Source organism: Hemiscyllium ocellatum, chromosome 19 (assembly GCF_020745735.1).
Source record: "Hemiscyllium ocellatum isolate sHemOce1 chromosome 19, sHemOce1.pat.X.cur, whole genome shotgun sequence".
NCBI lineage: Eukaryota > Metazoa > Chordata > Chondrichthyes > Orectolobiformes > Hemiscylliidae > Hemiscyllium > Hemiscyllium ocellatum.
This window is the reverse complement of record NC_083419.1, coordinates 58715626-58939513: the sequence shown is the minus strand read 5'-3', so window position 1 is coordinate 58939513 and position 223888 is coordinate 58715626. Positions and strand designations below refer to the sequence as shown.

The following is a 223888-nucleotide window of genomic DNA, read 5'->3' as shown; positions in this document are numbered from 1 at the left end:
CTGAAAGGGGAAAGAGTGACCAGAAAGTTGTTGTACATGTTGGTACCAACAACATAGGTAGGGAAGGTACGAGGTTCTGCAGAGAGAATAAGAAATTTAGAAATATAGAGAATTAGGCAGGAGGTTGAAAAAAAAAAGACCTCGAGGATATTACTTATGGTGACATGTGTCAGTGAGAGTAAGAATAGGAGGATAGGGCAGATGAATGCTTGGATGAGGAGCTTTGCAGGGAGCAGGGATTCACATTTTTGTATCATTGGGATCTCTTCTGGGGTAGAAGTGACTTGTATAAGGAGGATGGGTTGCACCTGAATTGGAAGGGAACCCAAAGAGAGTATGAGAAAAGAGCCTGGTACAGGAGAGAAGAGCAACAAGTTAAATAATCAAGGCAGGCAAGAGTATGGCAGTGAACAAGGTCAACCAACTAAATTAAATTGCATTTATTTCAATGCAAGAAGCCAGACAGGTAAGGCAGATGAACTCAGGACATGGTCAGGAACAAGAAACTGGCATATCATAATCAGTACTGAAACATGGCTCAGGGACAGGCAAGACTGGCAGTTTAATATTCCAGGGTAGAGACACTAGAGGAAGGATAGAAAGAGGCAAGGGGCGAGAGAGATGGGGAAGTGGCATTTTTGGTTAAGAATAACAGAGCACAGCTGTACTTAGGAAGGATATTCCTGGGAGAACGTCCAGTGAAGTTATATGGGTGGAACTGAGAAGTAAGAAAGTGATAATCACTTCATTGGAATTGTACCAAAGGCCCTTCAATAGTCAGTAAGAAATTGAGAAGCAAATATGTAAGGAGATCTCAGATGTTTGTAAGAATAATAGAGTTGTAATGCTAGGGGATTTTAACTTTCCAAACATTGATCGGAGTCTGACATACTGTCAAGGGCTTGGATGGGTGTGAATGTGATAGGTGTACACAGGGAAATTTTCTTATTCAGTATGTGGACCTACTAGGGGAGGAGAAAAATTTGACCTTCTTTTGGAAAATAAGGCAGAGCCAAGTGATCATAATTCTATTACTTTTAAAATAGTGATGGAAAGGGATAGACCTGATCTAAAAGTTAAAGCCCTAAACTGGGGTAAGGTCAATTTTGACTGTGTTAGGCAGAAACTTTCAAAAGCTGATTGGGAAAAGGTTATTTGCAGGGAAAGGGATGGTTAGAAAGTTGGAAGCCTTCAGAAATGAGACAATGAGAGTTCAGAGACTGTATGTTCCTGTTGGTGCCAAGGTCAATGCTGGTAGATGAAGGGAATGCTGGATGAGTAGAGACGTTAAGGTTCTGGTCAAGAAAAAGGGAGGCATGTGTCAGGTATAGGCAGCTGAAATCAAGTGAATCCTGGAGGACTATAAGGGCAGGAGTATATTTAAGAGGAAAATCAGGAATGAAAAAAAGGAGAGAGATTGGATTGTCCTTAACACTGTATGCTCAACCTAAGAGATGCTACAAATATATTAAGAGCAAAACAGTAACGAGGGAGAGAATTAGACTCCTTAAAGATTAACAGGCTATGTATGGAATCACAGGAGATGGGTGAGATACTAAATGAGCATTTTGCATCAGTTTTCACTGTGGAGAAAGACACAGAAGCTCAAGAACATTGGGAAATAAATGTCTCAAAGTCTCCACATTACAGAAGAGGAGATGCTGGACATCTTAAAATGAAAAAAAGATGGATAAATCCCCAGGACCTAATCAGGTGTATCCCAGAACTTTGTGGAATGCTAGGGAAGAGATTGCTTGGCCCCTTGTTGAGATATTTGTATCATTGATAGCCACAGGCAAGGTGCCAGAAGACTGGATATTTCTTAAACAGTGGCACCACTTTAATCAAAGTGGTAAGGAAAAGCCTGGGAACTTAGATCGGTGAGCCTGATGTCAGGAGGTGGGTAAGTTCATAGAATCTCTACACAGTGTGGAAGCAGGCCATTCTGCCCATTGAATCCACACCAACCTGCAGGGCATCACACCCAGACTCATCCCATCCCTGTAACCCTGCATTTCCCATGGCTAACCCACCTAGCCTGCACATCTCTGGGCAATTTAGCATAGCCAATCCACCTAACCTGCCCATCTTTGGATTGTGGGAGGAAACCCATACAGACACAGGAACAATGTAGAAACTCCACACAGACAGTTACTCAAGGCTGGAATCAAACCTGGGTCCCTGGCACTATGAGGCAGCAGTGCTAACCAGTGTGCCAGCGTAACACCCCAAGTTGCTGGAAGGGATTCTAAGGGACAGAATTTACATGCATTTAGAAAGAACAATGACTGATTAGGGAAAATTAGTGTTTGACAAGTTTCTGCATGGTAGACTGATGTGCAAGGATAGATCACATGGAATCCAGGGGGAGCTAGCCAATTGGATACAAAATTGATATAAGAGGCCAATGGACTGACAAGTGGAAGATTGAGTTTAATGGGAGGTCCTGAACCCTATATGCCAAGATGTACTGCATTTTGGGAAGGTAAATCAGGGGCCGGACTGGCACAGTTAATGTTAAGGCTCTGGGGAGTATTCCCAAAGAGACCTAGGAGTGCAAGTGCGCGATTCCTTGCAAATGGAGTCCCAGGTGGACAGAATGGTAGAGGCGGCATTTGGCACATTAATCAGTGCATTGAGTACAGGAGTTGGGACGTCATGTTGTGGCTGTACAGGACATTGGTGAAGCCACTTTTAGAACACTGCATTGAATTGTGGTGTCCCTGCTATTCGGAAAATGTTGTTCAACTTGAAAGTGTTGAGAAAATATTTACAAGGATTGCCGGAATTAGAAGGTTGAGCTAAAGGGAGAGACTGAATAAGATGGGGCTTTTTTCCCCTGAATCATCGGAGGATGAAGGGTGACCTTATAGAAGTTTATAAAATCATGAGGGGCATGGGGGTGAATAGCCAAGATCTACCCAGGGTAGGGGAGTGTAAAACTAGAGGACATAGGTTTATGGTGAAAGATTTTAAAGGAATTTGAGGGTCAACTTTTTCATTCAGGTGGTGGTGCGAGTAAGGAATGAATTGCCAGAGGAAGTGATGGAGACAGGTACAATTACAACATTTCCTGGGATGAGCTTTGTCCTGGAAGGAAAGATTCAGAAGAGTAGGCTTATACTGTTGGATATTTAGAAGAGTCAGGAGCAATCATGTTGAAACAGATACGATTGAGACAGCTTTTTCAAAAAGATGTTAAAAGACAGTTTCCCTTACTTAAAAATTCTAGAAATAAGCTGCACTGTCTTAGGATAGGGGACCAGCTATTTTGGACTTAAATGTGAGAAATCTCTTCACTTGGTTTTTTTGGAAATTTGTCCGAGAAAGTGCTTTGGTTGCTTAATCATATTTTCAAAGTTGTATTTTTTTTAAAGAAAATCAATACATACTGAATTGGATGGGAGTATAGAGTTAGTTGATCAGTTCCCATTTTAGTGAATAAACAAAACAGCCTGAGGGATAGTATGACTTGCACTTAAATCTTATTGATACAGCAAGTAGGCTACAAACTCCAAAAACTTGCGCATGTAAGGCTCCTTTAACATAGTGAGTCATTCCAATGCACTTCAGAGACGCATCAAACAAAATATGACACCAAGTCATAAGAGTTCAAATAACCAAATTTTGGCCAATGTTATAGGTTTTAAAGGAGCATCTTAATGGAGAGGAATCTAGGGGAAATTCCAAAGCTGAGGTTATAAGAGTGGAAGCATGGCTACAAGCTGGTGAGTGATGTAAATCAAGGATGTGCAAGTGACCAGAACTGGTGAAGTGCAAAAATCTGAGGGATGTGGGATTACAAATAGAAAAAGATTAAGCTACAGAGAGATTTCAAAACAAAAAGAGGAGAATTTTGAACTCAAGATGTTCCAGGCCAAAAGCCATGGCATGTTAGTGAGTGCAGAAAATAATCAGGGAACACAAGTGAGTGAGTTTTGGAATGACCGTTAGTTCACGTGGGAGATTATCCACAAGAGTATTAGAATTATCATGATGAGTGGTGATAATGGTGTAGCTAAGGGTTTCAGCTGCAAATGAGTGAAAGGACTGGAAACCTTGATGACAGAAAGGATACAGGGTTGGAAAAAGTTACGAACAGCTTGAGTCAGCTTCTAGTCAATGGCAAGAGAATGGGATTCGTGATGACTGGAGGTGGAAGGGAATGGCAAGTGTGTTTAAAGAGATGGTTTGAGGTGCAGAAGAGAAATCATAAGATAAAAGGAGTAGAAGTAAGGCATTCGGCCTATCAAATAGGAGGCTCTATTTGTATTTCAGAATTAGTGGTTTTGGCAGACAGCTGCAAGATTAAACAAGTAAGGAGTGCAATATTAATACACCATAAACATTCTACAACCCTAGACTTGGTGGCACAGAGATTGCAGCCATTCCAGGACAACAAGAATGAAAGAATAGGAGAAAGCACCAAAGGTAAATTGAGCAGAACTGTAAGAGAATTTGAAGTTTGACCATTGGAAATTTACAAGTGCCTCGTAATGACTCGTAGGAAGAATTTATTCCAAGGCAGACACAAAAGAGGTTACAGTCAGGAGCAATGTACCTTTTAATTTCACTTCAATATGGACAACTAATTTCTTGAACTGCATGGTCCTTTTGGGATTGCCATGCTTGCACAATTTTAAAGGGACTACTGCTCGATTGTTGCTTCTGTATCTCTTGCACAGCAATATTCTAACTGTACCTTCACAGCTTAGATGTTATTTAAGTTGAGGAGAAGGATGAGGTTGGAGAAGGACAAAAAGAAGTGATGAAAGATTTATCCTGATCTCCCCCCCACCTTTAATCAAGGTATTAATTTTGGCCAATTATAATTCTGACATGTCTTGGGAGAATCCACTGAGCTATGGTGCACCATTTGACCATGAAGGATATGACAAACAAGGCTGATTAATGTCTTTAGTTGAGTTCCATATATAGACATTATTAGCTAATGATGCTAGACAGTCATTAGAAGTGGAACTTGGGAAGAGGTCTTGTGGCATTTTAGTAACGTTCCTACCTCTGAACCAGAGGCCCGGATTCAAATTCCACATGCTTCAGGTGTAAATAATAACATCTCTGAAAATGTTGGATAGAAAACATCTGGATGTGAAATTCTTGATAACGTTTTGAATTGTTCAGAAGAGCCACAAAAGTTCTACTACCACTTCTACCACTCCACTAGCTGAGACCAATTCATATTCCATGATACAATGTACTTACACAATGAACCATTGAAATTTTGGACACATTTATGCTATAGCTGTATCTTGTTAAATACACATCTGCCTTTTCATTTGGTCACAAGACTGTAGAGATGCTGATTCAATTAGGATAATGGATAATTTTGAAATACTTCAGTAATAAAAGGCAAGGGAATAGGTGAATATTAATATATATTCAACAACAGTAATAATATTCAATACAAATGACAGCCAAAGATTCCACTGGTATGTGCAGGAAATGAGATGAAAGGACAGAGGTTTGGCAGAATATCCTGCAAGTTAGCAATTAAGAATGCATAAATCTATGCTCCTAAGATATGAAACATTATCCAACCTGGCTCTCTGCACAAGAACTGTTTGATTGGATGAGTACTTCCAATCTTATTTCAGATTGCCACCATTTCTATTACTTTGCATCATGTGTATTAAATAAGGTATTAGTGGGAATTTGCCAGTACTTTATAATAATGATTTTGCTGATCATATGTGATTTGAAGATTTTTTTTGTGTCATTGTTTCTCGATTTACCACTGTTTGGAGCAAGTTAGAGAAGACAGTTTTATAACACATTGAGTATAAATGTTACATAAAACAATCATGACTTTCACATGCCAAATGAAACTTTCAATAGACCTGGTCGATACAAGCACTTGACAAACAGGTAAAAATGACTGACAGGAAAAGACATGCTGTTCCATCAAGTTTACCCAATGTATGACATCAGGAACACAAACAGAAACCCACCACACCAACTGCTCCTTATCAACCCACAGCCAATTAAATCACTTTGAAGAGGCAAAAGAACAGCCCAGAAAATTTATTTCAGATCTTTTCCAGCAATCAAAACTCACTCTTGACCGAGCATCAACTATTATTTGCAGAAGACAATTTCAAATCTCTACTACAGTGTGTAGAGAAGTGTTCCTCAACTAAATACTGTAACTTTTAGACTATGCTCTCTTTTCCCAGATTTTCCAATCAGCAGCAATAGCTTCTATTTCCCCTAACTAGCGGTCATCATTTATATTTTCCCAATCAACTTCCTTTAATATCTTCAAAACTTCAATGAAATCCTTCTTCCACAGTCTAAATTTCAGGAATACAACCTCAATGTGTATAATCACTCATGGTAATTTAAGACTTGAAGTCTACTTCCTCAAATAACTTGCTTTCTTTTAAGTCGGGAAATATCCCAAGATGTTTCGTAGGAGCATAATCAAATAAAACAATGAACTGTGCATGACAATTTTAATATCTAAGACCAAAAGCTTGATTGAAATAGTATGTTTTAAGGCGCATCCATAGAAAAAAAATAGCAAGGCAGTTTAAATGCAGAATTGCCAAATGTAGGACGTTGTCAGCTGAAAGTCCGGCTACCGATGGTAGTGACAAAAATGTGGGATGTGTAGGCTAAAATTGCAGTACAGAAATTTTGGAAGGCTTTTGCAGACCAAAGATAGGGAGGTGGAGAGACCCCAGAAGGGTTTATATTTTTGTTCATAAAAGAAGAATTACCTAGCCTACAGCCAATGAGAGTCAGTAACTACAGGGATAATGGTGAATGGGCGTTTTGTAGTGCAACTCTTCACTCTTCTCGAAGAGAGTCATGAGACTCAAAATATTAACTTTCTATAGATGCTGCCAGACCTGCTGAGTTTCTCTAGCAACGTCTAATTTTGTTTCAGATCTTCAGCATCCACACTTCTTTAACACATTTCAAAAGTTGAAAATTTGGAAAGTCCACAGAACTATCTTGTGGATATGGACCGGCTGCTGGCAGGTGGGACTGGATGAGTTGGACCAAAGGGACTATTTCCGTGCCGTATGTTTCTATGACTCTATAAGAACTAAGTAATGATTGCAAAGTTAAAAGAAAAAGAACAAGATCCAAAAAACCCAACTGGGTTGATTGCAAAACACTAGAATAGAATTACAATCTAACAGGCAATGTTCACCCTCCAGTTATATTACTCAATATTAGAACAAAAGCTTTTGATTGAACTGCATGTAGGGGCACTGAGTGAATGGACTGAAATAGTACTTTCCACCACCTGCCAACATTTGATATCCACGTTTTTAGTTAAAGAATAGCTACTTGAGCAATGCTGGAGGGCTGTCATTACAAATGATACCAGAATCATCCAGTCATTGCAACTTCAGAAGACCATTACTACCAGTCTTGAAATAATTTCCCACAATCATGATTATTAAGTCCATTCCTTTACAGCAGCAATATTTTTTGACCAAGTGGCTTTCCTTTATTCAGAGCTCACCAGAAACAAATAAATTATGTAAAGCATGTCCAATTGAAATTAAAGTTAATACACTGGAGTCAGATGGAGTATGATATCCTTCCTTGAACATCCTACATTCTGAATCCCCAGATGGATCGGCACTCAAGAGATTACAAATTTGGCAACAGACATAAACCGAACCCCCATATGCATATTAGATAAAAGACCAACTCCTACCTTTGAATCTGTTCCTAAGAGGAATTCCAAAAAGCTTCAGGAAAACATTGGGCAGACACGTGGCTGTTTAATATGGCGAGTGTGAGACTGCTTCAAGAGAAAAACAGAAGAAACTTAATGCAAAGATACTGAAAAATATGACTGAACAGAGACATACCTATTGTGTTCAATTACAAAGCTCTTGAAATTGTTTGGACATACAGATTAAGCCATAGAAAGAACAAGACAAATAGAGTCAGAGTCATTTAGCATGTCAACAGATCCTTCTGTCCAGCTTTTGTGCATACCGACCAAATTTTCCAAAATAAACTAGACCTGTTTGCCTACATTTGGCTCATTGCCTTCTAAACATTTCCAAGTCATATATCTCTCCAAATGTTTTTTTTAAAATGTTGTAACTATACATCTATCGACCACACCTCAGGCAGCTCATTCCACATACAAACCACCCTCTGTATGAAAAAGTTGTCCCTCAGGTCCCTTTACAATTTTTCTCCTCACACCTTAAAATTATGACCTCCTGATTTTATAAACCTCAGGTCATCCTCAATCTCCTACGTTCCAGGGAAAAAAGTCCCAGCCTATCTAGCTTCTCCTTATAAATCAAACTCTCCAATATCAGTAACATCAGTGTAAATATTTTATGCATCCTTTCCAATAATATCGTTCCTACAGTGGGGCGACCCAAACTGCACACAGTACTCAAACTGTCCTTACCAACAATAAAATGACATCCCAAATTCTATATTAAATGATCTGAGCAATGAAGGCAAGCATGCCAAACACTTTCTTAACCATGTTGTTTACCTGTGATGCAACTTCCAAAGAACTGTGTATCTGAACCCTCAGGTTCCTCTGTTGAACACCACTCCCCAGGTCCCTAACATTAACTGTACAAGTGCTGCTCTTGTTCGTCTTACCAAAATGCATCACCTCGCATTTACCTAACTTATATTGTACATCAGCGCACTAGATAACCCAAGTGTGTCTAATAACATAGTGAAATTGCTTCAAGAGATCACTAGGTAGCATCTTGGGACTGAAAAAAGCAAATCTTCCTATCCAAATAAAAGGGGGATGAAGGCTAATTACATTACTGCCCAAATTTAAATCAGCCCAAACACATATTGAACCTCCAACTAGATTAGATTAGATTACTTACAGTGTGGAAACAGGCCCTTCGGCCCAACAAGACCACACCGACCCGCCGAAGCGCAACCCACCCATTCCCCTACATTTTACCCCTTACTTAACACTATGGGCAATTTAGCATGGCCAATTCACCTGACCTGCACATCTTTGGACTGTGGGAGGAAACCGGAGCACCCGGAGGAAACCCACGCAGACACGGGGAGAACGTGCAAACTCCACACAGTCAGTCGCCTGAGTCAGGAATTGAACCCGGGTCTCAGGCGCTGTGAGACAGCAGTGCTAACCACTGTGCCACCCACGCAATTGTTTATATGTTTCTTCACTTAATAATTCACTCAACTAAAGTAACCTTCTCTAGATTGTAACAATGACCATGCTTAAAAAAGTAATTAAATTACTATAAAAAGGTATACATTGGAAATTAAATGCAACTCTCACCACAGAAAATAAATTGCAGTATAGTGTGCATTACTTCAGTGTGGTCTGAAGTTATTAGAATGGTAGAATAACCTTCTTCAATCAAAATTCTTTCCCTCATCTTATATTCCATTGACTTAAATCTATTGACATGATAAGTTTCTTTATTTCATAACCTTTTGTGGTTATGTGGCTGGATATTATTTTGATAAGTAGACCAAATCCTTCAAACCAAAACCTACATTTATTCTTGAAAAGTATTTGGTTTGGTACAGCATAGCTCAGGCCAATTAATTAACTTACCTGTGGCAAACTGGTCATGTGAGAAATTGAAGGATGTCAGAAAATACAGCAAACTTGGTTTTACCTGGCACCTAATGAATCAGCACTCTCTATAAACCGGCAAAAATGACATACCATAAAATATTGGAAATTAACATATTATCACAATTTCCACAATGTCAAAAGTTGTCAGTTGAGGATGCAAGTGAGAAGATGCTCTAGCGGTAAGTTTTATTGAAGGTAAAGTTGCATTATTATTCAACTGGTTTATGCTGTAAAGTGTAACAATGATGTGCATACCCCTGCTTCATGTGTATTTTTACTCTTAATCAACCAGAATATTTCATCAACCAATCAGATTCTTGGTCCCACACGTGCTTGTTTATAAGAAGTTTGCTGCATCACACATTATGCCAGTTTGTTCGTGTTCAAATACTAATTTAGATTTATTTACAAATAGGATTGACAGAAGCAAAAGATATAAGCGAGCAACCCAATATTGGATTATAATAAAAACAAATCATGAAAATACTTAGCAGGCTGGCAGCTTCCGTGAAGGATTACAGAGTTGATGTTTCAGGCCAATGTCGAGAATGTTCCTACAGTTTTTGTGGTGCGTGACATATTTATGGCAAATGTATCAACTAATTACATATATCTACATTATCACCTCTACTTGGTAAAATAAAGCATTGAATGTTTCACCAGTAGAGATACAACTCATGTGAAGGAGAAGACAGGAGACTTCTGTGGCCAACTGTATATTTCCTAACAGAGAACAATGGTAAAATACAGCAAAGGAGTTTTGTTGTGGGCTCTGCCATAATACAGTAACATGGAAATTTGTATATCACTCCAAGGTGAAGAAAAGCAAACCAGGGAATTTACCAACTATTTGTTCAGCTGTGCATTACATTCCTTATTTGAGACTTCCCCGGCTGATTAAACTTCCTGGAAGACAGCTCCACAACTAGGAAAAATATTAAGAAAATGGTCATTGTAATCTGAATCCATAGCTGACATCATGCAAACACAGTTGATTTGAAATGAAGAAAAGCAATATGGATTTAAAGACTAGTATAAGAATGAATAGAAAATGTAAATGAAACATTTAAGATGCAAGTACTGTATACCAAACAAACAGCTGTTGATCAGCAAAGCAAGTAATCACAAAGTGAATGCCTAAATCTATCCTGTAAATTAATGCAGAATGAATCTGAGATTTGCAAACAAAGCTTGAATTTTACAGATCTGCAGCTATTGCATGAGATTATTTCCTTAGCTCTTGAGCCTTCACACATTTGAAACTAGTATAAAGAACACTTTGATTTATACATTGATAAATGAGAGAAGCAATTTGCATGAGATTTGGAGATAGGGATCCTAGTTTCAGAGAGCAATTTGAAATGGAGTGGTTGATGGCTTACCTGCTGTATGACATGATTAATTGGTGCTTCATGTTGAGAACAATACTGCAACTAGTAGTTTACATCTCTACATTATTGATGATTCAAGGAAAAATAGACATCGGAGCAGAAGTTTTAGCACTGAAATGAAAACTTGTGACCAATAAACTGACACACAGCTGATTAACAGGCTATTCTGTCAGGTTTACAGAGAACAATGCATTTACAATAATTAGGAAAGTTTCCTTATCTGTATTAAGGTAGATAATCTTAACAAGGAACATGACTTTGCTATTACACAAAGATGACTGGTGGTGATTTAATCAAGCGTCATAATGCCTTGGGTGAGGTGCGATGTTGCGAAGGAGTCGTTCATGGTAACCTCAACCAGTATGGGAATTGAACCCATGCTGCTGGCTTCATTTTGCATCGCAAACCAGTCAACTGAGCTAACCAATTGGCAAATAGGCCTCAGAACATCAGATCGCCAGATACTAAAGGTTGCAGTTAATTGGACTGTGTTCACCCTAAGCAGCAAATTTGGGGTTACCATCTCCAGTCACAGTCACATTATGACCACAGGCTACAACAATCTAATTGCATCAAACTGATAAGAGTGTCAAAAAGACAAATTTTTAATTTATTTTTTATTTACATGTACTAGCCAATTTTCCACAACATATCAATTTAGATGATGCAATGCTTTGTCATTATAAAGCACTAACACATAGATTCTATGTGTATTATGCTAGATTGGAGTTACGTTTAAACAAATCTTCTCATTGAAGTTAGAGGGTCAAGCTTTTTAACTTTATAGGCTGCTTAGATATAACATTTAGATTTTTGCAGTTATCTTGTGAAGGGTGAATTATCATTGCTATTTATCCCAAACAGTGAATACAAATTGTTGTTGGTGTTCTAATTTTGCATTTATTCACCAAGTGAGACAATAGCAGCAAGATCTCTTTTCAAATTAACAAACCTATGAAATTAAAACAGCATAACCAGAAAATAAAAAATACACATACAGGGTTTGAGAGTGATTCTGTCAGAACTTATAAGTTGTAAATAGCCAACGTGCTGTAATTTAAACACCAAAATGTTAAGTCCATCAAGTCCAGGTTCATCAAGACATGCTGTCTGAAGTCAGTATTCAATGACTGGTGAGAAGAGATTCCTGTTTCAAAGTTTCTTCCAATTCAAAATCAAGATAAAACACCATAGATTAACTATTATTCTTTCAAAATAAAAAAAAATTAACACTCGAAACTGTGATACATGATCTCAAAGCTTATATACAGAACTCATTGTACTGAAATGTTAAATGTTTCTCTGTTGATGTTGCTTAATCTGCTGCACACTTCTGAAATTAAAAACTAATTTCTGGAAGTATTATAATTTTGCTTTCATTTGGCTAGATGAGCCAAGTGTGTAATATGGGATGCTATCATTACCAACAAAACTAACCATTTAAACATATAATCCAGCAATTTGGGACTATAATAAAGCAAAATAAAAAGTGATAAGAGTTTCCATTAAAAAAAGATACAATTGTGATAGATTAAAAGGAAATCACAATGACCTCAGTTCACAGTAGAGAATGAATTTTTCATATTGCCAAAAAAAAGCTCAAAACTGACTTACTTTTGTATGATTTTTCAATCCTAATGCCTGCAATACCAATTCAGAATCACTAGTTGCTTCATCATAGATTATTTTCCCATTGCAGTTAATGATATTCAATGGGAATTGTTTGCATACTTAGAATGTAAGGAATTGTTTCCCCAAGGGAATGAAAACAAATTTTGTAATCAATAGATTAGATTAGATTCCCTACAGTATGGAAACAGGCCCTTCGGCCCAACAAGTCCACACCGATCCTCCGAAGAGCAACCTACCCAGACAAATTTCCCTCTGACTCATGCACCTACCACTATGGGCAATTTAACAAGGCCAATTCACCTGACCTGCACATCTTTGGACTGTGGGAGGAAACGGAGTACCCAGAGGAAACCCACAGACAGAGGGAGAATGTGCAAACTCCACAGAGACAGTTGCCCGAGGCTGTAATCAAACCTGGGACCCTGGTGCTGTGAGGCAGCAGTGCCAACCACTGTGAGATTGTTGTCTTAGTGAGTTAGACAGTTCCAAGTCTATAGCTGAATGTGGCAATAACAGAGGAAAAAAAGATCTTCATTAACTATTGATCTACAAAGAGTTGTGCGGACAGTTACAGTTCAAAACTGCTTGCATGCATCTTCAAAATCCCCAACCAATTTGGAGGTTTGCAGTAATAACAATGAATAATGAATGCACTTAAGAAAAACTCACATATTACAAAAAAAGTATTAAAATATCCAGTGCACATATTTGCAACGTTTTCAGTCGTTCAAGAGCCACGAACCGTCATTTAAAATAATCTGGAATTTTATTTTTAACACCAATTCTCCATTTAAATACATGTGTACTTATTGTTACAAAAAAAAATCAATCACTCAGCTCCTCTTCATCACTGAAATATGCACTCTTTTTTATTCTTGGACGTTTCGACAGTTCAGAAGTTGAACATTCACTTGCATCACCAGCAGTCTGTTTACGTCTAAGCTCTTCCTCCTCAATTTTTGCCTGCTGTTGAGAACAAGTGTAAAGATATTATTAGGACACTGATGATATTCATTTATGTATAAAACACTCTCAGCCATTGACACTTTCCAATTCAAATTTTCCAAAATATTTGTTGAATACCTAAACTATTACAAACCATGGATAATTTGGAAATGTAATTTCTATTGTGAAAAGCTATAACAGTAAATTCAATAAACCTGGTACTTTATGGAATAAAAGCGGAAAAGAAAAGGGGATTTATGGTTACTGGTTTACTTTTAATTTCAGAAGTAATCTTGCAAACTCTACCCAGTCTGACCCATATGTGCCCTCAGTCGCACAGAATGATCACTCATACCAGTTTTCAGTTATGTTCTGTCTCACCATTAAGGTAGTAGGTTTGGCCTGGAATCATCAGTATGGTTCCAAACCTAATGGAGTATCATGGGTTTGAGTCAGATAAAGTCAGGGAAAGCACTAAAATAAAGCAAAGAACCGCGGATGCTGAAGATCTGAAACAAACAAAAATTGAGTGCTCGAAAAACTCAGCAGGTCTGACAGCATCGGTAGACAGAGAAACAGAGTTAAACATTTTGAGACCAATGATCGTTTGTCAGAACAGCATTGACACAGAGTCACTGGACTTGAATCACTGACTGCTAATCTCTCTCCATTTGCTAAGGTCCTCGAGCACTCCCTATTTTTGATTGTTCCAGAAAAAGCATGAACAAGTTTTCAAATTCATACACCCAAAAATATTTTTCAGTATGCCTCAAGTTTCTGATGACAGTTTTCAACATCAAAAGCAACTCAGTACTACCACCACTGACCACATTGTCCCAGTCCTGAATACACAACAGCCAGAATATACCAATGTGAGGTGATAAGGGATCCTGTGCAGGAGTAATCTACTAAACCTTAGCTGACCAATTTTCCTATCACAAATATAGTGGTTCTAATTCATAGTTGTTTGGTAGTGGTACTTACCACCATGTTTGATTTGGACATGTAGAAAAACGAGTAGTCCAAACATGTGATGAAATCTAGAACCATGTCATCCTGAATACTCTCATAACTCCATTAAAGTGATGGAGAAAAAGTTAGTTTAATAGAGATTATAAAAAGGCATACAAGGAGCATACTTCTGTAAGAAACTACAACACAGGAATTTCTGCATGTTAAACCAATATTTAGCAGATCAGGCTAACAATATCAGAGAGATGGTGACATGGTTGTAGTGTCACTAGACTAGTAATCCAGAGACCCAGGTTAATGTTCTGGGCACACAGTTTTGAACCTCATCACGACAGTTGTAAAACTTGAATTCAATAAAATCCAGATTTAGAAGGTAACCAAATGGCGATCACATAACCATTGTTATAATGAAAAACTCATCTGGTTCATCAACATCTTATTGGAAAAGGAATCTACTCTCCTTATCTGGTCTGGTATACATGACTCCATACCAGTGTCAATGTGGTTGACTCTCAATTACCCTATGAAATGGCTGTGCAAGCCACACAGTTAAAAAGGTGATTAGGTATGGGCAACAAATGCCAACTTTCATCAGTGATACCTGCATCTGATACAAGAAAACAAAAGTTCAAAACCTATCCACCAGAACTAACCTGTTCACTCACAAAATATTCCGAAGTATTGATGACTCTGGCATTCACATGCAATGTGGAAAATTGCATTGGAATACTTTATCTTCAAAGACAATGCATATATACCTAGCCAGCTGCTGCCCTAATAGTCTTCTCAATCATGAGCAAAATGTTTGGAGGAGCCATTGAAGTTCTCTTCTGTGTCCTGACCGGTACTTGTCCCTCATTCAATATCAAAACAAAAAGAACAGATAGACTGCAATATTTCCAACTTTATAATACTTTAATATTTTACAGTCAACCAAGTACTTCAGAAGTATTAAGCACAAGATGTTTTACATTGTAGTGCCAAGAAGTTACATCTACTCATCTACAAACACATTACAGAATTTCCATGTCAGTTCTATCAGACTACCAGACTCTAAAGCACCTTAGTGCAAGAAAAATGCAAGAGCTAAGAGTAATTGTCCTCAACATTATGACAACAATTTATTCTATATGGTAGAAACAGTCTTGGTAGAACTGAATGCACAAGTCCATATAAGTTTCTCCAGTTGCTGCATTCAAACTTGACAAAAAGGGCAGGCTTACACATGATTTTTGGTAGCTAATCACTGCAATTTGAGGACTTAAAGAGGTCTTGAAGAAACACCTAATTTGAGATCTGCCAAGGCCATTCAAGTTTCAAACCTCATTGCAACCTTGGTTAAAACTTGGACAAAAGAGCTGAATTCCAGAGGTGAAGTGAGAATGGCTGCCCTTGCGGCTGCATTTGACCGAGTGTGGCAAAAAAACTGAGCAAAACTGGAGTGAATGGGAATCGGGGGGAAAAAAAACTGTTTGCTGGTTCGAGTTATGCATGGCACATAGGAAGATGGTCTCTGCAGGAGTTCCTCAGGGTAGTGTCCTAAGCCTGAACATCTTCAGCTGCTTCATCAATGATCTTCCTTCCATCATAAAGATCAGAAATAGGGATGTTCGCTGATAGTGACGTACATAATGTAATCATTCGAGACTCCTCAGGTACGAAAGCATTCCATAGACAGCAAGATCTGGACAATAGCCAGGCTAGGACTGAGAAATGGCACACAAGATTTACACCACACAAATGTAAGGCAATGACCATCTCCACCTAGAGACCATCATCCCTTAACATTCAATGGTGTTAACATTGCAAAATCCACAATTATCAACATCCCAAAGGTTACGAAAAGAAATAGGAACAGCAGTATTCTGTTCGACCCCTACAGTCTGCTCTACCATTCAATACATTCAGGGCTAATCTGACATTCCTCATGTCAACTTTCTTGCCTTTTCCTGTAATCTTTGGATTTCCCTACTGATCAATTTCAACCTTAAGTATACACAGAGACTCTGCCCCCACAGCTCTTTGTTGCAAAGAGTTTAAAAGACTCTCAAACCTCAGAAGACATTCCATCTCATCACAGTCTTAAATTCTGAGACTTTGCCCTCTGGTCCTAAACTCTCCCTTGACGCATAACATTCTCTCAGCATTTACTCTCTCAAGCCCCTTAAGAATCTTACATATTTCAATTATATCACCTCTCATTCTTCTGAACTTGAATGAGTAGAGACCCAATTGTTTAATCATTGCTCATTAGACAATCCTATTCCAGAAATCATCCTAGTGAACCTTCCCTGAACTACCGCCAATGAAATAGTATTTTTCCTTAAATATGGGGACCAAAATTACTCAATAACCGTTCAGCAGACATGCAACCGGATTTGCCATACAAACTGCAAGACCAAGTCAAAGGCCAAGAATATTGCAGCGAGCAACTTACCTCTCAAAGCCTGTCCACCATCTAAAAGGACAGCAGTGAGGAATACGAAAGAATACTTCCCACTCATCTGGAAGACTGCAGCTCCAACCACATTCAAGATGCTTGACATGAACAAGGACAGGGCAACATGCTGATTGGCAACATAGCGGCACGGTGGCACAGTGGTTAGCACTGCTGCCTCACAGCGCCAGGGACCTGGGTTCAATTCCCACCTCAGGCGACTGACTGTGTGGAGTTTGCACGTTCTCCCCGTGTCTGCGTGGGTTTCCTCCGGGTGCTCCGGTTTCCTCCCACAGTCCAAAGATGTGCGGATTAGGTGAATTGGCCATGCTAAATTGCCCGTAGTGTTAGGTAAGGGGTATATGTAGGGATATGGGTGGATTGTGCTTCGGCGGGTCGGTGTGGACTTGTTGGGCCGAAGGGCCTGTTTCCACACTAAGTAATCTAAAACATCCACTTCCTTAACCATCAACTTTCAATAGCAGCAGAGCACCCAACTGAGAGATGCACCGCAAACAAAAAAATCACCGTACAAACCCACAACTATTACCATCTAAAAAAGTCAAAGGCAGCAGATACATGGAACATCTATGTTCCGCCTGCTAAAGTGACCCCAAGCCTCTAGTTGCCTGCCATTTCAACACATACTGTTCCCAAACTGACATTTCTGTCACAAGCCTGCTGCAGTGTTCCGGTGAGTCTCAGCGTAAGCAGTGCTACATCTCACTTTCAACCGATGCAGTCTGCAGCTTCTAGTACTCAACATTGAATTCAACACCTTTAGAGCTTATTTCTATTCTTCCACGTACCTAGTCATGACATGTGTTGCTTTCAGCATGGTCTACCCTTTGTCTCCTACACTCAGCTCTCATGGTCACTTATTCAGCTTCTTTTCTGTCTTGGCCTTGTTTGCCTTCCCCTTTCAATTCTCTGTCCCAGAAATCTATCTTCACCTATCTGCTCACCTCCCCCAACTTCATCTTCAACATTAATACCACATCTTAGCTGCTATCAGTTCTTGAAGAGTCACTAGATGCAAAATGTCAACTCTGCTTTCATCCTACAGATGCTGTCACACCCACTGCGTTTCTCCAGCAATGTTGGTCACAGATCTCCAGCATTTGCAGTTCTTTACTTTTTCTCCCCCCAGAGTTTGTACTATCAATAATCTGCTAGTAACTTCTGCTTTACCGATGGTTGGAATTTTGTTATTTGTAATAAGTACTTCTTGTTTCATACAGAAATCTGGTCATTTTTTTCTGTAAAATTGTGGTAAGTTGGGCACATTGAATACTTGGATTAAATCTTAACTTTTGTGGTGATCCTAGGAATAGTAGAGTTTGAGTATTAGTGTTGTTGCTGGATCATGTCAAGTGCAAATAAGGTTAATATCACCAGGTTGGTAACGGAAGGCACAAATTTAATGTTAACTTCTCACTTTATCATTTGTTTTTTGAAAGAAACCTACTTACACTACAAGTTGTGATGATCTGGGTTGTGGTGTCTGAAAAAGCTGTTGCAACATATTCAATAGCATCTTTCAAAAAGTAAATGGAATACTCAGTAAGAAAAAGGTTAATTAGATAGCTCTGTCAAAAAGCCAAATCATGCACAATAGGCTAAGTGTCATTCTTTGATACTGTATCAAACTATGAAATCTGTTTAAGTTATACATTACTGTCTCTATACCACATTCCTCTCCTTCCTTTCAACCACATTCCCATCATCTTCCTTTGTGTACATATCTCTGGTCCCTTTCTATTTTCTCTCATGCTTTCTTCTGGTCAGCATTTCTGAATTGCCCTCCTCACTAGATAGCATGCCCAAATCTACAGCCTCAGTTAGGGAGTAGGATTTCAAACATGGTGACCATCTCTCCTACTTTCCAAGCAACTTTAACACATTATTAATGTAACATATATCAAAATACCCTACAGATTTAACAAGATGCCTTTTGCTAGTAAGTTTGCAGATGACACCAAAATTGGAGCTGTAGTAGACAGTGAAGATCCCTTCGATTACAATGGGACCTTGATGAGATGGGCCAATGGGCTGAGGGGTGGCAGATGGAGTTTAATTCGGATAAATGAGAGGTGCTGCATTTTGGGAAAGCAAATCTAAGCAGAACTTATACACTTAAATGGTAAGGTCCTAGGGAGGGCTGCTGAACAAAGAGACCTTGGAGTGCAGGTTCATAGCTCCCTGAAAGTAGAGTCACAGGTAGATAGGATAGTGAAGGTGACATTTGGTATGCTTTTCTTTACTGGTCAGAGTATTGAGTACAGGAGTTGGAAGGTCATGTTGCAGCTGTGCAGGACATGGGTTAGGTCACTGTTGGAATATTGCATGCAATTCTGGTCTCCTTCCTATCAGAAGGATGTTGTGAAATTTGAAAGGGTTCAGAAAAGATTTACAAAGATATTGCCAAGGTTGGAGGATTTGAGTTATAGGGAGAGGCTGAACAGGCTGGGACTGTTTCCCTGCAGCATCAGAGGCTGAGGGGTGGCATTATAGAGGTTGAAAAATCATGAGGGGCATGGACAGGGTAAATAGACAAGATCTTTTCCCTGGGGTGGGGGAAATCCAGAACTAAAGGGCATAGGTGTAGGGTGAGATATATAAAAAAAGAAAGAGACCTAAGGGGCAACATTTCACGCAGAGAGTGGTATATGTGTGGAATGGGCTGCCAGAGGGAGTGGTGGAGGCAAGTACAATTGCAACATGTAAAAGATATCTGGATGGGCAAATGAATAGGAAGGGTTTGGAGGGATATGGGGAGGGTGCTGGCAGGGGGGACTAGATTGGGGTCAGATATCTGGTCAGCATGGATGAGTCAGATCAAAGGGTCCGTTTCCATACTGTACATCTCTATGACTCTATGCTATCGGAGCAGTTATTTAACACTGGAATGTGCCCACAAGCAATTACTCAACATCAGGAACTTGACCTACTATATTGCATTTTAGCTTTGAGGGGATGAAGCATAGGCCACAGGACTAAGTGAAAGTAATGGCAACTTCAGGGCAAATAAGAAGACAAGAGAGAATTAATTTAGACAAATGTGTTAGTGACAGAGAAGAAAGTGAGACGACAGAAGGTGGAAAAAGAGAGATCAAACTTATATCTCCTACCTCCTCCCTTTAAGAACAACTGTTCATTCTCTACATTTTGCCTTTCTCTCCTCCATTCCCGTCTCCTCTCCCTAGTTTGTGTAGTCCTACCTTCTCATCTAATTACGAATGAAAAGTTAGGGAACATTGAACAGGTAAAAGGCCTTCTCAATACTCTGGCACAAGCGAGGTGGTAGAGTCTATTTATTATTTAATCTGCAGTTACAGCTCAATTAATCAATTTTATGGACAACAAACTGCAACATGGGATTATATATGAGCCAAGTGGTATGACTATGGGTTGATACTATGAATGTTAGAAGTATCCAGCAAAACACCCCAATTAAGCTTTCATTACAGCATTAAGCCAATCAATATAATGTCATCAGCACAGATCAATTACAAATACAATTAATTGCAATACAAACAAACAATGAAAGAAAACCCTGCCAAAGTTTGTTTGCAAAGCAACAATGATATAATTTTCATTCTAAATCATTTTTTATAGTCAGATCCAAGTTAGTTTATGATCCAATGATATGCACCAATTTATTTTCTCTGAATCAAATGACTTACCTGGAAAGCAATAGCTTGACTCAAACTTTCAAGGGCAGGGTCTTCTCCTTCATCTTCACTTTCTTCCTGCTGCTCCTCCTCCTCACTGAAAATGCAGAAATATTTATTTTGATTTGCCCTCAAAACAAACCTCTTTTTGAAAATACATTTTTAACAGGTCAACTTTGCAATATACCCACATTTCTTCTGGCTCACTGATTTTTTTCTTTTTCTTTTTCTCTTTCTTTTTAGGAGGTTCTCGCTCTCCAAGCATATTTTTTGGGCATGCATAACTCAAATGGCCATAATCCTGCATTGAGAAATGAAGATCACATTTTCAATACTTCAGTATTTCACTTCTTTCCAAAACACATTTTAAAATCTCAGCTTTAGAGATAAGCCAAACACTTTACTGAATCTTCAAGATTACGTTATGTATGGTGCAACTATACTTTGCTAGCAAATTAGTATCGCTTTAAGACTCACTTATAAGCAATAAATTTGTAAACTTGAATTTAGTATTCAGAGTGATAATTTGTAAGAAAGATGCTGCTGAGGCTCAAGCTGAAGAAAGCATATACATTAACATGCATTTCCTCAGGATCAAAAAAAGTTGCGCAGATTAGCATGTTCTCCATTATATCCTTTGCAACACAATCCTGTGGAGACAAAGTTCCATCTTCACCGTCAGAATATCCTTCATCATGCTGTGTGGTATTATGCCGAATGGGACAGATTTCAAACAGATCTAACAACTCAAGACTAGGTATGAATGAGGCACTGTGGAATTTAGCAGAAAAATCATATACAACCATAACCTGTAACCTCAAAGCCCAGCATATCCCCATTCTACCATCAAGCCAGGGGATCAACCCTGATTGACTGAAGAGCATACCAGTAGAAGCAGCAGGCATTACTGACATTGAGATTTTTTACCAGCAAAGCTAAAACGTAGGTCAACCTGCATACCAAGTAATCCAATCAACAAGCAATACACAGAGCTAAGTAATCCCACTATCAACATGTCAGATCTAAACTCTCATTTGGTCGCATCCAATTGTTAATGGTGGTTGCAAATTTAAGAAGTCATTGGAGATGGCAGCTCCACAAAAATTACCTTTCTCAAGTTCAGTGCATCAATGCAAAAGACAAAGCTGAAGCATTCATAAACATCTTTAGCCATAAATATTCAGTGAACAATCCACTTTGGCTTCCTCCAGAGATTGCCGGTGTAACAGATGCCAAAGTACAGTTAATTCAATTCACTCTACGTTATATCAAGAAACATTGCCCTGACAACATTTTGGCATTAGTACTGAAGACTGGCGTTCCCCAACTAGCTGCGTCTCTACCAAAACTGTTCCAGTACAGTTGTAACAGACAGCAATACAGAAAGTTTGCACAACTATGAACTATTTAAAAAAAGAGTAAATCTAACCCAGTCAACTACAACATTTTGAGTATAATCTCAATCAGCAGCAAAACGACTGAAGGGGTTGTAAACAGCGGTAGCAAGTGGCACTTGCTCAACAAAGGCCAGCTCAGTAATGTTCACTTGTGGGTTTCATCAGGCCATTCAGCTCCTGACCTCATTACAGCCCAAGCCCAAAAACGAACAAAAGAACTGAACTCGAGGGCAAATGAGAATCACTGTCCTTTGTATCATCTTATCGAACTAAGTTTTGACTATCAACTTTATTTCCAAGATTCAATTCTGTGGCTGCCTTTAATTTTGTTGTTGACTAATTGTTCTTGGATTGATACACATCAAATACATGACATTCATATAGTATACTATACCTTGAGTCATAGAAATTGCAGTTGTGCGTAAATTTAATGAAGGATCTAGATTGTGTATGTTGAGAGAACGGACAAGGAGCTGCATGTTTAATGACATTTTTCCCACGTTTGGGAAGTTTGGATTTTCTCACATTTTGAGATTTCATTTTATACACGTAGATATATCAATTCACATTTTGTGTAATTTAACCCAAAGCTTTCTCTTTAATTATAGTAGAATACTGTCATGGCAATAAAACCTAATAATTGTATTCATGCTTTGCATTTAAGAGTGCTGTACTCACACCACATTCATAACATCTAGATTTGTCAGTGTAATTGCGCCTTCTTATGAATTCAGATGCTCTTCCATTGTCAACTGCAATACTTGCTTTCACTGTTCTGCCAAACAACTGCAATTGACAAGAAAAACAATCACAATGTTATGTAAAATACAATTCTTATTCAGTTGAAAACAAAATTAAAATGGAATTGGAAACAAAGCATAGCTCACTTGCTTGTTGTTAAGTGCTCTCGTACAGTTGTACGCTGATTCTCTATCCAGAAACAGAACAAATGCCACACCTTTACTTTTCCTGGAATCTTTATCCCTCAACACCGTAACTCTGTAAACAAATACATGCAGTCTCAACAAATTTGAATGAAAACCATAAAAGGTCAATGAATTAAACAGTCTTCACAAGAAGGCTACACATTGTGGTTAATTGATTTTCCAGGGAAGCAATGTTGTGTGCAAGTAAGAAATCTTAACCTAACATTTTACACTGTATTACCAGAACCAATAAAGATACTCAATGTAGTGACTAAATTTCAGCCGATTTAAATCTTATTCTTTATTTATACACAGTTAAATAAAGTCTTTAATTTTTCAAACTGTCTGAAATGCTCTACCTAGTTTAAACAGTTAGAATTTTTCACAAAACCATGCAATTACATGTGAGGTAGTTTTAAAGTTACTAGCCTAAAAACTAATTATCAACTCCAGAAAGGCTGGATAAAAGAATATGATAAACATTGGCCTGGATTTTACAATTGCTATTGACCTCAAAAGAACACATCATGGTGATCTAGTCTTGAGAAAACTTCAACTTTGAGTGAGCAAATGATCAGTGGGCTCATTCACGATTTCCATGTTGAGCTGCAAGGAAATCATCAAGCGAATGCTCCATCAAGGAAATTAACAGCACTAATTATCAAATTGTTATGAGCAATGGATTTGTCAAAATGGTTAAGTTTTAAACAGTTTTCTTTACTTCAAGGTAAAATGAGAATAGTTTGGAGAGGTGAACATGATATCCCATAAAGCCTGCCTGAAGAAAAGCCTAATGAAATCTGACACTGAATTTTCTGGAGCCAAACATCAATCTGCATATAAAGTAAGATCCAAAATTCAATACCTAGATGCAAAGGCAGCCTTTAAGGCAGTCAGGCAGTTAGATTTGGGGAGGAAGACTCATAACAGATTCTTCTGCATCAGGTAGAAAAAGAAATAGATGACTTTGGGTTAATCACCAAGGGAAAAGATATTTTGTGAGCCTGAGGCCTTCAACACAGTACTGCATTTCTGCTGAATGGCTAAACACGATGTGGCATTTTTGGGAGTTAATGGGGAATATCTTGGCTGTAGATTAGCATATCAGTTGCTCATGAGTATAATGTTTAATTTACGTTAGTTATAGTTTGTTAAGTTTTAAAATGTGAAATTTCAACATGTAGTGCTTTGCACTGATGACTGGAAAATTCATTGTTTTCTTATAAATAAGGTTATTGGTCTCTATAGAGATTGTAAGAAAATCCATCCGATTTTACTAACGTCCTACAAGAAAGGAAATGGCCATTTTTACCTGAATGGCCTACATCTGACTCGAGACCAATACGAACGTGATTGACTCATAGTTGCCCTAGGAATGGGGAATAAATGAAGCCTTACCAGCATCACTCAGATCCCATAAATGAAGAAAAGAAAATCACTTATTTTTATTAGAATGAATTAAAGATTTGTACAATAAACGATAAATTAAGGTAGAAGCTGAAATATCATAAATAAACCAATATTTTGTTTAGCTATTTCAAAGACCTGACAATTGGTTGCAATGAGATAATTCACAAAAGTGTAAAATAATATTTTTATGGCCAAATAGGTTAGTCAACAGTAGTCATTACTCAAATCACCATTCAAAATCCAGCTGCACCCCATTAAGTCAGTCTTCATTTTGTATGGGAATTCTAAAATTAAATGCAAGTGGTTAGAAATTATACTTGAGTTGTAAAAAGTCCAAGTTGGGCCACATCTGGGAAAACAGACAGGTTTTGGATAGTACACCTCTGGAAGGATGTTAAAATTGAGTCAGGTTCAAAAGGGGCGATGACAATAACGATAAACGTGAAAGTTCAGTCAAATAATTGCAAATACCAGGCTGTTATATTCATGCAAGTAGAAATATCGGCAGAATATTTGTTAGACTTTACATTGCAAATATGAGTTTGGCTCAATTGGAAGTATTTTTGGCTGATTTAGTCGGTTATACAGTGAAGTTCAGACCTTGATTAGTAGGTTTGCAGATGATACTAAAATAGGCAGTATTGTGGACAGTGAGAAAGGTGATCAGAAATTGCAGCAGGACCTTGATAAGCTGGGGAAGTCTAATATAGGTAAGTGCGAGGTGTTGCATTTTGGAAAGACAAATCAAGGTAGGAGTTTCATGGAGAAGGGTAGGGCCTTAAAACGTATGTCGTGGATCTTGGAGTTAAAGTGCACAGTTCTCCGAAAGTGGAGTCACAGGTAGACAGGGCAGTGAAGAAAGCTTTTGATACACTGGCCTTCAGTCAGGGTGCTGAGTATAGAAGTTGTGAAATTATGTTACAGTTTGCAGGACATTGGTGTGGCCACACTTGGAGTACGGTGTTCAGTTTTGGTCACTTTGCTATGCGAAGGATGTTATTAAACTGGAAAAAGTGCACAAGAAATTTACAAGAATGTTGCCAGGACTCAACGGTTTGAGTTACAGGGAGAGATTGGACAGGCTAGGACTTTCTTCTTTAGAATGTAGGAGACTGAGGGGGGGATCTTACAGAAGTGCATAAGATATTAGAGGCATGGATAAGTTGAATGCACTCCAACTTTTTACCAGGATTGGGGAATCAAGGACGAGAGGCACCAGTTTAAAGTTAGAGCAAAAAGAATAAAAGGGAGTCTGAGGGGCAATTTATTTTTACGCAGAGGGTGGTAGGCATATGGAACTGCCAGCAGAAGTGGTTGAGGCAGGTACAGTAACTACATTATAAAAGGTATTTGGACAAATATATGGACAGGAAAAATTTAGAAGGATATGGGCTAGGTGCAGAGAAATGTGGTTAGCGTGGATGGACATTTTGGTCGGCATGGATTAGTTTGGGCCAAAAAGGGCTGTCTCTGTACTATAGAATTCTGCGACCTACATAACTTTGGCTGATTCTTTTGTGCAATACTGAGAGATTGCTGCACACTCCAAAGCATTTTTAGTCAACGTTAGAAATGGAAAAAGAAACTGATGTGTTAACGTAAAGCTTTGATTCAGATTTGATGTGCAGATATTTTCTTGGGATCCATAAAGTTAATGGATCATTGAGCCTCAAACCGATGGATATCTACCTTATAAAGTGCATAACCTGAAGAACCAGTTAGTACGTTCCCTTTACATGCAACTTGCACATCTGCAACTTTTAAAAATGTTTGTAAATTCATTCCCCTTTCCCTGAACTTGATTAAGTCTATTATATCTCTTTTTTTACCCCTCAGTTCTGATTTAAACCTATAACTTGAAATGTTAACGCTTTCGCTCTCCACAGATGCTGCTAGACCTACTAAGAGGCAGGTATGCTTGGAATCACTTCACTTAAAATCAAATAAAATTGCCTTTGTGTCACAAAATGGAAATTATTATCATACTCTATTTCTATCAGTGGATCACCTTGCTTAATTAAATTAATTTTTGTAATTCTCCTATATTTAACCCTTGTCACAATCTTTGCTGGATGTGGTCATTCAAAGCTTTTTCAGCAGTTTGTATTTTTAAAAAATCACTCAGATGGGGACTGGTATGATGAGGAAGGGGGTAATTTCTTGCATTTGTATCAGAAACATGCCACAGAAAAGGGAGGTAATGGGGGTGTTCTTCATGACTTTAGTTCATAATTTGTGTCTCCATTTTGCCTTGTTTCTTATTTGCTCAGTTGGCATTCAGATTGCCATTGTGCACTCGCAATCTATCTGGATCCAACTTTTATTCCCTTACCCATTACCAAAAACTTTTAACCATTTAGCCTCTTCTCCTGTCACATTCTTGTCCTCATCTCACAACCTCCTTCCACTTGCTTAAAAATCTAGTGCATATTATTTATCTTTCCACTATTCCTGATAAAGGATCATCATTTGCTGGAAATGTTAATACTGCTTCTATCCGATGAAGCTGCCTGAATAATATCCAGCATTTTCTGTTTTTATTTAAAATGCAGGTAAATTTACATTCAAAATAACAATCTTGAGCTAAATATGTGGCTCAATTATTGTTTAAAAAAGTAATAAGACTTTTGCAAGCTACATTTCAAAGTTTGGAAGAGTGATATCTTTGAAGCTAAAGTTTGATTTTCTGTCAGTTGAAACCAGCTGATTTGTTTTTATAGCTTGAACATCTTGTGTATTACTGCAGAATTGAATTAACACTGTTAAACATTGGAACGTCATGGTTAATAAAAAGAACAATTGAAAGTTTCGTCACGAGTGCTCCTGAGGTAATTAGTACTGAGTATGAGACTGGTGATGATCTCTTCTCCAAGGCTTGAACATCAGAGTCCAGTTGAATGTCAATTTCAAATACTGGATCAGTTTTTGGCTGGTACCTTATTGAGGAAATAATGGTTGCCAGATGTACTTCATTTCAGAAATCCTACAACTAAAGCTTTCCAAATGCCAACACAAAGTTTACAATATTTAAATCAGGTTGCATCAATATTGCTCTAATTAGCTTTATTTTGCTATTTTAATTCACATATGACCTTGAAAATGTTAGGTAATTTGTTTTTTAAAAATAAAAACAAAAAATACTTGTTCATTCCATCAATACCAGAAATTTGCAACACAATTTATGTCATTAGAAATTCTTATGTTTTACTTACTTGACCACTGTGCCATACTTGGAAAAAATCTGAAAAACATTGTCAAATGAAAGTTGGATAATGAAGAAAATAAGACACATGACTATTCAAATCTCTATTATAAAATTAATAAAGATGAATTAGAAATAATTATTGCTGGTGTGCAATAAACACCTACATTTTAAAATACAATGAACTGTTGTGTCTGCTCAGTAACTTTCCAACGATGAACATTGTATCTAATATTGTTGGTATCATTGAATTAAGTTTCTGGAAAGGAGGTGTGAATAAAGAATTTTCAAATATTCAAACATCATTCACATCCATAATCCTCTGGTTCAACAATAAATGTGTTCCTATTGAATTGTAGTTCATTCTTACCACTACCTCCTCCCCCACCCCCATGCTGCCAACCCAACCTCTCCCAAATTTAGAAATTTACAAGTTTGTGTGTTAATTTAGATTAGATTACTTAGTGTGGAAACAGGCTCTTCGGCCCAATAAGTCCACGCTGACCCTCCAAAGAGCAACCCACCCAGATCCATTCCCCTACTTTTACCCCTTCACCTAACACTATGGGCAATTTAGCATGGCCAATTCACCTAACGTGCACATTTATGGACTGTTGGAGTAAACTGGAGCACCCAGAGGAAACCCATGCAGACACGGGGAGAATGTGCAAACTCCACACAGACAGTTGCCTGAGGCAGTAATTGTACCTGGGTCTCTATCGCTGCGAGGCAGCAGTGCTAACCACTGTGCCACCATGCGCCCATGAAAAGATTAAATGCAGCACCGCTTAACACACTGAAGTGCAACCAGCGACTTTCACAAACCTTCCTAGTTTCTAAAATATTTGCCTTAATGTCCCCCACACTACATAGAGTTCCTCTTGATGAATGGGCAGGGGATCAAGATTCAACTATTCCCAGTCATTTCCAGAGAAATAAAATATCATCGGCTGGTCTCCCCTTCAGATTTTGCAGCTTATCTGAAACATTGATGGACTAAGTCTTAAACAGATAGAAGTTACACATCAATAATCTGCCCTGCTCAGAATCGGTCAGAATCCTCAAGTTCAGGCCTCGCCAAAGCCTTATCCAGCCAAATCAACATGTACTTATTTATTGATTTAACATATTAGAACATTCATTATACAAGTGCATTGATACAAGAGCTGATTGTCCAAGAAACAAAATAGAATGCTCTTTTGATGTTGACTAAAGCTACTTAAGTGTAGCATCAAGAAATCTAAGAAAAAGGAACAGGGTTTATGGGAAAATCCTGATTAGTTGGAGTAACACAGACAAAGATGGCTGGAGTTGTCAAGGTCAATTATCAGCTCTAAGATACTACTAATATTCAAGTGAAATGCCGTCAGCAAAAATACCCTCAGCTGATTCGTAATTAGTTTTCTCCATCATAAAGAGTGGAAACATTTGGTATTGTCTCAAGCTTTCAGGTCCAATGATGAACCAGTTGATGCTGTCTCACATTTTGTATAACAGCTCAACTTAGTTTGACGTAGTAGAGAACATTACTTCCACTCAATAACTACATTTTATGCAAAGGTGCTACATAAAAGGGTTCAGAAAAGATTTACAAGGATGTCGCCAAGGTTGGAGGATTTGAGCTATAGGGAGAGGCTGAACAAGCTGGGGCTGTTTTCCCTGGAGCGTCAGAGGCTCAGTGGTGACCTTATAGAGGTTTACAAAATTATGAGGGGCATGGATAGGGTAAATAGACAAAGTCTTTTCCCTGGGGTCGGGGAGTCCAGAACTAGAGGGCATAAGTTTAGGGTGAGAGGAGAAAGATACAAGAGAGAGATCGAAGGGGCAACTTTTTCACGCAGAGGGTGGTACATGTATGGAATGAGCTACCAGAGGAAGTGGTGAAAGCTGGTACAATTGCAACATTTAAAAGGCATTTGGATGGGTATAAGAATAGAGCTGAAAATGTGTTGCTGGTTAAAGCGCAGCAGGTCAGGCAGCATCCAAGGAACAGGAAATTCAACATTTTGGGCAAAAACCCTTCATCAGGAATGAGGAAAGTGTGTCCAGCAGGCTAAGATAAAAGGTAGGGAGGAGGGACTTAGCCTGCTGGACATACTTTCCTCATTCCTGACGAAGGGCTTTTGCCCGAAACGTCGAATTTCCTGTTCCTTGGATAAAAGGTAGGGAGGAGGTACTTGGGAGAGGGGCAATGGAGATGTGATAGGTGGAAGGAGGTCAAGGTGAGGGTGATAGGCCGGAGTGGGGTGGGGGCAGAGAGGTCAGGAAGAAAATTGCAGGTTAGGAGGGTGGTGCTAAGTTCGAGGGAATCGACTGAGACAAGGTGGGGGAGGGGAAATGAGGAAACTGGAGAAATCGGAGATCATCCCTTGTGGTTGGAGGGTTCCCAGGCGGAAGATGAGGCGCTCTTCCTCCAACCGTCGTGTTGTTATGGCCTGGCGATCGAGGAATCCAAGGACCTGCATGTCCTTGGTGGAGTGGGAGGGAGAGTTGAAGTGTTGAGCCACGGGGTGGTTGGGTTGGTTGGTCCGGGCGTCCCAGAGGTGTTCCCTGAAGCGTTCCGCAAGTAGGTGGCCCATCTCCCCAATATAGAGCAGGCCACATCGGGTGCAGCGGATGCAATAGATGATGTGTGTGGAGGTGCAGGTGAATTTGTGGTGGATATGGAAGGATCCCTTGGGGCCTTGGAGAGAGGCAAGGGAGGAGGTGTGGGCGCAAGTTTTGCATTTCCTGCGGTTGCAGGGGAAGGTGCCGGGAGTGGAGGTTGGGTTGGTGGGGGGTGTGGACCTGACGAGGGAGTCACGAAGGGAGTGGTCTTTGCGGAACGCTGATAGGGGAGGGGAGGGAAATATATCCCTGATGGTGGGGTCCGTTTGGAGGTGGCGGAAATGACGGCGGATGATACGCTGTATGCGGAGGTTGGTGGGATGGTAGGTGAGAACCAGTGGGGTTCTGTCCTGGTGGCGGTTGGGGGGGCGGGTCTCAAGGGCGGAGGAGCGGGAAGTGGAGGAGATGCGGTGGAGGGCATTGTCGATCACGTCTGGGGGGAATCTGCGGTCTTTGAAGAAGGAGGCCATCTGGGCTGCACGGCATTGGAACTGGTCCTCCTGGGAGCAGATGCGGCAGAGACAAAGGAATTGGGAATATGGGATGGCGTTTTTACAGGGGGCAGGGTGGGAGGAGGTGTAGTCCAGGTAGCTGTGGGAGTCAGTCGGTTTATAGTCGATGTCTGTGTTGATTCGGTCGCCCGAGATAGAAATGGAAAGGTCTAGGAAGGGGAGGGAGGAGTCTGAGACAGTCCAGGTGAATTTGGGGTCGGGATGGAAGCTATTGGTAAAGTTGATGAACTGTTCAACCTCCTTGTGAGAGCACGAGGCAGCGCCGATACAGTCATCGATGTAGCGGAGGAAAAGGTGGGGGGTGGTGCCAGTGTAGTTGCGGAAGATGGACTGTTCCACATATCCTACGAAGAGACAGGCATAGCTGGGGCCCATGCGGGTGCCCACGGCAACTCCTTTAGTTTGGAGAAAGTGGGAGGATTGGAAAGAGAAGTTGTTCAGTCAGTCGAAGGAGGGTGTCAGTGGAAGGGTACTGGTTGGTGTGGTGGGAAAGGAAGAAGCGGAGGGCTTTGAGTCCTTCGTGATGGGGGATGGAGGTGTACAGGTTCTGGATGTCCATCATGAAGATAAGGTGTTGCGGACCGGGGAAGCGAAAATCATGGAGGAGGTGGAGGGCGTGGGTGGTGTCCCGAACGTAGGTGGGGAGCTCTTGGACTAAGGGGGACAGAACAGTGTTGAGGTGGGTATAAGAATAGGAAGAGTTTGGAGGGAAATGGGCCGGGTGCTGGCAGGTGGGATGAGATTGGGTTGGGATATATGGTCGGCATGGACGGGTTGGACTGAAGGGTCTGTTTCCATTCTGTACATCCCTATAACTCTAAATGCATCTTTGTTGTTAAAAGTGTCTCAATTTACAAGATGTGGTAGAATGACTTTGTTGCAACAACACAAGAAAGTACTCATTATCCAACATTAAACTGCTTACTTAATGTGTGTTTGCCCCCTCACTCAACTCACTTCATTGCATACTACCTCTATGTGTAGCATGCAAAGCAGGAACTCTGTTTACTCTGACATCACTTCCTTCCCTTGTGGCCTTTACCATTATATGAGGTAGACAAAGAGGCTAGAAGAACACAGCAAGCCAGGCAGCATCAGGAGGTGGAGAAGTCAATGCTTTGGATGTAATCCTTCTTCAGGGTGCTGTACAGCTTGCTGTGTTTTTCTAGCCTCCTGCTTGTCTACCTTGGATTCCAACATCTGCAGTTTTTTTTGACTAGTATAATTGTAAAAGACACAATACTGTTAACAGCAGAGACCGTTACCTTTACCAAGGTACTTGCGTCACGTCAAGCACATCCTGACTCGGTCAAATATATCACAATACTTCCATTGTTGCTCCATGGCCATCATGAAATGCCTGACTTGACAATACATGAGTGTTAGGACACCAGAAAGACTTTAGGAATTTAAGAAGCTGGCACACCATTACCTTCACAGGGCAATGAAGGATAATTAATAAGTGCAATTTTCCAACAATTTTCTACAGCCTCTACCATCAGGGAGAAGGTACAGAAGCCTGAACATATGCACCAGCAGGTTTTAAAACAGTTCCTACCCTATTGTGTTAGAATACTGAATGGACTCTCAAACTCTGAACATTCACCTGTCCCTGTGTTTTTGTTTTTGCCGCTGTGTACCTATTATTTACTTATCTATGCTACTTAACTCTGATCTGCCTGTATTGCTCGCAAGGCAAAGTTTTTCACTGTGCCTCAGTACACGTGACAATAACTTCAATTCAAAAACTTGATCTTTGGCCAGACACAACTTGAAAATCGAAAGCAGAGATCCAGACTTCACAACTTTGTAACAAAAAGAGTAACAGTACATGAACACCAAGACACAGCATGCTACAATTGCAGTGAATTTGAAGATTGTGTTTCTAGAGAAACAAATTATAATAGGAATATAAATTTAAATTTATACTCATCAGTACTTAAGCATTTCACAAATCATTCAGGCAATTCCATCAAGAACCAAATGACCTAGTTTATATCGACATCATGGTCTAATCTGTTTACTGATATTAGCATAAAAATATATTCTACTGAAAACAATGTCTTATTTATTGAATATTTTTTCCTCATCACCCTCCCCCAAGAAAGGCCTGTTACTCTGACAATCATTACAATAACGGTGCAGAACTGCCCATTTGAGAAGTGCTTTCCTTTCAAATAAAAATAAAAGTCAGGGATCATTTGTTTTAAGGTATTGACTTATCAACACCAATACTCAGCCTGCCCATGTTGAAGATGGCAAGTTCAAGATTCAAAGTGTTCTCAAATCAACCAACTTCGATCTGTCACTCTTTCATATCTCCAACTCACCAGTTAACGGAGTCTAAGAATATGCCCTTTTCAACTACCTTGTTTTTTGCAATAATTAATTCATTTATCCATTCATTCACTGGATGTGTGTCATTGGCTGGACCAGCAATTTTTGCACATCTCCATTGTCCTAGATAATGAATTCTAGTCACTTCCCTATCATTGCATGCCATTCTTGGGTACAATTAATCAAAGCACAGTGATAATTTTGAAAATGATACAAAGATTGGGTGCTTTTGTTAATGTCTTCTTATGAGAAGACTGCTATGTATGTAAACCTGTGTCTTGTGCCACATTTAATAGACTGGAAACAGTTGACCGAGTATCCATTTTCTCCTTTACTTTCCTCTCCTTCATTTTCTATTGATCTTTCCTTCTAATAATGGTTTATGTTCCTCCAGTGATATGACCAAAATATCTGTCTTTCACTTGTAATGTTTTACATGGATTCTCTTTTCTCCAATCCTTACCAACATCAACTCAATAGCCTTTCTTGGACAGGCAGAACATTCTCCTCGATGTCCACCTCTCAAATGCATTCAGCTTACCTACAGCCTCGGCTTGTTTCCAGGTATGCAACAAACATGTCAAAAAAAAAGGTCCTCAGTATTATTTTCCCAAGATTCATGCTCAGTTTCTTTGATGTTAATGTGTTCTCCGGTGTGACAAAAATCTCTTTTCTGTCCTCTTCATCTAACCACTCACATTGTAAGATCCATCAACCGTACTAACCAAGGTATTTAAACATTTTCCCCACATTTCAAGACATGTCCATTTACTTCAACTTTCACCTCCAGGATTAGACATCTGCTTGTCACCATTGTTAATCTATTTGCCATATTCACTTTAATTTCCTGTACTGCTTCCTCTGACTCTGCCATGGGTTGTGCAGATGGCACAATACCTAAGTTGTTGACATTCAACCCCAAATGTTTCAATGGTATATCTTCAGTGTCTGTGATGATAACTCCACTGAACAGTTGTAGGTAATAAGACATACATGGTGCATTGCTCTTTTGATTGGGAAGCTAATACTAAACTAATGAAAGTTACAGCACAATTATCACACATTTGGGAATTGGACAAGTAGGTGGCAAATAAATATCCATGTACAAGCACCTCATGTAGATACAGACAATCCAGAAAGAACTATCAACTGATGGGAAAGAAAACTATTTCCCTGTAAAACAAAACTCCGGTCGTCTTGATTAACAATGAGAAGGTATCATTATACTACTCTGTGGCACTGAATAAAGCAAATTAAATGCTGGCATATATTAAGAAAGGTTGATTTGGGGCTCAAAGAGTGAAGCTATTAATGACACTCTTAAATAATTTATGAGATCAATTGGAGAATACGTTTACAGTTCTGATCACTGCAGTACAAAAAAGGGATTTACAGCTACTGAGGGTACAGAAAGGAGTAGGATTGAGGAGACAGAGTTATGAGGAGTAATGATATAAATTTGGCATGTTCCTAACAGTAGACTGACTATTTGTTCATGAAATATAGGCATTACTGTTCATTCTTAAATCATTTTGAAATAGCAGAGGTGAGCTGCCTTCTTGAATTGCTGCCATTCTTCAGGGAGTATACCTAAAATTGTTCTTTTCAGGATTATGTGCTGGATAATGTGAAGGTGAAGCTGCTTCTCCCTATCCAGAACAACAAAAAGCAGAGAACACATATTACTCATACACTCCTTTCCTTATTTTCCTGAAGGGTTTATCCCTTCAAAAGGAGTTACCATACAGAGGAACCTGTCACTGAAAATTATTTTACTTAAAATGACCAAATTCACATCAACCATTACACAATGGGTCACAACTCACTGGAAGGTACATCACAGTCAAATCTACTAGCTCTCATGGCACAAGAATCTCTTGGTGCCCTAACCAACATCTCTCTCTCAACCAATACAATTGAATACACGATTTGGTCATTTTTGGAACTTAGAATCCCTACAGTGTGGAAACAGGCCCTTCGGCCTAGCAAGTACACACTGACCCTACGAAGAGTAACCCATCTAGATCCATTCCCTTATTTCTCTAAATTTCCCCTGACTAATGTTCCGAACACTACATTTGGCATGGCCCATCTTAATCTGCACAACTTTGGATTGTGGGAGGAAACCCACACAGACATGGGGAGAATGTGCGAACTCCAGACATCAAACCTGGGTCCCTGGTGTTGTCAGGCAGCAGAGCTAATCACTGAGCCACCGTGCTGCCCCATACTCCTCTCTTTATTCTCTTTTCCTTTTCTGGGTCACAGTGACAGAGTGACAAAGAGGTGTACAGCATGGAAACAGACCCTTCAGTCCAACCCTTCCATGCTCACCAGATAACCTAAATTAATCTTGTCCCATTTGCCAGCACTTGGCCCATGTGGCGGTGGTTTGGGGGGGGGGGGGGGGGGGGGAGAAAACCTTGTCTATTTACCCTATCCATTCCCCTCAATATTTTATATAAAAGGGTCATCCTCAGCCTCCAATGCTTCAGGGAAAACAGGCCGAGCCCATTCAGCATCTCCCTATAGCTCAAACCATCCAACCCTGGCAACATCCTCTTGTAAAGCTTTTCTGAATCTTTTCAAGTTTCAAGTTTCACATCATCTTTCCAAAAGCAGGGAGATCAGAATTGCACACAATATCCAAAAGTGGCCGAACCAATGTCTGCACAGTCGCAACACGACCTCCCAACATGACTTATACTCAATGATCTGACCAATAAAAGGAAAGCATACCAAACGCCTTCTTCACTATCCTATCTACCTGTGACTCCACTTTGAAGGAACTGTGAACGTCCATTTCAAGGTCTCTTCATTCAGCAATACTCCCCAGGACTTGACCAGTATATAATTCCAGTCCTGATTTGCCTTTCCAAAATGCAGTAATTCACATTTATCTAAAACTAAACTCGTCAGCCCATTGGCCCAACTGATCAAGATCCCGTTGTACTCCGAGGTAACCTTCTTTTCTTTGCTAAACTCACATGCAAAGTAACTATAAATGTCCTAAAATGGACATGGAAAGGATATTTCCTTTTGTGGGTCAATCTAGAACTACAAGCTACTGCTTTAAAGTTAAGAAGTTACCCATTTTGAACAGAGTTGAGGAGAATTGTTCTCTCTTTAAGGGTTGAGAGACTTGAGTTTTTTTTCTCAAATGGTAGAGAAAGCTCGGGTCATTGGAAAATTTGAAGAAAGAGTTAGATGGTTTCTTACTTGAAAGGGGAATCAAGGATAACAGAAATGTGGAATTTGAAATACAAATATATCAGCCATCATCTTACTGAATGATGGAGCAGGTTTAAGAGACTGAATAGTCCGTATCTGCACCTATGCTGTATGCATACAATTAGCTGAAGTGCATCCTGAGGGCACAAAAAGCTACAAACATACATGTTCTTGCTTAACCATTGCTCTAAAGAAATCTCAGCTGGGACAAAAACCAAGATCATTCCTGGGATCATTTTTGCCATGGGGTGAGCTGCAAAAGAATTAAGGCAGCCTCAAGTTTCACATACTTAAAAAGTACAGTTTACAAATTAAGCATTTATTTCGATACCCCAGAACTTATCTGACTGTTAAAGCAAGCTTACCTTGTGCAGATCACTATTCGTCAGTGAAAATGGCAAGTTGGATACATATACTGTGCTTTTGCTTGGTGCCAATCCACCACTCATTTTTTTAAAATCCGAAATTCCTCTTTCCACAGACAACTATGGAGCAAAAAAAAAGGAAAAATAAAAAAGGTACACAATTTTTAATCTGATGCCAGTAGCCATACAACCATGGAAGATAAATATTTAAGAGCACACATCTGTGCAGATATAACACTCAGACACTTGGAAGCAAGGTTAAATAACCTTCAGCTGTGTTTTTTGGGTCAATAGCACTTGCAGGATTGAAAATAGAATAGGACAGGAAACAGTTTCCAAAATAACGAGAAAAAGCTCTGGATAGTTATGGATAAATTATTCAAGTTGGACCATCTTTCCACTTTTACTGAACTCTGAATTGAAACAAATCAGGATATATCCAATTCAGATCAAAAAGAGCAGAACTGACAGTTTTATGATAAAACTATCTAATTTTGTTATCTTCTCAACTAAATTAACAAGTAATTGGAGACTATAAAAGATTTTATGATCCTAACAAAAAAAGCGTCAAACAATGCAATCATATACTATTCCAGCATACAATAATGCTTTGAAACACATTGCCAGTAGTTTGCATTCACTGAAAAGATTAGAATAGTTAGTTATAAAACCATATTTGTGGCTTTCACTATTCAAATTACAGTTTATGACTGAAACAAGGGAAAAAAAATTTAAATTTTTGCCATGAGTTATCACTGGCTGGACTAGCATTTATTGCTCATCCCTAGCGGTTCTCAAGCTGACTCTATACCCAAGCTGTGGCTGCTTATGTACTAACACAAAACTTACCTTGATTAACATCCTTGTCGGCTGTTAACAGATCACTTAGTGTTTTAATGAATTATAAGAGAAGAAGCACAGGGAAGTGGGACTAGTTTAGTTTGGGATTATGGTCAGCTTGGACAAGTTGGACTGAAGGGTTTGCTTGCATAATATAGGACTGTAAGACTGACTTAGGAGCGTCCTCTCAAGGGTGGATGCAGAAGGATGCTGTCTTAAAAGAGAGTTGGAGGTGGGATGGGTGGTGAAGAGGCTGGAAAATTATTCACTGGAGTGTAGGAGACTGAAGGATGACCTTAGGGGTTTATAAAATAATGAGGGGCATAGATAAGGTGAACAGCAAAGGTCTTTTCCCGAGGGTGAGAGAGTTCAAAACTAGAGGGCATTTTTGTTTTAAGGTGGGAAGAGAAAGATTTAAAAGGGACCTGAGGGACAGCTTTTTCACAGAGGGTGATTCGTATGTGGAATGAACTGCCTGAGGAAATGGTAAATGCAGGTACAGTTTCAAAATTAAAAATATATATTTGGATAGGTGTATGAATACGAAAAGATTTAAATGGCTGTGGGCCAAAATGCAGGCAAGTAGAATGAGATTAGTTTGAGAATCTTGGTCAGCATGGAGAAGTTAGACTGAAGGGTGTTTCCATGTTGTATGAATCTATGACTAGGTGTCTTAATGAATTAAGAGAAGAGGACCAGGTTAGACACCTACTTTTTGTTTTGAAGTAACTCGAGCTGTGGACAACAACTGGTCCAAGACTAAGTGATCGCTCCCCCAGGTCTATTTGTACCTTATTACTGTCGGGGTTACCTTCTTTCTCATGTTCCCATTTTTCTTCTCTGCCTCTCAGGGATCATCCTATAATTGATGGCAATGCAGGGGAAAGATTCCTGCATGGCTGTAACCCAATCAGACAAATAAACTGCTCCAGGTCCTTCAAATCACAAGTTCCTTCAGTCGTAGAATTACTTTCTGGTACAGCAGCAAGAGCGAGAGCACGACCTGTGACTGGATGAGATGGATCAGCCAAAATGAGAGACAGAATCTAATGATTGGAAAAATCAGCTTACTGACTGCTCCTCTTGTCATAGCTTTGGAGTGGGTTTTGATTCTCACTGACAGCAGAGAGTTTTTGAAACCCTGCCCAAGCGGAAATTTAGAAGGTATTGTAACATTGCTCTGTGGCAGTGAATAAAGCAAATTAAATGTTGGAATATGTTAGGAAAAGTTAATATTGAGCTCAGAGTGCAGTATTAATGACATTCATTAAATCATTTATGATACCACATTCAGAGCATTTTTGCAGTTGATTTTGAAACAAATATTAAAAATGGTTGATTTACAAGACACTAATCCCTGATACATTTACCACTTGCTCACTGAAATGGATTTCCTCCATGAAGTTTTGAATTTATCTCCCTTTAAACACAATTGATGTGTCCTACGGCTCCAGAAAAAAATGAAATGCACATCATGGTTCACATTATCTCTTTCATTAGGAGCCTTACTCCCAATTTCATAACTTCTTCACAATTCAATACCTGCTCCCTTCCCACCCCAAATAACCTGAAGCATTCTGAATACCTTCTTGCATATTCCTTCAACAGCTGCAAAGTTCTTTGTGCTGCAGCAAGCAAAATTATGTACAGTATTTGATGTGCAGTCACATCAATTGTTTAACAAGTGGCAGAATTAACCTATTTTGATATAATATTGACTATATTATCAGTATATAAAATTTGGTAATATCTGATTCGATTTATTCAATTGTTAGCAACTTTAGAGTAAAAGTAAGTTCTTCAGCCAGTCAGCCTGTTCTGCAATTCAGCAAATTCATGCTAATCTATATCCTAATGTCATGTGCAAGCTTCAATAGCCATGACTAACAAAATTCTCAGATTCAAATTCTGTATTGATTTTTGTAGGAGGATTCCACAATCCTATCACCCTTCTTGATTGAATTGTTAATTAACCACTTTTACAATCTATTCTCAAAATTATACAATCAACAAACAAATTTCTGCTTAACCTGCTTTAGTCTAACATCGAATTTTTCTAATAGCTCCTCATAATTTACGGAGCCTTGGTTACATTCTGGTGAACCTGTCATGGCTATTTCCACTTAATTAAGCTATCAATTTCTCTTTATAATATCATGTATCCATTTACACTTCATACTTGGTCATTAATCTCTATCATCAGCAAACTTAGATACATGGCAATTCTATTACACAAGTAATTAATCATGAGACAACTCTTTCCAATTCAAGTACATATCTATCAATTCTATTTCAAGCCACCGCCTTACCAATCTCCCAAGTAGGTCAACAGCTTCTCCTTCACCATTCTTAAATAATGATTATATTTACATTATTTAAATCTAAGAGAATCTCCGATTCAAGAAAGCTTTGGAAGATTATGACTACGGTCCCTGTAACTTCACCACTTCATTTAAAGTTCTGGGGCAGAAACCAACTCCTAGGGATCTGTTAGCCTTTAATACTATTACATTTTCTCTTGTTTTCCTATGTTAACTTATGAGTTCTAGTACTCGATACTTTTAGTTTCACTGGCTTTTCAAGTACATTATTTCTTCCTATTCTGTGAAATTATAGTTAACAAGAAACGGAACTGGAATAGCCACATAATACCATGGCTACAAGAGTAAGTCCGAGGCTAGGAATCCTGTACTGAATAATTCTCCTTTTTTGTCCCCAAAACCTGTCCATTATCAACCAAGACAGAAGTTTTTTTTAAAAAAATTCACTCATGGGGTGTGAGCATGACTGACTGGCCAGCATTTATTGCCCATCCATAGTTGCCTTCGAGAAGATAGTCATGAATCTTAAACTGTTCAGTCTTCATGTAATACATTGACCAAGAATGCCCATAGTGACAGAATTCCAGGATTTTAACCTAGCGATAACGAAGGAATGGAGATATAGTTCCAAGACAAGGTGTTCAGTGACTTGGAGAACTTGCAGGTGGTAGTGTTCCCAGATAGCTGTTAATCTTGTCCTGTGAGATGGAACTGGTCGTGGACTGGGAAAGTGCTGTCTAATGATAGTTGGTGAATTTCTGCAGGGCATCCTGTACGTACGACACACTGCTGCTACTGAATGTCAGTGGTGTACAGAGTGGATGCAGGCTGCTTTGTCCTGGAGGATGTCAAGCTTCGAGTGCTATTGGAGCTGCATCCATCTCGGCAAGTCGGGAGTATTCATCACACTCCTGACTTGTGCTTTGCAAACGATAGACAGGCTTTGGAGGTTTAAGGCGAGATAGGCCACAGTATTCTTAGTTTCTACCCTGCTCTTGCAGCTACTGTATTTATGTGGTGAATCCAGTTGAATTCCTGGTCAATTATAACCCCCAGGATTTTGATAATGGGTATTCAGTCCATGATAACACCATTGAATGTCAAGGGACAGTGATTAGATTGACTTTTATTGGAGATAGTCATTGCCTGGCATTTACATGGCACAAGGGTTACTTCACTTGTCAGCCCAAGCCTGGATAATGTCCAGATCTTGTTGCATTTAAACATGAGCTGCTTCACTACCTGAGGAGTTGGAGATGGTGTTGAACATTATGCAATGATTGACAAACATCCCCACTTCTGACTTTATGAAGTAGTGAAAGGCATTGATGAAGCAGCTGAAGATGGTTGGGCTGAGGACACTTTCCAGGAACTCCTGCAGATAAGTCCTGGAGGTGAGATGATTAATCTCCAACAACCACAGCCATCTTCCTCTATACCAGGTATGACTCCAACTTGCAGAGAATTTGCTCCTTCATACTCACTGATGGCAATTTTGCCAGGGCTCCTTGATGCCACGCTTGGTCAAATGCAGCTTTGAAGTCAAGGGCTGTCACTCTCACCTCACCTCTGAAATTCAGCTCTTTTGTCCTGTTTGAACCAAGAGTGTAATGAGGTTAGGAGCTCAGTGAGCCTGGTGGAATCTAAACTGGGTGTCACTGAGCAGGTTATTGCTGAAAAGGCTCTGTTTGACAGTACTGTTGATGATACCATCACTTTACTCATGATTGAGAGTAGATTGAAGGGCCAGTAACTGGCTGGGATGGCTTTGTCCTGGTTTTTGTATACAGGACATACCTGAACAATGGTTTCACATTGTTGATCAGATGCTAGTGTTGTAATTGTACTGCAGCAGCTTGACCAGGGGAGCAGCAAGTTCATAAATGATTTGTATGAGAATTTAAGATGCATGTTGAGTAAGTTTGTGGATGACACCAAAATTGGTGGTATAGTGGACAGTGAAGGTTATCTAAGATTACAAAGGGATCTTGATCAATTGGGGCAGTGGACTTTGGAGTGGCAGATGGTGTTTAATTTGAATAAATGCAAGGTATTGCATTTTGATAAAACTGACAAGGGCAGGACTCATACAATTCATGTTAAGGCCCTGGCTAGTGTTGCAGGTAGATAAGGTGGATAAGAAGGCATTCAGTACACTTGCCTTCATTGCTCAGATCACTGAATATAGGAGTTGGGACGTCATGCTGAGGCTTTACAGGACATTGATGAGACCACATTTGGAGTATTATGTATAGTTCCAGTCACCCTGTTATAGGAAGGAAATGATTAAGTTGGAGATGGTTCGGAAAAGATTTACCAGGATGTTGTCAGGACTGGAGGGCTTGAATTATAAAAGGAGGAGGGGCTGGGACTTTTTTTTCCACAGGAGTATAGGAGGTTGAAGGGTTACCTCTGGTGGTTTAGAAAATTATGTGGAGCATAGATAAGGTGAAGAGCAAGGATGATTTCCCAAAGGTAAGAGATTTCAAAACAAGACAGCATATTTTTAAAGTATGAGGAGAAAGATTTAGAAAGGGACATGAAGGGTAACTTTTTTACGCAAAGGGGATTCGTATGTGGAATGACTTGCTACAGCAAGTGGTAGATACAGGTACAATTACATTTAAAAAGACATTTGGACAGGTACATGAATAGGAAAAGTTTGGAAGGATATGACCAAACACAGATAGGTGGGATCTGTTCAGTTTCACAAATTTGGCCAGCATGGACAGTTTGGATCAAAGGATTTGCTTCCGTGCTGTATGACTCAATTGCCAGAATGTCGTCAGGGCCCACTGGCTTTGTGGTATCCAGTACTTTCAGGTGTTTCTTAATATCACTTGGAATGAATCAAATTGGCTGAAGACTGGCATCTCTGATGCTGCGGACCCCTGGAGGAGGCTGAAGTCGATCATCCACTTGGCACTTCGGGCTGAAGACTGCTGCAAATGCTTCAGTTTTATCTTGTCAGGAGGGAGGTGGAATATTCTTCACTTGCCTGAATGAGAGCAGTGTCAACAACACAAAAAATCCTGACACCATCCAGGACAATGCAATCCATTTGATTGGCACCAGATCTGTAAACATGTACTCCCTTCACTACCAACGCACAGTAGCAGCAGTGTGTACCATCTATAAAGTGCCCTAAAAAAATACACCAAGGATCAGAGATGTACAGCACAGGAACAGACTCTTCAGTCCAACTCATCCATGCCAACCAGATATCCTAACCTAATCTAGTCCCATCTGCCAGCACCCAGTCCATTTCACTCCAAACCCTTCCTATTCATATGCTCATCCAGATACCTTTTAAATGTTGCAATTGTACCAGCCTCCACCACTTCCTCTGGCTCATTCCATACACACAACACCCTCTCAGGTCTCTTTTATATCTTTCCCATACCACCCTTAACCTATGCCCTCTAGTTCTGGATACCCCCATCCCAGGGAAAAGAAAGACCTTGTCTATTTACCCTATCCATACCCCTCATGATTTTACAAACCTCTATGGGGTCACCCAGCCTCGGACGCTCCAGGCAAAACAGCCCTAGCTGATTCAACCTCTCCCAATAGCTCAAATTCTCCAATCCTTGTGAATCTTTTCTGAACCCTTTCAAGTTTCACAACATCCTTCCGATAGGAAGGAGACCAGAATTGAAAGCAATATTCTGAAAGTGACCTAATCAAGAGATGATAGTCTCATTCTGGATGTGCAGATCAATCTAATAAAAGACTGCTAAGCCGTGCAGAAACCAAAATGCCACTAAAACTGGACAGAAAGCCTCCGAAGTAAACCACCACCAAGAATGCCACTTAAAACACCGGGCTGTCAGGCCACTGGGCCAGAAGCATCCACCAAAGAAAACACAGCCACCAGTGGAAGAAAACACCACACTGGACCAGTGGAACACTGAGCTGGAAACATTTGCCAAAGATTAAGCCGGAACACCAACAAGATCTCATATCAGGACAAACTGCGCCTCTCCGCTGGGTGGAGACCACCACACTAGGTAAGACCACCACTCAGGACTGCCGGACACCACCCTGTCACACAGGAGAAGCTCTTAGCTGCAGCTGTCAAATGAAGGCAAGATGAATTTTGATATTAAACTATACTAATTAGAAACATTATAAACAGAAACAGAAAAAACAACTTAGGAAGGTAATTCCAGGATTCTGACCCAGCGATAATGGTGGGTCAGGATGGTGAGTGACTGGGAGGGGAACTTGAAGGTTGTGGCATTCCCATATATCTTCTGCCCTTGTCCTTCTAGATGGAAGCAGTCATGGCTTTGAAAGATGCTGTCCGAGATTCTTTGATGAATTTCTGCAGGGCATCTTGTAGATAGTACTCACTGCTGCTATTGAGCATCAATGATAGGAGGGAGTGGATGCTTGTGGATGGAGTGGCAATGAAGCAAGTTGCTTTGTTGTGGGTAGTGTCAAGCTTTGAGTGTGTTGTCGGGGCTGCACTCAGACATGCAAGTGGGGAATATCCCATCACGCTCCTAACTTGTGCTTTGTAGATGGTGGATGGGTTCTGGAGAATCAGGTGATGTGCTATTCACTGCGGTATTCCTAGCCTCTGACCTGCTCTTATAACCACTGTTTATGTGGCAAGTCCAGTTGAATTTCTGGTCAATGATAACTCCCAGGATGTTGACAGTGAAGGATTCAGTGATGGTAATATCATTGAATGTCAAGAGGCAGTGGTTAGATGGTCTCTTATTGGTGAAGGCATAGCTGGCATCTGTGTGGTGTGACTGCTTCTTGCCACTTGTCAGCCCAAGCCTGGATAATATCCAATTCTGTTGCATTTGGTTATTGTAACTGCATCAACATCGGAGGATGATGAATGGTACTGAATAGTGTGCTTTCATCAGCAAACATTCCCACTCCTGACCTTATGGTGGAGGAAGGTCATTGATGAAGCAGCTGAAGATGGTTGTGCTCATGACATTACCCTGAGTAACCCCTGCAGAGATGTCCTGAATGAAAATGTGTTGCTGGTTAAAGCACAGCAGGTTAGGCAGCATCCAAGGAATAGGAAATTCGACGTTTCGGGCATAAGCCCTTCATCAGGAATGTCCTGGAGGTGAGATGATTGACCTCCAACAGCCACAACCATCTTCCTCTGCACCTCTTGCAGAGAATTTGCTCCTTTATACTCACTGATTGCTGTTTGGCCAAGGCTCCTTGATGTCACGCTTGGTCAAATGCAGCCTTGAAGTCAAGGTTTGTCATTCTCACCTCACCTCTGGAGTTCAGCTCTTTTGTCCTTTTTGAAACAAGAGTGTAATGAAGTCAGGAGCTCAGTGAGCCTGGTGGAACCTAAACTGGGCGTCACGGAACAGGTTACTGCTGAAAAGGTTCTGCTTGATAGCACTGTTGATGACACATTCCATCACTTAAGTGACAATTGAATGCAGACGGATGGGGCAGTAATTGGCCAGGTTGGATTTGTCGTGCTTTTTGTGTGCAGGACATACCGGAGCGTTTTTCCACGTTGTTAGGTAGATGCAAGTGTTGCCACTGCACAGAAACAGCTTTGCTAGGGGAGCAGCAAGTTCCAGAGAATGTCTTCAGTACTATTGCAGGAGTGCTGTCAGGGTCCATAGCCTTAAGCAGTTTGTTGATTTCACGTGGATTGAATGGAATTTGCTGAAGGCTGGTATTTGTAATACTGGGGACCACTGGAGGAGGCCAAGATGGATCATCCACTCACTTCTGGCTGATGATTGCTGTGAAAGTTTCAACTTTATCTTTTGCACTGATATGCTGGGCTCTATCATTGAAGATGTGGATATTTGTGGAGTCCTCCTCCAGCAAACCCACACATAAAACAGGGAAACTATGCAAACTCCACAGACACAGTCACCTGAGGCAGGAATTGAACCCACGTTCCTGGCACTGTGAGGCAGCAGTGCTAACCACTGAGCCACTGTGCTCCCCCCGACAAGTTATTTAATCATCCACCATCTTTAATAACATCTGGCAGGGCTGCACAGCTTAAATCTGATCCATTGGTTTTGGTATAGCTTGGCTCTGTCTATCATTTGCTGCTTATGTTGCTTGCATGCAAGGAGTCCTGTTTGCTGGCTCCACCAGGTTGACACTTCATCTGGTTATGCCTGATGCTGTTTCTGGCATGCCCTCCTATACTCTCCATAGAACCAGAGTTGATCCCCTGGCTTGATGGTAATGAGGCTGCAGATTATGCTGGAGTACAATTCTCATGAACAGCATCTCATGGACACCCAGTCTTGAATTCCTAGATCTGTTGGAAGTCTGTCCCATTTAGCACAGTGATAATGCCACACAACACATTGGAGATTATTCTCAATATGAAGGTGGGACTTCATCTCCACAAGGGCTGTATGGTGGTCACTCTTACCGACACTATCGTGGAAGATGCATCTGCTGCTGGCAGATTGGGCAAGGATAAGGTCAAGTATGTTTTTCCCTCTTGTTGGTTCCCACACCACCTGCCGCAGACCCAGTCTAGCAGCTATGCCCGTCAGGATCAGATCTGCTCATTCAGTAGTACTGCTGACAAGCCATTCTTCATGGTGGACAATGAAATCTTCCACCCAGCGTATATCTTGTGCCACTGCCGTCCTCAATGCTTCCTCCAAGTGTTATTCATCATGGAGGAGAACCAATTCATCAGTTAAGTATGGACGATACTTTGTAATCAGGAGGTTTTCTTGTCTAACGTTTAACCTGAAGCGACAAGGCTTCACGGGGTCCAGAGTCAAATGTTGAGGTCTCCCAGACCAACTCTGTCCTGACTGTATACCACTGTGCTGCCACCCGTGCTGAGTCTATCCTGCTAGTGGGACAGAACACATCCAAAGATGGTAATGGTAGCGTCTGGGACAGTCACACTATTAGAATCACATACCTTATAGGCAATGTCCAGCTTACTTGACTAGTCTGCGAGACAATGCTCAAATTTTGTCACTAGCTCCCAGATGTTAGTAGGGATGACTTTGCAGGGTCAACCGGACTGTTTCTGCCAGTCTTTTCCAGTACCAAGGTCGATGGTAGGTTATCTGCCTCATTTCATTTCTTTGAGACTTTGTAGAAATTAGCACAACTGAATGACTAACTAGGCCATTCCTGAAAAAGGGCTCATGCCAGAAACGTCAACTCTCCTGCTCCTTGGATGCTGCCTAACCTGCTGCGTTTTTCCAGCAACACATTTTCAGCTCATTTCAGAAGGTGGTTAAGAGTAATCACATTGCAGTGGGTCTGGAGTCACATATTTGTTTGCCAGACCAGGTGAGGATGGCAGATTTCCTTCGCTGAAGAACATAAGTAAACCAGATTGATTTTTCCATCAATCAATGGTTTCATAATCAGTAGATTCTTAATTCCAGACTTATTTTTATTGAATTCAAATTCCACCATCTGCCATAGTGGTATTCAAACACAGGTCACCAGAACATTACCTGGGTCTCTGGATTAATAGTCTAGCGTTAATACCGATTACAATTATACAAGATGTTGATGAGGTGACATCTCAAATACTATGTTCAGGTCTGGTCCTCAGGTTGACATAAGTTTATACCAGCATTGGAAGCTGTTCAAAAAAGATTCACGCAGCTGATTCCTGGGAATGAAAGTTTGAAAAATTAATTCACAAGATTTGGTCCTGAGTCAGCATTTACTGTCCATTCCTTGTTGCCTTTGAGAAGGCAATAGTCATGTATTCTTGAACCACTGCAGTCCATTTGTAGTAGGTAGGACCGCAATGTCATTAAGTACTTATAAGAAACAGATGAACCGGTCATGCCTTTATTCATTAGAGTTTAGAAAAATGAGAGATGATCCGTTTGAGATATGAAAGATTTGAGGGGACTGGACAGGTTGATGTTGAGAAGATATTTCTCTTAGCAGAAGAATCTCAAACGTGAATAAGGGGACGTTCATTTAAAACAAAAGTTACAAAAGAATTTCTTCTGAAATATCTGGAATTCTCTACCTCAAAGTTATGGAGGCTAGATCATTGAAGATATTTAAACAGACAGTAGGAAGATTGTTGAAATAGTGGACTTTAGACTACAAGGAAGTGGCTTGAAAGTAGAGTTAAAGCCTGGGAAAGATAACTTGTTGAATGACAGTGCTGCCTTGAGTCACCACAGAGCCTACTCCTGCTCTTATTTCTTGTGTTCTTATCTCAGCCAATTTACTTTATAGAAGGAGAGACAGTGGCATATTGTTAACACAAATGGACTAAATTGGGAGGGTTAATGGCAGGAAGGACCTTTTGCTTTAAAGTCACACACCAAATCCATTTTCATTGATATGGAGAGTGATATCATACTGTATCAAAGCAAAAATCAAAACAGGGAGCAAGGTATAGTATCAGAAAACTAGGAACAGGTTGGGCTGGTGCTGACAGCTCTGCTAACATTGTCAATTTCCAAATTTCAAGCCATTTCGGCTTTGTAGAATTCAGGAACTGATGACATCAGGAACTTTATTCTTGTTTCCCTTAACCTTAACCCATTGGACATATTAAAAGGTATAACTTGCCTCCTGCTATACTGTACCATATTGTTTTAAAGTCCAGCTGCAAATACCCACTAATTCTCCTAACGTTTAATTTTACTTTCGAGATATAGCTCAAGTGTGAAATAATCAATGAGAACTGTACTTAATCGTGGATAATGATGCTTAGATGCCAAGTGTTTTTGATTTAGGTACAGTAAAATTTACTTAATAGTCAAATTTAAAACATTCAACGATCACGCGGCTCAGACGGATTCCAAATCCCCTAGGCTATCGAAGGAATGGACATATCGTATGCGTATTACTGGCTCATATTCACTAACTCTTTTGACATCTGGGGTACTACCAATGAAAAGCAGTATGACTCTTGCAATTCCGATAATTAAGTGGAACAACTTGGACTTTCGGAATTACAAGCCAGTCAATTTGATGTCAGTTGCAGATGATGTGATTTATGATTCCTTCAAGAATTCAGCAATAATGGAACACAGACAGGGCTTTAGGAAATGCAGGTCCTCTCTCATAATCCTGACTGAGTTCTTGGAGATTACCAAACCACTGGATGACAAAATCATTTCCAAAATATCTTTGACAAAGTGCTGTATAAAAACCTACTAATAACGATTACATATTTTGGGAATTGTTCAGCAGTGACTGAACTGAAAAATGACTTCAATTTTGCAGGCAGATCATCAGGAAGAAGTGAACCTTGCTGCAGGGCCAGGTTACAGGCAGTAAACCACTGTTACTTAGCATTTTTATCATTGATATAGATGGGAGCAATGATGGAACCGCTCAATTTTGTGTGACACAATGAGGTACATACTGATTGAGAATTTGGATCAAATTAATAGATTGCAGATTAACTTATATTTCTATGAAACTATAAAGAAAACAAATGTTATAAATGTCATTCAGTATTGTTAAGTCGTGTTTATGCATCTGGATTTAGACATTTAAGCATGCATGATTAAAGTTAAATCAAGACAGCAACTCATGGTCACAGTTGATTTCACAAATTTTTCTTTGCTACTTCTCTTTCCCATAAAATACAAAATGAAACTGCGAAATAAAAATCTAATGCAGTATTTACAAAAGCAACTCTAGTAAAACCAACATTATGGAAGACATGAAAGAATTGGCTCCAAAAAGATAATTCTGCATGTGATAATCAACTGTGCTACAATAAGAACACAATTTGATGGATATGTCGCCTATGTATGAAAGGACTATGTGGAATATTCCATCTAATAATGTGGAAGTATAACCACTCCTAGCTGTTCCACCATTCAGTAAACACATGCCTGGTTCATATGCGCCCTCACTCCATCTACCTGCCTTGCATTTGTATATCTTTTATACACAAAAATGTCGTCAGATTTAGAATCAAGCTGCTGTCTACTGCACTTGAGGGCAGAAGAAAGTGGAACTCTTTCCCATTACATGAAAAAGATGCATCTTAAGTTGTGGAGAACTTTGAAAAGTACAAAGCTAAGTTGGTGGAATGGGCATACACATACCAAGTGGAGTTTCAGGAAGACAGGATCGTGAAGGCAGCATTTGGTATACTTTCCTTTATTGGTCAGAGCATTGAGTAGAGGAGTTGGAAGGTTATGTCGTAGCCATATAGGAGACTGGTTAGGCTACTTTTGGAATATTGTGCAATTCTGGTCAAGAAGGGTTCAGAAAATATTTATAAGGATGTTGCCAAGGTTGCAGAGTTTAAATCCTCAGGAGAGACTGAATAGACTGGGGCTGTTTTGCCTGTTTTCCCTCAATCGAAGATTGAAGGACGACTGTATCAAGGTTTGTGATATCATGAGGGGAATGGATAGAATAAATAGACAAAGTAATTTCCCTGGGTTGGTGGGGAAAGAGTCCAGAACTAGAGGGCATAGGTTTAGGGAGAGAGGGGAAAAATTTAAAAAGGGATGCAAGGGGCAACATTTTCATGCAGAGTGTGCTGCATATATGGAATGAGCTGTCAAGAGGATGAGGCTGGTACAGTTACAACATTTAAAAGGCATCTGGATGGGTATGTGAATTGGAAGGGTTTACACGGATATGGGCCAAATGCAAATGAGACTAGATTAATTTAGGATATCTGGTCGGCATGGATGAGTTGGACCGAGAGTCTGTTTCTGTGCTGTATATTTCTGACTCTATAACAGTACAGCACAAGGAAAGGCCCTTCAACCTACCAAGACTGCACTGACATATGATGCTTTTCTAAACTAAAACCTTTTGCCTCCATACGGTCTGGTCTCCCTTTACCCTGCCTACTCATGCATCTGTCAAGATGCCTCTTAAAATATTGCTATTGTATCTGCTTCTATCACTTCCTCTGATAGCACTTACCATCGTCTGTACAAAAAAAAACTTCTCTCCTCCTTTGGCAGAAAAATGTGAAATGGTTCATTTCAGTTGGAAGAACATGGAGCGAATACATAAAAACTCTAAAGGAAGACCAGGCACAGAAAACAAGGTGCATAAATCATTGAAAGCAGCAGGACAGATTTAAAGGGTTGTTCATAAAGCATACAGTATCTCAGGCTTGATTAAAAGGGATTCACAGCAAGCCAGTTACTTCCAAATGTATCAAAGACCAATTTGACCTCAGCTGCAATACTGCATGCAGTGCCATATGGTAGGAAGGATGAAAAAATATCAGTAAGCTCATGGAAAAGATTCACGAGAATGGTCACAGGGATGAGCATGTTCAATTCTGAACCAAGAATGAAAAGTTGGGACTCTGTTCTTTGGAGAAGTGACAAATTAGAGAAAACTTAATTGAGGTATTCAAAATCATGAGGTGTCTGGACTGAGAAGAGAGGGAGAAACTTTTCCCACTCTTGAAAAGATCAAAAATGGGATTACAAGGATTTAAATGAATTGGTAAAACAAGTAAAAATTCAACTGAAACATTGAAAGTGGATTCAGAGTGTTAACTAAAAAGGAATAATGTGTAACATTAGGAGGGAAAAACTGAAGAATGGCACAAAGTGAAATGTTCACTTAGAGAGCCAGTGAAGATACAATGGATTGAATTGGCCTCATTTGTGCTTCAATTATTCTGCAATATTAAGACCTGAAAGTCAGTGACAAATAGTCAAAACGGAGAAAAAAAAGTGTGATATTGAGATGTGTGGCATCCATATTTATGAATAGTTGACTCTCAATCACCGAAAACATTGAACAAACTATCCCAAAAATAAACACCTAACAGCTAGTCACACACATATTCCATTAGTGCAATTTTGTCTCCAATTTCCCAACACATCTTAAAGAGTGCATCCACTGGCATTTTGGCAAAGTAACATTGTAGTAATTTTATTTCTTAAGTTTCATTAACTGCTCATTCTAACCTGTTATTTCTCAGACTTTCAAATATGCCTTTTAAGTCAATCACCTCATTGTTTAGATATTGAATCATATGAAAAAGCTAGGAAACTGAGGATTTTGCTACTTAACATGAACTGGTCTTCACTTCACATCCACAAGTAGAAAATAATTAGTTTGATATCTTTTCCAATTCTTTCCCAAAGAGAACAATCAAACCATTTGAGTTTACATTTCTTAGCAGAACTTGTGCATACATGTTTATAATCAAATCAACTCTACCAATCACAAGCAACAGCATTTATACAAAGTGCCTTCAGTGCAGAATGTCCAATTATATTTTGTAAGTGGGTCAGAACTGTATGAAGTAGTGAGAAAAAGGGATAAAATTCCCTCCAAGACAAAAGCAAAATACTGCAAACCAAAAGTAAAATGAGAAGCTGGAAATACTTAGCAGCTCAGGTTGTGGAGAGAAACAGACAACGTTTCAGATTGGTAGGGGCATCAGTTTCCTGAAAGGATGGATTTTGTGAATGCTGAGGGTAGTAAAGGAAATGGAGCAATAAGAGCTCCAAAGGAGAAAAATAACAGCAGTAGGAAATTTCAGATTCAGTTCAAATAGATTTTAAATTCTGTGGAATGTGCAGGTAATGCTGGACAGCAAAACGGGGAAGGGGAGCCATGCACCAATAGGATTTTATGTGGGATGTACCTGAGCAACTCAATTTTAAACAAATTTCTGAAGATTGTAAGGTTTATGAATGATATATAACAAGGAGGAATCAAATTTAAAGTGGCAAATGCATCCATTCACAATTGCCCCAAAATATGGATCGATGTTACAATCTAGCATTTTTGAGCCTCAAAAATGAAGATGACAATATGTTCATGAAATTCATATTTTTAAATAAAAGTAATCATCAAGTTTGGTTTTCATACTTCACCATATATCCACCTCTTTCCTCAGCTCTCAAACAAATTCTGATGCCCTTTGGTCAGAGATGTCAACAAACTGATAATATGAAAGTATTATATGAGATACTTCAATTAAAAGACACATTCAAATCCCATTACAGCAAATTATGCTAATATAAACTTAAATCTTAAATAAGTCTTAGCAATGATGATTGTGAAGCTATTGAATCATATGAAGTTTGCCTTTCAGGGACAGATATTTCCCTAGTGGGCCTGTATGGACTCAAACACACATCAGTGGGTTATGAACAGCTAAAGACTGGCCACAAAATTGACAGGACTGCCCTAAACACTAATCAACCAACAGTTTAATATATTGATAATCATTGAATCATATCACCACCAACCCCCCCTTCAAATTTTTTTTTCCTCAACTAAGACCACCACACCAAATTGATGGATTTATTTTGTCAGGCAAGTCATTTGATTTGCTTTATTACTTGTAACATGGGGTTCCAATGTGGGCAAAACATGTACTTTCAAGTGATCTACTTCTACGAAGGAAATCACTAAAAATGGTGCTGTTTTATCCAATCATTACCTACAATGCCTAACTCAATTAAAACGCAAAGATGAACTAGAGACATAAAATGTAAACTTCCAATTTCTTTACCTGGAAAAATTTCCCCCCTTGTTTAAAGTTGCCCCCAGTGCAGCCAGGTAGCTCCCTTCACATTTTGAGACGACTCTGTTCACAACACAACAACTCGGCCGCCATGTTGCAGCTGTCAATCCCTCCTCCCTCTCCACGTCGCGCGAGATTTGAAGCTGTCTTGCGGAAAGAGCGAGGGAAACGCGTATCCCAAATTCTCTGCTTCGCAAAGTGCGGAAAGACTTATATATCTGAACTTCTCCCATGGAAACGCGTCTGAAGCGATCACAGGCTGACTCACACCGGGCGGCATTCCGCCGGGGGGGGGGGAGGGACAGACATTGTTTTTGTGTTTGACGTTTGAGGCGGGCGAAGGAAGGGAGGGTGCGTGAATTAAAAGGGGCGGGGAGGGACTAGTTCCTGGTGGTTCATTGTCAAGGCAGTAACTGAGAGATTGCATTCCTTCCCTCACATCTCGTGCTGTTCAAAGGTGAATGTTGAAAATAGTGATTTAGCATATGAGTAATTCTCAGGCGGGGAGGGGTGACTGTGACGGGGAGGTTTGGCTGGCGGGCGGGGGGGGATGTGGGAGTGACATCTCGCGGGATCTCGCGCGGATCCGGCGGGGGCCGGTTCCGACCCGGCGTCGGGGGAACTTGAAAAAGGCTCGAGCTAGGGTTCGGCCCGATCGCGCGTTTCCCAACGGCCCCCTCCAGGTAAAGCGAGCGTCTCCCTGACAACAGGCCGCGCGCCCGCCGGCTCGAGCTGAGCGGGCCCCGTGAGTGCTGGGCGATGGGATGGGGCTGCGCGCGGTGGGTGATGTAGTAAACAGGCGGGACTGACTGGAACCGGCCGTGCGTAGATCCACGGAGCTCGTGTGTGGTTTGCCCTGTCGTTCAGCTGGGCCCCTTCGTTGTTTGTTGTTGTTATGATTATTATCTGACACTGACGGCCGTGGGATTTCACCGGTGCCTTTATTTCCGCTGGTATCGACCTTTGGTGCATTGCAGGGACAGCCCTGCTGCGAGAATAATCAAAAAATCAAACCAGAAAGTGCTGAATTTCTTCACAACTGGTAGCATTCCGTGAAGAGGAGGCAGATACGCAGATTTAACGTTTCGAGTCCCGATGTGGCTCTTCCGCGCTGTTGTTGTCACGTTGATATCGGTGCCACAAGCGGGTGCGTTTCAACACACAGCTGATGCCGGAACCCGACCATCAGCCTCTTGTTAACTCTCGTCAGTGCATTCCCCCTTTTCCTTTGCCTTCCTTCTCCCTGCCTCCCTTTGCCCCTCCTCTCCATTCCACCTCTTGCCTCCTCCACCCCTTTCCTTTCTTATTCCCCAGTGAACCCAGATGTGTGAGGGATCGTTTGTACATGAGGCAGGCATCTCTCATCACTTTGGATTTGACTCAGGGTAGCGCTATCTTGCTGTGTGGATTTATGCATTGCGGTTTGTATTTAGCAGTGAGATCGTTTTGAGTGACTGTTGCTTTGGTGCATAACTCCAAAATCAGGACGTCAAAATGCTTTCATTTTTGAAGAACCGACCAGGAGTACACCTGTTGATGCACTGTTTAATTCCCCAAATCTCGAGTATTGTCAGGGTCTCTGGCTCAAGTCATGTCTGTGCTTCTATCTCGCAGCTAGTCATAGAGACGTATAGTATGGAAACAGACCCTTTGGTCCAACCTGACCATGCCAACCAGATATCCCAACCCAGTCAAGTCCCACCTGCTAGCACCCGGCCAATATCCCTCCAAACCCTTCCTATTTGTATACCCATCCAAATGTCTCTTCAATGTTGCAATTGTGCCAGCTTCCACCACATCCTCTGGCAGCTCATTCCATACACGTACCACATTTGTACAATTTTGTTACCTTTCAATTTGTAGCATCACAGAATTTCTGCAATGGATATTTCAAAATTTTGAGTCTGTTGCATCATTCTGTTCACTTTTGTTTGGTACCTCAACTCCATACAACTCCCATTGCTCCACATTAACCTTTGATCCATTTCCATTGTTGCTCTTTACAAACAAACATTTATTTCAGTCTTGAAAATTTCAGTTGATCTGTGTTCATTTCCCTCTGACTATATGAATAAATGGTAATTTTGAGCAGACTTCTAAAATTGTGTATTTGATTTTTTTTTTGCTACCACTTTTCATTTGAGGGGGGAAAATTCTGAATACTGTTGAGAATGATAATTCCTCTGGAGAGAGCAGCCAGAGCTAAGGGACACGGGATTATTCAGAAAGCAAGAGTGATAGGGACTTGTATACTTAGGGAACACTTGGGTGTCTTTGTGGTTGTAGATTTGAATCCAGATAGTATATTGCCTTCTGAGTTGTTCCTGAGTGGCTGCAGAGCACTCTGAGGAGGGAAGGTGAATAGACAAAGGTTCATATCAGCAACAATGACATGGCTAGAAAGAGTTCTGCTGGCACTTTTAGGAAAGTATCCAAGAAGGACCTGCAAAGGAAATAACATCTATTTGGAGAGTTTACACTAACTTGGTATGGGGCCAGGAACTTGGCAACATTAGAAATGTTAATCACAGTGCAAAGAATTGGCAGAGGCATGATACTAAAATAATCATGTATTTGGTATGGTCATAATCAAGGGAAAACGAATAATGTTTGTGTTTACTGTACTTGTACATTAATGAGTGGAGTGCAATCAATTTTAAATTTCCGTCACAGTCGACCATGTGGCAATATGATTTTGCTGGTGAGAGATTAGTGTCAAAAGGACAAGACTGGATACTAAATTTTCTTTAAAACGAGTTATTCAGGTATGATAATACATGTGCCAGAAAAATCTCATTTTTCTTTTGCGTGATGTCCTTATAAGGTCACAAGGTACTGGGGAGTATTTTAAATTAGGAAAATTGGTTTTTTGATTATGACATTTTGAGATTCCAAGAAGTGCCCATGTGTCCTGAGTTTGCCATGCAGATCAGCTAAGAAGCAACAGGTAGTGAGAAAACTAATTGCAGTTGAGCTGGGTTGTCAGCATTTTCTGTTTGGTGGTTTCAAGAATGACAGTTTGTGTAGAGAAGAAATAAGCGAGATTCTATGAATAGAAAAGTTTTCTGATGGAAGTCTTTGATCAGAACTTGTTAAGCAGGTCTCTGAGAACAGAGCAGACACAGTTTGTTATACAATTGGCAAGAGCTGAGAGATAAAGACAAGAATGATGGATTGTGATAGGACAAGATCGGTTTCTTGCAGAACAACCAGACCATTTAAATGAGTTGGAAAGTGTCACTGGCTATGTGCCAACAGAACTGTTGTGACCAAAGTGAAGGAGGATTTGTAGATAAGTACCTTTTATAGTTGATAACCATGTACCACGCTTGGAGTATTTGTAATGGGGGGAATTTAATTATCGTAATATAACCTACAATATAGAGGGCTAAGAAAGGATTGAGTATTTGAAGAATTTTTTGGAAGATTCTTTGGGAAGGAAGGATCACTAGATCTGGTGCTGGGAACAAGTTGATCACTTATTAGTAAAGGAACAAATAAAATTAAGTATGCAAACATTGTAGGTTAGCTATGAAAAACAAGCAAAGAGCAATTCAGAGTCAGAAAATAATGAACTGAGAAAGATATGCTGATGGAATGGGTAGACAGGTGGCAAGTGAAATTTAATTGCAAAGATTTCAGGGCATATTTGGGGATATGGGATTGGGACATCATAGCTATTACAGAAAACTGGCTGAGGGATGGACAGGACCAGCAACTCAATGTTCCGGATGCTATAGGAAAGTTAGAAAGAGAGGCAAAAGAGATGGACATGTGGCGTTTTTGATTAAGGAAAGCATTACTGCTGTGACTAGAGAAGTTGTTTCTGAAAAATTGTCCAGTGAAAATATATACGTTGAAATTAGAAATAAAAGTGGCATGATCATCTTGATGGAATTGTGCTGTAGACTTCCCAATAATCAGAGGGAAGGTGAGGAACTAATATTTGGAGAGATCTCATCTATGTAAGAATAATAAGATTGTAGATGATTTTAAATTTCCAAACATTGATTGAGACCACCATAATGTGAAAGGTTTGGATAGTGAAGAACTTATTAAATGATACAAGAAAATTTTCTTCATCTAAAGGATGTAAATGTTCCTACTAGAGATAGAGCAACCTGATGTTCTCTTGGGTAATAAGACAGGGCAAGTGACTGAAGTGATAACAAGAGAACACTTTGGCTTTAGTGATCAGAATTCTATCGGTTTTAAAATAGTTAAAGAAAAGTAGAAGCCTTCCATAAAAATAAAAGTTTTTAATTGGAGTAAGGCAAATTTTAATGGAATGAGACAAGAATTTTCAAAGTTGATTGGAGAAGAAAGTTTGCGGGAAAGGCATGACTGATAAGTGGGAGGCTTTAAGAATGTGATAACAGGAGTTCAGAGTCATTATGTTCCTGTTAGACTGAAAGGTAAGGCTGGTAGGATTAAAGAACAATGGATGGAATCAAGATATTGAGGTTCTAGTCAAGAGTAAAGAATTGTAAATTAGATAAAGAAAACAAGGTTCGAATGAATCTTGGACAGTATAAAGTGTAAGAGCGTTCTTAAGAGATGGATATCGGGAAGGGAAAGAAGGGTGTATGAGAGAGCCTAGATCGGCAAATAACGTTAAGGATAATCAAAGAGATTCTGCATCTACGTTAAGATCAAGACAGCAACTAGCGAGCAAGTAAGGGCCCCTTAAAGATTAATAAGGTCATCATTGTGTTGAAATCAGGAGATAAGGGGAGAGTTAAATGAACATTATGCACCAGTTTTTAATGTGGAGAAATAAATGAAGGCTAGAGAACTCAAGGAAATAAATACTGATATTTTGAAAATAGTACATATGAGATAAGAGGAAACGGTGGAGGTCTTAGAAAATCTGAAGGTGGATAAATTTCTAGGACTTGACCTTGTGTATCCCAAGACTTTGTGGGGAAGTTAATGAGAAAATTGTGGGGCCCTTGCAGAAATATTTGTCTTCTATAAATATGGGTAAGGTGCTGAATGACTGGAGAGTAGCGTATGTTGTGCCTTTGTTTAAGAAGAGTTGTAAGGAGAAGTCTGGGAACTATCAACCTGTGAGTCTCACTTTTGATGGGGAGGTTCAGAATCAGAATCCCTAAAGTGTGGAAACAGGCCCTTCAGTCCAACAAGTCGACACCGACCCTCGAAGAGTAACCCACTGAGATCCATACCCCTACCCTATATTTACCCCTGACTAATGCACCTAATCTACATATCCCTGAAAACTATGGGCAATTTAGCACATCTAACTTGCACATCTTTGGACTGTGGGAGGAAACCGGAGCACCTGGAGGAAACCCACGTAGACACTGGGAGAATGTGAAAACTCCACACAGACAGTCGCCCAAGGCTGGAATTGAACCTGGTCCCTGGCACTGAGCTGCTTTGCTGCCCCTGTTATTGGAAGTGATTCTGAAAGATAGGAGATACATGCATTTGGAGAAGCAGAGACTGATAAGGGATAGTCAGCATAGTTTTGTGCAAGGGAAATCAAGAGGATTGAGAGCAGAATGATAGACATTGTTTACTTGGACTTTAGTAAAGCCTTTGACAAGATTCTGCATGGTAGACTAACTAGTAAAGTTAGATCACACAGGATTCACAGTGAACTTCCAATTAGATACAAAATTGCCGTAACGGCAGGAGACAGAATGATGGTGGAGGATTGTTTTTCTATTTGGATGCCTGTGACCGACAGTATTCCACGGGGAATTGATGCTGGGTCCACTTTTGTTTGTCATTTATATAAATCGTTTAGATGGAAATTTAGAAAGCATGGTTAGTATGTTTGTGGATGACACCAAGACTATTGGTAGAATGGACAATGAAAAATGTTGTCTAAAATTACAAAGAGATCTTGATCATTTGGGTCAATGGGCTGAAGAGTGACAAATGGAGTTTAGTTTGGATAAGTGTGAGATATTGTATTTTGGTAAAACGAACAAAGGCAAGACTGACACAATTAAAGGTAGGGCCCAGGTAGTTTTATGAAACGGAGAACCCTGGCATGCTTGTCTTCATTGCTCAGTCCTTTGAGTTGGGAGGTCATGTTGAAGGTGTACAGGACATTGATGAGGCCTCTTCTGATGTGTCCAGTTCTGGTCTCCCTGTTCTAGGAAGGATATTATTAAGCTAGAGAGTGTTCAGAAGAGATTTACCAGAATGTTGCCAGAACTGGGGTTATATGTGTGCACATTACTGAATGCAGAACAGTTAGTAATATATTTGGAATCTTGGGCTTCATAAATATTGACGTAGAGTTCAAAAACCTAAATATTATTGTGAACCTTGATCAACTTGAACTGAATTAATCATGGCTTTGAAGGGTTTTGGGTAATTATCTGGAGTTAATTCTGTGCCACTGGGAACCAACAGGAATGCTAGTCAGAAACGCATACAACACAGATCTTTCAGTCCATACCAACCAAGTTTCCCAAAATAAACTAGTTCCCTTTTGCCTGCATTTGGCCCATATTCCTCTAAATCTTTCCTACTCGTGTACCTGTCCAAATGTCTTTTAAATGTTGTAACTGCACCTCCATCAAACACTTCCTCTGATAGTTCATTCCACATACAAATCACGTTCCATGTGGAAAAGTTGCCCATCAAGTCCCTTTTTAAAATTTTTCTCCTCTCGCTTCAAAAATTATTGAGAGTAGCTGAATTATTCTCAGAGTCCTGGCATGGATACAGTGGGTCAATTGGCTTCTTTCTACTGTAGCCATTCTGTTTTTCTATGAAATAAATACTCAAAAATCAGGATGTAAATTTGAGAATTAGTTAATCTGTTACACGACAGCAGCAATGCCACAAAATCACAGAATTGAAGGCATTTTGCTAAAACTTACTATCAACAATAAAATGTACATGCAATTTCTTAGCATAATAAACTTGAGTTTAGAGAAGATTTGTAGCTCAGATTGAGGTTCTGGATGTAAGTTTGCTCGCTGAGCTGGAGTTTTCAGACATTTCGTCGCCATACTAAGTAACATCTTCAGTGAACCTCTGGATGAAGCACTTGTGGCGATGCCCACTTTCTATTTATATATTTGGTTTTCCTTGGATTGGTGATGGCATTTCCTGCGGTGATGTCATTTCCTTTGGTGATGTTATTTTTCTCGGGGGGGGGGGGGTGGTACATGGGATCCAAGTCAATGTGTTTGTTGATAGAGTCACGGTAGGAATTCTCGTGCTCTCTCTATTTGACTTGTCCTGGGATGGATGTGTTGTCCCAAAGTGGTGTCCTTCCTCATCATATATATAAGATACTAGTGAGAGTGCGTCATGTCTTTTAGTGGCTAGTTGATACTCAAGTATCCTGGTAGCTAGTTTCCTGCCTGTTTGTCCAATGTATATTTGTTAAGAGTTCTTGCAAGGTATTTTGTAAATGACATTAGTTTTGCTTGTTGTCTGTATGGGGTCTTTTCAAGTTCATTAGCTGCTATTTTAGTGTGTTGGTGGGTTTGTGGGCTACCATGATACCAAGGGGTCTGAGTGGTCTGACAGTCATTTCTGAGATGTCTTTTGATGTAGTGGAGCATGGCTGAGGGTTTCTGGATGTATTTTGTCTGCTTGTTTGACACTATACAGAACGCAAGCAAAACTAATATAACTTACGAAATACCTTGCAAGAACTGTAACAAACACTACATTGGACAAATCGGCAGAAAACTAGCCACCAGGATACATGAACATCGATTAGCCACTAAAAGACATGACCCACTCTAATTCGTATCCTTACATATGGATGAAGAAGGGTACCACTTTACCTAAGACAAGACATCCATCCTAGGACAAGTCAAACAGAGACGCGCAAGAATTCTTAGAAGCATGGCATTCTAACTGGAGCTCTATCAACAAACCCATTGACTTAGATTCCATTTACCACCCCCTGAGAAAAGGAACAGGAAATTACATCACCGACCCAAGGAAACCCAAACATATAAATAGAAAGCGGGCTACACCACCAGTGCTTCATCCAGAGGCTCAAAGAAGATGTTATCTCATATGGTGATGGAATGTCTGGAAACCAACCTTCCAGCTCAGCAAGCAAACCTACATCCGGATAATAAACTCCTCCACAGCACTCCAGAGATCAGTTTTAACAAAAAACTGAGCCAGAGAGGGAGTTGCTGACCAAAACCATGGTAACTGATTGATTAGTTTAATGCCAGGTCACATGGGAGCAAGAGACATGAATGTTTGGGAAGGAAAGTTTAGAGCTGAAGGCATGGTACTAAGATGAAAGTTTATATTTTTGGGGACTTTGTTTCTGTAGTAGGGCCACAAACGTGAATTTTTTTTCTTCTTTTAAAGGTTCAATATGAAAATTGAGCAAATTAGCCTTTGTCCATGTCTTTCAGGAAGACACAGTACTGAAGAGAATCCTATCTATTGAATGTGCACTGAAAAAACACTGATTGGAGCCTTGTCGGTTTATTAAGAAATTTTAAAGAGAAAAATAGGAATGAGACCGCTGGAATTAAGTGTCTGTAAATATATTGCAGGGAAACTTGGTTGAATTTTAAATTATTTAAGATGATATTCTTTCCAAATTGTTGGATGTAGCCATAGGTTTTGTTCCTTTTCATTGCATAATAAATTTAGTTCTCTTGTTAAAGTACATTGGCAGTCATATTTGAATACATCCAGTGATTGATCACCACATCGAGCAAATTGAAAAAGTGAAGTCTTACTCACCAGAATTACTATCAGCTGGGATCATAATATTGCAATGCTGAAAATGTGTTGCTGGAAAAGCGTCGATTCTCCTGTTCCTTGGATGCTGCCTGACCTGCTGCACTTTTCCAGCAACACATTTTCAGCTCTGATCTCCAGCATCTGCAGTCCTCACTTGCTCTTCATAATATTGCAATATCAGGACATAGTTCTCGTAAGGGTGAGACCTGAGCAAGAGTGCAAAGAAAGAAAGGTGTGATGGATCTGAAAACTTAAATCAGGAAGTGCAACAGTAGCTCAGGCTAATGAGTACAGCAGCGGAGCAGACTAGGCTAGAGGAACACAGGCAAAAATTGAAAGAGCGATTCTGGAGTGAAGTCAAGACTCTGATCAGAGAGGGGGGAGAGGGAAGGATCAAAGGTAAGGAGCTGGAATAGTTGAATTTGGATTGAAGTCTCATCTTTGATGTCACATCTTTGATGTCACATACATTTTTATTCTGGTCAATTGTTTAGTGGTCTAGTACATTGAATTATAGCTGGAAATGCCTGCCCTTTCGAATGGGTATCTGACATCTTGGTTGGGTGCTCCAAGGTACGACAATCATGCGACTACATGTGCAGGAAGTGTCTTCAGCTGGACAAGTTTGAGCTTTGTATTTCAGAATTTGAGTGGTAGCTGGAGACAATACAATGCATCCACAAGACAGAATTTTGTGAATGACGTGTTTCTGGAAGTGGTGAAGGTTGAGTAGATTGAGATGGGATTGATGACTACCAGAGTATGCAGGAGTTCTCTCCATACATCTCACTTTCCAACTGTTTAGGTCTGAATGCTGTCGAGGATGATGATTCCTTTGAAGAATGCAACTTGAGGCAATATTAAAGTGACTCAAATATCGTAGTTGTGGGTGTGGTCGCTGAGCTGGGCAGGTGTTTTGTTCCCTGTTAAGGTAACGTGTTCAGTGGCTTTGGAGCCTCTTATGAAGCGCTGCTGTATCATGTCTTCTGGAATTTATTTTGTTCCATTCCTGCTGCTTCTGGTGGCAGGTTTTGGTTGATTGCTGTAGTAGCCAGCATATTGGGTCTGGGTCTATGTGTTTGTTGATGGAGTCTGTGGATGAGTGCCATGCTTCTAGAAATTCTCCAGCTGTCCACTATTTCACTTGAACTATGATTGTTGTTTTGTCCCAGTTGAATTTGTGGTCCTTGTCATCTGTGTGTGTTCCTGCTAGGAACAACTGGTCATTGCATTCAGTGGCTAGTTGATATTTTGTGGATGCGGATCACTAGTTGTCTGCCTGTTTGTCCTCTGTCGCACCAACTAGCACGACAGCTATTCCTAGTAGCCGCATGCACAGATGACAAGGACTACAAATTCGATTGGAACAACACCACGATTGAGGACAGCCAGAGAATTTCTAGAAATATGGCACTCCTCCACGGACTCCATTAAACATGTAGACCTACACCCAATATACTGGCTATTTCAAGGAGCAACTGGAAGTAGCAGGAATGGAACCAAATAAATTCCAGAAGAGAGTATAACAGAGCTTCTCAGGAGGCTCCAAAGCACTGAAGATGTGACCTTGACAAGACAAAATGTCTGCAAATCCATTTCCCAGCTCGGCGAATGTACCCAAAACTACGACAACTGACACCTGAGCTAGAAATCTTTATGCAAACCTTGACTCAACTATAAAAGGGAGCAGGCAGAATATTAGGAAAGCAATAGTGGTGTGAAATTCTTTGAATGTCAATTTCCCCAAACTAAAGTCATAAGAGCTATACAGACCCTTTGGTCCAACTCGTCCATGCTGACTAGATATCATAAATTAATCTAGTTCCATTTTCCAGCATTTGGCCCATGCCCCTCGAAACCCTTTTTATTCATGTACCCATCCAGATGCCTTTTTAAATGTTGTAATTGTACCAGCCTCTGCCACTTTCCTCTGGCATCTCAATCCATACACACACCGCCCTCTGCCTGGAAAAAGTTGCCTCTTACATCGCTATTAAATCTTTCCTGTGTCACTTAAACCTATGTCTTCTAGTTTCAGGCTGCCCATGCCAGGGAAACCCTATTCAGGTTTGCAGATCCATTCTGCCTTTCTATTTACCCTATCCATACCCCTCATGATTTTATAATCCTTTATGAGGTCACCCCTCTGCCTCCAATCTCCAGGGAAAATAGCTGCAGTCCATTCAGTCTGTCCCGATAGCTGAAACCCTCTAACTCTGGCAACGTTCTTTGTAAATTTTTCCTGAACCCTTTCAAGTTTCACAACATCCTCTCTATAGCATGGTGACCAGAATTACACACAGCATTCCAAAAATGCCTAACCAATGTCCTGTACAGCTGTAACATAACCTCCCAATTCCTATACTCAATGCACTAACCAATAAAGGAAGGCATACCATCTATGTGTGACTCCACTTTCAAGGAACTATGAACCTGCACTCCAAGGCCTCTTTGTCAACAACACTCTCTAGGACCTTACCATGAAGTGTATAGGTCCTGCTAAGATTTACTTTCCCAAAATGTAGCACCTCACGTTTATCTAAGTTAAACTCCACCTGCCACTCCTCAGCCCATTGGCTGATCAAGATCCCGTTGTACACTTCTAATTTTGGGACAATCTTACTGCCGTACCTTCAATGTTCACACTGAAGTCGTTTATATAAATGACGAAAAGCAGTGGGCCCAGCACTGATCCTTGTACTACACCATTTATCACAGGCCTCCAGTCTGAAAAACAATCCTCCACCACTACCACCCTCTGTCTTCTATCTTTGAGCCAGTTCTGTATCCAAATGGCTCGTTCTCCCTGTGTTCATGTGATCTAACTTTGCTAACCAGTCGAGCATGAAGAAGTTTGTCAAATATCTTCCTGAATTCCATATCGATCACGTCCAGCACTCTGCCCTCATCGATCCTCTTTTGTTACTTCAAAACACTAATTCATGTTAATGAGACATGATTTTCCACACACCAAACCATAATAAGTCCTTGTCTTTCCAAAGATGTATAAATCCTCCAAGGTTTTGCCCACCAGCAACGTCAGGATCACCAGTCTATTGTTCTTTGGCTTTTCCTTTACTACCATTCTTAAATAGTGGAGCCGGATTAGCCAACCTCCAGTCTTGTGGCACTTCACTTGTGGTTATTGATGATACAAATACAAGGGCTCAGCAATCACTTCCCTAGCTTCCCACAGGTTTTAGGATATACTTAATCAGGTCCAAGGGATTTATCCACCTTTACACATTTTAAGACGTCCAGCACCACCACCTCTGTGATATGGGCATTTTTCAAGATGTCACTATTTATTTCCCCACTTTCTTTATCTTCCACATCCTCCTCCACAGTAAACACTGATGCAAAATTCTCATTTAGTATCTCACCCATCTCTTGCAGTTCCACACATAGGCAACCTTGCTGATCTTAAAGGCGCCCTATTCTCTCCCTATTTACCCTTTTGTCCTTTTTAATACATTTTAAAAAGTCCCTTTTAGATTCTTCTTAACCCTATCTGTCAAAGCTATCTCATGTCCCCTTTTTGCCCTCCTGATTTCTCTTTTTTAAGTGTATTCCTATTGCCTTTATACTCTTCTAAGGATTCACTTATCTCTGCTGTCTATGCCTGGCATATGCTTTTTTTTAACCAAAATCTCAATTTCTGTAGTCATCCCTCATTCCCGACACCTATCAGTCTCGCCGTTCACCCTAACAGGAATATAGTGCCTCTGGACTCTCGTTATCTTATTTCTGAAGGCTTCTTATTTTCCAGCCATCCATTTACCTGTGAACATCCACCTGCAATTAACTTTTGAAAGGTCTTGCCTAATACCATCAAAATTGACCTTCGTCCAATTTAGAATATTAACTTTTCGATTCAATGCATCCTTTTCCATCACTATTTTAAAACTAATAGAATTATGGTCACTGACCCCAATGTGCTCCCCCACTGACACCTTGGTCACCTGCTCTGCCTTATTTCCTGAGAGTAGGTCAAGTGTTGCACTTTCTCATGTACTTCTCATTGATATATTGCCTCATTGATTGATTGATTGATTGATTGATTAAAGGGTGTGTGATGTGATAGAGGCTGCAGAGTGTTCAGGAGTTAAGGTGACCAGCCAAATCTCTGGTCCATATTCATACCAACATCATGCATGGAAAGAGAGATAAGGTCCTGCAAGCAGATTTTAGGGAGCTAGAAAAGAGATGAGTCCAGGGGCGTCAAAGATAGTAGAGTCATAGAGATGTACAGTGTAGAAGCAGACTCTTCGGTCCATCTCATCCATGCCGACGAGATATCCTAAGTTAGTCTACTCCCATTTGACGGCATTTGGCCCATATCCCTGTAAACCCTTCTTATTCATGTACCTATCCAAATAACTTCTTTAAATGCTGTAATTGTACCAGCTTGCACCACTTCACCTGGCAGCACATTCCATACATGCACCACCCTTTGCATCAAAACGTTGCCCCTTGGATCCATTTTAACTCTTGCCCCTCTCACCTTAAACATATGTCCTCTGGTTTTGGACTCCCCCACAGTAACTTATATATTCATCCCGGGCTTGCGTATTAATGAATATAGAAATTGGAAGGTAGAACAGATGAGTGCCTGACTGGAAAGGTGGAGAATCCTTATGGCTGATTCCCTGTTTAATGGAACCAAAACAATGGAATGGAATATAAATGAACTGAGTCAGAACCATTATCCTTGCAGAGCAGTTTCCTCATGCTGTTGCGGTAATTTTAAACTTGTTTAAGTTGTTAAGGAGATGGGAACATTAGAAAGGAGAAACAAGATGCATAAGAGTAGGAGAGAGAGATTGGCCAAGAAATTGTTAGGTATTATGTGGAAACAGGCTTAGATGACATAAATCATGTCTCACAAGCTTGATTGAGTTTTTGAAGAAGTACTAAAAAGATTGAAGGCAGAGCGGTAGACATGATCTATATGGACTTCAGTAAGGAGTTCCTCATGGGAATGGGAGACTGGTTAGCAAGATTAGATCTTATGGAATACAGGGAGAACAAGCCATTTGGATGCAGAACTGGCTCAAAAGGTAAAAGACAGAGGGTGGTGATGGAGAGTTGTTTTTCACATTGAAGGCCTTTAACCAGTGGAGTGCCACACGGATTTGTGCTGGGTCCACTGCTTTTCATCATTTATATAAATGATTTGGCTGTGAGTAGAAGAGGTATAGTCATTAAGTTTGCAGATGACACCAAAATTGGAGGTGTAGTGGGCAGTGAAGGAGGTTACTTCAGATTACATTGGAGTCTTGACCAGATGGGCTAATGGGCTGAGGATTGGCAGATGGAGTTTAACTTAGATGAATGAGAGATGTTGCATTTGGGAAAGCAAATCTTAGCAGTACTTATACACTTAATGGTAAGGTCCTTGGGAATGTTGCTGAACAAAGAGACCTTGGAGTGCAAGTTCATAGCTCTTTGAAAGTAGAGTCGAGGTAGATAGGATAGTGAAGAAGGTGTTTAGTATGCTTTCCTTTATTGGTCAGTGTACTGAATATTGGAGTTGGGAGATATGTTGTGGATGTGCAGGACATTGGTTAGGCCACTGTTGGAATATTGCGTGCAATTCTAGTCTCCTTCCTGTCGGAAGGGTGTTGTGGAACTTGAAAGGGTTCAGAAAAGATTTAGAAGGATGTTGCCAGGGTTCGAGGATTTGAGCTAGAGGGAGAGGTTGAATAGGCTGGGGCTGTTTTACCTGGAGCATTGGAGGCTGTGGGATTACCTTAGAGATTTATGAAATCATGAAGGGCATGGATAGGGTAAATAGACAAGGTATTTTCCCTGGCATGGGTGTCCAGAACTAGAGAGCATAGGTTTACGGTGAGCTGGGAATGATATAAAAGAGAGCTGAAGAGCAACTTTTTAATGTAGAGGGTGGTATGTGTATGGAATGAGTTGGCTGAGGAAGTGGTGGAGGGTGGGACAATTGCAACATTTAAAAACCATTTGGATGGGCATATGAATAAGAAGGGTTTGGAGGGATATGGGCCAGGTGCCGGCAAGTGGGACGAGAGTGGGTTGGGATATCTGGTTGGCATGGACAAGTTGGACTGAAGGGTCTGTTTCTGTGCTGTTCATCTCTATGACTCCTAAATAACTTGTTAGGTTGCACTGCTTTTCGGTGAACACACAGCCTGGTAGATAAAGTTGATGAGCTGCAGATGCAAATAACCACATCAAATAATTTTAACTTCGGGATTTTAAGATCGTTCCTTATTCCAATCCTACTTCAGGGTCAGGCCCTGTAACTCTTTCTTGAGCAGATCAATGACTGTCCAGATCTGGAAAGTTAATTACTTTTACTTTCAATTTCCATTCTTCTCCTACCTTTTACTTGATACATTTCCCACTCCTTCCTTCTCTTCTTTTCTTTCTCTATCTCAGTTTTCAAGGACAGCCTGTCTACTAATGAAGTGTTTTTGTCTGAAACGTTGATTTTCTTGCTCCTCAGATGCTGCTGTGCTTTTCCAGCACCACTCTAATCTCTTGCATTTGCAGTACCCACTTCTGTCTATTATTCATTCGAAGCCCACCAGTTCCCACAACTACCTCAAGTACACTTCCACACCTCTGGATTCCAGTAATTATTCCATTCAGTTCTCCCATTTTCTTTTATGTTCTTTCTAAAAGATCTACCTTCCACAATTGTATTTCTGACATGCTGTCTTTTTTTTCTGAGGATGTCCCCACTGTACTTGAAGGGGAGGATCATCTGTATCTGACTCATTCCACACTTCTATCTTCACCCCTTCCCCTTCCTCTGAGAACCAAAGTGGGCTTCCACTTGTCTTCACTGTCCATCCCACCGACTTCCATATTCAAACGTCTATTCTTGCCACCTCCAGCATGATGCCACAACCTGCCACCAATTACATCTTCCACTCCCCAGTTAGCATTCCAAAGGGAAGGACTCCCTGTGACACCCTGGCTACTTCTATCACTTTCAGCACTTCACACCCTCCCACAGCATCTTCCCGTGCAATCACAGGTGGTGAACACTTGCTCTTTCATCTCCCTTCTCAGTGTCCAAGATCATATAACACTTCTGCCAGGTGAAGCCGCAGTTTACATGTATTTTTTTTTCACTTTTATACTGAATCTGTTTGTTGCAATACTTTCTCCATCACACAATGAACCTGGACTTGGTAACTTCTTCACAGTACATCTCTGTTCAAACCACAGACGTGACTTCAATTTTCTGTTTGTTTGTTATTTCGGTGCTCGACACACCATCTTGCTCTCATGCTCACATTTCTCTCCTTGGTCTGCTGCAGTATTCCAGTGAAGCCCAATGCAAGCTGGAAGACTAGCATTTTATTTTACAGTTTAACACTTAACAGCCTTCTCAACTTCATACTGAGTTTAACAACTGCAGACTGTGAACTGTCCTTCAATTTAATTTGCTTTTCCCCCAGTATCTGTACCTTGTTTTCATGTTTTTGTTTTCAGAACCTTTATTCTGCTAATCTACTCTGAATCAATGCCTTGTTCCTTAAGTAAAGCTGCTACCATTAACTTTAGTTCTGTTGTTCCATTGATCTTCATTTCCCCAAATCTTTTTAATGTTTTCCTGGGCTTTCTTTTGTTTACTTGCTCTTTTTCTATAAAACCGATGACATTTTCTCTTGAGTATATTTCTGATAGAGTAGGATTGAAGTGGAAACATCAACTGTCCCCAGATGCTGGCCAGACCTATTGAGTTTCTCTACTATGTTCTGTTTTTATTTCACGAATCCAGTACTTGTGGGATTTTCCTTTTTTTATATGAATAATTTAGGCCTGTTAGCTTGCTTGGGGTGGTGGTGATTTAAGTTCCCAGTTTAATTGACAGAACTATGAGGATAGACTTATGTTGTGGAGCTTACTTTATATACTTGTGGGGATTGAAGAAATGCTGAATTTTCCCTTGGAATTAAATGCATAGTTTGTGAATTAAACAAGTGTTAACAATAAGGCTTTTCTTGTTTAATTGTTTTAAAATTGTGAATATTTTATCTTTTTTATTTTTGTGAAAGTTATGATTGATATACAATCCATCTTTATTGGAAATTGTGAACTTTTTTTGGCTGTTGCAATCTTGGTTTCTGAAGAAATGAAGCATGCAAAAATGGAGATAGAAAAATTGTAAATGATATTACAATTTAATGCAAAGAACAGAAAGAGAAATAGAATAGATTCTTCATAAGGAAGTAGCTGGAATTACACCACTGGAAAATACAAGCTTGACAGAAAAGATTAAACTATGCCTCCTGATATCCACTTCAGAAGGGTGCACCCAGCTATAGCTAAGGATTCCAATAAGCATTTCCTCTTTTGCATATGTCTCAAGTTGAATTTGAATTTTTATTCTCTATTGAAGTTGCAATCTATCCAATGAGGTTTGGTGCAGTAAGTTATGTAATGAATTATAGCCTTGTTAATATTGTAGATAACAAATTGTATGTTTTTGTCACCCTTGTAATTCACATTCATCAATTTTTAGCTTAAATAAGTGAATCATTATTCTGATAATTAAATTACACAAATTCTGAAGTTCCAAGTAACACATAGACTGTTAAAATACAAAACAAAGAATTTTTAAAAATGACATGGGGATTTGAAAGTGCACTTTTAGTCCTCAACAGACTTCCAAATTCACTCTGGCATGCAAACAACATAGTTATTCAGTACAAAACAGGATAGCTGGCAATCGTGTAATGTGTCTCACTAATTCCCTGTCTTTCCTTCACAGTCAAGCATCGTATATAGGAGGGAATGTGGTCTGAGTCACGATCACAATGTGGCGAAAGAAATCAACGGGGTCGCTTGCATCCTGAAAGAACACAACATGCTGTATGTTTATTTGTAATAGGTTCTTGTTTTTTTTTCTCCTGTCCTTCCTGCATGAAGTTTTACTGTACTTTGTTCAAAACAGTAAATGCTGAAATCTGAGTTCATTGAGAAGATAATACAGCAATAGCAGATTCCATTCATGCTCATTTATGTTTCTCTCACCCTCTTATCTATGTACAGTTTTACTTTTTTGTGTTGTTTGGCTGAAATTTGGCTAATTTGGTTAAACTGAGGTTTATGGGCAGATCACACTTCCGCTTGTTCTCAGCTTTTCCACAAGCAGTGAATTCCTTCTCCCTTGCTCTGCAGTTATTTGTTCTGTAAGAAAATGTTACAATTTTTAAACATGAAAGCTGCTTTGTACTTAATTCATTTTGCTGGAAAACCCATTTTTGTTCATCACTCACCAAGTCATATGTGGTCTGCCCAGTCTGAGCATGTCTTCCAAATCCCAAACATTTTTTGTTTGACCTGTGGCACCTGCTTGATCCCATGTGCCAACTTCTAAGTGTAAGTTAATCAAAACATACATTTCTATGTTGTAAATTTGAGACTCATTATGAATGTAAGAGTTGCAGTTCATAGCTAAAAATGTTGGTTGACTTGTAACCCAAATATATGTTAAAGTGTGATTATTGGCAGCAAAAAAAGCATCATCTTATTACCAGAATCATTATATGACACAGGTTTTGGGACAAGACTGGGATTAAAAATTGAAGTGATGTGCAAGCAGATTGCTATGTACAGAACCTAAATGTTATCATAAGCTACGGAAAATGGAGATCACAAACCCAAAATGTTTACTCACGTAGCAGTTCAGTTGTGACAAGCTTCAAATGTTATGCTGGTGTCAATGGAAAGTTTTTTTGTTATATGGCTAGATTTTAGCTGGCACAACAGTGTTGCCTTTTCTGAAAATTGTTGCCTGAAGAAACCAGAGAAAGGCAATAAATGTGTTACATAGTACAGCATTGATCCAAAAAGCATTCCACATTGTGACTGTTCTCATTTTTAACCAATTTTTCATAGGATCTTGGAGGAAAAGTAGACCAGTAGGCCCTTTTTAAATCTGCTTCTCTTGCAATGAGAATACTTAAAACCTGGTTTCTCTGTCCTTAAGATGAAACCTTAACTTCTGATGACAGTTTCAGGGATTTTGTGAGGAATGTGAGAAGGACTGAATTTCCCAGTCCTGACAAGTAGCGTCCTGCCATTCCTCTTTGGATTAAATGTTTAGTTACTCAAATAACGAAGCTAGTTAATTAACTATTGTTCTATAAGTTTAGATCAGTAAGTCAGAATTTTTAAATAAGTAAGGTTTTCTTTAATTTATTTCCTTTCTTTTTATTGTATACTCCTGTGTATTGTCATAGGGAAAATAACTTTTTAAAATCTGTGGCACTCTAATGTTACTATGGTGTTCTGCCACAAATATTTTGAACCTTTTTCTCCTAGGAATCTGCAGATTTTCAAAGAACGGTGCAAGTGATGTCAAGGAGGCAGGATTATGATCGTTGTGGTGATGGAGGAAGAGGTGGCAGCACTGGCCGTGAATATAATTATTACAGCCATTCGGAGGAGTATCGAGGGTATTCTGCTGACAACCGTGATTATGGACATGGTCGACGGTTTGGTCCTTCACCTAAAACTGGCTCCTGGGTAAAGATAACCTTTCTTCCCCCTCCTCAGTTTTTTGCAAAGCAAGTAATTTTAAAATAATGCAGTAACTGCAATTTGTTTAGAAATTATAGTTTCTGTGATTTTGATTGGATAGCATGCATCTGCAGTTTTTGTCATGTAAAAGATGAACAAACATTACCGTTTCTTTTTACCCTGCTTATTTTGAGTTATTTGAACAATCAGCAACAGATTCAGCCTCTCTTTCACTATTTCCTTAATTTCTTATTTGTGGGTCCTAATGTGTATACCTCTATTTTTAACATTATGTTAATGATTGAAGTTCAAAAGTACTTTTTGCGAAGATGAAAGGATCTGTGTTTCATATTCCTTTCCAGGTTTGATTTTTCATAATTGCTAAATTTACATTGATTGCCAAGATATTGGTTTAGAGGAAACCTATTTGGTCTTAAGAGTTCCCTGCCCAATTCCATTGACTTGGAAATCCTTTGTATCGCCAGTCAACTATTAAAACTTCTAATTTGCTTCTCTGTAACTGGGTACATATGTCGCAGTAATTCTAAAATTGCTACCTGAGAAGTTCTACTTTTTACTGTGTAACACAAACTGAATTTGCAAGACACTTATTCTAATCTTTGTAATGTAGGTATTTTATGTCAACTAAGACTTATGTGGTATGCTGGAAATTTAAACCCTTTTATTCCTGGAGTCTTACAAAAACTAAAGATTTTTATAAAGTGAAGATTCCTCAATATTCCTGACTCTCAGACTCCGGTTGACAGCACAGACTAGGTTTCTATACTTAACAAAAATTGTTGTTTATCACAAGTAATAAAGGTAAACAATTAGAAACTGTCAGCACATTACATTATTATTAAAACTCATAATATTTTTATTAGAACCCCTTGCATACATGCATGCACTTGTATACACACAGCAAAAATGGGTGTGATGGACAGAGGAAAGACTTGGTAGTTCAGTGGTCCCAATTCACAGGGTTGCTGTGTTAATTCTTGTGTTGGTCAGAACACTGGTTCACTGTTTTCTTTCCGAGTCTTTCACTAGTTTTCAGGAGGCTCAGGGGATCCATTTATAATTATAAAAGATCTTTGGTTCTATTTTAAGTTTAAAAAGTCAAAGCTTGTAGCAACTGCTGAAGGAAAATTTAAACCTTTTTTTTAAAACTTTGGGCTTTAAGTAATTTTTACTGCAAAGAAAAGAGAGCCCTGCTGAGATAGTGAAGGTTTAAAGACCTCACCTATCCTGTTGAGAACCCCAAGTTGTGCAGCTGTAGTTGTAGGTTGGCAGAAAGCCTTTGTTATTGGTCTGTAGACTAGTGACTATCTATCAGTTGTTTGTTGGCAACCAAGTTCCATTTGTACCCAACCCTTTGGCTCCAGCTTATCTGTAAGCTACACTTCAATTACTGCTTGAACAAGCAGTTATGTAAACAATTCTAGCAATGAGTGTTAGGTTACTTGCTTTTAAAATATCCAGCAATCATCCAATATTCCTTAGTTTTTGGAACTAATTCAAAAAAATTCAGTTCACAATCAAAACCATAAAAGAATAAGGTGCTATCTTCACAGCACTTAATGTTTCCCTTCAGAATTGTCTCCACTGGTTAAATTGTTTTCCTTGCCCTAGCAGCTAGGAAACAGCAATTCATTCTGGACTCACTATCATACCTGGAAAAATCGCACACTGTTCCTCTAATGTAAGAATCTCTGATAACACCTCCAATTTGTCTGTACAAAGTTATAAACAACATGGCATTGTAGAATAACATCAAGTGAGTGAGTGTTTGTCTTCACCTGCAGCAAAGGTATTCTCCACTATGCACCTATCAAATAATTCAGAGCCCCGAGAATTCCTGTTGAGCATCTATTCTTGTACTTCTCACTTCCCTGTGAATTAGCATTCCATTTCTTCCCTTCAATGAGACATTAAACATTGAGGTGAAGCAAAATATGTTCCATGAGCTCTTTCTCCCATAGTGCAGAATAACTTTGTTTCTTTAGCTCAAATGAGCCTGACTGGAGACAATTCTTATTTATTAGGATTGATCTAAACACTGCTGTAATTCCCACATGTTTGAAAGATTAATTGCCCACCCAGTCCTTCCACTTTTCAAGGTGGAAGTGGGCAGTTTTGCAACATACTTAATCTTATTATTTTTAACTTCCTATTTGGCACGAACCTTTTTTGACTGTGACTAAAATTCCCCTCAATGCTTATCATTCTGTTTAATTTATTTTGAGTTGTGGTAATGAGGTTCTAAATTTTTGTCAATTTTCTTTTGCATAAAATGCACCCAGGATGATGAAAATTCCAGATGGCCCAGAGAGGATCACTCGGAAAGTAGACCATCCGATTATAGGTAGGTGAAGGCAGTAATGTTGACATGGGTTTATTGTCCTTGGGAACAATGCTAGAAGAACAATAAATTAATTTAACGTGCTATGCATATGAACTATTAATTATCTGAAATATATATATTGTTTTGGACTTTAATAAGCCTTGTCTTCATCTTTTTTTTTCAATTAAATCATTATAGATTTGCTTCTTTACAAAATTTGGAAATGGTATATAAAAATGCTCTATTTGTTTCACTGCAAAGGGCAATCCAAATGAAAAGTTGATGTTACTAAACAAAAATAACATGATGGGGATGGTTGTTTAATTTGTTTCTTGCTTGAACAACTTTTGTTATAGTTGGACCAAAACCCTGGATTTCTCAAATTACAATCCCAGTGGGTATCAGTAACTTTTAAAGAGTTCTGAATACTTGAACAACTGATAAAAGAATTAATGACAGAATTCAGATTTTGAGTTTACTAAAATCAACATTGACCAAGCATTACTTAGTAGACAACTAAGCCACAGAAAATACATATATAAATAAACTGATGTAACTGAAATCCCCATGTCATGTTAATACCTTATGGTGCATTTCTTTTTGTGCAGACCTGTAGCCTTATAGTTAGCATCCAGTTCTGTTTTGGCATTTCTGCTGGCTCCCTTCTCCTTGCCACCTCAGGGTAAATTTTACTTTTCAAAGCCCCATCACTCATCGCATTGATTTCCACAAGCAAGGCACCCTCTGGTGACTATTTGGTTCATAAATCTTCCCAAGTTCCACCTATCCAGATAGAAAACAAATTTGATATTAATGCAAGACTTTTCCTCTGCCTCTCATAGCATTATCATCTCCCACCCATACTGCTCACTCACTCCTTCAGTTCTTATGGATCCTCATCGAGCAACTACATTGCATGGCACTGTCTCTGGGCAGAGTTCACAACACTTAAATTTAAAAGGAACCATTTAGAACATGACTGTCTAATAAATTCTTTGCATTTTTAGCAATGCTGTGCTGACAGATGTCTCATACCTGAGTGATATTTTTATTTGCAACTAGTTTGGGGAAAAAAATTGGAGTTTTTTTTATTACGAAATGATATTTGACTGGCTTCCTTCAGTAAGGTGTATAATGTGCGAGATTTAAAAGGTTTGAGTGTGCAATTTCTGTTGCACTAATGAGCCTTGGAATCCAAAACAATCATGGGTTTAATGACAGTTTGTATTCATTAATTGCTCTAATCATTCTGGAATAGACTTACTGTGCATTTTGAGTTAAGTGAATAGTTTTGGCTTCTTGTCAGTGTAAGCTATTTCATATAATTTGGTTATTTTCAAACCAGTGCTTAACTTGTATATCTTCAGCTTTTGACTGATTGCAGAGTAGCTAGGGTTAGTGCAAAATTGAGTTTGAAAGCTATCATATTTTCCAACCTGAGAGAAATTTAAATTAAAACTTTCATTGTCTACTAAGACTCTGTCAGTTCTTTAATAACATAATAATTGAACTGACATTCGGACTCTAATAACTTGGGATCTCTGGATAGTTTCTCATCTGCGTACAAGACCTTCATTATCACTAACAAAATTGATGTGCAAGTGGCATAATAAATTGAACCTATTGGGTTTTTCTCCTTTAGTGTGTGTTAATTTCATACCAGAGCTAGTTGTAATTCTATGCTTTTATCATCTTGTGACTTTATCTTGTCAGTAAGGCTGTTACTGCAAGAATACAATTCACCTTAGTAATTAACACAACGTTTACTGAATAGAATTATAGAGATTTAGAGCATAAAACAAAACAAAGTCAATCAACTCATTCTTTCAATACTGGTTATATAAAAGAACAGATAAATTGCTATTTCCCTGCTCTTTTTCAATTGTTTTGCAATGTTTTTATTTTTTAAGTATATTCAATTTCCTTTTGAATGTTCCTTTCAATACCCTTCCAGGCATTGTATTCAGATCACAAAAATTAACTGTGTATAGCTTTTCAGCTTGTCATGTCCCATTGATCTCTTTGTGAATGATCTTATATGTGTGTTCTCTGGTGCCAACTCATCTGCAAATAGAAATCAAAACACTGTGTAATTTTGAAAACCTCAATTAAATATCTTAACATTTTCTTACTGTGAGGATAACAATTCCAGTTTCTCCCTTTTCTTCTCATACCTGAAATCTCATGCCACTAATAGCACTCAAACAATTCTTTCCAACATCCTCTTTCAGGTCTAGAACTAGACCTAGATGAGAAATCATTATTTTCCTATCTTTTTTGTGGAAGAGAATTCCAAAGAGACACAACTCTCGGTGGAAAATAATTATTCACATTTTGGTCTTAAATTGGGTACGCCATATTCTGAACTAGGGACCCCAAGTTCTAGAATCCTCCACAAGAGGAACCGGTGTTTCAATATCCCCTTGTCGAAACCCACTGGAGATTTAAACATTTCAAATAAGTTGGCTGTTAATTTCCTTAGGTAATTCAAGCCGGTACAGGCCTAGCTATCCAACCTACCCCTTTCAGGTATCGGCCTAATAAACACACACTCAACTGCTTTCTAACACCTTTTACGTCGATCCTTTAAATAAGGAGACCAATTCTTTATATTGTATTCCAGATGTGGTCTAACCACTGGCCGATAAAACTGAAGTATAACCATTCTACTTTTGCATTCGATTTCATTCGCAATAAATGTAACATCTTATTAACTTTTCTCGTTACTTGCTTTTCCTGCATACGAATATTTTGCAACTCCTTCTGCAGCTCTGAAATTTTCATTGTCTCACCTTTTTAGATAAGATCCATACTTTCCATTCTTGCCAAATTGGACAAGTTCATGTTTTTGTGCATTATGCTCCACTTACCAGATCTTTGCCCAGTCACTTAACCAATCAGTAATCCTTTGTAATCTTCTACTGTTATCTTTGCAACTTACGTTTCTATGTTTCTTCTTTTCATTAACACATTTAAATAAACTTTGATTCCCTTCATCCATGTCATTTATATAAGTTGTAAAAAGCTTTGACCATAGCATCAATCCCGGTAGCACACTACTTCGTACATCTTTCTAACCAGGAGATGACGTTTGTGCTGACTGTTTCCTGTTAGCTAGCTAGTTTTCCTTCCATACCAATGTTACTTCAACACCATTAACTCTTATTTTCAGTAATAACCTTTTAGTTTAACAAATGCCTTTAGAAATTCGAGTACAGTACATCTGTTGGTTCCCCTTTATCCAATGTGCATGTTATTTCAAATAAACTGGTTAAAATGTGTTGCCTTTCGCAAAGGCATATTTATTTTGTGTGATTACCATGAATTTTTCAAAGTGCTCTGCTGTACTATTTTTACTCATAGCTTTGAATGTATTCCCTATGACAGATGTTAAGCTAACTGCCTTCATAGTTTTATAGTAATAGAAGTAGAAGTAGGTCATTTGGCCCATCGAGCCTCTCAGCCACTCATGAAGATCATGGCTGATCTATACATCATCTTAGCTCCTCTTACCTGCGTTATCCCCATAACCTTTAATTCCCCAACCATACAAAAACCCATCCAACTGTGTCTTGAATATATTTAATGAAGCTGCCTCTGCTGCTTCCTTGGACAAAGAATTCCATAGATTCACTACTCTGGGAAAAGCAACTCCTCCTCAACTCTGTCCTAAATCTACTGTCCCTAATCTTGAGGCCGTATCCCTCGTCCTAGTCTCACCCACCAGCGGAAACAACTTGCCTACCTCTATCCTATCTACCCTTTCAGAATTTTATATGTTTGTATAAGATCCCCATTCTTCTAAATTCTAGTGACTACAATCCCAGGCAGCTCAACCTCTCCTCGTAGGATAACCCTCGTCATCTCCGGAATCAACCTGGTGAACCTCCTCTGCACCGCCTCCAAACCCACTATATCCTTCCTCGGGTAAGGAGACCAGAACTGCGCAACATCCTCCTCCAGGTGCAGCCTCATTAACACCTTGCACAATTGCAACAGAATCTCCCTACTCTTAAATTCAATCCTGCGAGCAATGAAAGCCAATGTTCTGTTTACCTTCCTGATTACCTGTTGCACCAGCAAATCAACTTTTAGCCATTTATGGATGAGCACTCCTAAGTCCCTCTGCATTACAGCATGCTGCAATCTTTTTCATCATTTAAATAATACTATGACTTACTATTTTTACTTCCAAAGTGGGTAACCTCACTTTTACCAATTTGTGCTCCATCTGCAAGACCCTTGCCCACTCACTTAACCTATCTAAATCTCTCTGCAGGCTCTCCACATCCTCTGCACAGTTTGCCTTTCCACTCAATTTAGTATCATCAGCAAACTTGGATACATTATGCTTAGTCTCCTCTTTCAAATCATTTATATGAAATCATGAACAGTTGTGTGCTCAACACTGACCCCTGCGGCACCCTGCTCATCACTGATCTCCATCCGGAGAAACACCCATTTATCCCAACTCTTTGCTTTCTATTGGCTAACCGGTCTTCTATCCATGCTAATACATTCCCCACAACTCCATGCATTCTTATCTTATGAATGAGTCTTTCATGTGATACCTTATTAAACACCTTCTGGAAATCAAGTCTGCAACATCCATCAGTTCCCCTCCATCCACCATACTTATTACATCCTCAAAGAACTCCAGTAAGGTTGTCAAACACTATCTACCCTTCCTGAATCCATGCTGCGTCTGCCTGACGGAACCCTTCCCATCCAGATGTCTCACTATTTCTTTAATGATAGCCTCCAATATTTTCCTGACTACAGATGTTAAGCTAACTAGCCTATAGTTACCTGCCTTTTGCCTACACACTTTTTTTTAAACAGGAGCATGACATTTGCTGTCTTTCTGTCTGCCGGCACTTGCCCAGGATCCGGTGAATTTTGGTAAATTACCACAAATGCATCTACTATAACTTCCACCATTTCTTTCATCATCCTGGGATGCATTCTGTAATGACCAGGGGACTTATCTAACTTTTAGAACCTCACGTTTGCTCAACTCTTAAGTGACAACAATTCAATTGAGGTCGTCATCTCCCATCGTATCCATAACATTATTCTTTGGCATGTTAGACACATCTTCCACTGTGAAAACTGATACAAAATTCACTGATACTGATTCAAGGCCTCAGCTATTACAGAATTACCCAATATTCATTTCCCTTTCTCATCCTTCAAGGGTCCTATGTTTACTTTAACCACCCTTTTTCTGTCTCACAAAAACTTTTTTCCTACCTGTTTTTATTTTCTGTGCTTTCTTTATTGCTTGCTACATGGTTCTTTGCTTTTGCACATTTTCCCAATCTTCCCGTTTCCCACTACTGTTGGCTACTTTGTAAACCTGAGCTTTTAATTGGATGCCTTCCTTTTTTTTTCTTAGTTATCCAAGGCTAGCTGTTCCTCCCTTGCTATCCATGTTTTTAACTGAATGTACTTTCCTTGTGCACTGTGAAAAATCTCTTTTGAAAGTCCTCTGTTGTTCCTCAACTGTTACATGTATAACTTGTGTTCCCAGTCTACTTTAGCCAACTCCTCCTTCATCCCATTATAGTCTTCCTTGTTGAAGCATAACACCCTGGTTTTACATGATACTATTCTACCCTCCATTTGTATCCAAAATTCTATCATACTGTGGTCACTCTTTCTGAGAGGATCCTTAACTGCGAGATCATTAGTTTACCTGTCTCATTACACAGGACCAGATCTAAGATTGCATGCTGTCTTCTAGGTTTGGTAACATGCTGTTCAAAAAAAAACTTATCATGGATTGAGTCCTAAATAGTCCTCTTCAAGACTGCCTCTACGGACCTGATTTGGCCAATCAATGTGCATGTTAGTCACCTATGACTACTCCTGTTCCATTCTTACATGCGTCAGATATTTCTTGATTACCTGTGCCACTGTAACATTATTATTTGTTGGCCTATAGACTACTCATACCAGTGACTTCTTCCCCTTTATTATTCCTGATCTCCACCCAAATAGATTCCATATTTTGCTCCTTGGATCCTGTATCATCTCTTCCTATCGCCCTAATCTCATCCTTAATTAAGAGTTTAAACCCCACCTCCTTACATTCCTGCCTATCCTGATACCCTTGCATATTTAATTCCCAGTCATCACCACCCTGCAACCACGTTTCTGTAATGCCAACTAAATCGTAACGCTTTGTACTGATTTGCATAGCAAGTTCATCGACATTGTTTCGAAAACTACAGGCATTCAGATAAAGTGCCCTTACACTAGTTGTCCCTTTTTTAAAATCTAGCAATCTCTCTGACTTTTTGCAAATTATTCTGTTGCCCAATTTTACTTGTTTCTAATTTTTTGCTTTGGTCTCTGCATTGCATTGCTTCCTTCTGCCTGGTCTCCCATCCTCTTGCTGTTTTAGTCTACCCTTCATTAGCATCTCTCTGCTCGTTGCAGCAGTTGGTGTAAAGGTAGATGCATCTTCTGACCTGATGCTCTGATTCCCACCTCCCTGCCACCTAGGTTAAAGCTTCCCCAACAGCTCTGGCAAACCTGTCCACAAGGATATTGGTTCCCCTCGAGTAATGGTGTAATCCGTCCCTTTTGTACAGGTCAAACCTTCCCCAGAAGAGAACTCAATGATACACAAATCTGAAACCCTGCCCCCCTGTACCAACTCTTCAACCACACATTTGTTTGCCATATCTTCCTATTCCTGTCTTTATTACCGTGTGGCACCCAGAGATTACTACCATTTTTGAAGGCTTCCTTTTTAGTGTCATTCCTAATTCCTGAAATTCACTTTTCATCAGTTCATCGCTTTTCCTAGCTGTGTCATTGGTACCGGCGTGTACCATGACTTCTGGCTGCTCACCCTCTTCTTTAAGAATGCTGTAGATTCGATCAGAGACATCCCTGACCCTGGCACCCAGGAGGCAACATAGCACACGGGGGTCTCATTCCCATTCACAGAATCTCCTGTCTGTTCCCCTAACCAATGAATCCCTTATCACTATCGATTGCCTCTTCTTCCCCCTTTCCCTTCTGAGCCACAGGGCCAAACTCGGTGCCAGAGGCCTGGCTGCAGTGGCTTTCCACTAATAGTGACCCTGACTTCCCACATCCTGCAAGAGGATCATGCAACTACTCTAGCTCCTGTGACGTCTTTGCTGGGCTCTGTTTCCATGAGGGAGAGTGTCCTGTGGAGGTCTCCTGTACAGTTGTGATGACTGTGGCGATGTCTCCTGAATTGTGCTGTGATGACTCTCAGCTGCCCTTTGATTCACTTGCTCTCTGTTCCTTGCTTTCTGTTTCCTTCCCTTTTGAACAAAGGTGTTACATTTCTTCTTTTTGAATCTAATGGGACTTTCCCTGAATTTGGGGACTTTTTGGAAAAAAGTTAAAATTAGCATGATAACTGTCACGTTGGCATATTTCACTTAAGATTTTACAACTGAGGACTTCTCAGCCTGTAGCTCCACCAATTTGCTCAGTGTCAGTGAGTACATGCTGGATAATTCTTGCATTGGACGTATTAATGGCATTTTAAGCACACTGGAAGAAGAGACTGTGTTTATCCAGCTGTTCGTACTCTAATTGACCCTTTCGCTGACAATCTGCATCTCGTAAATGGATTGTGCCACAATGGGGTATTTCATTAACGAACAGTCCAGAGCTTATATATTCCTTCAAATAAACTAAACTGGTGTGTTCAATAAAAATAAGAATTTTCATAAGAATTTTCACTCCATGCATTGAGAATCAGAATTAGTAGAGATATGCTTTGGCAGATTGAAGTGCTCCTCTAGTATGTTTTCGTTTATCACATTTAGTATTTTGAAAAGTCTTATTGAAATCTAGTAATCATGTTGAGCTTTTCTGTGGAGCACTTTTAATTTTATTTATCATTTTGATTGTCTTTCTGAAAACAAAGACTTTCTTCAAAAATGAATACCCTCTGTATGTATTGGACATATTAATGCTAATACGATATGCTTCCTACTTACTGAATGGCAAAACAATTGGAATCCTTTGTGTAAACACAACCGATATTTTGAGTACTGCATGTTTTGTGAGTTGGTTTATTTTAAATCAATGGCTTTACTACTCTGAACAGACACTCAAAATCTAAATAAAAACCAGAAGAACTGTGGATGCTGTAAATCAGAAAAAAATCAGGTTTCTGGAAAAGCTCAGCAGGTCTGACAGCAAGAGAAATATAACTTTATTTAATAGCTAAAACCATAATTTTGATTTCGGATGTTAAATACCTGCGTCTGTTTAACTTATTTGTCCATAATTGAAGTTTGTGAATCTGATCATAAAATGTACTAGTCTGATAAAGTTTATCAGGTGACCTTTCAGTCCATAACAATACAAGGCCAAGGGTTCAAGTTTATATAGGGTCGGCCCAGATCAATATGATAACAATGTGGTTGGCAGTACTGAGTGGGAAACGAAAAAGAAAATGTTATCCTATTGTAAATATCAAGTTGCTAATACATTTGAGAACTAAACTGAATACAGAAGCTACTTGGGACAATTGGAACACAGAATTAAGAGGGGCTAAGAAATGTGTTAATAAATTAGTAGGTGACATTGAAAGAACCTTCAAGTCTTTTATAACTCTATAAGTACTGGGTATGTGGTGCCCAGCTGGAACCATAAAAGTGGTCTTCATATGGATGCCGGGGCATGGCTGAGTTTACTAAATGAACACTTGTTATTGACTTTCACTACAGAAAATATTGATATTGATAACACAGTAAGGGAGGAAATTGTGCAGAAATTTGGATTTGATAAAAATAAATAGTGGTCATACTAAAAATGTTTAAACTGGTCTAAGTAGAGACATTGTTTTTACAATGACTGCAGATGCTGGAAACCACATTCTGGATCAGTGGTGCTGGAAGAACACAGCAATTCAGGCAGCATCCAAGTAGCAGCGAAATCGACATTTCGGGCAAAAGCCCTTCATCAGGAATAAAGGCAGAGAGCCTGAAGCGTGGAGAGATAAGCTAGAGGAGGGTGGGGGTGGGGAGAAAGTAGCATAGAGTATAATAGTTGAGTGGGGGAGGGGATAAAGGTGATAGGTCAAGGAGGAGAGGGTGGAGTGGATAGGTGGAAAAGGAGCTAGGCAGGTGGGACAAGTCCGGACAAGTCATGGGGACAGTGCTGAGCTGGAAGTTTGGAACTAGGGGAAGGGGAAATGAGGAAACTGTTGAAGTCCACATTGATGCCTTGGGGTTGAAGTGTTCCGAGGTGGAAGATGAGGCGTTCTTCCTCCAGGCATCTGGTGGTGAGGGAGCGGCGGTGAAGGAGGTCCAGGACCTCCATGTCCTCAGCAAAGTGGGAGGGGGAGTTGAAATGTTGGGCCACAGGACGGTGTGGTTGATTGGTGTGGGTGTCCCGGAGATGTTCCCTAAAGCGCTCTGTTAGGAGGTGCCCAGTCTCCCCAGTGTAGAGGAGACTGCATTGGGAGCAACGGATACAATAAATGATATTAGTGGATGTGCAGGTAAAACTTTGGATGTGGAAGGCTCCTTTCGGATAGAGGTGAGAGCTACCTGCCTATCTCCTTTTTCCACCTATCCACTCCACCCTCTCCTCCCTGACCTATCACCTTTATCCCCTCCCCCACTCACCTATTGTACTCTATGCTACTTTCTCCCCACCCCCACCCTCCTCTAGCTTATCTCTCCACGCTTCAGGCTCTCTGCCTTTATTCCTGATGAAGGGCTTTTGCCCAAAACGTCGATTTCGCTGCTCCTTGGATGCTGCCTGAACTGCTGTGCTCTTCCAGCTCCACTAATCCAGATAAGTAGAGACATTACCTAATGCAGATGAGATGAATAGGCACTTTCTGAGGGAAGCAGAGGTGGTGATATAGTGACTCTGGCTGTAAGCATTCAGTTACTCTTTAACATGGGACCACACTCTGGAAGGATAAGAGGTTTGCAAATGTTATCGCACAACTTTTTTAAAAATGGGGAGAGGAATGAACCCAGCAATTACATACGTGTTTGTTTGGTGGGGGGGGGAATTGCACAAAACAATAAATTGCACATTTGCTGTTTGGCATATTCCCTTACTAAGTTATGTCATGGCTTACGTCACGCACGCCTCCTTGTATTATTTCCATAACACCTCGATTCTCTTTGTATCTGAAGGGCTGTAGCTTGGCTAGAAGGATGAGGGAGGATCTGATTGAAACTTACAGAAGCCTACGAGGCCTGCATAGAGTTGTCATGGAAAAGATGTTTCCACTTGTAGGAGAGATTAGGACCCGAGGGGACAGCCTCAAACTGATGGGATGACTCTTGAGAACTGAGATGAAGCGGAATCTCTTCAGCCAGAGGGTAGTTAATCTGTGGAATTCATTTCTGCAAAGGGCTGTGTGGGCCAAGTCAATGAGAGTACTGAAGACAGAAATATAATACACCCTCGATTATCCGAACATCAATTATCCGAACAAGATCTCAAAGTCCTGTAAAAACAGCATTAGGCAACTCAACTTTCAATTAACGGCATTATGGCATGCACTGCCAGATAACTGAGGCATGTTTGATAACCGGCATTCAAATTACCACTTGTTTACGATTAGATCGGTTATCCAAACTATCAGTTATTTGAACAAAATACTCCCCGCCCATCTTGTTGAACAATAGAGGTTATACTGTAGATAAGTTCCTGTTTGGTAAGGGGATTAAGGGTTACGGGTAGAAGGCAGGAGAATGGGATTGAAGAACATGCCAGCCATGATTGAATGGTGGAGCGGACTTAATGAACCTCATGGTCTAATTCTGCTCCTATGCCTTATGGTTCCCTCACATATAAATACTGAATAACTAAGCAGCTGAAGCAAAGGTTCACATCTCTTGTGATGAATTTCCCACTTATGTCCGTCCTCGATTACAAACTCTGCCTTGCTGGGTGTGTGAAACTACAAGGTAATCAATCCTTCCAGCAGCTATCCTGTTAAAAATTTTACGTGTTTCAATGAGATCATTCCTCCTAAATGCTAGAGAATATCAGTCTACTCCATCTCTTTTCATTGATAATCCCTTTATCCCAGAAATAAGTCGAGTGACTTTTAATTGCACTCTCTCTTCCTTTTGATGAGAAAACTTTTTTTTTGCTATGCACTACACATCAATTCTGGACTCTCGGAGGTCCTATAATCAGTGAAATAAGACCTCTTCACTTTTGTAGAATCACAGAATCCCCACAGTGCGGCAAGAGGCCATTCAGCCCACCGAGTTTGCACTGACCCTCTGAAGAACATCCCACCCAGACCCAGATCCCTACTCATTCCCCATATTTACCACAGTTAATCCACTTAACCTACATTGGACATTACAGATAATTTAGTACAGCCAATCTACTTAACATACACATTCTTGGACTGTGGGAGGACCACCCGGAAGAAATCCACGCAAACACTGGGACAATGTGCACACTCCAAACACAGTCATCCAAGGCTAGAATCAAACCCAGGTCCCTGATGCTGTGAGACAGTAATGCTAACCACTGAGTTGCCATTCAATTATATTGAAATCCATTCTGAAATGTTAATTTTCTTTTCTAACTTATAACTAGACCCATACAGGGGAACCTCGATTTTCTAAACGTTTAGAACTCCAAGGAAAGTGTGGGGAGTGGGAGAGAGCAGTCCGTCATTTGGAGACGGTGACTGTTTAATCACCTCTAAACAAAAGACACGATCAGTTTTGGAACCATGTGTTTGATGTAATGTTTTCATCGGGACCTTGAGAATGGGGCAGCACGATGGCTCAGTGGTTAGCACTGCTGCCTCACTGCACCAGGGTCCCAGGTTCGATTCCAGCCTCTAACGACTGTGTGGAGTTTCACATTCTCCCAGTGTCTGCGTGAATTTCCTCCGGGTGCTCTGGTTTCCTCCCAAAGTCCAAAGATGTGCAGATTGGGTGAATTGGCCATGCTAAATTGCCCATCGTGTTAGGTGCATTAGTCAGAGAGAAATGGGTCTGCTTGGGTTACTCTTCAGAAGATCTGTGTGGACTTGGTGGCCCGAAGGGCCTGTTTCCACACTGTAGGGAATCTAATCTAATCTCCTTTGGATAATCCAATTTTCGGATAATTGGTATTTGGATAATTGAGGCACCTCTGTATATTGCCTGTGATTGATGTACAAAGGCAGCCAGATCTTGGTATTTAAAAAATGCCCTGCCTGTATATTTTCCTACCAAAATGGATCGCTTCATATTTGTTTCCCAATGTACATGCTAATGTATGTGACCACCTTGCTGTACTGCAGTCCCTTAAAGATTGCTGCATATCTGTCATGTGCACTTCTCAAAGGAATTTTTGTTCATGTATTTGTGCCGTGAGAGTTACAGCTTCTAGAGAACTCCACATTATGATCAATCAACCATGTTCTTGCCTATTCGCATAGCTTCCCCTTCCTGTCCTCCTCACAGATTACAAGAATGAGTTTGAGGTATGCAGTTAAATGCACAAAAAGGTTTCTGATCTACAAGTAGAAATAGCCATTGCATATATGATCTAACAATAATGGAAATGTGGATTAAAAATGAGGGCTGGGTGCTTAATTCTCAAGAATGCAAAGTGTTAGAAAATAATAGGGAAGGGAAAACCAAAGGAGCAGGGCAGTATTGATTTGGAAAATAATGTTTAGTGTTGGAAAGAGATCCTACCCTTGAGGGACAAGAATAGAATTTTTTTTTGTGCTGAATAGCAAGAAAAATATAGTGAAATTATTGGGATAGTCCTAAGGTCTCCAAGTAATGAGCCAGAGGAGCAACTCTGCAGAAAAACCACATGTGCAAGAGCTATTCAGTGGTAATAGGGAACAGCTGTAGAGATTATGACTGGGATAATTTTAGAGTAAAAACTAAGTGGGAACAAGAACTTCTGAAATATGTTCAGGAGACCCTCCTTGATCAATTGATTCTCCATCAATCTCAGAAGGAGATATTTCCAGATTTGGTGCTTAGCAATGAAGTGGACGAGATGGCCAAGTGTCTGTGGAAAACACTTGGGTTTGAGTGATTTTTGTAATCTAAATTTTGATACAGTGGAGAAGAGCAAGGTACAATTGAATGAACTTTTTACATTGGAAAGAAAGTAATTTCAATAGGAAGAGGGGATGTCGTCTGTAAAATGAAAATGAGGGGAAAGTTGCAAAGGATGTGATGCGTATGTTTCAGGTACAACAAATAGGGGATCCAATACCTATTAAATGAAACAAAAAAGAAGTCATGTGCATTCGTCAATGATGGAGAGCATGAATGTTGAGGGAATTAGGTATGCTGTTAGTCATGCTTTGTCCTGGATAGTGTCCAGCTTCTTGGGTGTTTATTGGAGCTGTACCTGTCCAGTTGTGTGTGAGTATTTCATCGCATTCTGATTTGTACCTTGTAGACAGTGGATAGGCTCTGGGGAATCCGGAACTAAGTCATTTACTGCATAATTCCTATCATCTGACTTACTCTTATAGCCACAGTGTTTAACATCTGGTCTGGTAATCCCAAGGATGTTGATAGTGGGGAATTAGCAGTGGTTATGCCATTGAATATCAAGGGGTGATAGTTTGATTTTCTATAAACAAGTATGTGATTCTGGTCTAACACTGGTTTATGTTTTTCTTCGTGGGAACAAGGAAAATACAATGAGTCATAACTGCTTGCTGTTGATTATCCATCCTTAGGTTGATACTGAGTTGTCCATCTCTTTCATTCTTGTTCAGTTTCACAATTTGATTGAAGGTAATTTCCACCTATAGAGACTGACACTACCTGAGATAGTCAAACTTATTGTTTCCTTTGCCTTTCTGACTTCTGGATAGACTGTGATGCCCACAAATGAATCAAACAGCTGACTGATGTGAGTAAACATCAGTTTCATTTTCCACTGGTAAGGGACAGACTGAGTTTCCTGATGGTTTTTATCCTGTATTTCCAAAAATACATTGTTGGCATCGATAGCTGTGCACTTGTTGTCATCTCCAAACTGCTAGGCTGCAGCATCTCTAATGGGCAGAACAGTTTTGGTGCATTTTTTATTTCAAAATTATACTTTATTCATAAAAATCTTTTGTATGTATATGTGTGTTTATATATAAAATATATAGATTAGTCATAAGCACCCTTCGGTTCTGTGCAGTAGTATATGAAGGAAACAACCAAACATTGGTTTGTTTGGATACAGTCAAACTTCAAAAGTTTGCTTGAACCAGGCTATATTTACATGCATTTGAGGCACAAGGAAAATCCAATAAGTGAATGAACCCCCAATTAGCTTCAGCTGGAAGACCTCAGACAGTGGTCTTTTTCCACTGTGCCTTGGTGGCAGCTGTACCTAACTGTTTTGGAGCACACTACCTTTTGTAAGAGATGAGCTGGATCTTTTGTGAGGTATTATCTCTTTGTCCTCGACTCACAGTGACTGCAAAGTTTTTTTTTCAAAAGTCTTCAATTAGACCGCATTACAAGGTATGATCTATGTCTCTATTGTTGAGACCCCCATTTGTCATTTGAAAGAAGAACTTTGTTTAGAATACTGACTTCAACTTTATTCTTGTACACACACTGACAAGAAGAGTGGAACAAATATAATTTTTAAAAATATCTCTACAGAATGAGAGCACCTTTTTTAATATTTATGAAGTGTTGATCTGTATAGCTTAAACATATGTTCCTTTTGCTGTCAAATAAATGCAAGCAGGGCCACGAACTTCACTTATTTTGACTTTAAACCCCTTCCAGTTAGATCAAGTTTGAAAAGCCTTTATCAGTATAATTTGTGCTTAGATGACTGGTTTTAGTATTATCTGTTCCACATTTTTAAATGCAAATAAATTTATAAAAATGTTACAAGTCCAATAAGAAACTGTGTGCATGCTTATTTCATATTTAGTCATACTTTAAGTAGAAATTTATTTCTGAACTGTAGTTATTTAATCTTTGATTTGATAAATTATTTTAGTTTGATCTACACACTTCATATTTATTTGGCATTCACTGCTATGGGAATATAGATGAAATACAACGTGTGGCTTCATTTCTGAAAGTATTTTTTCAAATCTTATAAATTTTTAGAAATTAGTTTTCTCAGGGAATATTTAATTGAAATGATGCAGTAAATGAATTTTCCATTGGAGGGCGCTGAGAACCACTTAATAAAATTCGGATGACGGTGTAAAGTCTTGCAAAGCTGAGGTAAATCTGTCCCATGCTTTGAAACAACTTTATTTCAATACCTTTCACCCTCTGTTTCTCATTCACTTCTATAATAGTTTGTACTTAATTTGAACCTACATTTTTATATGGTAAACTGGGTATTTGTGTACATTAAATTGATTTTTCTGTTTGTGAGCTTCCTAATAGCTTTTGCCCAATAATTAAAAAGACACTCAAGAACTTGTGATGTTTGCTCTTTTCACTTCCTTCTATTTTTCTGTGTCACCTGCTTTTCCCTGATGGCAATGACCTGATCCTGTGCTGCTTGATACCTACATTCTCAGACATGGAGAAGAACACGTTGAAGTGACTTCTCCACTTTTTTGCTTGTTCATGCTCTCCGGTCCTGAATTTCTTGATGCCTTAAAGATCCAAAGGATCTCGTTACCTTCTCGTATTTTGATTTCTTCCCCTGTAACTTAACAATACTAATGCCAACTAGATCATAGCTACTCTACTTACCATAGCGGCTGTGCTTACTGCAGGTCTTTATAATCTCTGTAGTGCAGTTTCTAATTGGATAAACACATATTTCAACCTTTCGAGATAGGAAGACCACACTTTTATAATTTCTCAATCAATAATTTTATCTTCAGTGGAGACTTGCCTCACATTTTTGTTCCTACCAAAATGAATCTGTGTCCGACATGATTAAGTTTGAGGCACCACATATTAACAAATCAATTTTAATTTGTGTTGTTTTTTTAATATTAGAATCGTAGTTCAGTTTTGCTGTTCCCCATTTTTACTTATTTTCTTTGTTCAGAAACCAACTTGTGAAAATTATCCTAATAGCCACAGCATACTCGTTATTTAAAAATACTTAGGTGAAATTGATTTTGTATGCTCCTTAAACTTTTTGTTGTGTAAAGTTTCTAATATTTTGATTAAATGCAATAATACAGTTTCAAAATTGTCTGGCCTTTGCTCCAGAAAAATCTTGAATTTTACCTGAAAATTAAAAATTAATGTTACCATCATGGTGTGAGATTTGGTCTGCAAAATGCTATTCAGAGGACATTGATATGATTCAGAATAGGTGGAAGTCAACTCCTCTTCAAATCTCACTATAACATCATAAAAAATATTTTACAGAACAGAATCACCAACTCAATAATATTCATAAGGTCCAAATGATTCACTTGAGCCAGTATAACTTTGAACAATTCCCATAAAATGTTGAGAGACTTTGAAGCATTTAATAATGCAGCTCATTCTTTCACCTCTGTGTGGTCTCCTGATTTCCTCAAGCAAATTATTTATCTTATCATCTCAAGCGCCTGACCTCACAAACCTCCAAATCACCTTCCACTAAATGAAATAGGATTTATATTTTATGGATAATTAAGTGGCCTGAACCCAAAGCATAAAAACAAATGAAGCATTTGGTTTCTAATCTTCTGCTTAGAGGGTGAAATGTAATAAGTTTAATAATATAGACAAACTGCTTGTTGTCTTTGACCTTTTCATCCTTACCAGTAGTCGTCTTGGCAGATTACTGCATTCATAATTCTTCTACATCCATGTCCTTTGTTGAAATTAATGTGTTTTCCTTGAATGAGGTTTCTTTGAAACTGATCATTTAACTTGAAGATATTATATATCTTTATCATGTTTCTGTATACACTTGTCAGTACTGGGATGGGTGTTGATGTGCTTTTCTTTATTCATTTGTGTGATGTGGGCGTTTATTGGCTGTGAGCATTATTTACCCGTTCCTGGCTGCCTACCTTAAACTGCTGCAGCCCACTTGCTGTAGGTTGACCCATGATGCCGTTACAAAGTGAAATCCAGGATTTTGAACCAGTGACAATAACAGAACAGCTATATATTTCCAAATCAGGATGGTGAGTTACTTGGCGAACCTTCAGGTGGGTGGTGTTCCCTGTATCTGCTGCTGTTGTCTTTCCAGATAGAGGTAGTTATGGGTTTAGAATGTGCTGTCTAAGGACCATTTGTGAATATCTTAAGTATTTCTTGTGTTCGTACACATTGCTAGTATTGAGCAGTGGTAAATGGAGAAGATGATTGTAGACGTGGTGCCAATCAAGTGGGCTGCTTTGTCCTGGAGTGGCAATGGAAAAGCACAGCAAGTCAAGCAGCATCCAAGGAGCAGGAGAGCCGATGTTTTAGGCGTAAGCCTTTCATTAGAATGTCGAGCTTCTTGAGTGTTGTTGGAGCTCCATCCATCCAGCCGAGTGAGGAATATTCCATCACATACCTGACTTGTCTTGTATGTGATGGACAGGCTTTGGTGAGTTTAAGGTGAGTTACTCAACTCAGTGTTCCTAGCCTCTGACCTGCTATTGTAGCTGCTGTGTTTATGTGATGAGTTCAGTTAAGTTTCTGGTCAATGGTAACTCCAAAGATGTTGACAGTGGGGGAATTCAGTGATTGATAACACTGAATTAGATTGTCCCTTGTTGGAGATGCACATTGCCTGGCATTTGTGTGGCACAAATGTTATTTGCCACTTGTCAGCCCAAGCCCAGATTCTTGTTGCATTTGAATATGGACTGTATCAGTATCAGTCATGAGTGGTGCTGAATATCGTGAAGTCATTGAGAAGCATCCTCACTTCTGACAGATGGGAGAAAGATCATTTGAAGCATCTAAAGATGGTTGGACCTCGGACATTACCCTGAGGTTCTCCTGCCATGGGTGTCCTGGAACTGAGATGACTGACATCCAACAACTGTAAACATCATCTTGTGTGCCAGGTATGACACCAACTTAGGGAGAGTTTGCACTATGATACCTTTTTAAATTCCGGTTTTGCTGGGCTTTTTTGATGCCACACTCAATCAATTTCTTTTGTCCATGTTTGAACCAAGGCTGTGAAGAAGTCAAGATCTGAGTGGCTCTGGTAGAACCCAGACTGCTATTACTGAGCAGGTCCAACTTGATAGCACTGTTAATGACAGTGGATCATTCACTTTGCACTTCTGGCTGACGATTGCTGCAAATGCTTCAGCCTTGTCTTTTGCAATGATGGATTGGGCTCTTCCGTCATTGAGCATGGAGATATTGGTAGAGCTGCTGCTTCCTCCAGTGAGGTTCAGCATTCATGATTGAGGCTCTGCAGTCCTGTCACTTCCAGTGTGATTGGTTGGATGTGGAATGCAAGTACCTTGTTTGGTCAGGTTAACAACTCATTTTCAGATATGCCTCGTGTTGCTCCTGGCATGCCCTCCTGCACACTCCACACTTTCTAGGTTGATCCCCTGGCTTGATGTAATGATTGAATGGGACATATACCAGACCATGATGTTGCAGATTGTGCTGGAGTACAATTCTGCTACTGTTGATTGGCTCACAGCACTTTGTTGCGTTGGGAGGGGTGGGGTTCAAGGGTAGAGGTGTAGGAATTGGAAGAGATGCGATCTTGGAAGATCCAGCGCAGTTTCCCTTCCCACATGGTCGACGATGCCCTCCACTTCCTGCACCACAGTGGTTGAACTTAACCCCTCCCAACGCAACAAAAACAGAACCACCTGGTTCTCCTTATCCACCCCACCAACCTCTGCATAAATCGCATCATCCACTGCCACTTACGCCACCTCCAAACGGACCCCTCCACCAGAGATATATTTCCCTCCCCACCCCTATTAGTGTTCTGGAGAGACCGTTCCCTCCACGACTCCCTTGTCAGGTCCACGACCACCACACACGTCTTTTCCGCCCCCCCCCAACCCACCCCACTCCTAGCACCTTCCCCTGCCACCTTAGGAAGTGCAAAACCTGCACCCACACCACTCCCCTCACATCCATCCAAGGCCCCAAAGGATCCTTCCACCTCTGACAGAAATTTACGTGTTGCTCCACCAAGGCCATCTGCTGTATCCGTTGCTCCCAATGTGGTCTCCTCTACATCAGGGAGACAGGACGCCTCTTTGTGGATCATTTCAGAGAATGTCTCTGGGACACCCGCACCAACCAACCCCTCCGCCCCTTGGCCAAACCCTTTCCACCCGATGACACCTGGAGGAAGAATGCCTCATATTCCACCTTAGGACCCTGCAACCACACGGGATCAATGTGGATTTCAGCAGTTTCCTCATTTCCCCTCTCCCCCCATTAACCCAGTTCCAAGACTCCATCTGGGCATTGCCCTCCTGACCTGTCCATCACCTTTCCCATTTATCCAATCCACTCTCCTCTCTCACCAGTCACCTTCTCCCTTACCTTCATCTACCTATTTCATTCTCAGCTACCTTCCCTCTAGCCCCACCCCACTCCCTTTTATTTCTCAGCCCCCCCCCGCCCCCGCCCCCAGACCACAAGCCTCATTCCTGATGAAGGCCTTCCGCCAGAAACGGTGATTCTCCTCCTCAGATGCTGCCTGACCTGCTGGGTTTTTTGAGCACCACACTCTCGACATTGAAATTCTCTACCCAGAGGACATTTTGTGCCCTTGTCATCCTCAGTGCTTCCTCCAAGTGTTTTTCATCATGAAGCAGCACCGATTCATTGGATGAGGGAGGACAGTACATGGTAATTTCTCATCTTTGTTTAACCTGAAGCCACGAGACTTTATGGGGTCTGGAGTCAAATGTTGAGGACTCCAGAATGAATTGGCAGAGGAAGCGGTAGATACAGATATGGTTCCAACATTTAAAAGACATGTAGACAGGTGCATTAACAGGAAGAGTTTAGAGGGATATGAGAATGGTTTAGTTTGGGAAATATGGTCAGCATGGATAAGTTGGAAGAAAAGGTCTGTTTCTGTGCTGTATGACTCTTTAACTCTGTAACTCCCTCCCGACTGTATACCATTGTGCCATCACCTCTGCTCTCTCTGTCCTGCCAGTGGAATTGGACATATCCAGGGGTGGTGGTGATGATGAGATCTGGGACCTTGTCTATTTGTCTATCTGACTATCTGGCATGATTTTGAGTATAACTGTGTCAGGCTTTTGAGTGACTAGTTTGTGATACAGCTCTCCTAATTTTGCCACTAGCCACCAGAGGACTCTGCACGATTGACGGGGCTGTTTCTGTCTTTTCCAGTGTCTACCTTGATGCCAAGTGGTCTCTCCAATTTAATTTCTTTGTTCAGACTTTGTAGCAATTCATATAACTGAGTGGCTAGCTTGGCCACTTCAGAGGGCAGTTTAAAGTCAAACAACATTGCTGTGATTCTAGAGTCACATTTTGGCCAGACCAGGTGACAATGTCAGATTTTGATTAGATTCCCTACAGTGTGGAAACAGGCCATTTGGTCCAACCAGTCTTCACCCACCCTCTGAAGAGTTACCCACCCAGACCCCATTCCCCAACATTTATCCCGAACTAATGGACCGAACACTATGGACAATTTAGCATGGCCCATGCATCTGATCTGTACATCTTTGGACTGTAGGAGGAAACCCACGCAGACACGGGGAGAATTTCTTCTTACTCCCTATCTTATGGGTTATCCATCTTACACACTCTCTCTTTCTTGTGCCTTTTTCTTTCTTGTCCCTTCTGAGGCCAGGTATAAGATGACATTTGTCTCATTCAGTGTTACTATTGATCTACTTCCAGGAAAGATTCAAATGATCATTTAAGAGTCCCTGCCGATATCTTGTCATACAAATAATTTGCATATCTGTTTGCCTTATTACCCTCAAAGTTGTGTCCAGTTTCGCTATTATTTGTGAAATTCCTGTGACGTGACTTGTGTTGCTATTTCTTCATTCAAACTGGCAGCAGTTATCACATATGAAATGCATGTAGAGTTAGCATGCTATCAGGACATTTTAGCTTAATTTACCATAACAACTTTGCTGAGATAATGATTGTGTTTAGTTTCAAGCTTATTTTCTAAGTCACCAGAGTAATGTTCCATTCAGCTTCCTAATGTCACAAGATATACATTGAATCTAGTGTTTCACTAAATGCACATAATTAAGCCAAGAAAGTAAATCTGGAAACTGTCAGATATTCCAGTAATGAAATTGCAAGTCAAGTTTATTTGGGATGGATTTAGAGCAGCAGAGATTTACTTGTTTTCTTTCAGTGCATGGTTTTTGTGTTTAGCACATCTGCTTGGAGTTTCGTTCATCTAAGTCCTCTGTTGCAAGTGAGAAAATAATTCTTCATGGTTGCATTTGTGTAGAGCTACATTGGCTACATAAATTTGTAACAAAATAGACAATACGTATTCTCTCCTCGCTGAATAAATGTATGGTGTTGTAATCAAAGATATAGCTGCCTTACTTTAGGGAGTGCTGTTAGCTGACACAGCAATCATCTATGAGAAAAGCGTGAACCAGAGGGTGTGTGAAACAAAAGTTGAATGAATAATAATCTCGGCTGACACCTCTGTGCAGTTCTGAGGAGGTGCTGCATTTGCAGCTGAGATAAACTTGAGACTTCATCTGTTCTCCCAAATAGATGTAGAAGATTGAGTGACACTGCTTTAAAAAGTATTGATCTGCTCTGTGATGTGCAGAGGTTCCCCAGTTGTTAAGGAAGTTGCAATTTTTTTAAAAAGGATTTCCAGAATTTTGGACTCTACTATTATGTTGCTGAATGATGCAAGGCCACTTTTATCATTCGCCTAGCAGCTGTAATCAATGGCAGTGGGTATTACACAGCCTTATAGGAACGCTGCTGACACATGGAATTTGAAAGGGAATTTCAAGGTGTTCATGCAGTGAAAATTTAGACCCAGGTCAAGGTGGGGTATAACGTGGAGATGATCAAAAAACATTTAGACCTTTTGCTCTTATCACTGGTAGAAAATACAGTGGAGGGAGGTGCTGTTGAAGTAATCTTGGAATTGGTGTGGTGCATCTTGTAGATAATGTACATTTTGGTAATAAAGAGCTGGTAATGAAAGGGATGGTGTTGAGGCCAGTGACTGGTACTAGTCAAGTAGCCGGCACTGTCTTGAATAGTGTGTTGATCTTCATGTGTTTTACTGCTTCGATCTTAGCAAGCATTGAATATTCTAAGATGCAGAGGAGCTTGGAAGTTCTTCATCCATTTAATTTCTCTGTGAGATGCTATGTTTATTGTCTTTTCCAACTGGAGATGAAAACATTTTGTCAAGAGACAAATGGAACAATCTTTAATAATGGAACTGAAAATTGCATCAGCAGAACTGTACTTGACGTAGCACAAATCTCTCCAAGCTGCATCACTCTCAAGTTGATCTTTGTTCCTGGAGTATTATAGCATGTTTACACAGTTTGAGATGATTGAACAAAGTTTATCTTTCAAGATATTTTCAAATCAACCTGATCAGAAATGTTATTTCACAACTCTGGGGTAGATTGAAACCTGGAATTCCTAACTCAGTGGTAGGGACATTGCACTGGTGTAGACACTTTGACATAAGTACTTGGGTAAAATGACCACATCAAGCAGTTGTCAGGTCCCGAAGGCATTCCTAGAAAACAAGGGTCCATCATTTTAAAAATAAGAGGAAGAATTTCTTCTCCCCGAAGGTCATTCATGCTCGCAATTCTGTGTTCTGGATGGTAGCGAAGTGCATGTTTATGGAAAATATTCAAGGTTGAATTGACAGAGTATTCACCTACAAAGGGGGTGAAGAAATATTGGGGACAAGCAGGAAAGTAAAACTATTGTCAGAGATAGATTAGTCATGTTATTACTGACTGACAGAGCAGGCTTGATGGGCCAAATAGCCACCTCCTGCACCTATTTCTTATGCGAATTTGGATAATTAACTAGGAGAAAGTGAGGACTGCAAATGTTGAAGATTAGGGTCGAAGAGTGTGGTGCTGGAAAAGCACAGTCAGGCAGCATCTGAGGAGCAGGAAAATTGACGTTTCAGACATAAATCCTTCATCATTTTGATAATAAACTCTGATAGTTTTCCTGTCACTAAATTGATTGTCCTGTAGATACCAATGTAGATATATTTTGTTTACTTTCTTTCAACAGCAGTGTAACATATACAGCCCTCCAGTCTATAGTACTGCTTCAGTACCAAGAGACAATTGAAAGGATTTATTCAAATTTCTTCTATCTCCGTTGCGCGGCACGGTGGCACAGTGGTTAGCACTGCTGCCTCATAGCGCCAGGGACCTGGGTTCAATTCCCGCCTCAGGCGACTGACTGTGTGGAGTTTGCACGTTCTCCCCGTGTCTGCGTGGGTTTTCTCCGGGTGCTCCGGTTTCCTCCCACAGTCCAAAGATGTGCGGATTAGGTGAATTGGCCATGCTAAATTGCCCGTAGTGTTAGGTAAGGGGTATATGTAGGGGTGGATTGTGCTTCGGCGGGTCGGTGTGGACTTGTTGGGCCGAAGGGCCTGTTTCCACACTAAGTAATCTAATCTAAACCCAGGTAGCATCCTACCTCTATTTTATTTATCGTTCATGAATACTGTGCTTTGGATGCCTTCCCTTTCCTTCTTTCAAGAATTTGCTTGTTTTGTACCTGGGGCTTGTAAGAAGAGCACTGATTTGTTTCTTGGAGCTGAACATTGAATGTTTTACCCAGGAACAGCCTATTTTAGATCTTTTTTTTAAAAGGCTAATGTCACTGTAGTCCCACCGCAATACAGGTCTGCTGTCTCATGTGAGAGACATGACTGTTGGTGGTAAGATGAGGACTGGAAAAATTTCAGCTGTAACAGCCTGCTCCTTTTTTTTGAGGTATTTTAGGTGTTGGAAGTGAATTTCAGAAGCAACTATTAATGTTTAATATTTAAAGTCTGGTTGAAGATTTGTAGCTCGGGTGTCCGTTGTTGTGGTTCTGTTTGCCGAGCTGGAAGTTTTTGCTGCAAACGTTTCGTTCCCTGGCTAGGGAACATCATCAGTGCTATTGGAGCCTCCTGTGAAGCCTAATATGCTTTTGCATTGTTTTGGAACTTTTGGAGAAAAAAAAGTAAAAACAACAGCACTTTTACAAGGGAGAGGAACAGACAAAGGCAGCACATTTGTATCATCGATAGTCACAGGTGAGGTACCAGAAGACTGGAGATTGACAAACGTGGTGCCACTGTTTAAGAAAGGTGGTAAGGACAAGCCAGGAAACTATAGACCGGTGAGCCTGACCTCGGTGGACAAGTTGTTGGAGGGAATCCTGAGGGATAGGATGTACATGTATTTGGAAAGGCAAGGACTGATTCGGGATAGTCAACATGGCTTTGTGCATGGGAAATCTTGTCTCTCAAACTTGATTGAGTTTTTTGATGAAGTAACAAAGATTATTGATGAAGGCAGGGCAGTAGATGTGATCTATATGGACTTCAGTAAGGCGTTCGACAAGTTTCCCCATGGGAGACTGACTAGCAAGGTTAGATCTCATGGAATACAGGGAGAACTAGCCATTTGGATACAGAACTGGCTCAAAGGTAGAAGACAGGGTGGTGGTGGAGAGTTGTTTTTCAGACTAGAGGCCTGTGACCAGTGGAGTGCCACAAGGATTGGTGAAGGCCCCTCTCCTTTTTGTCATTTACATAAATGATTTGGATGTGAGCATAAGAGGTACAGTTAGTAATTTTGCAGATGACACCAAAATTGTAGGTGTAGTGAATAGCTCAGATTACAACAGGATCTTGACCAGATGGGCCAATGGTCTGCGAAGTGGCAGATGGAGTTTAATTCAGATAAATGCGAGGTGCTGCATTTTGGGAAAGCAAATCTTAGCAGACGTATACACTTAATGGTAAGGTTCTCAGGAGTGTTGCTGAACAAAGAGACCTTGGAGTGCAGGTTCATAGCTCCTTGAAAGTGGAGTTGCAGGTAGATGGAATAATGAAGAAGGCGTTTGGTATGCTTTCGTTTTATTGGTCAGAGTATTGAGTGCAGGAGTTGGGAGGTCATGTTACAACTGTACAGGACATTGGTTAGGCCACTGTTGGAATATTGCCTATATTCCAATAGTGTTTCCAGTATGGTTATCCACTTTGGTGGCAAGAACATGAAGGCAGATTACTATCTAAATGGAATCAATTTAGGTAAAGGGGCACTACAGAGAGATTTGGGTGTTCTTGCACACCAGTCAATGAAGGTAAGCATGCAGGTACAGCAGGTAGTGAAGTAGGCTAATACCATGCTGGCCTTCTAACAAGAGGGATAGAAACAAAGAGGTTCTTCTGTGGCTGTACAGGGCCTTGGTGAGACCACACCTGGAGTACTGTGTGCAGTTCTGGTCTCCAAATTTGAGGAAGACATTCTGGCTATTGAGGGAGTGCAGTGTAGGTTACGAGGTCAATTCCTGGAATGGCAGGACTACCTCACGCTGAAAGACTGGAGCGACTGGGCTTGTATACCCTTGAGTTTAGAAGATTGAGAGCGATCTGATTGAGACATATAAGATTATTAAAGGATTGGACACTCTGGAGGCAGGAAACATGTTTCTGTTGATGGGTGAGTGCCAAACCAGAGGACACTGCTTAAAAATACAGAGTAGACCATTGAGGACAGATGAGGAGAAACTTCTTCACCCAGGGAATGGTGGCTGTGTGGAATGCTCTGCCCCAGAGGGCAGTGGAGGCCCAGTCTCTGGATTCATTTAAGAAAGAGTTGGATAGAGCTCTCAAGGAAAGTGGAATCAAGGGTTATGGAGAGAAGGCAGGAACAGGATACTGATTTAAGGATGATCAGCCATGATCATATTGAATGGTGGTGCACGCCCGAAGGGCAGAATGACCTACTCCTGCACCTATTGTCTATTCTGGTCTCCTTTCTATCGGAAAGATGTTGTGAAACTTGAAAGGGTTCAGAAAAGCTTTTACAAGGATGTTGCTAGGGTTGGAGGATTTGAGCTAAAGGGAGAGGCTGAACAGGCTGGGGCTGTTTTCCCTGGAACGTCAACGGTTGAGGGGTTACCTTGTAGAGGTTTACAAAATTATGAGGGGCATCGATAGGATAAATAGGCAAAGTCTTTCCCCTGGGGTGGGGCAGTCCAGAACTAGAGGGCATAGGTTTAGGGTGAGAGGGGAAAGATATAGAAGAGACCTAAGGGGCAACTTTTTCACGCAGAGGGTGGTACATGTATGGAATGAGCTGCCAGAGGATGTGGTGGAGGCTAGTACAGTTGCAACATTTAAGAGGCATTTGGATGGGTGTATGAATAGGAAGGGTTTGGAGGGATATGGGCCGGGTGCTGGCATGTGGGACTAGATTGGGTTGGGATATCTGGTCGGTGTGGACGAGTTGGACCGAAGCATCTGTTTCCATGCTGTACATCTCTATGACATGGTCAGGCAGTGCAAGAGAGAGAGAAACTCCCATTGCTCCCTGACACACTGAACTTGCGCAGTTACTGCTCTTGCTGTTTGAATTCATGTACTGCTGGGTATTGGAGTGCATCTGGGAAAATTAGCGAATAGTGAAATTCACAACTGATCTTGGAGGAAAGTGTTTGGGAGAAGTCACAGCACAGAAACAGATAAGTGAATAGTTTTAAGTGTAGCCTGTTTTATTGAGCTATGTCTCTTGATTAAACTTAAAAATATAAGCCATAAGTATTAAGTTAGTCGAGAGCAGTGTATGTACTTGTGCGTGAATCTAGAATGAAGGGATATAACAGTAGAATAAGGAGATGTGCATTTAAAATTGATACTTGAAGCAATTCCCTTACTGAGGACAGTGAATATTCAGAATTCTCTACCCCAGAGAGTTGTGGAGGCTAGATCATTAAAAACATTTAGAGGAGGTAGCTAGATCTTTTTGAAACATAAACTTTAAGGACACATTTGAGGTGCCACATGTCCTCCTCCTGTCTTAATACTTATATTTCTGTTCTTATTCTGTTCTGAATTATCTGTGCCTTAAAGGCTATGCCTTACTCAATTGCAGTTCTGGTTCTGGTTCTGCCCATGTGGTTCCCAAAATCATGATTCTGAAGGGATGCTCCCAAATAGTCATGCACCTGGGTTAGGAGGGATGAACTGCATCTCCTCCTTAATCCTGCCTCTCCCTCAGTTCTTGTTAACAATGTTAATTTAAAAGGATCTCTTCACACACTGATAGCTTTTCCCAGTCTAAATATGTTTAGGCTTTAAAAGGAACCAAATTAACCAGGTTTCCTTGAATTCAAGAAAGGATTAGTTTTGTTATCTACTAAATATGCGAAGATAATGGGAAAATGACATTATACAGATTCAAAATGTGAATTAAGTAAAAAGGTATACTGGATTTTGTGAAGAGTAGATAGTGGGACCTTGGAGCCGTTTAGTTGCTAATGTTAGTCACAGAACAGTTGATTTTGAGATTAATGGCTCTGCAACTTTGTTTGCAGATTTTTATCTTATTTCCTTTTTTAATGGTCACTTCATGAGCTACCCTGGCTTCTAACACTTCGAGCAAAAATGTAATTCTTTATCTGAGGCATGGGGATGCCTGATGGCTGTCCACATGCTGTGACTTTCACAGCATACTGGTCCACACGAGTCCTCAAAAAGACTGAGCTGCAAGAATGTTTAAACCGTGTTCTTGTGTACTCATGAAAGGATAAACATGCCTTTTGATTCACATCCATAATCTCTCATACAGCCCGCATAATTAGCTTTTGTCATGTAGCTCTTCTTTTAGAAGTCTTTTTTATTGAGATTTGCCTGACACTCTACAAGTGTGACATTCTATTGCTCCACTGAGGGACTTTCAACAGTCACTGAATGCCATTCTCAGGATTTACATCATTTGCCGTTCTTGGCTTGTAGATCTTTTTTTTCAAAAAACACGCATTGTTTTTAAGTTTGGTATGTCTTAAGTAATTCAAGAATGTGATCTGTTGTCATGACACCAAGCAAATAATTTTCCTGGTTCCCATATACTGGATCCTTCCTTTAAACCTGTCAAGTCAACCATTTTCTAACTGGGTATTTTCACTGTTTATCTTTCTTTGATGTTTTTATATAAGTACTTCAACATGCTTGTGTTAGAAATAATATTATTTAGATACTTTTCAAGAACAACACTGACTTCCCTGATTTTGTTCTCTGCAACTTGATTGAACTTTCCTTCCTCATTGGGCTAGAAGCAATCTGATTAAGAAAGTTCTGTACATTTCAGGTCGTCTTATGCTTTCTCTTTTTGACAATACTTTGTTTATTCTGAAGGGTTATTGAAGGTCCTGTCCTGTCCCGTCCACTGATGCTTTATCCTGAACAATTTATTTTTGTGTGGGGGTTTGTTATTGCCTTCCAATATCAGCAACAGGGTGAGCAGCCAGGTATTAAGTCTGTGTCAACTGGAACTGGAGTCAAACTCCATTCTCCTGGCACACTCTAAGTCAAGCCTACTATTTTCCAAAATAGTCACAAAACTTTAAACATTTTAAAAATTACACAATTCTTTAATATACCCATCGTTTAGATCCAAGATGGCACAGACTAGGTTTCTGTACTTAAGAATTACTGTTATAAATAAATAATAATTTCAGATTAACAGTTATGAACTGCAGATAAAGGGGATGGTGGGGACAGTGTGTTGAAGTGGGGATAGACAGTGGAGGGTACGACCTGGTTGGTCAATGGGAGGAATGAATCTTGTAAGTGCAGGGAGCAGCGGAAGCAAGGGGGAGGAGCTGGGAAGGGAGTCGGGGAATGGGAGGGATGTTCAGTCGATGTTGAGTCCTCCAGGCTGTAGGCTGCCCAGGTGGAAGATGAAGTGTTATTCCTCCAATTTGCGGTTTGGTTCGTTGTGGCAATGGAGGAGGCAAAAGATGGTCATGTTGGAAAGGGATGGGAAGGGGAATTAAAATGAGCGGTGACCGGGAGGTCCTATTGGCATCTGCGGGCCTGACTGAGATGCTTGGCAAACCGTTCCCTAAGTTTTTACATTTGGTCTCCCTGATGTAGAGAAACCACACCTGATGCAGGAAACTAGGTCGCAGGAGAGGCAGGTGAACCTCTGTTACTTGGAAGGACTGTTTAGGGCCCTGGATGGAGGTGAGGGAGGTGTGGTGTACTGGCAGGCTTTGCATCTGTTTCATTTGTAGTGGAAGGTAGCTGGAGGTCCAGGGTTAGTGGGGAGAGTGATGCATACCAAACAACTGTCGAAGGGAATGGTCCTTGCAGAAGGCAGAGAGGGGTGGGGAGGGAAAGATGTTCTTGGTGGTGGTGTTCTTTTTAAACACTCTTGCTAACTCCAACTAGACCCCACCACCAAGAACATCATCTCCTCTCCAACCCTTTTCTGCCTTCCGCAAGGACCGTTCTTTTCAACACTCTTTTTGGTTTGTGCCACTCTCCCCACCAACCCCCACCCGAACCCCCATGTACCTTCCTCTGCAACCAGAAAAGATGCCAAACCTGCTGGTGCACCATTCCCGTATGTTATCCAAGGCCCCAGGCAGTCTGAGCATCTCAGTGGGACCCGCAGGGGCGGATCAGAACTCCCAGTCACTGCCCATTTTAATTCCCTGACTCACTCCCTTGCCTTCTTCATTGCCACAACGAACCAAACCACAAATTAGAGGAAAAACATCTCATCTTCTGCCTGAGCAGCCTACAGCCCGGAGTTCTCAATTTCAAATAACTTCACTTCCCTTCCCATCCTGCAACTCCCTTCCCACCCCTCCCACTCCCTTCCACTCCTCTCAGCCACCTACTAGATTAGTTTCTCCCATTGACAAACCAGGTTGTCCCATCCACCTGTCCTCACCTATCCCCACTTCACCACCCAGCCCCCGCCACCCCCTTATTTGCAGCTGCCCTCGCCCCCCCCCACCCCCCCACCCCAAAGTCCTCAAGAAGTGTTACACCTGAAATGACGACTTTTCCACCTCCCGATGCTGCCTGGCTTGCTGTGTTCTTCCAGCCTCCTGCCAGTCACATGGTTGTTGGCAGGTAGAGGTCCTTTGACATCAATGACTGGTCACTAGTTTACTATATTCTAGTAGTATACACACAAGCCCTTGACTTCTTTACTTTGGATACCCCTTATTCAATTTGTTTTCTGAGGCATAATAATCTGTCATGCAGCATCCATACAGAGCAAAAAATAAACTTTCAGTTACGTTGAGATTGTACAGGACATGGGTGAGACCTCTTCTGGAGTAGTGTCCAGTTCTAGTCTCCCTGTTGTAGAAAGAACATTATTAAGGTGGAGAGTGTTCAGAAAAGATTTACCAGTATGTTGCCAGGAATGGAGGGTTTTAGTTAGAAGAAGACCATGGGATAGCTGGAACCTTTTTCACTGGAGTATAGGAGGTGGAGAGGTGACCTAGTAGAGATTAATAAAATCATGAGGGGTACAGATAAAGTGAGTGGGAAGATCTCTTTTTCCTAGGGTGTGGAATTTCAAGACCGGGGGAATATTTTTGAGGTGAGAGGACAAAGATTTTGTTAAAAGGCATGACTTTTTTTAAACATGAGAAGTGGCTTGTGTGTGGAATGAACTTCCAGAGGAAGAAGTGGTTGTGGGTACAGTTGCATTTAAAAGGTGTTTGGGTAAACACATGAATAAGAAATGTTTAGTGTGATATGGGCCAAGTGCAGGCAGGTGGGACTAGTTTAGTTTGGGATTCTGGTCAGCATGATCTTGTTGGACTGAAGGGTCTGTTTCCATGTGGTATGACTCTCTATGCCCTTGACTGAAATCTAACACTATGAATGTTAGCAGGTATGGGAAATCAATAATTTCTGACAGCTTAATGAACCTTCCTGCATATTGTTAAGCTTATAGCAAAACATCAAACTTGTCTGACCTAAATAAAAAGCAAAAGAACTGCAGATGCTGTTTAAAACAGAAGCAAACAAATTGCTGGAAAAGCTCAGCAGGTCTGGCAGCATCTGTGAAGAGAAATCAGTGTTAATGTTTTGGGTTCAATGACCCATTCTCAGAACTGATTAACTAACCTAGTGATTTCAAATGCTGAGAGCCAAAAATTATTAACTTGATTTGAGAATTTGTTATAATTTCACAATTTTGACTTTCATGAAGGAATACATAAAATACAATTTCTTATGTTTGTTCTTGTTGTTTAAGAAGGTTAATGAAACAGGACCTATTTAATAGTTCCAAAGGATCAAGCACAATCTGCCATAGAGTTATAGAATTGTACAGCATGGAAACAGACCCTTCAGTGCAACCTGTCCCTGCTGATCAGGTATCCTAAAATATTCTAGTCCCATATGACAGCATTTGGCCCATATCCCTTTTAAACACTTCCTATTTGTGTATCTATCAGATGCCTTTTAAATATTGTAATTGTAGCAGCCTCCACCACTTGGTCTGGCAACTCATTCTATAAATGTATCACCCCCTGCATGAAAAATAATTGCCTTTCAGGTTCCTGTTATATCCTTTCCCTCTCACTTTAAACTTGTGCTCTCTAGTTTTGGACTCCCCTGCGCTGGAAAAAGACCTTGTCTATTCTCCTTAACCATGCCCCACCTGATTTTATAAACCTCTGTTAAGGTCATCCCTCAGCCTCTGATTTTCCAGGAAAAGTAGCCCCAGCCTATTTAGCTTCTCCCTATAGCTTAAACCCTCCAACCCTGACAACATCATTGTAAATCTTTTCTGAACCCTTTGAAATCACATCTTCCTATAGCAGGGAGACCAGATTTGATTACACTATTCCAAAAGTGGCCTTGCCAATATCCTGTACAGCCACAACATGACATCCCAATTCCTGTACTCATTGCATTGACCAATAAAGGCAAGTGTACCAAACTTTCTTCACTACTGTCTACCTGTGACTCCACCTTCCAGGAACTATGAATCTGTACCTCGAGATTTTTTTTTGGCAGCACTATCCAGGATTGTACCATTTGAGTGTGTAAGACCTACCCTGATTTGCCTTACCAAAACAACATCTCACATCTATCTAAATTAAACTATTAGCCCATCTGATCAAGGTCCTGATGTACTCGGACATAATGTTCTTCACTGACCACTGTCCACACCAATTTTGGTGTCATTTACAAACCGTTCTTCCTAAATTCACATCCAAATAGTTTAATAAATGACAAAAAGCAGTGGATGTCCTTGTAACAATAAGACCAAGTCAAACATATAAAACGTTGATGAAATCATTTAGAGAATCAGCTGTACAGCTTGTGGTGACTTGCAAATGGCAGTACAGTTCACTGTTGTTTGATTTGCCAAGGTGGACCAGTGTCTTCAGTTTACAAGTGAGCCTTCCAGGCACACAAGCCAGGGGATTTTGTCATCACTGGATTCTATCGCATGCAGAGCATTATTAATTACACTAGGGCAATAAATATTATTCCAACCTGCCTTTGTTCGGATTTTCTTGAGTTTTATTCTTTGCTTTTCAAGGCTACCTTTTGGTTTTCAGGAGCTCCTTTCTTTTCGTTGTCGTTAACTCATTTATCAGGTGATGCAGCTGTAAAAATTCCTTCTGTATTTATACTGACTAGTGGGATGTTTGGATTCATTGAGCAGGAGAATAAGAAAAATTCATCAATGTTCTCAATACTTAACATTAAATTTTATTAAATTGAAAACCACAACATACCAAGAAAGCTTCGCCGTCCTTGACCTCCTATTTAAATTGGCAGAGAACAACAGGGTTTATTAATAACTGCAAGTTTTTGTTTCAAAATAATTTATGCGCATTCCAACACAGAAAAGACTCTTAGCCTAAACACACCTTCCACAGACTGAGATGACAGCTAATGCATTTCATGGCATTTATGCACAGTTGGAACATTTCAACAAGACAGTTACTACCATTATTATATTTCAAATACTCAAATCACAGATTAAAATTAAATAATTGACAGTGTTCATTAAAATAGGATCCACAATTTTTATCTCCACATAGTAAATTCTAAACTTATCACTTTAAACTTAAGATTCCGCATTTATTTTCCTGACTATCCAATAACTCAGTATTTTTGAGTTTAAAAATTGTTCTTGCTCCTTTGCAAGCCTTGCTGGCCCCTCTCTATACAGCCTCTGCCTTTCCCAACCCCTCTTGCAGCTTCCTCCTCCCCATCCTCTTTTTTTTTGAACCTCTTCCCTTTTACCAATCCCTCTTGTAGCCTCCTCCATCTGATATTTTCTAACCCCCACCTTTTCTTCCTGTCCATCAATTCTATGTTGTAGCCTCCTCTTTCGCCATCTCTCTCATGTTTTTGCAGACTCATCTCCCCTATCAACTTGCTGTAGCATCCTCCTGTCCTCCCAAATCCCTTTTGCAGCCTCTCATTTCTCCCGGCTCTATTTTGCAGCATTGTTCTTACTCCTTGCCCTCACCCCACCCAACCTATCTTACAGTTTCCTCCTTGTATCCTACTCCACCCCTCGTGAATACTCCCTCACTCGGGCCCCTGAAAGAAAGCACAATCCCAAAAAATGGTGTCTCTGGCTTCCTAGGAACATGCTTATGCTGCCACCTGCTTTCCTAACTGCTCACTGCCCCTTCAGTTGCAGGCTGCTTCCTCCTATGCTTCTAGCAAGCGCAGGAGAGAACCAGCCTGTAAATGCTCACTGCTCTTTATTTTGATTTTACTTGCAGTGGATGATTTTCTTCATTGCCCTCAAAATTGGATTTTCCTTGGCCTTTTGTTGTCTTTTCAGGGTAGATTTGGCTGGTGTCCTGTTAGTTTCAGCCCTGGATTGCACCAATATGGCCATCAAGGCTTTTGGTGACCACCCAGTCAGATCCAGCAATAGGAAGTGCTTCCAAGCTCTCATTGCAAAGAATCAGCTCTTGGGATTTGATACAATAGCTGGCTCTCAATAAATAGTTCCATTTATTTGGCTGCAGTAACCTCAGAATGTAGTTGTCTGGCCAGGTGCCTGAATGAATGTTCAAACCACTCAGTGCGAAAATAAAAATGTCTTGTATCAATTTATTTACTTAATGCTCATTTTATGGGTTTAAGTATGTTTGCATAAAATATTTAAATTTGCTTTTATTTTCTTAATATTTTTAATTATAGATTTTTAGCTCTTTGCTGTCAGACTTTGCAATTTTCTCCTTTTTTTTTCCCAGTAATTTTCTTTCTTCTGCTGCCATCTTAATAGCATTTAATGGCAGCTGGAATTGATTTTGAGAGAAAAGTTGATGTTTAAAAAAGTGACTTATAAGCATTGGTGAAATAATGGGACAGATTTCCACTCTGAGGGGAGTGCTGATTAAGCTCTATTATTGGATACATAGACCCTTGGTGTACTATTTGCAGGGAAAAATATTTTTTATTGTGATAGGCCGGTACCAGGGGAGCATAACATTTGGTACATGTGGTGTGGCTCCCTTCATGACCAGGCATTCTTGCAGGGAGATATACTGATTTGACTCATAAAACAACTTCTTCTCTAACTGGATGCTGTTCAATGTAGTTGCAGGGAATAGAAAGTTGCCAGTAGATGGGAGTTTTTATTTAAGTGTTCCAAATTCTGTTGCTGACTGTGAAAGAATGTGGTTTATAGTTTCATTTGAAAGGAACATTTTGATAATTGAGTGAAAACAGATGTTGGATTTATTTAATTTCATCATATTTTAAATCATAACAAACTTTGCTGTTTTCAATGAGCCTGTCGGAATTAGATATAAGAAATCTAAAAACATAATTTCATTAGCGCTGCTGACTCATTAATGGTATTTTATTTATTTGAAGTGACTGAAAATTGTTTTTGTTTTTTTCCTGTCCCACCTGTAGAACATAGAACATAGAAAAATACAGCGCAGTACAGGCCCTTCGGCCCTCGATGTTGCGCCGACTGAAGCCTACCTAACCTACACTAGCCCAATAACCTCCATATGCTTATCCAATGCCCGCTTGAATGACCATAAAGAGGGAGAGTCCACCACTGATACTGGCAGGGCATTCCATGAACTCTCAACCCGCTGAATAAAGAATCTACCCCTAACATCTGTCCTATACCAACCTGCCCTTAATTTAAAGCTGTGTCCCCTAGTAACAGCTGACTCCATACGCGGAAAAAGGTTCTCACTGTCAACCCTATCTAAACCCCTAATCATCTTGTATTTTATTAAATGGTTGTCAAGTGGAAATTATAGTTGGTAGGTATTGTAAATTAGTGTTTTGTTTTATGGAGCCTAGACCAAATGCTTAGAATTGTGCAGATTTAAAATATTTTTCCAGTTTAATGTCATTGTGAGCCAGAATTTCCTGTAACTCACAAATGAATGGCTCTTATTGTTCATTAGACTTGCTGTTCTCCTTTTTCATTTTCAAAAATTTTGTGTTGTAAGTTGTTGTAAGTAGAAGGTTGAGATAAATTGATGCCTTGATAGGGCATCTAGTGTCAGCATGAAGGGCAAGCATCTCCTTAAAAATTCGGATTGAAAATCAAGAGAGAAAAGTGGAGCATTCAAGCTAAAAATTGTAAGTTAAAGTAGTGTGTTTTATATATATGAAATTGGGTTCAGAAAACAAAATAAATATCGGATTGAGAAAGACATACAGGTGAAAACTTAAAGGGGCATGAACAATGTAGACTATGGTAAGCGCTGATAAACAGTCATTTAGTCTTGAAATGTTGTCTTGCTTTCTCTCCGTGGATACTGCCTGACCTGCTGAAGTTGGCTTTCTGGACAGATTTCAGCATATATAGTTATTTGCTTCTAGATTATGGTAAAGCTCGTGGTAGAATCATGAGGTGTCTGGTGAGCCTATCTCAACATCAGAAGAAATTCCCTAAATTTTGTACACATTTACCAGGCTTTGAAACAAGGTTTCTCACTAGGCAGTATATTAATTTGTTGAGGGGGAAATTCCTGCTTGCTTAACCACTGCATATCTTTCCTTATGAATATGCAGTTTCCTATCTTATCAAACTTGTTGAACCAACTAATGTCGAGAATTCTTGATGTGTAAGTCAGATTGTTTGCCATTTGACTTCAGCTCACTGCTGGCTGCAAGGGGCCTTCATGTCGCTTGGAGTGAAATAGCACCTCGCTCACCCATGCATGCTACCCTTCTCCATGAATATTGGACAACCGATGTTTTGTCAATGATAGGGTGTTGAGTCAGGGTGTTGAGTCGGAGTGTAGCCAAAGACTGCTTAAGTAAGCTATGTGGCCTGGTGGTTAAACAGCAACCAGGGTGAGAGTGTGGGGATGTATGTATGAAGGAGCATCAGCCATGCTGGCGATATGCTGTGAGCAGTATGTCTTTGTAGCTGCTCTGTCATTATGTTGCTGGTGAGGGACCTCCAATGGATTGCCAACATTTGTCTGGGTGTGCACAGCAGCCTCTTAAAATGGCATGAGCACCATGCATACTGGGGTCTTTCAGTGACACTTGCTGAGCAGTGAATTGTTCCAGGAACTAGCATTGGACAAGAGGGACACCAGAGTTCATGAGGGCAAAACATGGTGAGTAAACCCACAAAGCCTTGTAGGAAAAAACCCTCTATGCAACTGACACTTAGTCAATACACCATAAGGTTCAGCCCACTGAAAATGTAAAGGTTTTGACGAAAGCCTATAATTCCAAAAGCAAAACAATTAGAAGCTGAAGAAATGAGCTGGATATAGACCGTTTTTAGTGCCAAAACGTTGTTTGACAGTAGTTAAACCTTCTTACACTAAAGAGGAGTATGTAGGTTGAAGTGGTGAAGGTCTTTCTTTCTATGGTGGGTTTACTGTGTATCAACTGTCAATTTCAAAAAGCATTCAAAAACTATTCATTTGAATAATGAGTGAGACAGCCCTATGTTTTTTGTTTAATTTTACATCTGCAACCAGATTTTCATATTACTTGCATATTGGCCCTCTCTAACAGAACAGTTTTGAACATAAATAACAATTTGAAGCTGTTAACCACTGTTAATTTGAGAGGAAAATCTGTGCTTGTGTTGGAATAGACAAATGGGAAAATGAAGTTTTAAGTTAGCTGTGGTTTGTCCATTGCAATCTGTTGTAAGATCACTTAAATTTGAACCATATTTAATTTTTTTTTGTAAGTATATCTATTAACAAATTTTTTTAACTTTACAAACATAAAATTATTGAAAAAAAAACAATCACAAGTATCAGTAGAATAAAAAGAAAAAAAAACACAAATTACAATACGACTATCTACTCACTACTAACCTACCCTATAATACAAAGCACACCCTAACACTGTGCAAAGCAACACCAAAAAAAAGAAAAAAAGCGAAAATAAAAAAAACCCACAAAATACAGAACAGCTATGCTTGGCGCAAAGCTCCCAAACAAAGGAATGGGAGCACTGTATATATACCCGTATTAACTCTGGAGACCCCCTCCAGTGCCAAGGGCTTGACAGATCTAATCATCCTGGTTAAACAAATTCCCTAGTTAAGATAACTGACAAATCTATATCCAAATAATTCAAGGAGGCCTGCCATGTCTTATAAAAATTGTCTGTTGTGTGGTGCACCATGTTTGTAAAACGTTTCAAGGGAATGTGCTCCATTATTAATTTCTGCCATCCCAGCAAGCCTGTTGGGCTTTGAGACACCCAATTATAGTCATAGAGGTGTACAGCATGGAAACAGACCCTTCAGTCCAATCCGTCCATGCCGACCAGATATCCCAACCCAATCTAGTCCCACCTGCCAGCACCCGGCCCATATCCCACCAAACCTTTCCTATTCATATACCCATCCAAATGCCTCTTAAATGTTGCAATTGTACCAGCCTCCACCACTTCCTTTGGCAGCTCATTCCATACATGTACCACCCTCTGCGTGAAACAGTTGTCCCTTAGGTCTCTTTTTTTTATCTTTCCCCTCTCACCCTAAACCTATACCCTCTAGTTCTGGACTCCAACCCTAGGGAAAAAACTTTGCTTATTTATCCTATCCATGCCATTCATAATTTTGTAAACCTCTATAAAACTACTGAGACCCCTCGGAATCCTAGTAGCACACAAACCCACCAACACTCTCAAACAAAAACTAACAAACTTAAAAGACCCAGTACAACCCAAATCTAATCTAATCTAAACCCATGGACAAAACCAACGTCATCTATAAAATTCCATGCAAGGACTGCCACAAACACTATGTAGGACAAACAGGAAGAAAGTTAGCCACCAGGATACATGAACACCAGCTAGCCACGAAAAGACATGACCCTCTCTCCCTCGTAGCCGGACACACGGATGAAAAAAAACACCATTTCGACTGGGACAACACCTCTATCCTGGGACAGGCTAAGCAAAGACCTGCCCGAGAATTCCTAGAGGCCTGGCGCTCCAACCACAACGCCATAAATAAGCACATAGATCTAGATGCCATCTGTCAACCCCTCCGAAAGCAAACAGGAAATGACATCACCACAAACCCTAGGAACCCCATCCTGGAGAAAGATATAAATAGAAAGCAAGAGACAACAGCTTCGCTTCACTTGGAGGTCGCCGCTGATGATGTTACCTAGCCAGGTAATGAAATGTCGGGATATCAAACCTACAGCTCAGCGAGCAAACCTACACCCTAAACCTCTATAAGGTCACCCCTCAGCCTCCAATGCTCCAGGGAAAACAGCCCCAGCCTGTCAGCCTCTCTCTGTAGCTCAGATCTTCCAACATTGGCACATCCTTGTAAATCTTTTCTGAACTCTTTCAAGTTTCACAACATCTTTCGGATAGGAAGGAGACCAGAATTGCACGCAATATTCCAACAGTGGCCGAACCAATGTCCTGTACAACCACAACATGACCTCCCAACTCCTGTACTCAATACTCTGACCAATAAAGGAAAGCATACCAAACTCCTCCTTCACTATCCTATCTACCTGCGACTCCACTTTGAAGGAGCTATGAACCTGCACTCCAAGGTCTCTTTGTTCAGCAACACTCCTGAGGACTTTACCATTAAGTGTATAATCCTACTAAGATTTGTTTTCCAAAATGCAGCACTTCGCATTTATCTGAATTAAACTCCATCTGCCACTTCTCAGCCCATTGGCCCATCTGGTCAAGATCCTGTTGCAATTTGAGGTAATCCTCTTCGCTGTCCCCTCCACCTCCAATTTTGGTGTCATCTGCAAACTTACTAACTGTACCTCTTATGCTCGCATCCAAATCATTTATGTAAATAACAAAAAGTAGAGAACCCAGCACTGATCCTTGTGGCACTCGACTGGTCACCGGCCTTCAGTCTGAAAAACAACCCTCCACCACCACCCTCTGTCTTCTACCTTTGAGCCAGTTCTGTATCCAAATGGCTAGTTCTCCCTGTATTCCATGAGATCTAAGCTTGCTAATCAGTCTCCCATGGGGAAACTTGTTGAATGCCTTACTGAAGTCCATATAGATCACAAGTACTGCTCTGCCCTCATCAATCTTCTTTGTTACTTCATCAACCGTTTCAAGACATCCAGCACTTCCTCCTCAGTAATCTGGACATTTTGCAAGAAGTCATCATTTATTTACCTACAGTCTATATCTTCCATATTCTTTTCCACAGTAAATACTGATGCAAAATATTTATTTAGTATCTTCCCCATTTTCTGTGGCTCCACACAAAGGCCACCTTGCTGATCTTTGAGGGGCCCTATTCTCTCCCTAGTTACCTTTTTGTCCTTAATGTATTTGTAAAACCCTTTTGGATTCTCCTTAATTCTATTTTCCAAAGCTATCTCATGTCCCCGTTGTGCCCTCCAGATTTCCCTCTTAAATATACTCCTTCCTTTATACTCTTCTAAAGATTCACTTGATCTATCCTGTCGGTACCTGACATATGCTTCCTTCTTTTTCTTAACCAAACCCTCAATTTCTTCAGCCATCCAGCACTCCCTATAGTTACCAGCCTTCCCTTTCACCCTGACGGGAATATACTTTCTCTGGATTCTTGTTATCTCATTTCTGAAGGCTTCCCAATTTCCAGCCGTCCCTTTATCTGCGAACATCTGCCTCTAATCAGCTTTTGAAAGTTCTTGCCTAATACCATCAAAATCGGCCTTTCTCCAGTTTAGAACTTCAACTTTTAGATCTGGTCTATCCTTTTCCATCACGATTTTAAAACTAATAGAATTATGGTCACTGGCCCCAAAGTGCTCCCCCACTGACACCTCAGTCACCTGCCCTGCCTTATTTCCCAAGAATAGATCAAGTTTTGCACCTTCTCTCGTAGGTCCATCCACATACTGAATCAGAAAACTGTCTTGTACACACTTAAGAAATTCCTCTCCATCTAAACCTTTAACACTATGGCAGTCCCAGTCAATGTTTGGAAAGTTAAAATCCCCTACCATAACCACCCTATTATTCTTGCAGATAGCTGAGATCTCCTTACAAGTTTGTTTCTCAATTTCCCTCTGACTATTGGGGGGGTCTATAATACAATCTCAATAAGGTGGTCATCCCTTTCTTATTTCTCAGTTCCACCCAAATAACTTGCCTGGATGTATTTCCAGGAATATCATCCCTTAGCACAGCTGTAATGCTATCCCTTATCAAAAATGCCAATCCCCCTCCTCTCTTGCCTCCCTTTCTATCCTTTCTGTAGCATTTGTATCCTGGAACATTAAGCTGCCAGTCCTGCCCATCCCTGAGCCATGTTTCTGTAATTGCTATGATATCCCAGTCCCATGTTCCTAACCATGCCCTGAGTTCATCTGCCTTCCCTGTTAGGCCCCTTGCATTGAAATAAATGCAGTTTAATTTATTAGTCCTACCTTGTCCCTGACTGTTTGACTCACTCCTGTTCTCAGCTGTACCCGTCTTGATCGATCTCTTTCCTCACTATCTCCTTGGGCCCACCCCCCCCCCACCTTACTAGTTTAAATCCTCCCAAGCAGTTCTAGCAAATTTCCCTGCCAGTGTATTAGTCCCCTTCCAATTTAGGTGCTATCCGTCCTTCTTGTACAGGTCACTTCTACCCCAAAAGAGATTCCCATGATCAAAAAATGTGAATCCTTCTTCCATACACCAGCTCCTCAGCCATTCATTCATCTGCTCTATCCTTCTATTCCTGCCCTCACTAGCTCGTAGCACTGGTAGTAATCCAGATATTGCTACCCTTGTCTTCTGGATGAAATCCCTAACCTGAAAAAACAGAAAAGATCTCTGGGCAACCCGTATTTGCGGCTCATTTGCTCAAAAGACATCATAACCTCCCCCCTCAAACCGATCTCCCAAACTAGAAACTCCTCTCACTGCCCATAGTTTGAACCCTGGTCGGAACCCTGGCATGCCAGCTATAAGTGTAAGTGGCAAAGTTTTGGATCAACAACCCTCAATCTGATGCATCGCCCTCCATGCCTTGACTGTACTAATGACAATTGGGTTCCTGCAATGGTCCGTAACTTCCTCATCTTATCCATGAACAACAGGTTAATAAGAGGGCACTTTGCCTGGGAGGCTTCGATATCCAGCCATATTGAGTTTGGATTGTTACCTATCCAATCACAGACAAGGGACAGTAGGGAACTCAATTGATACCTTCCGATGTCTGGGAAATCAACTCTTCCCACTCCATGAGGCAACTGCAATTTAGTAAGTTTGATGAGGGGCTGCCCACGATGCCAGACAAAGGAACCAAACCACCCCGTAAGCTTCCGCACCGTTGGCCTGGGAAACATTATAGGGAGCATACATATGAGATAAAGCAAACGAGTAAGAACATTCATCTGAATGAGAGATATTCGGCCCAACCATGAAATTGGAAGAGCCTCCCATCTCTGGAGATCCCGCCTAATATTGTCGAACAAGTGAGCAAAGTTAGTCCGAAATAACATCAAACTTGGGGATAATAAAAATGCCTAGGTATTGGAACCCTGTCCGTGACCACTTAAAAGGAAACTTAGGCCACCTTCAACTTCTGGAACATCCTTAAGGTTCCCCAAAGGCATAGCCTCTGATTTTGCAAAGTTAATCTTATATCCTGAAATCACCCCAAAATGAATTGATACATTGTATTAAATTGGGTACGGAGGTCATCGGGTTCGATTAAAAACAGAAGGACATCATCCGCGTTTAGCGTAATCTTGTGTGCCCTCAATTCCACTTCCAGAGTGATTATGTGGATGTTCTGATGAAGACCCACTGGCAGAGGCCACATCACCAACATAAACAACAACGGTGAGAGGGGACAGCCTTGCTGACTACCCCTACCAATCGTAAAATTCCCAGACTTCACCCTGTTGGTGATCACCGTGGCGATATAAAACCTCTACCCAACTAGCAAACTGTTCTAAGACATAAAAAAGATATGGCCATTCCACCCAGCCAAATGCTTTCTCTGCATCTAAGGAAATCACCAATCCCTGAAGCGATCATTGCTGACAAGCTTGGACCATATTCAGCAACCTTCTAATATTATTAGAGGACCTACGGCCCCTTATAAAGCCTGTCTGGTCCTCTTTAATAATATGGAGCAACACCCTTTCCAATCTTAGTGCCAGGATATTGGTCAGACTCTTGAAATCTCAATTTAATAGAGAGATGGGCCTGTATGAGGCACAATCCTCAGGAATCTTCCCGTTCTTAAGAATTCGGGAAATATTATCTGCTCTCAAAGATGGTGGTAGGCATTCATGCATTTAAGAATGATTGTACATCTCCAACATCAGCCCTGACAGAATCCCTATAAACTCCTTATAAAACTCACCCAGAAGACCACCAAGGCCAGTTGCTTTCCCACTCTGAAGTTGCCTAGCTGCCTTCTGTATCTCCTGAACTGACAAGGGGGCATTAAAGAGAGAGGCCTGTTCCAAGGTTACCCCTGGGAGGTCTAGGTTCTTAAAGGTCTCCATTTTAGCCTTCCTATCCTCGCAACCTTCAGACCAATACAATTCAGAGTAAAAGCTCTGAAAAGCCTCATTAATCTTTTTAGCATCGTACGTAAGGACCCTGGCGCTGTCTCTGATTGCAGTAATGGATTGGGGAACATGCTTTTTCCTCATCAAATATGCTAAATACTTCCCTGGCCTATCCCCATATTCGAACAGCCTTTGTCTCGCAAAAGCAAGTTCGTTCTTTTGCGTTTTGTGTCAGTATTGAATTCAAGGCAGCCCGGAGGGCCGTGATCCACTGTAGCTTAGTCACCGAAGGTTGCGCAAAATGTGCTGCCTTGGCAGCTTTCAACCGCATCTCGAGTAAACGCTGCTGTTCCTCCTTCTGTCGTTTCCGGCTTGCAGAATAGGAAATAGCTAATCCCCTAGCAAAGGCCTTAGCAGTCTCCTATAGCATAGATGGACTACTAGCCGTGCCTGAGCTGATAGTGAAGAATTCCTGAAACTCCTTCAAAACGTATTCCACAAATTTGGAATCCTTAAGGAGAAAAGGGTCCAAACGCCAGTGCCGTAAACCTAGCCCCTCACTCTTGACCTTAAATACATTGCTGCATGATCAGAGATAGCTATATTCCCAATTTTACGACCCACAATCGAATCCACAAGGGCCGAGGGAGCCAGAAAGAGGTCAATCCTTGTGTGACATTTTTGTGGGTTTGAAAAAAAGGTGAAGTCTCTACCGATAGGGCGGAGACATCTCCAAATATAAGACCATAAGACATAGGAGTGGAAGTAAGGCCTTTCGGCCCATCGAGTCCACTCCGCCATTCAATCATGGCTGATGGGCATTTCAACTCCACTTACCAGCGTTCTCCCTGTAGCCCTTAATTCCTCGAGACAACAAGAATCTATCAATCTCTGCCTTTGAAGACATTTAGCGTCCTGGCCTCCACTGCACTCCGTGGCAATGAATTCCACAGGCCCACCACCCTCTGGCTGAAGAAATGTCTCCACATTTCTGTTCTGAATTGACCCCCTCTAATTTTAAGGCTGTGTCCACGGGTCCTAGTCTCCTCGCCTAATGGAAACAATTTCCTAGCGTCCACCTTTTCCAAGCCATGTATTATCTTGTACATCTCTATTAAGTCTCCCCTTAATCTTCTAAACTCCAATGAATACAATCCAAGGATCCTCAGCTGTTCCTCATATGTTAGACCTACCATACCAGGGATCATCTGTGTGAATCTCCGCTGGACACGTTCCAGTGCCAGTATGTCCTTCCTGAGGTGTGGGGACCAAAACTGGACACCGTACTCCAAATGGGGCCTAACCAGAGCTTTATAAAGTCTCCGTAGCACATATCCACCAGCCCCAACTCCTTGCATAAGTCAATCAGCTGCTTGGCCTGCGAAGAAATAGTTGGGGGTCCACAGGGCATCCTGTCCACTGTCTGATCCAAAAGACAATTAAAATTCCCCCCCCATAATAATATGCCGTGTTCCAAAAGCACTCAACTTAGAGAAAGCACTAATCAAAAATTTGAGGGGATGCACCGGAGGGCAGTAGACATTTGAAAAGCCATATTCCTCACCATGTATCATGGCTTTAAGTATCACAAACCGTCCCTGCTCATCTTTCACCTGCTCCAATGATGCGAGCAGAAGACTTTTCCGGATAAGCACCGCCATTCCCCTACTTTTTAGTAGTAAAGGATGAAAAGAAAACCCGGTCATAACCCCCCTGTTTTAATTTCAGGTGTTCCCCATCATCAAGATGGGTTTCCTGCAACAAAGCTATGTCAACCCTTTCCCTCTTAAGGCTAAAAAGCACTTTTTTTCCTTTTAATAGATGAATGTCTTTCCTTAATGTTCCAGGTGTGCCATTTAATAAGACACTTAGCCATGTCCCCTTTCAGAGACCCTTGAACTCCTGGGAGGGAGGAACCTGCTTAATAATTAAGACTCAGAGTCGAAGAACTATACAAACAAAAATTATTCTATCTTTACTATAAACAACTACAAAAAAAATCTATAAAACCTTGAATGGAAGACTCTTCCCCCCTGCCCATAAAGGCCCAAAAACTTCGGCAGCCTGTTTTCAAAGAAGCTGAATGGCTGCTCACGTTCCTCACCTTCAGGGACCTCAACATTTTGGAGACTTATCCTCTGACCTCGATTTTCAAGGTCGGCGATATGATCTTGCAAGGCTCGCACCTCTCGCTCCAGCACCTGGATTCGACTGCTTCCAAGGTCTTAGTTCAACCCTCCACCTCCTCCAGCCTCTCCCCGAAGCCATGCATCTCCTGCTCATGCTTCTGTAGGTTGGACCTGGGCAAGAATCTCCTCCATCGCAGCCCCAACTTTCAAGGTAAGTGTCTCCATCGCTGCAGCCAATTCCTGTAAATCTATCAGGTCCCCTGGAGGGTCAGGAGAGGCTGCTGCTGCTGCAGTCTCTGGTGTTATAGGTGCTGTAGGGCAGTGTCCTCCCTGCTGCTGTTTGCTTGTTCCTTTTCCCTTTGGCATCCTTCGCACTCCCAAGTATTAACAAATAGGTGTTCTGTGAGGTTTTCAACTAATAATTCCACCACATAAGTTGGCCAGGGATGGCAAAAAATACCAGTATGCCGTGGCTGCTCGGTAGAGCTGTCCGCAGCAGTTCTACTGAATCGCCGCCATCTTGCCAAGTCATATTTAATTTTTAAACAGTTGAGAGCAGTGCAAGTTCTTGTGCAGATAGTGTATAAGTTGAGTCATTTAAATTATTGCGCAAGTGCTGAACCTTACAAAAAATGGCCACAAACTTAAAGAAACCTGCCAAAAAACATTCAGGGAGCATTAATTGACAGAAATAGTTCAGAACACAGAAAATAGGAAAAGATTTAAGGCTACTAAGTCATTCATTTTTGCTCTACATCCAGAAACCTGTCTGATTTTCTACCTGAAACACAGGTATGGGGACTGAAACACAGGTATGGGGACTGCTGTCCCCATATTGCTTGATATCTCAAAATCGTTCAGCTCAGTCATAAGTGTAGTCAATTGCTGACCCTCTGCAGTACTCTAGGATAGAGAATTCCAAAGATTCAACACCCTTTTGAAGACATTTTACCTTATCTCTGTCCTGTATGGTTGGGGACGCGATGGGCGCGGGGATTTGCCTCCTCAGTGGAAAACAACAGCCAGATCAGTGGCTCGCCAACTGGCAGGGAGGATTGAAGTGTCGGTGAGCAGTGGTGATAGGAGAGTATATGGTGGGGCACAGGCGTTTCTGGCAGAGAGGTTGCTCGTGTCAGTCGGAAGATTTAAACTAGTGTGATGGGGAAGTCTGGCAAGCCAGAGTAGTAGGTCAGCAAGTGAAATGACTCCAAGATGAAGGCCAATAAGACTAAGAAACAGCAGATAGGGATGGGTTGTTGAACGTGGCCGGACTAAACATGCCAGGAGTATGAGGTGTAAAGCAGATGAACTTACAACTTGAATTCATACAGGTAACTATGATATTGTAACTATAACAGAGACTGAATTAAGAGAGCGACAAGACTGGCAGCTTAACATTCGAGGATTTAGATATTTCATGAGATAGAGAGGGATATTAAAGTGATGGAAGAGTTGTATTAGAGAGAATATCTCAGCTGCACTGAGGGAGGACACTGGAGGGCTCATCCAGTGAGACCATATGGCTAGACCTTAGGAATAGGAAGGATGTAGTCACTTTGGGATTGTAGTGCAGTCCTTTCAACAGTTAGCCGCTGAAAGAGGAACAGATACATTGACAGATTATGGAAAAATGTCAAAACAAGTTTGTAATAGGAGATTTTTGACTTCCCCTGCATTGATTGGGACTTGCTTAGTACCATAGTGGAGTTTGTTTGGTGTGCCCAGGACAGTTTTTTGAAAACATATGCAAACCTTCCAACAAGGGAAGGGCCATACTAGTCCTTTTTATTGGGGAATGAACCTGATCAGGTGATAAAAATTTCAGTGGAGGAGCATTGACCATAATTCTAAAGTCTCCCTAGGGTGGGAGTTCAAAACTAGGTGGCATATTTTTAAGGTGATAGGATAAAATTTTAAAAAGGACATGAGGGTAGCCTTTTTACATAGTGGTTCATGTGTGGAATGAACTGCAAAAGGAAGTGGATGCAGGTTACAGTTAACATATAAAAGATATTTGGATAAGTACATGAATAAGAAAGATTTGGGCCAAATGGGGCAAGTGAGTCTAGTTTAGTTTGTTAACATGGTCGGCATGGACGAGTTGGGCAAAAAGGTCTGTTTCCATTCTGTACAATTCGGACTCTTGGGTTACTTATAGATAAAGATAAGTGTTGTCCTGCGTGAAAGTACTAAACTGGGGAAGGCTAGCTACCATGATATTAGGCAGGAACAGGGGATTGTGTAATGAAAGTAGCTGCTTGATAGTAAATGCATATTTGATATGTAGAAACCTTTAAAAAGCCAATTGATTAGAGTTCAGGACCACTATGTACCTGTTAAAATTCAGGATAAGAATGGCAAGATTTGGAAACTTTGAATGGTAAGAGAAATTGAGAGATGTCTCAAAAAAAAAATGGAGGCATGTACAAAGTTTAGGAAACTGAAGACTCTCAGAGCCCTTGGAGTACAAATATAGTAGGGATGATCTCAAACAAAGTATTAAGAGGACTAAAAAGATCCATGAAATATCTTTGGAAAATGGGATTAAGGAATATCCCAGGGTGTTTTATAACAGATACAGGGAGCAAGAGGTAGCCAGGGAAAGGGTAGGTCCACTCAAGGAGAAAGGAGAGAACTTACGCATGGAGCAGGAGGAAGTGGTTGAGATCCTTAACAAATACCTTGCATCGGTATTCACAAAGGTGAAGGGCATGGTAGACAGTGCATCTCAGGAGGGGTATGTTGATATTCTGGCGTGTGTCAATATAAAAAAGGAGTACTGGATATTTTAAAAATCATTTAAGGGAGATGACTCCCCAGAATCTGATGGGATCTATCCCAGACTGCTGAGGGCATGTGGGGAAATTGCTGTGGTCTTATACAAATTCTTTGTATCCTCTTTCCTCGCAGGAAAGGGTGTAGAAGACTGGAGAGTAGTCAATGTTGTTTCTTTGTTTAAGAAAGGCACCAAGGATAATCTGGGAAATTACAGGCCAATAAGCATTCTATCAATGGTAGGAAAATTATTGGAAAAGGCTCTTGGGGATTGCACTTACTCGCAATTGGAAAAATGAGTTTTTTAGCAATACTCCTGTAACTGGTAGAACCTTTAGTAGTGTTAAACACACAGCGATTTAGACATGCAGGTCCATAGTTCATTGAAATTGGCACCACAGGTGGATTAGGGTGTTCAAGGCATATGACAAGCTTGCTTTCACACGTCAGGGCACAGAGTATAAAAGTTGGCAAGTCCTCTTGCAGCTCGATAGAACTTTAGTTAGACAATACTTCTAAGATTGTATACGGGTCTGGGCACCATGCTGTCAAAAGGATGTGGAGGCTTTGGAGAAGGTAAAGAGACCTTTTGCCAGGATGTTGCCTGGTTTGGAGGGCATTAACTATGAGGAGACATTGATGAAACTTAGACTTTTGAGTGAAACTAAACTAATTATGAGAGGCATGGATATAATGGAGAGTTGACTTATTTTTCCCAGAATAGAAATATCAATTATTAGGGGATGTAGGTTTAAGGTAAATTTGAAGGAGATTTGTGAGACAAGTTTATTTTTAAACAAAGAGGGTGCTAAGTGCATGGAATGCCTTGCTAGAGGAGGTGGGGGAGACAGGGACAAGAGCAACATTTAAGAGGCATCTTGACAGATAAATGAATAGGCAAAGAATAAATGCATTTCAATCAAGTACAAAATGCTTTTTAATTTAGCAAAGCAACATATGTGGGAGCATTCTTGGTGGGCCAAAGAGCAAGTTCTTGTGCTGTACTATGTTCCTTTTTGTAAAAAAAAATGGAAACCAAAACTGGACACTACTCTCCAGATACCATTTGCCTTCCTAATTCTTGCTGTAGCTACATGTTAGCTTTCAATAATTTGAAGATATGCTTTTGATATCAATGGTTCCTAGTCTACATTTGTTTGTCCTACCTAAATGGATAACATCACATTTTTTCGTATTATTTGTCTGCCATGTTCTTGCCTGCTGACTCATTGTCAGTCTTCAAGCTCCAAATTCCCTTGAAGCCTCTATGCATAACTCACATTCCCACCTAGTTTTGTATCATTGGCTTGGAAATATTATGTTTGAAACCCCCATTAAAATCATTTATATAGATTGTGATTAACCGGACCCCAAGCACTGATCCTTGCAGTAACCCACTGGTCACAGTGCCAAGCTTAGAATAGCCCAGTTATTCCGACTCATTGTTTTTTGTCTGTTAACTCATTCTGCGTCCATGCAAGTATATTACACCCAATTTTACATGCTCTGATTTTGTTTGCTAACCTCCTGCATAAGACTTTCAGGGATGAGAAAGTTCCCCTATTTGGTGGATTTTCTACACCGATGCTTCAGAAAACCACCTTTTTAAATTAATATTCTGATTTTACTGAGCCTTGTTTGGGACACTCATAACTCTGTGAGCCAGTGAGAGTCAGTGCTGACAGGGACTTGATTGCAGGTAGCAGTGACCTAGGAAGAAACAGAAACGCCCCTTCAACCATATAGCTTGGATACTATAAGTCTTCTACTCCCAGGTTTGGGGGGAGTGAATGCAATGATGTGTCCCGCCTCAGGCAACTGCCTGTGTGGAGTTTGCACATTCTCCCTGTGTCTGTGTGGGTTTCCTCCAGGTGCTCCGGTTTCATCCCACAGTCCAAAAATGTGCAGAATAGGTGAATTGGCCATGCTAAATTGCCCGTAGTGTTAGGTGAAGAGGTAACTGTAGGGGAATGGGTCTAGGTGGGTTGCTTGTCAGAGGGTCGGAGTGGACTTGTTATGCTGAAGGGCCTGTTTCCACACTGTAAATAATCTAATCTAACATCTAATATCTGTTACATGCTACAAGATGTGTAATTTGAGATCTTTCATCCAGTGTACAAATATGTAACATTTGGGAAGCCAGTCACTGTGGTACAATTTTATCGGACTTCCCATTAAAAATCTGTTGCATTCTTGTCAAACATCAGGACAATTTGAGCCTGAACCTGGAATTAACAACTATCTTTCCAACAGCATTGCAATTGTTGAAGTCCATTTGCAGATGTGGATGTAGATGTCTCATTAGTGCTAATGTAGAATAGTTGGTGGGGTAGTACTGAGAAGTAGCATATTTGGTGAGTCAGTTCTGCATTGTTCAAAGTTGAGGAATAAAGGAGTACTGTACTCTTGTAGTGAGAATACTCCAGGGCTGGTGTGCTATCAATGGGGCTGTACTGAGGAATCTGTGTGATGTTAAAAAGACTAAATGTTGATCTGGTCCTGCATGCACTTTGAAAGGGGTACAGCACGAGGAGCCAAGAATGACTGAGTGCTGCATTGCCTTGGGGTGAGTAGTAAGGGAGTTCTTCCACAATATGAAATGTATTTCTGTTTGTAGTATTATAATGTCAGATAGTCCTTGTAACTAACTGCACGGTCAAAGCAGCTGTGCACCCACTTTGGCGATCCCTGGACTTATTGAAAGCCTTCTGAGAATTCAAATGCACTACGCCTACTAGTTTCCCCTTCTTATTCTGCTAGTTACATCCTCAAGAAATTCTAACTCCATTTTTTTTACTCCCTCCTTTCTTAAAACAGTGGGGTTACATTTGCTACCTTTCAATCCGCAAGAGCCATTTTAGAATTCAAAATTAGGGCAACCTTGCTGGTTGTAACCGGAGAATTTTTATATGGCTGTTAAAGTCAGTTAAGGTGATTGTCTTATGTTTAATAGGCACACCCAAAAATTGATTTATGTTTGTATTTATCCATCTACACTAGGTAGTGTCTTTGCAGCAGACTTTAGAAGTAAAGATCATCGTTTGGTCCTCATTTGTTGATGGATGTGAAAATCAATCCTTCAGAGGCAATTTCTACCCCAAGACTTGCACATAAAACTGTGAAACAATTTTGAAAGCTGTTTTTGAAATTGGACCCTGTTGTCAAGTTGGTGTAGGCAGTGGTCTTTTTAAGTGTTGCATGTCAGCCCACAAGTGGTACTACCATCTCCTTCTGTTTCAAGCTAGTCATTCCCAGATGTGAAATTCTACCTTTCGGGCTCTCATATTATACCTTCCAAGTATCTTTGAAATCAAGCCATGGCCACCTACTATTGGTTTGGGCCTGGTTCCTAGCTATGCAAAAGGTCTTTCAGTATGGTGACCATTTCTGACATGCAGATGGGCTCAATCTACCAAAGCCTGGAGGCTTTGGTTTGATTAATGCCAGGAGACTTGGCAGCTTGCACTTGTGGTGTCTAACTGTCGTAATATACTTATTTGCTATTTTTAGTCCTAACAGATGTAAGTCACCCACATTTTGCAAACATACAACTTAAGAATAGACCCTATAAACCATTAGCTTGGTCCTAAGAATCACCTTGATGTGTCATGTATGTCTTACAACTGAGGCAAGATGATGCCTACTTTCCCTCTTTCTATGTATAGAACTAAAATAGACATCAAGGATGGATTGGCTGTCATCATGGACTCCGTATACCAGAATTTAGTATCATGAAGGGCAGATACAATACCTTTTTAACACATGACCCAATGTTTTCTTGATGAAATAGTTAGAAAGAAAATGTTACACACACACACAAGGCAATCTATAATTCTTCCTAGCTGAGTTTCCATGCAGTGACTCATGCAAGCATTTCCAGAGTAGATCCAGGACCTGATATGCTTTTGTCTTTAATTTTCAGAGTCATTGCTCCGATGGGAGGAGTGTGTTGGTAATTAAGTGTCACTATTCCATGAGCCTTCACAAATGTAGAAATGACCATTTGAGTCAACAGGGTGGTTAATTTGAACCTCGCGTTGTAACTAAACCAAAAAAAGTTTTTGTTAGTGATAAACTTATCCTTTTAACTAGAGGCAAAATGGATTATTGATTACTGCTATGCAAACTTTAGCTGTATCCTCCTTTAAACTTAAACACATACATCACAAAGCACTCTGCTGTGCAAAAATTCATAGGTGGAAAACAAAGGCAGAAAGAAACAAAGTCTGTAGATCAACCATCTAACCAAAACAATTGAGTATATTTACATTGTATGTTTGTAGTATTAGGTTCTTAAACCTTGAACATGCTAAGACAGTGGGTTAGTTTCAACAGAGTATACAATGTCCACTTGTGGCATGCATTTCCTTTGTTAAATGGCCATCCAGTTTGGCTTTGACGCTGCTGATGTCTCTTGAGGATTGCACAGGTCGATCACTTAGAACATCTATTTATTGGTTGTCCCACATCTTAGTGCAACTGAGCAGAAGACAGTGGAGTGTCCTTAATTGGCCCTATGACATTTTTCATGTTTCCATTCCTACTTGTCATGTGGCCTTAAATATTTAAAGCTGAGAGATTGTTGATCAGTCGGGGTATCAAGAGTCAGGAAAAGGGCAGGAAAGTGAATGTGAGGACTATCAGATCAATCATGATCCTATAGAATAGCAGAGCAGGACTTGAGGGGCTGAATGACCTACTACAGTTCCTATTTCCTACAGTCTTATTCAGTACGTGGGCAGCAAGGCAATAGAACTTTGGTGAATGGTGAAACTAATAGTCCATCTCTTTAACCCATTGAGCTTATATATAGAAATGAAACAGAAGTAAATATTGTGAATTAGAGGGATATCAGGTACAAATCCAAAATTACAGAGAGGAAAGGAAAATTGGGAAAGAGTGATAGATTAAAAATGGGCTGACAGCAAATAATTGAAAAACAAAATAAAAATCTTTAAGAACAATGTAATATCTGTAGGAATGAGACTTTGTTTTCCTTTTGGAATCAAGGAAGTCAAGTGGCATTCAATGAAGCTAAATCTCATAAATAAAGAAGTACTTTAGGATTGTTTTTTAAATAACTTATTCAAACATGTTATGACACATCTCCAGGGCAGGGGAGTTCAATTGACAATTAAATTCTAAGAGATCATTGGTTTCAAGTAAGAGAGGGCAGGTTTAAAAGATGTGCAAGGCAACTTCTTTTACACAGTGGATGGTAGGTACCTGGAACATTTTCCCAGGGGATTTTGTAAAAGTGCATACAATAGCACCATTTAAGAGGCATTTAGACAGACATGTGAACAGGTAGGGACTAAAGGGATAAGGACCATTTGCAGGCAGATGGGTTAGTTTAGAATGGCAACTGAGGCAAGATGATGCCTACTTTGCCTCTTTTTCTATGTATAGAACTAAAATAGACATCAAGGATGGATTGGCACAGACATGGTGGTCCAAGGGGCCTATTCCTTTGCTGTACTGTTCTGTGTTTGTAAGGCACAAATGCAGTAATTTTTGGAACTCTTTGGTAAATCTCTAAGAGCTCCAACTTTCACAAGGCTAACAGTACAGTGACGCAAATCAGCAGGATGTGGAGAGGTAAAATTCATTGATATCTCTCTTTTGCCACAAATGATTGGACAATTTTCACACCAAGAACAGCATGCACATTATGCTCAGTTTTTATTTTGTTGCCAATTTCTCCAATGGTTTCTACCCCTCTGTCGGTCAATAATGTTGAGTGTACCAAGGGCTCTCTCCATGGTCTCACTTGCATGCCAACTCATGGCAACCACATTTGGACATTCCCAGCAACACACTCTCAACTCCACATTTGGATGTGTGAATTATTGAGTTTCCAGAACCGAGGGAAGTTTTAAACTGGGTGCCATTAGAATGAGGGAGTGTAACACTTCTGTATCACTTGTAATCTTTTGTTACCACTGATGTGTATAGTCACATACACATTAGAAACGCTCAACATTTAGCTCCTTCAAATCATTTAATCCTTTTCAGAAACACACACTTACTTACAACTCCAGTTTTTTGTCCAATTATTTGTATCTCTTTTCTTAGTATGATTGTGAATTAGATTAAAATTATTGGACTGTTGTTGAGCCCATTAGGAATTGGTTAAGTACTGCCGAAACCCATTCTTTAAGACCTTTAATTTGGCATGTCTTGAATCTGGCTTATATGTAACCACAGGCCCAAGCGTTAGAACAATAATGTGCCAAATCCTCTATCACATGTTTTCCTCTTAATCAATTATTAATTGATTTAAAACATAAATAAAAAAAGATGAAGACAGAAGAGTTAATGTAATTTTCTGGACTTGCATTAGCAGAAAAAAAATGAAATTATTGCATAAGTTTTAGGTCATTTTTATTTGAACAATCTTTTTTCCTTCTTATAGAGGACTGAAGACAAAGAGATATGCTATGACTGTTAGGTAAGATCTAACTTTGTTTATTGAAACCTAAAATATTTGTGATTGTATTCACTGTATTACTGAATATTATACAGATGCTTATATCTCCTTGAAATAGTGCTTACCACTGTTAGCCTTTTCAGATGGTGCAGCATTATCTTTCCAACTCTTGTTTGTTGTCAGCTGGATATTATGATTTTGACAATAATTTGATAAGTTCAGATCTGTTATACTTAGTAAAAATAGATTTCAAAATCTGCTTTTTTAAAAATGGAAAGCATTGCACCCTGCCAGTTTTGGCATCCTTGAAATAGAAGCGTGAGGTGTTTATGAGAATAGTGTGGTTAATTGCTCATGGCTTCGACGAATTGTAGTCTTTATATTAATGTATTTCCAGATGAAGTTATATGGAAAATGTGAATTCTAGCCATAACCACTTATCAAATTTAACTGCCTCAGGTACAAACATTGGAGCCTAAAACAAAGAAAAAGTTAATTAATTTATGCAGCTAATTTACAGAACTAGAAAAGCTGTCAGCAGAGTAGCAGAGCTGTGTCCGAGCTCATGGCCTAGGGTTTGTCCACTTCTGTCTGCTTTCTTGGCTTCTTTCTTTCTCTTCTCCATTTTACTTTTGTTCTTTTGTTCCTTTTTACTTTTTCTCATTTAAAAGTCTTTCAGTGTCTTCAACAGGGCGAGAGTGAGCTGACCTCCAGGCATGTATGTTACTAGTAGCTCCTCAGGGAGAGTGAGCCCTGGGGGAGTTTGTGACAGCAGGAAGTGTGGGCCCAGCAGAAGAGATGTCGCCACTGTGTAGTGATTGTGGGCCCAATTGTGCAGGACTCTAGGTAGTGGTGGCAGCACCTGCTTTCAAGATGGAGGCGACAGAACGGCAGCCTCTGTGGTCGGCAGAGAAGGTGGCATTTGCGGTCAGAACGGGGATATTGGGCTTCATCTGTGGTGAAGTAGTAGGTCTGAGCTGGTACTCCTGGCAGATGAACAGGAGCAACGGTAACATTGGCAGTGGTGAGGTAGGTCCAGTGTGATTCTCCTGGAGTGCAGTAGCAATGATGGTGGTCTTGTAGCTGGACTCCTAGAATAGAATGTAATGCTGGGGCATTGGTGGGCTCAGAGACCTGTCATAATTCAGTGTTGATCTGCTTGACATTGAGGCAGATGATTGATAAAATATTTCATCCTCTAGGTCCTGTTTCTCCTAATGGTAAATTGTCTAACATTTCACGGAATGACAAAGGAAGAAGCTTCAAAGACACAAGTTTACCTTGGAGTATGGCAGCATTGATGTTGCTGACTGGGAGAAGCATTTTATCACTCATTCAGAATGGTGCCATCTTGCCCATCAAGATGTGTTGTTCTTTGAATTGTGAAGTCTTAGTTATGAGGCAGAGTGGTGGCAGAGCAAGGAAGCAAATGCTGCTCTCCTGGCATATCTTGCCGTATGTGATCAAAAATCTGCAGGTCCAGCATCTGTCCTTTCAGTCCACAAAGATCCATGGTAAAAACTCACCTTCTCTATGTAATCTTGTATGTTTTCACTTTTCAAATGACCATCCAATTTCCTCTTAAATGTTTGGATCAGACCTCCCTCCACCACATACCGGTCATTCTGTTATAACGCAAGTTTTGTCAGCGTGAATTGTTAGGTGAAGGGGTAAATGTAGGGGAATGGGTCTGGGTGGGTACCTCTTCGGAGGGTTGGTGTGGACTTTGTGGGCCAAAGGGCCTGTTTCCACACTGTAAGTAATTTAATCTAATCAGGTATAGCGATTTCCTATTAGCATTTTTCTATGGTGGTTTTCCATAGTGCAATTTTCTATAGTGTTAGGTTGCAGAGAAACACAGCTGTTGCGTTCTAGCAGAATGACCAATATATTCTAATGGAGCATTTCAAGTTCTAACCATTCACTAATCGAAAAGGTTTCTTCACTCATCTTGATTTTGGGAAAAGTTCTATCTATTACATGCCTCATCAAAGTCTCTTGGAGTTTATGTATCTACCTTATCCAGGTTTCTATCTATTTCTGAAGGACTCCACTAGTTAGGACTGTTGTTTAAATTTGGAGTTCAATTGAAAGAACCTAAGATAGGCCAAGATGAGATTGATGGAAACACGACCATGTTGTTACTGCAGCAATTACGATATTCAACATGATTCAAAAGAAGAGTTTATAAGCTATGGAGTGGTGAGAAGGGAATGGGTGTTACTAGTCTTCAACTTTTGACCATAATTTCCATTGGTAAGCTACCTAACTAAAGATTGAAAATATACAGTCACAGAACTTTGATTAGTAGTCTTAATAAGCAGGGGTATCTTCTGATTGCTATCCAGTGGGCCATTTGATTAGTATCGCTGTTCCTGGACTCTCCTTTGGATCGACGTCCGTGTTCATTCCAAATATCCTTCCATGGAGCATCTCTGGAAGTTTCCTGTTAAAAGGTGTGATGCAGATATAAGCTACTGTGTTCGCAACATTTCAAGATGACTTGTCATTGATCGTAGAACAGATCCCTGCTGGTTGCAAGACTTAGAAGTTTCACCAACATTCTAAGCCAGTTGGCTTGTTGCCAATAGACCTCCTTTTATATAAAAAAAATGAACAAACCTTGCATCAAGTAGCGTTGGGAAGGAAAGAAATGATGAACTGTCAAAATAGAAGCCACAAAAATTGAAGAGGGTGACAACAAAGGCACTGAATGGGAAGCAAATAACCCACAGAGCAACAGTGGATGACATTACTTGGTGGCCTCAACCATTGCAAAGTACATTAGCAGTAAAACATGTGATTTGAAAGCCAGCAAAACAACTTTCAGAACAAGGGTTATGCCAAAATTCTCTTTTCCAAGATGAAGCTGTACAGACTTTTCCTGGAATTTCAAACTGTCAGCAGACTTTAGCCTTGTTTGGCATAAACCATCAGATGAGATGACGCTCGTATGTGTGTGGGAGAAGATTTAAACAGTGAAAACTCAATGCAATAAAATAAGCAAATTGCAGAGCAGGAAAAGAGGATCTGAAAGACTGAACAAGACAGGGATGAAAGGGCAAAATAGAATCCAGTCACTGGGTAGAAAAATGAAAATATTGAGTGATGTTTCAATATCATTTTTCTATTGATGGGAACTAACCACAATATCTGTGGACATATAAATAAGCATTCAAAAATAGTAACTCCTTGTATTTTTTTAATCTACCTCATGAGCTTTGAAATGTTTGTCACATATTTCCAAATAAGGAATGCCACAGCCCAATGAAGCGTAAAGTATCAGACGTTAATGGGCCTTAACTCCAGAGTGTGTCAAGTTAACTCCCCTCAGGACAACAGTTAATGCTACTATTCAAATGAAAAATAAGTGGGGGTATCTTCTCCTGATTGCTATCCAGTGAGCCATTTGAGAAACTGGGAAAGTCTGTAGTTTTGGGGTGAGAATAAAATCATACTCTTCATGATAAAATAGAATTTCAGTTGTGTAGATTTGCACATTTTATGTAGCCACTGTGAGGTCTGTGGGTAATTGTAGGGTCTATAGAATTCTGAGAAATTCAGTCTGAACATGGTAGTAGAACAGAAATCAGTGCTGGCCAAAAAAAAATTCCTGGAATAAATACTTCTAATCAAATTGTTTTAGCTTTAATGCAGGAGTGTCTCTAAATGGAAGACCCCGTTAGATTTAGTGCATCTTTTTTGTTTTTACTCATGACTGACTGTAAGTTGTTGTGATCCTGAGCCAGACCATCACATTCAGGTTACAAGCTAGCGAGGGACCAGTAACACTTATTTGAAAGTAGATAAAGGGTGAACTCTTTGTTAGGAATGAGAGAATAAATCCACAAGGTTCTTCAGTTTTGAACAAACAACAATAAGCTTTAATATGCAATGTTACAATCTACAACATATGTCCAACTTTGTTCTAAAACCATGAATTAACATGGTAAATATGGAGAACAGACTGTGGTTGAACATTCCACCGTGCATATCAAATAACAAACACAATCAAAAGAGTCCATGGATTTGTCAGCAATTCCCCCAGATCGTTTTGACAAGGTGGGCCATCAAATCTCATCAAAATTCACAAGAAATTATAATACTTTGTTTTTGCTTGAAAACTTCACTGTATCATAACTTAACTGGGAAAAGTGTGTCAATTCTTATGCCTCACAGTTCCACAAGTTGTCGCAAAATGCATAAAGCCCCAGTACACCACAAAAATGACCAATAGACGGACTACTCAGACCAAGTTTCTTCAGTAACTGTCATAAACAGCTGTCCTTATTTCAACCCACAACTTTAGCCAGGACCATGAAACAAAAACATTTCTAATTTATGCAGCTTAAATTCAACCCCTTCAATACCCCAAATAAATGTTCAATCGCAATCAAGACAGGCAAAAGACAAATGGTTTACCACATACACTGGGTGGGGATAAAAAAAAGCTATAGAGAGGGTGACCAAAATTTTTAAAATGTTAAAAGTCCAGACCATACAAGGATAATCTGGATAAACTGGGAATTTGCAGAGTACTAAGTCTTGTCATTGGTTGTGAAAGGATTGGAGAAAATCTGGTTTGTTTGATCAGGAATAGTCAGTATGGCTTTGTCAGAAGGAGGTCATGCCGAACAAATTTGAATATATTTTTCAAGGAGATGATCAGGTATGTATATTAGGATATTGCAACTGATGTAGTTTATATACTTATTTCAATAAAGCCTTTGGCAGGAAAGTGAGAAAGCACATGGGATGTAGAGTAACTTGGCAAGATCAATTCAAAATTGAGTTTGTGGGAGGAGACAGAAAGTGGTGATGATAGAAGGCTGTTTGTGTGACAGGAGGCAGATGTTCAATGGCATAACACTGGTTAGTTATCAGTCCCTGATCATTTACACACATCACAAACCATGTAGATTAATGTGTGGCAGGGGGAATGGAAAACAAATTTGCTGATGACAGGAAGATTGGCTCAGTGGTTAATAATGGGGAAGAAGTTCTTTTTGGTTTCAGGAAGATATTGACGGGCTGCTCAGATGGGCAGATTAGTGACCTATGGATTTTAATCCTGATAAGATTGAAGTGATGCACTTTGGACGAAGTAACAAGGCAAGGGAGCACTCAATGAATGGCAGGTTACTTGGAAGCTCAGAAGAGCAGAGGGATCTTGGGATTCTTGTTCACAGATCCCTGAAGGCAGCAGGATGGGTTAATAAGATGGTTAAGAAGGCGTATGGAGCACTTAACTTTATCACTTGAGGCAGAGATTGTATAAGCAGGGAAGATATGTTGGAGTTGGTCAAAGCTCTGGTTAAGTGGCAGCTGGAGTACTGTGTGCAGTTCTGATTGTTTCACTGTAAGGAAGATGTGATTGCACTGGAGGAGATTCACCAGAATGTTGTCTGAGTTGGAGCATTTTCGCTATGATAAAATGGTGAATAGGTTGTTTTCTTTAGGGCAGAGAGGGCTGAGAAGGGACCTGACTGCGGTGCAGAAGATTGAGAGGTAATGCAAGGGAGAATAAGAAGCAACTGTTCCTCTTAGTTGGAGGATCACTTACGAGGTGCATAATTTTAAGGTGAAGGGTTAGAGTTTTAAGGGATTGGAGCAAAAATGTTTTTACCCAAAGGGTGATAGGAACTTGGAATGCACAGTCTGGGAGGGTACTAAAGACCAAAACTCTTGCTAATTTAAAAAAAATCTCCCTTGAAGTGTGATAACATTCAAGGACATGTTTTGGTAAGTAGGTTTAGTGTAGATATGTTGGTTTGATAGGCCAAAGGGTCTATAGCTGTATGACATAGAAAAATAGTTTTCCACTGTCTTTTGGTCATTGCAGTGATGAGACATTGTTGCCTGTACAATGACACACTTGTCCTTCGATTCAATGGTTGATCAGGTCTTGTACAAATTCTTTCTTTTAAACTTTGTTGAGTTTTCTGTCTTTTACCCAACATGGAAAGAGAGAGTGGATACCATCTGTCCGCAGCCTTTAGAGGCTTTTCATTCTCTGCTGTTTTTGCCATGTGCAACTTTTTAAACACTTGCAGGTCAACCAATTAGAGCTGTTGCCAGGCAGAAATTCCCTAACAATAGATTTTCGATGCTAGTCAGTCTTGAATTCTCACTCTTATTTTACTTCTGGAGAGCAATATTGTAGTGCTTAATGCAGCTCAACAATATGCAGTAACTGACTTTCAAGTTTTAGAATACTTCTGGGTTTTCATTTATGGCAACCTAACTTCCATTTCTGATTATGGTTCCAAAAAATATGTGGTCTCTTACAGACCCCTCATAGTATAACTCCTTGACGTTTTTTGAATTCTAATGCTGCTCAGTTGCATCCAGCAGTCATTGTTTGTTGACTTTTCAACCCCACTTTCAGCTATTGTATTCAACTTAGCTGCTGCTGCTCCTTCCCACCAACTCTCTGATTTCCTGAGCCCCAGCTGAACAGAACTGTCGAAGCGGGTTTTCCACAAGTCCTCACTACACACAACCAGTATAGTTAAGCAGCTGTTTTAACAGCAGTATTCCCATAACATGGAGTCTTTTTCTGTTTCCCCAACTGACAGTCTCACTTACCTATTCCTTTTGAACTCCTCTTCAATGACCCCAGAAGTGCACTGGGTGACCTTTTGAAAACCTTGCAACTGACCCCTCCCTTTGCTGGTCAAATTGGATGTTTCTAATGTTTTGAAACTGTCAGGTATAAGAAATGCATTGGAAATGAGTGTATCCGGAAGGTTACGTTCTCAAAGAGTGCTGGAAATGGATTTCATCATGCTAAAAATACTTTGACAAATCCTCTGTGGAGTGAATCAAAGGATGAGGTGTTCAAAAATGTAGGGCATTATCAATGAATCATCTGTGATGAGGAAACTTCTATATGTAGGTATCGTGACACTTAGAGGATGTGCATCTACAAAAGAATTTTTCTAGTGTTAAATGGCATTGCATTTAGAATTTGTAAGATTGAGTGATGTTGGATGCTATTGGATATTTGTGTAGGTGAGCTTTTGTTTGCGAGATTTAAAATAAGTGTGGAACCGTAAAAAAAAAAGATTTAAACATAATGTTTGGTAATATTCTCACAGGGATAACTTCAGAAGAAAGAATTTCTATTCATCTCCGCATGTTCGAGAGCGTTCGCCTCACAAAAGAGAAGTACCATACTCCAGAAGAGAATCTCCTCACAGCCGTTCTGGATCAAGTATCAGCAACAGAAGTTACTCGCCAGATAAAAACAAGCAGCCACCTTCTCATCCATCCCAGTTCAGCAAAAGTAAGTGTGTCAAAGGAGTGGATGGGCAGGGCAGTTCCATTTGCGAAAATACACTTTTTAAAGCATGCTCATTTTAAGTTTTATGGAATGGCCTATGGTAATATTGCAGATAATAACCGATTTCTTATGAAAGATTGCAATAATTGCTATGCAAATAGTAACGTTTACATCATATCCGAGCAAACGTAGCTTGGAGCGAGAAGAGAATAGATTGCTTCTCGCTATCCCAGTGCTTCACCTCACATTGGTGAAGTTAAATTAGTATTACTTGATGGAACTTATATCCTTGATAGTTGAAATCACAATAGTTACCATTTGGGATCTTGATGTTTGGCAGTAATGAAATGTTTGGAAAAATGTATATAAGGTATCCAGGGGAATGGTTACTAAATAAGGATCAGTAAAACTGAGGAAAGCTTAATCAATATGCGCCAGTACTGAATTTCTAAATTCTCATCTCTGCCCTGCAGTACTCATTTCTTTCACTGTATTACATTCTGTTTCTGTAAACCAATTCCTTTACACAGACCAGGATTTCTCAAAAATCCTAATGTAGAATCTGCTAATATCTTCTTCAAATATTTCTTATCCAAGGAAGGGCAGTAATTTCAATTTTACCTTTTTTTCCCTCCCATACAGCAAAGCTTTTGCCTTTCACTGAAAAATAAGAGCTGAATTTTCACCGTGAAGGTGGAAATAGGAACTCTGTTTTTTGGTCAGAAACCCATCTTTTAGGAAAACTGACTGAAGTTTAGGGTTTCACCAGGATGACTCCTTTTTTGTTGTCTTGATAGATACATTTCATGTCCATTAGGACCCATTTGAGCAAGAAGTGAAAGTGGGTTGTCTGAAGTGTGGATACTCATTTAGAAACCTCTCAGTAGCTATCGCTGAGGTTGCTGCTTTAAAGGGAGTGATCTGTTAACTGCACCAAAGCCCCTCACTTCACCAAAGAAAAGGCATGTGTCAGAGGGAAGCCAGAGAACGCACATTTGGGGCAGGGCAAGCTCTCATGTCCAAAATCTGTCCACCCCTTTAAATGTTCCACCCACCCCTTCAAAAAAAACTTCAAATTAATTTTTGAACCATCTTAATTAGTTTGAATTAGAGGAGCAGTGGCATTCCCGACCTATCCATCAGTTCCTATGCTGCTCATGGTTACCAGAACCAGGCTTGATGCTTTGAAATCAGCACATCACGTGGTGCTGGTATTTACAGGGCTCCTCTCCTTCTTGGGATGCTGAAAAGTCATTGCAATAGTACACCCTTGAGCTCTCTCGAACCTGTAGTTCAGCGACTGTTGTCTAAGTCTGAATTGAAGGATTTAAGTAATCCTTTCACATGTTCCATTTAGCCCCAGTTGCTAGTGCCAATTTGTTCTCCGGTAAACAACTCCACTGATTCTTCCTTGGACACAACAATTTTCAATAAATGGCATCAGCATCAGAAATAGATAAAATGTTTTAAAATTGCTTCACTTAACTGCTGAACTTTTCTTTCTACAAATGTAGAGAGACAATTGAGTGGTTCTCGATTACAGTTTTCTGGTTTGATGTAGAATGTTAAGAGTCATGCTGTGGTTCCATTTTGGTGTGTTATTGATTTGAGCTTTTAGTGAAGCTAATTATATATCACTATTCTTTGTATGTCAACTTAGACTAAAGCATAGACTAAATTGAAATTTTCTAGAAAAGCAGATTTCATCTACTGATTTAATGAAATGATGGGTGCTAAAAGAGAAAATCATTGAAGTTGTTACTTGCGTAAACAGTTTTTTAAAAAAAGATAAAAAGAACTATTTCTCGTTATTTCAAGCATGATTCTCTGTGCAGTAACTTAGTTATTCTTAGTTGTTTTAAATTACTTGGTATGCTATAAGTTATCTATAAGGCATATGTGGTGAGCTCATTTCCAGCAATCCTGAGCTGACTAGCTGCATTGCAGGAGCTGACATCTACCAGTACTCCATTCTTTCTGTTGTGTCAAGCCAGCTTCTCAAGGAGTGGTGAACCATTGTCTGGGAACTGGAACCTTTGTTTTAAAAACGATAAGTTCAAAAGAGGTTTGCCATTTCTCCTGTGCCACTTACATTACTGTAATGCTTTTTCCATTCCGACATGTGCCTGCCACATCATGCTCACCCCTACACCCTCCCTAATGAAGTGTCCTCTCATTGTCCCCAGGCCAGTTCATAGTCCTGTTATGCCTATTCATCCAATAGACAGTGTGTTTAAAACCAATTAACTTTATCTTCAGAGCAGCATGTCTAGAATTGGTCAGAAACTATGAAAAAGCATCCACCCATAAATTTTCCTCTGAGGAGAAAAGACTGCGGTTTCTACAACCCTATAAAAGTATCATTCAGGCAGACTACTAAAATATTAGTAATGTAAGTTTCAACCGCTCCTCAGAGTCATACAACATGCAAACCGACCCTTCGGTCTAATCAGTCCATGCTGAACATAATGCCAAATGAAACTGTGTGCCTAAAGTAAATTCTGTAGTTCCATTACATCCAGTTAGGAATGGTGGTAGAAAGTCGAACAATGAACAAGGGTGGCATGGTGGCGCAGTGGTTAACACTGCTGTCCCGCAGCACCAAGGCCTTGGGTTCGATTCTAGCCTCTGGCAACTATGTGTGCGGAGTTTGCACATGTTCCCCAAGTCTGCATGGGTTTCCACCAGGTGCTCCGGCTTCCTACCACAGTCCAACTACGTGCAGGTTAGGTCAATTGCATTGATAGCTACAATGTTGGAGAAGGAAATACAAAGTTTGTGAGAAGATTTGTAGCTCGGGTGCTTGTTGTTGTGGTTCTGTTCGCGAGCTGGGAATTTGTGTTGCAGACGTTTCGTCCCTGTCTAGGTGACATCCTCAATGCTTGGGAGCCTCCTGTGAAGCGCTTCTGTGATGTTTCCTCCGGCATTTATAGCGGTTTGTCTCTGCTGCTTCCGGTTGTCAGTTCCAGCTGTCCGCTGCAGTGGCCGGTATATTGGGTCCAGGTCAATGTGTTTGTTGATTGAATCAGTGGATGAGTGCTATGCCTCTAGGAATTCCCTGGCTGTTCTCTGTTTGGCTAGTCCTATAATAATAGTGTTGTCCCAGTCGAACTCATGTTGCTTGTCATCTGTGTGTGTGGCTACTAAGGATAGCTGGTCATGTCGTTTCGTGGCTAGTTGGTGTTCATGGATGTGGATCATTAGCTGTCTTCCTGTTTGTCCTATGTAGTGTTTTGTGAAGTCCTTGCATGGGATTTTGTACACTACGTTGGTTTTGCTCATGCTGAATATCGGGTCCTTTTGTCCTGGTGAGTTGTCTGAGAGTGGCTGTTGGTTTGTGTGCTGTCATGAGTCCTAGTGGTCATAGTACTCTGGCTGTCAGTTCAGAAATGTTCTTGATGTATGGTAATGTGGCTAGACCTTTGGGTTGGGAGAAGGAAATTGCTATTTTCCCAAGCACCAGCCTTTGGATCTCCATAAAGTAAAAAAAAATGCAACATGATTATTATTGGATATGTCATGATAACTGGCAAAGAAAGCCTGTCAACAGATACTCAAATAAGTATCTTCCGGTGGATCTACATGTTTACTTGAATTCAACAATGACCCTAACATTGGAATAACATTAAAACCTTTTCAAAGGCCAGCCTTAATAGCTAGTTTAGTTTTTGAAAACTTCTCCATCACAAAATAACAATAACAGAAGATGCTGATAGCCTGAGATATCTACACATTTATCAATTATACCATTCAACACTTTTGTTACAGACAAATAGCGTGTACACAAAAATTCCTACACAATTGAATAACTGTGCACTCAGCTTTATTTTCTTCTGTGCATGTTCTGTACATTGATTGAAAAAAAATTAAAATACAAAATGAAAGCCAACCCAGTGGTTAAAGTCTTCAGCGCTGTTTCCTCACTGCAAAATGCAACATACAAACTTCAAAACAGAAACAAACAAAATTATACTTTAAGACACCAGTTCACATCATTTTAAAGATTTAAAAAAATTGTTTGAAGCATTTACCATCCTAACTTATGAATACTTTAAAAGGAGTTTGTGAAATCAAGATGTAACTGATTTAAGAGTTAGATATGGTGGGAAGTCATTTAAAACTACATTTGCACTCATTGTAGGTGGGTGTTTGCGCTGCTGGTTCCTGACACTTAGCTCTCATGCAACCAGCAATAATCAAAATGCAAACTTATTAGAATTACTAAAACATGGCTTAAAAAATTCCCAAATGTTGTTGTTATTAACAAACCCAGCAAATGTATATTTGAATTGCTGCCAAAGCATCTGTTGGAGTAAAAGTGTTTGAATAAACAATGGATCATTACAATCATTGCAAAATACGAAAAAGGGCAAATGTTCTTATTTGCAAATATTGTTCATTTAAAGAGGATAAAGAAATCTTACTTCAGCTTCAATATCATCAAACTTACATTTATAAAGTCTTTGTAATGTAGAAAAATATCCTTAGATGCTCCATAGACATGTAATCTGATTGCTATTGAGCTATGCATCTACTGTCTAATACAAGAGCCAAACCATTGAATATTGTCCAGAACATTAACAAGAAAAGCATTCATTCAAACCCAATCCTGTTCTTAGCTTGCTGTCCTTAAATATACACACACAAACATGCAAAGTCAGTGGACAATAATCTGGAGAAGGAATTGAATTTTCTCTTCTCAAGTACTCCAAGGGATCTTAAAGCATCCCCAAGTCATCCATTGAATAAATTGAGAAGATTGACCAGGAATTGAACTTGGAATCTCAGGACTAGGTGAAAGTGTGATGCACATCTACAGGTCACATTCGCATCACAGTTAAATGAACAGTGCACAGCACAAATTGAAGGTATTCAAGGTGGATGATAGAAATCCAACAGCAGCATTACTAGAGTTAATAAATGCTCATTGAAATTAATTTTGGATGGAGTCAGGAACAGGAGAGGTATACTCTTAAACCAGCAGTGCCTGAGGGTGACTACACGTCATACAAAGGTAGCATTTAAGTATACCATTAAGAAATTCGAGCAAAGCTGGAGACCATGGGATGCAGTAGCAAACTCATTGCTGGTTCGAGTCACACCTAGCACACAGTAACATATTTATGGTTGTAGGAGATTGATAATTTCAGTCTAAAAGCATCTGAGGAGTTGTCCTTGCTGAACATCTTCGCTTCATCAATTACTTCCCTCAATCAAGGTCACAATTGTGAATTTTCACAATGACTGCACATTGTTCAACATGATTCACGGTTCCTCGGATACTGAAGCAGTCCATGCCCATAGGCAGCAAAACTTGGACAACACCACAGGTTTGGGCTGATAAAAGATTGATGAAGGCAGAATGGTAGATGTCGCCGACATGCAAGGCAATGAACAAGGTTCAGAGTGATAGATTGGTTAGAAAGGTTAGATCAATGGCATCCAAGTGGAGCCAACCAATTGGAAATAGAATTGGCTTGAAGTAGGAGACAGAGGGTGATGATAGAGGATTCTTTTTCATACTGGAGACCAGTGATGTGTCGCAAGGATCAGTGTTGGTCCATTGCTTTTCATCATTTATGTAAACGATTTAGATGTGAACATAGGAGAAATGATTAGTAAGATTGCTGGTGTTGTTGACAGTGAAGAAAATTACCTCATTGGTCAGTGTTTTCAGTGTAGGAGTTGGGATGTTTCAGCTGTACAGGATGTTGGTTAGGCCACTTTTAGAGTACTGTATTCAATTCTGATCTCTTTGCTATAGGAAAGACGTTGTTAAGCTTGAAAGGGTTCAAAAAAAGATTTACAAGGATGTTGCCAGGAATGGAGGTTTTCAGTGATAGGGAGATGCCAAATTGGCTGGGGCTTATAGAGGTTTATAAAGTCAAGAGGCACACGGGATGAATAGCCAGGTCTTTATCCAGGGTAGGAGAGTCCCAAATTACAGGGAATAGGTTTAAGGTGAGAGAGGAAAGATTTAAAAGGGACTTGAGAGGCAACTTTTTCAGAAGGTGGTGCGTGTATGGAATGAGCTGTCAGAGGAAGTGGAGGAGGCTGCTATAATTAGAGTGTTTAAAAGGCATCTAGGTGGGTACGTGAACAGGAAGGGTTTAAAGGGATATGAGCCAAATGCTGGTAGATGGGACTTGATCAGTTTAGAATACCTGGACTACATGGACAAGTTGGACTGAAGGTCCTATTTTCAAGCTATATAACTCACGAATAACATTCATGTCATACAACTGTAGGACAATGGCCATTTGAAACAAGGGTGAATCTAATCATCACCTCTTGTTATTCAAAGTATTTACATTGTTGAAAGCCCCACGATCAACATTCTGGGGGTTACCATTATTCAGAAACTGAACTGGACTAGATAATTAGTGTGGTTCCAACAGCAGGTCTAAGCTGGGAATTCTGTGACAACTCACTTCCTGTCTTCCCAAAGACCTCCACCATCTCCAAGACACAAGCCAGGAGTGTGACAGAACGCTCTCCAATTGAGGTGCATGCAGCTCCAATAACTACCCAAGAAGCTTTACAACATCTAGGACAAAGCAGCCCGTTTGACTGCCACCTCATCCACCATCTTCAACATTTGTTTCCTTTATCATGTATGCACAATGGCAGCAGAAGACACGATGCAGCAACTCACCAAAGCTCCTTTGAAACACAGGTACTACCTGTAAGATGTGCAGCTGAACAACCATCTCGCAAGTTCTCCTCCAAGCCACATGCCTTCCCGACTTGGAACTGGACTGATGTCCATTTTTTGCATTGGCAAAATCCTGGATGACTCTTTCTTAGAACACTTACACTGCACGGACTATCGCAGTTCAAGCAGCACTCCAGCAGTACCTTTTCATGGGCAATGAAGAACATGTAATAAATGCAGCATTGTTCACACCCCATAAATGGATGAAAAATAAATGCAAAAAATTCTTTACAGGGATTACTTGGGTAATAAAGAATGGGATAGGTATTAAAGCAAAGAAATCAGCTAGAGCAATGTAGACAATTTGAGGGCACTACACATCAGAAAAGACATCCTTAAAAAATTAGCATTATTAATAAAACAATTTTCTGATCAACATTACTGTTAGTGGGAGCTTGCCATATACAAAATGGCTACGTATTTCCTAAATGACAAATGTGACAATACTTCAAAAGTACTTCATTGGTTGTAAAACATGTAAAGACATCCTTGTTTTGTGAAAGGTGGTTTTTAAATGCTAGTTTAATCAGAGTCTCATCCATATAACAACAGTGACTATTTTTAGAGTAATTTATTGTATGCATTGTTTAGGATGGTCTCACGATACTGGGTTTTAAAAAAAGCAGTACAAAAAAATTGTCTTCCTTCCAAATTTAGCTACCACAGAATAAGTTAATATTCAACATGGCTCTGTGCTGTCGATACACTTATCACATTGAAATGGAAAACATTCAAACTCTGCATTTAGTAACATAAAATAATCAAAAGCAAATATCATCATTCCAACCACTTATTTTTTTCAAAATCCAGGTTGCCTGTGTTGGGTATCAAAATATCAGACACCGATTCTTTGGATATATTGACCATATCACAGATTATCAATTGGTCTTGTCTTAGAAACAGCACTAATAATACACAATTTATATTCTTTTGTAATTCTACCTGGAGAGCTTTAAATTTCTAACTTTATATGCTGGCCTAGGTAAATTAACATATATAGTCTTTAAAGTTCATGAACTCTTTTGCTAATACCATACAATCTCATCACCATTGTCTTTTTTAAGGCAGTTAACAGTTAAGACTTTGATCTTCATGTGGACATCTGCAGGTTCTTATATCATGCTGTTCGAACTGAATAGAAAGGTCAGGACTTCTATCAAAATCACCCATATAAATCAAGTATCCTTTGTATTCCAGACAGACTGGGTATAATTAACATGTTTCAACAAACCAACTTCCTCAGTAAATAGATGCCTTATGGATGTAAACAGATGCTTTCTAACTAAGTGTGCCAGTATTTTTACTTTACATTAAGCCAGTAAATTGATGTACTAAAAAGTCACCAGCTGGGATTAGTACCACTGTTCTATCGTTTGTATTCTTATGGTTCAGGCAGCACTTTTAATTATGTTAGCAGTGGAATCTAAATCGTCTCAGCAATGTCTCCTGCTTCAAAACAACATTAAACGTATATACACTTCAACACTTCAATCTTGGTTAAATAAAACCATTATCGAGAAGGGTATACCTGCTTAGCTGGACTTTACTCATAATACTCTGCAAGTATTCAAAATATGCATTTTAAATCTGTAAAGTAACAGAGCGTAGTTTAATAGGAAATTTTAAAGATTTAAGATGCATTACATTGCAAAAAGAATGAGTTCAAGCAGCACTAGAGCTCTACCCGAGTTCTCATGGGTTAATATAACTTGTGAAAATTACACAGCTAGCTGAACAAGAAATTATCAGCTTATGTAACTAAAGACCTGACCACCAATAATAAGTGATTGGAGTTAAGGATGTAGAAGCTAAAGCTGGAAAAAAAATCTTTTTGTAAAGCAAATGAAGCAGCAATGGAATTGAAACAGAAGTCTGATTTGTAACTGCTGCTATCAATAATCAGATATCTTAGTCGAACATGATCCAGGAGATATTAAATTCATTTTCTCAGCGGCAGTTGGAGTGGGAGGACCTACAGCAAAGGCCAGAGGCACGACGGGAAGATAAATTTAAAATATATTAAGGCCTACCTTGTATATAGGCGGAGTGCACACTGAAGACACAGTACTGCTGGATAAGTGAGGCTTTATATTTGGGCGGTTGTTTTACCCGTAACACTATTCGGCTAGCATATCTCATCCGTCCTCCTCCTCTAACCAAATGAAAAGGTTCTGTGCACCGGATGGGTAAGGTGACTATGTTCTTTTTGTTTTAGTTTTCAGTAGTCTTGTCGGGAATTTACAATAGTGGGAATGGAGGTCAGGGCAGTTGAATGTTCCTCCTAAAGACACTGGGAGGTAAGGATTACCACTAGTATCCCTGTTGACTGTGTATCTGTGGGAAATGCACCCAACTCCAGTTCTTGGAAAACCACGTTAGGGAACTGGAACTGGATGAACTTTGGATCATTCAGAAGGCAGAGGGGGTTATTCAGAGGAGTTACAGTGAGGTAGTCACATCTCATGTGAAAGAAGAAGGTAGATGGATTACCATCAGGGGACAGAAAGGGAACCGGCAGGCAGTGCAGGGATCCCCTATGGCTGTTCTCTTCAATAACAAGTATACCGTTTAGGATACTGAAGCGGAATGGAGGGTGGGGGGAGAGTTACCATCTCTGGTTTGTTGCCTGTGCCACATGTTAGTAGGGAGAGGAATAGGTGGAGAGAGAGGAGTTGAACACGTGGCTACAGGGATGTTGCAGGAAGGAGGGGTTTGGATTCCTGGATAATTGGGGATCTTTCTGAAGTAGGTAGGACCTCAACCAACAGGACGGTCTTCACCTGAACCAGAGAATACCACCGATATCCTGGGGGTGTGGTGCGTGGTTAGAATTGCTAATGCACTTGACGTGGGTTTAAACTAATTCAGTGGGGGATGGAACTGAAATTGTAGTTCAAGTATACAGGAGGTTGAGAGTAGTGAGGTCAGAACTAAGGTTGCAAGGTCGCAGGAAGGAGCCAGCAAACAACAATTTGGTTTGAAGTGTGTTTACTTCAATGCTAGGAGCATCCAGATTAAGGTGGATGAACTTGCAGCATGGGTTGGTACCTAGGATTTTGATGCTGTGGCCATTTCAGAGACATGGGTAGAGCAGGGATTCCTGAAGAAGGGCTCATGCCGAAACATCGATTCTCCTGCTCCTTGGATGCTGCCTGACCTGCTGCGCTTTTCCAGCAACACATGTTCAGCTCTGATCTCCATCATCTGCAGTCCTCACTTTCTCCTAGAGCAGGGATAGGAATGGTTATTGTACGTTCTGGGATTTAGATGTTTCAGTAAGAACAGAGAAAATGGTAAAAGAGGGGGTGGTGTGGCACTGTTAGTCAAGGACAGTATTACAGTAGCGAAAGGATGTTTTTGAAGACTTGTCTATTGAGATAAAATGGGCTCAGATGAGAAACCGGAAAGGAGAGATTACCCTGTTGGGAGTTTTCTATAGCCTCCAAATAGTTCCAGAGATGTAGAGGATAGGATAGCAAAGATGATCCTTCATAGGAGCAAGAGTGACAGGGTAGCTGTTTTCGGGGACTTTCCAAATATTGACTGGGAATACTATTGTTCAAGTACTTTAGATGGGTCAGGTGTTGTCCAATGTGAGCAGGAGGGTATCCTGACACAGTATGCAGACAGGCCAGCGATGGGTGAGGCCGCATTTGCCTTGGAGTGCAGGTTCATAGCTCCTTGAAAGTGGAGTCGCAGGTAGTTAGGATAGTGAAGAAGGTGTTTGGTATGCTTTCCTTTATTGGTCAGAGTATTGAGTACAGGAGTTGGGAGGTCATGTTGCGGCTGTACGGGACATTAGTTAACCCACTGTTAGAATATTGCATGCAAGTCTGGTCTCCTTCCTATCGGAAAGATGTTGTGAAACTTGAAAGGGTTCAGAAAAGATTTACTAGGATGTTACCTGGGTTGGAGGATCTGAGCTCCAGGAAGAGGCTGAACAGGCTGGGGCTGTTTTCCCTGGAGTGTCGGAGGCTGAGGGGTAATCTTAGAGGTTTACAAAATTGAGGGGCATGGATAGGATAAATAGGCAAAGTCTTCTCCCTGGGGTTGGGGAGTCCAGAACTAGAGGGCATAGGTTAAGGGTGGTATGGGAAAGATATTAAAGAAACCTAAGGGACAACTTTTTCACGCAGAGGGTGGTAAGTGTATGGAATGAGCTGCCAGAGGATGTGGTGGAGGCTGGTACAATTGCAACATTTAAGAAGCAATGGATGGGTATATGAATAGGAAGGGTTTGGAGGAATATGGACCATGTGCTGGCAGATGGGACTAGATGGAGTTGGGATATCTGGTTGGCATGGACAGGTTGGACCGAAGGATCTGTTTCCATGCTGTACGTCTCTATGACTCTATAATGAACCTAGCCAGGTGTTAAATTTGGAGGTAGATGAGCACTTTGGAGATAGCATCCACAAATCGGTTATGTTTACTTGAGTGATAGAAAGGGATAGGTATATACCACATGACAAGAGTAATAGCTGGGGAAAGACAGTTACAATGCGATTAGGCAAGATATAGAATGGGGAAGGAAACTGCGGGGGATGGGCACAATTGAAATGTGGAGCTTATTCAAAGACCAGCTACTACAGGATATGTGGTTTATAAGGAAGTTGAATCTCTTGTCAAGAGGAAGAAGGAGGTTTATGTTAGAATGAGATGTGATGGCTCAATTAAGGAGTTTTGAATTACGGGTTAGCCAGGAAAGACCTAAAGAAAGAGCTAAGACGAGCCAGGAGGGGACATGAAAAGTCACTGGCAGATAGGATCAAGAAAAATCTTAAGGCTTTCTATAGGTATATCAGGAATATAAGAATGACTAAAGTAAGATTAGGGCCAATCAAGGATAGTAGTGGGAAGTTGTGTGTGGAGTCAGAGGAGATGGGGAAGCGCAAAATGAATACTTTTCGTCAGTATTCACGCAGAAAAAAGACAATGTGGTCGAGGAGAATACGGCGATACAGGATGCTAGACTAGATGGGATTGAGGTTCCAAAGGCGGAGGTGTTAGCTATTCTGAAAAGTGTTAAAATAGATAAGTCCCCTGGGCCGGATGGAATTTATCCTAGGATTCTCTGGGAAGCCAGGGAGGAGATTGCTGAACCTTTGGCTTTGATCTTTATGTCATCATTGTCTACTGGAGTAGTGCCAGAAGACTGGAGGATAGCAAATGTTGTTCCTTTGTTCAAGAAGGGGAGTAGAGGCAACCCTTGAAATTATAGACCTGTGAGCCTTATTTTTGGTTATGGGAAAAGTGTTGGAAAGGGTTATAAGAGATAGGATTAATAATCCACTAGAGATGAATAAATTGATTAGGGATAGTCAACACTGCTTTGTGAAGGGGAGATAATGCCTCACAAACCTTACTGAGTTCTTTGAGAAGGTGACCAAACAGGTGGATGATGGTAAAGTTGATGTGGTGTATATGGATTTGAGTAAGGCGTTTGATAAGATTCCCCACTTTAGGCTATTGCACGAAATACAGAGGTAAGGGATTGAGGGTGATTTAGCAGTTTCGACCAGAAATTGGCTAGCTGAAAGATGATAGAGGGTCACCACCTGGAGTTCACTTACTAGTGGTGTCCTGCAAGGATCTGTTTTGGGTCCACTGTTGTTTCTCATTTTTATAAATGACCTGGATGAGGGCATAAAAGGATGCATTAGTAAATTTGCAGATGACACTGCGATCGGTAGAGTTGTGGAAAGTAACTTACAACCTTGATGTCGGTTACAGAGGGACATAGATAAGCTGCAGAGCTGGGCTGACAGGTGGCAAATGGAGTTTAAGACAGAAAAGCATGAGTAGATACATCTTGGAAGGAGCAACAGGAATGCAGAGTACTGGGCGAATAGTAAAATACTTGGTAGTGTAGATGAGCAGGGAGATCTCCGTGTCCAGTTACATGGATCCTTGAAAGTTGCCCCTCAGGTTGATAGCGTTGTTAAGGCAGCATACAGTGTGTTAGCTTTTATTGGTAAAGATATTGAGTTTTGGAATCACAAGGTCATTCTGCAGCTGTACAAATCTCTGGCGCAGCCACACTTTGAGCATTGCGTACGATTCTAGTCACCGCATTATGGGAAGGATGTGGAAGCTTTGGAAAGGGTTCAGAGGAGATTTACTCAGATGTTGCCTGTTGTGGAGGAAAGGTCTTACGAGGAAAGGCTGAGGGACTCTAGGCTGTTTTCGTTAGAAGGTTGAGAGGCAACTTAATTGAGACATACAAGATGAAGGTTAGATAGGGTAGACAGTGAGAGTCTTTTTCCTTAGATGCCGATGGCTAGCAAGAGGAGACATAGCTTTAAATTGAGGGGTGATAGATCTAGGGCAGATGTCAGAGGTAGTTTCTTTACTCAATGCCTGCAACAGTAGTAGACTCACCAACATTAAGGGCATTTAAATGGTCATTGGATAGGCATATGGACGAGAATGGAATAGTGTAGGTTAGATGGGCTTCAGATTGATTTCACAGGTCAACGTAACATCAGTGCCAAAGGGCCTGTACTATGCTGTAATGTTCTATGACTTTTTACCTTCAACTGTCCTTTCAGCAGATTCCTGTTTTTGGTATCCCACCATATGCATTATTATGTTGCCCGACATGTTCAGGTCTTTCATTATGTCCTATTTTCAATTTTTGAAAAATTGGTCTCTCGACTGAGCCGCTCTTGCATTTCCCCTCATGCATTCTCATCTTTCATCCTCATCAACTCCCATATCATCTCAATACAGTCTGAACAAACTCATGTCCCTCCAGTCAGACCCCTAGGTCTGTCATAAACTCAATGCCAAATCATGCCCATTCATCTGGTATACACTGTGAACATAATAGATGAGTCATGTAGAAACATCGCCAAAAGAGATCACAGAAAGAACAATTTATTATACAATATATAGGGCTAAACAATCCCACAACAAATGAATCAGACGTAAATGTTGACATCCTTCTAGTACAATGCATAAATGTCCATCTGTATAGAATCCCTACAGTGTGGAAACAGGCCCTTTGCCCCAACAAGTCCATACCGATCCTCTAAAGAGTAACCCACCACGACCCATCCCCCTTCCCTTTATTTACCCTTCCCTGACTAATGCACCTAGCCAACACATCCCCAGACACTATGGGCAATTTAATATAGCCAATTCACCTAACCTGCACATCTTTGGATTGTGGGAGGAAACCCACGCAGACACAGGGAGAATTTGCCTTTTCCACATGGACAGTTGCCCAAGGCTGGAATTGAACCTTGGTCCCTGGTGATGAGGCAGCAGTGCTAACCACTGAGCCATCATGTCGCCCCATGGTGGTATAACGCACTTATCAATTATACCACGGTATATATGTATACATAAGCTTGGACAGTAAATGTAAACAAATACTTAGACCTTGGAAAGTATCATAGCCCATCTCAATACTGACAAAACTTGATGTACATGTAGCTGCATTTTGCTTCCTATGCCACTGGGTAGCAATCTAGAGCAGGAAAATTGGCAGATCTATTGCCTCTGCCACAGACACTGACGATACCTAAAGCTCTGCTTCCCATGAGCTCTTGGAAGGCATCAAAACTGCAGAGTTCTCCTTAATTTTTTATGTAATGCTCGAGGCTTTCAAAAGAGCAAGCTATTAATACAATTAATATTTCTGCTTTTGTTTTAACCAGAAGGGAATTAATGAGTAGTTTTTTTTAGTTAAGACCATAATACACAAAACTCTTGAATACGAAACGCAGAGTTTAACCCAGTCACACCTTTGTTTCTGTTATGTATAATTTGGCATGCAATCTCCAACAGGCAAAGTTGCACAAACTTTTAAAACTACTTTATTTAAAGCTGCATGTATGGTGAGGGTGGGGAGCCTTTGGCAGGGAAGATTGTGACAAATGTTGTGAATTAGTTTGAGGAATTGGTACAGAAATAGTTCATTTAAGTTTCAAATCAATATGGTATGCACATTGAAAACATTTTAATTAAAGTATGATACGGTAAAATCTGTCATTCGGTATTAAGATTCAAACTGTGGAACAGTATCCCTTCTCTGAATTCAGCTGTCGCTGTTGTACTGGAGGCCTCCAACATTGTTTCTTAAACTTCTAGTTTTCAAGTTCTATTATAAATTCTGTACACGTGAGTCTTTTATACATAATCTCATAGTTTGTGGCAAATAAAACTGATCCTCTTAATGCTTATAATGTAATAAATCTCCATCATGCTATTCAAGTTATACAAGTTTGTTTTTGATGCATTGTAACTTTGTGTTTTAATTTCATTGGCATTTTCCTTTTAAATGTACCAGTTCATGATTATAATATCTGCATCTAGAATATCAATATGCTACAGTTTCTTTGCTCTAAATACAGTATGGATGCTGTATGTTTGAAATATTATTCTTTTTTCACATAGTTTGTATATTTATGTAGTGTACATGTTCACTAGTCCTTTCATGTCACACAAAAAATAAACACTTGTATGATTCTTTCTTGTTTTTGAATGCCCTACCCCAAGATATTTAATAGTCATTGAGCTACAGATATTATGTATAGACATTTAGACTGTTGGCCCATACATTTTGTTTCTTACTGATTTTTATTTCATAACTTTGATCTTCGTAAAATCATGACGTGTGTGAGCAGGCCATTTGGCCCATCGAATCCACAGTGACCCTCAGAAGAGTACCCCATCCAGATCCACCAGCACGCATTGATTACGTAGTGGTAATGAAATTGCACTAGTGATGCCGAGGAACCAGCTAATTCTCTGGTGTCATGGGCTCAATTACATAGCAGACAGTAGGATTGAAATACAGTTCATAAAAATCTAGAATATATAGCTGGTGTTTGTATCAGCAATCAGGATAATTATCACTGATTTCAGGCTCCATAGTTCAATAGTTAGCACACTGGTCTTACAGATGACTAGTCGTGAGTTTGAGTCTTGTAGCTAAATTGTACCTGCAAGAGGCTATAAAAAGGTACCCTATTAATGTTGAGTTTTATACAGAGGAACCTCGATTATTTAAACATCGGTTATCTGAATTTCAGATTATCCAGTCAAGATCGCAAGATACCAGTGCTTGGCTAAACTGTGTTATCCAAAAGTTCGATTATCTGAGCAAAATACTCCCCAATAATTGAGGTTCTTCTGTATTGGGGAAGGAAAAACTGTACAACAAAGCACTGCAGCTGCTATGTTCTATTGAGATTTCATAAACTTATTGCTCTGGTTGAATTTTTTTTCTTGTTAACTTAATAATCATACTTAAGTAATGCTGACTGTAAATAGTTGAAGTCGGATATTTACATTTTATTTTTAGTGTTGCTTCCTGAATGCTGTTTCGAACAATGAATAAAATGAGAGATTTCAGTCCCTAATGGCAGAAAGAATATTCCCTGCAAGCTGTTCCAAAGTGTTGCTTGCAGAAGTGTCCCTGTTGTCCTAAAGTTCACTTTTCTTTAAACTTGGCCTTGTGGTTGCGGATATAAATCGTTTTTGGAAGGCTATCTTGCATGCTTTTTATTTTAACATGCATCATAGGATAGCATTGTAGAATCCCAATAGGATAGGGACAGGCCATTTGACCCTTCAAAGAGTAACCCACCCAGACCCATTCCCCTACCCTATTCTATATTTACCCCTGACTAATGCACCTAACCAACACCTCGCTGAGCACTATGGGCAATTTACCTAGGCCAATTCACCTAACGTGCACATTTTTGGATTGTGGGAGGAAACCTGAGCACCCAGAAGAAACCCACACGGATATGGGAAGAATGTGCACACTCCACCCAGACAGTCGCCTGAGGCTGGAATTGAACCTGGGTGCCTGGATTGTGAGGGAGCAGTGCTAACCACTCAGCTACCGGGCCACCCGTATTGTAAAAGTTTGCAACACCATGAGATAAAAGAGCAGAAGTAGGCCATTTGACCCATCAAATCTGCTCCATCATTCAAAAAGATCATGGGAGATCTGATAATCATCTAGACAACCCACTCTTGACAGCTCTCCATGATAAAGAATTCCATAGATTTAGTGAGTTTGGAGGCTAAGGGGTGAGTTTAGGTTTATAGGATCATTTAGGGCATTGATAGGGTGAATAGCCAAGGTCTGATTTCCTAGGACGGGGGAATCCAAAACTAGAGGGCACAGGTTTAAGGTGAGAGGGGAAAGTTTTTCATACAGAGGCTGGTGCGTTTTTGCAATGAGCTGCCAAAGGAATTAATGGAGCTGGATACAATTGCAACATCTAAAAGGCATCTGGATGGGTACATGAATAGGAAGGGTTTAGAGGTGTATGGGCCAAATGCTCGCAAATGGGGCTAGGTTAGATAGGGACATCTGGTCAGTATGGGCAAGTTGGCCTGAAGGATCTGTTTAATGCTGTCTGCCTCTACGGTCATGAAAATAGTTGTCTCAAATGGGTGACCCCTTCGCTTCTCTGAGATTATGCCCCTCTGGAACTAGATCCTCCCAAAAGAGAAAACAACCTCTTGGTACCAACCCTGTCAAATCCCTCAGAATCTTATATTTCTGTAAGGTCTTCCCTCCTTGTTCTAAACTTCACTGAGTACAGGCCCAACCTACTCAGCCTCTCATCATAAATAAATCCCTCTATATCTAGGATCAACCTAATGAACCTTCTTTGGACTGCCTTCAATGTCTGTTATCGTTCCTAAGAGCAGGGATACGAAACTTCAAATGTGTTCTGATTAGTATCCTGTATAGTTTCAGCGAGATGTCCATATTTTTATACTCTATCCCCTCTTAAGTAATGGCCAAAATTCCAGTTGTCTGTCTTATTATCCTCTGGGCTGCTTTGCTAACTTTTTTTCTGATTTATGCACAAGGACTTGCAAATTTCTCAGTGCTACAGTTTCTCTGTTCTATCTGCCAAAATGCATAATCTCCCATTTTCTACACTATATTCCAACTGCCAAGTGTCTGTCTATATCCCTGTAGACATTTTTTGTTGTTGTCACCTATTTGTCTGACATCTGCAAACTTGGTGATGGTGTCATTCTGTCATTCAAGTCACTATAGTTGCTAATTACAACCCCAACTCCGATCCTTGTGACATTCCACTAATTGTAGGTTGCCATTTGAAAATGCCTCTTTTATCCCAACTCTGCCTTCTATTTATTTAACCAATCCTCTATCCAAGCTAATATTGCTACTTCCAATACCATGGGCTCATATTAAGTGGTCTTATATGTAGTACCTTAATCAACCATCTTCTGAATATCCAAATGTATTACATCCATTGCTTTCCCTTTTTTTATCTATCCTACATGTTACCAGGTCAGACACTGCCCAAGTTTTATCAGGTATGATTTCCTCTTCATGAAGTTATGCTAATTCTGTTTGATTATATTTTGCATTTCTATACACTGTGATATTACATCCTTTGTAATAAATGCTAGCATTCTTCCAATGGCAATATTGAGCTAACTGGACTATAGTTACCTGTGTTTCTTTCTCTCCCTCCCTTTTTGAATAAGGATATTATATTGTTAGTTTTCCAATTGTCTGGAACTATTCCAGAATCTTTAAAAAAATCTTGGAAGATTGCTACCTTTTACATCCACTATCTCTATAAGTACTTTCTTTAGCATCCTGAAATACAACAGATCAGGTCCAGGAGACCTCTCAGTCTTTAGCCCCAGTAGTGTCCTTTTGTATTTTTTTTCTGGCTATAGTTATTGTATTTATTTCCCCCCCCCCCCCCCCCATTTTTTTGCTCCATGATTTGGTATTGTTAGATTGCAATTAATATCCTCTACTGTGAAAACTGATGCAAATAAAATCTTCAAAACCTCAGTGATACTTTTCAGAAAGGTTGATAGTAATTTAGTTTTTAAAAGACAATTTGTAAGAAGTCTGTGTTGGTGCAGTGGCCTAAAATATAAATAGAGCCTTTGAGTACTTTTCTCAATTTACTGTGTAACATTGATTTCGGAAAGAAAATAACAGGAACAATGCCAATATTATAAGATGCCTATGTTGATATTATTTTACAAGATTTACTTTATTTTTGTGGTAATGTATTTATTTGGCCTCATAAATCATACAAGCAGGTGAATTCTCCATCTCTAGTTTAATTAAGGTTAAAAAGGGGTAAAATGGTACACATAGCATATTGGGAAATTGTGTTTATGTTAAAAAAGGATTGAAGATTATTGTTAAATTGTATTAAAAAAATTTTTTATCTTGGTCAGTCTCTCCTGCTACTAATGCATGTCTTCTCCATTGCTAGACTCAATTATTCTAACAATCTTTGCTGGCCGCCTCTGCTTCAAAAACCCCAATCTGTCCAGAACACTTAACCCTGCTTGATACTCTCTCTTTGCTCTTGTCCTTTAACTTTCTGTTTAAAGCACCATTGACTTTAAGTTAAGAAATTTGCATCTCGTTGTTCTCACAATCTCCTTCAGCTCTCTATCCTTTTCTTCCCCTGATCAATCCAAACTTGTAAGGTTCCAAGCTGCTTTGTCGTACTGGCGGGAAAGCCTTTATCAGTCTGGATTCTGACCATTAAAACTTTCTTCCTAACCCCTATACTTTCAACTGTTTCTTTCCTTTAGAAACTCCAAAAAAACAACTTTTGGGTACTTTTGTTTTCTTCAACGCTTGTTTCATGTCCATGTTCTACAACTCCATCTGAGGAGCACAGAGCAACTTTTGCATTAAAGACATAAAATAAATGCTCACTGTGTCAGACTACCTGATTTCGGAGAGTTAATATGGCTTTATTCATGTCTTGTCTTAAGTTCATATCCATTTGAGCATGTTTCAGGTATGAAGGTACAGTGTAGTGCTCAGCAATGAGCATCTTGGCCTGTTTTGTTCCCCTATCCCAGGGGCATGAAGGTCAATTGTAGTAGTTCTTCATCTAACAAGACTGAGATCAGTGAACTAAGTCATACTGGACAACTGAATCTTTAATCTTTCAGCTCCTCATGGTTCAGTTGGTCATTGCTTTAACCAGATGATTTTTGTTAAAAACCAATATTGTTCTTTTGCAATAAAAGATGAGACACTTTTATGACGTTTTGCAGCTTTCTGAAAATTATTGTTTTTATGATTCACACTTCCCTTAATCTTCCTACAAACTAAGAAACTTAATTTCAAATAACCACAGAACTCTAAGGATGATTACTTCATTGAACTATTGAAAATGTAACAAACAGGCCTGGTTTCTACAATATGGTCCTTTGATTGAGTTTTAAGTCTAATTACCTGTGTCATGGAGAAGAAGGGGAGCTGAATTATTTTCAGTTCTCTCTTTCTGAATAGAACCAAAATGGGTTTTAATTTATTCTCTTATTTTCGTTTACCAGTTTAAAAAAAAGGCAATGGTGTGTTTCCCTAAAACCAGTTTGTGCAATTCAATTTTAAATTAATCCAAATTCCTTTAGGTAAAACCAAAATAGAATTTATTAATTCACAATGCAAGGTGCACATTCAAGGTAGAATGAATAAATTGAGGGAAGTCACAAATTAGCCACTTTAAGTGAGGGAAGTCACTTAAAATCAAAAAACAGTTCATGTATGTTAGAGAGTCCAGAAAGTCAGTGTCCATTGAAGAACCTTTCAATTGGCCTACATAGAAGTCCCTTTAGCAGGAGCTGCAATATTGTCAAGTTTCAGGAAAAGATTTAGCAGCTCTAAACTGGGAATTGGTTTCTCACAGATGAAAATACAGGATTCTTTCCAGGCATAAGAATTTTCAGAGAGATTGAGATCAGAGAGTTAAACCTGGGACTCCTTTCTGTGTTCTTTTCTGGTGTCACAAGCAGTTTAGGGAAAAATGACAAATACTGTGTGATTAGAGGTGATTCAAACGAACCAGCAGTTTCAGTCATGTGGCAGAAGCTGAGTGGCTGAAAAAATGAGAGAGGTTTTGATGACCTGGTTAAAATCTAGTGTATTTTGTAGTAGATAGTTCATTAGCACCATCTCCTACATAAGGTGTTTCAGTGGTTCTCTTTGTTCAGAATTGACTGAGCTAAACATCTTGTCTACTATTCCTTTATGTTAGCTTGACTGAAAATATTTGTATAAATGAGAGGTATGATATTCCAGAGAAATGATAAATTAAATTCTGTCCTGGTAATTTATCTTTTCTGTTTGATAACAACTACCTTTGCTGGGATCTCTTTAACTAATGCTTTGTCAATTGGGGCAAAGTTAATATTAATCATTTTTATTTAATGAAGATTTGCATTTAAATGTTATTACATCTCAAAGCATCTGGCATACGATGATTTGCTAGAATGGCTCGAGTAACTGGTTATAGATATGATTTGGAAATGCCGGTGTTGGACTGGGTTGTACAAAGTTAAAAATCACACAGCACCAGGTTATAGTCCAACAGGTTTAATTGGAAGCACACTAGCTTTCGGAGCGTCGCTCCTTCATCAGGTGGGAGTGGAGGGCTCAATCCTAACACACAGGATTTATAGCAAAAATTTAGCGTGATATAATTGAAAAATTTAATTGTCTGTTAAGCCTTTCATCTGTTAGAATACCGTGATGGTTTCACTTCTTTCATGTGTAAATCACAAAACCTTGTTTTAAAAAGTTGCATTCTCGGGTTAGCTGTTAACAATGGTGATAGCTAGACAATGTGTTGAAGATGTTGACCCCCTGTGTTCTCTGTCTATGCCATGATGTTTAGATTGATTCTAATCTAAAAAGTGAGATAATGGAGTTTTACATGAATTCATGCAGTTATAGATAAGCATGCAACTATGTAGTTGTAACCTAAACAGAAAGCATATTTAGGGTAATGACTTTTTGTCTGTTGAAGTGTGGGTAAGTTATTCTTAAAGACTTTTATTCCTTGTGACTGTTGGCTTTTGCCCACTGAATTATGTCTAGAAAATTAATGCTTCTTTGTGTGTTGTGGCTTTAAGTTTAATGAACGGTGATGATTATTAAGACTCTGATGAATTATTCTAATTCTGCTCCTATGGTGAGTCCATATCCCAGCACAAATATAGAAGTTGTGGTTCTGTTTGCTGAGCTGGGAATTTGTGTTGCAGCCGTTTCGTCCCCTGTGTAGGTGACATCATCAGTGTTTGGGAGCCTCCTGTTAAGCGTTCTGTTAAACACTGTGTTGTTTCCTCCGGCATTTATAGTGGTTTTTCTCTGCCGCTTCTGGTTGTCAGTTCCAGCTGTCCGCTGCAGTGGCCGGTATATTGGGTTCAGGTCGATGTGTTTGTTGATAGAATCTGTGGATGAGTGCCATGCCTCTAGGAATTCCCTGGCTGTTCTCTGTTTGGCTTGTCCTATAATAGTAGTGTTGTCCCAGTCAAACTCATGTTGCCTGTCATCTGTGTGTGTGGCTACTAAGGATAGCTGGTCATGTTGTTTCGTGGCCAGTTGGTGTTCATGGATGCGGATCGTTAGCTGTCTTCCTGTTTGTTCCATGTAGTGTTTTGTGCAGTCCTTGCATGGGATTTTGTACATGCTGGGTATCGGGTCCTTTGTCCTGGTGAGTTGTTGTCCGAGAGTGGCTGTTGGTTTGTGTGCTGTTATGAGTCCGAGTGGTCATAGTAGTCTGGCTGTCAGTTCAGAAATGTTCTTGATGTATGGTAATGTGGCTAGTCCTTGGGGTTGTGGCATGTCCTCATTCCACTATCTTTCCCTTAGGCATCTGTTGATGTGATTGTTGGGGTATCTGTTTTTGGCGAATACATTGTAGAATTGAACTGACAATAGCCCCAGCCTATTCAGCCTCTCCCTATAGCTCAAATCCTCCAGCCCTGGCAACATCCTTGTACATCCTTTCTGAACCCTTTCAAATTGCACAACATCTTTCCGATAGGAAGGAGACCAGAATTGCACGCATTATTTCAACAGTGGCCTAACCAATGTCCTGTACAGCTGCAACATGACCTCCCAACTCCTGTACTCAATATTCTGACCCATAAAGGAACACATACTAAACGCTGCCTTCGCTATCCTATCTACCTATGACTCCACTTTCAAGGACTATGAACCTGCACTCCAATGTCTCTTTGTTCAGCAACATTCCCTAGGACCTTACCATTAAGTGTATAAGTCCTGCTAACATTTGCTTTCCTAAAATAAAGCACCTCGCATTTATCTGAATTAAACTGCATCTGCCCCTTCTCAGCCCATTGGCCTATCTGGTCAAGCTCCTGTTGTAATCGGAGGTAACCCTCTTCGCTGTCCACTACACCTCCAATTTTGGTATCAACTGCAAACTTACTAACTGTACCTCTTATGCTCACATCCAAATCATTTATGTAAATAACAAAAAGTAGAGGACCCAGCACCGATCCTTGTGGCACTCCATTGGTCCCAGGCCTCCAGTCTGAAAAACAATCCTCCACCACCACGCTTTGTCTTCTACCTTTTAGCTAGTTCTGTATCCAACTGGCTTGTTGTCCCTGTATTCCATGAAATTTAACCCTGCTAATCAGTGTCCCATGGGGAACCTTGTCGAACACCTTAATGAAGTCCATATAGATCACATCTACGGCTCTGCCCTCGTCAATCCTCTTTGTTACTTCTTCAAAAAACTCAATCAAGTTTGTGAGACATGATTTCCCACGCACAAAGCCATGTTGACTATCCCTAATCAGTCCTTGCCTTTCCGAATACAAGTACGTCCTGTCCCTCAGGATTCCCTCCAACAACCTGCCCACCACCAAGGTCAGGCTCACCGGTCTATAGTTCCCTGCCTTGTCCTTACCGTCCTCCTTAAACAGTGGCACCACATTTGCCAACCTCCAGTCTTCCAGCACCTCATCTGTGACTATGGATGATACAAATATCTCAGCAAGAGGCCCAGCAATCGCTTCTCTAGCTTCCCACAGAGTTCTAGCATACCTGATCAGGTCTTGGGAATTTATCCATCTTTACCAGTTTCAAGACATCCAGCACTTCCTCCTCTGTAATATGGACATTTTGCAAGATGTCATCATCTATTTCCCTACAGTCTATATCTTACATATCCTTTTCCACAGTAAATACTAATACAAAATACTCATTTACTATCTCACCCATTTTCTGTGGTTCCACACAAAGGCCGCCTTGCTGATCTTTGAGGGGCCCTATTTTCTCCATAGTTACCCTTTTGTCCTTAATGTATTTGTAAAAACCCTTTGTATTCTCCTTAATTCTACTTTTCAAAGCTATCTCCTGTCCCCTTTTTTGCCCTCCTGACTTTCCCCTTAAGTATACTCCTACTGCCTTTATACTCTTCTAAGGTCACAGGCCCGTGGTGGTGGAGGATTGTTTTTCAGACTGGAGGCCTGTGAGCTGTTGCCAATCTATAAGTAAATGTGGTGTTCGGCTACTGGGAGGTTTGTGGAGGTGTAGTTAGGGATGTGTGATCTAAGTAACGGGCCACTTGTATAGGTATTCAGCAGTTCAACCATATATTTAATAGTTTAACCTTCCCTGAGTAACTACTTTGCTTAATTTCTTCAGAACACTCCAGAGTCTCCAGTTTAAATAGAACTTTGGGGGGGATCCAGGCATAGAGGAATTATCCAGCAGAAAATTCAGTTTCCCAGACAATTCCTTCGGAACCTGCTACAACGTGCACTTCCTATCTACTGAAACAACCATTGTCTGGCCAGTGACAAATCCAGGCAATTGAATTAACGTTTCATATGGCAGACACCTACGTTAGGGCAATGAACAATCTTTTGTGGGAAAAAGGAACTTTTAAACGCAAGATATCTGAGGTTTATTTTGAAAAATATAATCTGGAATTTACTATTTATCTTATGTTGATTTTCTATTCACAGATCGAGAAAGATCTTCTGTTTCTTCTTTGACCCCCTCAAGAGATGCCTCTCCATCTGGTTCAGTACCACCAGCTACTTCAAAGGTATGCAGACTTTTATGTTTGTCTCATTTTAATTGTTGCAATGTGGTTTATGGGAGAGCCATCAGATAATTTATTCCATGCAAACTAACCAACATCCATATAGTTACTTAAGTAACGTAATTTTGCAATTACTATCACGGCTATTTCACAAATCTATTTCAATGTCTAAGTCTTGAAATAGTAGCAATAATCATCATTGCTCTCTTGAAATGAGGATTAGATCTGCCAGGCTTCATGTTTTGTGTCCTCTGACTCAACAGGCCAATCCTGAACCCACAAGTCTTTGGGTGCAAATGAGTCCTCCTGAGAAAGGAGATTCTGGAGGGCAAATTCTGTTGTCTTTCTTTATGTTTTAGTTTCTACCCTGCAGAGAAATGTCTGACTATATAGGAGCCTGTTATTGAGGTGCCACTACATGACATGGTTTATGGTATCGTCCTCTCACCCACTGTTATCAGTTTGTCCCCAGCTCAATGATATCTTCAGAGTATCCTTAAAAATTATCTTGGTGTCACATGTCGTCTTTAAGATGTGAAAAGAGCATCTGCTTCAGAAGCCATTATTTAGATGTAGCATTAGGCTATCAGAGCTAATAGTGCATGATCATGATTGCAGTGCTGGTTGAAATGTCTTCAGTCAGCATTCTGAAGTTTGTTCGCCTTTCTTCCCATTTGAGTTTTAAATTTCCTGTAGGGACTCCACTGGGAGAAATTCTGCAATGCCCAGATAATCTCTATTGTAATGTCATATAGAACGACAGTGATAACAGCATTGTCGATTAAAGCCTAAAGTATCAAGCAAAACCATCAAAGCAATCCCTTTTGTAATTTGAGATTTAATTTTAGTATGTTGCAAACATTTGCTGAGATACAAATTGCGATTCAATATCACGATTGACCTTGATAAGGTCGATATGGAGTCCACAACTAAAGGACGCTATTTTGAGATTATGGGATCATTCCTTGAGGGCAGAGACGGGGAATTTATTTTCCTTTCAGAGGGTTGCGAGATTTTGTTGTTCTGCCCAAGAAAGTGATCGAAACAAGCTCAATTAATATTTTTAAGGTAAGGGTAGATGGATTCTTCTTAGGCAAGGTGTCAGCTTATTGCAGATAGATACATAGGACTGAGGAATTCAGAACAGCTGTGATTTCATTGAATGGTGGAGCAAACTTGAAGGGCAGAATGTCTGTCTTTTGTTTGCTTGTATGAAACAATAAAGGTAAGAGCAGCAGATGTACGCTATGTAACCATTAAACCTGCTGCTACACTGCTTTTATTTTGTGTTTTATTTATAAACAGCAGGAGTGGACATTTTAGCCCGTTGAGCCTGCTCCACCATTCAGTTAGATCCTAGATGATCATTTCCTTTTTGCGGCTTTCCTGTGCTATCCCCTTATTCCTTAACACCATAAGACTCCAGAAATCTAATAGTTTCTGTCTTGGACATGCTCAGTGATTGATCTTCCATAGCTTTCTACAGTAGAGAATGCTAAAAGAAGACCACCCTCATAGTGAAGTCATTTCTCCTTATCTTAGATTTAAACGTTCTATCCCTTACTCTGAGATTATGTCACCTTATTTAGATTCTCGGCCCCAAAGGGAAATATTATATCTGCTTCCACCCTGCCATGCCATGTAACTTTGCAAGTTTCACTGAGTTCGCCCCTCACTCTCTGAAACACTTGGGACATACAGATCCATTCTCCTCAATTTCTCTTCATAAAACAAGCCTGCCATGCCAGGGAGTAATCTAGTAGACCTTTATTGCACTCTCTCTTTGGCAAGTATATCACTCTGTTTAAAAATAAAAGGGGAGCAAAACTGTTCACAGTACTGCAGGAGATTTCTCAAGTGTACTCTCATTCCCTTGTGATGAAAGCCAACATACAGTTTACCTAAATAAAAACAAAAACTGCTGGAGAAACTCTGGCCGTAGGACTGGCAGCATCTGTAGAGAGAGAAAAAGCACTTTTCTAGTCCAACATGGTTATTCTTTCGAACTGAAAAGAGCTGGGAATTTTTAGGCCATGTCCGAGGGAGAGGTTGGTTTGCAAAACAAAGTGATGCCAGCAGGATAGTTCCTGTGTTGGGTGAAGTCACCATGAAGGTCCTGCCTTCTCATCCTGTATGTTCAAGGATACTTTCTCAATCAATATGCAGATACTCTTAATAGAGAAGAAGCTAAATGTGACCTCTTATTGAGAAATAAGACATGGCAAGTGATTGAGGTGTCAGTGGAGGGGCACTTTGGAACCTAATTCTATTAGTGAACATAATTCTATTAGTTTTAAAATGCTTATGGAAAAGGATAAGTTAAAGTTCTAAATTGGGGTAAGGTTGGTTTCGGCAGGGACTTTCAAAAGTTGATTGGGAGAGGCTGTTTGCACGGAAAGTGAGGTCTGGCAAGAGGGAGGCTTTCAAAAGCAAGATAACGAGAGTTCAGCTCCAGCATGTTCCTGGTTAGTGTGATGGGCAAGGCTGGGAGGTGAGGTGACACTGGATGACCAGAAATATTAAGGCTCTGGTCAAGAAAAAGGACGAGACATATATCAAGTATAGACTGCTGGGACCAAGTGAATCCCTGGAGGAGAATAGGGCGTATATGAGTAACTTAAGAGGGGAATCAAGAGGGCAAACAAGGAACAAGAAATAGCTTTGGCAGAAAGGTCGAGGAGAATCCAAAGGGATTCTCCAGTATGTTAAGGGCAAAAGTGTAACTCGGGAGAGAATAGGGCTTCTTAAACATAGAACAGAACATCGAACAATACAGTGCAGAACAGGCCCTTCGGCCCTCAATGTTGTGCCGACCTGTGAACTATTCTCAGCTCATCCCCCTACATTATTCCAAAATCACTCGTGCTTATCTAACGATTGTTTAAATCTCCCTAATGTGGCTGAGTTGACTACATTAACAGGTAGTGCATTCCACGCCCATACCACTCTCTGCGTAGAGAACCTGCCTCTGACATCTGTCTTAAATCTATCATCCCTCAATTTGTAGTTATGCCCCCTAGAACATGCTGACATCATCATCCGAGGACAACTCAAATATCAAAGCCAAAGGCTTTGCTATCTCCTCCCTAGCTTCCCAGAGAATCCTTGAATAAATCCCTGTCCAGCCCAGGGAACTTGTCTACTTTCACTCCTTCTAGAATTGATAACACCTGTTTGTAACAAACCTTTCTAGTCTAATATCTTGTACCTCATTCTTCTCCTCTACCAGATTCTCCTTTCCCTGAGTGAAAACCGATGAGAAATGTTCGTTTAGCATCTCTCCGATCTCCACAGGGTCCACAGTCAACTTCCCACTTCTGTCTTTGTTTGGCCCTATTCCTACCCTAATCATCCTTTTATTCCTCACATACCAATAGAAAGCTTTAGGATTCTCCTTTATTCTATTTGTGAAAGACTGCTCGAGTCCTTTCTTTGCTCCTCTTAACTCTCTCTCTTTAAATCCTTCCTAGCTGATCTGTAACTCTCCATCGCTTCATCAGAACCATCTTGCCGCATCAACATAGAAGCCTCCTCCTTCTTTGTAACAAGAGATGCAATTTCTGTTGTAAACCATGGTTCCCTTACCATATCACTTTCTCCCTGCCTGACAGAGACATACCTATCAAGGACACGCAATCTCTGTTCCTTAAACCAGCTCCACATTTCCATTATCTGCATCCCCTGCATTTTGCTACCCCCATTCTATGCATCCTAATTCCTGCCTAATCGCATTATAATTGCCCTTGCCCCATCAATCACTCTTGACCTTTGGCATGTACCTATCCCTTTCCATCGCTTAACTAAACGTAACAGAATTATGGTGGCTCTCTCCAAAGTGCTCACCTACAACTCACTCAAATACCTGGCCTGGTTCATTACCAAGCATCAGGTCCAGTGTGGCCTCCCCTCTTGTCAACCCTTCAACATACTGTGTCACGAAACCCTCCTGTACACATTGAACAAAAACTGATCCATCCAATGTACTAGAGTTATAGCATTTCCAGTCAATGCTGAGAAAGTTAAAGTTCCCTCATAATGACCACCCCTGTTCCTTTCACTCCTACCCAGAATAATTTTGCTCATCCTCTCTTCCACCTCCTTGGAACTCTGCGGAGGCCTATAAAAAACTCCAAGCAGTGTGACCTCTCCTCTCCTGTTTCTAACCTCAGCCCACACTATTTCAGTAGACGAGTCCCTATCAAAAGATCTCTCAGCCACTGTTATGCTACCCTTGAATAACAAGGCCACGCCTCCCCCTCTTTTTCCGCCTTGCCTGTTCTTAATGAAAGATCTAAACCCTGGAACCTGCAACCTGTTGCTCTATTAAATATCAACAAGATCATCTTTGTGTAGAACCACAGGAGATGGGTGAAATACTAATCAAATATTTCTCATCATTACTTGCTGTGGAGAAAGAAATGAAAGCTAAGGAACTCTGGCAGGGTGGGGGAAATAAATATTGATGTCTTGAAAAGAGTCCACATTACAGAAAGGGGGATGCTGGAGGTCTTAAATCTATAAAAATAGATAAATCCTCAAGATCTGATCACCTACACCCCAGGACATGGTGGCTAGATAGGGAAGAAATTGTGGAGCCCCTAGCAAAGATCTTTGCATTAACACCAGCCACAGGTAAGGTACTGGAAGACTGGAGAGTGACTAAGGCTGCAAGGAGAAGCCAGGGAACTATAGATTGGTGAACCTGGCATCAGAGATGGGCAAGTTGTTGGAGGGGATTCTGAGAGACAGAATCGACATGCATTTGGAAAGGCAAGACTGATTTAGGGATAGTCAGAATGGCTTTGTGTGTAGGATATCATGTCACAAACTTGATTTGAGTTTTTTTATTTGAAGAGATGACCCAGAAGATAGATGAAAGCAGAGCAGTATCATAGTCTACATGGCCTTTAGCAAGACCTTCAACAAGGTTCCTCATGGTAGACAGGTTAGATTGCACGGGATCCACGGCAAGCTAGCCAATTGGATACAAAATTGGTTTGACAGTAGGAGATGGAAGTTGATGATCGAGGGTTGTTGTTCAGGCTGTGACCTGTGGTGTGCTGCAAGGATTACTGTTGCATCCGCTGGTGTTTATATTCATTTATATAAATGATTTGCATGAGAATACAGGAGGCATGGTTAGTAAGTTTGCTGATGTGAAGAAGGTTATCTAAGTGTACAATGAGAGCTTGATCAGTAAGGCCAGTGTTGCATTTTGGTAAGACCTACCAGGGCAAGAATTGTTCAGTAGACCCCAAGGAAGTTTTGTCGAACAGGGAGACCTATGGATGCAGGAACATAGTTCCTTGAAATTGGTGTGACAGGTAGACAGTGGTGAGGTAGGCGTTTGGCACTGCTTGCCTTCATTGTCAGAGGATTGAGTATGTCACCTTATTGCTGTACAAAGCATTGGTCAGGCTAGATTTGGGAACTGCACACCATTCTGGTCACCCTGGTATTGGAAGGATGTAAAGAGAGGCTGGATAGGCTGGGACATTTTCCCTGAAGCACAGGAGGCTGAGGGGTGACCTTTTATCAAGGTTTATGAAATCATGAGGATCTTGGATGTGGTGAATAGCCAAAGTCTTTTCCCCAGGGTAGGGGACTCCAAAACTAGAGGGCATAGATTTAAGAGGGAAAGATATTGAAAAGGGACCCGAGAGGCAGCTTTTTCACACAGAGGGTGGTGCATAAACAGAACGAGCTGCCAGAGCAAGTGATGGAGGCAAATACAGTTACAACATTTAAATGACATTTTGATAGGTACATTAATATGAAAGGTTTAGAGGGATATGGGCCAAATGGGACTAATTCAGTTTTGGAAACCTAGTCAACATGGATGAGTTGAGCCAAAGGGTCTGTTTGCGTAATGAATTATTATGTGACTGTGTGACCATGGCGACTTCTCCTTTACCTCTTGAAGCTTCCTTGCATGTTCCTCATAACTTATGTACCGTGCCTATCCAGTTTAGCGATAACATCAAATTTGGAAATATTATATTGGCCCTCGCTTACTAATAATTTGGTTGTGTGCTGCTGCAGACTTCGTACTCACCTACTATCCTAAGAATAATCTGTTTATTCTTACTGGGTTTTTTGTTTGCTGATCAATTACCACCCCAGAATAATATATTACTCCCAATCATGCAGCCTGAAATACCCAGTTTTTTACAAAAAATGATTCTGGCACCATAGAAAAGGCAAGATTTTCTTTTTTGAATGACTGCTCATGGAACCCAGTGGTTGAACATCTGCACTTTAAAAAGAATTGCTGTAATCTGCAGGGTAGCTGAAGAAAACATTTTGGCCTCCTGAGCTTTTTAATGCATTTTACTGTACTTTCTGAGAGCATTCATCAGAAAAGAAGCAAATGCCACATTAATATACAAGAGTTTTGATTCAAATATTTCAAAATATTTTAAAGATGGAAACATGGCATAGAGATGTAGGATTAAAATGCTTCTTGATTTATCAGGCTGCAAACTTTGAAAAATCCAGCAAAACATCTGAGAACCTGAATAAGGAAGGTACAAGTGAATGGTGTTCTGAACAGCAGCAAATTCCAGAGCTGGAGATCAATGAATGTGATAATCTTGTAAGTATATCAATTAATAGTAGCTGCTACAAAATGTGTGAAGATTTTCTTTTCTTGCTTGCAGTTCATTTATAAAGTTTTATACATGTCTGCAAACCACTTTTTTTCACAATTTTCTGCCAAAACATTCAACTTGATTGATGGACATTACAAATCTCAGTCCAGTTCATTGTGTGGGCACGCTGTGCAGAAGTTAGATGTTCATCAAATACTCATTTCATTACTTAAATTATTAATTGTCCAGTTGTCCATTTTCATGATTTTTTTTTGTGTGTGACAATATATACACTGTGCAAATAGTTATCTTCCATTCTTTCTCTTTCATTCCTTCTCTTATCCTACGACCATACATTTTTATTGTTGACAGTGCAGTCAACTTTTAATATGCATGTTGATGAAAACACTCAGCTCTTCCTCTCTACTACTTCCATTAATCTTGTAACAGTGACTATATTGTCAGACTGTTTACCTGACACAGTTTTTTTTTGTAGATATTTTTATTGAAATTTAACATTTTTGCAAATTTACAAAAATAAACAAAACTCTCAAATACAAACATTGATGTACAATTAAATCATATATACAATAGTCATAATTTAACAAAGAAAAGAGAAAGAAAGAAAACAAAAAAAGAAAAAAAAAACGAAAAAAGAAAGAAAAAAAACCTCAACTTTCTACTAATCTAACCTATAACTAACCAGAGTGTATACCTAAGTCTCTTACATGCTCGGAATGTATAAACATCAAATATAATAAAACCCGTATTCGCGCAGGATTCCTCTCCCAAGGGGCCCCGGAGCAGCCCGGTCTGAAATCTTCACTAAATAAAAGCCCTTGTTAGGATAGCCGAAATATCTGCATTTATATAATTCAAAAAGGGCTGCCATATTTTATAAAATAATTCAGTCTTTCGGTGCACCATATTTGTAAGGAAGTCAAGGGGGATATATTCCATAATTAATCTGTGCCAATTTGAAAGTCCAGGGGGGCCCTCAGCCACCCAGTTCACCAAAATATTTTTCCTTGCACAGAAAGAGAGAATAGAAAATAGTCTCTTCCCATGCATATCCAGAGATGAGAGGTTCGAAAAGCCCAAAAGGAGAGATACAGGGTCCACCCTAATTTCCGTTCCTAAAATTTCTGTCAGGGTATTTGCCACTTTAGTCCAGTATCTGTGGATTTTCTGACAAGTCCACAGACAATGTACAAGAGTACCCACCTCTATTTTGCATTTAGGACACATTGGAGATGCTCCTGCCTTAAATTTTGCCAGTCGAGCCGGAGCTATATGGGCCCTATGAAGTATCTTTAGTTGGATAGCCTGAGTTCTGTTACAGATAGCAATTCTTCTAGCATTTTCCCAAATGTCATTCCACATATCCTCAGAGATTTCTAGCCCCAAGTCCTGCTCCCATGTTTTAAGCAGGTCATCCATGTCTCCTGAGACTCCATCATGTAGCAAATGGTATATAGTACTAACGGAGGATGCCCCCGCTGGTCGTAAGACATTACGTTCTCTGTCTGATTTATAAAGACTATCTATTAATGTAGTCTTCCTCTGTATATAATCTCGAACTTGGAAGTATCGAAAGAGATCCCCATTAGGTATTCCGAATTTCAGACGCAGCTGCTCAAAGGACATCAGGATCCCATCTTTAAATAGGTCCCCTAAGCATGAGATACCCCTGGATCTCCAGAGTTTAAAGGTGGCATCTGTAATCCCCGGTTGGAATCCCCATGCGCCTACTATTGGTGCATGGGGGGATGTTTTATGTGAGTTACCCTCATTTTGCCGCATTATATTCCAGGCCTTAATTGTGTTTAATATTATGGGATTTTTACAGTGGTCTGTAATGATTTTCCTCTTATCTGAAAATAAAAGGTTAATAAGTGGGTATTTTACTTGGGAGGCTTCGATATCCAGCCAAATTGATTGTGGATCAGATGAAACCCAATCAGCTATGTAATTTAGTAGGGAGCTTAACTGATATTTCCTAAAGTCTGGGAAGTCCAGTCCTCCCCTTGCCTGTGGAAGCTGTAGCTTCTTCAGCTTAATAAGGGGCCGTCTATGGTTCCAAATAAAGGAGCCCAACCAGCCATATAATTTACGTAGGGCGAGCCTTGGCAGCATCAGCGGGAGCATTCTCATAGGATATAAGAGACGGGGCAGAACATTCATTTTAATTAATGCTATTCTCCCTAGCCAGGAAATCGGAAGGTCTCTCCATCGCTGGAGGTCCTGCCTTATCCTTTCCATTAATTGTACAAAATTAGCCCTATACAGCTGATCAAATACTGGCGTGATAAAAATACCTAAATATAAGAAGCCCTCCAGGGACCAACGGAAGGGAAAAGGGGATCCGTCCATTAAGTGGGGTATCATAGCCAGACCAACCATTGGCATGGCTTCCGATTTTGAAAAATTAATTTTATAGCCTGAGAATGCACTAAATGTATTAATAACTTGAATTAGACGAGGCACTGACATTAAAGGATTACTGAGGAATAAGAGAACGTCATCTGCATAGAGGGTAATTTTGTGTTTACCTGTACCAATCCTCGGGGCCGTTATATTAGGATCAGTCGGGATGGCTTCTGCTAATGGTTCGATTATCAGTGTAAACAACAATGGTGAGAGAGGACATCCTTGACGGCAGCCCCTACCCACACTGAAGCCATCCGATCTTAACCCACTAGTAATAACAGCTGCTTTGGGGTCATTGTACAATGTTGAAACCCATTTGGTAAACACCTGTCCAACGCCAAACCTTTCCAATGTGTAAAATAAATATGACCATTCAACCCTATCAAATGCCTTTTCCGCATCCAATGAAATTACTACTCCTGGTATCTTTCCCTGATGACAGGCTTGGATCATATTCAAGACCCTTCTGATATTATTGGATGATCTGCGGCCCTTAATAAATCCCGTCTGGTCCTCCTTTACAATATATGGCAGTACCCTTTCTAGTCTTAGTGCTAACATTTTTGAGAGAGATGCTGCCTAACCTGCTGTGCTTTGACCAGCAACACATTTGCAGCTGTGATCTCCAGCATCTGCAGACCTCATTTTTTACTCGAGAGAATTTTAAAGTCTACATTTAGTAAGGATATTGGTCTGTAAGATGTGCAATCTTCTGGGTCTTTTCCTTTTTTGAGGATAAGAGAAATATTTGCTTCTTTCAGCGTGGGCGGGAGACAGACCTGACTATGCGCAAAATTATACATATCCATAAGTGGGTCAATCAATATTCCTGTAAATTCTTTATAGAATTCAGCTTGAAAACCATCCGGGCCCGGTGCTTTTCCGCTCTGAAGTTGCCTAATTGCCTCAAGTATTTCTTGGACTGTTAAAGGGGTATTTAGGGCCGACACCTGTTCCGGAGTCAGGCCCGGGAAGGTCAAATTTTTTAAAAATGACTGCATCCTCCTAATCCTATCTTCACAATCCTGCGATCTATATAGTTCAGAATAAAATTCTTTAAAGGTCGCATTGATCTTTTTATGATCATGAGTCAGGGTACCTGTCCTTTCCTTGATGGTCGGAATAGTTTGAGGGGCTTTCTTTTTCTTTGCAAGAAATGCTAAGTATCTACCCGGTTTGTCGCCATATTCATATAATCTTTGTTTCGCAAATAATATTTCCCTTTTAGCCGTTTGAGTAGGCGCGGTGTTTAAAGCTGTCCTAAGAGCTGTAATCCTCTGCAATTTTGTGATAGAAGGTCTATCAGCGTATGCTGTTTCGGCTGCTTTTAGGCGAGCTTCGAGCAGACGCTGTTGCTCTCCCTTCATTTTCCTCTGGGTCGCTGAATAGGAGATGATCAAACCTCGTGCATAAGCTTTGATGGTCTCCCACATCATTGACGGATTGCTGGCCGTACCAGTATTAATTTCTAAAAAAGTTTTAAGTTCTTGGGAGAAGTACTTAAAAAATTTGCTATCTTTTATCAGGAAGGGGTCCATACGCCAATGCCGAGCAGATGTCCCATTGTTCTTTACCTTAGTTTCCATGTATACAGCGGCATGGTCAGAGATTGCTATAGTACCTATTTTACAGGTTGCTATAGAGTTTAGAAAAATCGATGGGGCAAAAAACATATCAATTCTTGTGTGACATTTATGTGGGTTAGAGTAGAAAGAAAAATCTCTACCCTGTGGATGGAGACATCTCCATACATCTACCAATCCTAATTCTTTATTCAGGTCCGCCAGTTGTCTAGATCTGGGAGATACTCCAGCGGCACTCTTGGGAATCCTGTCTATTTCCGGATCCATAATACAATTAAAGTCTCCCCCTATAATTGTATGACGGGCACCAAAGGCCATCAGTTTTGAAAAAGCTTCCGTTATGAATTTAAAGGGGTGTGCCGGGGGGCAGTATACATTTAAGATCCCATATTCCTCTCCATTTATGAGGGCTTTAATCAAAATATATCGTCCAGATTCGTCTTTTATCTGATTTAGAATTTTCAAAGGGAAGTTCTTCCGGACAAGGATAACGACTCCCCTGCTTTTTGAATTAAAAGAGAAAAAAAAGGCCTGATCAAATCCGCCCTGTCGTAATTTTAAGTGTTCTTTATCCGACAGGTGTGTCTCCTGTAGGAGAGCTATATCAACTCTCTCCTTCTTAAGATTTGATAATATTTTCTTCCTTTTAACTGGCGAATTACTCCCCCTGACATTCCAGGTGCACCACTTAACCGACTGTTCAGCCATAATCATCTGGACAGATCCGAGACCCCTCGAGAGGGGAAACCCTATCTAGAACATCCCGAGCATGGAGCATACAAGATTTACAAAAGTAAAGACTCTCTGATACACTCAAAACAATATAACAAAAAACTCTTTCTAAGTATAAAAAATATAAAACATTCCGAATTGGAGATTTTCTCCCTTGTTCCCAGGGAGCGTCACTTCCTCTCCCACAGTCCATCTTACCCTCTTCCAACCAGTGCCCCACCCTTGACCCAGGTTTTCCTCAATAAAATGAGGAGAATTCAAATATAATATAAAGCTAGAGTTAACAGTGAACACCCCACCCCCACCCACACCCACATCTAAATATATTTGGGAATATTAATACCATATATAACTATAAGATTACAATCTCAACATGTAATACTTAAATATAATACCACAAAATAACAGAGGAAAGAAAAACAACCCCGCTCCTAAAAACAGAAGTAAAATAGAATAAGGTAACCACCTCTCCCCATCAACATTAACCAAACGCCCCAACATATATATATATATATATACATACACACATAGGGGGAAAGATAAGAAAAGATGAAGGGATGTAAACCAAAATAATGGGAAAGGCAGACCAGCGTCCACAATCTCTTACAGTTTATTTAAGAGAGTCCAAGAATTCCTTAGCCTTCTCCGGTGATCCGAAGTTATATATGGATCCTTCGTGGCTAAGGCGTAGCGTCGCTGGATATCGTAAGGAGTACTGGATATTTAAGTCCCTTAAACGCTTCTTCGCCTCATCGAATGCCTTCCTCTTTCGGACCAAAGCTGGGGAGAAGTCCTGGAACAGCATGATCCTGGATCCTTTGTGGGTCATAGCTTGGGGATCTTTTCCCAGGTTTCTTGAGGCTTCCAGGAGCATCTGCCTCTCCCTATAGCTCTGCAGCTGGAACAGGACCGGGCGTGGGCGCTGGGTTGAGCCGGGCCCACGTACTGTGACCCGGTAGGCCCATTCTACCCTTACCTGGCCTGATCCAGCAGGCAGATTTAAAAGTTGTGGCAGCCAATGCTCTAAGAATGCTGTCAGCTGACCTCCCTCTTCCTGCTCGGGCAAGCCCAACAACCGAATATTTTTTCTACGACATCGATTTTCGAGGTCATCAATGTGGTTTTCTAGGTTCTGGACTCGATTCTCGGGAAAATGGATGTGGTCGGCTGTTGATTTTATCCCAGTCTCTGAGGCTGCGGCCTTCGACTCCACCTCTCTGACTCGGCACCCCAATTCCTGAATGTCTCTGCCCTGCTTCTGCAGCTCAGCTGATAGTGCTTCTCTGCTCTGCCGAGACTCATCGATAAAAGCATCAATCTTCGCCTCCCACCTGGCAAACATCTCCTCAAAGCTCATCTTCATTGGTAAATCTCCTGAAGTAGCTGAAGACACCTTTGTTGCAGATGAAGAGGGAGAGGGTGGGGGAGGGGTCCCTGCTTTCTTAGAGCCGCCTGTTCCCTTCCCTTTACTCATTTTCCAGCTAGTATTAGACTATTTAAATGTACTAATAGGTAACTATTTAAGGTTAACAACTATTATAAATGGTTTAGTGAGTGTGGTGGGGGTGGATAGCCCACTTTTCCCAAGTTTTGGGTAGAGCACTGTGGACTCAGTCTTGCTGGGTCGCCGCCATCTTGGATCCCCCCTTACCTGACACAGTTAATGGTTCACAAAAACTTCTTTCAACGAATCGTTGGAAAGACATATGCCACTATCTTTGGCCCAATCTTCCTTTTGTTTGTGCCACTGATTCAGATGTTAAAAACCAACTTCTAGTATTAACTGCAATTGAAGGGGCTCTTGTGGGTCAACCAAGGTGTAAAATCATATTGTCGCTGGCATGGGCAGTCCTTGCAAAGAACTTTCACTATGAATGGTTGAGGGTTACTGTCCAAACCAGTTGACTTTCTGGAAAAGATCTAAAAATATCTTTCTTTGGTAATGTATGATTTTGCCCAGCTTGGGTTGAGACTAAACTCCAGTTTATTGAGCACTGAAATGCTCTGCATACAGGACAAAGGGCATTTATTAAGGCCTTGTGTCAGGAAATCTGAAATCAATTTTAATCCAGGGGACGAAGAATATTATACGGGTGCATGTAAAGTTGTAGGTAGTCATGAGAAACAGTAATTTTACAACCTGGTAATCGGACAATTAGAGGACATTATTCAAAGTTAATTGGCACTGATTATGTATGGACAATCTGAACAAATCAGAAAATAATGCACCATGCATTTGCACACACACACACAATTATAGGGTGTAGGCAAAAAGAGTGGTGCTGGAAAAGCACAGGTCAGGCAGCTTCCGAGGAGCAGCTTGTTCTTTTATGAAGTTGTACCATGATCTGGCCATAATCGGATGGCTGCAAATTCTTGAAACATTTACTGATATCCAAGTATTTGGATTTCTGACTCCATTCTTTTGGTACACTGTATAGTAGTTCTTTATCTGCTTCCTGGTCGTGTGTTTTCTCTGTGTAGATGAGATAGGTGATATTTAAATTGGATTTAGCAGGAGGTATGGGGAGCGAGGACATAGGGAGGGAGTGAGAATGCGCAATGGGGAGAGTTAGGATGTGGAAGTTTGGGACACAGGAGGATTGGGACAGTGAGAGCACGGTGGGAGTGAAGTTAAAAAATGAGGTTTAGTGAGCTTGCAGGAAGGGTGGAGGGGCATGAAGGTGTGAAAAGAATCATTCCACATCCATGTTCACAGTACATCCCATTTTATAATTGACCCCAAACCCATTTAGATATTCATGCATAAATTTTGTCAGTGCAGTGCACACATACTGGTGACAGCAGTCACAGCTCTATGAATATATCTCTTAAAGCTATACTGAAAATCAAGCTCTGACGCCTTTACATATGGGATTAGATATCAAACAGAACAAATCAGAATGAGGTTGAAACAACAGTCTTTCTTAGAATATTTAATGGCATTCCAGTAAATAGGGCCAAGTCTTCATGAAATGATTCCTGCATTCAAGATAAAAACAGGCTAGTTAAACATTTGTTTGTTCAGTTGAACTAATTTTGAACTCAAGCTATTCTGATGTCAGTTATATGCAACTGAGTATCATGTTAAAACATACCACAGTTGAGGAGATTCTGAGCACAAATAAATTATTAAATTAGAGTAATGTGCACTCAAATTTCCATCCTTGGGTGACCCAGAAGGTATGAAGTTAGTCATTCTTAATTATGCTTTACACTTCAGTCTTATGGAAAGCTATTCAAATACAGCAGGGTTTATCATATTCCTTGTTGGAAAGAATAATAAATGTTATATATTGGCCTGTGAAGCCAGGTAAGTAAGAAGAGTAATTAAAAGCACCTTAGGTGCTGAAACACTGGGACTGGTGGAATCAATAAGTATGGGGGTGAACTTATCTGATGATCTGAAGGAGACTTATGCAAGGGGCATCTGAGGAACAAACTTCCTCATAGAACATTGAGGCCAAGTGTTCTGTTCAGGACAATGTTCATTTGACAAAGGGTGTTGCAGAAATAAGGTTGAAAATTGATCTCGCTAGTGAGACCATGTATTGGAAAAAAAGGGCAATTGTCAACTTACACTGGGTTCACGCAAGTCACTAATTGTCTGACTATTTTATGAAGAGAAATGTTCACTGTAAAGATTATTTGATTGTGATGCAAAGATGAAATATTGAGACGAGAGCTCAATAATGTGCCAATAAATTAAATTGTTACAATAAAAAATGCCATTCCATTTTTCCATCAGCTGTTCTTTCTTTTTTGGTCACAGGATACTATTCAAATGCTATATCCAGATAAATTGGATGATGTAGAGATTAATACACGGAGTGCTATTGAGTTTATAGATCTAAACCAAACAGATGTTCGGACGAGAGCAATTGCTGAGAAAACCAAAGAGATTGAAGAGGTTAGCATTTTAATTTATTTGTTTAATTTTGAATTGTTGGGAGTTCTGCAAAGTCCATGCCAGATTGCAGACCAGAGTATGACTTTTGTGCCCTTGTGGTGCAGTGGTAGTGTCCTGACCTCCGGACCAGGAAGTCCAAGTTCAAATTCCAGGGATGTGTCATTATTTCTGAACAAGCTGATTAGAAAATAGCTTTAAGTATGGTGGTTAGTGAAAGAGCATATTTTCAAGCTCTGTTGATAAGTGCAGTACCAAAATTTGCATCGGACTTTGTTGATGCCTGGTGTATTACCATTCTGTTTTTAATATATTACTTTCAAATCTTGTGAGGCACTGCTGCATAAAACTGGAGATGCTATGTTTTATAAGGGAAGTAAAGTATAACATCATATTCTTGTTTCAAGAAGCTATTCTTCTGACATTTTTTTCTCTAATCAACCTGTTCAGAGATATTATTGCATACTATCACTTAAACTATGGCCTTGTGCATCATGAGTTGTGATACTATCACTGCACCATATAAACAGAATCATTGTGTGTGCTTTGAAGGTTCCACTATCTATTAGATTAACAAAATTGAATGATCCATGCAAAAAGCACTGAAGCTGCAAGTCCCACCTCTGCAGATTATCTTTGTTTCATTTATTTAAAATTGAAACATTACATTTAAATTTGAGACCAATTCTTAAAGTATGACACTCAAAATACATGCTAAAGTATGATTTTTGTTAAACTTTCAAACCTCTCATGATCTACTTACTGTAATTTAGGAAATGTACCATTTAATAAAGTTAAAGACATTATAATCATGCAATATGTTAGTATGTGTCCATTTTTAAGGTTAGCAATAGCTAAGTAAGTAAAAACCCAAAGAGTTCATACAAATGTAAATTAAGCCTGCAGACTGGCTTTATACAATAAAACAAGTTAAGAAAATTGACTGGGATAGTCAGAAGAATATTCCTTTTGAAAGTGAAAGTATTATTCTTTTTAAGAAATAATCAGTTCTTTATTCATTATTTTGTTGTTCCAAATGTAAAAAGAATCACTTTATTTACCCTCAAGTCTCAATAATGAGATCCTGGGCTTTGTGATGCCATACCTTTGCAATCCCTACATCAATGGGATTTATAGACCAGCAGCCTTGCCATGCATGATTACCAAGGTTGCAGTCATTTAAAGTATTTCTTGAAATTGAGTAAAATGCTGCTTAAGTATTCAGCTGTCACTATTCATAGAAGTCCTGTACCTTAAAGGACTTGGAAAAACACAGAACTCTAGTGACTTTGTTGAAGATACTTCAAGTCAATAAAATGCTGCCATGTCATTAATTAATAACCTTTCTAAGCATTGTGACTGTCATCTTTATTATGTAACAAAAATAATTTTAGTATTATATTTTTGTTAACTTGTGAAAGCACAAAATTGTACCTGTATAAACAAAGTTCAAAAGTTATTACCAATCGTGAACAATTATCGTCTTTGTATTGGTCATTTTTGAATGGGCTGTTTAAAAACTCCATTGAGATCTTGTATATCCACTTTATCTACTTCCAGTTGTTACTTTAGGTATTGTGTTGTGATTTATTTCCATTTTACAGAAACAAAAATGTCAGCCAGCCTGGCATAGCTCTGATGCTAATTTTGGTTCTAGAATCTAATGCTAAAGTTGGGATAAGATTATGCATGCAATGGACAAAACCTTTTTTTCCTATAATGGACTATTCAGATATGATGTAGCTGCTCATCTCTTAAAGGTATTGCCTCAAATAGGGAAAGACCCTTAATCTATCTCTTTAGAAAATGCCGAGGTGAGTAAGTGAGCAGTTAAAGTTGTTTGTAGGTTTTAGGCTACAGATGAATGGTTGGCTTTGTATTTTTGAATATTATTTTGCTTAAGTTATAGCTACAGATATGTGAGTTACAACACTTCATATGCATTTGATTTGTTAGTAGTGAGACCATTGGCATTAATCTCCTCATAGGAATACCCATTTGAGGTTATACATTATTGCAATATGTTACCCACTTTTGGGTGGAGTTTGCTTGTTTGATAAATGCTGAGGTACAGAGAGACCGCAGTGAGTTAGAGGTCAGGGTGGCAGATGAGTGCTTTAAGTAGGTCGAATGGGGCGATGTGCTCCACTGACAAAGGAGCGAGTAGTGAGCTATCAGTGCAGGGATAGCACTGAATGGGAGCGTTGGGGATTAGTGAGGGAAGGGAGTTTGAACCCAAACGGTTTGTGCTGGGTGACCCTCAATCTGGAATTGAGTTTGACGGTTAATTTGGGTCTGGCTTAGGAGGCTATAATCTGAGGTGGAAGGATCAGAAGATGTTTTGGGAGGGGGTGGGGGGAATGTCACAAGTGTGACAAGATTTCTGGATTGGGTCAGGGTGGGGAAGCAGGGATAATAATGATACTGTCCTGGGGAATTTTTAGGGGAGGTCAGTGGTAAGTGGGGATAAGGGATCAGTTTAACAGTTGCCCAGGAATTAGCACAAGTCCTCTGAACATTCCTGGATAATTATTAAACCCTCAGTTGGAACCCTCCAAAGACTCCTACTCTATCCCGATGAATAGAACCAAATGTTGTTCAGTCATGATTGAAGGTTTCCACTTGCCATATGAAGATAAAATGAACACCTTTAATGAAGCAACTGTAGATGGTTAGGCCAAGGATACCATCCTGAGAAGCTCCTGCAATGATGTCATGGTTCTGAGCTTATTGGCCTCCAACAACCATGACCAACTTGCTTTGTACTAGGTATGACTCCAACGAGTGGACAATTTTCATTGATTTGCCATTAACTTCAGTTTTGTCAGGGCTTGTGAGATCATGCTAACTTAATGTCAAGGGCAGTCACTCCCATTTTCCATCTTGGATTCAGCTCTTTGTGCACTGTTACAGATGAAAGTGAAGTGATTTAAATTTGTGCTGTTCTCCTGTTCTTTGTGTAGCAGACAGTTTAAAAAACTTTTATTTTTCTTTTCCTTTTAGAAATAAATGGTGGGGTGTTTCTCTATGTCCAGTTGATGCAATTCAATTTAAAAATTATCTACAGCAAATCCCTTAGGGTTAAATCAAAGTAGGATTCAAAACATGGGAATGTTTTGCAACATACCTTTGCACATGCAGTATCTGAAGAAGAAAGAGTCAATGTCAGCACGGGAACAGACCTTTCAGTCCAACAGTCGATGCTGAACATAATCCCAAACTAAACTTGTCCCACCTACCTGCTCCTGGCCCATATCCCTCCAAACCTTTCTTGTTCATCTACTATCCAAATGTCTTTTAAACATTGTAATTTTACCCTGATCCACCACTTCCTCAGGAAGTTCATTCCTTACACCACCATCCTCTGTGTAAAACGTTTGCCTCTTATGCTTTCTTTTAAATCTCTCTCGTCTCAGCTTAAAAATGGTCTTGTCTTTTCCCTAGGATGGGGGAATACAACTATCATTTAACTCTCTATAACTCTCATTATTTTATACACTTCAATCACGTATTTCCTATCAACTTCCTCAGAAGTTCCAAATTGAAGTCAAAGATTTTTGCATTACTTTGCATGAAACAGGTCCATATTGTTCGCTATTTGGTGGATATCCTTTCAGTTGTCTGTGTTCAGAAGACCCTTTTGCAGGAAATCAGATATAGTTTAAGGTGCAGCAGTTATATACAAGAAACTAGTTTGCCTGTGAAAATAACAAGGATTCTTTCCAGAAATCAGACTTTTGAGAGGGATTGAGATCAGGGCAGCTATTAATTAAACCTGACAATGCTTATGCTGGTAAAAACAATGACTGCAGATGCTGGAAACCAGATTCTGGATCAGTGGTGCTGGAAAAGCACAGCAGTTCAGGCAGCATCCAACGAGCAGTGAAATCTGTATTCTCTTATATTGTTACTGATATGTAGATCAACATTCTATAATTAAAGCTATTTGAAACCCAGCAGTTTCAGAGATGTGCCTGGGATTTCAAATTGAGCCATTTGAGTAAGATTTGATGTCCCCTCATCAAAATCTATTGTGTTTTGTAGCACATCACTGTAGAATAACTATAAGTCAAACATAATGGGTTTTGATGGCTTTCTTAAATCAACAATCGAATGTGAAGACACATTGTCTAGGTTTCCTGTATGTTGGCTTGACTGGAACGTTGGAGCTATTTCACTCCAAAGAGATGCAGATAATAGCTGGAAATTTTAGAAGGTGCCCATTTGCCCATTCCTTGTTTGAAAGCAGCCACTTTAAAATCCAGCAAGAGTCCATTTAAAAAATAAACAAGATAATATAGTTTAAAAAGCACAATTTAGTACCTCTTCTGACCTCCGGTCATTACTTGTGGACCTAGGCTGCAGTGATGTCAGGAACTAACTGACCCTGGCAGAACCCAAAGCATTAGTGAGCTGTTATTGCTGTGTAAGTGGCATATGATGCGTTGTTGATGACACCTTTCATCACTTTCTTGATACTGAAGGGAAGGCTGATGAGGTGATAATTGGCCAGATTGAATTTATCTGATTTTGTGTCAGAACTTCCCTGAGCAATTTTTCACTTCGAAATGTAGATGCAAATCTGATAGATGTAGTAGAAAAGCCTGGTTAGATAGAAGACTAGTTCTTGGGTACAAGTCTTCAGTATATTGCTGGAATTCTGGCAGGACCAAGCGCCTTTGCAGTATCCACTGCCTCAGCTAGTTCTTGATATCACATGGAGCAAACTGAATTTGCTGAAGGTGCGAATCTGTGGTGTTCAGGACCTTGGGAGGAGGCCAAGATGGATCATTTACCTGGTAAAAACAATGACTGCACATGCTGGAAACCAGATTCTGGATCAGTGATGCTGGAAGAGCACAGCAGTTCAGGCAGCATCCAACGACGGGAAACGTCGATTTCACTGTTCGTTGGATGCTGCCTGAACTGCTGTGCTCTTCCAGCACCACTGATCCAGAATCTGGTTTCCAGTATGTGCAGTCATTGTTTTTACCAGGTAAATGATCCATCTTGACCTCCTCCCAAGGTCCTGAACACCACAGATTCGCACCTTCAGCAAATTCAGTTTGCTCCATGTGATATCAAGAACTAGCTGAGGCAGTGGATACTGCAAAGGCGCTTGGTCCTGCCAGAATTCCAGCAATATACTGAAGACTTGTACCCAAGAACTAGTCTTTTATCTAACCAGGCTTTTCTACTACATCTATCAGATTTGCATCTACATTTCATTTACCTAGAATCTGGATCATTTACCTGACATTTCTGACTTGAAAAAAAATGTTTATATCAATTTATACCAATGTGTTAAAGCTTTCATCATCAATGAGGATGGTGATTTTTGTGGAACATTTGCCTCCTGTTGCTTGTTTAATTGAGCAGTTCCATGTCCAGTTAGATGTGGCACTGCTTCAGAGATTTAGTGTGATTGATGGTGTGTTCATCTTAGCTGGCATCATTCTTCCTGGTACCCTACTCTCCCAGCACCTTAATATCGGACTTACCGTATGTACTTTGCCTTTGACAGCAGCAATGCATAAGGTAGTTGTGATAATAAGGTACCAGTAAGAATGGTGTCAGTTGAGATTGGTGCCACCTGGGAAGAGGGTAGACTGCCAAATGAGTAGGGATGGGTACCCACTGAGGAGAGCATAGGGTGACTGAGCAAGGTACCAGACCAGTAGGGTATCAGCTGTCTATGGTGCCAGCTGAGGAGCTGCTAGGGTGCCTGAAGTTAGATGCGTAAAGGGGGAAGGTACCAACTAAGAGTACTAGCTGGGTCGGGCTAGGGTGCCAGTTAGGAGAAAGTGAGAACTGCAGATGCTGGAGATCAGAGTTGAAAAGTGTGGTTCTGGAAAAGCACAGCCAGTCAGGCAGCATTCAAGGAGCAGGAGAATCAATATTTCGGGCATAAACCCTTCGTCAGGAATTGCTTTCCTGATGAAGGGCTTATGTCCAAAACATCGATTTTCCTGCTCCTCAGATGCTGCCTGACCTGCTGTGCTTTTCCAGTACTACACTTTTCGACTCAGGATACATCTTGCCAAACAGAAAATGACCCATTTCTGCTCTTTTTCCTGTTATCTAGCCAATCTTAACCATGCTGATATGATATGCTATGCCCCATATCATAAGCTTTTATTTGCCCCAATAACCTTTGACATGACATCTTGTCAAATGCCTTCTGGAAATCATAAGTGTAATACAGCTGCCATTTTCCCTTTGTCCCCAAAGCAATACTGCTCAAACCATTCCAGTTAATTAGTTGAACATTTTTATTTTCATTCATTCAAGTGATGTAGGTGTCACTGGCTAAGTCAGCATTTCTTGCCAATTTGTAATTGTTCCTGAGAAGGTGAAGAGCTGCCTTCTTGAACCACTGTGTTCCATGGTATACCATAATGCTGTTAGGAACTGAAGCCCAGGATATTGACCAAGTGACAACATGGAAATGATTCTGAGATTCCAAATCAGGCTGCTGTTTAGCTTGCAAGGGGATCTTGCAAATTATGGTGTTGCCATTTATCATCTTCGGTAGTCATTCGAGGTGGTAGAAATTGTACGTTTGGAAGGTGCAAGCGCAGAATCCTTGGTGAGCTGCTGCATTGTCTCTTATAATTGATACACATTACTGCCAGTGTACATTCAGATGGCGGAGGGAGTAATGTTGAAAAGGTTTGATGGAGTGTCAATGAAATGAAATAAAATGACAAACTGCAGACGCTAGAAATTCAAAACACAAAAACAGCACTGCTAAGAGCCTATTAAACAAAGAGCAAATCAAAAGAAGCTTTTTCAAATGCTAGTGTTTACTTTAGTAGTCAATGATTACTGAATAACATTGTCAAAATCACAGGCACTTTCTAGTGTTTAATTGCTGGAGAAATCTGGATTTAAAAAGCACAGATCAGCAGTTAACATGGTTGGGGAGAAGTTGTTTGTTTATGGTCTGTGGAAGCCTTCCAGCAATAGATTATGCTATTAATTAACTATGAAGAATTGTACAATGCCAACTTTACATTTTGATATTTTGGGACTTTTTGATACTTATTTTGCAAGAGGACTTTTTAGGAGTTTTCAATCAAATTGACTTCTGCTTCCTCCTGCAATTTGTATCTTTATTTTTCCTGTTCTGGGGATGATGCCTCACACTAGGAACTTCAGTATATCTCAAAGCACAATTCCTTATGTGAACAATAGTGGGAGATGTTACTGCAGGGAACATTGAAAATGTTCTTGTCTATCATGTACACAGTATCGTGCTAGACAACTGCACTGGAGAAGTATCTCAATACTTCAGAAATGTTTTGTCATCTGTCCTAAATGATTTCCTATTTAGCTTAGTGCCAACGTTTTCTTAAGGTACGCATGAAGTGTCTTCGGAGGGCTACGGCACTGTATAAACATTTCTATATGGCACCGTATATGTTTTTGTTAGACGGATCCTTGCGCAATCATGTGTTGCCTTCATAGATCAACTGTGGCCACCATCCATGCTTCCAGTATCTGACTGTGTATGCATGGAGTGTATTTACTTATCAGTACAGTTTATATTTATTTAAGAAGTTGTATAGCCATGTTACTTTTTGGCATACAAAATAAACACAAAATGGAAACTTTTCAAATTACACAAAGAAAACAGCGCAATAACATTCATACAATATAAATAGCTAAATGTGTTTAAATTGTGGAAATTGTTGCAAAGAAGGGGTTGGATGACTCCTCTTTTCCTACTCATTTAACAGCACAGGTTTAATTTTTTTTGTTTGAAAAACAATGTGCTTGCTAATTCAGTGAAGATTTAACTGTTTTTGTGCTTTGATTATAAAATACACAAGTAAACAGGCTTCACTTTTTAAAAAGAATGGCATTTATTGCAGTTTACCTGGTTTAAGAGAATAATACAAAGGCTCCAACCTCCTCACACACAAATAGATAAGAGTAGGACGGTAAATTTAAGCAATTTAAAGATCATTTAAAGTCAAAGGATAAACTGTTCTTCAGCTTGGTGATTTGGCTGATTTCATGCTGATCTCAGTAATCCTCCTGCATCATGGCTGAAATGATATTATTTATCTCCTGTTCTAAAGATAGCAACAAGCAGGGTTGAGTTCTTTTTTGAAATATCTGCAGCAAAAATGATCAATTTGAAGCTTGCAAGCTCTCTGAACACAAAGAGAGACCCTCACAAGGTTCTTACTTTATTAGTCTCCAGTGCTTATCCTGGCCTGTAGAGAAATCAGGTACTTAAAACATGTAGAGTTAGAGGATCTTACGACAAGGCAGTTATCTCCAACCATGCATTTACCCCATATATATTTCTTTCATAATCAAAAGGCTTTGTCCAAGTAATTTTATCTGACATTTTGACTCCACCCAGTTGACTACCCAGGTGATTGCCTGTCTGGATGCGTTGTTAATGGGATGGGAGATGGTTTCCATTCGTACTCCTTCAAGGCAATTGTTTCTAGTGAGGCTTTTCAGACAGGTAGGCTTCACTTGCATATAGAAGGTACAGTGATGTAAATGTGTAGCCATCTTTGACTGCAATTTCAATTCATCGGAATGTGGCTTTAGCCTTTCTAAAACAAATTACTTTGTTTCCAACTAGTAGATTTATAGTCTTTTTTTCATAGAGCATAGCTTCGTACCACACCTATTTTAGAGTATCAGTATTGTTCTTGGAAAGGTGACTCCACCATATTCATATAAAAAATATTTTGGAAGATACAGTCCATATGTTCGAATCTTGTCTTAAACCTAGCTTTTATAAAAACAAGTGTAATTTCTTTTGCCCATCTCTTCTGACAGCTTTAAATTCACCGAAGCTGCCTCTCCATTGCTGTGCGCTTAAGTTATTCTTTGCTTCAGTATGTTGTCATAATTAGCCACATTGCAATTTTGTAGAATTTTCAATATTTAACTTGTGGACATTCAAGGTTATTATAAAAATGCATCTATAGAGAGATCTATTGAGATTCTTATTAAAGCTTGGGACAATTATATGTGGAGACTAGATTTAAGTTTAGTCTGACTCAAATCAATTGTCATCAACTCTTCAAATTGCAAGATCCACAGAGAAGTTGCTCTGAGAAACATAAAATAGCCACTCTGCTGCTTTGTGCACTGATCAGCATCCCTACAGACTCTGTGTATCAAACTTAATCTCCAGCATCTTCGATATTTGAAATAGATGTTTTGCTCAATATTATAATAGGATGACATTATATTTAAATCATATTGTAATATTCATGTCAGAGTGAAGTTATGACGCGGTGGGACTTTGGTCGAAAGGCAGAGGCATTAAATTGTTAAAACAGTTAATACTGAATTTAGCTATGTTTGTTAATTCCATTCATTCCCAAAAATAATGGATTCTACTTAAGTAATCATTAATTGTGTGTGGTGGTGGTTATTTTGATGCTTTTCAACTGTTAGTACGTCTTGACTGTTGACAGAGGGCTTTATTTAAGAAAAATGAGATCTGTTTTTACTCTGGATTTATCTATTGGTGCTTTGTGTATCCTTCAATGTTTTGTTAACTGTGGCTGTGACTACGTTTTGATGTTCACAAGCAGAAACCATTTTCAAATGTGTTGACAGGACTGATGATTATTTCTTCAGAGAATGAACTGGAAAACTAATTTTAAACACATCAATGTTTTGTTGGACATGAGCTGAATGGTTCTGATATGGCACTAATCTGAAAGCAGATCAGTGTGTACTATTTATTGCCTGAGCTATAATACAACAATTTTCTTTTATTTGCTAAGTAAATTATGTGTTGAACTAGTGTCAAAGCTGCACTGGCAGATTCCTATTTATCCCGATATGTGGGAAAATGTTCTTCGAAAATGCTGCACATGATGTGTTTTTAGTCTGCCAACTGAAGTGCAAAATACATTGACTCAGGAAGAAACTGTTAAAACACATTTGAGGTGATGTGGAAATGCTGCAAAAACATTACATGTTATTCTGGCTATTGTTGTGATAAACCAACTTTTTTGAAAACAGTTACATGTTAATTTTCACTACATTAAAGGTGCAATGTAAGTTCTTTTATTCTTAGCAGAATCTTGAAGTTTCAACTGGGTCTTTGCTGCTTTTGCCTTGCACTTCTTTGTCTGAGTAATCCTGATGCTATATTAGGGAATAATTCATTTGAAAGTGGTATGTAAATACAGGGCAGTTAATTAACTATGACAGAATGTAAGCAATGCAGGCAAGATGAAGAGAAGCATACCAGAAAAGGAAAAGAAGGGAGTCAGCGAAATAAACAAATGCGATGGATAGCAGCTTACAAGTCACCTTTATTTAGGCCTGTACTCAACATATAAATTGATCTCTTCTTCTAAGAAAGGCAAAAGATGCACGTGAAATTGGCCTGTTTTCCACTTCTGATGCATGTTTTGCTCATTCGGTCAATCAGTGCATGGGGTCAAGTTAATTCTGTTGTGAAGAAGATGCACAAAAGTTGAAGACACACCCACATGATTTATTATTATCATGTATACCTGAGTAGAGTGAAAAGTTTTATTTTCGAGCAGTACAGACCCATCATAACATACAAAGACATACAGATTATAGGGTGTTTAGACAGAGCAACGAAAACAAAATCAACATTAGATTTAAAGTTAGAGAGGTCCATTCAGCAGTCTAATAACAGCAGGGAAGAAGCTGCTCTTGAACCTGTTGGCACATGTGTTCACACATCGGTATCTTCTGCCTGATGGAAGAGGTTAGAAGAGAGTATTACTCAGGTGGGTGGGGCCTTTGATGATGATGGCAGTCTTTCTGCAGCAAAGGGAAGTGTAGATGGAGTCCGTGGATGGGAGGTTGGCTTTCGTGATCTGTGCTGTGTACACAACTTCCTGTAGTTTCTTCTGGTTCTGGGCTGAGCAGTTGCCATACCAAGCAATTATGCACCTAGATAGAATGCTTTCTATGGTCCTTTTGCAAAATTTGGTGAGAGTCTTTGTGGGCATGCTGAATTTCCAAAGTCTCATCACTGCACAAGGTAAGCAATAAACAGAAATAGTTCTTCTGGCAAAAAAAAGTATGAATTTAGTTTCAGGTTGAAAGCCACAATGTTTGCTAACTTGTCAACCAATGGCTGCAGTGAGGTATTTGCTTGTGACAGACTGGTTCAAGAAACAAAGAAGATGGACAAAATCTGGTCTGAAGAAGGTGCTCAAGACCAAATGCACCAAGAGAACAGGGATTAGGCCCTGACCTGATTCTGAGTAACACATATTAATATGGATGTTCAGAAGTCATCAGAAACGTTACATCATCACTGGATATGCCATGTAATTATAGAGTCATCGAGGTATTCAGCACACAGAAAAGGCCCTGCAGCCATTGTGTTTACGTTTAGTCAAAAGCACCCACCTATCTATTCTAACCACATTTTCTTGCACTTGGTCCATAACCTTGTATGCCTTGACATTGCAAATGTGCTTCCAAATAGGTCTTAATGTTGTGAGGGTTTCTGACTCTGCTATCTTTATAGGAGTGTGTTCCAGATTTCTGCTACCGTTTTGGATGAAAACATCTCAACTTCCCTCTGAACCTCCTGCCCTTACTGTAAACCTATAGCCCCACCTCCCTGCAAATTGATCCCTCCATCATGGATAAAAGTTTTCTTCCTGTATACCCTGTCCATACCCCTCATGATTTTACACCGTTCAATCAGATCAACCACTGTCTACCTTTCCTGCTACCTTAAGAGACATGCACACTCCAAGTGCCAGGCAATTACTGCCTCCCATATCAGAGCATCTAACTATCTCCCTTGACATTTTATGAAATCACCATTGTTAAATCCCCAAACATCTTTAATATTGTTCTCCTTGGTACAGAGTAGATTAAAAGATGGCCCATTGGAGGTTCTCAGGAAAATGAGAGGTTGTGCGAGTACAGAGAAAGTCAATCTTTCCTCTGGTGAGTGGGTTAATGAGTGGAGACCATAGATTCAAAACCATTGACAAAAGATTTCAAGGGAAATTATTCTCTGATGCATAGACTGCACTATATTCTCTTACATGTTTGCAAGCAACAATATTGGGAGTAGTCTTAACTTCGTGCAAGTGAATAAGTTTTCAGTGAGTCTGGGCCATTACTTCCATAAATAAGCAGTACAATTCTTTGAGAAATGCAGAAACCAAAGTCTAGCCCGGTCTTCTGTTTCCCATCTTAGCCACTTTTCTCATGCTATTGATCTTATGCCTGATGTAATTTTTAGTAAAAATATAGCATGCTATAACATAATAGTGAGTGCATCTTATTCTAGTTGTTAGTGACTACAAGTTGCCTTTTATTTTCCATCCAAATTCATTCTTTATTTGTTAGTAGTAAAGCCTGGATCATCATTAAATGGAGTTATTTTGTACACTTCCTTTGTTAAATATCTTTGTTCAAGTAGAGAGGAAGAGTTGGAAACAAACACGATTGTGTGGAATAGACTACGGACAATTGGCATAAAAACAAATGGGAAAATAAGCATGAGGGAATGGAGAGTAAGAGAAGGAAATTTTCAGTCGCAACTAACTTGTTTTGGTAGTTAGTATCTGGTACTCCAATATACAAGACCACTGAAGTGCATTGTACATTATTGTTCTTTGGTAAAATCCTAGTGTCATTCCAGAATAAGTCACTGTTCGGGTTGTAACCCTTGAGCACACGTTAGTGAAGCTCATCTCAATTGGTCATTGGAAGAGTTGTCCGATATTTAACATGTTGTAATAGGACTCAAATTAAGGTAGAGTTTACTATACAATCAAAATTATTGTAATCCAATTTGAAAAATGGCAAGTCTGAAGAAGTCCTTTTCTTTTTTCATGACAGTGTTTGTTCTTTGCCCATTTCTTCCAATATTTGTGAAAGCTTTAGTTTATATTGAGAGAAAGTGCTCCACTTCCTGCTAGCCTTGAGCACTTTACCAGAGCATGATTTCTTGTGAAATAGGGTTAATTTTGATTTGAGCTCCAGTATAATAGAGGTCTTCTGGACTGGTGTTGTTACAGATGGGTCAGATAAGGTGTCAGCAAGATTTGCAACTAATGTTTTAAAATCATGGTACATGCAAAAAAAAGCAAATTAATAGTTCAGCCTCATATAGAATAAGAAGTTGGGCTAATCTAATGCTTACCGTCAAGATTTTAGTAGTAATGCTGCTTTGAGGCAGTTTCCAGGAAGTGCCAGTTATGCCATGATGTTGAAGAAGGGGATATGTGGTGAGGTGGAGACGCAGGGAGCGTTGTGTTATTGTTCTTCAATTTTAAGTATTTACTTAAGTTTAGATTTGAGTTCAGTCAACATTTATTGAAAGAGGTTGTTAAGACGATGTCCTGAGAATTCTGACTTTATAAAGCTCGTTCTTTTGAATGAGAAATAATTTATCAAGAAAAACCAAGAGAGTGGCCTTGGGAAGTTCAAATTCAGAACAAAATTCTAAAGCTGAATTTCCCACCTGGACTGACAGGGCTCCAGTTCATAAACTCTGCTGGTCCTGAGACTGGGAGTGGCTATGATATTTGCTTACATGTGTGTTGTGGAATGTTTGCTGTTCATTGTTAACTTTTTGATGTATTACCAAGATTTGCCTTCTGTTGAGTTTAGATGTTTGAATATGAGTGATGCTTTTTGTTTGGTGAATAACATTTGTTGAGAAAGTCTTATTTGAAATAACATTGTTATTCTTTGCCAATGTAAGAAACATGGTTGAATTGTTTCTAATATTCAATCAGATACAGTCTAAAACCTCTATAATTAGAGAGATCACCATTCTGATTAGATGTAAAATTTGTTATGACCAGTGAAGGAGTGGGACCGGAAAGGAATCTGTGCAACTCTCCAAACTTGGCCATAACAACAGACACTTCTACAGGAAATAAAGTCAGCTGAAACTTGTTTAGCCAATTACATTACTCTGACAAACCTGCACTCATGTACTGGGGCTGAGATAATTTGCCTTCAATGCCATAATAATCTTCCTTTGTGCTAGAAAATATTTCAACCAGTGGGAAAAATCTGACTCCAATTTTCCTAGAATTCCTTGATGCCACACTTGGTCAAATACTGCCTTGATGTCAAAGGCAGTCAATCTCACCTTGCTGAATTCAAATTTTTGCTTGTGATCAAGGTGCTGCGTTTTGATAAGGCAAGTTAGGGCAAGACTTATACACTTAATGGTAAGTACTGAGGAATGTTGCCAAGCGAAGAGGCCTTGGAGTGCAGGTTCATAGTTCCTTGAAAGTGGAGTTGTAGGTAGACAGGGAAATGAAGAAAGCATTTGGTACTCTGGGCTTGAATAATCAGTGCATTGAGTATTGTAATTGGGAGGTCATGTTGTGGCTTTACAGAACATTGGTTAGGCCGCTTTTGAAATGCTGCATTCAGTTCTGGTTTCCCAGCCATAGGAAAGATGTTGTAAAAGGGTTCAGAAAAGAATTACAAGGATGTTGTCAGGGTTGGAGGGTTTGAGTTATGTTGTACATCCTCTTTGACTGTATTTGGATAAAGCTCTAATGAGGCCAAAAGCTGAGTAGCGCTGGCAGAACCCCACCTGAGCATCACTGAACAGCAGCATTGAGCAGGTCATTAATGTGAAAATACGCTATCCATGACTCCTATCATTTTGTCAATTGAGCATCGATTGATGAGACAGTAATTGGTTGTTTGGAGTTGTCCTACTTTTTGAGAGTCAGATGGATTTGGCATTTTCCACATTGCCAGTGTGGTGGATAGCTGAAATAGCTGGGATGTGGTGTGGATATTTACATAAGACTTAAATTCTACTACAGTGATGTCAGGCCTTACAGCCTTTACTGTTTCCTGGAAGAAATTAATGATTATAAAGTGTTACACTTCAGAAACAAATCAAGAACAATGCCAACTTAAACAAGTGTGATAGTACATTATCGTATAAACACGTGCTTCAGTTTAAGGATTTGTCCAGAATCAAGTTATCTTTAAAAACCCTTACTATCCACCTAAATGTAACTGTAATCCTTGTTTATGATGCAGATTGGTTATTTTTAATATCTATGTATAGAAATATCTGTGAAGGCACCTTCCTGTGTGGTCTCTGCACTCAGTCAAAAGATTATGCCTATACTGTAACTGCAGAATTAACCTAAGCAAACTAAATCTGCTACAGGTCAACTGTGCCCTTCCTGTTGTGGATGGTAGAAGAACTCTTCCGTGACAGAGATAGAACAGAAGGATATGAATTAACATTATTTTAGTCTCTCTGAGAATGAAGCACTGAGTAGTTTATTGCTAAATTGCAATTTTTATTCTGTTTCTAAAGTGTCCGATTCAATTATTTTAAAAACTGTTAATTGTGTTGCAGTTATCCGATTCAGTTAACCTTCCAAACCTTTTGACAGTGTTGTAATTTAGTTGGAGATTTAATGAATGAGGTAACATTATCTTCTTCCAGCACATCTGTTTTGTACAGGCCATTAGTGCAAGGCCACACACAAAGTAGTCTCTGAGGACCAGTGCGATGGTGTTAAAATACTGTTACTATGTGGATTGATTGGTTTGGTTATATATTCCCTAAATAAGCCCTGAAATATGATATATCCCTGGTATATTCATCGAAGTTTCAGGCACAATTCGGACATTTTGTAACAAAACATCATTCTTAATCAGGTAATTACAGAACATCGATTGTATAGAACATAGAGTTGGAACCTATCAGTCAAAGCTATTCTTTTTGAATAAGTAATGCTAAGCGATTGAGCAGATGCAAAATCTCTACAACATGCTATTTCATTAAAGAAAGGGAACCTATAGATACCTACACAAAACCTGTGAATCACTAACAATATCTGTCCAATTTCTGCAATATCTGATTCATTTCTCCCCTTGTCTGCCGCAGTGATTTTATTCATTCATAGGATGTGGGCGTCACTGCCTAGACCAGCATTTATTGTCTGTCCCTAATTGCCCAGACAGTTAATAGTCAGCCATATTTATATATGATTAGAGTAACCCAGTTTATTTTGATAAGAGCTAAATTGAACATTTACCCTTTTAATTTTTACCATGCTTTTCAAAAATAATGAAACATTTTTCTTTGATTATTAGACTGTTGTGAAATGTTATACAGAATCACATTAAAATAAGCAGATAACTTTTACCTTCAGTTTGTGAATAAACTTGATATAAATAATGTACTTCAGAAAGCTCAGATAATCTGTTATTTTTGTTTTAGCATCTTACCTTTTTATAAGCCTACAAAATGTATGCTGCCTGTATAAATGTTTTCTTTTTTAAAATTGCATTTGTTGCATTGTATATAATGTTTCCTGAAACTATTTGTATTTATATTATTGATACAATTTATAGAATTTAATTTGATTTGCTATATTTTTGTCGACCAAAAGAATATCATGGTGGTGATCTCTCACACTCTCTCACACACACACACTAATGAGAGAGCAACCTGTGGCCTGATAATATTGGGGTGAATTTATTTTTTACCTTCAATTTATGAGGCTGAAACAGAGCTCTTGTATACCTACCATAAAGTCATAGAGATGTACGGCACAGAAACAGACCCTTCGGTCCAACTTGTCCATGCGACCAGATATCCCAATCCAATCTAGTTCCACCTGCCAGCACCCAGCCCATTTCCCTCCAAACCCTTCCTATTCATATACCCATCCATATAGCTTTTAAATGTTGCAACTGTACTAGCCTCCACCACTTCCTCTGGCAGCTCATTCCATTCACATATCACCCTCTGCGTGAAAAAGTTGCCCCTTTGGTCTCTTTTATGTCTTTCTCCTCCCACCCTAAACCTATACGCTTTAGTTCTGGACTCCCCCACCCCAGGGAAGAGACGTTGTCTATTCACCCTATCCATGCCCCCCACGATTTTATAAACCTCTATAAAGTCACCCCTCAGCCTCCAAACTCCAGGGAGAAAAGCCAGCTTATTCAACCTCTCCCTATAGCTCAAACACTCCAATCCTGGCAACATCCTTGTAAATCTTTTCTGAACCCTTTCAAGTTTCAGAACATCTTTCTGATAGGTAGGAGACCAGAATTGGACGCAATATTCCAAAAGTGGCCTAACCAATGTCCTGTACAGCTGCAACATGACCTCTCAACTCCTGTACTCAATATTTTGACCAATAAAGGAAAGCATACCAAACACTACCTTCACTATCCGTCTTAAATATACTCCATCAGCCTTTATATTCTTCTAAGGATTCGCTCGATCGATCATGTCTATACCTGACATATGCTTCCTTCTTTTTCTTAACCAAACCCTCAATTTCTTTAGTCATCCAGCATTCCCTACACCTACCAGCCTTTCCTTTCACCCTAACAGGAATATACTTCTCTGGACTCTTGTTATCTCTTTCTGAAGGCTTCCTATTTTCCAGCCGTCCCTTTACCTGCGAGTATCTGCCCCCCAGTCAGTTTTTGAAAGTTCTTGAGTGATACTGTACATTTGTAAGAAATTATTCATCTGTGTAGCTAATACTCATCATATAATATGGATTCCATTTATTGCTGCTAGATTCTGGAAGAGCATGAGAAGTATTACGAATCAGCACTTTGTCATATTGTCACTGTCAGAGATTGATACAAAGCACGAGACATCAAACACTATTTGGTCTGGCCTTGGGTATTGCAGGGGAGTGCATGTTCCTTATTTTTTCATCTTAAGGACTATGATACAATTACAGTACAAATAGTACAACTTTAGTAGAAATACATCTTTAAAATAATTTGCCAGATCTGCTAATCTTCCATAAAATTTCTCATCTGTTTAATAAGAGTGCACCAGTTTAAAAAAAAGGTTCAGCAGTCATAATCCATGTTTGTGTTTTAACTTTAATATAGTTAAGTGTCTTAGTGACTGTTATCAGATAAGAATCGGCACTGGACTGATTAGTATTACATTTTTAAGTATCACAAAATTTAAGATAGTGTTTAGAATAGATGTGAAACTACAGGGTGTCGCATTTGGAACCCATGTTAGCATCGCTAATCCACACCAAGCTTCCAACTGATTTGAGAAGCTACAGGAACCAAAGGAAAGGACATTATTAGTATCAAGAGTGTGGTGCTGGAAAAGCAGAGCATGTCAGGCAGTATCCGAGGAGCAGGAGAATCTATGTTTCAGGAATAAGCCCTTCATCAGGAATTGTTATTAGAAAAGGCATGTTAACCAGTTATAAACGTGCAGTAAATCTAATTCATGTAGTAGGACACTTAAACAAAGTTTCTTTGGGGTCTGTTTGATTTAATTCTTTAATTATTGACTCAAAGTTATCTAAACTTTAGTGATACTTCATCCTTGTATTAGTCTAATGGGGCCTGTTTATTTTGTATGTCAATTTGCACAGTGGCTGTGTACAAATACATATGAATAAGAGAGAAAAGCTGGAAAATAACAATTAGTTAGATGTGCAGTGAACTCAGCAGATCCTACAGTGTTTCTATTCGATTAGGTACTTCTTAAAGAGCAGCTATTGTTGTAATGTATGAACAGTGGAAATCAACTTGTGCACAGCAAGATTCCATACAGCCACCAGGTGATTTGTTTTTTCATTGTTGAGGGATAATTGTTAGACAGGAGGCTAACAATTGGACAGAATTCCCCGGCTCTTCAGACATGAAAAAAAGCCTCTGTTTAATTCCTCACTCTAAGGATTGATCTCTGCCAGTGCTGCACTCGCTCCCTGTAAGACTGGCGTGTCAGCCTAGATTTTAGGTTCAAGTAACTGGAATGCAATTTAAACTCTCAATACTATCTTGAACGTGTGAGTGCAGCATGGCTGGAGATGAGACTTCAGAGTCATCACCCGAAGTGGTTCCCCAGGATAGAATACAAGACTACAATCACTTTACCATGGTGTTACCATGGTTCCTGATGAAGGGCTCATGCCCGAAGTGTCGATTCTCCTGCTCTTTGGATGCTGCCTGACCTGCTGCGCTTTTCCAGCAACACATTTTCAACTTACCATGGTGTTACCCAACGTAATGGAAATTAGTAGAATAACTGCCACATTTTTAAAAAATAAATTACTCAAATTAGAATCCTTTGTAAATATCATATTTCATCTAGCAATGAACTTTATAGATGAATGAATTATCTTTTGGACTTTATTGTTAATGTAACATGGGTTGTATGTTTTTGTCATCTTGAAAATTGTTTTCTTCCAAAAAAATTATAATGGTAAATTACAATATAATTCAGGTGTCACAGTACATAAACAATATCACAAGTCAACCAGCTAAATACAGAACAATATACTCTGCCTCATTACATGTACAATACAGTTGCATATACATGTGCATTGCTAGGTAATGTTTTCTAATATATAACTATCTTATGGTTTTACAAAAATTCTAACCCTCTGCGTACCATAGCAGCAGAGTCCCAAACAGTGGCCTTTCCCTCATTTGCCCCCCTAAACTTTTGTGACAACTGATAAAGTTTTAATAACTCCATTGCACATACTCCTGGACCTTGGGAATTAGGACACCCCAGGCATTCAAACATGGAAGATCAACAAGTTTTATTCTGACCAAAGAGCACCTTTTACCAAATTGCTGGCTTTTGAGCACCAGTTGAAATTTGTTTCAGTATGCATCTCTCAGCAAGTTTGTATAGCAGGGAAGTTTTAAGAACCTAAGACACAAAAACACTGGCTGGTTAAATTGTGTTGCTGGAAAGAGTTGATACCGTAGAAAATGCAGATAAAGAATATTGATTTGTGTGCATTCGTCAAACAGATATTTCAAGAGCCTATTTCTAAATGTTGGCCTGTCGTAAAATATGAAAACTTATTTGGCAGTTTATTACTAATAAGTTGACAATTTTATTATTGAAGGCAAAAGCTTTATGTATGTGAGTCAGAATGAAGAGGAACTTGCATTTTTTTTAAATCAAATGGTAATTGAAAGTTGCTGCATGAAAACTTTTAAAGTTAAATGTAAATAGGTATAACTTGAAATTAAGAGATGGTATTTTTCTTCATACATTTGGTTTATGAAATTATGTTTTTTAAGCACTTAGGTTTCCTTATACACACTGCACACAAGAAATGTCCCAGGTGTGCTTTTGGAGAGAAAGTAGGATTAAAAGAGACCATGAAAAGTGAGTAGATAGAAGAACTTGGGTGGTCAACTACTGAAGTGTGTAAGCCAACCCCATTCTGACCAGAGCTATATTGCTGTTCCTTCACTGTCACTGGGTCAAAAATCCCAGAACTCCCTCACTAACAACACTGTGGGGTACCCACACCACATGGACTGCAGTAGTTCAAGGAGGCATGTGACCATCATCATCTCACGGACAATTAGAGATGAGCAATAAAAGCTCAATCTCGTAAATGTATTTTTAAAACTAGCAAAATTACCTGTTCATAGATATAATGTAATTTAAAGGAGGGCAGTATAGTTCAATAGGGCGTATCGTGAATAAGTACTATACTGGTGGTCTGATGCTTTTGAACGCTTTGCTATAATAGTCCCAGTGCTCCTGAAACATATGGCAGCAAGATGATTTTTGTGGGAATGGGAATAGTGAAAAAGTACTTCAATGCTGCTGTGTATATTTTTTTAGAAGAAAGCAAGTTCTTGAATGTAGTAATTAACTGATAATTGTGGCAGTTATTATCCCTTAAAGTCTATTGTCATTGACTGACCTTGTGCTATGATATTTGTCTTTATCTATGAATTTTGAAAGGGTCTTTTTTATTTCATGAAAAAGGGAAATATTTGCTTAATAAATCAGAATAGTATGATTAATTGAGTATCTAATATCTTTGAGCTGAATGTGTTTTTAATATCCCAAAGGATGAAGATGTGCGTACTTTATTTTGTTTTCTTGAGGCTCCTTTTTAATAAATATTTTTAATTTTTTTATTTTCTTTCATAACTATACAATTCAAAATGAGTATGTTGCATTCAGAATGATTCTCCAAAGTTGACATAATCTTTTATTAGATTACACATCAAGTAAATTGCAGGCCAGAGTGAAATAGATGACATATTTAATATTTTTGTGCCATCAACACATCATTTCCCACCATCAATCAAAAGAGAACAAAAAGTTAATTCAATCTCTTCAGCTAATAGAAGCACAAAATGAGCCAGAAGAATCCGGAGGACTGTGAAAGATTGGGAGGCAGTAAGAGGGAGAAAGGATCAGCAAAGTATCCAAATATATAAGCACAAATGAAGGCTGCAATGTTAACCCTTCTGGTAACAAGCTGTAGACAGTGCAGGGAGAGGTGGAATGGTAGGCCCACTATGCCTACCCAACAACCTACCTTTTACTAGAATTTTACCAATGCTGGGCAAGGTGTAGGGTGGCAAATTGCTATTTGCGGTCCTCTTCGCAACACCTTGAGCACTTCACTAGAAGTGCTTGTGTCATGTTGTGAGAACACCGAGGTACTGCCAACTTCCCTGTGGGCTTGTAGTATGGTAATAACCCTATGCATTAGACATCCTAAACCCCAGTCTCCGCCAAGGTCCTCTCCACTCAGGATGACCCCATCCAGTCTCACGATCAAACCTTTGCTACAGCTAACCGTGGCTGAAGAAAATGATTATTTCCCATGTATTGGAAGCAGGGGAAAGCTTCAAAAGAATGGGTAACTGAAATGGAGATGAGGTGAAAATGAGTGTGATCCCTCAGAACTGGATACCATAGCTGGGGAGGCCCATCGAGTGCACGCCACCATTCAGCCATGGCTGATGGGCATTTCAACTCCTCTTACCGCACTCTCTCTGTAGTCCTATCCATCCAATCCTTGACATTCTCTTGCATTGTTCTTCTTAGACATATCAACTTTACAGCTCTGCTCATTTCTCTCTATCATGGGCATCTGTTGTAACACCATCTAAATAGCCACACTGACAATCGCCGTCATTTCTTGCCATCTCACTCCCATCCTTCAAACAGATACTCTCAAATATTGTCGGTTCATCCCCTTGCACAATCCATTGCTCACTAATAACCTTTCAGGGAAGTCCTTTTGGAGCTCCCATGAGTACCCGAAAACTGGAAGTGGTCTTCCAGTATTAGCCACTGGAACAGCAGCAGCAGCAAATATTTGAGATTCTGTTCAGCATTTCCAAAGCTCAATTTTGCAGAGAGATCATTACCATGGATGCAACAATATCTCAGGCCTTTACATTAATGTCCACATCCAAGAATAACCCCCAACGAGTGAATCATATACAGCCAGCAGCAGAGTGCATGCTTGACATCACTTTAAATGGGATGCATGGAAGTCACTCATTAGCTGTTTAGTGCCTTGCTGGAGTGCATGAAAGTACTGTCTACTTTCTGGCTATGTGCCAGCAGGAAGATGTGGATGGACTGCGAGAAAGGCTGAGAAAGTATAGAAAAGAGTACTCTGTTCTGTCAGTACACATCCTTCACCTTGGTTAGTGAATATTGTGCCCCCTGTCTTGTGAGCTAAGCTTACCGATGAACATATGCGATGATGCAAACTTTGGGACTATCACAGAATCCAAATGAGAGAAAATTGTCATGGCCATTTGTAGTTGGTAGTGCCCTTGCTTCTTATGTTATCCCATTCCTGGATTTGAGGACAAATGTCAAGGTTGACACTCCATGCTGCACTTTCAGGTGAGGCTTTCTTGTATCCCTGAGGTCATGTCTTCCCCCTTGTTTTGAAGTACAAGCTCCAAAAACACTAGTCGAAAGAAGAACAAGGATGTTACCTGTGTCCTGGCCAGGATTTATCCCTTATATTAAAAAAAAACACATGACTGGTCATAATCACTGTTTGTTTGAGCATTTGCCATGTACAAGTTTGCTGCTATATTTCCTGCATCACAACAGTGACTATGCTTTGTATATGTTTTTTTAATATTCAGTCATAGGACGTGGGTGTCACTGGCAAGGCCAGTATTTATTGCCCTTCCCTGACTGGTCTGGACAAGATGGTGGTTAGCAGCCTGTTGAACTGCTGTAATCCTTGGCTGTGAAGGGTTTTCAGATGTTTCTGATTGTAAATGACAACATGTCAGTGCCAGTCGTGTTTTCCCTTAGTTGTCAAGATTGGGTGGATGAGCAGCCTTCCTCCACCTCTGCTAAGGCCACAGAGGTACCACCATTGTAAAGTAACATAAGCAGAAGAAAGTCTGTTTGAGCAACTGCATGCATCCTGACCGTGCATGTTCTTCCTCCTGGAGCATCTGGTCGGAGCAGCTCCAACAACGTTTGAAAAGATTGATACCGTACAAGGCAATGCAGACCATTTGAGTGGCACCTGATCCAACATTTTCAATACTCACTTCCTTCACCACTGACTGGCTGTGGCAACACATGGACAGTATTATCCAGAAGATGCATTGCAGCAATGGCTAACCTCCTTTTCCAACACATTTCAAACCTGTGACTTGTACCACCTAGGAGGATGATGGCAGCAAATATCAGGGCACACTATTACCTGCAAATTCCCTGCAATTGTTCTGATGATTACATCATCCTGATGTGGAACTATATAGCTGTTACGTCACTGTCACAGAGTCAAAATTGTGAAACTCCTTTTCTAACCGTGCTATAGAAAAACCTACATGTTAGAGACCTCAGCAGATCAAGGCAGCAGCTTACCATCAACTTATTGAAGGCAATGACTGCCCTCTGGGTAATTAGGGTTAGATGATAAAAGGCTGGCCTGGCCAATGACGCCCACATTCCATGAATGAATTTTTTAAAAATTGCAGTCCAGCAATAAATGCTGGCCTAGCCAGTGATGCTCAAATTCCAAGAGCAAATATTTAGGAAAAATGTTGAAACGATGATGGTCACCTGTAAAGCAGTGGAAAATTATTCTTGAAACGAGGTCCATGAATGAAAGCTACTCACCTGGGCAAGACAGCAGCAATGTCTTTATTTAGAGATTTTCAAACCTGTCAGTCCCACAGAGCTATCGATCTGGTTATGTTCTTGACTTGTTCCTATCTAATTTCACACACTTCTGTAAACTCATGCTAGCTGTTTGTCAGTTAACAAATGTAGATATCACACCAACTAATATTCAAATATCAGGCTTACTAATGTGAAAGGGATGACTTGCTACCACACCAACATTTATAGCTGGTGTAATCATACACAGTCCCACTGCGTTGGCATATCCCCCACCCTGTCCGCTACTTTAAGTTCTCGACCATAATATCAGAATACCAATGGAGACAAACAGACAAGAGGGTAAGTGAAATCACGGAATTGTAGGTAAACAAAAATTGTTGATGTTTTGGTCCTTGAACAGCCTCTCAAAAAATCAACCAATTGTTACTAGTCTTTTTACATTTGGGACAGTTATAATTACTTGGAAAACCATAGTTTGATTAGAGATAGTCAGCATGGCTTTGTAAGGGGCAGGTCGTGCCTCACAAACCTTATTGAGTTCTTTGAGGATGTGACAAAACACGTTAATCAAGATAGAGCAGTGGATGTGGTGTACTTGTATTTTAGTAAGTCATGATAAAGTTCCCCGTGGTAGCCTCATTCAGAAAGTAAGGAGGCGTGGGATATAGGGAAACCTGTCTGGATACAGAATTGGATGGCCCATAGAAGACTGAGGGTGGTGGTCGATGGAAAGTATTCAGCCTGAATCTCAGTGACCAGTGGTGTTCTGGGACATCTACTGTGTGTGAATTTTATAATTGACTTGGATATGGAAGTGGAAGGGTGGGTTAGTAAGTTTGCTGATGACACAAAGGTTGGTGAAGTTGTGGATAGTATGCTGTTGTCGGTTTCAATGGGACATTGACAGGATGCAGAACTGGGTTGCTAAGTGGCAGATGGAGTTCAACCTGGAAAGTGTGAAGTGATTCACTTTGGAAGGTTAAATACAGGGTTAAAGGCAGGATTCTTGGCAGTGTAGAGGAACAATATTTAATTGAGGGAAAGTTTTGCTCAATCACTATGTGAATGGTAGAGGGTTCAGTACATGTGAAGACTATGTATGTAGTATGTAGATGAGGAATAGGACAGGGCCAAAGATAGATCTTGAGGGAAATGAGAAGTAATAAGTTCATAAGATACAGGAGCAGAATTAGGCCAATCGGCCCATTAAGTCTGCTCTGCCATTTGATAATGGCTGAGATGCTTCTCACCCCCATTTTTTTGCCTTCTCTCCATATCCCTTCAACCCATTACCAATTGAAAATCTGTCTAACTCATCCTTAAATTCACTCACTGCCCCAACAGCCACCACACTTTGGGGTAGCAAATTCCACAGATTAATAAACCTTTTGAGAGAGGTAATTTCTCCTTAACTGTTTTAAATTTGCTACCCCTTATCCTAAGATTATGATCTCTCGCCCTAGAACACCCCACAGGAGAAAGCATCCATTCCACCTCTATTTTATCCACACCTTATTTTCATCTTGAATATTTCAATCTGATCTCCCCTCATTCTTCTAAATTCCAGAGAGCATTGGCCTAAACTGTTCAATCTTTCTTCATACGACAAACCTCTTGTCTCTGGGATCAATCTAGTGAACCTTCTTTGAACTGCCTCCAATGCCATTACATCTTTCCTCAAATAAGGGGACCAAAACTACCCAATACTCCAGGTACAGTCTCGCTCATACCTTGTTTATTTGCAACAATACTTCCTTACCTTTTATATTCTATTCCTTTAGCTTTAAAAGCCAACAGTCTATTTGAGCTTTTTATTATTTGCTGTACCTGCTTGCTATTTTCTGAGACTCATGAACAAGTATATCCAGGTACCTCTACACTGGAGCTCACCGAAGTCTCTCCCCATTAAGATAATAGGTTGCCTTCCCATTTTATGTGAACAAAATGCATGACCTCACACTTATCCACATTAAATTCTATCTGCCACATTTTGGCCTACTTTCCTAATCTATCTATAATCCATTTTTAGGGTTCTCATTTCCTCATTGAAATTTACCATTGCGCCTATTTTTATGTCGTCTGCAAAGAGCCGCCTATCCCTGTATCCAAGTTATTAATGTAGATTGTAAATAGCTGGGGTCCAAGGACCGAACTCTGTGACACCCCACTAGTTACATCTTGTCATCCAGAAAAAAAGCATTTATCTTAACTCTCTGTCTTCTGTCCATCAGCCAGTCATTCACCCAGGCTAATAAATTACCCCAATCCCATATGGTCCAACCTTGTGAAATAACCTTTTGTGGTGGCACCTTATTAAATGCCTTCCGGAAGTCCCGATAAGTTAAATCTACAGCATCCCCATTATCTGCTTTGCTTGTTACATCTTTGAAGAACTTTAGCAAATTAGTCAAACATGATTTGCCCTTCATTAAACTGTTCTGACTCTGATGGATAGTGTTCTGACTTTCCAAATGTCCTGATATCACTTCCTTGATAATTCTAACTTTCCCAATGACAGATGTTAAACTAACCGGTCTATAATTTCCCACATTTTGCCCCTCTCCCTTTTTGAAGGGTATTATATTGGCCATTTTCCAATCTTCTAGAACCTTTCCTGTGTCCAGGGAATTTTGGAATATTGTAACCATTGGATCTACTATCTCTGCTGTCACTTCCTTTAATACCAAGGATGTAGACCATCAGGCCCGTGGAACTTATCTGTCCTCAATTCTAATAGTTTGCGTAGTACCTAATTCCTAACAATGTTAATTGTTCTAAGTTCTACCTTATGTATTGTCTCTGACTTACTTGCTCCAGTAGGAGTGGTACTATTGTCCTACACCATGAAAACTGAGGAAAAGTATTGATTCAACATCTCTGCTATCTCAGTGTTCCCCACTGTTAATGGTGCAGATGTTCTCATTCTGAAGGTTTATTGTTAATGAATTGACGAACAGTATGCTTTTAGTTTAGAGTTTCTTCAAAGTAATAGTGTAGGAGTCAGCTCACATATATCTATTGGAGATTCTTCAAAGAAATTAAGAAATGATGGACAAAAGCAAACCAATAGAGTTAGATTTAGATTTTTGAAATAATGTTATACAGAAAGTTTGGAAAGCACATAATGAAATTGAATCTCATAAATTCAACCTTTGATACCCTGATGTTAGAACTTGTTGATCTCCAAGGTAGAACATATAATGAGATTTTAACTCTGAGCATATCATTCCTCAGCTTATAAAACCTTATTTTATAAGAACTTTTTATAAAGTAACCTACTATTTAGTAAAGCTGTAATACTTAATAGTGCAAATGTGTATGGCTGGCACGTAAATCAAGAGACACCATTACAGTCCTAGCATTACTCTAGATTTTTCATGCACACATTTTAGTATCATTATATTATACCTTGGATTTTAAAATAGTCCTCTGCAGGTTTTACAAAATCGGAGGCTGAAGGGTTCTATAGAAGTTTATTAAATCATGAAGAGCATGGATAAAGTGAATAGCCAAAGGTCTGTTTCACAAACTAGAGTTGTTCAGAACTAGAGGGCGTTGCTTGAAAATGAGAAGGGAAAGACTTAAGAGACCTAAGGGGCAACCTTTTCACGCAGAGGGTAGGGAGTATATGGAATGAGCTGCCAAGGGAGATACTGAAAGCTGATGCAATTACAACATTTAAAAGGCATCTGGGTGGGTGCGTAAATAGGAAAGGATTAGAGGGATCTGGACCATATGCTGGCAAATGGAGCTAGATTAGTTTAGGATATCTGCTCAGCACAGACAAGTTGGACTGAAGGGGCTGTTTCCATGCTGTAAGTCTCTATGACAATAAAATGTTAAAAAAAAATCCAATTTACAACCAAACTGCTTTAATATTGTTTAAATACAACTGACAGCTCCAGTCGCATTCAACTAAAGTAATTTAAATTTGTAGAAGAGCATATAGCTTTTTTTTAGAAATAATTGTTGAGGTGTCAATCAGTATCAGAAGAATCCTTAAATAAAATGATGTTACGCAGCAGAGTGCCAGCTACAATGACAGATCAAACTGTGTTTTGTTGTTCTAATTATATTTTAGCTGTTGATCTTAGGCCACAGAAGAAATTGTGTTAATTTAAGATTAAACATAATGGTGTGATTGACAAATAACAGTAAATAGACTATTATTTAGTACCGGAAAAAGATTATTCCAACTGGTTGATGAAACATGTACATATTGGAAGGAAAGATTTATCTACAATAATGGGAATTTTATATCATCCAGGTCCCATAAAGCAGTCATGATGCATTTTGTCCTTTGGAAACCCAAGAGTGATAACAATATGCAGGTAATTTTAGGGTGAATGCTAAAGGGAAAGTGATTTCAAAGTAAATTGTAATACTTACTGTAGCTAGTAAACAACCTAACCTTGCTTAGATTATATAACAGATGTTTTAAAGAGAGTTGAGAATGGAAACCACATTAGACTTGTTACTTTTATTAATTTAATAAACACTCAAACCACAGCAATTTGAGAATACTATTGGTTTCAAAGCCTAATTAATGCTTTCATTACACTATAAACATTTTCACATTTTTATATATATAAATCCCAATCAAATTGGAATTGCATTATGATTCTCTGTTTTAAAGTTTTAAAACAAAAATATGAAGTTATCTTTGACTGTGGCAGACAGACATAGACCACACAACAATTCTTGTATTGCTCTCGAGGGAATACTGAAATTAAGAGTACTGTTCAAAAGTGAGGAGTTTTATGAACTTTGTGCAGTATGTGTGGTCTGAAACTTTTTTTCTTATCTAGTAATTCATATGTAATATTACATGTGGAATTATAACTTGCACATATCAGTGATAAAACTGTATGTTTATTCTACTGAATGACTTTAAGTAAATTGGATCATTTATTTCAGCGTGATTTAGGGATATTTATTGGGCTAAATATCCAAGATCAATCCTTCTTTCCCTATTGCCTGGAATGAGCCTTTATCTGGGTAGCGTCTAGGTGCTTTGCGGCAGGTCCAAAAATAAGAGAACCTTTGTTACTGTATTACACTTACTGGATATATCACAGGCCTTCTCAAAATCTTAACAGAAAGTTAGACTCATGCTCAGACTCTACAATACAAAAGATTTATAGAGTCATAGAGATTAACGAGTAAAATGGATAATTGAAGAAGTAATGCAAACTATAAATTTAAAGTGGTTATATTAATAAAAATTATTCGTCCTTGGAATATGCAACATAAGTCATTTCTGCATTTCACCAGGATGTAAAATGTGCTCATCTTAATGTGCCTGAAGTAACTTTATGTAGAAATATTTGCTGATGATAATTGTATGCTGCTTGGCGATTTTGTGTTCCTCTAATGACTTCAGACTGAACTATTTTCAATTTGAATAACAGCAAAAAAGACATTCTGAAAATATTGCTTGCTTGTTTTTCAATTATATTCCCTTCAATAATGAATTTTTCATTTTTAAAAAAAAACATTTTAATATGTTCATGTAAGAAGTTTAAAGCTAACCAGTAATATCTTGGATGGCAGACATACCAAAGTCCCGTCATGATTGGATAATTTAATTATAAATTCCATCTTTCTTCAGTCTTTCAGGTACAACCAACAATAACCACTTTAGTTTCATAGACCTTATAATGCAGCAATGTAAGAGAAATGAAAAGAGATTTGAAATATGAAAGATTTCATACGCTTTTCACGAGTAAGGCCTTGAATTTTAAGGAGCATTGTAATCCGAAATGAACACTCAAATGCATCTACCTTTGGGTAAACATCTACCATATACAGTGTTTTAGCTTGACTACTACATAAAATTACATCGTTGTATGAATCTTTTTTTTGTAAAAGCTGTGACTATTCCAAAAGCTATCCAATTAAATTATTTTGAACTAAAATCAGGCTTGTTACTCTTAATTTTAAACCTTTTCACTTTGACTTACAGGTTTATAGACAAGACTGTGAGACCTTTGGCATGGTTGTTCAGATGCTCATTGACAAAGACCCGTCATTGGAAACTACAGTACAGTTCTCACTAAGAGAAAATTTGCGTGAGATAGGAGAACGTTGCATTGATGAACTGAGAAACTTCATCGCACAATATGATTCAACTCCTGGAGAGTATGCAAAGAACTTGTAATTCCACATTTTGAATCCCTGACAAACTGCATTTGTTCCCAAGCCCATTTTCTAACAATCGTAACCATTAATTAACATGTCTTTTGTTCTGAAATTAGCCACAGAAGCAAAGCAACTCTGTCTGTTATTTAAGTATATTTAAATGTATACTTCAAGTTGACATTGCAAAAATCACTTTAACATATAAGATGGGCAATAAAGTAAGTCTATATTGACCTCAACAGTACATTCTTTACATAACGATACCTATAATTGTAAGTACATTTCTGAGATCAATATAGGTTGAATTTGAAAGCACTTTTTGGTGTAAAAGAACCATGTAGAATATTTCCAACAGAAAATTTGGCAATATCCATGCTTAGCATCTACAGTAGTGTCTTGTTTTGACTGTTTGAGAGATTTTTGCCACCAGCCCAGCTAGGAAAATAAAGTTTGAGAAAATATGGTGGTTAACGTTTTTTGTACCTGGGTACTGAAAGAAAAAGAAAAATGTGACTTTGTGTCCTATGATGATTGATTGAATGACATTTGTAACTACTGTGGTTATGAGTTGGACAGAGTAACCAGTTTTGTATTGTGGAACAACAACGGAGAGACAATGTTTGGCATTAATAACTTGAACTGGAGAAGGCCAAACCAGGATTCTTATTTTTAATTATATTCACTCCTGTTAAAGAATATATGTGTATGTGCCAAGTGCAGCAAAATTACATTTGAGGAGGATGCCTTCAAATGCCAAATGATCTGTGACTCTTCCTCTCCAGGGTTGTACATGAAGGATAGACATTTGGGTGGGAAGCATGAGAGCAGTTAGCGTTCATAGGCAGACAAACTAGTCAATGCTTAGAAGGAGAGAAAAAAAAAATCCCTGATGTTAAGGCTATTAATAGGGCTGAATTCTAGAGTATTCCCTGAAGTGAACTCTTTATTTTTATACTGGAAACTATGCTATTCTTTATGATTTGTTAATTATTTTGTGTTGGCTTACTCCATTAATTAAAAAAATAGTTTATGTAATATTAGCCAGATAATACCAAATAACCTGTCTTTCAAAATGTGAACTCTGTTGTACAGAAAAACCCTCTTCTATGTTGGAAAATCCAACCTGAAAGCCAGAAGGCCAACTATAGCAATAGAAATTCCATTTTTCTGCACTTAGAATTTTCTAAGTTCATCATCAATGTTGTATATTAGATTTCTACACTGAAGAGGCTTTTATTTGTAACTAAATGTATTAGTATTTTGTATAAATGATCAGTTGTTTATAAACAGATTCTGCTTTCATTACTGAAGTGACAGTAAGATTATTGTAGGAGCATAGATCAGCCTTGATGCATGTAGTGATAAAGAAACATGAAAAGTTTTAGTGTTCAGACTTAAGTCATTGTTAAAGCCAGAACACTCTGACAGCATAATGTTTTTCTGTCTTTTATGTGCTATGGTGTATAAAACATCATAATTGTTTCAAAATGTATTCAAGAAGTTAAGTGGTTGTTGGAGTGTTCAAATCATTCTGTCAACATGGAATTTATTTTATAAACTGGTTTGGTTGCTGGAATGAAAGTCTCCATTTTGTAATCTGTAGATGTCCTTTGTAAAATAAATTTACACAGCCACTTCTTACTGTGTGGTGTCCACATCATAATACTGATATAACTTAGCACAAGGTGACTACTCAGAAGAGAAGCAGGCAGTCTTTTTCTGAGCTGAAAAATATGTTGCTGGAAAAGCGCAGCAGGTCAGGCAGCATTCTAGGAGCAGGAGAATCGACATTTCGGGCATAAGCCCTTCTTTCCTGAAGAAGGATTTATGCCCGAAACGTCGATTCTCCTGCTCCTTGGATGCTACCTGACCTGCTGCGCTTTTCCAGCAACACATTTTTCAGCTATGATCTCCAGCATCTGCAGTCCTCACATTCTCCTAGTCTTTTTCTGAGACTGAGTTGAGAACACATTCTTGAAGGAGAAGGAACTTTCCTCTTTGTGTTACTTGTTTATGATTGTTCATGTTTGATAGTTCTAAGCCATTTTCTTAACTTTTTTTGTTTGTCAATGATGGTTTGCCATAACCTTACACACTTATGGAACAGTGCAAGGAGGCAGAACTCATGGATGCCTCTACTGGAACAAGAATCAAAGCTGCACTGTTGCTTTTATTCTGAATTACTTGCGATTTAGACAACTGAACTAAACAGCCCTCTATCCTGATAGCGAAATGTAAAAATTTAACAACTTACAATTTTCTAAGTTCATCATCAATGTTACCTATTGGATTTCTATACTGAAGAGGCTTTTATTTTTCTTCCCCACACTACCGCCTGACAGCGGTAGTGCTTATCTTTCCCCTACATCCATGTCGTGTGTGTGCAGGTTTATCTCCTGGTTATATATTTTTTTCCTTTTACCCTCCACACTACCGCCTAACTGTGGTAGTGCTTATATTTTTAAAGAGGCTTTTATTTGTAATTAGAAGTATTGGTATGTTGTGATGTTTTTGTCAACAGAAATGTTGACCCAATTAGTTAACTGATCAGTTGGAGCCCCAGTAGAGGTGTCATAATTGAGCTTTCTACATCTGACCAGAGGGAAGAAAAGTCAGTTCAAGTTCCCATTTCTGTTGCATATCCAGCAATCAATATAGAAATGCGCAAGTCAGTATTAGGACAAGATCTCAGCAGTCATGATACTTCCTTTAATTAAACAGCTTCACTTTCTTGGCTGACTGATTAAGCACAGTCCCTGAGAGGGTTGCAAATACTCGTGACATCCAAATACAACAAGAATCAATATTTTCAGATGAGAATAAAATTAATGTTAACTTTATGTCAGGATACAAATATTTTATCACAAAGTAAGACATTAACACAAATATTTAATTTTGGTTGGATAATCAGATTAGCCATAAAAAAATTTCAGCTAAGTTATGTGTTTCCTATGTAAGATCATAACAGTGTGAAACCACTGAGCACTTGTATGTAAATCTAAACCAAGCACAGAAAATGCAAAACTCAGCAAGTCCTACCAGAGTCAAAACATTAGCATTGTTTCTGCAAAGATGCTGCCAGGCATGCTGAGTTTCTCCAGCATTTTGTTTGGTTCAGATTTCTAGCATCTATAGTATTTTGCTTTGTTACTTGTTAGTAAATGTTATTGTATTATTGTAGTATACTCCAGCTTTTTGAAAATGTTCAGTGACTTTTTCAGTGAATTGTACCAACTGCACAGAACTATACAAGAATACTGGGGGCTTGGCAATTTTTTTTAACAAGTACTTTATCCCTTCGTTTCATGGCATGTTCTTGCCACTTTGCCCAATGGCACTGGCAGAAAAATCACATTCCGGATCACAAAATTGAAGTACCAATTTGCCAATACTTGGACAAGCATGTTAATTTATTATGTTTCATTGTGTCATGTCAGATGGATCTATATATATACCAATAAAAGAAATTAAGCCCGATATTTGGAGTTTCAAAGTGAGATGAATATTTGTTTTATATGTGGAACAATGCTTCTGTCATTATACTGTCTCACATTCAACAGTATCCCCTCCTGTCTGGTGTTGCCATTTGTCTGTTTTGGCTTCTGGCTTCAATCCTGTAACACGGAGTTTCCTTTTCTTTGGACTCAGGAGCATCAATTTTCCTGAAGTGATGTGATAAACCGGAGACTTCGAACTGGGATTTGTCATGTCCCTGGAAGGTGTGTGTTTAGCAGGGTGTCACATAAAATGGGTTCAATGGCCAATTCATTGCCTTCCCATCTAACCCCAAGCTATCCTGTAATAACAAGAGTGGGTGCCAAAATCAACAACTCTCATCATATTTAATTAGTTAAAGATAAATTGAATTTATTAAATATTATGCTGCCAATGCCATAATATGGTTGGTGTGGGCAGCCAATGTTTGAAACATTGGGTAGCTCTTTTCATTTTGGATGCCCTTCTAAATGGTGATGCAATCCTTTTCTCCTGTTGGACTTTAACACCCAATCGTCTGCACTCCTCATGCTCTTCTGCTTGAGCTTTCCCCATTAAATGCCCACAATCTAAACTGGGTCAAGGAAACCATTGTGGCCATCACTGTGGGATTACTTCCAATTCCAGCAGCACCGTCTACCATGGTATCCTAGAGATGTCCAACTCAACCACGCCGACCAGATATTCTAAATTAATTCAGTCCCATTTGCCAGCACTTGGCCCATATCCCTCAACCTTTCCTCTTCATATACTCATGCAGATGTCTTTTAAATGTAATCCATCACTTCCACTAGCAGCTCATTCCATACACACACCACCCTTTGCATGAAAATAATAGCCCCTTAGGTCCCTTTTAAATCTTTTCCCCTCTCGCCCTAAACCTACACCCTCTTGTTCTGAATTCCCCAATCTAGGGAAAAGACATTGTCTGTTTATCCTATCCATTCCCTTCATGATTTATAAACCTCTATAAGGTCACCCCTCATCCTCTGACGCTCCAAGAAAAACAGCTGAAACCTCTCCCAATATTTCAAACCCTCCAACTCTGGCAACATTCTTGTAAATCTTTTCTGAATATTTTGATATTTCACAATATCCTTCCTATAGGAGGAAGAGCAGAATTGCACACATTCCAAAAGTGGCCTAAACAGTGTCCTGTATGGCTGCAATATGACCTCCCAACTCCTATAGTCAATACTCTGACTAATAAAGGAAAACATATTACACACTGCCTTCACTATCCTATCTACCAGCAACTCTACTTTCAAGGAACTATGAACCTGGATTCCAATGTCTCTTTGTTCAGCAACACTCTCTCGGACCTTACTATTAAGTGTATAAGTCCTGCCCTGATTTACTTTTCCAAAATGCAGCACCTCACGTTTATCTAAATTAAATTCCATCTGCCATTCCTTGGCCAATTGGCCCATCTGATCAAAATCCCGTTATACTCTGAGGTAACCTCCTTCGCGTCCACTACCCCTCCAATTTTGGTGTCGTCTGTAAACTTACTCATTCTCTTTGGAGCTGCCAGCCAGAGGCCACCCATTTCAGAGGTGACCCCTGAGAAGCAAAATACCTACTTTGCACCAATGTAGCCTAACAGCAGCATATTACAGCTGCAGGGCAGCCTCCTTATCTGTAAATATTACTTTATGCTTGGACTAACGGTCCACAGTGATATTAAATCCTACCTACAGACTTTTAGCTTGGAGTGAAATCCCATTTCAAGTGACATTTTTATCTAGTAATTACCATAGAGTACAGCATGGAAACAAGATCCTTTGGTCCAACTCGTCGACACTGACCAAACATCCTAAATTAATATAGTCCCCTTTGCCAGCATTTGGTGCATATCCCTCTAAACCATTCCTATTCACATACCCATCCAGATGCATTTTAAACCACTTCTTCTGGCTGCTCGACTTTAAAACTTTCTAAAACTTTGATTTTTGAACAAGTAGCAAGTACTCAGAATGTAGTTATTCTAGAGCACAGTCCTGAGAAAACCTCTGGTCTCATTGGTAGATTTAGCCATTAACTTAGCATTTTTTTTTGGATTTCAAATAATCTGTTTAGCTGATCAGCACCCCAAAATTCTCCTTTAAAATGTTTCATTAACCTTTCTTGCATGCGCCTATATCGTTTACAGGTGATGTTTTAGTAACTACATGGCAAAGACTTATCTAATTGTCCACACTGGTTATATGATCTCAAAGCCCAATAAGCACAAAGGACTCAGTATAATTTATACATGCCAGTCTGAAAAAGTGGTAAAACCTGACCACCACCTTATAAAAGCTGACAACCCAAGAATGACTTTGAATATAATCCTGTGATATTTGAAACTAATAGTTACATAGACTTGTAACTTAAGTTGTGTATACACCCAATATTGTTTTTCTTGTAATGGAAGATAAAATATTACTTGTAGGTGAAAGACTGAAGAAGAAAAAGCAAATGGCATAAAACCCCTCCTTATCAATAGGAAGCTTGGATCCACAGATTTGCTTCTCACATGTTGAAGTTTGATTGTAAACCAAACATTTTGGTTAATTTCAGGCATATTTATTTTCTGTATTTCTTTAAATTTTTTTTTAAAGAAGTGACATTTTAACATTCATCCACCAGGTAAAAACAATGACTGCAGATGCTGGAAACCAGATTCTGGATTAGTGATGCTGGAAGAGCACAGCAGTTCAGGCAGCATCCAAGGAGCAGCGAAATCGATGTTTCGGGCAAAAGCCCTTCATCAGGAGTAAAGGCAGAGAGCCTGAAGCGTGGAGAGATAAGCTAGAGGAGGGTGGGGGTGGGGAGAAAGTAGCGTAGAGTACAATAGGTGAGTGGGGGAGGGGATAAAGATGATAGGTCAAGGAGGAGAGGGTGGAGTGGATAGGTGGAAAAGGAGATAGACAGGTAGGACAAGTCCGGTCAAGTCATTGGGACAGTGCTGAGCTGGAAGTTTGGAACTAGACAATATCCACCGGACAATATCCCTAGCCAAAGGATTTCTTCAGTAATTTCATATATCCAGCTCCCTGCCCCAGTTATGAGATTTTAAGAACCCAGTTTAGTATCCTACAATCTCGAGACAATCCATTGTCTAGGGTCATACTGAGGGAGTGCTGCATTGTAGAAAGTGCTGTCTTTGTGAAACTGAAGTCTTGACTGTGCTATCAAGTGGATTTAAGATTATCCTTTGACATTTTGAAAACAGCAGAAAGGTTCTCCTTAGAGAATAGCCAATATTTATCTCTAAATATCAGTAAAATAAATGAGCAATGGGTTGAAATGTGCACAAATATGCAACATTGAAAAATATCTGAATCTCTAAGACAAGAAAAGGTTTCCAATTTCATCTTAAGTTTTCAATGGTGAGCTCCAAATCTTATTAATAAGGAGCAAAAAACCTTAGTTATTTTCATTTGCATCTTGTTATGAACAAATCTTACCTCATTTCTAAGCAGCTTGCAATTTTGCTGTCTTTGCCCCAAGACCACTTGGCAACAATTCCTGACTCGAAAGTTAGAGCAATGACCTGCCTTTGTGTCGTCTGCAAACTTGCTGACCCATCCTTCAATCCCCTCATCCAAGTCATTAATAAAAATTATAAACAGTAGAGGCCCAAGTACAGAGCCCTGTGGTACACCACTCACCACAGATTTCCAGGTAGAATATTTTCCTTCTACTACCACTCGCTGTCTTCTGTTGGCCAGCCAATTCTGTATCCAGCCAGCTAAGTTCCCCTGTATCCCATTCCTCCTGACCTTCTGAACGAGCCTACCATGGGGAACCTTATCAAATGCCTTGCTGAAGTCCATAAACACAATATAAACAGCTCAACCCTCATCAACGTTTCTTGTCACATCCTCAAAGAACTCAATAAGGTTTGTGAGGCATGATTTGCTCCTCACAAAGCAGTGTTGACTGCATTTAATCAAGCCATGCTCTTCCAGATGGTCATAAATCCTATCCCTCAGAATCCTTTCTAACACCTTGCAGATGACAGACATGAGACATACTGGTCTGTAATTGCTGGAGATTTCCCTATTTCCTTTCTTGAAGAGAGGAATTACATTTGCCTCTCTCCAGTCCTCAGGTACAACTCCAGTGGAGAGCGAGGATGCAAAGATCTTTGCAAGTGGCAAAGCAATTGCATTTTTCGTTTCCCAAAGCAGCCGAGGACAAATCTGGTCCGGGCCTAGCGACTTGTCAATCTTAATATTTGACAAAATTTTCAGCACATCAGCTCCCTCTACCTCTATCCATTCCATCATGCCCACCTGTTCTTCAACGGTTTCATTCACTACAAAGTTCGTTTCTTTCGTAAAGACAGAAGCAAAAAACTCATTTAGGGCTTCCCCTACCTCCTCAGACTCCACACACAAGTTCCCTATGTTTTCCCTGATCGGCCTTACTCTTTCTTTGACCATTCTCTTATTCCTCACATAAGTGTAAAATGCCTTTATGTTCTTCCCTAATCCGTTCTGCCAAGCCTTTCTCGTGCCCCCTCCTGGCTCTCCTCAGACCATTTTTGAGCTCCTTCCTCGCTTCCTCTAGAGCTGAACTTGACCCTAGCTTCCTTTACCTTATGTAAGCTACCATTTTCCTTTTGATGAGAAGCTCCACCGCTTTCATCATCCAAGGTTCCTTTATCTTACCCCTTCTTGCCTGTCTCAGAGGGACATATTTATTCATCAGTCGCAACAACTGTTCATTAAACAATCTCCACATGTCTATAGTGCCTTAACCATGGAACAATTGCTCCCAATCCATGCTTCCTAACTCATGTCTAATTGCATCATAGTTTCCTCTTCCCCAATTAAATATCCTTCCATAGCTATGTAGAATGTGAGGCAGTTGTGGTCCCTATCACCAAAATGCTCTCCCACCACAAGATCTGATACCTGCCCCAGCTTGTTTCCGAGCACCAAGTCTAGAATGGCCTCTCCCCTAGTGGGCCTGTCAACGTAAATACCCATTCCCATCAGAACGCTGAGGCAGAGTTTGATTTTAAGTGGAGCATTGGATGACTGCACACCCTTGTGAAACCACTCCCTCCAGAGTGTGCATGAGCGAATGATCATGTAGTGATTCACATGAGGTAGTCTAAAGTGGATGGCAGGCCCTGTCACGGTGGCCTTTGGCCTCATTGCTCTCCTCACTAAAATCTAACAACTTGGCCAGAGTTTTGAACTCAAGTGTAAAACGATCCCTGAAAACTACTGTTATCTGGTATGTTTATCAAAGATGAGCAATGCTTCACCAACACATTGCTACATCTTGACCTTCCAAGCTCATCACTGAATACTCTACTGATCCCATCTTTTACGAACAGAGATACTTCTTTTTGATTTCCATTCTGCCTCATCTCCAAAATGTCAGAGTCCCTGAATGTTCAGTGCCCAGCCTTTGTCATTTGCAAGTACATCTCTGTGATAGCTGTCAGATCATAGTCAATTAGTGTATTGCAACAATTCTACACTTATCAGAGAGCGGGTAGGGCCAATCAGGGATAGTGGAGGGAACTTGTGACTGGAGTCTGAAGAGTTGGGAAGGCCCTAAATGATTTTCTTGCTTCAGTGTTCACTAGAGTGAGGAATCTTGTTGATAGTGAGAACATCGTGGGCCAGGTTAATAGGCTTGAATAGATAGATATTAAGAAGGTGGATTTGTGGAACATTCTGGGAAGCAGCAAGATAGATAAGTCCCCAGGGCCAGACCAGATATATCCAAGGTTACTACAGGAAGTGAGGAATGATGCACTTCGGGAATGATCTTTGCATCCTCACTCTCCATGGGAGTAGTACTAGATGATTGGAGGGAGGTGAATGTTGTTCCTCTGTTCAAGAAAGGGAATAGGGAAATCCCTGGGAATTACAGACCAGTCAGTCTTACAACTGAGGTAAGCAAGGTGCTGGAAAGGATTTTTAGAGATAGATTTAAGACTATTTGGATAAACATTGTTTGATTAAAGATAGTCAGCATGGCTTTGTGAGGGGCAGGTCATGCCTCCCAAAGTTCTTGTTGAGTTCTTTGAGGATGTGACGAGACAGGTGATGAAAGTCAAGCAGTGAATGTGGTGTATATGGATTTCAGTAAGGCATTTGATAAGGCTCCCCCATGGTAGGCTCGTTCAGAAAGTTAGGAGGTATGGGATACAGGGGAATTGGCTGTCTGGATACAGAATTAGCTGGCTGAAAGACAGCGAGTGTAGCGGATGGAAAGTATTCAGCCTGGAGCTCAGTGATTAATGGTGTCTCATAGAGATCTGTTCTTGGGCCTTTGCTCTTTGTGACTTTCATAAATGACTTAGATGAAGGAGTGAAAGGGTGGATTAGGAAGTTTGCCATTGACACAAAGGTTGGTGATGTAGATAGTGTCAAGGGCTGTTGCGGGATACAACAAGATATTGGTAGGATGTAGAGCTGGGCTGAGAAGTAGATGGAGTTCAACCTGGACAAATGTGAAGTGATTAATTTTGAAAGGTCAAATTTGAATGCTGAATACAGGGATAAAGACAGGGATAAATACAGGCAGTGTAGAGGAACAGTGGGATCTTGGAGTCCACGTACATAGATCCCTTAAAGTTGCCACCCAAGTTGATAGGGTTGTTAAGAAAGCGTGTAGTGTTTTGGCTTTCATTAACAGGGGAATTGAGTTTAAGAGCTGCAGCTGTATAAAACCCTGGTTAGACCACACTTGGAATATTGTATCCAGTTCATTATAGGAAGGATGTAGATGCTTTAGAGAGGGTACAGAGGAGATTTACCAGGACACTGCCTGGATGGGAAGTCTTGCCTCACGAAGAGAGGTTGAGTGAGCTAGGGCTTTTCACACTGGAGAGAAGAAAGAAGATAGGTAACTTGATAGAGGTGTACGAGGTAATGAGTTGAGAAATAAGTTAAGCTCGCTGAGCTGGAAGATTTGTTTTTAAACACTTTGTCACCATACTAGGTAACATCATCCGGTGAAATGCTGGTGGTCTGTCCTGCCTCTCTATTTATAGGTCTTGGTTTGTTAAGGTGGATGACTTCATTTCCAGTTCCTTTTTTCAAGGGATGATAGCTAGGATCTAAATCGATGTGTTCTGGTTAGAATGCCATGCCTCTAAGAATTCTTGTGCATGTCTTTGTTTCACCTATCCTAAGGTATGAGGCATAAATAGATAGCCAGAGACTTTTTCCCAGGGCAGAAATGGCTGTCACGAGGGATCATAATTTTAAAGTGATTGGAGGAAGGTATAGGAGAGATGTCAGAGGTAGGTTCTTTACTTGGAGAGTGGTGGATGTGTGGAATGCACTGCCAGCAGTGGTAGTAGATTCAGAGACATTGTGAACATTGAAGCAACTGCTGAACAAGCACATGGATGGCAATAAATTGAGGGGTGTGTAGGTTAGGTTGATCTTAGATTAAGATGAATGCTTGGCACAACATGGTGGGTTGAAGGGCCTGTACTGTGCTGTACTGTTCTATGCTTTATGTTCTAACTCATCCAACTTGTTGCAAATGTTGTGTACATTCAGATTTTTAAAAATGATTTTGTCATTTTAACCAAATTTTCTTCCTCTGATTTTATTTGCTGGAATCTTCTCAAGTTTTTAAGCTCTGCCATTCAGTTCCATTCTGGTTATCATTACAAAGCTGTCCTGCAGCATTGCCTTGTTATTTCTCAATAAGTTGCTAAATATCTCCACATCAGCTTCACTATCATAAAAGCAAAGCAGCACTGAGTGCAAGAAGCCAATGTAGGATGTATTTGGCAACTATTTTCAATGGAGCTGAATTGGTTGAAGTCATCATTCATTGACTGCAAATGTAAAGATGCTAGAAATGAGACTATAGGATAGATCAATAGAAATGCAGCAGTACATATTTCTGGATACGCAGAACAGGTAGATTCAAACAGCCAGAACATTTCAATGGATGGACACGCCATCTGTGATGAATTGGAGAGTTTATAGATTGTATTAAACTTCAAGAGAAAGTATTTAACCATGTAATGATAGACGGCATAACAGAAGATTGGGCAATGTAAAAAAACACACAGCAAAGACTCACTAAAGTGTTAATAGTGAGAAAAAAATAGTTCATGAGAAAGCGAGTCAGAAATATAAAAGATTAGTAGGAGTATCTATTAATAGTTTTAAAAGAAAGGAATGAAATAAAATAAATATTGTTCCAATTGACAGTGAATCTGGAGAATTAATCATGCAAAATAAAGAGAATGACTACTTTGCACTCGTCTTCACTGATGGTCCTGTTAGATTTGAAGATGGCCAATATATCTTCATTTCAAAAGAAAAGGAGACCAAAAGTAGGAAACTACAGACTAGATAGCTTAGCATCTGTCCAAGGAGAAATGTTAGAAACTATCATTAGAGTGGGGCGACATGGTGGCTCAGTGGTTAGCACTGCTGCCTCACAGTGTCAGGGTCCCAGGTTTGATTCGAGCCTCAGGTGACTGCCTGTGTGGAGTTTGCACATTCTCCCTGTGTCTGTGTGGGTTTCCTCCCACAGTCCAAAGACATGCAGGTCAAGTGAATTGACCATGCTAAATTGCCCATAGTGTTAGGTGCATTAGTCAGAGGGAAATGGGTCTGGGTGGGATATCCTTCGGAGGGTCGGTGTGGACTTGTTAGGTCGAAGGACCTGTTTCCACACTTTAGGGAATCTAATCTAATCTACTGTAGTTATAACTGGGCAGTAAAGTCACTGAAATGGTAATCCAGAACACTAGGCTAATGTTCTAAGGGGCACGGATTTGAAACCCACTTTCGCAAATATTGAAAATTGAAGTCAATAAAATGTGGAGCAAACAGCTGGCCTAATAGCAACGATATGATTGCTGTTGATTAATGGACCCTTCCAATTCATTAATGACTTGCTAAACAATCCTGGTCTGGCCTACATGTGATTCTAGTTCAGGTGGCCCCTGAAAAAGGCAGGTCCTGATCCTGACTTCAGCTAAAAGCACATGCTGATGACTCCTCACTGCTCTCACCTAACTACTCGTTTACTCCGAGATGTTCATAGTGAGCCCATCAGCAACAATTGCAGGACAGAACCAGCCTGTGCTTAGAGGAGCAGCTCCTCGCTGTCTCCTCCCAGGGACAACCTTTCTCCCCACTGGATGGACTTTCCTGGACAGTTTCGGGGATGGATCTTCCTGCTGTATTTCGAGTGGCGGTGTGATTTCAGGAGAGTCACAACTTTCTGATTCATATTTATTCACCTTCCAAGTGCATTCTAAAGTAGATATCAAGTACAGGCTGAGTCTATCAAAATAGTTTCACTAAAATGTTTATTTTATACTGAAAACCCTCAGCAACAAAGTACAAAAGGTTGTGCAGTGTGTGCAGAAGATTGCATATGTGTGTCATTTACTTTCTTTATTTCCCCTTCACCCAAGCGTATACATCAGTAAATCTGGAAAATGAATATGAATCCTACTGACCTTAATTCGTAGTTTGAGTGTGTAATTCCACATTGATGGGATTAAACAGAGCTGTTCTGTTTTTAATGCTTGGCTTTTTGGAGAAAGGTTTTGATGTACAAGGAACATAAGCATTGCATTTACATGACCATATGTCAGACACTTATCTATGAGCAAATACAGTGCCTTTGTTTACTATGACATGCAACTAAAACCAGATGGGTTGTCAACTGGGCTTCTGTTTCATACAACAAATATCAAATTAGAGTCTGTTTTAAAACTCATTCAAGCATTGGATTTTCTTTCCAACGGCCCAGCTCTAAGTACAGAATGCATAAACTTTCATTGGTAATTTGCGGGTGCATTTCAGTAGATTTGGTATTAGTAAACTACTGTGAATTCACCATACATGCCAAAGAATATGCATTATGCCATTCATGCTAATTTTTTTCCATGAGTCGCAAAAGCAAAATATTCCAGATTCTGGAAGTCCTAAATATTCTGATCTTTTGAAAAAGATTGTTCATGGGATGTGTGTGTCATTGACTGGATCAGCATTTATTGCCCATCTCTTGAGAAGGTAGTGATGAACTGCCTTCTTGAATCATTGCAGTCCCTGTGCTGTAAGTAATCAAGGGAGAGATTTCCCTAATGACACTGAAATAACAGTAATGTATTGCCAAGTCAGGATGGTGAGCAGAGGGGTGGAGGTTTGCAGGTGATGGTGTTCCCCAGCTTTTAATGCTCTTGTCCTTCTAGATGGAAGTGATCATGGGTACGGAATGAGCTGGGGATCTGGTGGGGGATGTTTATGGTTTGTGGATACCAGTCAAACAGGCTGCTTTGTCATGGATGGTGACAAGCTTCTTGAGTACTGTTAGAGCTGTACTCAACGAAGCAAGGGAGGAGCATTCCATCACACACTTGACTTATGCCCTGCAGATGGCAGAACAGGCTCTGAGGAGTCAAGGGGTGAGTTACTTGTTGCAGGATTCCTAAATCTGGTCTGCCCTTGTGGGCACTGTCTGTGTATGGCAAGTTCAGTTGCATTTGTGGTCAATGGTAAACCCCAGGATGTTGATAGTTAGGGATTCAGTGATAGTAACACCATTGAAGATCAAAGGGCGATAGTTAGATTCTCACTTATTGGATGTAGTCATTGCCTGACACTTCTTGGTACAAATATTGTTTACTAGTTGTGAGCCCAAGTTCTGAAGAAGGGTCACTGAACGTGAAACATTAACTCTGTTTTCTCTCCACAATGCTGCCATACTTGCTGAGTTTTTCAGCACTTCCTGTTTTTGGTCGTTTCAGATCTCCAGCATCTGACGGTCTTTGTTTCATTTATTGGGATATCGTCCTGATTTTGCTGCATTTTGACAAGGACCTTCTAGTATCCAAAGAGTCACAAATGGTGCTACACAATGATCATTCCCACTTCTCACCATAAGCAGCTGAAGGTGACTGGGCCAAGGACATTACTGTGAGGATCTCCTGCAGAGATATCCTGGAGTTGAGAGGATGAACCTCCAACAACCATGACTATCTCCCTATGTGTCAGGTATGACTCCATCCAGCACTTTCCCAAAGACTCCAGTTTCCTATTGATTTCATTAAAGGTTCCTTGATGTCACGCTCAGTCAAGTATGACTTGGATGTCTACATCTGATAACCTTTCACCCCCTTGCTCATCAATATTCAATCCACCTCTGATTTAAAAGTGTCTGCTTCCACTGCCATTTCAGGAAGAGAATTCCAAAGACTCATGACCCTCAAAGAAAAAAAAATTACCTCACCTCCATTTTGAATGGGTGATTGAATGGTTTTAAAAGTGACTGCCCAGTTCTAGATTCTTCCATTAAGAGGAAACATCCTTTCCACATACACCCTGTCAAGACCTACAGGAAACTGGGTTTCAATCAGGTCACCTCTTTTTCATCTAAATACAAACCTAGCCTGCCCAACATTTCCTTATTAGGCAAACAGTTCAGTCACAAGGAGAAAGTAGAGACTGCAGATGCTGGAAGCTAGGAGAAAGGGAGAACTGCAGATGAAGGGCTTATGCCTAAAACGTTGACTCTCCTCCTCCTCAGATGCTGCCTGACTTGCTGTGCTTTTTCCAGCACCACACTTTTCAACCAGTTCAGTTAAAATATTAGTCTCGTAAATTTTCTCTGAACTACTTTCAATGCATTTACTTCCTTCTTTAAATGAGGCAACTAATACCATGCATAGTGTTCCAATGTAATCTCACTAATGTCCAGTATAAGTGAAGCATAATCTCCTCAAAATAAGTGATAAAATAAACTATAAACACATTATAGCTTGTTAAAGTATAAAGGATCCATTTATGTCGATCTGCTTTCTATTAGCCAGCCAATATTCTGTTGAGTCTTATAAACTATCCCTTAGACATGAACTTTTTAGTTTCCACAATAATCTGGAATGTGCCACTTTATCAAATGGCTTCTGGAAATTTAATTATCCTGGCTCCCCTTCATCCACAGTATGTTACTTCCTCAAAAGAAGACCAATAAACTGGTTGAACCTGAATTCCTTTTCACAAAACCATGTTGACACTGCCTTACAGGTTTCTGCTTTCTGTTTCCCGTTCTTTTTGAATATTGTAGTCCCGTTTGTTATCAATTCAATGGGACCTTCCCAAATTTAAGAAGTTCTGGATCATTAAAACCTATGTATCAAATATCTTACTAGCCAGTTTTCAACTCCCTCGGCTGAAGTCTATCAAGACAGGGGTACCTGATAACCCACAGCTCCAATAATACACCCTAACCACTTCTCTGGTCACAGAGTCATTCAGGACTGAAACAGACCTTTGGTCCAAAAAGTCCATGACAAACATAATCCCAAATGAAAGTAGTCCCAACTGCCTATTCCTGGCCAATATCCCTCAAAACCTTTCCTATTCATGTACTTATCCAAATGTTTTTTAAACATTTTAATTGTACCCTCATTCACCACTTCCTCAGGAAGTTCATTCCACAAGCAAACCATCCTCTGTAAAAAAGAATTGCCCTTCCCATCTTCTTTAAAATGTTCTCCTCTCATCTTAAAAGTTTGCCTGCTAGTCTTGAAATCTCCCATCCTCTATCTGCACCCCTCAATATTTTATAAACTTCTAAAAGGTCACCTCTCAACCTCCTATGCTCCAGTGAAAAAAATGTCCCAGAGTATCCAGCCTTTCTTTATAGCTCAAACCATCCATATCTGTTAACATCCTGGTAAATCTCTTCCGAACCCTGTCTGGCTTAATAATGTCCTTCCTGTAACTGAGCGACCAGAACTGGGACACAGTATTCCAGAAGAGGCCTCACCAATGTTCTGTACAACCCAAACACGAATTTCCAGCTCCTATACTCAAAGGATTGAGCAATGAAACCAAATATGCCAAATATCTTTTTGACCACCCTGTCTATATATGACTTAAACTTCAAAGAATTAAATACGTGAACCCCTAGGTCCCTTTGTTCTACACACAACCCAAGACCCTACCCTTGTGATTGTGATTTTCCTGAATTCATCCCTCATTTCTATTTCCTGAGTAATAGCTGCTTCTGAGATGTTACTTTTTTTTGTCTATAGTGAAGAATGATATTATGAGTATGAGGAAAGACTGAGGCACTTGGGGCTGTTCTCATTGGGGAAAAGAAGGTTTAGGGGAGATTTGATAGAGGTGTACAAGATGATTAGGGGTTTAGATAGGGTAGACACTGAGAACCTTTTACCGCTAATGGAGTCAGCTGTTACAAGGGGACACAGCTTTAAATTAAGGGGTGGAAGGTATAGGACAGATGTTAGGGGTAGATTCTTTACACAGCGGGTTGTGAGTTCATGGAATGCCCTGCCAGTAGCAGTGGTGAACTCTCCCTCTTTATGGTCATTTAAGCGGGCATTGGATAGGCATTTGGAAGTTATTGGGCTAGTGTAGGTTAGGTAGGATTCGGTCGGCGCAACATTGAGGGCCGAAGGGCCTGTACTGCACTGTATTTTTCTATGTTCTATGTTCTATATGAAAGATGTGTTCAATTCATCTCTCTTCTCGGTATTTTCAATTATTCTCTATATTTACTTCCTATGGATGAATGCTTGCCTTGTTAATTCTTGTTTTTTTTAAAAATTATAGAAACTCTTGTTATCTTTTCATCTTTATGGCTAGCTTTCTCTCATATTCTATTTGTCCCTTACTAACTATTTAACCATTCTTTGCTTTTATTTTATGTTTTGTTGAATCTTCTATCTTGCAGCCTATCTATGCACAATTACTTTAACTTATTCATAACATACGGCTATACTCCCAGTTGCCTTTGATAATATGTGATTTACATATTTTTAGTTTTTATTTAATCACAGACAATGGCTCCATCCACTGGAATTTTCCTTACTCATTGGCCACCAGGACAAATCATCCCATAGTTTATTTCATAACAAGTTGGTCACCTTCCTTGCAAATTTTGACTTGGAAGCTTGGCCAGTCTTGTGGGAACCAATTTGCACTTATTGAAGTTGAAATCAGTATAGAAGAATTTTTTTTTTGCAGGTTACAGGTTAAATTTCCCTTGTCCTGGTTCAGTTGGATTGCATGGATATCACAAGTGGACACTCTCCTCCCCACCCACCCCTCCCCCAAACCTTCTCTTATTTAGATGAGCAAACATTTATAACATGGGTCTGTAGGTGTGTTCATTCAGCATTAAAATTGCTTCTATTGCAGACATCCTCTAGTTGTGTCCCTCAGAAAGGATAATCAACTACTCAAGCAATAGGATGTTCAATTTCCTGTTTGTATATCTGCTGATTTTAATTTAACAATTAGCTCTGATTTGCAGTAGCCTTTA

The 223888-nt window shown here is 39.9% G+C and overlaps 2 protein-coding genes across 7 annotated transcripts; one reads left to right on the top strand and one right to left on the bottom strand.

The window, feature by feature from the left end:
• Positions 1–13362: 13362 nt before the first annotated feature.
• Positions 13363–54417, bottom strand: zcrb1 (zinc finger CCHC-type and RNA binding motif 1). Of its 4 annotated transcripts, XM_060839968.1 has the most exons (9): positions 53236–53501; positions 52587–52659; positions 36631–36750; positions 27589–27617; positions 22928–23039; positions 22719–22826; positions 20835–20944; positions 20656–20740; positions 13363–13581 (listed from the first exon to the last, which is right to left on the bottom strand). In XM_060839968.1, exons 3-9 carry the CDS (start codon positions 36712–36714, stop codon positions 13441–13443), a joined length of 669 nt encoding a protein of 222 aa, XP_060695951.1. In that variant the 5' UTR covers positions 36715–36750; positions 52587–52659; positions 53236–53501; the 3' UTR covers positions 13363–13440. The 4 variants fall into 4 exon arrangements, with proteins under 4 accessions (XP_060695951.1, XP_060695952.1, XP_060695950.1 ...); XM_060839969.1 differs by lacking the exons at positions 52587–52659; positions 53236–53501 and adding an exon at positions 54262–54417; XM_060839967.1 differs by lacking the exon at positions 52587–52659 and having other exon boundaries at positions 53236–53500.
• pphln1 (periphilin 1) lies at positions 53620–207883 on the top strand. Of its 3 annotated transcripts, none has more exons than XM_060839965.1 (10): positions 53620–53704; positions 70724–70824; positions 72280–72483; positions 74781–74842; positions 128956–128991; positions 136071–136258; positions 160755–160837; positions 167310–167429; positions 175942–176079; positions 205926–207883. In XM_060839965.1, exons 2-10 carry the CDS (start codon positions 70747–70749, stop codon positions 206118–206120), a joined length of 1104 nt encoding a protein of 367 aa, XP_060695948.1. In that variant the 5' UTR covers positions 53620–53704; positions 70724–70746; the 3' UTR covers positions 206121–207883. The 3 variants fall into 3 exon arrangements, with proteins under 3 accessions (XP_060695948.1, XP_060695946.1, XP_060695949.1); XM_060839963.1 differs by lacking the exon at positions 53620–53704 and adding an exon at positions 53821–53930; XM_060839966.1 differs by lacking the exons at positions 53620–53704; positions 128956–128991 and adding an exon at positions 53821–53930.
• The last annotated feature ends 16005 nt before the right edge of the window (positions 207884–223888 follow it).

What these genes read in the sequence shown, in the direction of transcription:
- zcrb1 (XM_060839969.1), bottom strand. Translation starts at nt 36,714, where the DNA reads ATGAGTGGTGGATTGGCACCAAGCAAAAGCACAGTATATGTATCCAAC. An exon ending in GAGCACTTAACAACAAGCAA is followed by an intron (nt 22,827 to 22,927) that starts GTGAGCTATGCT and finishes TGTCAATTGCAG; the next exon opens with TTGTTTGGCAGAACAGTGAA. An exon ending in CTAGATGTTATGAATGTGGT is followed by an intron (nt 20,945 to 22,718) that starts GTGAGTACAGCA and finishes TTCTCAATGCAG; the next exon opens with GATTATGGCCATTTGAGTTA.
- pphln1 (XM_060839965.1), top strand. Translation starts at nt 70,747, where the DNA reads ATGTGGTCTGAGTCACGATCACAATGTGGCGAAAGAAATCAACGGGGT. An exon ending in TCCATCCCAGTTCAGCAAAA is followed by an intron (nt 136,259 to 160,754) that starts GTAAGTGTGTCA and finishes TTCTATTCACAG; the next exon opens with ATCGAGAAAGATCTTCTGTT. An exon ending in TCAATGAATGTGATAATCTT is followed by an intron (nt 167,430 to 175,941) that starts GTAAGTATATCA and finishes TTTTGGTCACAG; the next exon opens with GATACTATTCAAATGCTATA.